The following is a 260,469-nucleotide window of genomic DNA, read 5'->3' as shown; positions in this document are numbered from 1 at the left end:
GCCATTCTGTCAGCCTTTCCATGTGTAATTGGAAACTCCTGGATATTTCAGCTCCTGTCATCTGCACAGACTCAGTTCTGGCACTTCCATCTTCAAATATCTTCACACTATCTTCAGGTATTGGCTGCCTTGGGTTTTGTACAGGTATATGTTGATTTTTGCAGCAATGTAAATTGTCTGGGAGATATGAAATACAGCTGTTTCTGTTTCAATTAAAGAATATTTCCTGAAAAGAGGGGTCTGAGTTCCCTAGGCTTAGTTGGGAAGAAAGATTTCATACAGTAACAATTTTTGGAGACACACATACGTTGCTTGTGCATGTTCCCCAAAGTGTACTAATACGTATAGTTGCTGCATTTTCATTTTACTGATATATCTTTGCTTTTGGCTTTATTCTCACTGAAGTGATTGTATAAATCCTGAGGGAATTAAAGAGGATACACCAATGGTAACTTTTCTTGTAATCTATTCTCACATTGTTCCTAGGAAAATACAGTTTCCTCATGGCTCCATGTAGCAGAGGCAAAGTGGCCAAAGTTTTGGGAACCAAATTCTCTTTCCATGCTGTCTGGTCCATTTTAAAACAGAAGCCCTAGGAATTATATATGAAGAAATACTATCTACAATGTGGAAGTGTCTTCTTTTCTGAAAAAGGAATTGGGGAGAAAATCAGAAAGAGGCTGAGATTCCAATAATTTCTGAAAAGCAATTGTCCTTTGCCATGTTTCTGTCCCGCTCTTTCTCTCTTTTCCCCCTTCATCTTCCTTAGGAAAGAACATTTCAGAGAGCTGGCAGAAGCAGCAACTGGTTTTGTGGGAAGATGGAAATAACTGAATGTGCTACTTGTAGGAATCTACCCCCAAATGATACCCCTAGGGTGAAAATAAACCCAACTGGCCATCATGTTTTAATCTCTGAAGGGATCTCTGGCTGCTCTTTGTACATGAGAAGTGGAAACTTTAGACCAAACTGTCAAGATAAATACATGTCAGTAGGACTATGACAGACAGAAGATATGATCCATTGTGACTGTAAGCAAGGAGGAAAATGGTGATGCCTATGTTCTCATGAATTTTGGCAGCAAAAATATACACGATGTTCCTTACTGTGCTCACATGTAAATGAGCTGGTAAAGAAATTTTGGTCATGTTCAATACCTGAAGGATGGATTCTTCATTTGGGATTGAAGATGTTTGCCCTAGTGTGAATTTGGCAGCACTGGCTTTGTCCCTCTGGGAAAGCTGCACAGGATAAATTTGAAGCCATCTGGCAAGTAATGGGTTTGCATATGTTTAAATTGGAGAGAGGCAGGGCAGCAGACAGCTCCTGTCACCAGGACCCAGTCAGCCTTTTGACCTGTTTTGCCTTGCCCTAAGGTGCTCAACTGAAATAAAGAAGTTTAGAAGATAGTGTGGTTTCCCTGTCAGCTGAAAAAAACCCCACGGCATCATGTCAAAAATCTGAGCCACTGCTTAGATTTAATTCTGCCTGGCTTTCTATCGCATTTTGGATGTAAGTGATAAGGAGGTCCTGATCCCCAGCCTACCATGCTATACAAATATGGGTTTCAGAACTGAGCTTTCAAAGAGGGAAAGTTTAGACAGTCCAAGTCTGGTGCCAAACTTTTTAAAATTACTATTTTTAATTACCAATTAAAAGTAGAGCTCCATTAAGGAATGAACTACATTTACCTTTGACAATAAACTGTACTTGATATGTATCTTCCAGGGGGTGCTGCCCTATTTCCCATGTCCAAAGACCTTGGAAGAGGGATGCTTTGGCTTTGAAACCCAACATGTTACCTGAGAGTGGATAGCAGCCCACTCCTCTGCCTTGTGTTTGCAAAGATCTAAAGGGCTTCAAGACTTCATAGGATTAAGGGGACAAATTAAGTTTTCTAAATGCCAGTGTTCGGGATATATTCCAAGTAGATGTTCTGCAGTATATGCACTGTAGTGAAAGAGAGTTATGGTCATGCTGGCAAGAAAAGTTTGCCTGTCAGGTGTGGTAAGCAGTGGTAGTGGAAATGAAACTGTTGGGACAGAGAAAATGAAAGAACAAAGGTATCATATTTGAGGTTTCTTGGAAAGACTTGAGAAACAGCCAGTAGGGTAGCTGGCGTGAAGGGCGAAAAGAGAAAAACAGCCAAATGGCAGAGGCAGCAGCAGCCCTTGCTAGTGGAGCAGGACGGCCTGATGGGTGCAAACCAGACTATCTGTTGGTAACAAACAGCATAAAATAGATTAATAGGACATCATTCTCCTTCCAGATATTTTAAAAAAATTATTATTTGTCTGGTTATTGTTCCAAGAGACTTAGAAAGACTTACGAATCTTAAAAGTCTGTCAAACAATTGAAAATTGCCAGGAAGTTTGTAGGTTTCGCATAGGAAAAGTACTAACCAGCTGGACAATCAAACACTCAAAGCAGTTGCATTAATTTCCTTACTGTTTGAAGCAAGCCAAAATTATCTCCTGGAAAGCACCTGCTTTATGCAGGTATAGGACGAGGCAAGCTGGAGACCCTTTTCCCTTTGCTTAGGAATTTGACTAGTGGTGTTCCAGCAATATGAGGAAAGTGGGCATTTTCCTAGCTGTTGAGATAAGGAAGATACAAGGGAGCCATACAAACAGTTTGGTAGATGAAGAACCTACACAATGAGGACTCCAAACATGGAATTCCAGAATTAATGTTTTTGAAGAGATTATTCAAGAATAAAACTAAAGAGAGGAAAAAATAAAAAGGCAGCTAATTGCAACAGTTTCTGGACAAGTCAGAGAACAGATGAATATAAAAGAATGCTGACATGGACAGGAATAGTTTGATTTCCAGTAAGGAGAGGGAAAATGGTCTTTGCTAGGCTATGTGATGGCCTGTAGGCACAAATACCACATGAGGAAGCACAAGAAAACTGGCTACCCTGCCTATAAGTGAATACTATAGCTTTAATTTTCTAGCAGTACATAACCACAATTTTTTGGTATAATTATATAACTTGAACAATTAGCCAGCAAGAACATCTATTTAGCTGAGATTGTTTTTCCTTCTTGTCCTTTTTACTACAGGTGCTCAGTTCCAAAGTTTTGCTTTAATAAGAAAACAGCCTGTGCTGTTCTACTACAATTAGGCAATGACCATAAACCTTATCAAAAGGAAAAGTCATACATATTTTTCTAAAACAAACTGATTTATCTTTTTTAAAATGAGAGGCAGATGAGATTTCAATCACTAGCATTTAAATAACAATTGGCCACTAGAGGGAAGTCTCAGTTGTTGGTTAGCAGAAGCCTGAAGCATCTTAAGTTCACATTCCATGTTAATGGATATAAATGTGTGTGTGTGTATATATAAAAAAACGTGTGTGTATATCTCTATATATAAAGGTAATATAAAATAGTGGTTAAAAAGAATAAGACACAGGTTCACAATAATTCACTTGTTTTGCCTAACACATTAATTCTGTTTGTCTATGCCATAGTGACCTTATTCTAATTCAACCACTTGTTATCATGATTGTAAATGGCAGGGACATTTGGGACAGAATTGCTGTTTTGAAAAGTAAACTGGCAAGAACTATGTGACAGGGGTGCTTGGTCTGAAACTCACCAAATAGCCCTGTCCCTAAAGCTTTTTGGAGGCAGAATCAGAAGCCAGATGAATGTCTTGCTAGGCTGTCATTTCCCAGCTATGCATCTGTAGGTATGTGTGCCTGGCAGCTGTACAGTAGTAAAGATTTAAAAAATGGTGTTGACCTGGTTGTGTGTAGCCATCTAGCTCTGATTTAGTACTTCACGTGAAGCTGACACTGCCACAATGGGTTCAGAAAAGAGAGATGTGCTGTCTAATGCTGCCAAACCTGTGCAACTAGAGGGGACAGGTTCCCATGAGAAGTCCAGGAGTCCAGCCTGGCTGGGCAATTTGTAGGGCAGTGGTTCATCTCACTGAAGTACTACACTTGATCTGTTTTTGAATTTGTCGGGATTGCCCTTAATCTCTGTGTCAAAGAAGAAAGGCTTAAGGTTTTGACGCATGAAGATGGGAACATCTCATCAGGCAGCAGATTGCTCTGCGGCGGGAGCAGGGCTCAGCGCGGCGCCTGCTCCGCACCCCCGGCTCTGACACTCTTTAGGCCGCTCCTGTGGAAGCGTGTCCAGAACGGTGACCACCATTAAGTGTTTTGATCGGGATGGGTAACACACGGCACGTTTTCAGTGTCGCAGCCCCAGGAGTCCTGCTGCTCTGAAATGAGATAAAGAAATGTAGAATTGATTCACATTGTCAGACAGCATCATCTTCAGAGGGACTCTGCCTGCGGGAACCAGCTCAGCACGTCAGGGCCCATTCATGTGAGGAGGACAGAGGCTTTGGGATTGGCATCAGACCATCCTTGTGGTGGCAGTGGGGGGTGGAAGGGGGAGGAATCTGCAGGGTGTGCATGGCTTTGTAGCAGGAGACTTGTTGCATGGATCGAGGTGGTAGAATAAAATAAGAAAGCCTGAGGTGTTAAGAAAATAACAGAAGCCTTCAAAACACTATTATAAAAAAATCATTGTATAATAGCATCATACCAAACGAATAGGTACATGCTGTTTTAGAAGTGGGAATGCAGCCACAGGTTAATGATTAACAATAAAGAAAATTTAGCAAGTTTTTTCTTTTTGCTGGTGATGAGAGCAGAGGTGCTGAAAACTGGAACCCAGGACAGATGTTTCAGATGGAGCAGGCAGTCTCCACCCTGTCAAAGCTGCATGCATTTATACCAGCTGAGACTACTGCTTGTGGCATTTTAGGCAGGTCTTCAGGCAGAGCTTTGAATATAATGAATATTTTTTAGTGAATAACTGTCTAATAGAATGTCAGGGTCTCTCCACTAATGACAGCAGCCTCAGCCTCCAGCGGGGACATCACAGCCACAGCCAGTTTATGTGTTGGAGATAGTCATATATCAGAACTGTGGTCTTTCTTTTCTAAATCATGTATTTCAGCCTGCAACTGAAAAACATTCTACTAAAAATATTGAAAAAGCTAAACACTTAAATTATGTAGCTAATTTTGGTGAGATTATTTTTTATCAGTTGTTCACTAAGAATTTGTCATAATAAAAATAATGTAACAGGCCCATTGCAGAAGCATAGTCCATGTTTTTATTACGCTTGCTCTCAGGGTGTACATTTTAATTCTATGCATAAAAGCTTGGAGAGAATCACTGCAATATACTTGTTACTTGTAGATAAAAGTTTCTATTTTAATGGCTGGAATTTGATGTTCCATGTAAAAGATAAGAGAAGAAACAGGATAAATTTCATTATCACTCAAAAGCTTTTCTGCAGGTTTAGTTCTGGTTTTGGTTGTGTGTCAGACATTTTTTTTTTAATACATCTAGTAGGATAGGTTTCAAGAGTGATTTACATCTATTCATCACTGGATGATGAGGTTTTCGGTAAGACATTCAGAGAAAGATTGTTGTATAACATAAGACTTCCTCAAAAATCGGATGTGACAATCAGTGCAACCTAGTCCTGCATTTAGCAATTGTCTTTCCCTGTAACTTAGATTTTAATGTCAAAGAAGCTTTCTGTGTCAGACTTGAATTGGTATAAAAAAACACAGATACTGAATTTTAAATGTTCAGCTACTTCAAGTAACAAAATAAAGGCTAACGTATGAAACACATGTATTGCTCTTGTTCAAGACAAATGAGAAACCAGTAGCTTTGAAACATGTTAGTTTGCATCATTCTGCATGAGAGCAAACAACTGAAGCTAAGCCCTCATGCAAACATGCATATGGAGTGTTGTTGACTCTGCACTGGCCTCAGTGGATTTGTTAATTAGAAGCATCCCTGGTCCAGGCTCAGTTCTGGGGCCCCAACCAGCCCCACAGCACTGCTGTCAGCTCATTACCAGGCTGCCTTGAAGGGCTCTGCAAGGGCTCTGTAGGGTCTCAGAGGTACCTGCTCCCAGTCAGCAATGGGGACAGGACTGTGTGAGCTGTGGCTCCCTTCAGTGCTGTCTCAGCATGTTCCGTATGCCAGTTAGGATGTACTACAGTCATGCTGCAGAAGAATGCGATCCTGTACCACTACCACAGCTTTAGACTTGGGGAGGGGGAAGGAGGGTCAAGCTGAGCCTCAGTGGGGGCAGCTCATCCCCTTCAGAGTGGGGTCTACACAGGGTTGTCAAAAGCAGGTCTGTGCTCCTTGGTCTTGTGGCCACCAACTCATCCTACACCTTCTTTAATTTGAGGACATGCACATAGATGCACTTCCCTGGTCCTGTGACAACTGTGCCACCCTGAAAAGAGAGGTGGGGGAGAGAGGGAAGGGATCCTTCAATAATAATTACTTTTAATAAAACACTCCAAAATTACCCAATCATATTTTCTGAGAAAATAAATAGTTGGTTTAGAAGCCCCATCTCTGCATGTGTACTTTTGCAAGCAGAGCAGTGACCATGCCTACCAAAAAGCAAGATCCCAGAGTTCCACTCTTCTGTGAGGTTCAAGACTCTCCCCAGCTAATGACAGTATAAAGTGAGGTCCTAACTGATCTTGTGTGGCTGGCATATTTTATTGCAGTGCTCAGCTTTTGCTCTGTGATCGCAGATGAGTTTTACGATGGGTTAGTTTTCCAAGGCTGCTTTCTTTTCTCTCTCACGTGGCATGATCTATTTCTTAAGATAATATGCAATTAAATTCCATTGTTTGCTTAAGAGACGTGAAATCATCACTACTGAAGATATCTATTTAAAGTGTGTTTTTCAAAACATTTTAGTTTTTAAGGACATGAACTAACAGCAAAAATGAACAGGACAAAGTGCACAGGTCAGAGAACACGCACATATCAAATACATAGGGTGGCCAGTATATATGATGTAGGTGTATCTGATTTAAGGTACATTTCATGGATACATTGATTTGAGCATTAATACCCCAACAGAATTCAGGGGTAAATGCCAAAGAAGAGAGAATAGGAGGGGTGAGGATGGTGAGGAAATAGGTAAGAAACAGATCAGAGAAAAAAGGCAGAGAGAAGAAAAGTGTAACTGACCCAGACAAGACTTTTCTGCCACAGATGTATTTACTTCTGCAGCTTTGAAAGAAATTAATCTATAAGATCTTCACATTTGTTTTCTATGAATAGGAAAGAATAAATCCACCTAGAAAAACTTTATTGCCACTAAGACATGATGAAGGAAGCATTAACCTTGAAAAAAAAAAGCAGGAGATGAATGGCTGACTGCCCAAGCTGAAAAGGAAACTGCCTGCCCACTGCCACATGGACACTTGTGTGATGCCTTAAAATGTTTTTTAAGGTTTTAATGTTGGAGAGAAAAGAATTTTAGAGCCAAGTAATTGCCACTCTTCTACCAAACAGTAGTTAATAAGACATCCATGGAGAATTGAGTTGATTTAAATACTGTATTCTAAAGGGTATACAGCAATCATGTTCTCACTAAATGGATAATCAAATAAGTCACACTCTCCATTTAGAAATGCAGTTCATTGTTAATGGACCTAATATCTGGGTGCACAGTTTTGTCTCAGAATCCAGTCCCTTTTGAAGACTCACACTGCTCTAAAACCTCTGAGCTGAGAAAACTGCTTATGTTTTGGATAGTCAAACCACAAGTGGTAGACTACAGACATGTATGTTATCAGCTTCAAAATAAGTAACTTCCTGTCGGTAATAACCTTAAAGATAAATTGAAATTTATATGGCAGTGAAGTTAACGGAAAGAAGATCAGATTTTCACTCTTCATACCATATACTTTGCTAATAATTTTTCCAGTAGGTTCACCTTACTGTTGTGCCCTGACCACTGTGTGCCCTAGTGAAAGAGAACAGATTTGCTCTTCAGTCCATATCAAACTGCTCCCACCGAGTAGGACGGAACAGGTTGGAAACAGACAGGTCCAAACCCTTTATGAAAATGAGAAACCTGGACTGTCAGAATTCAGGCAACTTGCTATCTCAACATAATTAAATAAGTCTCTTTTTACTACTCTTATGTCTGGGATTTTCCTCCACAAGATCAGATCCATCACCAGAAGGAATCAGTAATGGTTGTTATTGTTTATATTACAACAGCACAGTGAGGCTTTTAGAGATCCCAATGCATTAAGTGATACTAAAAATGTGATTGGGCCCATTTTATCCAATATGAGTTGCTTAAAAAAACAACTTAGCTTTTGACTTTAAATTCATCTTTATCGTCTCAGAAGACACACTGATAAGATACTCCCCTATTTTGCAAATTCTCTTAAATAACAGCAACCCATTAGTCTCAGGCCCATGTCTTAAATCCTTCTGCTAAGAGGAAAAATGCACATTATGGACTGGGAGAGGAAATGGAGACACAGCAGGACCCGTGGGACTTACCAATATCCACTTATTTCTCTAAGATGTTTATTTGGATCAGTCCTTCATAGCAGAAGAAACCAGCTTAACTTTTTTCTTCCCCAAGAACTGAAAGGGTGTTGCTCAAGGGACAGACTTTCATAAAAAAAAATACCTCCAGCTAAAAGCAGAAGTTAAGGTACACACATTTCTTCAGTAATACTGTTTAGAGATCCCTGAGCAGGCTGACATACCATGTAGTTGTCACTGCAGGAACTGTGTGACGGCTGGTAGAGAAGGGGAATGACGGGGGTGGGGAGGAGCTTTGGGTGCTCAAGGGAAAGGCTCCTGTTTTCTTCTTCTGCCACCATCCTCAGACCTCCTTCCCCAGACCCAGGAGAGCCCTGTTGTAGGCATTGTATTCAATGTGAAAACTGAGAGCTTTTTGAATAGAAGTTCATTGCTGCAATTTTACTGCCTCATCTCAGGAGAATTTAACTTGTTAGTTTAGAAATGGGAGTGTCCCTTCAGAGTATTTTGAGGACACAGCCACAGTATTACCTTGGTGAAGGCTGGGTATGATATGCATTTGTGCTGTGACTGCTCATAAGCTCTTGGCCCTAGACCTTACTTCTTTGTACATCAATAAAGTTTGGGAATCTGAATACTAGATTTAAAAGTAAGCAGATGATTTAGCAGTTCAGGTTAGCAAACTAAAAAGTTACAGTCTGGAAAATGAATGCAGGAAAACAGGAATTGAACAACAAATTCTGGGTAGTTTACATTTTGAATAGGGACAGAAATTATGAGACTTACAGGTTATAAATCTTTATAGCGTCTGGCTGTCGGTGCAATTAATTATCAATTTGGAATCAGAAAACTCAAAATATGGGTAAGTTCATTAAAACAGGATGATAAATGGAGAACCAGGCAAAAACCTCACTTGTCCTCAAATCACAGATTCCGTAAGAAATCAAATCTCTGCCCTTGAAGAAAGATATTTTGGTCTGTTAAATCCTGGCAAGGGTGATTTGAATCCATCGTGTCAGAAGTATACTCATCCTGCTGGAAGAACTCCAGAAATGAGATTAGCAGCTGTTCAAGCAGGAAGTAATAAAAGCAATTCAGCCTCCTCTGGGGAAAGGTTATACCACAACAACGTGATTTTCCTGGGATAATGCAGCATTAGGCTGGTAAGTTGATGTCATTGATAAAAGGTAGACTGGAAACTGTGATTACTCCAGTGAAATAAGTTTCACTCTAAGAGAAAAGGCATAAATCATTATATATACCTGAAAAATAGTCTGCCAGTATGCCCAAGAAGATAAAATGGCTACAAACACACAATCGTATAATACAAAAATTTTAGAGATTATATTGATGGCAATAATCCTTCACCCAGAATTTTAGTTATCAAGTGTGAACCTTTACATACAATCCAAAATCCAAAAATGAACAAAAAATAATACTTCATGAGACTTCTAGTTTTGCCCACACAGCTACAGAAAGAAAAGCTGACCCCTGACTCTTTGGCACCCTTGGAGCCCGGTTCTGTTTTGAACTGACACGGCAGAGAGGTGAGGTCCCACAGCCCTCTCCTGTGATGGGTCCATAGCTACCAGTGATGAGATTTCACAGTCTTGTACTGTGATGAATGGCTGTAGGATATGTGCAAGTCAGCACCCTAGCCTGCAGCTGGACATGCCACTGAGAAAAGGTATTATTTCAAACAAATGCAGGGCATCTTTTTAAATTATCATTCCTAAAAGAACGCAGAACACAAGAAGCTAAGCTAGTGAGGACGATAAATACAAACTAAGAGTAAAAGCACTGATGGCAATTTGGCAGTCTAAGGAGTACTGGCGGGATGATAATGAATAGGAACTGTTTTTCCAGGCAGTGAATACAGCTACTGTGATTCAGATTTGGAAGCTGTATAAAGGTCTGTAAAGAGTATGAAAAAAAATTATTGAGACTCCAGTTCTGAGCAGATCCTATGTGACCCCAGGGGTCAGAGCTTGGTGCTATGATAAAACACCTGACTGCTTAACTGGAATGTTTTCGTATCTGTATATAAAATGATTTCTAGGAAGACAGACCTGCAGCTGAGCTATTTATCATTGTTTATGGTTGTTTATGGGCTGGCTGGGTTCAGACCATGTCTCAGGAGCAAAAGTGCTTCCCATGGCTCTACCTTAAATGTACATATCAGAGTAGACATCCTTTACTGCATGACTGGGACTCTTTCTCTGCATTGGAAACTAAACAAATCTGGACTCTGCAGTGTCAAAGGAGCCCTTAAATGCTCTTACTGGTCCAAAATAGTCCTTTTCCAATTACATGAGCTGTACATTACCAAGTTCAGAAAATGTATGGGCACAACACCTCAAAAGATCTCTATTTCTACTGTAACAAAGACAACCCCTTTTCCAAGCAACACAGACAGAGATTTGACAAAACTACTAATATTTGGAGAGAGAAAAAAAAAAAGAAGGAGGCAGAGGAGTGCAGCTACAGTCTGTAGCTGTTACTCTGATTCAGACAAGGGAGAGATGAGACCCAAATCTAAACAGAGAGAGGCAACAAGCAAAATGTTGGATCTGGAAGGTGTCAGCCAGGAAGCTCAGACTGATTCCAACTAACTAGTAGGCACAGAAAGAAAACAGAGTTGAAATGTAGGAGAAAAGCAGATGAGTCAGGAGAGGAGAAGGAGACCTTAAAGAGGGGTCAGATAAAAACTCCCATAGGATGGGATACCAAGAAAAGAATATAATGGTTGATGTGCTGAAAGCAGAAGAGAAACTGAGTTGGATGACACAATATTTCTTCTTCCATAAATGTTGCAAAATCTCTGTGCAGAGAAGTTTTCACAAAGCAAGGAAAAATGTGGGCAGAGGGGCTTTTAGAAGCAGTCACAGACAGCTCACTTGATAGAAATGCAGGGGTGAGGATGAAAAGGGGAACTACATGGAACAGGCTGAGAACTCTCTTTTGGAACGGACAGATACCAAAACGGTAAGTAGATCTTGGTATTTCCATTGCATACATACACAATGAAAATTCTTTATGAGTTTATGTGATAAGACTACAATCCCATTTATTTTTGAATTATCCACTTAATAGGAGCTTCTGCATTTTCCCAGTATGAAGACTGCAATGTAATTAAATGGGTGTATAAACTGAGTAGATATCATGGTCAAGCAGACATAACCTATTGCAGGGAAATGCCATTGAACTTGCCCCACATAATTAACAACCAATCATCAGCTTGCTCAGGCCCTGCAGAGATGTGCTTTCATTAGCCTGAGCTGGCTATTGATAGCTTCCTGCATTTCCATCACCCCCTGGAGCATGAGGCAGCACTTCACATGTGTCTGCATTCAGGACTGGTTGGTCAGACATGGGGAAATACTGCTAGGGGCCAGCTGGGATAATGATTTTTAACAGATAACTACAGAATCCAAGGCAATTATATAAAATTAATTCAGTTTGTTAATCCAATTAAAAATAAGTTTTAGCACCATGAAAAGCAAAGCTTTTTACTGTAATTATAGAAATATGCTTATACTAATTATTTTTCTTACCAGAATGTAAAAAACAGTGCTTGATGAATACAGTTCTGTATTATCAGCAGTTTACAAATATCACAGAAATTGTGAAGGTTTGAAAGCTCAGTCCTGGTCAAGTGAGAAATTAAGCAAGTCTAAGAAGTTGCCACACAGAGTCAGTAATTGTGTCAGGCTTTTGATTTAGTGGCACCAGAAGTTACTGAAGGTCTACAGCCAGAGAGATTCTCACAATTGAAGAAGCAGCTCCTTGTTTAATAATTTTAGGCTGCCCATGTACACTGGCTCATAGCCACAAGTTTGAAAGTAAATGAGTGCAGCTTTTGTGGGAGTGCAGGAGTAGCTCCTAGTAACTGTGTGATTACTAGGTTTTGGCATTCATCTGATATACATGATCATATATTCTAAGGAGCATATTGATGTTGTAAAAATGTGATAAAATAAGCCTTTAGTAGGCCACCAGTGTAATAATTGCTTCTGTGGTTATTGTATGCAATATTGCATATCTTTCAGGTTATCAACATGGCAGCGCAAAGAAAATAAATCAAAAACCTTTAAAATAATATAATTCAAAATTGTTATGAAACATCCCATTTCCTAAATTCTACAGGAATAAATACAAATTTATCATCCAAATCCACAGACAATCTTGACAATCTCAATTTACATATCTTTCTCTTCAAATGTAAGGATAAGGATGTCAGAAAGAGGGATACTCCTGAAACAGGATGTATTTTATTTTCAGGTAGCATGAGCAATATACACTGATGCTGACGTGCCTTTCTTGAGTGGTCTCTCTACCTAGGTAGAAAAGATATAATAAATGAACTACAGTTGTGGACTTTTCAGTGTTGTGACTACATGATAAATACATTTAAAATATGTTTGAAAAGATCCAGGTACTCTCTCTGGCATTTAATTCTCCATCTTTATTCATGTGGTGAGATTTATGGCTCTTTCTGCCTGACTCAACATGGCCACAGTTGCTACACACAAGATACCAACCAGGTGGAAGACCCATATAGCCTTGGCTCCTCATCTTCATTGACTTTTTTCCTTCTTCAAGATGTCTCTCTATCATTGGCCTTTCCACAATCACTAAAAATTTTGTGTAACATCCCAATACCTTCCAAGTGTTTTTCACTGCATCTTCACAGTCCTTTCTAAACTTCACAGCCTTGTCTCAGTACTTAACCTACAAGACTCAAACTGCTTCTATCCAAACAAATACAGACAATATTTGACCGTGTTCCCAAGCACTTGGTAGCTGAAAAACTCTAAGGACTCAGAGGAGGGCTTGAAGAACGTGACAGCTTTTGGGAGGATCATTGCATGGGTTGTGTGCTAATTCTGAAAACTGAAGTAGTCAACCCCCCGATACTTTTTTATGCAGCTGTCTAAGATGGGACTTGAGGTCAGCAGAGGGACTCCTGAGTGTTTTCAGAGCCTGTTGTGCCCTCCTGTGTCCAGAAGCCATTTGGGCGTTCTGCCTCTGGGACTCCTGGATGGACAGACCCTCTGACATTTGCATGTGGGCTCTCTTCGGTTTTGGAAGACTTGCTGAAAATGGTGGTGGCATCTCAACCCTTCCACATCTGGCCGATTTCAGCCCTCCTCTTCTTCTTACTGCAGTAAATATCAACTGCTGAGAAACCCTCTGGAGCCTGCCTCCCCTGGCAGCAAGAATGCTGGCTTCAGACAAATCTTGGCTGTCTCCCAGTGCAGGGCTGTGAGCCCAGACACCAATGAATGACCCTCTTCTGCCATATAGGCACAGGACACGCATTCCTGTTGAAGGAAACTGCTGTGAGGTGAGTTGTTCAGCTGTCCTTGCATTCAGTACGCTAAAATAATGCCCTTGTGTTTTAAGGAAGATATGTTATGGAGATAGTAGACTTGTACAAGATGGGTTCAAATAAGCCAGGAATTTTGGGAACTCAAGGAAAGCAGGGCTGTGTATCTCTCCCATCTAAAGTGAGTTGATAGAAACCACAAAGCTCTCAGTTATTTCACTTTTCTACCTATTTACACCCTGTGAAAAGCACTTTGCAGCTCCTTGACAAGCATTGTGTCAATCAGAACAAGGTGTCTATGAGGCATAAGGGGTGCCCAAGTAGTGCCAAGGATCTCCTTCCAAATTGTGGACAGCATGCTTCTTCATTAGTTTAAATGACACTGAACTCAAAATATGGTAACTGAGGGAGGGATAAATATATGCAAAGAAATCATTTGCTTGGTTTACATTTTCTAACCCTATTTCCCCTAAATGGAATACATATGTATATCAATATATGTATGGAATATCAAACATATGGCCATCTATGGCATTTACTTTGGCTGAAGAGGGTGAACGTGCCAATTTTTTTGAATCCTGGTGTAGACCCTTCCTCATGTTTGGATAGTACTTTGTGGGCATCCAATACTGTCAGTTCTGACTCTGGATCCTGGCATCTAAGCACTGCAACTCTGCTTGCCACTGTGTCCTCCTCTGACTTTATTAAGTGTAAGGCTATGACTAGGTCAGCCTGCTGAGATAAGGGAATACCTAGTTTTATGTGTCACTGGCATTTATGGGTTACTGAGATGGCAAAGCTCATTTATGTAATACAGCCTGCACATTTCAATGTGCCCCAAGGGGAGATATTTGCTGCAAAGCACTGCCAAAAATACATGCTTAAAAAATTAGTAGCTTTGGGGGATAAAAATTGAACTCGAGCAGCTATAAGGATGATTAGCTCCTTAAATCTCTTCTGTGAATCCCATTAAATTCAACTTCTACTGCCTGAAGAGCTTCTGTCCTCTCCCCCCGCCAGCTCCCTAGATAAAGGAGAAGTGTAATGCTGGACAAAATATTCTAACAGAAGGCTTCCCTCATAATTAAAACTGGAGAAACACTCATCAGTTCCCAAATTACATGGGATTTAGCTCTGTGTAAAGACACCATTTCTGACCTGTCTGAGCCAGTTTTGCATTCCCTTTACTGACCTGCAGAGTTGTTCATGAATACTTGACAGTTACTGACTTCCTATGCAATCTCAGAAGCAACCAAGGAGAATGTTTAGAACCACTGCATTTCCAGGGAGTGCTTTGTTATTGTCTCTTTGTGTAGAAACAAAGAAAAATAGAGCATAAAATTATTCCCTTTTTTGGGCTTAAAGATATTGCAGTACTGTACAATGGTGCAGATGGTGAGAAAAAGGGCCTGTTGCTGAGAATATCTGCTCCCTTTCACAAAAGTTTGAATTCACCATGACCCCATCATCCCTTCTATGTTTAGCTGAGCTTTCTGGACCCTAAAGAGAACCTGGAATCTGGACTGTCTCCAAGATGTTCCCGTGCACACTCAGCTTGTCCTTGCACGCAACCTGACATCTAAGATGCAGTTTCTCCCCATGTTGTACAACCCTGAACCCCGAGTGTGTATTAACCCTCTGACCTCCCACTGGCACCTGTGGAGAATTTCCACATTCATTTTGATAAAAAGAATAGACACCTAAGTGTTTAAGGCCCAGATTTTAAGAGGCACAGAAGTCCTTAGTGATGCACATAGATAGCTGTGTGGGGTCAAGGGCTCCATAGAATATTATGAGAAGTTGGGACAGGAAGTTGGTGAAAAGCACCTGGTAAGAGTCTTGTGGAGCTGAAAAATGAATAATCTCCTGGAAAAAAAAGGGCAAACACATGAGAGAAAAGAAATCTCTCATTTTAATGTGGGACAGACATTTTGAAAAAAATTGTTTGAATGGTTATCAGTTGTATTGCTAATCTCTGGTATTGGGAGCATTTCTCACAAATACAGTCATGCAAAACCATGCAGTTTGTCTAATTGCTCCCTTCATGAGCATGTGGTCGCAGTTGAGTTTTAATCTTAACTGTGGCCATTTTTTCCCATCCTTGAATCAAGCGTACTTCCCCAAGCCCTGTATGAACCCCGGGAGCCCAGGCTGCTGGAGTGCCAGCCAAATCCTCATTAACCCGCTGACTATTCCAATCACATACTGACCAACATGTCTGAAAGGGTCAAGGAAAATAAAGGGCAGGAGAGGGTGGTGATGTCTGCTGGTGACGTAAACCTGTGTCCTCACAGGGGCACTGCAATTTCATCACTGCACCTGACTCCAAAATACACCAATGGGTGTGTGGAATCCTGGAGAATCTAGAGTGTATTCTTGGGAGATAAGGGAACATTTTTTAATATGAAGAGGGGGTCTGGGTTTGCCTCATGATATGTGCATGGATAATCCATTTCTTATGGAATTGGTCTCTTGCATTGTAAGACACTGAAATAATCACCAAATGCCAGATGTGACAAAAAATGTAATCACCCTGGTTTTGACCCCATTTTAAATCTTGTGTTAGCTTTTTATTTAATACACACACTTACAACTGAGCCCAAACAATACGGAGGTTTTATGCCATCAGAATGAGTACACATTGTGCCTCCAAATCTCATCATTTCAATAAGGGATCTGATGAATAAATAAAATTTAATGTAAGCTCTGTACTAAAAGGTTGCCTGCTTTTAAGTCTCCTTCTCTGACCTATTATCTCAATTGTCTCATGTTGCTACTGCAAAGCAAAGCCTTGATTATATTCATTAGTTTATAGTCCAACTGATGTAATATTTAAAGACATCCAAATCTTATTTGTTTTGCTTAGGTCATCATTTTTATTTCCATGTCTAAAGCTTGGTGAAGTTTTGAGCAAACATGACACAGCTTCCTACCAGAAAAGCAGGAAATGCTGCTGGAGGATGGTCTGCGGATAAAACCAACTCTGAATTCCTCAGGTCTGGTTTTGCACAGATGCTGGTACAAAACACAAGAGTTCAAGTATCTATCTGAAGGCAATTCATTACAACTCTAAGCACCCCACAGAGTCAATGAGTCCTTAATTTTACCATCACACAGTTTGTCAAATTCCTCTACTATGTCTTGTACCAAATATAGAATATCTGCTCTCATTACTACTGAAGAGCTCTCAGATGTGATCATTGAGCATGTTTGTAATTAAGTACAGCCTGTCTTTGTTCTAAACTCATTTCTCCAATATTAAAGCAACATGCTCTTCAGTAGCTCATTACTACAGCTGTAAGTTGGTAATGTTTGCAGGGGCAGACAGAGCACTTCAACAGTATATGTGCCATCCTTCCTGAGTTCAGTCTGAGTGATGTCCTGTGGCAATTTTGTCTGAAACAAACCAGTAAAAATGCTTAAATTTTTAAATGAAAATATTGTTACCTAAATTTTCGATTTCTAAATTGCATTTCCTACAATGTTTTGACTTAGCCATAGTACTAGGATGTTCATGGCATATTTGTAGAGAAATGATAAATACATATACATGCATTTTACCTAACATGACAAGTCAGAAAATCTGTTTTAAAACCACATTATTGATGTGGGAAAGACATACACTATAAAGTTACAAAGCACTAAAATGAAACTTTTCTACTCAAGCTTAATTTGCTTTTTTAATGCATGGATTATAGTAATTTTGGACAAAATAAGCAAAGACTATTTTCTCCACCAAGATGTTATCTCAGTGAGCATATGCTAAGTAGTATGCAAAGTAGCACTGTGGACCTACTCTGGGAATGGGTTGGCACTATGTAACAGGAAATGTTACTCACAGAGCTTCAACCAGTTGTGTCCACCTGATGCAGTTTCCCCTGCTCAGGCATTCCTGGTGTCTCCAATAGCCCTAACTGGTAGCTCTCCAATGTCCTCCTTTGCCCTGTCTGGTCCAGTACCACCTTGGTCAGCACATCAAACCTAGCTGGTATTGAGTCAGGCTGCTTCTAGCACAATACCCAGGACCGCAAAGTAAGAAGAAGGGTGTCCTAAGGTTAGGCAAAAAAAGCAGTTTCAAGGAAAGTTTGGCTTGCTACAGGTAATTCTGGGCAAACACAGATTCTCTCTGTTGCTCATGCAACTCAAGCTTGTTACAGAACGGAGTATGAAGCACGTTTGTATGTAAGGATGACACACAGGAGCTCTGAGGTCAAAGATGTAGTAGTAAATTAAACAGTCTTGGGGTACTGGCACCCACCTGTCTGCACTCATAAGTGGTGGCACAGTTTTGATCTGGACCAACAAGCACTCTGACAAACAGTTCACTGGCACCATTCAGAAACTAGCACAGCCAGGGACCTTTCCCAGTAGGCAGCAACAATGAGGCCACCCTGCTGTACAGAGAGAGATTATAATGATGCCACAGGCAATGTCAGGCCAGCTGGTCTCTGTACAAGACATCAGGCACATTTAATTTTTTTTGCCTGAATATATTCTGACTCTGTCATGCTTATTGCGCCCTGACTCATTACACCTTCAATCTGTAAAAAAGTGGCAGTCTTTACTCACTTGGGAAGTCATTTGTCTGAGTTTGACCAAAATTACAGAAGTAACAGTACAAAAACTATGTCCCCATCTAATGACAAGACCGTTTCTAAAGGATAAAGTCCAAGGGTTTCCTAAAGAGAAACACCATCATTTTAGGAATTTTTGAAAGACTGTATTTGGGCATGGAAATGTCAAGCTGTATGCCTAAAAAAATCCTAGTTTGGAAATAATATAAGCAAGCTGAACAAAATTTCCTAATGCAAATATAAGGCGACATTGATAGTACAGTCGCTCCAATAATAACACCTGTAGGAAGCTCTTTAGCATAAAGAACATTAAGGCTGTAGAGATTACAATTTTTTTAGTTCCACCAGCACAGCAGCAGAGAGCTCATCAGCCTCAGGAATATTTAACCTGTGGTGTGAGCAGCCCCTCTGTTCTCTCCAGCACACTGCTGGCTACTAATTTATATTTGGGATACATTGAAACCTTAATTTTCAACAACTTTACCTTCCTCTTGGTAAGGCAGAAAACATTGCATTCCTTCTCCAGAATCTCTCTAAAAGGTCAGCTCACCAAGGGGGGCCTTTTGGAAAGCTGCAGGAATAGCATGTGGGCTGCCCATAAGGTGCGCACAGCTGGTGTTCAGCAGCTGTGAGCTGAAAATCAGTATAGAGCTCCAAAAAGACTGCTGCCAGGCTGCTAGCTTGTTGGATTTTGTGTTACGATTTTTTTTTAAATTTTGCTACCTAAAACTGACTTTCTGTTCTTGATTTTTTGCTTTCTGTATATACGGCTTTAAAACTCCCGTTTGCTATGCAGTCATTACTGGCAATTCCATTTTTCATGCTCTATTGATGTCAGGTTTGTACACAGAAGGAGCCTTTCTGGCATGCAGCTGCAGCATTTTGTGGAAATGACTGGGTCTGTTGGAAAGTATCACCTAACAGCACGACAGTGTCACTGCTGATGAGTGAAGTGTGTCCTGATGAGTCTAAAAGTCCTTAATGCAGTTGGACTTAACTGAACACAGCTGATTTTCAGATTCTGCTTGAAAACAGAAACTGAATGGAAAAAACACACGTGATCTCACCCGTCACACGTCCCTAATCTATGGGCGCTTTGGAGCCAGTTACATGGTGTCTCAGTGTTCTCTGCCACTGGCACTGCAGCCCAAGGCCAGACCAGGAGCAGCCTGGCCACAGTCTGAAGTGTTCATCTGCATCTGCTTCCAAGGCAGCTCTTGCTTACCCACACAGGAACAATTTGCATGTTGCTTCAACCTAAACGCTGGGGAAATGAGCAGTGACTTTTGCACTTCCTTCTAATTTGCACTCAGTCTGTTCTCTGATCTTTGTTTGTCTTGTATTTCTGCTGTGTTATGGAATACCTAGCAGCTGTTTGGGTTCTCTTGCTTGGAGCACCTGCTTCTTTCGAGGAGACAATTTAAATCATAGTAAGGGGATATATTGTCATTCTCACTGTTAACTCCAGAGAGCAATAACCCTGTGGCATTCTGGGATCTGCTCGCTTACCCACCTGTGCGTTTGTCTCTTTGTGGCTATATTGTTTATTTATAATGCAATTTCAGTGACTGCAGTCTGGAACATATCAGTTATCTGGGGGTCACTGGAAAATAAGTAAATATGCACATTAAATATTGATGAATCATTTTTCCTACTGTATTTAAAAAGCTAAGGTGGAAATTAGGAGCTTCATCCAGCAAATTTCACCATGTAGTAGTTTCATTAACCTCATCAGCAATGGGAGGCCTTTGTGTGTAAGGGTCTTTTCAATCTTTGTGTGAGACAGTGACAAGAAAATGAATAAATTTCTCTAAAAATGTCTGAATTTCAGTGCTTAGCAGTTTACTTTAGGGGAACACAACAGTTTTATCTGTGATGCATTTTAGCAAAGCCACATTCAGTGTATTACTTTTTAAAAACATGCTGATACTTAGGAAATACAAGCATGTGTTAGCTGAGTAGTTACAACGCAATAGTGTTGCACACCAAATTTACAAACACTCGACAGTGCAAAAAACATTTAATATTTTTTACAAGGTATAGTATCTTCATTTTTTCCCCCATTTAGCAAGATTATGGGGTTTTGCCTTGGAAAATCCATGGAAACTTGTTAAGGATTCAAAATTTCATGGTAAAGAACAGGAAAGTATTGCAGCTGTTACAAAAGGAGTGGAATTAACTAATATCTCTTTCTCCACACAGTCTTTTTTCATCTGAACATGAGTTCCAAGGAGCTATGTAAAAACATATTTATAATGAAGCTCTAGGGACTGCTGAATAACACCCTCTTGTACAGAGAAAGGTTCTTCAACTGGCTATTTCAGGACTCTAATGCATCTGGGTAATATACATTGAAGTCTCAGAAATCTTCTCGTGATCCTTTTCTGTGTTATATACAAACTACTTATTTCCTGTCAAACTTGATGGGGTTTTTTAAGATGGCTAAAAGAAATACAGTCTGATGCTGTGTATATTTTCAGGGGTCTGTGTGTAGGGCAAGTTTCTAAAAGGTGATCTTTGTTCATCTTGATTGGCTTCTGTATTCTGGATCCTCAAGCAATCAAAAACCAATTACAGCTTTATGCACTTGAGAAAACATTGTCTCTAGTAGCCCCAGAGCTAAAAGTTTTATTCTATTTTTCTCCTGCAAGTGACTGAGAATGATTCCAGCACTGTGAATAGTACAACTCAGAATGGAACCTGGTAACCAAATGCTTCTGCTAAGTGGGTACATACATTGCAACCACTGGCATGAGATCTGACTGTCATAGGCAATCCCAGTACAGAACGCTGTAATAAAAGAGAGAGAAATATACTGGGGACAAATGCTGAAGAGGGAGCAGGTGAGAAGAAGAAAGAAGGGGGAGGTGGAACTGCCAGGAGTTACGGAACCAGTCAGGATGCCTGACCCTTCAAGGGAAGCACTGGTAAAAACCTGTATATCTGGTAAGGTTTCAATGCTATATTGTTTAACACAGTTGCTGAGTCCAGAGGAAAAGAAAACGATGGGATCTTGTAGGAAGAAATTTGATTTTTTAGAGGAAGGCAGGGTTAAATACTCAAACACTGAAGGTAAAGAGTGCATTCTACTCTTTTCTCAATTAAAAAAATGTGTTTTACTGAAAATCCTGACATAGCAAAGGGAGACACTTTCAAGAAAAAAAAATCTTAGGACATGCTCCTTCCTCTTAGATTATTTTTTTAATGATTAAAAAATTGATAATGAATATGTAACTCTAGACATAGCATGAACCTGACCTTCACAATTCATCTGGAGGGCCCAAGGGAAGAAATATTACGCTTTTCAATCTACGTGGTCATTCTAATTCAAAATAAACACCCATACATGGCAGTCTCCATCAAAAGACTCTTAAGCTGAAAGACATTTGCCCTGATTTTACATATTAATTCTTTGGTTTTAACATCATTTGCATGATACTTCTTTCCTAGAGGGTCAGTCATTTCAACTTTATTTATAATCTCTACCTCCTAGTTTTATCTGCAGTTGACAGCTGTAGGAGTTAACTGAAAGGTGGAGTGAGGTCTCCCTATTACCTTCTCTTTCAAACAGCTGCTGGTCATCACAGTTGTTTGTCTAATACCACTATGTCAATACTGTTGGACTCTGAATACAGACACACCAGATAAAGTTTTTCTTAGAAAATGAGGATATTTGCCATGCAGAGCTATCTGAGCTATGCATCAAGTCTTCATCTAGTCAATGGAGAAAAATAAGCACTTCTGTTCATATCACCCTGATATGGACATCTGCAATAAGTTAAATGAATTACATCCTAGTTTCTCTGCTCACTGTGAATGGAGATCAGCATGAGTTGTGTGGTTGTAGGCATTTATACAGTAAACACGAGAAAGTGGGTGAGATTAATCTAGACACTGCCTTGCCATTTCCAGCAGTTTTGTCTGTTTCAAAATTGACAGGTCATGATATGGCTGAGCAGGTCCCAGGCAGATCAATAAATGAAGTAGCCACTGTTTGTGTTGCACTATCTTCTTACAGAAAGTAGCAGGTGTTTCCATCACCATTCAGTTAATGCAAAGTAATACAGGCAAAATAAACTTTTACAGCTTCAGAATACAATATTGCTATGGCCTGGATAACCTAAAAGACACATGGCACTTGTGAAGACACCCAGGACTTGGTTTTGCTATTGCCTATGGCTCTTGAGACAGGAAAACAGTCTAGCTGAGATTTAGACATCAATAAAGCAATCAATCACAAGGCTGAAGGAGCTTTAAAGGGATCACCTGCTACAGACAAACTCCTGAGGCGAGGTCTTCTTTGGTGAGATTATTTTTACCTCTACAAAGCTCCCAAGTTGGAGACTTTAAACCACTAGTATTTAAGCTGATGCTTCCTAGTTGTAATTTATAGCCACTACTTCTTGTCTTCTCTACCACGGGCTTGAACAACAGGTGAATCCCCTTCTCTTCCACCTTTTCCATAATAGACTGCTGTCGTCACCAGCTAGTTCCTCATTCTCTAGGCTAAACAATCCCATTTTGTCTGATTTTTTCATATGACACAATGACTCTTCTCAGCATGTCTCAGCTCTGTCCAACTGCTCCACATCCATTTGCTGTCATGTCCAAAAACAAACATGGTACTGTTATAAGACCTTGCCAGACCTGTGGTGGGTGGAAGGACTGGCTTACAAATTGTGCATGTTGTTGTTTCTAAGTCCCATCACAATGTTTGATTTTCTTGCAGCACTACAACACTGTTCACCTGTGCTTGGGAATCATCTCGGATAACCCACAGATCCTTTCCTACAGTACACTGGTTTTCTTCAGATGGATTCTCCACTCATCCACTCTACTTTGAAGTAACACCTGTCCTCTGTCAGGCTAACTCACTGCTATCTAGACCATCTTTGAATTTAGTAAGTGTGATGGGTCTTTGCATGTATTGTTCCCCTGGCCTCCCACCCCTTTTCTCCATCTCTGATGGCCAATGTGGTTTGTCCAAAGATGCGAACACCAGGTGGGTATTGCAGGAGGAACTGTCTAGGAGGTCACATAATTAACGTGCTCCAGAGATGGGAGAGGAAGTGTTTGCCATTTACTTTGGCCTACATAAAGGTATAAAATCCTGCTGGAGACTGGGCCAAGGAGGCAAACTGGTTTCCTAAGGTTACAAGCAGCTTCTCTGTGGACTGCCCCCTCTACACACATCCCTGCGGGGACTCCTGCAGGGTGTGTTCAGCCCAAACATAGGAAACACTCCCTCTTGTATGCACGAATGAAAAGCACCAAGGTCCAGTCAAATAGGGAGATAAAATTCTGAAGTAGCTACACAGATGCTTTTTTGCTTTGTAATTGTGAATTCTACAAGGCCAAAAACTGTGAACCTGTATATTTCTAGCTAAACCAGCTTATATTATAACCCTTTAGACATAAACTGTTGACCAAATCTGAGACTAAGTGGACTGAGCCACACCTAGAAGTTTAGAAAGCAAGGGGGTCTCACAGAAGCTCATGATTAAACAGGAGGGACCACAACCTGAGTGCAGTATAATCCATTTAATAGATGATAGAGTTGCTATTTACATGCCGCACTGGAAATATTTAGATACTGTATTAGCAATATATCTAATCACAATCATCCACATAATCACTGTGTCCTATTTCTTGTGTCTGGTTGAGAGCCTTCTCTCCACTATTCTGCCACTGTAAGCCATGTAGTATTCTCTATCGCACCTCTCAACAATGCAAATATTAACACCATGCCAGGGCAGGCCCTTGTCACATCTCTCAGACACCTTCCCATTTTGACTCCGAGTCACTGCTAATTACCCTGAGTATTCTTTCCCACTGCTTTTGTAGGCAGGCAACAGCATTTTTATCTAAATCATCTTCCCCAATTTTCTCAGTATCTATCATGAGGAACCTTAAAAAACTCCTAGTATTTGATATCAGCTGCCTTTTATCTTTCCTCAAGGTAGGTTAGGCTGCTGTATGAGGAGGTTAGACCAGTCTGTTACAATTTGGTCTTGACATATCTGCAGAGAAGCAGACAGGTAGGTTAACAAAAGGACCTAAGTGCCACCTAACTGTCATTTCAGGTATCTATTGTATCGTACAAACTCATAGCTTCTCATAACTTACATTCCCTGGATTTTATGTTTCTTCTGGGAAGTGTGTATTTTCTCAAATACAGCCTGCACCCTAGTAACATTTAGCTCCTAAATCCCAGCAGGATTGAGAGTCTCTAACTGAAGCTTTGTGGAAAATAAATGAAGATTTAATGGGAGAGATATGAAGAAGAAGAAATTATGCCATTCATCCAGGATAGAGACCTTCAAGTTCTGCTTGCCATTCAGAACAGTTTCTGTATTTTCCATTAGAATGTCACTGGATGAAAAAAACCCAAAACAGATGGATAATAGGCTGAATTTAAATTTTTCTTTCCAAACTACCCTTGTAACAGAGGAATTGTGTGCATTGCAGTGTAATGACACAGCTTGTTGCAATTAGTCACAAAAATGTTAGGAACTAGAGAGGCATTAATTGTCAACTGTAATTGTTGGGGTTGTTTGCCCCCTGAGGTATTGTATCTGCTAAGCACAAAAGGCACCAAACCACCAAGAAACAAATCCTAACTTCACTGGAGCATTTTCTTACCTCTCCCTTTATTTCTTTACTTTTGTGTCTTTTTAGAAGAAAAATACCTTGCTTAAAAAAACATGAGTGAAAAAAGTATAATCTTTTGAATAGAAGTTTGTGGTCGAGTTTAAAGATTAGGCTTTTATTAGAAGATCTCAACTACTGAGCAACCAATTTGCATCAGTCCCATGAGAATTCTTTAGATTAAGTTTGTCATGTATTTCTGAGAAGATTAAAGACTTTTTGGAGCTCAAAAAGAAAAGATTTTATTGGATGAAAATTAGGACATAGTCCTTTTCATTATTTTCTTCCTGATGAAAATTGTTCCAAATCCATTTGTACACAGGAACATGCATACATGCCTGCATCTACCTCGATATCGTCTGTCTCTATCTCTCTCTATCATCTATCTGTATCTGTAACTGTATGCATAGGCAGTCAAGACAATGTGAACAAACAGATTTCAGATATGGATGGAGATTTCAGGGTTGTAGCCTTGTCATTAGCACTAGCAGGTATGTGACAGATTTCTATGTCCCTCATGTTGTAGCTGTAGGGCTACAGCATGCTTTTCAGCATCTACATTGTCACATAAGAGCTTGTCATGCATGGCATTCATGCTCAATCTTCTCAAGACCCAAGGAAAGAAAGGCTGTAGCACAACTTCTGAACCCGACGTAGCTGATGTTAGGCTACCTAAGACAGGATATTAAGAAAACAAAGATACAGAGAAAATGTGATATTTAAGCAGGGCTGCTCTGCTAATGAAATAAGAATTAAAACTAAGTGAAGATGATGGTAGTCTTTGGTGAGGTATTTTTGATGCTGCTCCAGTACATCATTTTGATACACCTTATCTCCTGTACTGGTGATCATCAGGAAAATGTGCTTGCAAGCAGTAAACTTGGCTGCATCTTTACCACTGCACTGATATTGTGGTTGTTTTGCTTTAGACATTTGAATGGTAAGATCTTCTCAGAGGAGCTTTGAAAGCACTGCAGCACTCCAGCCTCAACATAGATACGCCCCTAGTCCCCAGCTGAAGACAACAGCAGTAACAAAGAAGCCACCCACTATTGATCTTGATGGCAACTAACAGCAGAGATAACAGTGGACACACAATTTTTAACACTAATCTTTCTTCCATTTCCTCTCATGATCAGGCAGGGCTGTATCAGCTTCTGTGGCTTGTCCTGTCAGGCAGATTTCAGATAAGATTTAGGAAAAGGAAGTTAAATCCCACATTGGTAATAAGCAATGACTGGCAAGTAAATATAAATGTACTAAAAGTCCAAGGCATCTGCCACACCCTAGGGGAAACATCCAATACTAATGCTAAGTATATAATACACAAGTATCTACTGTGACGGAGAGCATTCCATCAGAAATGCTCCTTCTAAAAGAGCTTCTTAAAATATCATCAAAGAATAGTTCAATACTGTTCAGAAAACTGGAGCATGCTGTAGCCTCTACAGATATGCTGAACCCTACTGCACAGAAATTCCTCTTCTTTGAAGTAAATTAATTCTTTCTTTTTGTATGTCTGATGAATATTTTATTTTTAAAAGCAAATAAAAAGTGACAAAGAAATATGCTTTATGTATTTCCCTCACACAATGATGCTGAAAGAACACAAAAATCCAGAGGCCAAAGTAAAGCTTATGCTTGCATTATTACTGAGGTTTGAATAAAGTGGCTTTCTTGGAAATCTGTGTATTTTCTTGTGAAAGCCTTACACTGCATGATTTCAATAGCAGAAAGTGCTTAAAAGAACTTATCAAGACAGGAGAACTAAGCTCCATATCTTTCACAGTCTATATGTTACTGTGCAAGCCACTTCAGTAATTTTTATTTTCAAAGACAGACAATGTGTTCTTTATTCTCCATTCAACCAGCTTGAAGCGCCAGTCTCAGCCCTGATTTTAGGTAATCTTATCTGCCTTCTCCCTTGCCTATAAAGAATATGGAAAATACTTAGCATTTCTGAAAAAAATCAGGGTATCTAGTTGCTGAGATATTTGCAGTATATTTAGTAATTTCCACTTGTCATTTTTTATCTTGGATGCATATACTGAAATGATGATACCAAAATCTTGTCATACTTGTATTTTTGGAAGGAAAGTTTTGAAGACAGGAACCTTGGAGAACATTGGGAACTGCACTCATAGTCACAACGAAAAAAGAAGAGGAATTTTTACTTAGCACCGCTTAGCTGCAAATTATGCCTAAATCAGTTGATTGTTTTGAAAATAAGGAAGTATTACAGAGATGTTGTATCACATATATTCACTTTTTATAGTGAATGAGACAGGAATTCTTAGAAGAAAACCCACTAAGCCCTTGCAAAACTCTAATGCATAAGAGTAAGGTGAGAAAACTAAGGTAACACAATACCTCTTAAATTTAAAGACTTGCAACAGCAGTAAGTTCTAGTACTCTCTTTTCAGTGTTCATGCAGATTTTCACATATACTTAAAGAAAACTGAAAAATCTTCTCTATATATGAAACTGTCAGTAAACTGCAGAATTTGTGTTCATGACATGATGGTCTCTCACCTGGGCTAAATGACTAACTGTGGGCATCAACAGCAGTCAACAGAATCAATGTCACAGGTGAGAAATGGCCAATACAAGGCTATGCAATCTACTTTCTAAAAACATCTGTTTTGGTTTCCTCCTTTGTTTTGCTATGATGAGAAGGCTGTGTCTATGCATCTGGCTATATGCATCCATGCAATATGAACTAGACTGGTGAGAGATTGTACTTTTGACTCTGGAGAGAATCTGGGCAATTTCTGCTTCTCTGAAGTTGCACTTGAGTCACCTGTGCTGTGGTACAAACTCGATATCCTGGTAATAGCTCATACCGGAAAGAATTTCAAGGAAAAGTCAAGTATTTTCATTTGTGGGGTTAGATTCATGGGAAAGTTGAGATCTGCCTGCTGAGAGGAAAATCTAATTTTATATTCACCCAACCCATGACATGATGTGACTGCTTCTTAAACAAACTCCAATGCAATTTAGAGCAACCTAATGTCCAAAGTTGGAGTGGTATCCAGAGCATATGGTACCAGTCAGTGATCAACAGAGTGTAAATATATTATCATGTCACCCTCTTAATTTCTCTCCTGCTACAGTTTTTTGTCAGATATTAATATTTTTGTTTGTACAAAAAAACCTGTCTGAGCTCTAAGCTACTTTTTTTGCCAGACCTCAAATTCTTAATCCCTTCTGAGGAGGGATATAGGGACAGTATTCCCATTACAAGAATGGTTGAAAAAGTTGTTTCTCATTAAAAGTATCTAATTTTATCCTTTAGCATCCTCAAAAATGTCTGAATCATTTTCCAGAAACATTTGACTCATGAAAGAGATCAAGCATAGGAAATAACAGCCTCAATGATTAAACTTCAAGCTATTGAGAATAGACTCATATGATACAGAATCTAATCTCAACGTTAATTCTTGCCGTATGCTCTATTTTAAGCTCTATAATTAAAATTACCTTTCTGATGTGTTTCATCCACTCTGAAAAGCTTGGAATTCAAAAACAGTAGTGTTCAGCTCAGTTAAGTCTGGCTTTAAAACTTCATTGCATTTGAAAATATTTAATATCATGGGAAATATTTTGCATCATTTGGGAGCAATGAAAAGGAACTTGCATGTGTCAATTTCATGGATGATAGGCTTGGGTACAGCCAGAGTTCAAATTATCTCTGCAAATATACATCTGGAATTCAAATAACCATGGATTTTAAAATGGATTGTTAGCATTGTTAGACATTTTTCAGCAGCATAAGCTGCAGTGAGATTCTTCAAAGGAATACTCTTAATCTATTTTAATGCATTACCCTCAACCAGGTAAGACTCCATCGCCACAGAGTTGAAGGGTAAATTAATTGTATTTTGTAAAATTTGCAGTTGGAACATGATATTCATTCTTTGCTTTTAGTAGTATCTCAAGGCAGCATTGGAGTATGGAGTAACATATGGTCATTTCTGTATGCTTACAAGAAAAGCCATTTTTCAAATAAACAGCCATTACCAAAACAATAGGGGCTTCTAATCTCATTAATCCTCTAAAAGATTGCTGGGACTGGGTAGGGATATATAAAGCTCATGCTGGCCTCTGTCTCCATTTTATTACAATAACAGAAAGCTCTTGTCCCTGCTTCATATTCCCTACCCCCCCTTCCTCCCACGGTGGATGCTGTGAGTATTGTGAAAATATGAAGTGAGGTCAGTGGTTGCTGTTCCTCCACAAGTGCTGCAGGCTGCAGCTATTTCTATTTCATCCTTATGTTTGGATCCCAAATGACTTGTGACTCTTTCTAGGGAGCAAATTCCTCACAGGAATCAAGTACCCAGGGATGTAAGTATGTGTATGAACTAAAATATACATTGATCATAGGGAGAGTGTTACAGAATAATGACCAGCTGATGATTACAAATGCACAGTGTGCTGAAAGCACTCTGTTTGTGCTTTTTGCATGTCTTCTGTTCCTGTTTTGCTTTATTGACTCCCTGACTCTAGTGAAGGATGTTTGAATCAAGCAAAGGGAGAGACAGAGATGTTCTGTGCAGTGCAGAGACACCCACTGGTATATTTAAGTAAAAAATTACCCTGCCTCAAAACGTGTAAGACAGCCATCTTAACTTCTGGCAATGAAATCAGAAACTGAAATTACTGAATATTAGGGAGGAACACCCTTCAGAGACTACTGTTAAGTGTTACATGCACGGTGGCAGTACATAACAGTACATCGAAGCAGGCCAGCATTTCCTTCAGCAAACCATCCTAGAGCTGACTTTGTGGTTTAGAGCTTCTAGCAGCAAAATGCAGCCTAAGGCAACTGAATGCCATTCAGAGCAGTCGTAAGACTGCTCTAAATGCTGGCAAGGGCTGAAACAGTTTTATAGTCCTCACCACAAGTAAGCAGTTAAGGTCAGTCTAAAAACTGATGTCCATGTGAGATCTGTGCCAGAGATTCAAAGGTCACTAATACTTCAAATGCCTTCTGTTTCATGACTATATACTGTGCCAATATGCATAATCTAACCTCTTTAATATGCTGTTCAGTCATTATTTCCCATTTTTTTCTGCACCTTTGCTACCAACCAATTTTCTCCCTGGCATATAATCTCTGTCCCTGCTGCTTTGAGAGCACACCAATGGTGACAGCTCTTTTTCTGTTCTGAATGTTTGTGTACACATACAATGATCAGTATTGGATTAAGACACAGGAATTAAAGACCCAAGTCTAAATATCCAACTCTGGAATGATTAAATGAAAATCTATTGGGTTGGAGTTTTATATGAACTATTTTTTTTATCCTTGAACAACAAGCTTCTGACCCATATGGTTGTGAGAGTATGAGCTCATTGAACTTGACATAACCGTATTTGGTGCAATCAGCAAACAGAAAAGCCATAAAGTCAGTGCTATCTTGTGTTTTAGAGTTCACATCCTTTCAGATATGTGAGAACTACCCAAGATGACAGCTAGAAGTGAAGCAGTCCTCCCCTCCTTACTTCAAGTGGCTGGAAAAAAAAAATTACTTCAGATGTCTCTCTACTGCAGAAATCTGATTTTTCATAAGGGGAAATATATGTTGCTTTGGTGTTACTCCCAACATAAGGCTTGATCGTGAAGCAACAAGGGGCCTCAGTAAGAGGGCCTTGGACTAGATGAAGTTTCTCACTCTCTGGTCGTTACTGTCATGCAGGTGGTGCAACCTAGTCAAGTGTTATTTCTGCTGTGCCTGCTCGTAACTGTGTCTTATCTGTCACTCTCTGTAAATGTAACATGTCATGGGGTTGCAGCCCCTGCTACCATCAAAAATTGTGTTTAATATATAGGGTGAACTCATGTATCAAAATTTTGCATGTTTTATGTTCCATCCCTCATGAGTCCTTCCTGCAACAGTCATCAGAAATTTGGCAGCTCGTGACTCTTCAGTGGATTGTATCTCCACTTCTCTGGACCTGTTTACTTTCCAGCCTCATATTTGTCTTTTTTTTTTTTTTTTCCCTACGGGAATTTTGATTTCTGCAATTTATAATGTGGAAAATACCATAAGACTTGGGCTCAAGGGACAAGTAGAGGCTTTAAAAATAAGTATCTAGTCTTTGTGATAATGAAAAAGAATTAAGAATTGTGGTCCTATATGGAAGACGCAAAGTTCAGAAAAGAAATTGAGGCTGAAGACAAATCGTGTCATTTCAAAATCATTCTCATAGTTTGTTAGGAAGGTGTTAATTGAAAGTTTGAACCTGGCATTGCCGAGCACATCCCTCGGGGGTACCGAGCACCACGACTGCACCCTTGAAGTCTATCCCGTTTCCCAGCTGTTTTTTGATGCAGTCCGTGGATGCCGGCGCAGTTGAGAGCCGCGCTCGGGGGTAGAGGCAGCACCTTAACTCGGGCTTCACCCGCGCTTTGGGCATGTGCAGCGCGCACGGCTGTGCCCGTGTCAGTCCGTGCCTGTGCCTGTGTGTCTGTGACCACGCGTGAGTGCGTCTCTGTGACAGCGGCAGCCCGTGCCGCACAAGCTCCCTGGACAGCGCGGGGTGCTGTTCCATCTGCAGTCATGTGTCACAGACAGCGGGACGGGCGCGGATGGAGGGATGCCGAGCACCCTTCGCCTCCAGCCCTGCTCACCTTCGCCCCTCCCGCTCTGCAGAGGCCCCTCTCATCCCGCCCCCCGCCCACCTCGGCCAGGGCTGCCGCCCGGTGCGCGCCTCCGCCTCGCGGCACTCCTCACCCCGCTTTCACCACACTGCTTCCGTCCCAGCTCTCCTCCCGCTCCTCGGGAACAGGGGACACGAGCACCTATTCCGGCTCGCTCGCTCGCTCCCCCGCTCTCCCCTCACCTCTCCCGCTCTCCCTCACCGCCCCGCTCGCGCGCGCGCCCACTCGCTCGCGCGCGCACGAGTGACATCACCCCCGTCCAATCAGCCGTCGCCGCTCTCCGAGCCCCGCTCGGCCCCGCTCGGCCCCGGCGGCCCCGCGCGCGGCCGGGGCGGGGGCGCGCGGGCGGCTGTCAGCCCAGCCGAGCCGGCCGAGGACGCGCCGAGCCGAGCCAGCCGCGCCGTCCGGGCAAGGGCTGGGCCGGGCAGGGCCGTCCCAGACGTGCCAGGTGCGCAGCGGAGGTGGGGACGGCGCGGGGTGACAGCCCGGCCGTGCGGCGGCACTGCGCAGGTAGGGCACGGCTCGGTCGGCAGCGGGCGCGGCGGGCGCCCCCCGCCCGCGCAGCGCAGCGGGGTCCCGCGTTCGAGCGGCAGTGACAGAGCGGCGCGCGGCCACCGGCACCGCGCGGTCCCGGGAAGGGGGCGCCGCCCCGGGTGGGTCCCCTAAGCGGCGGGAGTCACAACTTTGCCAGTGCGGCAGGGGGAACCCGGCGAGCTGGGGCAGGTGCGGGGCGACGGGGCAGCCCCGAGCCCCGCCACGGCCCACGGTGGAACCCGTTCCTTTGCGGCGGCCGGGGGCGGCGGCCCTTACCAGGCACGGGAAGCGGGGCGGGCTGGGGGAAGCCGCCCCTTCCCAGGGCGCCTGTCCGCTGGGTACGGGATTACTCGGCATCCCGGGCTGCCGAAAGTGGGCCGCCTGCCCCGGGTAATCCCCCGGCGGGTGCTGTCCCCGCCGATCGTGGGCTCGGCGGGGGGGATGCGGGCTGGCGAGGAACCGGGATGCTGCCGCAGGGGAAGCCTCGTGCGCGGTTTCCTCTCCGTTTCCTACGGCGCACGTATAGATTTGGGCAGCGTGTGTAAAAACGCGTCCGTACCGTGGTCTTCCAGCGCATCATTTCAGCACCATGGTCTGCATGCCGGAGCAGCCGCAGCCTTGCGCCGTACGCTGATTCATCTGCCTTTGGGGTGTGTTTACTGGTGACGGGCAAAAAAGGGTGTTGGTTTTTTTTCACTGCACCTTTTTGCAGTAAAAATAATAGCGTTGCACTTTGTTTTCCCCTTGTAAAATGCTAATTTCTCCTTTTTTTAGTGCCGCGTTTCCGTAAATGTCAGTAATTCGGAGCGGCTGTAGTAACCTGCTGGTGAGGGCAGAAATGCCATTGCTGAGCTCCGCTAAAGGCACCTGGAAGGGCTGAGCCTGCCCGAGGGTGCCGCGCCTGAGCTGCACCTCGGTGAGCGGCTCTTTAGGAATTGCATCTGCTCTATGAAGAGCTGTTTAATTCTGTTTATGAAACCTACGGAAGATTATCTATGCAGTTAATCAACTATGCTCCATTTAGTAATGAAAGTAAACTGTGACCTCTGAGCTGCAAATGTTTTCGAGTTATATTCTAGCATAGTCATAGTTATATAACAATATTATAACACAGTTATATTAAACCACATGCAACATTTAAGGATTTGTTAACGTTTCAAAAATAAGCCATTATGTAATTATTAGGCTGTACAACTAAGGGAAAAATACGCCTTTAAAATGCAGCCACCTGTGCAGAGGTGGCTGTATCAAAGACGGTATTAACAAATATGTTACTTAGTGTCACTCTTTTGCATAGACTTACTTGTAAACCGGTAAAAATAGTGAACACAGGCCTTGAAATTGCATAAGACAGGGGAAAGCTTTCTGAAATAACTTGAAGTTATAAAAATTCTCAGTGTTTTTCATCTACCGCTACTAACTTCTAAATGTCCTTGCAGTGCAAGTACTGTACAGATCTCTGTGAAAGGATGATCTTTGGCCCATGTTGTATAAATGATAATGGACCAAAATTTCATTAATAAGAACTCACCTTGAAAACTGTTGGTAGTATGAACCTTTTGTTTGGTCGTTTACATTCAAATGTGTGTTATCAGCATCTGTTGCTTAGTTTTTCTTTAGTGATAGTTGTCATTATAAAAAAAAAATCTTTTCCATCTCTAAATTTTGCAAAAAGTAAAAATAACCTAAACAAAACTCTCCTGTCCTTGTCCATATTTGTGTTATCCACAATGCTGTTCTAAACCAGCAAGAGATTTCCAGATTTACTTCTGAGAGGTGCTAAAAAGTAATGCAGCCTCAACACAGCTTCATGGTTATGCAAGAACCTTCTTGATTTCATAGAATTTTAAATTGAGTATCTTAAACCCCTTCTGTAGAGAAATCCCACATTATTAAGCTTATGGAACAAAGAGGTTTTAAGTGCCTTTTTGAGTGTGTACTTCTGATCCAGTCTTAATGACATGATCACATACTATCTTTTTTTTTTTTTTTTTCCACAGGAGCCTTGTCTTTCACTGCATGGGATAGATTGAGCTCACTTAAGAGAATTCAGTATTTTTCATTGATCGTTGTGTGAGCCCATGATTTATTTATTTCATGTTACCCAGCTCTGCTTTGAAGACAGAACTGATAACATCTGTATGAGCTTTGCTAAAGGGCTTATCATTATGTGATCAGACTGCCCCACAAAGTATTACTAGTTCATCAAGCACTACCAAAGATGAGACAAGACTTCTACAGATGGTTAACAGAGGCACAAAGAGGGCTAGGTGAAAAGTATGCACTCATTTTTGGTGCCCAATTTGAAACTTCTGCAATTCTTGTAAATATGTTACTCAAGTTATACCTGCTACTGCTTTTTGTAACAGTCCTGACTGCTCCACGTTTGTGAGTGTGTCTGTAGAGTGAATGGGGAAAAAAAGGAATTTACAGTTAAACTACAGAAATTTTTAGGTTAAATGGTTTGCTGCATGATAGTAACGGGAATGAGGGGAAACTGCAACAGAGGGAAGTTTAGTCATTAAAGCCTTTGTGGCATATTACAGAGCCCCTGTCCTGTTTTTTTTCTGCAAGCCCAGTTCTTCAGTAGATAAAACAAGAGTCCTATCCGCGTTAAGTTCTGTATCATCTTCTGTGGCAAGGCAACTTTGAATAAGAAGCACGTTTATTTAAATATTATTTAAAAAAACACACTCAAGGGAAGTTAAATGGTGGTTGCACAGACAACAGTTTGTCATTTTACACCTTTTGAGTGCTTGATTTAGTAACCTTTTGTTGTTTGTGAAGTAGAATATGCATACATGTCCCATATACTTCCTTCAAACCTGGAAAATTAAAGGAATTAAAAAAAAAAACAAACCAAAACCAAGCCAACAAACCAAGAAAATGCAGAAAAAATTTGATTTTCCAAGTAAATTCCTTATTGTCTTACTGTATTGGACCTACAGTGGTTACAAAGAGAATTGCTAAAGTTTAATCCTTTGCAAAAAACTCCTGAACTTCTACCATCATGAGTGATAGCATTGTAAAAACGCAGTCCCTTTTATGTACTACAGTGGTAAAACAGAATGGCATAACTTGTAGTGCATTTGCTCAGGTAGTGGGAAAGTGGTGGAAGACTGAAGTCCTTTCTACTGTAGGCTTTAGAATGTGTTGTGGTGCATGAGGGGTCTTGCTAGACTTCTGCAAGCACGGTCCTTATCACTTCATCATTTATATGTATCCTAATCACAGTGTCTTTATCGTCCTGTAGCCAATCTCAGTCTTAGTTTTTTAGGTGTTCCTGGGCTTGAACATTCCAAATTTTTGTTTCTTTTCTCAGCCAGTCCTGTCCCCTTCCTTTTTTCCTGTCAGCTTTCCTTTTTACTTTTCTTTATTCCTTGGAGCTTCCTCATCCTGATTTGCTATGTCAGCCCAGTCTAGTCTCCTTCCCTCAGTCTCCAGTCGCTTTTTCTGTGCTTTTAGCGGACATTGGTCTCAGTTTTTATTCCTCTTCAGAGACTGTAAGGTGGCTTTTGTTCTACACTGAAACAACACAGTACTTTCTTCTTAGAAGTTCGTGGTCTTCGTTACATTTTCAGAGATAAATGAAAGAGTGTAGCATTACCTGAAGCTTGTCTAGGCTGATGGCTTCAAGCCATAGTCACAAACATTTTTTGAAGAAAAATTCTTGTGGTTTTCCTGCATTGTTCCTTTTAAAAATTCAAATCTTGAACAAATTTTTTGGTGTGGCATGTAAGTATATGTTTTATATGCATTGTGAGAAAAAAAGGACAGACAGGACACTTTGACAAATTGTAAGTAGTTCTAAACATTAGAAATACTGAGCAACCTCAATAGTCCTAATTATGCAGAGAAATCAGCAATTCTGACTGTAGCATATCCTGTATTTTTGCTTAGCTAAGTTTTGTGGGGTTCTGTGCTGGCAAATAAAATAACTGATGATTTGGGTTTTTTTGGATTCATACTAATTTTTTTCATTTTATGTCAAGCTTTTATTACAGCCTCTTGAGGCAAATGCTTACAAAAAGATGATGTATGCCTCTCACCGAATTGAGATCTGGATAAAACTGGTGGCGTTACCACTGCACCATAGTGGTTTTGTTTACATAAGATCGTCTTTTGGATGTGGTAAAATGGTATTTGCAATAACTTAGTAGTTCTTGTGTCTGAAATAAAGGCATGGTTGATCTATGGTTGGCACTTCAGACTGAATAATTAATGTGATACAGTATGTTAAAAGGAAGAAATATAAATATACATATTTGACAAGTTCTTTGCTTTTATTTATGTCATGCTTTCATAATTGACACATAGAGGACAGATTATATGTAGTTCCTATGCAAATAAGTTAGCTTGGAGCACAGAGATCAGGATTTAGTCATGAGATGGTCTTTTTATAGCTTTATTGGAAACATCCTCTTTTACCATAGACAATTCAATTTTCTCCAGTTCAGCAAGAGTTGAACATGAGCGTTACTATTAGTTATTCCTAGTCAAGCTACTACTGAGAGTTGTTAGACAGTTGAATTTACTACTGTATTAGATTCAGCATGAAATTGATTTTCTTTTCCATAAAATATGAGTAATGCACTTCAGCTTACCAACTGCTAAATTTAATTTGTTTGTAAAAATAAAGGAGAGATGTTTATATATTCAGTCGAGCATTGGAACAGGTTACTCAGAAAAGTTGTTCAGTTTCTCTCCTTGAAAGTTTTCAAGACTGAAAAAATAAAGCCCCCAGTAACCTGACCAAATGTCTCAGCTTTCAGCAGGAGGTTGGGCTGGAAACCTCCCGATGTCCCTTACAATATGAATCCTTAAAATATGACATCCCTTATTCTGACATCTCTTATAGCATAAAATATCCTATGAGGTTATTCTGTAATCTCTGGGGGGGGGGGGGGGGGGGGGAAACGTCAATATACAGTCTGAACAGTACTTTCTGAAAGGAAGAAGAGGATAGCTGTGCCAACAGACAAAATATTCAGTGGGTGAATGAAATAATGTTACAGACTGAATTCCCTTTTTAGTTTTTATTGGTAATTGTATTTAAACGCACTACTAGATTTGCTGTGCATTAGTTAGGCTTGATGTTTTATTATAGGTCTGTTTTCAGGGAGATAATAGCAGGATGCAGTAGCTTCATCAGTTAACATTACATTGGAATAAGTTGTAGTTCTTCAGATTCGCTGGAAAAAAGAATCGGGTCTATTAATACAACTGGTTTTTATGAAAATTTATTTTTCATACAAAATCTCATACTCAAAATCTGAATGTAAATATTTAAAACAAACACTGATGCTGCTAAGTGGAACAGACTGTTCATGTTGTCTCAGTGTTGTTCCTAGTTACGGCGCTAATCTTTCTGGGAATGATCAGTGCTTACTGAATGGGGAGATAACTAGGTGCCTTGTCTTAAGCAGAGGGATGGGACAACAGAAGAGTGACTGGTTCTAACACGTCAGCTTCAGTGAGATGGGAAATTTTGGGTTTTCCACAACCAGGAGAGAAATCCATGTAATTCTAAATTTTTGTGTACTGTAAAAACACTGATTTTTTTTTTTTTTTAGTGCCTACTTATAATTCAAGTAATGTGTTATGCAGTGATGAATATGTAACTTTTTGAAAGCTGTCTTGATTTATGAATACCATAAATTAACCTTTCACATATAGTTTTGTTTTTCACTATGTCTTTTATTGAGGCTTTTCGTGTTTACGATTCATCAGAGCTTAGGAGAAATAAACCAATTTATTTTTTCTTTCTTCTGTGAGAAAAGAGAAGCAGTCATATACCTCAAATATTTCTTAATGAAGACTTCCTTCTAGATATCTGTATTTCCAACTAGAATGCTTTCTCTGAAACTTGGAATAAAGCTGACTTTGTTTTGATAAACGCAATCAGTTGTCCTGCCAACTACTCACTGATAAGGCCTTAAATAAAATTGAAAATAGATTAAATGTGTTTATGTTGTAGAGCAAAACTGTATTTTCCTTTACCAAGTATTATTAGAAAATTTGTAAAAGTGCCTAGAAGGATAACGCACCTGTTGATGAGGCTTGCTGTTTGTATAGAAGTGGGAACTCTGCTCTTACTAGTAGTACTTTAGAGAAAGCTTTGTATTTTTTCACTATGATCAGTTTTGAGCAAAGCCAAAAGAAAATATTTAAGATAAATGAGAAAGAGCAGCTAGAAATAATACATTTTTTGTTTTCTGAATGTCTTCTTCTGAAGCATAAGGTCATCTCCCTTTTATAGTATTGCCAGAAGCCCAGCACCCCTTTCATCAGCAGTCTACAGTTTACTTCTTTTATAAAAATGAACTTTGGAATATTGAACAGTTTCCACTCAGATTTTCATTATAAAGGAGCTCCCAGGGAGACCAGCTGCTGTTGAAATAGATCTTGGGAAGCCAGGCATTCTGAAACGCTCCTTTTTTCGCCTTCTTGGTGTCACTTCCTGAACTCTCTTTGCTCTGTATTTTTATTATACCTTTTCCTTGCGACTTTTTCTGACCCTACAATTTTTCAGAAGTTTTTAACATGTTTTGAATAAGTATCCAGTTCTGCCGCTTAGACTTGGTGTAGCTATGATGTCTGTGAAAAATTCATAAACAGGCCATCACAATGGCAGAATTAGTCTACAAGTTGACTGTAATAGGTTGTTTTGGAAATAAAGGTGAAAGTTCAGCATTTACTATGCTTTAATAATTATGTATGATTTTGGTTTTGATGGCTTTAATTTCTTTCTTGGCATAATTACTCTGCAGCTATTGTAAAACAAACAAAACCTGAACAAAACCAAAACAAAACCATTGAAGGATAGCTGTTGGAATGGTTCCAATGCTGACTTCCATTCTAAACATCTGAGGTGATACTTACACTTTGTTGTTTAACCATCTTCTGTTTAAGTTTTGCATTAGATCTTGTTAGATGGATACTTCGGGTACTTTGGTCATGGGTTGTTTTTTTAGTTTGCTTTTTTTATTTTTAAAGTCAGTGTAGGAGAAAAGGTTTTTTGTCATAGTTTTAAGGGAATACTGAATAAGATCCTAATTCCTTTGCTTCATCATAATAGTTTATTGCCTCTTTCATTTCTTGGTGTTGAACTGCACCGTTCAAAAGTAGATTTTTGCAAAATTTACTGATGCGTTAACTGAAAAATGCATGTATGTGGTAATTCCTATCGCAACTGATTTACCTGATAATTCTTGCCTTTTTATGAAGAGATTGTATGTGTAAGCATATAGGAGTTTAGATAAAGAACTAATTTCCTTTTAAGTAGCTGGTATTTGTAAAATAAGAGTCTGGAAAGCACTGGCAAAATCTAATTAAAATTATTTTAAAAATTCTTTAATGGAAAAAATACTTAACTGTTGTATCTGACACATTTACCTCATCCAGTCACTGTTACCTTAACTTATATTCATATGCTCAAACGTATCTGTATGCAAGGTCTTTCCCCTATGCACTCCTATTTTTTTGAAGATAGTGAACTGAAGAAGAAAGTTACCTCTATTAAATACTCCCAAAAACAGAAGCAAAGAGAAGCAGATAATCTCAAGTAGGATGATTTTGAAGAACTGAGTTTAGAAGTTACTAATTCCATTATTAAAATGTCAGTGTAAAAGCTACTTTGACTTAATTGCATTGTACTGAAATTAACAAGTACACTTACTAAGTAGTGAATGCTTTTTATTCTTCTGGGGATCTTCTGTCAATATGTGCAAAAAATGAGTCATTACTTGAGGAATTTCTTGTGCTGAAGTATTTCTCCCTGTTTCTTCTTGAAAATTTCATATTGAGTATGAAACAGGAGCAAGACCAATATAAATTCTCACTCTGGGATAATGGAGTGGATAATTGTTTTAAAATATTAATAGCTTTTTTTTTTAATGTGATGGTGATCTGTGGTTTTTTAGCTAAGAATACTTGAGATAACTAAAGGGTTTTGAGTGAAAAAGACATGATTGCATTTTCATTACCAGGAATTTTTCGATTCATTTATTATTAGGCTATGTGATTCCAAAATGTGATTTTGGGGCCTGGAGGAAAGTGGTATATGTGAGAAAAAGGGTTAATTTGCACTTAACTGTATAGGTAAAACACATAAAAAGGTAAATTTGATTAAATCAAGTATTTTGTTTTTGTGAAAATGAGGGTTTACTAATCTACTGCTCAGAATGGCAGAGATTGCTACAGAAACTTAAAAGGCATAAAGGAAGTTTTGTAGTTAAAACAGCCTCAGGTTTGTAATAAAGCACAGCTGTTGCCACTTCCGTTCACATTCCATTATAGTAATACATTCTGTGGGTTTTCTACAGACCAGCTGACCCAGTCTTAAATGTGGCTGAACCATAAAACCTGTTTTGTCTCATTTCTATGAGATCTTATTTGAAGTATTCAAAAGATAAAAAGGCTTTTTTTCTTTTTTTCTTCAGAAGGGTTAACTACAGTCAAATGTGATGTTTGTATCTGAAGTTACAGCATCTTCATATAATCCAGACTTTGCCTATGCATATACTGAAAGGAAGCACAGAGTATCTGCATAGGATTTAGGTTTTTTTTTTTAACTAGGACAACTCTGAAGGAAATATACTTCAGTGCATTACCATATACTTATGTATTACCTCAGTTTTATTTACATTCATGTAGCAGGCTCTTGTGACCTACTAAATATTTTTAGTTGATCTTATCCTTGGTAGTGTTGCTAACATGGTATTTAAACTGATGGTGATTAGATAAAGCCTGCAAATAGTCACTAAGGTTCCCTGTGTATGTGTTGTGCGGTTTGTTGTTTTTAAAAAATGACAACAAACCAGTCCCCAGAAAAACAACAAATACCAAGCCCTCTGGTATGGTAAAAGTGCCAAGAGAAGAAAAGAGAGCGTGGAAGGAATATATGTGTTTTTTTGGCCACTGTCAAAAAAATTCTGATATACCACGTAAACCAATGAAAGCAGGTCAGAGTTTACTGTTCTGTGATTATTTAATACTACCAAAGCACCTACTTATTTTATGTAATAGAACTAATCAGCTTTTAGATATTCTTTGCAGACCAGCTTGAAAGAAAACTGGATTACAGTGAAGGATATGGAGCACCCTGAAATGTAATTTTTATTCCAGCAGTTTAGTATCTGTCTCTAGACAGCTGCTTGTTAAGGTTAGCATGCTTCTAGGTAGAACAGTTTTGATATTTGTTTGTGACTGTCTAAACTAAAGCACTCCAAACAATTAGGGTATTCTTGGCCTATTTTTAAAGGACTTTCATGTTTAATGAGGTATTAAACTTTTTTTTTTTTTTTTTTTTAAGTACCTAGTGCCTTTCTGAAAGGGTAAAACATTTATTGTGCATGTACTGGCTAGATACTGTGCTGTTTAAGGGGGGGTGCAAGCAGCCAAAGAACAGGTTTTTGGCATTTGTCTTGGATACATTGTAATCTGAGATAAAAGGAAAACATGGTTATTTTGTAGCTACTAAACTAGATTTTTGAAATTATGGTGTACCAGCAGGGAAGTTCCAATTCAGCTTCATAAAACACAGGTAATCATTCCAAAGAGTCCAGGGACTAATTCTTGCCTGTTCTGGGAGAATCAGTTGTTAAATACACATTCTCAGTATTTTTTTGCTTGCCAGTTGATCTTCCTCATATGAAAGTTTTGTCAGAACACAAAATTCAGAGTTAAAAATAGGTGAATTTAAATGAGAGGACTTTTTGTTAGCTGTTAACATTAGGCCTTTATCCTTTATCATCCAGATGCGAGTTTGGGATTGGACTGAGCTCTTTCTGGCTGAAAATGTTTACCATGGTATAGAATATCAATATTTAGGCGTTGGGAGTAACTTCACAGAACACAGACACTTCTATTTCCTCTAAACAATCCTTCAGGATGTTGCTAAGAATTAATGTAAAAAGCATATTTATTTTTGTGGGTTTATGTCTCTTAATCTACAGGGTAATTTTATTTATTTGGACTTCATTATTCCTGTTCTATGGGATCTTTACCTGGAAGTTTGTTTAGTACATATGAAAAAATGCCAGTGTGTGCATTTGGGTGACATTTTAAAACTTAATTTACTCTTCCTGAAAAATAGCAAAATTTTCTTTTGCTGGATATATTAATTGGATACATTGCTTGTACTCATGCTTGTCTCCAAATTCAAGGCTCATTAAAACTTGTAAGCCACCCTTTCATCCTGGATTGTTCTTTCATCTTCCCTGGAAGTTCTCTTGATGGCCTGAGAACTCCTTAGGTAGATGTAATCTCACATCTCAGGATAGGGAATGATGAGAATCTGGGTAAGAGGAGGCAGTAGCTAACAAGTGCAAACACACATTTCTTAATTTGCCTAACTTGTTCTGTTGTTCAGTCTGAAGTTGTCTGCATGAGTTTAAATTCACATCAACAATTTAGAACAAGTAGTCTGATTTTTCCCTAGTATGGATTAGTACTGCTCATGAATTTTTACTGACTGTGTCTCAAAAACAGAGTCAACTGAGAGATTTCAAAAAGTGGTAGGAGTGCAACCAATTCTTATGTTCTTGAAGTTATGTTCAAGGTAACTTCTTGAAGATATGTTCAAGGTCTTTCAAGATACTTCCAATTGGGAGCATCATTACCTGTGAAATTACCTGTCTTCTAAGAGGTAGTTGTCTCTCAGACTTCATTCCTCTGAAAGTCATCTAAGAGATGCTAGCACTGATTTGGTCTTTGAACATTTGCTGCTAATTGAATGGTAATTCTGAACATCTTAGAAGGCTTGACTGGCCAGGATTATGGGCTTCACCTGATCCCAGGATGTAATATGGAAACCCAATGCCTAATTCATGATTTGAGCTGAAAGCCTACCATCTCTCAAATTGTCTAAAAAATTAAAATGATGAAGAAGACTGTAATACCAGACAAGGAGATATTTTATTGTATTAATGTACAGGAGCATATAATCAAATCAAAGATGCAAACTGATATAGTGGGATGTCACGGGTTCGGTTTATAACCGGGCGGAAACACCAATTTAGTGTAGTGGTTTGGTCCAAAATACTCATTACTGTTTATCTGCTGTGAGATAAGAATTAGGAGAAATGCAAAGCAGGCACCAAACTTGAAAGAATATAAAGAAGTTTATTAACAGACCTAAAAGAGGAAAGAAAAAAAATTATACCACCTTCAGAACTCTCCTCCTCCCCCCACCTTCCTCCCTTCTCCCGCTGACAATGTGAAAAAACAACCCTTAAGATGTTCAGTCTGTTTACCACTTCCATAATAACCTTTAGTCCATTTAGAAAGAGAAGTCTCTTCTTGCTCATGCTATGAAAACATTATCACAACGAGCCAGCCGCCCACTTCCAAATATTGTTCAGTCCATTTAGGAAGAGGAGTCTCTCTGCCTGCGTGTGAGTCCTTTCCCCCGACTTGCAGCTTTTCCCGCTACTGCTTTCAAGGGTCCACTCTTGAAGTTTTTTGGGGTACAATTTTAAGGTTGAGCCGTTCAGAAACAAAAACAGAGGCCCTTCTCCTTCCCTGGGAGCAAAGGGTCTTCATCATCTTCATCGTTAAGACTATCTCTGGGAGCATCTCTAGGGACTGAGGTTTTCTCCTTTCCCGTTTGGAGCAAAAGTCCTCATCTGGTTCATCTCTCCCTGTCCAAACTTCTCATGAAATTACAGCTGTGTCAGCATCTGCCTATCTCAGCGCAGGTGCTTTTGCTTACGAGTTGAACACTCCACCCCCCATATCTTCATGAAATTACAACGGGATACTCTGATATATCATAGCTTCACAACAGAATTTCAGCTTTAAGCATCTCCTCTCTCTCTCCTCCCTCAGGTTTTCAGCTCTTCACAGCAGTAAAAGGGTTAATCTCACCTCGGCCTTGCAGCTTTGCAGCTGGAATGTTGAATGTTTCTTATCACAGTGGAGAGGGGGGAGAGCCGAGCCGCTCCGGCTGCCCACGGCAAGGCAGTGGGGGGGGTTCCATGGGTGGAACAGGTCCATCGGCTCCAGGATGGCCGTGGCCCGGCCCGGCCTGGCCCAAGCAGGGCCTGGCCAGGCCCGCTGGCCCCCACACGGGGCCCGCAGCCACCTGTGCCAGCGCCGGAAACGAGAGAGAGCTTGGAGGGGGAGTTTGCCTATTCTTAAATGTGGATCACAGAGGTGTTCACAACTTTAAGTGGCTTAGAGAATTGTCCATATTCAAACTGGCCAGCTGATAGGTTCTATCAGTTCCCAGAGGAAACTGTAAGCACCCCTTAGCAAGGACATCCCTTCTGGGACTATGCCTGCTAACCTATGACATGGGATTATTATTTTTAATGGTGATTTGAAGATTTGGTAGAAAAAACCCCCTAAGACTCTAATTCAAGCCCGGCAATTCAAGAAACTGCTTGGTGATTGAATAGACTGGTACTATGGACTATGATTTTTATTAAAACCTTTCACTTTTGCATACACAAAAAGCTTTGCTTTTTAGATATTTGTAGTTCAGTTGTTATATTTTCAAGAATTTTATTTTTCTTACACTTCTTCTACATTATAAAAGTTTCCAAATAAATGTAATCTTTCTTATTTGGCATACTACACGTTTTTGCATGCATTTGTGATTTACTTTATATAATTGGGCCATTTTTTGAGGGAGGAGTTGTAGTCTGCCAATTAATTTATGTTTCAGTTTGTGGGAAGATAGGGACACTTACAAGGTTGAGTTTTTTAGTTGCAAAGTTTTGCATTACTGCATATAGATAAGTAGAAACACCTGCATTCTTGTTTTTCAGTCAGTCAGACCTAGAAGGCTCTTTCAAAGATAGCTGAAATCAATGAAGGAATCCTTCATAGATTTAAATTCCTTATCCAAAAGTACAGGTTTATATGTTTTCTCAGCGCAGTGGGATACAAAAGCAGAAATATTTTTTGCAGACTTTTAGAAATACTCTCTTACCGTTTTACAGACATTTGCACATAGTGTTTTGGTTAGATTTTTTAAAATTATCTCATTTTGTTAATTCTGACTGCAGAAGTGTATGAAAACATTACTGTGTCTCTTTTCTCTCTGTTGGTCTAGTGACAGTTGGCAGGTGCTGGCTCCCAGTGAGAGCTGTAAGTTGCACAGCTTGGTAATTGGCATTGAAATTGAGTAAGGAAATTGCCTCCTTCTCTTATGCTACAACACAGGCTTTCTAAAACAAGTTCTTTTCCTTTTCCAGAGAAAATCAGGCATTATTAAATTTTCTCAGAGAAAAAGTGTGTACATGTGGGCATCATGAGGAAGGAGTACTTGCTGTCTGAATGACTTGTGTCAGTAAGAGCCAGCAGCTCCGTCTCACCTATACCTCTGAAAACCAGTCTAAGAATGTTTGGAAGTTGAAGAGGGTGCTGATGGGGAAAAACTTCAGGGGTACCTGTGTGAAATGAGTGGCAAAAGATATTCCTGTACAAAGAACAAAAAGTTGTCTGTCTTCAGTTACACAGAAAATGTCTCCTTTCCCCCTCACTAAAAATAACACTTCTATACTGTACGTCTAAAAATACGATTCTTTACTACTTCATTTTTATTTTCTTTCATTTTTTTGTTAGTTTGCGATTTTTTTTGTGTGTGTGTTGTTTTACTTTTTTTTTTATGGAGCAAGAGTATAGTTAATAGTGAGTTGTTTTGTGAGATATTACTGCTGAAGGATACTTGTAAGTGTATGTTGCTTTGAACAGTTATCGGAGATTGTGTCAGTGTGTATGGGCACAAGCTGCACTTAAAGCCAGAACTACGGAATTCAGAGAAATCTGTCACTCTGTGAGGCTAGTGGAGTCTCTTCATGCATCAGATACAAGATCTGAGCTGATCATGTCTTGGAGTTTGTAGTAGCTTTTCTTCTTAATGAAAGTATTAAAAACCCATTTATTTGAGTACATTTTCAGAGACAAATTATATAAAGAACAAACCTACATGTTGACAAAAATACTTTGTTCTGCAGATATTGTAATGCATGTCAGGGTATGAAGGAGATTTAAGTCCTGATCTCATTTAGAGCATCCAAACACACTGGTAAATTCTCTTTTCCCTGATAAGGGGGTGAGTCAGAGAGAGACAGATTCCAGTGAAAATGTCTTAGAAGAACTTCTATTCATTAAGCTTTTACTATGAATAGAATAAGGCTGTTACTAAAAGCAGATGGTTGCATGGTACATTTGCTTGTCTCCTGCCACTGTTCCCACTCCCACAGGTGCACACTGTCCCACAGGCACTGCCACACACAGCAGCACTCCCAGTCACCCGTGTGGAGCCCAGCCCGGCTGGTCACTCCCCAGGGACAGCTGCACTGGTGTGACACAGAGTCCCTCACAGGTCCTGCATTCCCCCTGCAGCCCATGCAGACCTGGTGTCTGAGGGTGCACCTCGGATGGGGACTGACCTGCACAGCCCCTCGCTGCCACCGACGTGGCCTGGGGGCCTTACACACGCTCTGCCAGCTCTGTGTCTTCTTTTGTGTCTTTGATGCCTTAGGTTTTAACTTTCATATTTTTCAAATCCCGTATTGCTTAGTGTGTAACTGAAGTTTCTTGTAGCCTGTTAACTTCTGCTCTCTCATGCTAGGTAGACATAACAAAGCCTCTCCAGGCCTGCTTTCCAAGGACACTCAGACTGTCCTTGGCTGAAAAAGTATAAACCAAAAGCCTCTAAAGAGGGGCAAGCTTGGGGAAATTACATCATTACCTGAAGCATTAATTGGAGAATTAACCCTGATATGCAAACGAACCAAACTTACAAAAGTGTGAAGAACTCATGACCTGTTGTCCATCTTGGGGTCCATCTTGGTAGTAGCCTCTGGCTCCCTTTGAAGGCCCTTCAAATAAATGCCTACCTTTATTCCCTTATTCTTGTCTAGTCTCTGGTTTTTTGGGTGGCCACTTCAGGCATCATCTTGAGAATGCAATAGGACAACAAATCTCCATATCCTTTGAGTGTTCGGTAGACTTCAACACCTTCTCAGTACATATGGTTCTCTTTTTAGTTTGCTCTTTTCTACTGAGTCCATTTACAGAAACTCCCAGCAACAGGATTTTTATGACAAAACAACCCTTGTATAACTGATACTTTATTGAAAAAGTGCAATGGCATGTCACTTACCTGTGAAACACTTTTCTCAACTTTCTTCCAATCTTCTTATTTTATTTGGAATTGAACTGTAATCAGTTTGAATTTTCTTTTTGTATTCTAGTTTACTTTTGTGGAGGTTTTTTTATTTGCTACACTGTGACAAAGTTCAATTTCATTTTCCAATTATAAAAATACTAACAAAAAATGTGTCACATTAAATGCATTTCATGACAATTTTATCTAATGTTTTAATGCAATTCCAACACAAATATATTTATTATAACTGAGTGAACTATTTCTGCAGAAGCAGCCATCTTTATTTCAAGATTGTCCTTCCCCTTTCTCAATAACCAATATTATTTTTTCCCTTGTACCAAACTTTTGTCTTTCTAATTTCTGCCATTGAAGCTTGTGTTACTGTGAAACTTTCCAGTTGATGCTAAAAATGGAGAGAAGCTGAATCTAGTGGTTTACCATAATTTAAGGTGCCTTGCACCCTCTGCAGGTTTTGTACTTCCTAGAAAGAAACAGAAAGCTTTATGGATTTTCACTGTTGCTAGCTGGTTATTAGGTCCGACATTAATCACACATGTGGAGTTACATATTGGGAATTATTTAGCTGACATCAAGGGAGTGGCACTGGCATAAAACTGGTTTTAATGAGCTTTATCTGCAGACAACTTTGAAGATGAGAAGTAATTTACATAACAGTTTATTTTGTCCGTGAAAGTGTAGATTAATTCAGTTTTTTCGGTGCTATTAATTGGACAGCTTTCAAAGTACTATTTTTTCACTGCAAGTAAGATGAAAAGATCTGACCTGTAAATGTTAAGAGCATTATAATTACTGTTCTGTCAATGCTATTCAATATTGTTCGATCAACTACTTTTACTACATAAAATTATTCCCATATATTTCATTTCTATATGCCTGAACAATATCTGAACCCTCTCCTGAGATGATCCCCACTGTCTTAGCTGCTGGGAGGTCGTTCTAGGTATCAGTGTAGATTCTTGCAAGCACTGTTGACATTGTACAGAACTTGTAATGGCCATATCCCATCAGATGATCTCTGAGTTTTCTCATGTAGTACTCTCACTGTCCATAGATAGATACGTAGATCAAAGATGAAATTGTTTATCACTCTGAAAAAGCCATTTCACTAGCTCTGTTGCATATGTTGATTTGACTGCAAGTGGAATTACTATATTTGAAGAAGAATTTTTAAGATACTGTTTAGGATGTTATACATTTCATTACTGATGAGTTGTAAAGGCGTCTCTAATACTTTAGAATGGAGATAAGTTTAGGTTCTGCTTTTCACCTCTGAAAAATATTGAATTTCTTGTGAGTGTTAGGAGATACCAAGCTAGTTGGATTCACTGTATGAGAGAAGTATGTTATGTCTGTGCTTTTCGGTGTCTCTGAGTACTTAGTTTTTAATATATTCTTAGATATAGGCTGAAACATAGCACAATGTTTTAATTTAATTTCCAAATTCTTAATTACTTGAACATTTCATTTGGATCTGATATGTACCTTCAAGCATATTGGCTGCAGAGTGTCCACTTGATGGTTTCACTATACGGGGTTGTCAATTTAATGTGATGAATAGCTCAGTAATTCTGGAGTCATTCCATACTTTGTAACTCTACAGTGAAGTAGGAATCCTATTAATTCTTAAAAAATCTAATTCAGGTTCTTTTGGAATCATTAAATTGTATTTTTAAATGGCATATTAATATCTTTGAATATAGCAATAATTTTTTAAGAACCTGCAAGTAAATCAGACAATTAGATTTAATGAAAATTAAGTAAAATCTGTATTCTCTCAGGGACGTAACATTTGTGTGTGTCTTACTTTATTTTTTTTCTGAGTGATTATGTTAATGTAAATAAACAATTTGAATTTGTCACCACTGTTAATGTTACTAATAAGTATTTGAATACTTCAGTTTGTAGGAAATAAACGTTTATTATTTTAGAACCACAGAATTGCCAAGGTCAGAAAAGACCTCTAAGATCATCTAGTCCAACTATAAACCTAACACTACTAAGTTGACCACTACGCCATTTCCCTAAGTGCTGCATCTACACATCCTAAATTCCTCCAGGGATGGTGACACAATTAATTCCCTGGACATCCTTTTCAATGCCTGACAAGTCTTTTCCTGAAGACATATATCCCATCTAAACATCCTGAATGAGGCCATCTCCTCTTGTTCTATTGCTTGTTACCTGGAAGAAGAGACTTGACACCCACCTTGTTGCAGGTTCTCAGATGGTTGGAAAGAGGGATAAGATCTCCCCAGAGCTTACTCTTCTCCAGGCTAAACACCCCAGCTCCCACCGCTGCTCCTCATCAGACTTGAGCTCCAGACCAGCTCCATTATCTTTGTCTGGATACACTCCAGCCCCTCAATGTCCTTCTTGTAGTGAGGGGCCCAGAACTGGACACAGGATTTAAGGTGTGGCCTCACCAGGTGTGGCTGAATACAGGGGGACAATCCCTGCCCTGGCCCTGCTGGCCACACCATTGCTGATACAGGCCAGGTGCCATTGGCCTTCTTGCTACTGAAGCCCGAGCAAAGAGGGCATTAGTTAGCTCAGCCTTTTCCTCATCCTTTGTCACTGTTTGCCCCCTCGTCCAGTAAAGGATGGAGATCTCTTCAGCCCTCTTTTTGTTGCTGATGTATTTATGGAAACAGTAGGCTACCAAAAGGCCATGTGAAAAATGCTTAACTAAAGCCACTGTGATATGAAGGAAAAAAAAAGGGTATTTTTATTTTGTGATAGCTGCTTTGTTCTCGGTTCCCTAAATAGTTAGGGATAGCAGATAGCAGATAGTACCTGTGTTCCCCTAATTTTTACTGACTCCTGTGTAAACATAGTGTTGAATATCTGGGAGAAGGGAGGGAAGAGAGAGTTGTTTTGGTATATTTAAATTTTGTATAGTTTTGCAGTATTTTTGAGCTTCACTTGCTGATAATGGAATTCCTCCTTTTAGTATAGTCATTCTGTTTTCTTTTAAAACTTTTCTGTTAAATTATGGATCTGAAAGATTTTGTTGTCATTTTTGCCATCATAAAGGTGCAGAAATTGAATTTATAAAGGGATATATATTGCTGTAATTTCAGATGGCATACTCTGATTATTTGTTAATTCAGAATAGAATCTGTTGTTTATAAATGAGTAGGGTTTTGGGTGGAAAAGGAAACACTGGTTTGAATACATATTTAATCAATCTTTAGATTAATTTGTATACTGAAATATGCAAATAGTTCAAGGGAATGAATGATATCCCAGGTGATTTAATCTGTTTGCCACAGAGGCAATACATTCAATTTTGAGAAAAAGCAGAGAGTATTTATATTTTTAGTAGATGAGCTCCTGGAAAGTTTAAAAGTTTTTTTTTCTACTTGAAAATTAATCACCTTAACAATATCTTGGGTTTTTTAAAAAGTGGTGGGTTACAACAAGGTTTCCAACACTCTTGGAGTGATCAGTTATTCAATGTAATACTTATATAAGGAGCCGTAGAAGAGGAAGGTGACAATAACTTCTGAATGTCAACCCTGCAAGACACTATTTTTTTCCTGCCTTTGAGTGTCTAATTTATTATTTTTTAGTGTGAATAAACTAAACTACACCAACCTCCTTTTCTCAAAATGCCAGCCTCCTTTACTTGAAGTGAAGCAGGTTAATTTTTTTTTGATATTTGAATGCAAGTACCTGATTACACCTTTTAATTTGGAAGAGCTCAGAGTCCTTGGCTGTAGGGAAAGAAAACACTTTCAGGAGAATCTGGAAGAACACACTGACCCCACAACTACTCTGAACAGTGCAGATCTCAATGGTCCTTTAATAGCAAGTTCCCTTAAACTGTATGCAAGTGTCATTTATCTCCTTTCAGCTGCCTCTGTGGCTCAGTTTAGCTCATGGACATGCAGAGTCTTACCACATAATCCCTTAAAGACAGTACTTGTATTTGTTATCTTTCTAGACACAGTGTTTTATCTCCTGTGAACCCATTTGATACGGGTTTCTGGTCCTTGTATGAGTTGTATTCGAAGTAATGCCCTTGTAGATGTTTGCATGGAGGACTGTGAGCAGGCTGTTTCTGTTGATGTGCTGTATTTTAGACCAAATGTTTTTTCCCTTTTTTTCCCCGCAGTACTTAAAGCTATTGAAAGGTATAAGCACAGTAAAAAACAGAACAAAGTTTGAATAATTATCATAGATGCAAAGAAGGAAGAAATCTGCTGGATTTCATTGCCTGATGACAAGATGATCTATTTCAGTTTAAATTAATAAGTAATTCTGCAGGGGTTTTTTGTTTTGTTTTGGGATGGGTTTTTTTGTGTCATGGTACTTTTAGAATGCTTATTATGTTTCATTTTGAGCAAGTTTTATGTTCTGTTTGGGGATTTTGGTGGCTGTTCAGACAGAAATACTCTGTCGATGTATTCAGACAGATGGTTGTCCTGTACAGTATGTGCAAGGATGTTCTTTTCTCCGAAACTGAATTTCAGCTTTGACTGTTAAGAGTTTGGGATTATGTTCATTTTCCCTCTCGGATTCAGATGCTGATGTAGCCCCTGGAGAATAGTCTTCTGGTTATCACTAGAGGCAGTAAATGAAATCTGTAAAATGGAAGAAGTAGGTCATGGTTTATATTCTGGTTTTGGGTTTATCACTAAGTGGAGTAATAGAAAAGTCAATGCATATTGAAACCTCAGGGCATCATTTGTTGATACTGATACTGTCACGAGGAGAAGTTTGACAGGTCACTGATTAAGTATTTCCATGATTGGATTTCATGAGAAAAGAGATGATGATGATGATGATGATATTTCAACTTGAATTTCTAGTCAAATAGAAGTGAGGGTTGCCTTTGACTTTTCTCCCCATTATGCAGATGTGAAATTGATTTCAGTTTATTTGTCTCTGAAGAATTTACTTTTTAATAGAGATCACCTTTTTAATGACTTGGTTAATTCTAGGAAAAATACATTAGAAATCACTTTAAAACTTGGCACTTTTTATAACTTATTACAGCTTAAGAGACCTCATCTAGAGATCTCTTACAAAAGAGAAAAAACTTCCCCAGACTGCTGAAATGATCCCCTGGTAGAGATTTGTTGTTTATTCGTTGATACAAATAAATGTGAGTGAGCCATCTGAACAACCAGCAGTCTAGAAGTCCTGAGGCACAAAACATGTCCCATTGCATCAAAACAGATGCACTGTAGAGTTATTAAAATATTTTACTTAAATTTTACATTCCTTTTGAGTATTTGTGTGGCAGATTTGGAAATGTATTCAACCTTTGTTTTTTAAATAAATGGGAAGGCTATAGGTTTGGTGTTTCAGCTCCCTAGAAATACATTTCTGTCCTACTGAGAACCTAAATTCTGTTTACAGACTATGTTTGTGAGTTCCTGTAGAATTTAGCAAGAAGTACCATAAAATTGTCAAGAAAAGCATTAATAAAAATTAGTTGACTAAAAGAAATATGAGTTATCCCCATCTTTGTCACAGTGATAGTTTAATGTTTCACTTTAATTTAGGAAGACAAAAGTGTAAGGAAAAGATGATCAGAGGAGTATTTGACAAATATACTTTCACATACTAAATTTTTAGGTGTACAAAATATAGTAATCATACATTTTCTCTTTTTAGACAAATGTGAATATATATTATTAATGATTTCAAAATTTAAGTCATTACAGTTATTATAATTTAGAACTTTTAAGTATTTTGATTTGACATTCTCCATCTGCTGATGCAGGTAGCAGTCATCTCAGATAAACAGATTATTTTCAACAAATTACATTGTCATCTAGCAATTAGAGAATTTACTAATATGTACTGGGTTTGCATGGCCAAGTTTTAGTAGTGGGCGGCCACAGGTGTGGTTTCTGTGAGAAGATACCAGAAACTCCCTCTGTGTCTAACAGAGCCAATGGCAACTGGCTCCAAGACAGACTCGCCACTGGCCATGGCCAAGTCCATCAGCGACTCTTCATTACCCATCTCTGATTTGACTGGTAATAAATTAAGCTGATTTTCTCAAGCCGAATCTGTTGTTCCTGTGTTAGTAATTGGTGAATGATTGCTCCCTGACCTTGTTCCATGAGACTTGCATTCTGTTTTCTCACCCCTGTCCAACTGAGGAGGGGACAGGGTCAACCCACCACATAAACTAACTTCTACCAGCTAATTTTCTGTCTAAATATGCAAAGTGATCTTAGAACTAAAAGACAATAATGGAAGCTTGTTTGAGTGGGGGAAAAAAATTTGTTTGGTTTCTGTGGGAGGGTGTTGTGTGGAGATTTTTTTGTTGTTTTGGAGGTTGGTTTATTTGGTTTTGTTTCATTGGTTGTTTTTTGTGCTTCTTTTCTGTTTGGGTTTTTTTTTTTGTTTTGTATTCTTGTAGTTCGTTTTCTTTATTTATTTACATTTTTTGGATATGTGTATCTGAGTTACCACTTTATGCTTGTTATAAAAGTATTATTTTTTCATACTTTTAAGCTAGAAATTATTTCAGTAACTAGAAGTCACATATTGCAGTATTAGTGTACTGGTTACAGCAGACAAATTGATAGAAATTTGGCATTTTTATCACACAGAAATGGCAAGAGGTTAAAATACACATGCTTCCTAATAAAACTCTGAGCATGTCAGTATAATAGCATGCTTTGCTTTGAGCTGACCTGCTGTTTTGAATAGTTTTGGAAAATGATCCCTTAATATAATTTGCTTTTTTTAAATAAAATAATAGGATTATGGGGTAGAATCTCATGTTGCTGACATTTTCATTTCCTCTTCAATCTGAGAGTAATTATGATTTGTAGTTATATGATTTCTGTTTCATAATGAAAGCTGTTGATCTGCCTCAAAAATTGGAAGAGTGCAGGCTTTGCAGTGGTTTGTTAAATGCTGTTCTGCCACAGACAGCTTCACATTTGGCTTTAATATGTAGCCCTGTCTTCTGGTCTTTCTTGAAGAGTATCTGATGAATCAATTTTTTCATGTTTTCTTCAGGAAACTTTTAACCCGTCATTTAACCTTTTTCGATAGGCTGTAAGGCATCAGTAAATAGCTTGGGCCTACCTCTTGCCTTGTTGGTAATTTATGCTATGGGAGGGTATGAGAAAGCTTTCAAGAGAAGAGATGAAATCTGGTAGGTGTTTCAGGGGAGGGCTCTCCAGGTGCTTTGTTTTTAAGGAAGATGCCTGTGGGATCTAGATTTTGCTATAGAGCAAAGAGCATATTCCTGGGAAGCTGCTTTAATCTAACATTAAACAACAGTTTTTCATCCTGAAAGTACAGTTCTTTAATATTTGTGGAAGTCTCAACTCCTTCAAATGTGCCATAAAGCGTGTCCTTACAAAAATGGTTGTGTTTTGGTTTTTTTTAATACCCTATGTGAGAATATGCTATTTGGGTCATTCCCCAGATGTGTCATGTAAACTTTGTGCCTTGGCTCCTTCCAGCCGTTCCATCTGTGGGCAGGCTGGTTGGATGGACTGCAAGGGAAGAGGCACCCGAACATGGTGGCCAGGAGCCCCCTTGGGGTGGGTGGCCAGGCTGCTGGAACAACACAAACTGCCTCTGGAGGAGGGGCTGGACTCTCTAGTACGTGGTACCAAGTGTTTCTTACATGGAATTGCTCCTATTCTTTCAAATTTGTTTCCCTTTCATTATGATAGTCTCACTTAGGTGACATGAATATGAACTTGTGTGCACTTCCAGCTGTGGGGTTTTTGGATGGAACTGAGCGAAAGGGGGATGCAAAGTTAGATACTCCAGGCCATGTAGATCTGCCTGACTTTCCCCTCTGGTCTTGGTGGGCTCAGCCTCTCTCAAGATTAGAGTGTAGTTATACCTATCCTTGAATTTCCTGTGCTCTGGGCAATGCTGTTCCAATATCAGCTTTCCAGTAGTACAATGAAAGAAAAATTCCTTCAGGGTGAAAACTCTTCTGTAATGGTTGCTATGGAAACAGAGAACTGCGTGATTGTATGGATTAATATCTCAGCTACATGTAAATGTACTGCAACCTTCTCTGCCTTATCCTTTAGGAGAAACATTGATTCTCTAACCATTAGTGCTTTCAGCTCCATTATAGGTTAGGTTTGGGCCAAACCTTTAATGTAGACAAAGAACTATCTATTTAAATAAATGGTTTGATTTCAGTCCTGCTGGCTGTTCATGAGTTTAGTAGGCAATGATGTTTTCCTGTTGTTGCATAAGGTGCATTTTGTATTTAATTTAATATAATCAGTGCATCAAATACTATACTTTTTTTCCCCCCGTCACTGCCCCTGTGACATTTCTGGTAAAAAAGACTCCTCAAGAATATTCCAGAGGATCTGTAAGACAGGAGTTACAGTCAAATTGCTCATAATTGCCTCAATATGCTGCTTGTTATTACGGGAGGCAAATTATTCCAGTGCATTCTGGTCAGGTAGATGAGTCACCATGCAGTGTTGGAATGTCAAATTCCTCCATCCAAGAGAGAATTAAACTTTTTTTTTTGAAAAATGTCATGTTAAACTTGACTTAATGTCAACTGGTTTATCTTTAATAAAAACAAGTATTACGCCAAATTTAAATTTTTTTAAATGTTGTATAACTTCATGACCACTAGCAGCATAATTACTGATCTTTTGAATGTCTTCATTTCTGTGGAGTCACTAACATGAAATGTAACCTTCTAAAGATAATTTTAGTCTGATCAATTTCTGTGTGGAACAAGGTTTTAATAATGTATTTTTATTTTATTCTGACACAGGGATTTTCAGTTTCTTCAATAGCAGTGTAAATGTACTCTTATACTGAAAGAAAAAAATGCATAAAAAGACAACCTCTATTCTTGTCATATCTAAGTTTTGTTTTATAATTGGATTTATTTATTTAAGTGTAGTCTAGATTTACACTGAAGATTGCAGTGTTTCCATTGGCCATGCCAGCTCTTAGCCTGTGCACCCCTTTCCAACAAGAGCCTAGTGAGAGAGTCTTTGTGGTTTGGTGCATGTCGGGTGAAAGAAATTACTTCAAGAATCATCTCAATATATTAGTTTATTTTGCTTTGCTGGTAACTGAAAACATATCTTGATTCCTGTTATACTTATTAGTTCTAATATTCATCCTATTTTTGGGTTTTAGTGTGGAAAGACCAAAAGGACTGTCTGTTGTGTTTGGTGTGACATTTTGTAATTAAAAATTTATTCTCTTGTAAAGATGTGTTTCCATGTGGATGGAAGTTAACGTCTACATAGAAGGTAGTCTGGGCCAGACAAAAAGCTCTTTTTTATCTTGAGAACAATACATATGGTAATGGAGTGTACACAGAGCACAGTGACTTCAGTGTGGGGGTCCAGATGGGTAGCTATATTTATAAGATACATCTAGACATCTGGATATGAAATACAGATATATAGTTCTTAGTTGACGATGTTCATTATTTGTAATGACATTGAAGTCAGTAGTTCAAATGTTAGCTGCTTTTTCATATGAGCTAAGAGTTCATGTTGCCATTTGTATGTGTGTAGTCATGTATGCATGTCGTACAAAAATCGCATGCTTATTGTTTTCAGATGCTGTATGACTTTAAGGCAATCTCAGCAGTGTCAGCCAGAGCATCTCCATTTTCAACTGTGGTGACTGTACTGAGGCAAGGTGGATGCCAAAGTCAGCATCTATATGCTGAGATCACATCGAGATAATGTTCAAAATTTTAATGGGCTTTATAGGTAAAGAAGAACATCTTAAATTCTGTGTGGTTAGACTTGCTATTAATCTGAAATCATGTGTGCAGCTTGTCTGAAGAACACAAAAAGATGAGCATTTGAGTATTATCAATGAGATTAGACAAAAGTCTGAGACCAAAGAAAAAGATGAGTTTTTAAATGGAAGAAAAAGTAAATTTCACAAATATCTAGACATTTAGACTCAAGATGCTACCTATGCTCAGTTAGAATCACAAGCTGTTAATTGCAGGATTTTTGGAGTACTGGTTCTGCCTAATATGTAAATGGGTAGGAGCAATACTCAGTCTTCGTACCTGTTTCTGGAAATGATCTTAGGAACACTTGCCTTGTAACTGTACTATGCTAATCAAGAGAGCTATGTTCAGCTGCCTGTCCTGCTAACTTGTTAGAAGGGTTTCTTGCTGGGACATGCAGAAACAATCCTGAGTGTAGTTCAGGAGTTAATATGGTCCAAAACCATTTTCCAGGAGAGAGTTCGTGTCTGCTTGGCTCTGTCGTATAAAGTTGCAGTATGTGGACATGGGCTATGGCAGTGGAACTCTATGTCAGGTAATATGGTTCAGAGCATCTTTATTTTCTAGAGTAGACAAAGCTGTATAATACAGATTAACTTGAAGAACATAGCAAATTTTAAAAAAATTCCAAATATTTATGCATTGGCCAGATATTTAGCAAAAGTGACATGTATATGAACATCTTTAAAATCTAATTTTATCCATATTTTTTTTCCATCCCTCAGAACAATATGTTTAATTTTCTCCTCTTTCACTCTGTACAACTTCTGTTGGTAACTAGGCCCTATATTATTCTACAGAAGGCATTTCTTTGGGTTTGTTGGCTTATAAATGCATATGTAATATAATGGGCCATCTGTGATTGCTTCAAGTTAATGGCTGAAACAGAGAAATATTTTCTCTATTTCCAGACAAAATTCCTGAGCCTGGGTGAGTGTGGATTCATCTGTGCCAACAACCTGCTAATCACATTTTTCTTTGGGAGTTTGTTCTGAAGCTGAAGAAAGTTGTAGTGACTCATTGTGGATTGACAGATGACACTAGCAGTTCATCCTTCCCAAGGCAGATCTTCCTGTGAATGGGAGAACTTGTTTTCTGATTCAGGAGGAAGAAGTGTTTTTGAGAAAGAAAGTTTTTGGCTTTTACTTGTGCTTCTGACCTAACCACCTCTTTAATTACTCAGTGACACTGCTAAAGTGATTTACAGGCTCATGGCAAATAATGAATTGTGGTATCAAAGCATGCAACAAACTCAAATCCATATCACACAAACAGTCATGTCGACAAATTGAGATGAGTAGTAGAGTTCCAATACCAGGGGAACTGCATGCATACAAGGAAACACTTCAAGAGTAGTCCTTCATAAGAAAAAGATGTGATAATTGATTTAAGAGACTCTATCCAAGGACAAACAGGGGAGCATAGTATATATGGATAGATCTAACTATACTGATCATATCACTTTCAGTATTTAGATTCAGGTTATTTGTTGGCCAAGCATACGCTATGCATTTGTAATTAAGGGGAAATGTCACATCCCCAGCAAGGAGAAAGGAATGTCCACCTTCTGATCTGCATGGACCACGTCTCTGCTTTCAGCACAGTTGGAGACTGCATCAAGCATCCTTAATTTTCTCCAGCTCAAGTGTAACTTACTGACCACATGCTGATCATAAGATTTATTTGTGGATAAAATAGCATTGCTCTTGGTCATTTAATTCCACTTCAATTTCTTGTTGTTCTTCCATGCCCCCACTGCCCCTTCCCACCCTTCCCTCAGTTCTCGAATTCAGTAATTCAGTAATTTATTTCAAGGTCTGTTATTCGTTCTGTTTACTGTCCTGGAAATGTATGGCTCCTAGAGAGCTACAGGTGGTGATCCTTTTAATTTAGGAAGTTGTCATCCTAGTTTTGGGAAAATAATTCGAAACAAACTATATCCCATGGAAACTCAGGACAATGTAGGTGCGTATCAGCAGGTGCCTTTTCCACTGTCAGAAACATTACTGTTAGCACTCATAACCCTGCATGACCTAAGTTTAAATTCACTTAATTGGTTTAATTGCTAAGAAGACAGTCTAGGAGAATGGGACTCAACAATAGCTGCAAAATATGCCTGTGCTTCTGAACAAATTCTTGAGCAATTAACCAACATTCTTCCATGATATCACACTGATATAACTGTCAACACTGCACCTAAATAGTGCAAATATGTTGCAATTATAATTTGGCACAAATCACATAAGTAGTTTTAGAAATGGTACCATAAAATTAAAATATTAGTTTGTTATGAAAGGATGTCTTTTAGCCAAAGCAGAGTGGCAGAGTTTTTGCCATGAACTAACACTTCTGTTTTGTCTTAATCTTCAGGATAGCAACTGTAGTAACTGGGGCAGAGCCACATGGAGGTCTTGGTGGCTTACACTAGTATTAAGGAGGAGACAAATACAGTTAGCACAGTTTTGCTGAAGAAAAATTATGGGGAAGCAACAAATGAACATTTTTGGATAACGAGGTTCCAGGCTTTGGTGTTAGTTCACTAGCCTCGTCCACTAACCCACATGTCTCCTTTGTACTGTGGAATGATTTTATTCTTTTTTCCTGTTCAGTTCAGGGTAAATAATTCCCATACCCCATTAAACTGTTCACCTGTGTCGTTAATCGTACAAATTAGGTGTTCATTTGAAAGCAGTGTCAGCATACAAGTATCATAGAGTAGGTCACACTAACTTTTACACTTTTTTAGGATGAAATTATGTTCTAAAGCAATGACCTTGAAGCATATGTTTGATCAAAAACTACTCAGAAAGGCCTAATGTAACTGGTACTAAGGAAAAAAGTGCATTTTTGGTCTTGGGGAAATTGTTACAGAATGTAACATTTATTTTAAGTGAAAGCACTAGCATTTAAAATAAGTGAAAGACCAAGTGTGCTCATGGAGAATCCCTGAAGGTCCCTAAAACAAGCCATTTGCACACAATAGATAGTGGTTGAAGAATGAAAAAGAGTGGGAAAGGCAAAGAGGATAAAAAGCCACAGGCAGCAATGATGGATGTTCTTAGTGTATTAGTTCCTGTTAATTTCGTTAACAATTATATTAGATACCCTGCTTTATTGGTGAAGTGTCAATATTAGATTATTTTGTGAACTGGTTGATGTTTATTGTGCCTTCTGAATTGTGAAAAGGTATCATAAAAAATCTTAGCCTTGCTGTGCATTTAGTTTGTGTACCATTTATTGGTGTTCCTGCAGAGCTAAATGTCATAGTAAAGTGGAACATTAGATTACCTAATTAAGTATTTCAGAGGGATATGTGCTAAAAATAAAACTGATAAGTGGTAGCTGTTTGCTTTTCTTAGTAGTTATAAATGTGTAAAATGTAGAAGACAACTTCAAGCCTATACTTGGATAGGATTTATTTTAGGAGTGTTACAATCTGCATCATCAGGGGGACTCTTTCAGTGATTTCTTTCAGAACTGGATCAAGCCCAATAATGACTGAACCACTTAAAATCTCCTAACACTTTAATTGTCAATGATCTCATTTTTTATGTGGCCTTCAGTCTTTAACTGGCAGGAGAGTAGTGGTTAACCCTTCCAGAAATACGATTTTCCAGTGTGTTGCATGCAGCAGTCATGGCACAGCATGGCTCTCAGAGGACTCTGTGACATTTGTTTGCCAGCAATGATAAAACTGTCCATTGTAGTTTTGCTGACAATCAGCAGCATGATTATGGATTTATCTGGTACTGTAGAAATGTGTGGCACATTGACAGCTGCAAAAATGATTTAATTTGGGTTCCATACAAGTATACAACTAAGTGCATAGTAATAAAGCAACATTTATAAAGTAAATATTATGATGACTTAATGAACCCACAGAAAGTGTAATTCATGTTTCTTGAAATGAATGATGAATCAGGAATTGTCACATGAGAAAAAACATTAGAAAATTATAAGATACAGGTAGATGAATATGACTAATGCTTTTTTGATTTAATACAATTTGAAGTTTGCTAATCCTGTGAAAGTGTTTTTTTCCTTCGACTAAATAAAGCTTCATTAATTGCATTTAATACTCCATAAATCTATTAAATGAAAGAGCCTTAGGATTTCCTTAACAGAGAAGAATTACAATGTATTGTGTGTTGAAATGTTACTATTACTTTAATAGCAGTAATCCTAAAGTTATTGTGAAACTTAAAGTCATTGAATTGATACTGTTAAACAGGAAAAGTGTGTGTGCATGTTTGGGAGTATGTTCATGTGAACATGTGAAATCATGAATTAGAAAAAGGAGACCTTTTAGCTCCACAGAATATTCTGAGTTGGAAGGGACCCACAGGGATCACTGAGTCCAGCTCTCTCTACAACTATGTGAAAGGCTATATAGCCGTATGAGAAGTCTCCAAATTCATTTATCTATCATATGAAATAATGAATGTTAATTTTCTTAAGAAATTATGCTAGAGTTTTGTTTAGTTCTTGCACATATATTCCAAAGAAAAATATTTTTTTTTCACAACTGTGAAAGATCTGAAGGCATATAGCTCATTACAAAAATGCTTTGGGGTCTAGCAAAAACACTGTGCAGTGACTAACTTAAGAAGCTCAATTTATTTAGTTTATAAAGAGGAGTTCAGACTTGACTTGATCAAAGATTGTGAGTACCTGCACTGAGAAGAGAAAACTGTTAGAGAGCCCTTTAATTTGACAAAGTGCAGCAGGACTGTAAAGATGGAATTTGAAAATGCAAGAATAGCAGTAAAATATAGTAAAATGTATTTTTTTAAAGAGAAGGGTTATTTACTCTTAGATTAACCTTAACCAAGATGGACTGTTCATAAAATTTGTGTGTTAGTGTTCTCAGAAGTTATGAGACCTTGATGTAAGAAGTACTGGTGATGGTTGGTCGCATGTGTTATACATGTGTACACTAAACTGGTACTATGCCCATTTTGGTCACAGAGTCTTTTTCAAGTGCATGTCCTAGTGGTCCTGTCATTGCTTAGTTTTGCTGCTACAGAAAGCTAAAAGTATAATATGTGGTTTAGTGTCTTCCAGTGTTAACTACATTGTGTATCAGCAAGAATCTCTCTCTCTGGCTTATATGGCATTTCATAATATATTATGGGAGTCTGTTGGCAAAAAAAAATTACAGTAGTACTATGTTGCTTCATAGCTGAGACATACAGGCAAAAGAACTAAACTTGGATTCATGGTAGTGTTAGTCCAAACAGAAAACCAGTTTTAGAAAACTTAATTTCCCAGAAGCATAAACTGTATATAAAAGATTTAATGTAATTTATATAATTAATTTAATCTATAATATATGAAAACAACCATAATACCAAACAACCTAGATTTTTTTTAAGTGAAGTATTTTCAAATCCATTATAATGTCATCTTACTTTACAACATTTTCATTGTTCATTTATTGTAGAGTGATATGATGGATTTCTTTCAGTATAAGACTGCCATGACATGTAATAAGTATTGGCAAAAGCTTTAAGATTCTTAGATATAAGAGACTACAGAACTATGGAGATGAAGTGTTAGATAGAGGTGCAGCTCAAAAGTCATATGGAGAGAGACTTTTCATCCAAGATTGTTCAGGAAACCACTTCATTAAAACAATTTCTCATTTTTCTTTCTATTGGCAGTTTTCCAGTAGTTGAACAAACAGTGACAGTCTGCAACATCCTCAGCATAGTACAATTCCTGTGACACAGCAAATGCCAAAATAAAAGTAGATTCTTTCAGAGTAGCTAGACAAAGCCTCTAACCCATATTATTTAGTGTTGTTCTTGGCATGATGTTGCAGTTAACAGTGAGTTATAGCAGCTCATGAGAAGTTCTCAAATTCATGAGCAGTGAATTTTAAGTGAAGTTGAATATGAAGTGAAGGTGAATTCATGAATTTCACCCAAGTTCTCGGAAGAACATTAGAGTTCTTTAGACTTCAACTTAATTCAGTAATCTAATAAGCAAGGAAAAGCCTTTATACTGTAAAAATTACTAAGTAAGCTATATGAATCCAAATCAAATTACTCTTATGTTCCAGTTATGAATTCACTTGATGGAATAAAAGTGCCTTCTCCAATATTCATTTACCTCCAGCTTTCCGTGCCTATTAAATATTTTCATATGCTTGATTGCTGGAGAGCTGCAGTCAGGTACCTTCAGATTCCCTTTCCTTTTAGACATACCCTTGCTCATTAAATTTGATCTCTTGAGAGTAATACTCCATAAACAGACTGGAAACAAATTGTGTTAACTCCTTGGAAATGTCGTGAACTATTTTTACCCCATCTAACTGGGAAAATGAGAAAAGATTACTTCAGTAGTTGTACAGAGATTCCTTTCCATAATTAGTTCCTTTAAATGATTTTCTCTTCCGTTTAACAGGCAAAAGAGTTGTGTCAGCTGACTCTCAAATGCAAAGAATTTTCTTCTTATTGGAAGCTGAGAAAATCTGGGAAGTGTCTTCAGTATGGAGCCATTGCTGCTATCTTTCCCTTGCTTGTAGCAGCCCTGCTCCTCTGCAGTTCTGTGCTCAGGCCTTGGGAAGTGTGGGGAAGTCTGGGATGTTTTCATGGTCCCTCAGAATGCTTCCTTAAATATTTTGCTGATACTCATCTAAGCTAATTTAGGCATCTAAAAGGTAGATATTTATGTCTGAGTTAATCACTCAGGAGGAGAAGTAGGCATGTTTCCATAATGATTCATTTAACCTAGTTTTCTCTGAATGTGAAGTGAGTATAAGTGCCTGAGTAAGACCCATGTATTTAAAAAAAAAAATATATAAAATACTAGGTCAGAGGAATTCAAACATTTTTTTCACCATTTTGTTTTGAAATAATCTCTCTCAAACGACCCAAAGTGGAGATGCATGATAACAATATTTGCATTACCCGAGTTTAGCCCAAGTTTGCCGTAAAAGTGGGTGTGGTGATACTCTTCACTCCTCACTCATGATGAAAGGGAGAGAGGGACCATGCCAGAGTGTAATTAGGACAAGAAAGTGAATAGGAAACACCCTTTCTCCAGAAGAGGGGTTCTGAAGGAAATAAGTTGGTGATAGGAGGTGATAAATGTGCTTAAATAGTCCAATGCATTACTTAAACCATTCAGTTTATTCCAGAAAGTCCTGTGGAGTGACAGTTCTGCAGTGCTAAGTGAGGCCTGAAGCAGGTATGCCTGGAAAACTGAAAACATGCTTTTGATGATGTTTGGGTGCATCCATAAATATCTGAAAGATCATTCCATAATTGTGCCCACCTTGAAGGAACTTTTAGATAGATCTGGTTGTGCTCTTAATTTTGAAGAGGAATGTAGTAGATTTTTGCATGAAAAAGTATTACTCCATTTGTTCCCAAGTTCCCCCATCTCACTAAAAAAAACCCCAACCAACCAACCCAACACTTTTTTTTAGTGCCTGATGCAGTACAATGAAATTTACAATTGCAAGTACATGAAAATGAAAAAGAAAGAAAAAAAAAAGTTTAATACACTTCAAACATTCAGGAACTATTTAATATGAATGTTCATTAAATGAAAAACAGATATTAATATTGTGGCTATTTGGAAAAGTGTTTCTGAAATATTATGCTGAAAATAAACACAGACTAGACATTTGTGCACACCAATCTTGCATACCAGATCTGTTTCAGCGTTAAAAACTTAATGTAGTCTTCTTTTTTTACCCCATTCAAAACGATGTTAATTCTTTTGAAAATAATAAAATTCAATTCCTAGAGCACAAACAGGATGCAAAATATTCTGCAGGTATAACACAGCTCCAAGTATGGGATGCACACTTTTCACTTTATGTTTAAACATTTAAAGCTGTTTATATTCTGAATAGCAAATCTGAGGCTAATTTTATAACCATGAGGCATAAACACCAAAGATCATATCCTCAAATTCTTCAGTTTTTATTTGACACAAACCAATATATTGGCAGAAATATTTTTAGGAATTGCTGAGACCATAAGGGATAGAAAAAGATACCTGGAGAGATTATATTTCCCACTCCTTTTTGTATTATTATTAATATTGTTCCTCTTTTAGGGCAGCTTACTTATTTGATAAGCATTCCAGAATATATGTCAATTTGTGTAGGCTGGCACTACTTTCTGATAAGTTCTTAAGACTTTTAATCAAGATCAGTAGGTAGATGGCAAACCTGGGTTCACCTTTAATCACACACAAGAATGATTTTAGCAAGTCAACTGTAGAGCTCTTTCTGTAGGCGGCGGTGTAACTCTCTGATGTTCCACACTCCAAGGGCTGTAGGAGGAGAGCTTCATTGGGATTCTCTATTCTACTTCTGGATGTGTGAAGAACAGCTTTCACCAGACCACTGAAGTACTTTTACTTGTGAAATAAAGAGCCGAGCTACAGATAGGTTAGGCTTTCTTTGTAAAAGTGAGCATTAGAAATTAGGGAAGCAGGAGAGTTGTTTTAATATTTTGATGTTGTGATGTCACAAATCAGCTTCTGCTGCTATTTTAATTTCAAATTTTAAACTGATTTTCCAAATAAAAGCCAGTGTTTAAACTTTCTTCCTGAAATACTTAACATCATAATGGTGTAAGTGTGCAGTAAGACTTTTCCTATTTCCTAAATAGATATTATTATAAAAGTCAAGTAAATGTGTAATTCTGTTTTAAACCTTTCAAAGCAAGTTTAGCATCATTCCATGAATTCGGATCAATGAAGTAGTTAGAACTTTATTTTTTTTTTGATAGTAAGTCCCTAAATGAGAAACTCTAGTCTTTGAAGTTTGTCTTCAGATAAATCCCGTGAAGAGTTTCCTACTTCCATGCCTTTATGTCAGTTTTCCATGTTGAATATTCTTCGATAATTGCTTCAGAATGAGAACAAAGATACCACTATGTTCATATTAGTCACATGTTTGTAAATGATGAGCTGTGGGTGCCAGCAGTGGCTTTGTTCTGTGTTGATTAGGCCAAGCTGCGCAGCTTGTCCTGAATGTGCTTCACTGGTTCAGAGCAAGGCGCTGCGAAGGGGAGGCTTCTGCTCACACAGCAAACCTCGTGCAAGGGAGCTGCCTGTGGCTTGCTGTGCAGAGAGCTCAGCAGGAAAATGCAACTTCTGATCTCTAAGCTTGAGCATGCTGTTTGATTTTAGGCCTGCTTTGCATGGTGTTTCCAACAACCTTGCTATGCTATTTCAGGACTATTCACCAGCTCAGTTTGGGAGATGCAGGTGTTGGGAGTCTGGAACATTCTTTTACATTCTTTTAGCTTCACTGCTGCCCATCTCTTCTCACTGCCTTTCCTTCTCTGTTTTTTTGACTGAAGATTTCACTTAATGCAAAAGGACATATGACTAGTGGTGTTAGCAGTAAGAAGTACTTCTGCTCTACCAGTCTTTGCTGGCTGGCTTTCTTTTACATTGTGTGGTTATTGAGGTTTAAAATGTGATTCAGATAAGAAAGATGATTGGAATTTTTTCTGTGTGACCCGGTAAAACACTTCCTTACTGCTTTTCTGTGTGTATAGAAGGTTGCTGTACTTGTGCTCATTTTGGATGTACTCTGTATTTTTTTTTTTCATTTCAACTATAAGGTGAGCAGAGGTCACCTGCATGATAAATTCTTTTAGCAATTTTTCACATAGCACAAAAGTTTTTGTGTGAGAGTTTTGAGCTATTTATTTGTAGAGTGCTTTGAAATTGTACTGAAAACACAGTAATGTAAGTATATAAGCATACTTACATATTACAAAAAATGCAGTGTGCATAAAAATACAGTTTTATTAGAAATACTTTGTCAGTAAATTAACTGGCATTTTAGAGGAAAAATTAAGAAGAAATAGCTATGAAACACTTGAGTCTTTTCAGAGCTCTTGCAGTCTGCTTTTTATCTGAGTTTTGTAATGTGATTTTATTAGCATGTAAATTCTAGTCTTAGAGCACTGATGATCCAGAGTTTCAGGACAATGAGGAACCACTTTTAAAATAAACTCCGTTAATTCATAGAACTTACAGTTCTTTGAGATTTCAGTTGAATTTTGATTGATACAGAGTAGTGTTTTGCTATGAAAAGAATAAAGTTAAAATGTTACTTTTGTGAAATTTCTATTTATTTCTATTTATTTTCCTTACTGTACTTTTTGGAATTTTCCTTTTGAAATCTGAAATAAAATAAGTCAAATAGCAGTGGTTGAGGGTTTATTTGGATAAGAAAGTAAATACTGTGTGCTATCTGTTAAAACAATTAAAGGGTAGGAATTAAAAAAAAAAAAATTAATGTGCAATGCTGTAAAAAGTTGCCTATAACAGAATAATACATTTGTCCTCATCAGCAGTTTCTTGTGTAGAATGAACAAAGGGCTCCCACTTTACCAAGATGTGTCAGTTACCTCAAATTAAATATTATGTACAAATGTACATAATAAACACATAAAAACCTCTTTGCATTTCTGTTTACTAACAGAAGCTGAAACACTGTGCTAACATAAATGCGGCATCTGGTTTTGCTCTTTTTGCTCATGAGCTGCTATGATATACTTTTGCTCATATAAGAAAAATTAATGGTAGAATAATGTTCTCTCTGAGATGGGTTGTCTCTGCTCAAAGATATTATTAGGTAGCTTCAATTAAGTTTGTGCTCTGAAGTGATAATGTCATTACTTTATGATCAATAAGGCTGTTGGGTTTTATATAGAACTAATTACTGTCTAAAACCAGCCTAGAATAATTTCAAAATATGGCATCACTTAGTATGAAGTCATAATAAATTGAAAAATAAATGGTTAAAAAAAAAAGCAAACCCTGATTATATTTGGTATGTGGCTCAGGGGTTGGTAAAGGATATGAAAAGTTGGTAAAGGATATGATGCAGACTTTCCCAAACTGCATTCGCTGTCTTTTTGAGTAGCATGCATAGTATGCACATTACTGGAAAAAATAATTCGTATTTATCTTATCTCTTCTGGAAGTAAGTGCTAAAACTTATCATTTACCTAATTAAACTTCCAGCTGGTGGTTAGGGAAACATATTCCACTGCTATTTTTAAAGTATGACAGATGCTGCAGAGATTGTGTACTCAATCACACTGAGAAATCCTTGTAATTAATCAATTGCTATGAAAATTAGTCGATTTTTTTAATATACGATCAATTGAATGAATTTTCAATATTAATGAAGCAAACAAGTTACTGTTTTTTTAGTGTTACAAGGGATCGGTAGAATGATTTTTCTCCCCAGCAAATAGATTATGTGCAACCAAATTCTTCACTACACATTTGCGCACTCGCATAGTGGCATGAAAAATAGCATAGTCTGTGGATTTGAGGAAACCATTAAGGGGAGCTTCAGAATGAAATTGAGAAAATGAAATTCACTAGTGGGAATAAAAGGTAGCATCTTCTCTGTGGGATGATCAACCCTGCATATATGCTTCCTTGCTAAGACAGGAGATGTGAGTGTGATGAGTCTGCTGCCTGGGCATTCTTGGTTACCCTTGGCACTCTGGAGTAGGGCGAATATAGTCTTTAATTTGTTGATGCAGAAAGCTAACAAATCCTGTTATGGATTTGAATAGGCAGGCCCTAACAATGGAACATGGCCCTAACATGGGTTTTATGGGGGCAGGGCTGACACATGACTTTTTTGGTCACTGAAGATAAGGTCCTTAGTTGTGTTTCTGTACGAATGGAGCTGAGTGTGGAGAGGAAGCTACACTCAGGTGAAGAGGGGAAGTTGCTTTCTTTCGTTTTCTCACCTGGGAGGCTTTTGAATCAAACTGACATAAAAAAGACAGCGTTACATACAGTAACTGAGAAGCTGGAGGTTTGTGCCAGTGGCAACATAAAAGCTTGTTTCATTGAGCTTGTTTCATTTCATTCTCATCAGGCTGAGGAAAGTACCCTGTGTTTACTGCTTCCTGTCGCTTGCTAAAGGGTCAGGATACTGAGGCTAGAGTATCTTTTTTTGGATCTTCTTTGGAGAGGGAGAAATTCCTTGAAGAAATTATCTTGCTGTTCAGTATATTATATAGAATACCATTCCCCCACTGGTACTTGTTCTGTAGGCACTCAGTATTTTAAAATGTGAACTAGGTGTAACTGATGCCATTGCACTTGCTAAGCATCTGAAGCTAGATCTGCAAAGTTGCCTCGACAGCTGTTCTGGGATATTGACTTCATTGCTGGTTTTGTAATTCTTTCTGTTTTCCTAATTCTCAAAGTGTTTATTGTGCAGATCCAGCAGATTCATCATCCGTTCCCTCATTTTACTCCTGGGAGTGTGTGGACTTTGGGGGGACCTATGTTTCCCAGGTTTTAAAGACTAACAATGGAGTCTGCCTGAAGTGAAGGGAGAGTCAGCTATGTCTGCCACCTACAGTTGGCATCTCATTTTGACAATGGCCATTGTTGGGAGATGAGCTTGTTTGCACAGTTTAGATTACTCTTGTTCTAGCTGTGCCTTCCTGTGCCTGTATTTCCAGCTGGTCCTGCTGGCCCCTGTGGGTTGTGCCATGGCCATGCTCCACTGCTGGTGCTCTGGTCTGCTGTGCCATTACTAGGTGCAGTCAGAAGGTCCTTGCTTTGTGTATTGTCCTCTGTCTTCCAGGGACTAGGTTTATTTGGTTTTGGCTGGAAATTTTCCCAGGATTTGTCACAAAAACTTCTTTATCTGGGACAAGCTGATAGCTGAATTCTGTGTCCCCCAGCTGAAGAGCTGCTCTGTGGCATCTAGCTGACTACACGTGAGCTACATTTCTCCTCTGTGTTTGGATCAGTTTTTATTTTCTGGGTCATGCACCACCTACTAGTTTGTGTCCTGAGTACTATGCTTTTTCAACTGGCTAACTACTTCTCCCATAAAATAAGTATAGAGATGTAAGCAACAGTGGTTTGGGTTGACGATGTCTATCTTTAAGTGGTACATTTGGATAATAATGCCAAGTTGTTTGTAGAATGTTTAGTTCTTTTCCTGCCTTGAAGGCACTGCAGTTATACAGCTCCTTCATAGCACTGCTTGACCTGTAGCCAGCTTCCCCCGCCACCTTTCTCCTCCACCCCTGAGGCGTCAACACTTGGGATGCTGGCAGATGCCCTGTCTCAGAGCAGGAGCAGGGATTGTGCTTCCAGCTGTTTAACACACACACGAGATGTTGCCAGTTCCTGTTCAGCGACGCATTGTGAGTAATCTTACTGTTGCCACCTTTCCACTGGGCTACTCTTAGTCCTGTGCCAGTTGTTGCTTGGACCACTAGTTATAACTAGTGTTGCTATTCACAAGAATTTCAGAGTTTGTAATTTCCTTAGCTTACAATTAAATATTTAAAATCATACATTTATTTTGGAAACTAGAGAGACAACCTCACAGAATTTAGCTATACCTGTTGTAGCTGATAGACTGTAACTGTATAAGGCTGTATATTCACTAGGACAATTTCTTCAGTGACCCAAACTCCTTTCAATTCTTCAGTGTCATTTTAGTCCATTCAGCTGCTTAAGACTTCAAGATCTAGCTTCCCATATCTGATAGTGGTGATTCCTATATCTGATATTGATGCTTTTAAAACTGTTTTCTAGAACTGTAAAGCTGAGATAATTTTCTTGTATCTGTGAAATAGTGATAAAGAGTATATATGTTTATAAATCACTTACCAAAATCAAGTAAAATCATGGGATTTAGCTGAGTACAATTTTGGCATCAAATATTATTTCATAATATTAGCTGATTAGCTGAAATAAAAATCAGAAAAGTTAATAACTAGAAATCACTAAGAAGCAGAATTTTCTACTTCGAAGTAGAAACTACTACTCCATGAATTCTCTGCTTGCACAGGCAAAAAGAATTTCTGCTCCAAAACCACTGAGAAAATAGTGGCATTCTTTGTACTGTGAGAAGCAATTTTCTTTATTCTTCTATAAATCTACTGTGCCATCAATAGAGAAAGTCTGGCATCCTCCTTGGTTTGAGCTGGATCTTCTTGTCCTCTGGCTTATATTGGTGTTAGCATTTGGATGCCCTCACAATGATCTGGATCATTGAACTGTTGCAGTTAAAAAGAAAAATGGTTTAGAAAAAGCCAGTGGTGCTGGTGCCAGTGACTCATCTAGACATTTAAGCAAATCTTAGTTATCTGAAGGTGTGTGTCCAGTTAAACTACTGTTCTGTGCTTTCTCTGTGGTCAGCAGTGAGAAAGAAGGAGGCTCCCCCAAAGGAGACCCCTTCTTCCAGGTGTTCAACAGTGCAGATGACTAACTTGGATGATGTTGCAGACATCTGGCTTTTTTAGGCAGCAGCATATAGATGAGAGCCTTGCTTTGTCTCAGACTGTCAGCCCTGAACTTTGCATAGTTTTAATACTTTACTTTCTTGAATAATTCTCATTTTGACATTATAAATCTGTAACTTGTTCAACTGATCAGCAAGTGACAGAAAAAGGAAATTTGTTAACAATTAGTAAGAAACAGTTTAGAGGTGAAGTTCTGCTTATTTAGCTAGCATTCTCTTATACAGTTTTGTAAAAGCAGTGCCATTTTCTTTCACTGAATAGAACCATCTACTAACTGAGCTAATTAAAATTAATATTTTATTAGTGACTACCTAGCTTTCATTACTAGATACTTACATATAGTATTTTGAGAAAAAATTAATATGAAATAGGCATTCTGCTGTTTCAGTCCCCAAGTACACAGTCAGAGTCATTTATGAACTGGCTATTAATATTATTAATAATTCATACATTGGTACTATTCCTGCATTCCTGCTCTGGAATATTTGTACCAGTCATCATTTGTCAGCATTGCATAAACTGTCCAGTGTAGAGAAAGTTATTATTTTATAGTTTCATAAGAACATATTTTCTCCAGATTTATTTGATACATAATAACTTGTCTAAAGAAACTTAACAAGTTCAGGGAAGATGCAGGTAGCCAGGAAACAATTATTTTATTATTTGAGTTCCTACCTGATTTGTTGTTAAAGTTTTACTGTTTCTTTCATTTATACTCTGAAATACAGATATTTTACCTTAATGGCTTTTGACCATAAGTTATTAGTCCGTTTTGTACCTGTCATTATTCATAACTCCTAAAGACAATTTAAATGAGTGGTTGCATTTTGCAGCTATTTTTGTGCAATAATAAATATTAATTTAGCAGTAAAGATGACATATATCAGGCAGAATAGGATGTTTCAATGTTTATAGTTGCCCTCAGAACTTTAAAGGCTTAGCACAGCATTTTGAATTGAGTCAAGCACAGGGTATACTTACTGCATCTTTATCTGTAAATCCAGGTAATAAACTGGTTAATTCTAATGTTACTTTATTTTTTATTCTTTTAATTTGCTTTAAGAAGTAGGCAAAAGAACAGATCTAAATGAGAGCTCTGCCTAATAATGGGCTTGGTGCCCCAATCCCAATGCCCACTTTTATAGGAGGTTTCTAGTACAGTGAGCATTTTCTCTGACTAATAATTCCCCAGATTCCTGATTTTGTTCCATCTTCAAACATTCTTAGTCTTTGCAGCCAATACATAGCTAAGATATGAATTGCAGCCTGAAGGTGCCTGTCTCTCTCCACTCATTACATAATGAGCCTACACAGCATGGTGGGTTTTGTAACTTGGACTTCTCCATGAAGTACTGTAATGAGATGGGATGAATCTTGATTTAAGTATTGCTTTACCTAAATTTTCTGAAGAGGTTAGTCTCCTGCGTGTGTTCCAAGAATGAACATCTCATGCTTTCATGTCAGAGCAGACCTATGGCAAAATGCCGTATGGTCTCAGCTGTTGGGGTTTTTTTGAAAGAAACAACCTTTTACAGTCAGAGGATGGGTTATCTGTCTTTTTCTGTAGAGCACTAACCAAGAACTGGAAGACCTGACTTTCAGCCCAATGCAGTTGAGGTTTTTCCTGCCTCAGATGAGTTCCTTACATGCTAAGCTAAATTCTGGGAATGTGCATGTGTGGTGACTCCCAGTTTTGAAGACATGTTACTGTGTCAAAAGTAGTCCTTTTAAAAGAATATGTAAGGTTCTGCTCCGTCTTCTCAAATGATGAGTGTATGCATTTCTTGTGTGGGACTATGCAGTGCTGCAACTTGGCAGCATAAGCAAATTTCCATTCTCTCATGTGGAGCTATCCAAATGTCCATTAGACAGTAAAGCTATTGCTTTTGCCTCACCTCTGCTTACCTCTGCTTCTTAAAACTAGGTCCAAGTCATTTTGGTCTGTTTCTGTACCACATACTAAATATTTTTTGCTGCCTCATGCAGAAAAAATACTTTCTCAGGAGCACAGGGACAGCAGTACTCTCCTGTTACTTGTTTGAAGGTGCTACTTCACAGCAGAGTCAAGGTGGTTTTGAATAAGAAGAGAAACAGGTGAGTCTTCCAGTCACTGAAAATGTCAGAGAGGAAGGGACTTCCTCATGACAGTGTTGCTGTAGTGTTTCCTTGTATAAAATAAGTAAGAAAGATTACTCTCCATTTTACCATCGCTTAAGACGGAAGCAATTATCAAGTTCTGGTCTTAAAGAGATGAGAAAGTAAATGAGGAGGCAACAGGGTGGGATGGGTCTTTGTAGACTGATGTCATTTGTTAGTAATTTCTGAAACATGGAGATGGCTGGAAGCAAAGGGATTGTTTACATGACCAGTCTGTCTTGTGAATGAACTGGGATGACAATTTAAGATCTTATTCAGGGGATGAAATCTAGTTCTGATCACATGAAAATGCCAAATGGTGTTTTCCTGAAGGTGCCTTTGTGCTACTTTACTTTCAGGTGAAAATAGGCCTCTCCAGTCCACTGCATCTGCCCTTCCTGTTACTGTGAAGTTGGCCAACCCAGAGAGTTTCAGCCACATGCAGGTCATGAGATGGTTCAAGTGTCTCTCCATGGCTAACCCCAAAAATGCTGGTGGGGGAAGAAAGCCAGCAGGGCGCCAGGGGCAGTATTCCACATCATCCTAGAAACATGCTACACATCCATCTCGATGCATGCAAAATGCACATCTTCTACCTAGAAAACAATTTTCACCTACCTATTGTGCAGTGTGTCTTGTAGCTTTCTGTTTTTCATGTGCAGAGAGGTTTACTAACTCTCTATTGATGCTTTGACAATTGGCCATGAATAATGTAAAAAGAACATTTAGTACATATCAAAGCCCTTGTTTCAATACCTCTTCAGACCATTTAGGCAAGACAGAGCTAATATAATGCTGATGTAAAGTAATGAAGATAACAAATGCAGTAAAAAGGGTAGTGTTTTACCTCTTCCTGCTTATAACTGTAATGGAAAAAAACATAATAGGAAACTACAAATCATACAACTAAACATGATGATCAAAATTTACCACCTCTGAAGTTAATGCACAGTAAACTGGTGGAATCAACTGACACGAATACCACTGAGGGAAAAAATAATGAGGGATAAATAATGACTAGTAAGGCTATCTTGACATTTACGATCATCAGGCTGAAGATAAGGAGGATGGATTTGTTGAAGAACTCTGCCATCAGTTAGCTAATAATAATCTTGGATTGGAAAGTAGTTCCTGGGAATCAGTAAACATTAGTCCGCTTGAGGGGTTTTAAAGGCTTTATCAACTGGTCATTGTAATATGGAGTGTGAACTTGGACCCCATCCATTCACATATGGCTGTCATTTGTAGAGTGACAGAGCATCAGAATGGTTTGGAGAAGCATCATTTAGAAACGTACAGGAGCTGACCTGTACCATATGACATGGCAGGATGCCTCAAGGCAGGCAATCTATCCTGTCCTGGGAAACCCCAGATGAAACATTATGTCTTCTCTCTCTGTCAGAGGAGAATTTTGGGGGACAGTTAACAGCAGTTGCTGGATGAATCGTTTCAATATTTTTCTAATACACATAGCAGCACCAAGAGCTGTGTGCCCCGAGGAAAGAATGCTAAGTACAGCTGAGCTATGGAGTTCACCACCTGTACCTGGCTATTAGAGAGGCTGACAAACTCTTAAACAGTTTTGTACACCTTATTTCTGAGACTGTAAGAACTGTATTTTCTGGGGTTTTATTTAATACATTTTAAAAAAATATGAACTATGCAATTTTTCCAAGTTCTTTGCTATAGGTAGTAAGACTTCATTAATTTTGTTTTTTGGAACTGCTGTATCTATACAATATATATTCTTTTCAGTTCTGCCCTTGAAATATGTCTTGTGCAAAGCTGGCAACCTGTGCTTTTTTCCTGTTAGATATTTAAATTACTTCAGTGATTCTACACATTAAAAACTCGTGCTTTCTAATTGAATTGTCACAGTAGTATCCTGTTTTAAGATTCAGTCCTCAGGATGGCTAGGCACTGGTGTGAATTTGCATCTCCATAAACAGATTTGTAATGTTTGTTTGTTGAGAAGGATATAGCAGACCTGGTCATTGTAGTCTACAGAGAAAAGTACTGCTTCATTACAGTGAACTAGAAATTACACATGAAATTTCTGAAATAGGAGCAAGGGACCAAAATACATGAGCTGGTTAAATAGAAAAAACTACTTGGGGGTGGGGGAACTTCCAGCATTAACTGCACATTGAGACACCATGTGTGGCACACAGTCTGCAGTCTCCACTTTCATGAGCAGTTAGTATGATGACCTTCAGGAGATCTTTCCAGGTCCATCTGGTTTGGGTACAAGTATTGAAGGAAGGTGACATGTTGTTTTCTATTCTACTCCACCATTTCTAGGTTTTTCTTTACATAAATAGATTGTCTTTTTAGAATTCTCTGTGTGTGGGTATCTTTTCTATTAATCAAAAAGAAATTTTACTCACAGCTTATTAATAAAAAAGTTTGAAAAAGTTTGGATTTTCTTAATTTACAAACACAAATCAGGTGAACCTGATTTGGTTTTCTTTCTTCCCTTACCTTTTGTCAGGTTTTTTTTCTCCTTAGTGACACTGCAGTATACCCATCAGGAAATAAATACATGTGTATGTATGTGTATAAATAAAATATTTCATACGGTACTGAAAAAGAATGTAATATCCCCAAGAAGTAGTTTGATTTGAGTTGACCTAACTTTTTAGTTGCATCATTATGTATATTGCTGTTTCCTCCAACATTGGCTACAACAATATTATTTATGAAATGACTGTTGAAGCCCTCTGGAAGTTCTCTGAGCCTCCTTGTGATGGGTGATGGTTCCTGCTTGAGAACTCAAGGTCTGTGTCAGCCAACTGGCACTGAAGATGTTATGCCACTTGAACAGCCAGTGGTATGTAAGTCACCACAGATACAACTGACCACACAGATATATTATTAATCATTGTCCAGACATTCCAAACACTGACTTTAATATTCAGGTACAGGAGTACTGGGGTACATTAGGTTTGAATATCAATATGGCAAAGCACCACTGTCTTGCCTTAAAGATCTCTGTTCAGCAGCAATAGCATCTTCTGACAGCAACCTTTTAGATCGACCTTTATGTTACAGTAACAGGTACTCCTTGCTCTGACTGATTTGAACTATGAAGGTATAGCCTTCGTGGACATGGTTTCTGTTTAACACACTATGTGATTCTGTACAAAGCCTTTAATACCCTTACCATTTCCATAAGACATGCTAGTTTTTATTTTGTAACTAAAATAGTGAAGGCATGAGAGAAGCTTAAATAAAATGAGGAAAAAAACCCCCAAACAATTAAATGGGTTCTGAATCCCGTGCAAAAGACTAAATAGCTTTTCCAGCATGGTAAGTAGCAGTCCTGTCTGATGTCATGACAAAATTGGGAATGTTTGTCACTATGGCTCACCGCTCTGTATTACTGTGCTGAAAGTAATGCATCACAATTGTACTACTCCAAAGAACAGCACTTCTAGAGATAAAATAAAAAAATCTCAGTAGAATCTCTTATTTCTGTGCAGTAGGACCCCACAAGAGTTTTCAGTTTATTTATAGCACAATTTTCATAATTTTCAGTGTTTGTGTTTTAATTTATCATGACCAACTGAAGATAAGTAATATGTAAATATAATTTTTAAAATTCCTTCTCTCAGAGGCTGGTGCATGTCTAAATTTTCTATTAGATTATCCATGCTGTTAAATACTTCAAATACTGTATTTTAAACTAGTTTTGTCTTTTTATTTTCTACCAAGACATCAAAATTGTATAAAATTTTATGAACAATTACCTATAACTGCAGAAAATTTTCAGTGCACAGAGATGGCATTTGTGTTTATTCATGTTTCAGATCATCTTTGTTTCTGACTTCCCCATATGTAAAATGGAAATACTGATTCTTCTCTCTAAAGTGCTTTGATACTGCTGATGGAAAGCACTATATGAAAGCTTGATATTAGTATCATTATATCCTCATAAGTATGGAAGGCACCGCCAGCTTTGATTATTACTGGGTGATATTTTGCTTCACTCACAAGAACACTGTGGTCAGGATTTTATTCATATATACTTCTACAGCAGATAGTATCAGCCTACTTTCAGTAAGATTATTTTTTAAACTTAATTAGACTAAGGCAAAATATAATGACTTCCCTATGTCACTAATTACTGTAAGTTTAAAATTCATTAAGAATACTGCTTAGGAAAAAAAGTTAGGTGCATTCCTGGTAGTATAAACTACTTACTGTACATCACTTTAGTTTTCTGCAGGTGGAAGTTTAGTAATCTCAGGTCATTTCTCCACTGGTACATTCTGTCACTTTAAGAAGGTTTTCATTATGCTTTGTATTTTGAATAATTTGCTGACTTCAGTTCATTCATGCATCTTTGATAGATTGGGGCTGAGCCTCAGTTTTTCATCTGAGTTGTCTTCATGCTTTTCAGTGTTTGGTACTTGAATTCTATCAATAACTCCACCCGGTTGACAAGGACAGTAAGTTCACAGCTTCAGTCTATGTAGTTTTTGAATGCAAAACTGTAGCTCGAATCTCTTTTCTGGGTTTCTTAGGCATTTTCTAGATGCCAGTAAAAGATAATTTTTTTAAAAAAACATCAGGTTTGTATTACTTATTTTTTGCATCTTTTGCCTTATGTAGATAAATTATTCTGATTTAATAATGAAAAAATCTAGAGTAACAACCCTATCAATGAAAGTTACTGAATAAGCACTAAATAAAGTCACTTCGTTCATGGCTAGTAGTAAACATTGAGGGTAAGACTGACTGGTTTTTTAGTTCACCTTTTTGTTAAAACAGATAAAGGTTATTTTCATCTCTAGCATTTGCTGGCTGGTCACTGTGTTCCATGTCAGAGGGAGCCTTGAATAATCTCTTTGAAGGCAGTATTGAGGCAGAAAATTAGCATTCTCTTCAGCCAGACTCCACTGCACACAGGTTGGTTTCTCATTTGTCATGGCAGTGTTTTCATTAGGTCAGCTGAAAAACTGCCCTTCTCTCCTTCAGAATGCAAAATGAGCAGTGAATACAGCAAAATGAAATTACAGAAATAAACATTAGATAATGTATGTCAATTAACCATGAAAGCATTGACATTTAATCTTACACAAGTTTTAATAACTTGCTCGAGCATACAAAAAGCAAAACAGAGATGTTTTGTGCTGGAGTTACAGTTTTCCTTCTTTTTGTGAACTGTAGAAAATAAGGATGAGTTCTCTATATGCAGTGAGATTGGGCAGCAGACTAGATGAGGAAGTGAAGAGATTTACCACCACTCTTGGCTCTTTCCATCCCTCCAAAGTTGCTACTAACACAGTCGAATTTGGAAAAAAGGAGGTTTGACAGAAATTTGATGGGAGCATGCAGACAACTAAATGATAAAGCTATAGTGATTCCTGATACAACAGTAGTTTAAACTTCCATTGCAAAAAACTAACTTCAGTCTTACATTTTCTATAGAACAGCAATGCTACAATTCTGTGGGATTTTTTTGTAATAAAAAACTCCCACTAAAATATGGAGAAGGTTGCAAAAACGTGTCACTCTGCTTATATCCTTATCTAGCCAATCTACACTTAAATAGTTCAGTTAAAATATGCTGTTTCCTTAATTTTGTTAAGAGTATTTTGGTTTGAAAATAAATACTGTACATGCAGGGAAAAAGTACACAGAAACATAAGAAGAATAACAGATGACCAAGGCAGATCAGATAAAATAAGAAATAAGTGGTTTTAAATTCGCAACTCTTAAATTTAATTTGTCTTACTATAACACTGGTCCTTACAGTACTATCTGAGTTGTTATTTTAAATAAAACAATTCCTAGCTAGAAATTCAGTAAAGTAACATTTTTCCATTTTTGGCAGAAAAAAAAAATCATCTTGGTATAGTCTGTGCCTTGGACCTGTTCAAACAAAACCAGATCTCTACCACGTGCTGGATTTTAATAATATAAATACTTCAGACTTCTAAATTGCATAACTAGAGCAGGCAGTTGTCAGCCTTGAAAATAACTCTTACATTTAGCTGGTGGATAGGAAGCTGTTTATTTTGGGTTATACAATTCCCATAATGGAGAAAAAATTATTGTTTTGCTGTCCTGTTTTTATATTGCTGATCAATTCTTTTTGCACAGTAAAGATATGGTTCTGTTTCAGATTTACGATGGGATTTTATCAGTCTCTCAAGACCAAAGAGAAAAGTTCTTTTACTTTACTATTTCTTTCTTGGGAGTCAGCTCCATGGTTTAATATTCTTGCCTTTTATTTAGCCACAGATTTTGGGTTGGTATCAAAACAGAACAGATGCCCCAGAAGTGTAGGAGTCAGTGTTTTGAGACTGGAAAAACACCTGGCTTCAAAATGCTTGGCCGTCGCTGCCAGCTAGATCTGCCCCAGCTGTGATCACAGCGCTGGAAATGGGGGCCTAGAGATGCCAGGGGAAACTTCAAGACCCTACCTTCTTCCCTGATTCATAAGAGAAACAGAGGTAGTCTACTTTTAGGTAGAACAGAGATAGTCCACTTTTATTTAGAAAAAGCTGCCCCAGGGAGCCGTAGAATCTGCTGGTCAGCAGCCATTTTTGACACTGTTAAGTAAAAGCTGGTAGTTCCAGCGTTGGTTGTGTGCCACTCAGTTGTCACCAAAGAAATGATTGCACCATTAGTTACAAAGGAAAACCTCCTGAATGAAAGGCTGTTGGTATCTGGAAAAATAAAGAAAAATTTCTGATCATGGTACCTTTTCATCAGAAATTACTACTTAGACCTCCCTGAGGTCTCCAATGAAGAGGTTATGGTAAAGAACTTTAGCACCACATTAATATTGAAGAGGATCTCAGTTTTTTTTCAAGACAAATCATTGAGCTTTATGCTTACAGGTGTTGTCAAGGAGTGTGTTTGGCTGCAAGTCATGTTCCAGACCCTGGCATTTGTGACAGCCAAGACCAGTAAACAATCAAATACTCCAACCACATAGGGAAGATCGAAACAGGACTGAAAAAAAGGTGTGAGACATGAATTCCCAAAGAGCTTAAGGAATGCTTCACTTGCTTTTCTTCTGGCAGCCAGTAACCAAATACGACTTTTAAAGTCTCATAGAGAAAGAAAATATACACTGCAAAAATGGAAATGAATTTGATGGTATACAATTGTGTGTGTGTATGTATTCTGAGGTTTAGTATTCAGGTTTAGTGATTCCTGATTATCATGCAGCCTATAGGGTTTTTTCCTTTTGAAAACATAGTCTTCAGTATGTTGACTATAGAAATACCATGTGAATGCTGCATGCAATTCAAATACTACAGCAGTACATTTACAAGATTCATACAGCTGTCTGGGCTGCTATGTATAATTTGACTAATTTTTCTTATTTTTCTTCCCATATTTCTCTTTTCATTTTTGTTTCATATGTTAACGCCATGTGAGATAGCATGGTGTCATTTACATTTGCAGTCTGCATAGTCCAATTTTTTCTTGCCTATTTTGAATCTTTCTGTGTATGTGTGTGTTAGCCTTGTTCAAGAACTTAACATCTAGTTACTTTTAAACGAAGAGGATAGTTTAAGAAATGCACACCAACATGTTTGTTTGCCCTGTTTTTTTGGTTTCTCATGCTTCCAACCCATTCTCCAGTGCACTCAGGAAGAGTGAAACACCAAATATAGGCCAAACTTTCTATGTGGAAAATATAGCTTGTCTTACAGTGAGAGAAATACTGTCCATTTTAAGGCATAACTGTAGTAAATGGTATTCTGAAATCAATGCCATATATGGTATTTAAATGAGCTGGGTTTTTTTAAATGCAGTAGAAATCACTGAAAACAAACAAATGATGGATCTAAATAATAAAACCATCATCATGATGTCATATGAGAAGGCAGAAAAATGGAAGTGGTCCCAATCCTGAGACGCTTAAGTTGATAAGAATAACCTTTCTCACTAAGAGAGATTCTTCACTTTTGGTTTGGCATAATTTATTATTTTTATTTTTACAAAACCAAGATCAAGAATATTTTAATATAATTCTTGTAATATATCTGGCTCACCTTAGGGCTTTGCTAGTCACTGTGGGACATAAGTGTCATTGTAAGAGTTACCTGGTGATGAGGAAAGTAGGCTGTGAATACATAAATGGTACTGTTGCCACTTGCACTGCTCTCTTGGTATGTAACTTCAGGCTGTTAGTTTAGTTCAGTTCCTTTTCTAGGTAAATCACTTCCTGTGTATGTAAGTAAAAATAATAATTTTTATGACAAATAAGGTATGTGCTGATTATTCCTTACTTGAAGACCAAGTTAAAATTTAAAAGTACATTGTGTGGTTATAATCTGTGTATACTGACTAGATGCCCATCAGGATGAGGGTGTAAACTACTGTTCAGAGATGACCTTGTGACAGTCATCTATCTGACAGACACCATGAGATACTAGTTACACTGTCCAGGTAAATCAAGATCAACCCCTAGGAGAAACTGTACCTAGGTTAGCTTGGCAGGGTGCTGTGGGTTTGAGCTATTGTGTCTGTATACTCTGTGCTGAGATAGACACTCACAGATCTGTGGTAACTGTGGAGAAGCACAATGTGCTGCACCCTGACATTTTTATTTACTCCTGAGACACTGCTGGGTCCTGGTTCATGTATGAAGGAGCAGTTGAGTTAGGCAGCCTGCGTTACGCAGTCTGTTTAGTGCACATACCAATCTGGGCGGCATGACCGTGCTTTTCTGTTAGAGTGTGATACAGGAACTTGGATACTGTGCTAAGTGATTTATCAGCCATCTGAACTACATGCTGTAGTAACTGCTGTAGGCACCATGGCAAGAGATGTGAGAATGATCCCTGCCCTACTGGTCTTACAGTACATGAATGGTGGCAGCGGAGGTTGAAGGGGCTGGGATGAGGAAGAAGGGTGTGAGTTGGCAAATTTGATGCCAAGTCTTCCCACAGACAGTACTGTGCATCCTAAGGAGATGACATATACCATGAATGTATAAAAAGAAAGGGAGAGAAAATAAATTTTGGGGACAAGAATTAAACTGGACACTGGAGGACCACGGAATCTAGATAAAATGGTGCTTGTACCACAGAAGAAATAGTTGTAAAAGCACTCTTGAGTTATGCTGCCTTTCTTTTCTGCTACTTTATTATTGTTCAACACAATACAAAATTAATCACATACAGATCATTTTTCTTGTCCTTAAAGTGTGCATTCTGCACAAGGAATTGAAAGACACATATTTCTAAAAGAGTGCACTGATTCCAGTGTTCAGTTATTACTTCATCAACAAAGACCAGAACTACTCATTTCTAGAGATAAAATTTGAATAAATACAGCTGGGAATATGGAAGATAAGTACAAATATCAAGAATGAGTGTGTAAGCAGGCAGGAGAGAAATACATTTCAGAAGTCTGCCTTGAAGATGTAAAATAAAACAGGCATTTTCAACTGCATTATATACCTGTTGTAATATCAAATAGCTCAGCAATGTCCTTTTCAAAAGACCAGTTTTGCACTGCTAAGTTCAATAAGATACAAGTATTTTCCACGAGTGACTGTTCTGACAACTCTGTCAGCAGTGTGTCCTAAAGATGAGTGTGAGTGTATTAGGCATAATATATTAAAGAGATATATCTATTCTTGTGTAAACAAATGTTTGTTACATATGCAGTGGTTGTCAGCAATCCTTGTCTAACAAAATCTTGTAACCCATTTTACCCTGTGATTGCACCGCAGCTTATTCTGGCCATGGTGAAAACAAAAAGTACTGGCTATGATTTCCATCCCATCCTCACAGTCCTGGTGGATGGACTTTAATGCTGAACAGGGCTGGGAAAAAAAAAATCAAAAATTTTCTGTTAAATTGGGCAAACCAGACATTTTCCCATGGTTTTTCCGAATCCACAAATTCAGTTGACAGTGGCTAATCATTCTTCAGCATTTATGATGCTTAGTAGTGTATCTTGTGCACCTTAACAATGTACAAAGTGCATCCTGTGCCCCTTTTCAATGTTCTGGCTTCAGCAGACCACCCCAGGTGTATAATTGTATGTAATTAGTGCAGGTAGTGTGCAACAGTGCATTCTTGGAGGCATCTTGGTTTCAGTGGAAGCCACTACATTGCATGAGATCTCTATGTACCTCTTACAAGTAGGATGCTGTTCTCTAGACACAGTGACACAAGATACTGGAGCCTTGTAGAAAGCTTTATGTTATAACAGATACAATAAAATAAGTTAGTTTAAAAAGATTATGCTTTTGTAAGGAGCGTAACAAAACGTTGTTGCTCCTTGGAAAGCTTTTCTTCATTAGTCTTCTCATAAATTCCATTCGCTGTCCTTTTTTTTTTTAAAAAAAACCCTACCCCTTACTGTCAAGGTACTGTTTTTAGATTATGTTGTTGGAATATAAAGTATAATATTTGATTTAGTGAACAATGAGAAGTAAAAACTTAAATAACAAGTGATGCAGATCTGATGTGTTCTATCTTGTCCCCCTTCACTAGGGTCTTTTTTAGCAGAAATGTCTGATAACTGTCACATTATTATTATGTATAATCTCATTTCAAGGAATTTCTTCAGATGAGTTGTACATTGGAGATTTAATTGAAAATATGGGGAAAAAAACCCAGATGTTAACTCATAGCTTGGCTTTTTTAAGCTATGTAGGTTTCCTTTATCTTAGGGAAAGGAAAATAAAACCAAAAATAGTGTAAATAAATCTTTTTCTTTTCAGAATGAAAATATGTACAAAAACAAATTGCCTACATTGTTTTTGCTATTAAACAGCATATGATGGTTAATCCTGGAGCCATGACCAGCCTGTGAATTCCACCAGGTTGCACTGTTCACTGTAGGTGAGAAACTGATGGTCTGAAGTGCAATAAGCTGATGATTCTTTCTATCTTTCTTGCCTCTCTCAAACTTGTTGTGCTTTGAAAAAAATGACAGCATGGTCCAGTGGATTTCATTTTTATGAATGCATTCATTTGCAGTGACAACGAGGAGCTGAGCATTATTTTCATCATGTAATTTCAAAGTATTTTATATCAGTGGAGGAAAAATACATCTTTCTTGTTCACATTTTCATTCCTATAAGTTCGGGTGTAGTTGTGCTGTAATAGAACTGTCATACAGCTGCCAGAACCAGCCCTGCAATTCAGCCTATTGGTGTGTGTAATGTATATTTTGTCAGGGCTAATTTGGGCAATGTTGTCAATAGCCAGCTATGAAAAAACTCGTGGTAGCTGAAGCACAGGATAACTGTACGAGGCCTGGAGTAGCACTTGCTACTCTAGAGAGCAATCAGAAATAGTTCAGAAACGAAAGAATTTGACCCCACTTTGATGTGAAAAGGGAGTGGAGAAAGAAGGACTTTAATCCCTCAAGTGGGATTCAGCATCCCTGTGTCTATGTTGAGCATATTTTGGGACTTGGCGCCATGTGTGTGTCTCCCTCTGTTGGAGAACTGGCTGGCTGCCAATGTCAGCAAAAGTCAGTGTTATCCTCCCTCTGGGGAGGCACCTGCACTCTGGGGTGCAGGGTCCTGTACAGTTTCTGCTGCACTTCCATGCAAAGCTGCACCTCCTGGTGTCATTAGTCCTTCTTCCTCTCCACATGCTAGAAAGGATTTAGAAATGTGGTAACTGCCCGGGGCCTTTATAAGCCGTTCTTCCCATGTCCTAAGTTCATTCGTATTAGTTAATGTACTGCACACTCAAGTTTTTATTGAATTATTGAGCTTCTGTGTGAATAAAAGTCTCTGTGTGAGGGGAGATACTGTGCCCTCAACATCTGCTGAAATCTGGGATTTGTGCTAAAGTTCTTCAACTGGGGATGGTGCTGGAAAAGCAGCTGTTGAACAAAAAACTAAATGAAACTTCAGCATTTGTCAACTCTGGTCTGTCAAAATTCAGAGATGGATAGTGCATTATTATTTAGAACATTGACTGTTCCTTTTAACAATTAATGTTGTTCTGTGCTGACTGTATTCTTGTTACTATTTATTCCCTACATTCATGGGGGTTTTTTGCAATGTAATGTGTGGCCTAAAATAGGAATCTTTCCTTCAGCAATCTGCAAACTGATGAAGCAGTCAAAGAAGATGTAGAGCAATCATTTTTGTAGAAAATACTGAAGGAAAATTACATTCTCAGTCTCTAGTGACAAGTAAGCATCTGTTTTTTCCTTTGCATTAAAAGACGTTACAGGTGATAGGAGACATTACTGCTCCTTTAATAAAAATGCTGTTGAAAAGTACTGGTGAGCTTCCTCCTAGGATCTGCTTTCTCCACTTGGCATTCAGGGATGCTACACCAACCAGTTTATTTCAAAGGCCTGCACAACACAAACAAAACATACAGCCAAACATACCACAAATTGATATGAAAGTGAGGAGCTGTAGGGTAGAAGTTACAGTTACAGGCAATTTTTACTGATTTTATATTGGCATTGTTTCTACTTTAACTCAGAAAAGAAATAGCTTCCCTTATTATTTCTGGAAAATATTTAGGGAAAGGCTCAGGGTTAGTAACTGAGAAAAATACAATAGTTTTCTGTCCTTCAGTTGGAAGATACAGTAAAAGGCTTTTGTTGCCCATAGTGGAAAATTTTTCTTGCAAAGTAAATAGCAGCAGAAGTAAAACAAAACAAAAAAACATGGATGCTTTTCCAATAGGTTTTTGGGATGAAAAATGGAAATAAATACTGAAATATGTCTAACCAAGGCTTATCTGCCTTACCTTCTGATTCTCTTTTCACTGAGGAAAAGTAGGTTTTAGTTTTTATTTAATTCAGATTCTGAGGATTCTAATTAAAATTCTTTGAACAGAAACAGTTCTACTTGTCTATATTTAAACTGTGGGAGGAGTTAAAATGCGGACTGTTAGGCATCTCTTGGATGGCCAAGAAATTGCAATTAAAAGAAATAATTTAGCATGTATTGGGGAAGTCCGTAAGAGCAATTTTTATAAATTTCTATAAAACACAGGACACTTTATATACAATTCTATGAAGGTTCAGATTGGCAGCTAAGCTAGTTAAACACTCTGCATTTAGAGCATCCAAAAAGACACTGCTACAAAGCTTTATATTATTCCTCAGTGTTCATGGATGCTTTCAGACATTTAGTTGGATCTGTCAAAAGTGCAGTATGGTTCAACTCCCTTCTACCATTATAATCGGGAGATTTTCAAGACAGTCCTTGGTATAAGCAGTGAGATAAAGGAATAAATAATTTTTTGGGAGTAGAGTAACTTTAGAAGTTGATTTCAGATATTGTCCTTTATCAATTCCAAATCACTCATGATAAACACAAGAAGTTCTCATTTGGGGCAGAGTGAGTTTTGGGTCAAGAAGCCAAAGGTGATGGCTTTAGGCAAGAGTTGAGTAGAACTATACAAAAGCAGCTCTTTTACAGTTTTAGGCAGTAGACTGCCTGGAATATCTCATCTGCTATTTGAGCTCACCTAGTATCAAAACAAAGCTAAAATATCTAAGTTTGGAGTACCAGTTTCCTACGCAGATAACAGGCTACTTAGCGGATTTCGTTATCTGAAAGTAAAACCATAATTTTGAAATACCTTTGGTTTTGAAAGATGAAATTTAAGGATGCTGAAGTTGCAGGGCCAATGACAACAGGATTCTAACTGCAAGAGAATGAGAGTTCATGAAACGTTGATACTTTTCTTGAATGACATTGCATATACAGAGCTGAGCTCCAAATTTTGTGATATGTCACTTAAACTGAATGTAGCATTTTAGTCCCTTACCATATTTTTGGTGGTTCTCAGCTGTCCTAGAACCTTATTTATTTGAACAGACTTAACTGTGAAAAAAAAAAATCTAATAAAAGTCTTTGTAGTTTGATTTTGCTGTACTTTTAGCAATGAAACCGTGTCCATCTGAATTGTGGCAAGTTTTTCTCCTGTTTGTTTTCTACTAGACATAGCTTTCTTGGCAGTTATTTATGTGAATTTCAGAAATGTAGTTTGAGTGCTGGGGAACACCATGGTCAAGCAAAATGAGTTTCTGGTCAGGGTTCTCTAAAAACCATAGTGGATAGACACAGAAGTTGGCCAGTTATTTCCCTCCCTCATTGTCCAAGCTATGAAAAAGAAAAAGCACAGCAGAAATTAAATTTGAGAAGAACATGGTCTGCTCAGTTTGATTGTTAAGACTTCCTTAATAAAATAAAAACAATACAAGAACAAGCAGATTGGACCACTCAGGCAAATGGAAACAAGCTTTTTTTGGGAGTTTTCAATCAAAAATATATAATTATGGGAAGTAGACCAGGAAAGAAACTGAAAAGCATTTCTTAAACGACTGGTCCTAAAAACAAGTAAGCAAAAAACGTTAACCATCTGTGCAGATCTTGCCGTGTTTTTCCTGTAGCAGGCACTTCCTTAATATTTTGTAAACCATTTTGATCTTCAGAAATTCCCATCCACATAAAGTCCTCATCATCCTCTTTTGTGGTTTATCTTCCTTCACCCCTCCTCCACTTCCCTCCTAGTGAATGTGTAAAATACAGGATAAATCCCCTTCAAAAAGCTTTCATTTGCTGACTCAAAAAGTTGTTACATCCCAAAACTCATTCTCCAATTGGAAAACATTTCAAAATTTGTGCCTTTTTATTTCCCATTATGTGAGTTATTTTTGAGAATTGCAATGTAAACAAAACATGAGAAATTAATTTCTAACCTAGTAATGAGAGATCTGAAATAGATTGGAGGAGCCAGTTTCCACTTGCAATAAAAAATGGTAACCTGGATGTGGAGAAGTCTTCAGTAGTCAGTTGTGTAAAGCAGTCCCAGTGTGAATAATATTTCATAACAGATTGAAGAAATTCACTTAGTTTTTGGGAAAAAAAACCATGTTTCAAAGTCCATTAATATCTGCAACATGGGACATTGATAATGTTCTTTTCTAATGCTGTTTTTGGCTTTTAGCATTCTAACTTGTACAGCGTAGCCAGATTTCACAAGCCATCCAGTCAGACCAGGCCAAAGCTTACAGGAGGCATGAAGGTTCACCAAGGTATGGTTCAGGCAGTTGTGAGGCACAACTCAGCATTGACACAAACAGAATTTAAGTTTGACAGGGGTGTAACAGAGGTAAGTTTGTCTTTTAGTGGTGTTAAAAGGCAGATTAGAACTTCCTTTAAAGTTGTTTTGTCTTACATAATCTTTGATTTTGAAGCTTAGCCTTAATATATAAACATACATCTGAGAGGACAAAAGCAAGCAATAAATCAAATCTAGATTTTGCACATCATCTAATTCATCATCTTTGGTTTATACAAACATATGCTCCCTGCTTTCAAGGGACTGTGTCGGGGAGGGCAAGGTTCAAAGCACCATGTGTGAGAGAGCAAGAGTTTCCTAAGCAGTGCACATCTGTTCTTGAAGTACTTTTGTAATATGCAACCATGAATGACCTTGTCTAAGTTCATATTTTAAAGGGAAACCTAGGACGGTGTGGATATTGTTGAGATCGTACAGTTACTATAGGGTGTTGTATCCAGTTTGATCAGTGAAAGTTTTAACAGTAATTTCAGTCAGAGCAGAATTTGGCTATTATTTTACAAAGTCTTATCCGAGCCCAGTTGGAAGAAGTGATTTATCTATTGGCACAGGCTTTCTAGAAATAACTACAAAAGTAAGAGAGAACCTTGTACCATAAACATAGCATCACATAATGAAATCAACATTTATTTTTCCTAATTCTTACTCTTTATGAGATATAAGCACTGGAAGACTTTTCAAGACTTGTTAGAGCAATAGAAAAGCATTTGAATATCTGTAGCAAAGACTGAAATAGGGGCAAAGGATTTAGTTTTCTGTGTGTCAAGGAGAATCAGTAAGATCTGATCACCTCAGAGGTAGGAGGGAATTGGTGCAGTAAAAGGAACTGCCTTAACAATTTCTTCTGCAGAAGAGGGGATGCATTTACTCGGTCTGATGTTCTCCTAAGGTGGAGGTGAAGAACAGTCTGGGCGAGCTCCTTTCTTGGCCCATGCTGCAGGAGCCACTCAGTCCATCATGGTAGTGAGTATCATGACTCTCAGGATGGGCCAGAGCTGCAAATGTGTCCTCTCTTAAACAGGGGCCACAGTCCACTGTTGACTTGTTTGTTTTCTCTCTGTTCTTCTGACATAAGCGTAAAGTTTTTTTGTATGTGGGCCTTTTTTTATCAGAAATTAATATTCAATAGTGATTTACTGCTTGTTCCTTGTATTTTTTATTCCCTTATCCTTACTAAGAGGCGAAGGGATGGAAAGCAAAGCAAGGGTAAATACTATTTTCTTAACCTGATAATGATCAGGGAGTTCTCTGGGGTTCAAAGGGGCTTTTGTATCTCAGGTGGGAAGTCATGATGCTGTGAGCAAAGTAATGGCTGTTAATGGCTGTCAGCAAAGTCAAACAGATGAAACAGAGGACAAACCCAGACTGGTAAGTAATTGTGGTTAATTGGTATAATTCATTAGCTTGTTTCTGAAAGCAGTCACAGAGTATCTCCCTTGTGAGGTATGAGAGCAAACTAGAAGCTACATATTCTTTAATTGTAATTCTTTGTAAGAATTTTCTTAATGTTTCATGATACATGGGCTAGAAAATACCCACTTATTATCAGAATAGTAGACATTTTATGTGTAAGCACACAAGCAAGTTACTGCACTACTCTGTGTCTTCATTCCTTCCCGTCATTTGCCTGTCCTGGTTTCCTCTGACTGTGAAATCTGGGAGGACTGAGCCCTGCACTTTGAAATGGATCAGGCTGTGCTGGATCCAAGTTTCATAACTCACTGGCAGCTGCAGCAATGGAGTTTTAGCAGTCCATGTGTGGATAGGAGGAAGCCCCTCACCTCCTGTCACCTCATGCACTGACAGAGCATGCAGCAGCCACGCAGTGTGGTCCCATTTGCAAGCACAGGAGAAACATGACGGTTGGAGCTGTGTTTACTGTTCAAACGGCTGATTTGCATCTTCTGGACCAGGTAAAAAAACCCCACAGGCTAGGTGGAAGCATCCCACAGGCTGAGCCATGTTGTGCTGTGTGACATGATACAGATAACAGAGCCCCACTCTATCTGGACTCTGTGATCTGACATAATATACATGATCAGGAAAGCTTTCACAGTGCTTTCCTAGCAATCCTAATGTAATTTGTCATTACGTGGGCCCATCTATATCCCTGAGAGCTTATCTTAGTTTTCTTCCCTGTCAGTGATGTCATCCAAAATCCTAAAATTCAGTGCTTTATTTATTTTTGCTAGTGGAGAATTCTGTTTTTTATTAATTGTAGAAATAGAAAACAGGTGATCAGAACTTCAGCACAGTTATTCTTCCACATTAACTGTCCTGTATTTAAGGTAATAGTGCTTATATTGTCATCCTTCTCATGCTCCTCCAGTTTGGGGAAATTGTAACTGTGGCCATGAGCTCTACAGACAAAGGTAATGTGTGTTCCATCCACTTTTCCTTTCCACCTATACTCAATCAAACATTGCCTTCCTTTGAGGTGGTCAAGTGTAAAAGTGTATAGTTCTATCTAGTTTGTCTTGGGGCTCAGGTCAGTCTCTTCAGCGATACTTATTCAGGATCTTACATTTTTATTGTGAAGATAATCATAAGTCCAAATCTATGTACCATAACAGTGAGATACGTATTTTGATGTTTTTACTGTATTAGTTCAGAGGGGAGATGACTCTTTAATATTATAACACATTCTCTAACGGATTCAAGAAGTCCTGTGAGGCTCTGATCTGGCTGCATGCCTAATAGATGGGTAGGTTTCTAACTTTCAGCTTTTAAACCCAGGAGGCCAGCTTAACACAAAAATGAGGAGATGGACTTTCAAGCATGATGTGGTAAACAGCATTAGCGTTTTCTGGGTCTAGAATGTCAATTCTGCCAAACATGAAATCATACATACTGATTTTACAGAAGAAACTTTGGTTAGCTAGGCACCAAGATAAAAACATTAAATCATTCAGCATAGGATATAAGCTGGTATTTCAGAAATTGGGCAGTAAGGAAAGAAAAGATATGTTTGTTACTGATGACATTTTTAAACTTAAAGGAAACATTCTTTGTTTTATTTTTAACATCAAAAAATGCCTCTGTGGAAAGGTAGTTTGATGAGGGAGCATGTAATAGAAGAGAAATGGTTTAAATTTTAATTCAGATTGAATCCAATCCAAATGATCATTATCTGACTAGAGTTAATATCTGAAATTTAGATATGGTAGTCCATTTGACAGGACTTGATGATATAGTTCATTTCTCAATGAAGTAATTTTACATAAAGTAATACTTTCATTAATTTAATAATTTCAGAGAAGTTAAAAAAAGGGAAAAAGTTTTAACACAAGAGAAGCTGATTTACCCTGGCTATATATAAACATGAGATTTACGTTAGTAGAATGGCAGAAAAGCCCATGACATGCTATGGCTTTCATCAACATCTAGTTTTCCAGAGAAACATTTAATGAAAAAACGAGGGCCAGCATATTGTTTAGCCTGTTTTTAAGGAAATGAGACATAGATGATTGTACTGTGCACTCACTGGTGTTTCTCTGGTAACTTTTGTACCTGTGTGATTTCTAATTCAAGCTTGAGGAAGGATGCAATTTCCCTAAATAATGGCAACTGACCTCAGTAAGGACGAGTGTTATCTCGTGGTTACCTGTTGTGCTGGAAGCACACACACCTGCTACACCTTGTTCTTAAGCAAGATATATGGCAGGTTGTGGGGACACTTGGAGGGAAATTTACAGAGTGTGGAGATCAGTTGTAGGGATAGTGTATCATTCTGCAGGGCAAGGGGAGCTGGAATTCTTACTGAGGCAAGAGAAGCTGCAGGATTCATGTATCTAAGGCTTCTTCAGTCATCTGCTCATGCAGCAACTTATGTTGCTCTATGAGTATTTAAATAAGTGCAAAGAAAATTTGCTGAGTATTTTCTGGTTTAGTACACATAGGTGAATTGTTAAGCAAGATGGAAACACAAGTCAGATATAAAAGAGGATATTTTCTTGCTAGTACAGTTAGAAGTATACTTTATTGTGTCTTGTACACAGGTACCTTTTCTTAATAAAAATATCTTAACAGTATTTCACAAATAAAAATGAAGTGCTTTTAATTTATTATGCTTTTAGCAGCTCTGTTCAGTGCCATGCACAATAAATAAAAACTAATACCCAAATACTTAATTTCCTTTTTTTTAGGTTATTTTATTGCATACAATTTAAGCACTAGTATGTTTATTCCTGAGGCTAGATACTTGTGGTAGTAGTATTTTGAATATCATATCTGATTTTGTCAGGCAAACAAATTAGTACCTTAAGGATATTGCAGAATTATTAGTGCTTTTGTTTTGCAATTTGAGTTCTTTGACTCAGTAAGTTATTTAGGATCCTGCTACCTGACAGAAAGTTTAAGGCAATGCTTCTCCAACTCCTACTAAAAATTGTTTGGTTGTTCCAAGGAGCTGATACAATGTCCTTTCTTGCTTCATAAGCAGAGCTAGATTCAGGTCTCTTTTTAGTTCTTAAGTATGCACTAACCAGCTGAAAAGCCTGTAATGAAGAATTGGATCATTTGTTTAATTGGTGTTCTGCATGATAGAAACAAGGGCAGATGCAACTCCTTGCTCTTCCCAGTAAATCCAGGCCTGTGGAACATACTTTGAAGTAGTGACAGTTTTATGTTCTGTGGAGTAAAAATTAATTACTCTTTCTAAACCAGATGAATTAGGGTTTAGAAGGTAATGCAGGCTGCCTCTGAAGCCCAGAAGTCACGAATCAGGAAACTTAAATGATGTAGAACATGTAATTTTCTGCAATATTTCTTTCTATTGATTCCAGTGATAATTAAATATGAACCTTTTGGCAGTTCTCGGAACATTTTTATCAAATTCTACAGTGATGGATTGAAGGTCTCCATGTCCAGAGGTGAACAGGGTTGTTAGCATAACTCAGCCTGAGCTGGTTGAATGCACTTTGCTAACATTATTCTCGAGGGTAAAAGATGATTTTCCTTTCATGTACTAGGAGAAATACATTACAGATCTTTGACAACCCTAAATTTGGAGGGCCTTGATGAATTATTTGAGCTTGGTTCACTCTGGCAAACCTTTTTGATTTGACGCTTTTGGTTTCAGTAAATGCTTCTGTTGCAGCTATTTTTTCAAACTCTCCCATTATCTTTCAGAGCAAATACAGTAGTGATACTGATGCCTTTTCCTGGTCTTAAAATCAAGAATCAAACACGGTTAGAATGGAAAAAGGGGTTTTACCTAGGTATTTATTTTAAGGATCCTTAGGTGCACATGTCCAGGTCAAATGCACTGAAATGGACCGTGCAATGCACACACACAATAGATTGGGTATAACATTATAGGTCTTACTAATTAGCACATCTGTCAAAGATTCCCCAGTGAGAGGCTCGAGTGAGCCCCCCTCCCCAAGGAACCTCCCCCTGGATGGTTCTATCTTAGTTTACAAATTGTGTTCTGGAGAGGACCTTGGGGTCTGGGGCTTTCTGATCCCTAACTATGAGGCTTCTAAGATGTTTAGTCTCTTAGCTTAACAAATAAGTCTAAGAATGTAGGCTGAAAAACACGAAGAATACAAAAACTATAAAAAGGTAAATAAAAGAGGTAAAAAAGAAAAGGCAAAAAATCATCATGGCATCAATACAATACATGAAAATGAGGGTGTCAGTAAAGGTGATTGTTTCTACTTCCTGTTATGCTTTGTGTGAAATAGGAAAGCACTTTTCGTATCTAGCCTGAACTGGGCTGGTAGTTGCTCTGGTCAATGGTGAAGAACATCCTTGGTATTAAATACTGGAGATACCTCCCTAAGCTGAAATACTGGTGCCTCACTGAAATACCACCTAATTCTTTATAAATGTACCCTTATGATGACCTAGTGCACAGAGATCTCACTTGTCTGGCTATTACTGCTTCTGTGTGAATGAAACTTGTTCACAGGAGTCTGAGTCATCTGTGGTTGGGACCCAGCCCAGGTAAGAGCTATGTCATGGTTTAACCCCTGCAGGCCACCAAGCACCGGCAGCCTGGTAGGATGAGGGGCATAGAATCAGAAGAGTATAAGTAAGAAAACTTGTGGGCTGAGGTCAGGGCAGTTAATAGGTAAAGCAGAAGCTGTGCATGCAAGCAAAGCAAAACAAGGGATTTGTTCACCACTTCCCCTCGGCAGGCAGGTGTTCAGACATCCCCAGGAAAGCAGAGCTCCATCACAGGTAACGGTGACTTGGGCAGATAAACACCATCGCTCCAAACATCCCCCTCTTCGTTCTTTTTTCCCCAGCTTTTTATATGCTGAGCACAACACCACATGGAATGGGATATTCCTGTGTTCAGTTGGGTTCAGATGTCCTGGCTGTGTCCCCTCCATGTGCACCCCCAGCATCGTCAATGGTGGGGGTAGGTGAGAAGCAGAAAAGGCCTTGACTCTGTGTAAACTCTGTTTGGCAACAGCTGAAATATCCCTGTGTTATCAGAACTGTTTCCAGCACAATTCCAAAACACAGCTCCACGCCAGCTACTGTGCAGAAAATTAACTATCCCAGCCATAATCAGCACATGCTAGAACAGGAACACCTCACAAAATCTTACGCATCTAATGGTCAAAATATAATGTATAAGCAAAATCTGTGGGTGTCCAAACATGCTCATTAGATCACTGAAATCCAATAACTAATAATCTAATTTTGTCCTTCAATGAACTGGCAGTTTAAAGGTACAGGAATGTCAGCAAAGTCAGAGCTTGAAAATACCACTTAACAATAAATAGCACAAAGGGAATTTCTAGAATAAAATCTACTGATTCCATATTGGTTACCATTTAAATATTCCCATATTTTTAGAGAAAATAATTTAATTGCCCAAATGTCAATAAATGGTATGTCAGTGGTGAGGGTAGCTATGAAATAGATGATTTTTGTTGTTTTCTGATGTTTCTTCAGCATTAAAATAGTATAGAAATGAGGGGGCTTGCAGTTTAGAGTGGTTCTAACTTGTTCTCTGCTAAGACATTTGGAATACGACATCTCACACCCAGAGGACGTTGCAAAAAGACTTTTAGTGTTTTCTAGTGCTGTAGTATGTGGTAAGATGGTAACTTACGTAACTGAACTTTATGTTATCACATGTTTTCTGGAGTAATACTAACAAAACCAGCTTGAAGATTCTCTAGAACAAAGGGCGGTTTAATCAAAAAAAGAAACTTTGTGTCTTTGTAAAAAAGCAAGCATCTTTGTTTTTCTTCTTTTTTTAACCTCTTTTTCTATTTATAGCAACAGAAATTCATACTTACACTTAGCTTGCCACAGACAGATATTTTTAACCTTGCCAAAATCCATTTCTGTCTTGCATGAAGAAGGTTTTGAACAGAAATTCATATTCTCCAATAGGTAATATCACTGCCTTAAAGTGATTAGTTTAGAGATTTCTTAATACATGGAGGGGATCTCCTGCTGTGTTGTTTGGAATAGACAATATACTTTTCAAATGCAAATAGTTTATATTATTTCAATAATACTTTAATATGTTGGAAATCCTCTTAGCAACACTACAGCTAAATTAGTGGTAGAACGATGATATAAAATGAATGACTTGCTATTGAAAGTGGAGGCAGCATCTGTGTGCTGTTTGTATAGGCTCTGTTTCTGAAAAAGATTAAATAAGGTCTTGGTCCTGCATGATTACTTATGTGAATAAAGTTCCGGATATGTAAATTTTTTCAGGACAAGAGCCTTTGTAATTTCCCAGGCAGGAGCCATATCTGTCTCCGTGCTTTGTGATACACCTCCAGTATGAATGCATAACTTATAATACTCAATTTTAATTCCTTGCAAAAGCAGTGACTTAAGCTTCAGCTTAAGTCGGCTTAAAATCAGAATAAACAGGGAGCAAGCACTGCAGAGGCCCTTAGCACACTGACAGTGTTCTCTTTCGCACTGTTGACTTGTTTACAGCCTGGGTTTGCAATGGGCTTGTCTGTAGAAGGGCGAGACCTTGGATCTCTACTGCTCACAGATCTAGTTGCCCCTGTTTGCAGACCTCAATATTGAATGGAACAGCCTGCAGCCAGCCATGATGAGATCTTGCTGTGATTAACCAAAGCAATTTTAAAATTTAAATCAATTTTAAAAATTGCTTAACCTCACTGTAACTTGATGGTGGCAGCTGGACCTGTGTTTTTTGATACCTTTTGCAGCAGCTCTGCTGAAGGCAAGCAGGGCTCTGGTGCACAGCCTGGGACTGCAGGGGCTGTGCCTCTGTTACAGGGACAGAAGGAGTGGTGAGTGATGTGAGGAGCTAACGTTTGTCTTTAGCTATAGTCTTAACTTTCTAATCAAAATACAGCTGTTATGTCAGTCCAACTCGCTACAGTTATTGATACAGTTATTACACAGACTTTCTAGTATGTGTTCTGTTCCCTGGTGTACGCTCACCCTGTCAGCATCCTTTGAGTCTGCAGCCTGGTGGTGTCAATACTTCTCAAGGACAACTGGAGGGGCAGATGAGTGAGGTTATGATGAGTCAATTGCACACTGGTGCAAGGATGAGTGGCATGCTAATGGGGGGGGGGTCCCCTACTGCCTTCTCATAAATCCACTTAGAGACATTTTTACAAGTTTTCTAGCACAGCTGGCTTACTTGCACTTTCTTAATTGATTCCTAGTTCCACATCTTACTTTTTCTTCTGTTTACTGCTGCTAAAAATGATTTTACCTGACTCGCTCCTTTACACTGCGACTTATATTTTCTGGCTCATGCCTTTGATATTTTCCTGTGTCAGCGTTGCGCTACGTTTTGGGGGTTTTTCTAGGGTTGTAGATAATTCTGTGATTGGAAATTTTTTACACTAGTAAAAATTGCATACCTTCCTGTGAATGCGCCTGTTTTTCAGGTGAATCTAAGCCTGGCTTTCAGCATTTGAGGTGAGTTAGGTTAACATCTGAGTTTAAGGAAGACTGGTGTGACTTCTACAATAGTCCCAGAAAGAGCTAAGAAAGAGCTAAGCTACATAATCACATAATCTTTGTCCAGTTTTCAAGCTTTTTTTTTTTTTTTTTTTTTTTGGTATGTGAAGGACGTGTAGGAAAGGCCGTATGTGTGGGAAGAAGAAAAGAGGTACTTAAAAGGATTAGGTAAAATTGCAGAGGAGGACTTTATGGAAGGATAGCAAATTATCACTTACAGTTTGACTAAGATACTAGAAAAATGTCAGAAGTCCTTACTGTTCCGAGTCAGAACTGAAATTTTAATGCAATTTATACCTTTAGAAATGCTTTGTCTAATGATTGGTACCAAGATAATTTTTTTAGTGTGACAAACTAGCATATTGATTTTTCAATTGAACCTTAATGTCTCTAGAGGCAACAGCTTTGTGTATCTTTGAAACTTGGAATATCTAAGCTCCTTGACATGCACAAAAACAATGCATGTTTTTTATGTATGAAGGATTCTGTGTACTGTATTCCCAGCCAGAAGTCATTCCTAAGTAGATCATAGAGATACAAGTATCTTTCTGATACAAACAAAGTAATCATCTTTCAGCTTGGTAAAGTTCTTATTTTCCCTGTGTTTCTTGTCCATGGATGATGTTTTGCATGACATACCGTCCTATAGTGTCCTCCACAATGGATTCATATATATGAAAAGTACTACAAAAGGGCTTTTCTCTGAGTGGAGGTTAATTATAATGGCTTTTTTTACCATTGCTGTGCACAGCCAGTGCCTGGTGCTGAACTGATGGGTTCTTCTGATTAGCAAAGTCTGAAAGTGGTGTTTTCAAGGTCTCCTTATGATTGCTTAGGCATTATTGAGTTCAGCAGTAATCTTTATCCATCACAGCTCTCTTGCTTCAGTGTGATTGAGGCTGAAGAAGTGAAGATGTTCTAAAATTCTGTGTGTTTTTCTATAAATTTTCATGTACAGAGATTTGTGCAAATCACTACAATCTACTATGAATGGTAAAAGGGGGTGAAACTGAAAAGAAAAATAATCTGCCTGTCTTCATTACGTTATGAGCTAAAATTATCAAATCATATTTTCATGATACCTGATGCAATATTGTGAGTCCTTGTAAAATGAATACCATCTCTTTCCCAGCTTGCTCAGTGGCTCAATTCGGGTACCAATAGATAGAAATAGTGAGACTTCCTGTGCTGTTGCATCAATATGAAAGAAGAGTAGGGCTTGATGGTTCCCAGAGTTTTCTGTGGAAGATGGCTTATTTAGTCATGAAGAGTGAATCTTGCTGGAGCATCTCCTTCCCTCTGCTGTGCCCTGGCAATTGGGGAGCTGCTGAGCCGTGAGGACTAAATTTGCTGGTGATTTCTGTAACCTTTTTTTTCTTCTTACTGCACAGCAGTCATAAGCCTCAGTTGAAATAAATGAATGTAAATATTTTAACAACAAGTGCAGAGTTTGGTGTAAAATAAAGGGATGATAGAATATAATATATAGAAAATTATAGAAAGACTGTTGCTTAGTAGTGTTAGGAAGTTTCACTGAATATGGTAGTAAATAGTTCTCAAGCCTTTGCTTTAGAAAAATGCATAGTTAGCCTAGAGAGCTCTAATAAGAAATTGACATTCTTCAAATGCTTGCCATTTCAGAAAACCATTCAAACTTTGATGTTGGATTTTTTCTGTTTTAATTTATTTTCCAACCCAACTAATCAAGTATGAAGCAATCATATAAACCTTTTATTTGGAGATGAAGGAATGACAGACTATATTGCATTATTCTGATGGTGCACTAAGTAACTTGTTCCTCCAAGAACTTCCTACTTGAGATAAATGTCTTTCTTGAAAACCAGTTTTCAGAGTTACTAAGACTTCTGACCATGCAAATATGTACTCAGCAAGGTAGTGAATGGAGAATAAACCTTAGGCATGGCAAAATGAGTCTTTTTGTGTCTGTGGCTCTGTAGGAGTAGTTAAAATTATTAAAATTATTTTTGTCCACATAATCTCAGCTGTAGTTTACAATGAGGTAGAAATAATAGAAATTTTATAGATGGGAAATACTCTGATATTCTGCCCATGTCAGCAGCAGCAGAAGGATTAAGCCCGGGTGTCTTAACACGTACACTAACTTATAAATAGGGAGAAGGGATGAGCCTGAAAGTCCAGTCATCATCTTCTTCTCTCAGCACAGTGAAAAGTAGTACAGTAAGTCAGAGTACAAGAGAAACAGAGTAACAAGCACACCTTGACTCAGCTACCTATGGAGTGATACAGCTTTGGAGCGTGACTGCTTGGATTTTTTATGTCACCCATAGAATTAGCAACTGGACTTTATATATCTAAAAAAATTCCATATCTCACATACTTAAATCATTAACCTTTTGGCTATTAGCACAAATAAAAAATCCTGTTTATAATATGAGTGAACTACAGTTCCGAAAGGAAATACAACAGAGGTAGGAGTGAGCTGGAAATCTGTTAATTTCTGTTCATTTTATGTAGCCAATTTCTGAAGTGAGTACTCTCTATTATATGATGGTTGGGGTTGCTGTACATCTTGTAAGCATTTAAAAATTGCAAGTAGTGCCACTGTAGTGTAGTTCCTACCTTTGATCCACTGATCAAGATGTATAGTGGATGTCACTCCCAAACTGCTAAGAGAAGCAGTTGAGATTTGGAGGTAGTTTGACAGCATCTACAGCTATGAATCAGAAAAGAGTTGGGACAAAGAAGTTATGCCCAAAGTTGTGTACCGTTTGTGGGTTTTTTTCTGGAAGGACTTGCCAAAATTTGATGGATGGAAACAAAGGTAAGGAGGGGTCAGAAGAGATACCACAGAGGGAGGAATTATGTGTTACAGAAATAAGGAGTTTGGTGATTGTATACCAGCCTGTGTTGGAGCAGGCATCTCAGTGTAATTTACTGCAGGAGAGAGCTCTAGGATCAAGTTTTTCTGATAAGGTACTAATAACTTGGAAAAGTACCTAAATCTGCGCCCAAGCCAATTTGTAAAGGCAGTCTATAATAGCTTGTTGTGTAATCAGGAAAAATAAAACCATACAAATTTACTCCGTTTTTAAGGTTTAATTTTAGTAGAATTTTATGGCTATGTCCTATCTTTATACAAAAAAGTGACTAACTGGAAACCCACATATTTATGAATGCTGGAAACATCTGGGAAACATCTGATTGTATGAGAAAATTAGGAAAATATTCATAACAAATTCTAACAATTGGTAACTGAAAAACTGAGGATTGAGCAAACAACTGAACCCTGTTTTTATTCAATTCTAGATAATTGCCTCTGGATCTGCAGTGAAACAGAGTCTACCTTATTAGAGGTTGGTAACTTTTATTTTTTCAGCTTTTACATACGATTTTAAAGTAATCTTTCTGAGAGACTGAACCTTGGTGTCTTTGACATATTGACAAGCTGTTTTGTTGAATGTTTCTGTAGGACTGGATCCGAGGGATCTGTATAATATAAGCAAATGACAGTAATTCTTCATATTCATTGCAGTTTGGGGTTTTTTGTGAAATACCTCCTTGAATTTCTGTTTCACATACTGCTTCAGTAAATTGTAATTTAACAAACAAATTAATGTGGATGAGATTAAAGTTTTTAGTCATCCTTAGCTAACTTCTCTGACAAATAGCACAAAAATCTCCAGTTTTACTGTTTAATTTGTTCTTACAGAGTCAAATATTTATCTGGATCTTTCTTCCATTTCTAAATTACAATGACGTGACTTTTTGTATATATGACAGTATATAGATTATATACTGTGTCATTAATATAAACATATAGTATGACATGATTGTTCAATGCTACTGAAATGGCATACATTTGAGGCATGATTTCAGTCTTTGGACCTTGATTTATCACATAATTTCTGGAGAGAGCTAATTCTTCCATTAAGCTGTTTTTATTTACATTCTATAAAACTGGTTTCTACATTAACAAAGATGTAAGTGCAGCTTATTAATAGTTATTTGTGATTCTGGTTGTCTGCTCAGAGTTCTGGAAGTTTGGCTATGCCTTTCCATTTGGATTATGAGTATGGCATCCTACCACACTGTATTAGTTCCAGTCCTTACACAGTTGTGCTTAGGCTCTTAGTATGATTTACATACAAGTGAAGCTTCTTACCAGCCAGATCTGTGGGAGCCAATAGTTGGCCTTGTGGTGTGTTTCTCAAACTTGCAGCAATGCACACTGCTGCAAGTAGATGTTCATAGGGGTTCTGCCCTCTGTGCTTACAAGGGCATCTTTTTTCTGTGGGACAAATATTTATGAGACAGATCTTTCATTCCTGAAACCTGTGCCATACCTGAGAAGAGATCCGTGAAATTGTTCACACTCCTTTTCTGTTTGAGAAAGAGTTTATCCGCCTTTGTTGCATTGTTCTTCACACTCAGTTTTCCAAGTACATGTTATACTTTCCTTACCAATAAACCCATAACTGGCATGGTACATACTGTTGCTCTCTTATTAAAGAACTGCTTACTGTTCTGTATGAATGAACTCATAATCCCAGGAGCAGCTGGATATACCTGATGCTTTTTGTCTTCATTCAAAATGGCCACAATCTCCTGCTGTTTCTAATTTATTTCTGTCATCAGTAAAGATGAATATTACTTTTATTCTTTGGCTGGGAACAAAAAAAGCAAAATAAAGGACAAAGGTCCTTACAGAGGTGTGGGAGGTGTAAGTGCAGGAGTGAGCACTTCCCTGCAGTGGCAGATAGTATTGCTTAATCTCCTGCTGGCAGAGGGCACCTGCCTGCAAGCTCATCAGGTAGTGCTGTGGGTCTGTGCAGCTGCACTGAGCTGCAGGTCAGGGGTAATGTAATTCAGTACTTTTCGCCAGGGAAGGAAGCAGCTGGGAGTAAGCCACCTGTCTCCTGCACAGCTCTCTCCTGAGTTCCTGGGATGCAGAGAGGGAGCAGGTCACATGCTAAGCATATATCTCTGATCACCATCTTTAGACAGTGCCTGTCATGTAAAATGACAGAGAAGCTGGGGGTAGGGTGGCACAGCTGGAACCCAACACTGCAGCCTCCCTGTTACTCTCTGACCTTGTCCTGGGGTGACCTTATGGGATTAGCCAGCGTTTGTAGGATCTGCCAGTCATTTGTGTTTTCTTCAGGTATGAGAGAGATGCTCAGCCGTGGTGAGCTGCCACAGAGGAGCACTCTCTGCTAGAACTCAGCACTGAGGCCAAGGCTGCAGGAAAGTGGCACAAGGTGCCTGTTGTGTGCCTCTCTCACTGTCTGACTCATAGACATGATTCTGTGATAAGACTGAGCATGATGACTCTCCTGTATTTGAAGAGAAGATTGAGATGCAAGTATGTAATTTTTCAAGTATTCAGCAGGAGTAATGGAGGTGTGTTAATTATTGCATAAACTGTAGCATCTCATCTAGAAAGCTCTTTGAGGTATGCTATGAGCTAATTAAATATCCAGATATTCAAAAATAGTGCGTTTCATATATAGTTTCATATATAATTCATATATTTCTGTGAAGCAGTGCAGTCTTCCTCATTGCAATGCCTCTAAGAATGAAAGATTAGCTCTGTCTGGATATAACTGTTACTTCCGACTAAATACTTGCCAACAGTCTTGCAGAATTCCTTTTGGATATTTTCAAATGACCACAGTCAGTTCCAATAATCATTTCCCTGGAAAGGCCTTCATAGGATAGATTCTGCTTATTGTACATTAATTTCTATAACTATGCATCTGCCTTTTATACTGGAGGCATTTTCAAATTACTGAAGTATTTTAAAATGCTCTTGGTAAAGGGCTAAGCAAAGTATAAAGGCCAATCTGTTTTCCACATAGTAGATTGTTGTTCAAGAGTTTGTGCCAGCCAGTACAGAGTGCAGTCATATCTTACTCCTCTCAAGAGAGATGAATTGCTCAACTGCTTCAGCTCCTGCTGCTCCACATTCTTATCCTTGATGGGTGGAGTGGTCTGCTCCTCTTGTGGAGCAGACTGGCAGAAATTTAAATTACAGCATTTTGCTCTTGATAAAGGATCTTCACCTGTGAGCGGTTTTGGATATGCACCAGTTTTCCCAACAGTGCAGTTAATTGTGCTTTTGAGATTTTTGTGTTTAAAGAAAAACCAAAGTATTAAAAAATGCCCTAGGGTATATCACCATGTCCTGCCCCCTTAGGGAGGAGGAGAGAAGATCCAGCAGGCACGAATTGTGCAGCAAGATTGATTTATTTAATTATTTTACAAACTCTTTTTTAGACTTTTTCTTCATAGTCTAATTGGACAAGGATCAGCCACCCCTTGGGGGTGATTGGCTAAAATCCTAAAACATCCATTGTCAAAATATTTTTGTACTATACTATAAACAAGACTGTTCAAGGCTGCAGGTGTTTTATTGTTTACAGAACTCTGCTGCCTCTTCTGTGAGAGAGAAAAGTCTCTCACGGGCTTAGAAAATAGCAAGAAAATCCTTGCTAGCAGCATTTTTGTATCCACACCAAAGGATTTTTTTTTTTTCAATAGCACTGTGCACAGTAGTATCTTATAAAACTGCTTTATATTTGCAGAAATGGAGTTATTGATTGATACAATGATACACTGCAACAGGCCAGGTAATTTATCTTGCCATTTTTCTGTTGAGAAAATTCTGTTTAGGGTTATAATTTACTCAGGTGTTTGACACAGTAGGGACTGCGAAAAGATGAAGTATGTCCAGCTAAGATTGCCTGAATCAACTGTATTTCTGTCTTCAACTACTTTTCTTGTGAAATAGGTAGGACTGTGTGCCTTCAACATTTAATTTTTTTAAAGTTTGTGTTTGCAGCTACATGCGTACTTCAGTGTAGCTACTGCTGCAGCTTCTTAACATGCCTGAGTACTTTTGCACCTGCTTGGGGTTAAAATGTGACTGGTGTGTTACTGACAGGAACCTCCCAAGTGCTACTGCCACTGGTGACAAAATCCTTTGACTTTGGTAGGGCAGTATTGAAGCACATATGTAGCTATTGCAATGCAGTGAGTACAATCATTATCAAACCAGCAGCAAATACTGGCCATCAGACATAGATATTTCTGAATTGGGGGTGTCCAGAGAAGTCTTTGGTAGAGTGGGTCACAAAAGCCAGTAGCCTTGGAGGAAACATAGTAACTGAAGTAACAGAGATGGTGTATACAAGTTCCTAAAATAATCCAGAAGCCCTTCATTTGCAAAAGAAAATTAAACTATTTTGCCCAGAAGAAGCACTGTTTGCATGAACTGCATAATCTATTGTAGATGAGGAGCAGAATATTTGCAGGTGCTCTGAACGTTTTCCTTGTTCATGTGTCAACACTCTGCACTCCCTATCCAGAGCCAGTGGGAGGAAGATTATCCAGATATTTGTCTAGTCAGCCACTGGTATTGATACTGGGGTCAAACACCACCCCCTTTTCTTGAGGAGGGAAGGGTCTGTGTCAAGCACTTAGATCACGGATGTGGTGAAATCTATTTGAATCAAGGCAAGACATTAATGCACTTTTATGTGTTGCCATTTTTCCCAAGTAAATAAAAAGTGGTTGGTATGGATGAAAATAGAGTGTGCCAAATGGCCTTGCAGGACTCTGACATCTTTGATATGTGACTTTTCACTCTGCATCAAGAACAGTGTGTATTTCTCATTACAAAGAGACTAACTCTGCAAAATAGTGTTTACTGGACCTTCCAATAATTATGCAAAGCAGTTGTTACTTGTAGATTTTAAGACCCAAAAGCAATTACTAGGTAGTTGCAGACCACAGAACCTTTCCTTGATACAGACATTAATTTGAAATGCATGGGGTTTTTTTAAAGATGTCTCAGTAAGATGCTCCATTTGTTGATACTTGCATTATTAAAAATGCTTATTCACTAAAAAGGGACTTGAGATCACAGATTAATGTTTACACTACAGACTTTTTGAATAATAGGCTGTATGAATCCCACCCAAAAACCATTGTGGATAGTATGAAATCTGTTATTGTCTGCTGGTATTTGCAGAGTATACAGTTTCATCTTAGCTTTCTTTTGATTAACCAGATAGGTTAAAATTCTTCAGGTCCTGTCTGAGGCAAGTTTGACAACTGTGACTAAATAGAAACTTTTCTTTAGTCTTGAACATTTTTTTGAGGTGTTGATTCAAGGACTAAATGCAGAATACTAGTAATGACTTCACTAACATCATGTACTGTCCTAATTAAACCAAATACAAAAGCATAAATTACATATTCATTCTAAGAATATTTATGTATTGGTATATAATTCTCCTGTTTATCACTTCAAGGATGACTAAAACTGCGCACTAGAAGTGCACCTTCAGCTGGTTTCCTGGTCCTTGCTGAGTTTGCTTGAGAGCTTTTTGGGATATAGCTCTCCATTTTAAAGATAAGATTTCATGCTTATTCTTCAAAATAATACCATTCTAAAATTGAAAAAGAATAGCAGAAGCACAGTACTTTGTAAGTGAAAGCTGGACAACAATCTGATCCAAAAATGAATTATAAATGACTCAATAGTGCATACCTGATTTTGCAGATGAGGTATAACAAATTGCTGAGTTACATGTGCTCTGCTAATCCTGCATCATGGTAATTTAAACAGCAGTGCTGCTAACAGTTCCTTATCTCTTTCTAATGTCATATGCATACACCTACATGTCTATACACACATATATTAATGCATATACATGGACAAGATAGATTTTAATGGAATTGTTCTTTTCTGGATGATACCCATTTTAGTCACTCTGGTGGATGCAGTAGGATGGGATATTTGATTGCTCTCACAGAATAAGCTTCAGAGAATCTCAATAATCTCCTTTGAAGTATTTGGCTAATACAGAGTGTATCCTGGCTACTATTTTTACCTTTGGAAGTTTCTCCAAAACATATTAGCACCTCTTTTGAAATGCAGAGCATTGAAAATGCCAGAACAACATCAAGATTTGAGAAACTGCTTCTTCAAATTAGGTTATGACTCACTGTGATACTGCTGAAGTAGCATAGAAAAATCTCATATTAGTTGAAATAATGGTGTGAAGAATTCAGCTTTTGGGTGTGCATCATGTGTGGACAGGAGAGACACCATCTGCTGTCTACTCTATGCTGTTCTGATGAGAAGAGCTGTGTGGGGAGCTGATGGGAAAGCAGTGAGTCTGTTTTGGCAGCAGCCAGGTCGGCTGTTCTCCCAGGAGATAAGCTATAGGATAGATAATGGATCAGAAAAGTGGCTTCCAAAGCTGGAGGTGACACTGGTGTTAGCTGGATTGGCTGATGTTCTTGATAGACTTGAGTCTGCCATCACCAGAGTCTCTGACTACAGAGCACTTCTGGAGAGGCGGTCACATTTTTCATCTGAGTAGTGGCAAAGGAAATCTGCTTTGCCAAGAAAATATTGCTAGAGGTATTCTTCTCTGCAGAAGCAAGAGGGGTGGTGGCCTGCAGGGACTTCTTGTTTTTACTAGAGATAACTTCATTTTGAAACTTGAATTTGTTTCTAGAGCTCTGTCAAAAATAGGTATTCAATGTATGAAATTGTGCAAGGTGGTGTATGTATACTGCTGAGGGATACAAACTGATCTAGATGGCCCAAGTGTTTCCTGTCTCTATCATTCTGTTATGATTTTTTGTTTCATTCTTCTCCTTTCCATTTTACGCCATTTTTCTTAGTTTTCTCTTTCTGTTGCTGTTTCAATCCTTCTGGAGTACTAGCTTCCACTCAAATCCAATTATCTGACATTAGAAAAAAGAATTTTAGGCCCACCAGCCTAAACCAGCCATTAAACTCCCACCAGCCATTATTTTCTTCACTTAGTCTTGCCTAAAGAAGCCAAAGAAGACTGAAAGTATGGGCTCTTTAACCACATCTACCCATTACAGATCTCACAGATTCCTAGCAGCCTGTTCATAACCATAGCAAAAAATTACCCAGTCCAGTAATCTTATAAGCAGGGAGTAATTTTCTTCTATAAAAAATCATAGGTGTGGAGCAGTGAGGGTGACCAACTCACCAGCTACCGCCTCTCTACCAGGTCTGCACAGGAAAAAGAGATAATGGCAGCAGGTGCCAGCACATTACTTTATGGCCATAAACTTGATTGCATCTTGAAAATGTTCCTTCTTCTATTTCACAACAGACTTTGAAGATGAAAATATTCTTCTAAATTAAAATTCTCTTCTATAGCCACAACATACAGCGAAGTTAATAAAGGATTTAATCTTAAATTAAACAGTAAAAGAAACCGGTAACAATGGTATATGTTTCATTTCATGGTGGTTAAGGAGAGTCAGCCTTATTTCTATTTCAGTTATATTTTGAAGTTCAAACTCTGGTGAAAGCTGTGGCTTGTGATTGAAATCTCCTTCTTGCTTAGGCTGTTGAGCCCTGCTCCCTTTTTTGGCTGCGTGCATGTCTTAGGTATGTTCCAGTTGTGTATGGCTGTGTGTGTGTGTGTGCTCGTGCTTTTATGTGCCTGCAACATTACTTTACAAAATTCCCATTATTGGTTTTTTTAGTGAAATTCAGTTGAGCAATGCTGAACCAGCTGGTCACATTCTTGTGTGGAGAAGTCCTGGAAGAGTGAAATGTACAGTATTGATGTTTCAGGCCTGCTGTTTAGGAAGTTCAAGTATTAGGTGCTTCAGTAGACCACGTGTGATTAGAGTACATTCCTGAGCTGCATTAACTTGCTGTCAGTCACTTGTCTCCTGATATCCAGTTCTTACAGAAACTGTCTTGAAGATCATATTTAAGGTGTGGGATGCAACCTGTGTATTTCTGATCTCGTTTTATAGAAAATGGAAAACCATACTTTTCAAAGTGAGTGATGTTTGTGCAGGCTGGGAATATGTCTGTGTGAATTTGGCGTTGGTTCTGCGAGCAGCATCTTTACCACAATCTCTGTTTTGACAGGAGGCTTTCATTTAGCTTTGTATAGTCATTTCATAAGAGGCATTTGCATGTAATAGCCAAACTGCATCTGGGAAATTGTGACAGGAGCAATCAGCCTGTGGATGTTCTTACAGGTAAAACAAGCAGCTGGTTGCCAGCAACACTGCTCAGCCTCACAGAGCAGGGCTGGGAAGGGGAACCTGGAAATTCCTCGTGAGAAGTGCAGAAACCAGGAGGTTTCAAATCAGAGGGATTTTTCAGAAGCTTTCCCTGAACGGAAGCCACCTGAAGCAAACAAGGAGAGTTGTTTGTCCAAAGTGCTCAAACCAAACCTGGGCTAATTGTTTTTCAGAGGTGTAACTAAGAAGAGAATGAACAGTCATGTAGGTTGTAGGAAGGAAATATTTAAGCAATGCTGGGTCTTAAAGAGCAGAATTTCAGAGACTTGAGATTCTGGTGTAAGCCAGTCCACCCCTGGGGAAGGCATGGAAAAGACAGCAGTAGGGTGGGCAAGACATGAATCCTGTTTGATCTTTGCTTTCAGTAGAGAGTAAAACTAAAGCTTGTTTATATTAATGATAAAATTTAAGCAAGAAATAGAAGCTGTGAAGACTCATGAGTGAGTGGCTAACAGAACAGCTCTTGGAGCTGGCTTGTGAACCACTCCAGCTCCTTGCTCTGCCTGGTTTAGACACAGGCCTGGGACTGTGTTCAGACATACCTGTGGTACCAACTACTGTCAGTTCGTACTCCAGCTGCTCAGCCCTGGAGGTGTGCAAGGATCAGAGCATCTCATCACCCATTTAGATTGGTTTCTGTTTTGATGAGAACCTACAGCTGAAAAAAAAAAAAATCATTAATACAATTCAAATACGTTTGGGGACTTATTTCACACATGAACACATCATAGATATAAATTATCGTGTGCAGGGTACATATAAAATTCAAGCTAAACATTGTAGGATAAACTTTTAATGTATATTTAACTGTATTATGACAGTCTTATGTTACATAACTCAATAAATTTAATAAGCTACTGAAATTTTCATAGAGCCTGTGCTGCCAGCACTGTTAATGTGATGGAACTTTAATTTGGCATAACATTTCACTGTTTCATAAGGAGACAAGGATTGCACAACCCCTTTCTGCCTGTCAGTCCTTTACATCAGGTTTGGAACTGCTGTACTAGCTCCCACTAATTGGAGGGAGGTTTTCCGCAAGCCTTGAAGATAATTAAGTTCGTACAAGTTTCACAATGTCCATGGCTCAGTAAAGAGGAAAAACCCAAATCAGTGCCCTCCTGAGTGGAAAACTGTTATATATTTTCCTTGGCAGCAATCAACATGTACATACCTCCAGGCTAAGCAGAGCAGGTGGTGTCTCCTTCCCAGAAGAGATGTCAGGAAGTACATGTGCTGGGAGAGAAGCTGAAATTACTTTGTTTAAGGAGCATGAGAGAAGTAGGACTACAGTCTGTAGGAGATCTTGTTTCATTACATCTGTTGGCTGCAGAACAAATAATTACATATTTTTTTTCATTTCACCATTCATGTTTCAGTAACTTAACAAGTAACATAATTACTGAATTCACCAAATATGCAGTTTTAGAGATAAGATGCCTCAGAGATGAGAAAGAGTGGGAAATCAAGTCTGTACATTTATGCTTAATGTAGATAATGCTATTTTGCTTCATATTTTATCTTTAGAATTATTAGCTGTGAAACATTTTTTGGTTTTGTTCTCTGACAGTAGTCTGAGATACAGCTCACCTATCTGATGTACAGCTTCAGAAATACTTTTGTCTGGTCTTTGAACAGATTAGCATTAGTCCTCATTGAAATATGGTAAGAATGTCACTCCAGAAGACCATTTAAAAAAACCAGATTTTTTTATGGAGTCACAGTGAATTTAAGTACTTCACCATTGGTGTTATTTTGAGAGCTAATAATTTATGTTCTTATTTTGCTAGTATCAATATATTTACTTTTACTGTACTGTAACAAAAGGATTTGAGTCCTTTGAATAATTTTGAAAAACAAAGCATAACATTAGTTCAGAAGTTTTGCTTTTATAAAAGCTGGAATGGCCTTTGGCGTCAAGCCAGAACAAAGAAAAGGAAATCAAATAATGCATCTTCTCCAGGCTGAGTGAGGAAAAAAGCCATTATGAGTGCTGTAAAGTTTGTTAAATTTGACATCTGACCGGCAGTCAGAGATGTAGGTTCCCAGTATGGAGAGATGCGACTGCCACTGGCCTGCCTTTATCCTCCTTGAGTCACCAGTGTGCCAGACAGCTAATCAGAGAGCCTGTGGTAAGATAAGGGACACAGAAAAACTGGTATTGCACATAGAGGATGTCAGTTTTAATTAAAAAAGGAATGTTTTGAATGAAATGTGAAGAAATAGTGCGAAGAAGAGGACCTAGGATCAAAACCCAGGCCAAATGATCTGTCAGCGTAAAGGCATAAAAGCATCTGGAGGAACAGGTTAGACAATACCTTCAAAAATACAAATAGGTAGGCATTTTAGAGAAATGTTTTGATGTACAGGTGAATTATTTTGCAAACTAGTTGTATAGGACATTTTATTTTGCACATGAAATACTTCCAATTAAGGTAGAATTGGAGAACTACAATTAGATTAACAGAAGTTGACCATCTGTATATAAAGCTGCACCAAAGTTTTCAAATAATATTAATGAAGAAGTGACATAGTAATCATTATTTCAAAAGTATTTTAAAATTAATAAAAGGAAAAATATTTTTGCAAAATTATTTATTGGCGTTATCACCACATCTTATTATATAGAAAGAGGTTAACAAAATTCCAAAGAACAGCCAAAGATTATTGATAGCCCAGATAGAGGATAAGAGGAATACATTTCTTTCTGTTTCAGGGCAGAAAGTTAGAAAAGGTTAAGGACAAAGGTGTTCATTAGGAAATCCAAACACTTTTCTCTTTAGGCTCCTAGTTGCCGCTCTTAGGATGTTGGATTAGATTAAGCTAAGCTTTGGATAGCTGCAGTAGTTATGCCATCTGTGGTATACTCCAAAATCGTCATCTTGGGATACATGCACACTCCAACAGTCCTCACCTGTCCTACTTTTAATTTAGAGGATCTCCTTAAATACAATGTGGCTTCTTTCTAGCCTTCATTTGTTAGGAAAGTGATGCACTTGAGAGGAGAGGGGAAGAAGAAAAGGCAGTAAAGAGGAGTTATCATTCCGGTATCATCTCAAATCAGGACATAGCTGGAGCATGGCATATAATGTAAACATGGTCATAAAACAGGGAATACAGTTTTTGTATGAGCCAGCCTATACCACTGCCATGGCATGTTCAAGATGTTAGATGTGTTTGTGCCACCAGTGCAGATGTGGGAAGGACTGTTATGTGAACTTGCAGCGCAACACCCACATCAGATACTGGGCTCTCCCAGCAGGCTGGGGACAGGTCACCTGCTGCTGCTTCCAGAGCTAGCTGAGTACATGGCATATAGATAAACTTCACAACCTAGACTGTCACCCTGCTTTTCTTTGTAAAGCATTTGTGTCAAGTTTGGGAGCTGTATAGAAGAACATATAATTAGTGAAATGTTTTTCAGTGGTGGTGTGGGGATTTTTGCTTTTATTCCATTTGGTTTCTGAAACCACTAGGATTAACCTTCAGCCTGAATGAGTCAGGCAATCCACTTATGTTCCACTAGCAATGCACTATCTTTTCAGCATTTCAAATATAATTTGTTTTAGTACAGTTAATGATATTTGTAATCGTATTTTCTGGTACTGAGCTATATTTAATAGAGTTGAAACATCACGCAACATGTAAACCTTAAAATGGCCTTTACATCTTCTCCTAGTTTTCTGCCTCCTCAATATGATGTCCTCTTATTCTGGTTGTTTTTTATGCTCGGGGTAGGCAGAGGGGGGTGGTATGTTTTGAAATTAAAGGTTCTAAGTATGTAATGTTGAAACCCATTGACACTACTTTAGGAACATCAGTAATCTAAGCACAAAGGTAGGTGTGAGGGCTAATTGAAGATGTGTATTATACAAATGGGAAGTGGATGGAGAGCTGGGAAATGGGTGTCTCCAAATGCTGTGAACACTGGAGTAGAACCTGGTGGTCACTAGCTACTCAGGGAGAGGAGAAGAGATGTAGGAACCTGCACTTAAAATTTGGTAGGTTACATTATAAAAATGTCTGGAACTTGAACAGAGCATTTGAAATGTGATTTTATGTGAAACTTCTCATTGTGTTTCATTCCTAATTATGCTGAATTCATTTAGAAGGAGAAACCTCTGTTTACCATAGGGCAAGAGCCAAGATGCATAGAGAAAGGTTTTATTATCAGATAATGGTGATGAATTCACTGGACTCTATGCATTAAATTAAATGTTTAAATATATAACCAGAGAATATAATTGGTCTGAAACAAGAGCAAAAGGAAAAGAAGAGCATGATCAGATGTTGTAGAATAAAAAGGCAGCAAGTGGCTCATGTTCTCAGAAATTGCTGACAATTTATTTATGTTCTTCAGAATTCATTGTGCTGCAGCTAAATGCAGATTAAATTTTATTACAGAAATTCAAAGACACTCTTCCTTGACCACTACTGCTTTCCTGCTTGGTGGAAAAAAAAAAGGAAGGTCTATGCTTCCAAAAAGCCTTGTCTAAATTTAAGGCTGAACACTATGACTGGTGATGTTTTGTAAATTTCTAGTGTACTGAAGAAAGTCTTTAGTCAAAAGAGAACATATATCCATAGGGGACTCTGAAGAGGTGCACTGCCTCTTTCAAGCAGGTGGGTAGGTAGCTTTTCAGAGTCTTAACATGCTGTGACAAGTTCACAGCCTTAGAGGCAGGCACTCTGCATCGGGTAAGACAAAAGGGCTTGGATCCCTTCATACAATCACAAAATGGTTTGAGGGGAGACTTTAAGATCATTTAGTTCCAACTCCACTGCCTTTGTCAGGGACACCTTCCCCTAGAGCAAGTTACTCAGAGCCCCATACAATCTGACATTGAGCACAGCTTCTCTGGGCAACCTGTGCCAGTGTCTCACCACCCTCACAGTAAAGAATTTCTCCCTAATATCCAATCTAAACCTACCCTCCTTCGGCTTAAGGCCATTCTCCCTTCTTTTGTCACTACATGCCCTTGTGAAAAGTCCCTTTCCTGCTTTCTTGTAAGTACCTTTAGATACTAGAAGGGACTATAAGGTCTTCCCAGAGTCTTCTCTTTTCCAGGCTGAACAGCCCCAACTCCCTCAGCCTGTCTTCATAGGGGAGGTGTTCCAGTTTTGTGATCAACTTAGTGGCCCTCCTCTGGACTCATTCCAACAGGTCCATGTCCTTTTTGTGTTGGGGACCCCAGAGCTGAACATGGTACTCCAGGTGGAGTCTTAACAGAGCAGAGTAGAGGGGCAGAATCACCTCACTTGGCCTGCTTGTCATGCCTTTTTTTGATGCAGCCCAGGATACGTTTGGCTTTCTGGGCTGCAGGTGCACATTTCTGGGTTATATTGAGCTTTTTGTCCACAAACATTCCTAAGTCTTTCTCTCCAGGGCTAGTCTCAATCTGTTCTCCAGAAAGACTGCAGAGGCTTGGCAGTTTGTCCATAACTACTGTGATCAGCTCCTACCCAGTCCAAAGGCAAATTTCACCAAGATGTTAAATGAAATGTGTTCTGGGTTTCTTCCTTTTCTTCCATAAATTGCAACTGAACACCCAGTTACCTACCCCAAGTCTTTGTTTCTGAAGGAGCTTGTGCAACTGCTTATTGGAGAATGTGAGTAAATTCAAAAAACCCCCACATTTCAAAACCAGATACGGAAGACCTGGTGCGGGGTTTGGCTTCAGGTCAGACACTTAAATCTTGGCCTTAAGGACCATATATGGATCTTGTGATCATCTGGCTCTTTGCTGTATGTTTGCTTTGAGTCCTTGGCTCCATAATGGATCTTTTTCTTCTAAATTAGTCCTATAAAAGTTCTTAATTTTACTTGGTAGTCTCCTAGAAGAAAACAGCTCCTTGGAGAATGTATGATAATGGTGTAATATTGACGCAAAGTTCTGGCAGGATTTTATGGACTACTTTTATAATGTTTCTACTTGATTTTCCCATTATAGGCTTAACAAAGCCAAGATTATCTTAAGCATGTCAGTCCTCTGCAAATCCAGTTGGTTATTTTCATTATGAAAATTAGCATTTTAAAGTGTTTTGCTAGACTGGGGCCCAGATGATTGTTACCTCTTTCAAATGAAAGCTTCCTTGATTATCATAATAAGGGAATTATAGCAATAGTTATTAATGAATAGTGTAACTGTCTACATTCCCCTGTGAATCTAACTACGTATAGGAATTAGAGCATTGGTTCCACTATTTCATAAATGTGCCTTAGCAATCTTAATGCAATTTATTTACTTTCTTGCTTACTGATAATTATTACTATTTCTGGTAAAGATAAATCCTCTATGACTTGGAGGTGGATTGTTTTGATCATATGGGAGTAGATGATGAATCTTCAAAATTTTCCCTTTTGAGGGAAGCAAGAAATTCTGAGAAGTCTGAGTTGACCTTTAAAAGGTAAAAATTTTCCTTTTCAAATCTAGGAAGAAAAGCAGCAGACACCTAGAAGTTAGGAACCTTCTAATGTATCTTGGATCTAGTTCTTTGCATCAGTGAAAAGGAGAATTTGAGAATAAAAGTGACTTTACATAGTCACAAAACCAAGACTAGCTCATTTTGACAAGCCACTTTACTTTTCTGTGAGAATTTCTACAGCTCATTGAGGTGAATATTGAAGAGAATAACACACTTGATCTTCCTGGTGGTTTATGCATCATTGATTCTTGACTCTCCATTGTGATAAACATGCAGGGAAGAGTCTTTTGAATGCTGAAGCAGTTCAGGGAAGGTCTCATTTTGCTTGAATGGAACAAAACTTAGTAGTCTTTTTAAACTTTTATTTTAATAAGCCTAGGAGAATTGCAAGGGAACTTCTGGATGTCAGCAGCCAGGAGAACTCATCTCTTTTCCTCATCCAGTTGGATGATGTGGAGCTGAAGCTTCTTCTCCTAGCAGCAGGTTCTGATGAAGTCCACGGCTTGGATGCCTGCCTTGGATGCCCCAGTTCTGATCACAAGTCCTACACCTCAGCTTCCCACACCAGCAGTGCTCCCAGTCTGGGGATGATTGGTGACCTAGAGAAGATTAATTCTGTGGTGTAAGGAAAGCTGGAGAGGGCATGGAGAATGTGACTGCTGGAGTCACATGGGAAGTAAATGTCGTGTTGTAGTACCAGGCAGAGACAGAAGTGGGCAAGGAATGGAGAACCACAAAAATTGGAGATGCAACTAGGTTTTAGTTGGGTTTTTGTTTGTTTGGTGTGTATTGTGTTGCTCTGTTGGTTTAGGGCTTCTTCCCTAAAAATGGTAGGAGTCTGAATCTTTGAAGGAAAACCCAGAAAAGTGAGCTGGTTTGGTAAGAAGGGTGAAGACTACCACAGGGCAATGCCACAACTACTTGTACTGCTCTATGTTTAGACATGTTTTTGAGGAATTATTTTATAATGAGCACTGTAGGTACTTTCCAGACACACTGCAGCACTGCAGAGAGAGTTGTAGAAGACATATTTTCTCCAGTTTGTCTCTGATGGGTTTGTTCTCTGGTCTTAATGTCGTGACAAATAAAGTCTTGTTTGTGCCATCTTTCTGTGATTTCACACAATATGTGAGCATTTGATACTGGTTATTGGTTTCCTCTGATAGCAGTTTAATGCTTCTTTTTTTGGATGAGACTATATATCAAACAGAACAAAGCATCAAGCATACTTAGATTTTGAGAGGTGTTCCTTGATAACAGAAAGATGGACTGAGAAGTCAGAGGATTTTTTTTTTAATCCATTTATATGACAGGACTGTGCTTGTTTGGAGAACAGAGGTAAGAGAAGTAACAGAGGTTTACCTTTTCCCTATCTGATGACTTACTCAAGTAGACCAAATGGGATTTATAAGGTAGTTTCATTACAACACAAATTGGTAGACTGGAATTAAATAAGAAAAGCTGTAGGTAAACACATACAAATAAAAGTCTTTGAATACCCATCACTCCCACTGTGCCCTTGCAGAGCTGGCTTTTTCCTCTGGTACAGTGAAACAAGTATGCAGTTCCCTCTGTTGCCCCTGATTTTGTAACCAGATCTGCTCCTTCCTTACTTCAGGAAAGTTCCTGATCCAGTCTGGGATTTCCTCCTTGCCTTGGGCTACATGGTCCCAGTTTGATACACCCCACTGCAGCAGCTAACCCCGCATTGCATGGCAGGCAGCTTCTGGGTGGGTGAAATACTGGGACAGAGGCTCTCCACAGAGGCAGAGAGTACCTTGTGAGTTTGTTGAGCTTGGGGAGTGGACTTTGTGGAAAAGTCATGCTCTTTCCCTCCCTCCCTTCTGAAGGCCTCAGATTCCATGTACAACAAAACTACAGACAGCTGACTCAATTACCTCAGCCCTCTACAGAATAAACTATGCACAGTATTTTTACTGTAAATCATTTAAGATACAGATGCATTGCTGAGGAACTAGAAGAGGAGATAGCAGAGCCAGTGAAAGCTCTGCCACTGGGGAGTTTCATAGGGTTTGGTTTTCACAGACTGTGTTGTCCTCCACAGGGTGTCCCTTACACAGATATTTGTCAGAGCAGCATAGTCACTGCACATGATGCAGGACAGTGTTTACTGCCTGCTGGTGCAAACCCATCTCCTCCATCCAGCCTTAGATAGGTGTCAGCAAAAAGTAGTTCTGTCCCCTCCCATCAATACCCCCAATTATGTTTTCTTTTCAAGCAACAGTGGTGTTCATTGATATCTCAGCTTGTTTTAATGGAGAGACCAGATGTCTTTTTATGCTTTTGTCATAAACATAGCTCACTGCTAAGAAACAAACATTTCCCACACTAGAACAACCTTGCAGTCCTGCTGAAGTTTATAGAAACTGCCAGTAGCTCTATGGCAAAATTGGAACCCATAGGTTAAAAAAAAGATTTTTCAAACCCTGGCCACAGTTGATAAGCTTGCATAGTCATTTAAATGTCACTAATTTGTGCTCCATGTTTTCTGCAGCACAGCAGCAATTTTTTTTATATTGGGAAATAAGAATAAGAGTCTGGTTAGAGACATCTGTCAAATTCAGTGCTCCTATTGCAAAAGATTACTAGCTTTTTAAGATGTAGTAATATACCAGTAGTCTGGAAATACACTGGTAAGATCAAAATTGAATTGTTTAGACGATTCCTGCTGTTCATTGTCAGGTTATCTTAGAATATTATTCAATCTAATAGGAACAAAACCTTTTACGTGCTTTTTGGCAGAAAGTGCACTGAAAACTAGGTGAAGAATTGGAATGTGGCCAGTATCACTTTTAAGTTCAACTAGCTTAATTTTCTCTTTAGAGGTCACTAAATACATTTATATTTAATTATTTTATGGATAAATACTGTTATTTAGTTTTAAATTGTATGCCTGCAGTTGTTTTATTTTAGACCATCCTCATGCTTGAAATAAATGAATAAATTCTATGAGAAATTGGGTGAAACTTCAATATAATGAAACTTCTCAGAACAGGTGGGCTGTATCAGTCACATTTAGTTAAATCTTAAGTGCCAGATGGTATATTTGCAATTTATTTCAGGATTTGGCCATAGATTCATTGTTTGTCAGTACCCATAGCTACTGCTGCTGCTGTAAATAAAAGCTTTATATACAGAATGGAGTCCATCACTTTTTGTAAACCCTAAAAATTATAGCCCCCAAACACTCAATTAAGCTAACACAAAAGGATAGTATGTTCTCATATTCTTCAGAGGTTAAAGTTTTCATGTGGGGTAGCATACTTGTACTTTATATTTATGTTGCTACATTCCTTCACAGACGCTAATGGTGGGTAACTGTACATGTCCATTAAGGTGTTCACTGCAGTTTCCTTTCCTTTGAAACATGCTTTGCATTTTCCTTTCAAAAAAAAATAGTCTCTGTATGCCTGTTAATATCTCAACTGTAAAATAAATAAAAATTAACAGGCAACTTCTGTCAACTCAAAGGCCCAAAGAGTTAAATTTCAATTATTCATCTCACTAGTCAGATGGAGAACTAGGGGATGGAGAACTACAAAAAGGCAGTAATTTAACTGTTTTGGGGTTTTTATGACTGGTTTTTTAAATTCTGCATCCCATAAGGCAAAGTGTTTAGGCTTATATGGTGATTCAACTCCTATGGAACATTTTCTATATTTGTCAAGGAGCTGCTGTTAGTTTTTGCAGACTTCAGTAATTGAAAGAACTTTTGGAAAAATTTTCTTTAATTTATCTTCATAGGACCATCCACACATCAGCGCAGATGCGTGAGTGTCTCTGTAAACAGCAGGAGATGTTGCAGTCCTTCAGCCATCCCATCATTGACCATATAAATAAAAATGTTTGGTCTTGGAAATATGTCAGAAAAAACACTGGCCAATGACTAGAAATACTTACCTTGCATTACATTGCTTAAGGTTTTGGTTTTTTTTAATCTGTGAAATGCTTAGCTTAATTTGTGTGTATTAAATAAATTGGTGAGCATTTACATGTGTACAAAAGATGTATTTGTGATCTGTATCATCATTTTTTGTTTTGATTTTTGCTGCTAAAATCAAGTAAACTGCAATGTTACAGTCATTGGACCAAAAAGTATTATTCTTTCAGAAATAGATCACACCCATTCAAAAGTATCCTTTATTTGTTTTTTACATACTTACTGTTTACTCATTCAAAAAAAATCTTCCCACAGTGTATCCCATGGTGATTCATTAAATCCTGATATCCACGGACAAAAGAACCTCTAACTAATTAAAATTAGAAAGTGGTATGTTTGTTCAGGCAGTGGTGGGTGGCATGGGAGTAGCCTCCTAAAGACATGCCAGCGAAGTACAAGGTTCTTCATTCTCTATTTATTACTCAAAGTTTTACATCTTCTACATATGTATGACCCCAGCACCTCCCATCCTCCACTTTGTATTAAAACGAGATCATCAGTCTTTCACACATGCGCAGTTTCTCTCTTGAATTGGGGCGGTGGTCTCAAATTGAGTCAGTGGTCCTGAAAGATGACATCAGGAATGTCTTCCTCACAGTAACCTTTTTACCCTCTTGCTGTTGGCAGGCCTTCATGATCTCTTGGCACAGCCGAAGATCTCCTACTTTTGGTTAATTATTACGAAGCCCAGGGGCTGTTCTTGGTTCTATTAGTTTCAATTTGTTTTGATGACAGTTCATTTATTCTGTTTCCTTCTATAAAAAACCAAAAATAAACAATAAACAAAAAAACATAATGGCAAATAATACATCACTTAGCTCTAGCTTAGGCATCTACTAATCATTAACTTATCTTTTGTTTTTCTACTTTGTATCTTAATCAATACAAATTTCTTTTAACTCTTAGCTAAAATTTTAACCTTTTAAAACCTTGACTCAATGGTAGCATTTCACTTTGGGACTAGAAATTAAGCTCATACTTCCTCAAAGAAGGAATTCCCAGTTGAAAATTTGGTTTCAGTAGCATTGCTTTAGCTTCTTCTAAAACAAGCCAAAGAGCTTGCACACACTATGTAGTGGTTGCAACCCCTTATATTTTGTAGTTTGTATCGTATGTTGTGCTTCTCACAAAGTGCTGTCTGCTATTCCTTTGTCTGTTCAGACAAAATTTTAGACATTAGTCTGTTCATTCAGATTTCAGCATCACCCCATGGAAATAGCTTATTCTGTAGGTGCTGGTGGAATTTGCTTTTTGTTGCAAAAAAAAATCCATAACATAAAACATAAAACTCCAAAAAGCTTATGCAGGATTACAGTTTGGGGAGGAGGAAGTAAGAAGTCACGTAAACCAATTGTATTGATACAGGTTAGAAAATAAGGGTTAAAGGAAAGAGGGCTTCTTATTCACACTTTTTATAGAATTTATTATACTGGTCTGGCTTAGTTTTGTGTTTTTCCCCCAGGGTGAAAATTTATGTATTTAGTTGATTTTCCACTAAATTCTCACTGATAGCAGAGTTTTCTACTTCAATTAATTGCTAGGCTCTTCCCCCTGCAATCTATGATATTTACAACTCCTCATTTCATATTGTCTCTTCATTTACAGTTAGCAATTTCTCACAGTTCATATCTAAGGAGAAAGTAGAAGATTAGAAACATGATTGTTCCTGGATTTGGGAATGAATCTTATTGCAGGGGAATATCCTTCCTAGGAGAACCCAAATGTCTAATTCGGTTTTTATTTGGAGGAACTCAGTTGTTCCCAAGCTGAAAGGAACTTCTTTTCTCTATTTGTGTTTTTGTGTTTATTTTCTCTCTGATCAGACAGAGCTAGTGCTGTGTGCTGTGTGATGGAGTTGTTGATTCAGAGAAATGTGAACAAATACAGATGAAAAAGTCAAAAGCCATGCTCTGGCAAAGAGGAGAAAGGGCAGGTGGTGAATAGCAGAGGATGATTGTCACTGACAATGCAGGCTGTTGGTGGAACAGAAGTAGGAGGCTTTGTCTCTATTTTGTGTCACTTTTGCTTCTTTACTGGCAAGCTACTGGTCTAGGTTGACCTGCATTTGAAAATACTTGGTGGTACTCACTGGGAAGTATGTTTGACATGAGGATGAAGATTAAATACTGGCCTCCCACTTCAGTTTTCCTGTGATTTTCACACAGCCAAATGCTATCTCATGCTGCTTATTAGGAATCACACTGACATTTTCTTCATTCAAAAGTTTAGTATGATATAAAGAATTAGTAGGGAATGGAATAAAATTAAGTGAGCAAATCATATATTTCTTCTTCTAGCATTCTAGTGGTTCGTTGTGGGAAAAGGCACTCATATCCTCCATCAGTGCGACAACAAGGACAGCAGTCCACTCTAAAAAGCAGCTATATAATATGCTCTCTCTGAGTTTGCAGACTGTGTAGAAAACAAATAAAAATCCAAATGGGCAGATTACAAAGTGAGCAGGAGAAAATGTCTTCTGACTGTTGTGTATTTTGTTATGAGTATTAATTTGCAGAGAGAATATAAGTTGGTATTTCTGTGGTTTGGCATCTGAAACAGTTTTTCAGGGCACCAGATTCCTGTGGCAACAAGATCTCTGAATCGGGTCCATGCTGTTCCCCAGATTTCTGGAGCTGGCAGGGTGCATTCAGCAGAGCACTCTGCTGCAGCAGACAGAGGCAGAGTGGGCACAATAGGCACTGTCATGATTTCAGTCTCACCCTTCTGACACGTGCTGTGCTCTGGGGAGGACCTCATGCCTGGCCCGTTGCAATGGTCTTGTCCAGTGATCCGGATCAACGGCTGCCCTGGCTGCCATCAGCCCAGCCCCAAACTGCTTGTTCAGGGGCCATGGGCTTGTGCCTCCGAGGTGAGGGCTGCCTGTGGCACCTGGCTACCCATGCCCCTGCCCTCACCCAGTGGCCCCCTCCCACCCAACCCTTTTCAGAGCAACCCCAGCAAGATGTTTCGATGAAGCAGTTTGTCTCTTGTTTGCATGGTAAAAGGCTTGTCATTAAAGCATTTCAGTCAGCTGGAAACATTTATTGGCTTGAGCTTCATGCTTAGAAAAGAGCTGGCAGCCCTGAACTTGTTGCTATGCTCTGCCCAGGCAGTGGCCCTGAATTTCTGCTCACAGTAATGGATACTTGGCTTTTGCTACTTTTCACCAAAACACATAATTCAATTGATTCCTGTGGTGTGCCATGAATTTTTGTAGGTCTTTGGATGGGGATATGGGAAGGAGTCTGGCTTTATCGCCAGGCAGCCCAACAGCAAATTGCTGCCGGGTCAAGCATAGGCTTGCTTTTTTTATCCAGTGATGTAAGTTGTTATTGTGATGACTAATAAAGCAAACGAAGGGAGTTCTTAACTAATGACGGATAGAACAATCAATCCAAAGGTCAGGAGAATAATAGAGGAAGCATGCATGGTAGAGTGCAAAACCAGCAGTATCAAAGATATAGGAAAAAACCATATCAAACAGATTGTTTCTTAAGCTCAAAATGTGTGAAGAGGTTCAGTTGCTATAGCGGTTGGGCAGTTGGCCCAAGGCCAATGATGTGCCCAAAAGCACGTGAAGAGTAGACCTGAAGAAGAGAATTTTCCCATTAGTATTACAGACAGTCATGTAGAGGAATATACTGCAGCAAGTCATGCTGCACTTGATGCTAGTTTTGGATCAGCAGTGGTTTGAAGTAAATCACTCTGTAAACATTGTAAACCATTTGGAGGGAAGTTTTGTGTGTTATCTTGGATAGAGCCTTTGTTGCTGTTTGAGAGCAAAGGCCTAGGAGAACATAAAAGCCGTACTCTCTACAGCTCCGTATCTGTCACTAGCTCTTGGAGCTCTTGGGACATTCGGCATGGCATTTTTCTCATATATGCAGAATCTCTTCTACACTTTAAATATGGCTGATACATGTAGTAGTCTGTAGTCTGTTATACCAATAACTATGGTTACTATCTTCTTTTATTCTTATTTTATTTTATAATAAAACTATAAATAAATAGTATGAAATTTTAAACCTGTGATATATTACAGAATACAGTATAGTATATGTAGTAGGGACAATCATATTGGCATGAAATTTATATAATTTTATTAACTGTCATAATCGTTTCAGAATAATGAGTAAAGAAAGCATTTTAATATAATTAGTATCCTTGATATCTTGGAACACTGACTTAAACAGTAAAGCAGAACAAGCAGTTGTTCTGTTGTGGAATATGTTTAGGTATTAGTAGAAAAGTGGTCCATAGAGGAACAAAGTCACATTTTCAGATGAATGACTGAACTGGCAGTCTTTATTGTGTTCATCCTCATATGACTTCTCTGTAGGAATTGGGGGCCAGCTCAAATTCTACTCCTGACTCCACAGGTTCTATGAGACAGTCATGGTTAAATTCCAGTTGTTCTGTGCCCTCTGGTACTTTCCATTACTGTAGTGCTGAAAACTCAGCCATCAAACAGAGATCCCTTTGAATAAACAAGAAGTATGTCCCTCTGCCAGTGAGAATTATATTAGTTATGAGTGGAAGCATAACATAAAAGGCAAAGACAGATGGGCAATTGCAAAGAAACAGAAAGAAAATCAGCCATTGAGGATAGTGGTCTCAGCTTTCCAAAGCAGCCTACATGCTGTCAATTTAATGTGCAATTATCATAGCAAACAAGATTTAAGAAAGGATTTGAAGGAGGGCAATGCAGTAACTTTGCAGGTGTTGCAGAGTTCTTCCAAAGTATGAAGTGTAATGGGAGGAAGCATAGAAGTGCTTCACTGAGAATTTAACAAGGAGATAATGAAAAATAACTTGCAGAGTAATTATAAGTTGGCTGTTCAGTACCAAGTGAGAATAATAATGAGAGTGGTCCATGGAACCAATGTGAACTTGCTTTTATTTGACATACCAAAATAGTAGTGGAGGCAAGGAGAGAAATTACACACTCAGAGTGAGGTACCAGAAGAATGGTCTTCTCAGCAGCACTCTGATTAGGTGCTATGTTTGGTCAGGCCAGAGGACGAGATTTTGGATTAATTTAATTAAATCATTTCTGAGGTGACGAGAATCTGGACAAGGATATTAATAAGGTGTATATATTAAAAGCTTGTATATGAGCAATATTATGCATAAAGATTCTGCAGGTCTGGATTTCATGATCTAAGGATGATCAGGGTTAGAGATAACATTCAGACTGTACACAGTGATTCAGAAAGGATCTGGCAGAAGGAGTTTGTGGGGGTGGGTAGTGAAAACCCTAATTTGTCTATGTGTAGCATAAGGTGATGCCTGAATTTACAGTATCAGAAATACTGAGATACCAGTTTGAAAAGAATGAGGTAGTATTGAAGTAGAGGTGCAGAATCTAAAGAGGGGATAGTAATTGCACTGAGATGCCAATTTATAAATGAGATTGTATTAAAGTAAAGTTTTAGGAGGAAAAAAGACCAAATAATTTTCCAGAAAGCATAGAAGAAACCATGAAGTTGTTCCTTTGAATGACATCCAGAGCAACAGTTAGGGACATCAGGATAGGACTGTGCCAAGGCACCCAAAACATCAGAATTAAAAACTCATAAACATGAAAAACATGTTGACATGAAAAAATGTTGGAAGAATGAAAAACGAGCCCATTTCCTGAGGCCTGTATGACTGCAAATGATAAGAAATTTAAAGAGTTCTGTTTGCACATTTTGAAGGCAAAAGATAAGAGGCATCAGGAAAGGAATAGAGAAACTTCACACAGTAGTTTAAAGCTATTAAAGAGCAACAAAAAAGCAGGAAGATATACTGGTGGCTAAGGGGAACACTAGGGTGTTTTTTCCTTTGTGAAAGGAAAAAAAAATGTGAGAATGGGAAGAGAATGAAGCAGGAGTGGGGAAATGAGAGTTTCTGAAGGACTGGGAAACTCTGAAGTAGCTGTGGCTCTAAGAAGAGTGGAACAAATAGAAGGATTGAGCACAACCGTTTTCTGTGCTTCAAGGATGAGGTAAGGAAAGGAAGGGAAAGCAAAGGAAGAAGAAAAAATCAAATTGCTATTGTGTCTATCTATTAAGCGATTATTTCTGTTGGAGAAATAGGCATGTGGAAAGAGAAGTAGAAACAGGAGGATTTGAGCACTGGAGTTGAAATGACAGTCATGGATGTTATAAATTAATGTAGAATAAAAGATTTATACCTAGAAACTGTGAAGGAGAACAGAATTAATTTGTTGTGAAAAACAGGCTTTACTCAGTGTAGGAAGAGGAAGATGATGGTGAGAGGTGGTTCTGAAGGACATGGTTTAGTGGTTGACTTGGAAGTGCTAGGTTAATGGTTGGACATGATGATGTCAAGGATCTTTTCAACCTAAATGCTTGTATGATTCTATAAATCAACGCTGAAGTTAGACTTTAGTAAGGGAGAATAGTGAATGACAAATAGAAAGAGGTTCATGACACGGGAATTTGAAAAACTAATTACTGAAATAAAATGAAGATTTGTAAGATGTCTATAAGAAATGGCTGCATTAAATGGTTTTGTGGTCTCAGAATATACTCTGCTAGAAATGGAATCCTGTGATTGAGAGTATCTGACAGTCCACTATGTAGCATGTCTTAAAACCTTACATGCCATGAGTACTTTCCCATTCCAAATTGAAGAGAAAGTTCCCAACTCTGGAGTTTCTACTTCGAAAGGGTAATTTTCCAGGAGGGCTGGGAGGCTGTGTGTATTGTACTAGAACTGGTTTTCATGATGAAGGATAAATCTTTGTATTTTTTCTTGTGGGTTTCTGACTTCTATCTGGACATAGTAAAAATGGGAATGTCTCATTTACATGAGAAGTGTAGAACAGGAGGAATAAAGCAAGGAGAGCAGGGCATTTTCATTATCTCCTTTTCATCATTAGCAAATCAGGGAATGCTAAAAATACAATTAAATACACAGAGAAGGCAATCAGCATGGATTGTCAGATAGTCACAGCTTCTGTCAGCATGGATTGTCAGAATTTTTGGGGGTGCATGTAACACAGCGGAATACCTAGGCTGTAATGAAATTCAGTGTAATGAAATACACCTGTAACACTCATGTCTGTGTTTGCTGACACCAGTAACTTCAAAAAACACTAGTTTGTCCAGTTTCTAGCTCTTACCCTTCTAAATTGTAAAACCCTTCTCATCTTAATTATTTTCCAAAGAAAGTGTAGCAGTTTCTATTTGTATTGTTTGTGCTTATGAAATTCTCTGATAGATAGAAGACTTACTTTATTCTCCAGAGCTTCTAAGTCTTCCTTTGAGGAACCCATCATATTACATACAAGGCAAGTATTGCAGACATTTTAACAATGTCTTTTTCTACACAAATAGTTATTTAACTGATGTATTACAATACCAGTGACAATCACATGGAGATGTTTTCTATTTCAAACTTCTGAATTCAATGAGTAATTTAACTTTATCTCATAATAAAATGCGTAAAGTTAGTTTCTTTCTGAGTCAATGATCAAAATTCATATTCTGGATAGAACTGTCCAATATGGCACTTGTATTGTGACATTTACATATGAAATCAGGTTTAAGCAATTGGTAATTTTCTTTAAGGAATCCCATATATAGCTTGAAGAGGGAGAGTAGAATGTGACAAAGTGATCCTGTTCCCAGAATTACCGTGTCTCTTGCCCTGTGTCCAGGAAATATTCTTGTTAAATCACAGGAAGGGGGGATACAGTGACAGATTGAAATGCCTAAATTGAGTGGTCTACGTGTGGTTGACACGCTCTCAGTCTGATCCTAATTGGCAGAAATCTAATTGACAGAGTCCACAAACAGAAGAATGATTCAACCTGCCCTTAAATAGACCACAACAGCTGAACAGGTTCTGACAGATTTCTGACAGAGAATGGGCATCTTACTCTTGCGTAGGCATGTGTTGCTATCTGTCCAAATTTAGACATCTATCTGGAGCACACTCCCAACATAGCAAGAAGTGGGAGATGTCCACTGTAATGGTAAGTGCAGGATGAACTAGTCTGCAGTGCCTATATGAGCGTTCTTTTCCCAGTAAAATTCCCACTTAGAACTGATTAGAGTAAGACCAGAGGGAACTCATGGGGATTGCATGACCTGGGGCACAAATCTCATCTCTGTGGGGTTTATTCCCATTCTGATCTGATTAATTAAGCAGTCAGGTGCACAACATCACATTTTCTGATATGACTTGTAACTTCTAGCTTAGTGCTTGTCAGAGATTATTGTGACCCAGCACTCAGTATAGTAAAGGATGAAGAATGTGACAAACTAAACTGCTGATTTTGATGTATCCCAAAGCAGCGATTAACTGCTGTTATATTATAGCCTTGGTAGCTGTTGAGAATGGATATACCAGACAGACATACAGGAATTTCTTGGTGACACGTTTGCCAGCCCACTGAAATATATGGGCATGCCTTAGCATAAGAGAAAGCAGTAGACACTGGATGTACTGAAATGTGATTGCTTTGGTGAGAGACAAACAAAGAAAAAACTTCTTCCCGAATTTCTGCTGAAAAAGCCTCTATTCATTCAGGTTTCCAGACTGTATGCCAAATCCTGCTTGCTCCAGACAATTTTCCATTAACTTACTTGGGAGGACTCTGAATGTGTACAATTGCAGGAGAGTTGACAGTTTAGCCCAGATTCAGGTTTTCATCAATATGTGTCTCTGTTCGTTCTGCAGTTCCATCAAGATTTTTTCTTTTGCCAGGAATAAATAATATTATAGGTCTTACTAATCTCCTTAATATCTTTTAACAAACCTCAATAAGAGTTCTTTATTTTAGTGATGATGATGTGTTTTGGTGATTAAAGATCAGACCCAAACTCTGTCAAGGGTCAGGAATAATTCCATGGCTTTCGGGAAACTACAGGTGTGTGCAGTTCACACACCAGTGACTATGCTGTTTGGCAACACCAGGGCAATCAAAGATCCTTGTTATTTTATTTTTAAATACTGCTTTGGAGTTTCACCTCAGTCATGACTTTATATTTTCCTTTTGACCATCTTCACTCTCTCATGTTTTCATATGAAACAGTAGCAGTTGTGGTTTTCCTGTGTATGGGAGGAGAAGCACGTGGCAGTCAGAGACTGGGAATGCCCAGAGGCTGCTGAACACAGGGGCTGAAGACAGGGTTGATAGACTGTTGATGTAGCCTATTTAAACGACAGGGGTGCAAGAAAAAGGAGTATGCTGAAAAGGCTGGAAGATGTTCAGATCTATGGGAAGAAGTGGAAACTCTGGGACGTGTTTTAATTGATATGGCAGATGCAAATTATGTGAGTTGTGCTAGATAAAAATGACATATCTATGTGTGTCTATGCAGACAGAATATAATATATGCACTCTAACAAAAGGATTCAAATGAGAATGGACTTGTTTCTTGCTACAAACATGGTTCAGGTGTGTATGGGGAAAAGAATTTCATGGGGTAGAAAGCTTTTACATCTGCCGTGTGCTTTCAGAAGTTCACTGTGCTTTGAACATGGGGTTAGGAAAACATACTTGCTTCTCATTCTGCACAGAGTTAAAGGAGAAACAGTCTGAAGGGAATACAGGCTTCAAGTAAGAGACTCAGATAACGCAACATTTTTTGGAGGTCAAAGAAATGCGGAGTCCAGATTAAACACTCTGCAATATGTAAATGCCATGCTGTGTATGTTGGAGTTACGCTTGAGTGCTGCAGGGGGAAGCCTGTGTCTGCATCCTGTTTTGGATGGAATATTGTTTGTTGCAGCAAAGCAATTGCCCAGCCCCAATTGTTTTAGCAATGAGCTGATCGATACCCCATTACTGGATGTAACAGTTGCTGCAGAAAGTGCACAGAAAATTTTAATGCATGAATTATGCATGCTCTCCTCATTCTTTAGTCTCAGAGCATAGTGACAGAGATTGTAAAGATGACTGGGGTAGTTTCTTGCATAAAGTGACTGCAGTGAAATGCTTCATATTTTCATGCACACAAGCAGCATTGAGTGGGACGGCCTATTTAAGAAGATATAAATCCCTGAGCTTACAGCACACAATGCTTGATTTGAAAGCTTTGCAGCCATGTACAGAGCCAGTTTTCCTGCTGTCTAAACCTGCTTTCTACTGAAGGTTGGCTGAGGGATGCTAATGGCTGTGCTCTGCTCTGAGGTCACAGTTTGAAGTCTTTTTTTTTTTTTTTTTTTTTTTTTGTAATTTGCTTTCTGCCGCAGGAGAGGATTGCGAAGTTTATTGGTGTAACCTTCCTTGTGTTTTTTCAAAGATGCAAACTTGGAATAGTTATTATGAACAAAAGGACAAGAAGGAATTCACCATCTAAGGTAAAAAGGGGTATTTTTTATTTGTGGATTTGAGTGCAGTAGAGGGAATATGCTGAGACAGGATTATGATGATGCAGTGTGGTTACATTGACTCAGATACCTGGGCTGGAATGCAGAGTCAGGATTCTCAGGTGGATATAGCTGCAGAGATCCTACTAGTCTGATTATTTTTAAATGGTTTAAATGTTGCTTAGACTAAATACTGTGTTTGAATACTGCAGTTTGTTTCAGAGTGTACATTTCTGATCAATTTCTGTCTGGTACAGATGACTGCGTTGTGGGGAGGGGCAGGACAGTCACTGAGGAGATCAATATAATAACATGATCTATTTCATTAGAGGTCCTAACTGCATAATGACAGTGAAATTTCATTGGCGTTTTCCCTCTTTCTGTACATTTTCTGTACATTTTCTGTACATTTTCTGTAACATTTGCAAGCTACAGTAAAATGTGTGCCAGGAAAATGCATCCCAGAATCTATTGCTTGTCTGTCCTGTAAATAACTAAGATGATCATACTGTTACAGTTTGGATAAAAGTCTGGGCTTTCATTCAGTGCCTAGACAAGTCTGTCCTTACTGTCCTTCAGAAAAATATGTACTCTTAGAAATTTTACATAGAAGTACAACTATTTCTAATTATGGAATTTTCTGGAAATTTAAAAAAAAATTAAAAGCATTCTACATTTTTTTAAAAATTTTCACATTTGACAATTTTGGGTATATTCAAGAAAATTGTCTAACTAATATAGATGTACAGTGAAGGTACCACCTTTTAAAATAAATTACATTTTTAAAATAAATTATTTACTACAGTAAATGCTTAAAAATTCTGTATCAGTTATATCTTTTGCACTTGTAGATCTTCATATTTTGAAAAAGGAGTACAAATGCTTTAGCTTCTGTGTTCAGTAACTTGAAGCCATACCCATACTTTCAAAGAGATATATTGTCAGAGAGTATTGAGAAATAGCTAGTTTAATAAACCTGAAAGCTGTTACCTGTGTGATCTCAAGGAGCAAGGTATTGCCAGTAAGCATTACAGGCAGTCACAACAGGATGCTACCCTTCCGTGGGTAAATGCCTTTTTATTTTGAGTTTACACTGTAATTTTGCATTTGCATCTAATAACGCCTGATGGGCCAGTTTAGGATCCCTGAGTCCTTATGCCACATTTGCACAGAAACCCATACGGAGCCCTGTCTCAGTGAACAGTGTGTGTTTGCTTGTTAATTACCAAATAATCAGCTGGAAGAATGCTGTACCAGAGATCAGGCATTGTTAGCATTGCCCGACTGAAAACAAGCGACCACCGGGCTGAAGCGGCAGTTCTGAACGCCCCGGTCTCTCTGGGAAGGCATTCCTTGTGCGGGAGCTGCACCCCACCTGCTCATGCCCGGGGGTTCGCCCTTCCACCAGGCTTCCTTCCCGTGCTGGGCAAGGCTGACAGCCTCGGGGATGCGGGCAATGCCCGGCGGGCGGGCAGAGGCGGTGCGGGTTCCCGGATCCGAAGGAAGGCCTGCGGGGTGCTGAGTCACAGCGCGGGGCGGGAGGGGCGCCGGCCCCGAGCAGCCACGGCAGCGCTCGCAGCGAGATGAAGCCTGGGGAAGGAAAACACACCTAGAGCAGCATCTAGAGGGGATGGGAGGCGGGGGGGGGGGGTGGTTAAAATTCCTCCCTGGCAAAGCCTGTATCTGTCGTGTGCTGAATGCAAACACACTCCTGGGCGTGCGAGCTCTGGGCCGGGAACGCGGCGGGGTTGGCAGCGACAGCAGTGAGGAGCTCGCATGATGCTAACAAGGAAGATGTGTACGATAGCTGGCTGCTCGCAAAGATGCTTGTCAGTCTTCATTTGCCATGGAGGATTTACTCTGTTTTCTCTGCCTCTGCCATGAAATATTACCTGAAATGCGTAATTTGCAGATTAAGCAGGCTTTCAACCGTGAAAACAGATGTAAAAATGAGAATAACTAACAGCAGAAAAAACCTTCCTAAATTCCTTTCATTCAGTTAATTAGGGAATACCTAACTTCATTTATCATGGAAACTAAGTAAATTAATGGAAGTGTATTTCTGTGAGAGAGATTTTCACACATGTACAGTTAAGGGTTGCACATTCAAATACTGAATTCGGAACATATGTGATTTACTGAAATATGGCTCAGCTGTTTCAATGCTTTGCTACTCTATCCAGATGTATGAGTGAATGAACATTGCTTGTGTTCTTTGACTGTAGTAAATAAAAAGCATGACAGCCATAATCACAGTTTCACGGATCTTATAACAACATTTTCATTTTTTTTCACATTGAATGTGAGGTACTAAAATTACCTGTGTTTAATGAGGAAACAGTTAGTAAAAGGTGAAGAATTGGAAATACTAATATTCTTTAAAAAATAATGGCTAGGTTTTCCAAGGCGTTTGAGAGAGGTATCCAGGGTCCATTGAAATTCCCTAGGGACCATGATTTTTAGTCACTTTGACTGAGATTTTCAGAGGAGCATACATAAATATTTTAGTCACTACAGAGTAAACAGCCTGAATAAAAAGAGAGGAAAGCAAAGGCAACCCAGCAACTATTTGCTGTTAATATAGGTAATTTGAGGAAGAACAGATTTTTGTTGTTGTTGTTGTTGTCCACAATCTCCTCAGATAACTGGGTAATTATATAAGTTAAAATACCAGTAAGTAATCTGTGGTGCTATACAGAGAAAAGGGTCAAGAAGGGACAATCTTGCAAGCATCTTATTAGTAAGGGATATTGTTAGGAAAAAAAGCGTGGCTTAATGTGGACGGAAGTGTCCATTAATAACATGTTGGAATATTGTCTTTCTTGTTCTCATTATAAAGCCAAATATTCAATTACAGTACTTCGTTTTCTCAAACTGCAACTTAGCAAATTTTAACTGACTTGGACTTAATTCTGGAAAATTGTCTTTTAATAAATACAATCAGAGAATTAATGCATTTTACCAAATCTTATTGATTTTGTTCTTGCTCTGGGCTGTAGAGCAGATCCATTCAGTTCAGTTATTAACTGAAAGGGTGACTAGTAGAAAAATCAGGAGCTTCAAGAGCTGATGCTTAGGCATCATGTGAAGTCGAATGAACACAGTTCTCACTCCCTATTGCAGTAAAGTATCATTCTCATACTCCTGAGCTATGGCCTTGTGATAAGTAAAAGGAAAGGGGTTTTTTTGCTCTATATTGGTTTTCATTTGTTACTATAAAGACAAAGCAGAATTAATGCATATTAGTAAGAGGAATTAATGACAGGAATTAATGCATATTAAATTATCATGCAGTTGGTATTGCTCCAAAAGTGGCAAAATACTAGATTAGCTGTAAAGAAATACTTCGGCATATATCTTTGCAAGCAGGAACATGCTTCTGAATTATTGATAACACAATTTTAAAAATCCTGTAATTCACTGTATTATGCACTGTTATTAGTCATTTATTAATTTTTACATTTCATCCCATGGTTGAGAAGTAATCACTGAGAATAAATCAGATTGCTTTTGATTGATTAAAGAGATCTTCAGACACTTAAAAATTATCAATTGCATAAAATAATTCAAAGCACATAACGTACAGATACTTTGCCAGTGCTTATTAATATAAAAATATCTCTGTATATAATACCTGCTTGCTCAACAAGTCTGTTCCCTAAGTACTAATTTTCAGCAGTAACTGAGAATAGGCATGTTTTCCATCCGTTAGCATTTTCCTGTAGATAAAATTAATGGGATGACAGAGTTGAGTTAAACTTCACTCAGTGGTAGCACCAAAAACTCATTTGACTTAGTTGAGCAGAAAGAGAACTGAAACGTCTCTATCTCATTTGCTGAAGACATTGTTCACAGTATGGTAATATTTCAGTATATTGGAAATGAGGTCTTCAGTCTCTTAGGAGAAACTGGTAAGAGAAGCCTGTGTCATAGGATTTCTACTGGTAGCTTTTACTAAAAAAAAAAAGGCTGGCACACTAAAGATTACTTTATAAAAATAATTATTCACCTGCCTGTTGAGCTGGAGGCTATAAATTCATTGATTAATGTAGGTCAGTGAAATTACTTAGAATTTTTCAGCTGAGATTCTTGAGCTACATCTCATTCTTTATTTTAAAAATGGATTTAGTATCTGAAAACGGGTCTGGTATGAGAACAGGAAAGCACAAAGGACTGGAGGAACAATACAGCAGAAAATAAAATAGTCATGGACAGCAAAAGCTGTTGCTCGAGGTTTGGTGTTGGAAGCAGGTGTACTATGTAAGATAATGGCACAGAAATCTGCAGACCTTTCAGGATGGGGAGTTCAAACACAGGCCATTCCTCTGGGTGCTGGAGTACAGCTTAACCACAACGTTCCTGTTCAGACCAGCAACAAATCTACCATCCTGTATCCTTCTTCAGAGGCATGGGAACGATGATCTTATTCATTAGATACAAGGCTGGTCCCACTGCACCCTGTTACAGGATGAAATAAACTACCCTAGGGCTGTTTGTTTGCTTCTGTGTGGAGAAACCCAGCAGACTGTAAAAGTGTTACTGCTGCTCTTGTCATCAGATGAATGCCAGCAGTTTGACATTTTTGTGTCACAAGACTTCATACGTGTTGTTACTAACCAGAAAAATGGTATTAGAAATTAAATACAAAATTTGGTTGGATTAACAGATGGAAATGAAAAACTGTGTTATTAAATGTACATATCTAGTTCTGGTAATGTTGTTCACTTTGATACCCCAGCAGACACTTGAGGGAAGTTTAGGATATATTTCCTCAGAGGATAACACTGGCATCTGGAAAAATTGAGTCTTTTAACTCATTAGACAGACAAAATAATGAACTACATGTTAGACACCATCATCAGAAAGTGCTTAGACATTTCAGGACCTTGTATCCAGCCTGTGACAGATTCTAGTTTATGCTCTGCAGGGGAGGTTGAACTGTTCTTATGGACCAAAATCTGTAGCCTTTCATGGTAGGGCTGGAACCAGACTTCCTAAACTTGCTCTTGATTTAAGTTTCCAGGTCTGGAAGACTGGGCCCTGTTGAAAATGTTCTTATTGGGGGATGAGTGGGATTTCATAGCTGCAGGGAATGACTGCAGAGTGCTCACAAATTTGGCTAGTCTTTGTCCTCCTCCTGGGGCAGAGCATGTTGTTCCCTTGTGCTCTTTGATGAGAATATTTCAGGGACAGCCTTAGGGAGAAGTCTCAGCCAGGAAACAGCCAAGGGCTGTGAGCTGGAAACTGGCAGACAGCTTTCTCCTGTCAAATAGGACAGAAGTATCAGAAGGATTTCTGCTTTGTTTTACTTTTTTTTACTTCTTTTAGAAAACCTGTTTCTTAGAGTAACTTAAATTGAGTCCTTTCTGCTGTAGTCACATGTAGTTTAATGGGAATGAAACCAGTAGGAGGTTCTATTGCTGCTGTTTCTGCAGTCTTTCAGTGTGATGCAGAAGGAAAAGGGTTTAGAATGGAGAAGGGGAAGGAAAAGCAAGGCCTTCTCCAGATTCCCTCTCATTTTATCAGGGTGGTCTGTTTGGGGTGACTGGAGGATTATTTAGGTTGAACCTAGAGTTTGATGCTCTCATAACGAGCACATTTGTTACTTGAATTACCTGTTTAGTCACAGCTTTGCCAACTTCTCATAATAATTTAGGATAAGGTGTTCTCCAACTTAAATGATGCTATGAATCTGAGATCACAAGTGAGGAGTACATGAATTACTGATAGCATTAATTTCTTTGATGCTATTGATCAGTTATTTTGTTGTGCATAATCACATTTGAACAAATTTTGATTTGTCCAGGCAACACAATCATCTCTTATATGATTATTACATCTTGCATGAATCAGACACTTCAAAACAAGGCTCAATATGAATAGAAAAAATAGCAGAGAAATGTAAGCTCCTCTGCTTCCCTGCACTAGGATTTGTGGGGCTCAATGTCAACTGGCAATGGCAGCCTCAAGACAACATGCCACTGGTTTCCTACCACATCTGAGGTTTCAGACAACCACATTGACCACGGAGGCTGTAAGCCAAGCCTAAGAACTGTACCTGAACTGGTTATTAATTACATGTAGCTCAAGATCTTCACATTGGCTACTACTGCCAACATTGTAGCTTCTGATCTCTTTTCATGCCTGCAGTAACATCATACTTTGGAGGTTACGCACTTTTTTTTCATGGAAAGGAAGATAATTTGGGATGTTAACCTGCGCAAATAAGTGCTATTTTATCATAAGACAGAAAGAAATCCCAAACTGACTTTTTAAGGCATTACTACATTTGGGATGGTAATGTAGCATTGTATTGATAATGGCTGCATTTATAGAATTAGTTCTGCACTTTGTTTCATTACTGGTTTATACTCCACTTGAAACAGTGGAAACTACTGGAAAATAGTTATATAGTTCTACTACTATTGCAGAAGAAAATAATAGTTTTGCTGTTTATTGGGTTCAAATGCTTTGTCTTTACCAGAACTGAACGTTGCAGTGGAAATAGGAATGTTCCGCCATTTACCTTTTAGAACTCCTGACCTGATTTGTCCTTTCTTTTCCTGATCATACCTGATTTGAAGCATCCATTTGAAAAGCACGTGGGGAAGGAAAAGGGGGAACTTGTGTTTCTAGTGTTAGAGAAATACTTGTTAGTTACTAGTCTCCTTTGTGGCTAAATATGTGCATTTCTCCAGCACCTTGGAATAAGGTTACTACTCAAGCCAAAAGTGTGTGAGTTCCAGTGGTAACGGGTGGGGGTTTTTTCCCCTTTTACACCACCCTAACTAGAGGAGCACTTGATGCTTCCCAGCTGGCTGTGAGTGCATGGAGTCCGTTTAACCTGCTGGGACAGCCTGCTGTGGGCATTGAAACATGCTCCAGCAGGGCCAAGGTACCAGGAGAAAAACCAGTCCACCAGTTCCTGATGAGCTTCTCTTTCCTTCTTCCTTTCTCCTGCTTTCTCAAACCCTTATCCTAGTGCTAACTTCTCTTTCTGCTCTGTCTCCTCTGCTCCCCTCTTCCAGGGGCCATGTAATGAGAACATCTCAGATCCCAAAACACCCTAAGCATCAGGGCTGGGACCAGGGCACATCATCCTCCCTTTTGACCCTGGAGCATGAGCTCTTCATCCTCTTACTAGGCAACTTCAACACATGGAAACGTGTTACCCCCTCCTCTCTTCCCATCCTAGCCTGCATAGCTGCTCTGAAATCTACGAGCATCTTTCCCATTGGAAAAGTTAGACTTTGCTAATTAATAATTTGACACCAATGATGTATTATACTCTCCTGTGTACTTTCTCTTCATGGTTTTAGTAGTAAGAAGCATGGAAAAATCCAGAAAGAGAAATTTATAATTCAGCCTATTTTTAGCATCCCAAGGGTTTCACATGTACTGTATGAAATTTTAGTTTATTGATTAATTCACTAAACAGGCAAGAAGAGTTCTCATCCTGATGGCAGTGCACAAGCGGCTGCAACCCACAACACAGCTTCAAAATCGAGACTGGTTTATTTATAAGGAAGACCATGTAAATAAAGTTTTTAAAAGGAGGCTTCATGTCCTCTCATGAACCTAGTAAAGCAAGAAAATGCAACAGTCTTCTGCGCTTGGAATACTCCACTGCTGGACGTTTCTGCCTGCCAAGAGAGGGATACTTTTCCTTTCATGCCCAGGGCTTGCCCTAGTTCTGTGATCCGGCCTTTAGCCATACCTGCAGAGGTGGGGGCAGGATCTGCCTCAAAAATAACAGCTCACTGCTGAATGCTAAGCACTGAATTCAGCCTTTTTCAGCTATACTTCACTTAGGTCCTCCAGATTTGTTTGTTTCCTGAACTGGTACTAGCACTGATAGCAACAGAGTACATATATGTATATTTTACAAAAAGTTTCTGACTCTTGTACATTGGAGCACTTAACTCCTGAATTTTACCTATATAGAGCAAATTGTTCTCATATTCGTTTTAGAGTATTTTAGTGGCCTTCAGTTTATATACAGGAAGCACCTTAAAGAAGTGCTTGATTAATCATATATAATTTTCTGTATTCCAATTGTTCATGTCTAGTCTGATTAGTTCTTTGGTATTGCTGAGAGGAGGAATCCTGATGTGACATTGCAAGAAATACAAAACTGGAAGAATTTTGTTGTGAAGTATAATAACCAGACTCTTGTAAACAAATGAAATAGCACAGATGTAAAGTACGTGTCTTTAGTCTTGGAAGCAGATGGGTGAGTGGAGTGAGGGGAGCATGAAGAGCGTGCTGAACGGAATGACTGTTGCTGTTTCTTGTAATTATTTCGTTCAGATCTTGCTCTGTAGTGTGAAAAGCTTGAGAATAAGTGAAAGAAAGTAGTTTTTATTTAAGGAACAGTTAAACTGTTTGTGTTATTGCTACAGGGTGTATAGGTGCAAAATGTTCTTATACAGGCTGAGAAAGTGATGAGACAAATCTGCAGAGGAGCAATCCATTAAAGACTATTAGGTAGAAAGGTGCTAACTCTGATGTGAAAAGTTCCAAAATCCCCGAATTCTGTTAGGACAGGGTGTTCAGGGGAAGTGTGGGGCAGCATTGTGGCCAGATTCTCTGGGCTCCTGTCATGGGCAGGACTGGCAGATCAGATGCACCCTGGTGTTACCCTGCATGTTGTTCTCAGGTGTTAAGGTGTGGGTTGTGCCAGCGGTGTGGCTGGTGGCCAAACAAGCTGCCGTGCATGGTGCTGTGGAGGTTCTGGGCAGTAGAGCCGTCCATATGCAGGTGATCACAGGCCACTGGGATGCAGCCAAACTCCTCGGGACCTTCTGGGGTGTTCCATGAGCCAAAACTACAGGCCAAAATCAGGAGGTTACTATTTCTGGTATTGGTGATAGTTTCTTCAGAGGATTTGTACCTTCTGTCACTTACTAGTACATTTACAGAGCAGGATCATCTTTGTGATTTTGAGGTTTGCATTTTGGATATTTTTTGTTTGCTTGTTTTTTAATGCTTTGTTTGCTGTAATCTTATAGAGTAAGTAATGAAGAATCCTTCTAGACATTGCATGTTCTATAAAATAAAGGCATGTTCACACATGGAGTCAGATAAAGTAAACCAGTCCAAATTGAAATAGACACAGACACACTTAGGTGTCAAAGTACTACTTACACATACTACAGGCGCTGTAGTGAAGCTATATCTAGGATCACATACTAAGAAGATGGAAACACCCTTTTCTTCCCCCCAACATCTTCTCCTTTGAACCTCTATTTGGGATACATTTAAAAATAAAACAGACTAATTAATTTTCACCTGGAATCTAGTCATTAATGACATAACACTTTAAAGGAGATGCCAAACAGCTGAGTAACATCTGAGATAAAATATAGACCCCTTTGTTATTTCTGTTGGAAAGATCTGCTTGGGCTACAGCAACCAGAAGTCCATTGGTAGCCTGGTAACAATCCAGACCATGAAGATTTTTTTAATGGGCTTTTGTTGAGAAAAAGGAGAGCCATTATTTTGCAGAGGCTGGTAAAGAACCTTTGCCAAATACTTCATCCAAGTAAGCATTTAGTAATATTCAGAGAACTGATAGTGTTTGTTATTTTGCTGCCATCATTTCTGCAGAGCATCCATACCTATCTGAGACACCCAGGACTAGCTTGTCACACAGGATATTTTGGGTGAGAGTGGATACAGTTCAGATTTGTTGGGGAGCATAATGCAAGGCCATAAGGCTGTACTGGCCCCGACCTAGTCTTGAACAGTCACTAACAACAAATGCTTCCCCTGCTTTACCTTCCCAGCTTCCAGCCTTCATCTACTCAGAGAATCACTGATCCAGAGCCAGCTGGTGGGTGTTCAATAGTCTCTGATTAATCCGTCCACCAGGAATTTGTTTTATCTCTTTTTGAACTGGTTTTTCTCTTCAAATGCTCAGAAAAGCATTCTCATTCTCATGACACTTCTCTCTGCACTTGTAATATGTTCTTGTTTTCAGTCCAGTGGGAGTTTAGAAAATTCTGTCAAAACTATCTCAAACAGGGAAAGTGTGGAGATAAAAGATTTTAAAAACAGAAATATATGCTTTCTGAGAGAAACTTAATTCTCTTAACTACCACAGTGTGTCTTGGACAGTTTAATGTGCTTCCTCTTTGTTCCCCACAGTGGAGATGAATGCTGTGCCTTAGTAGTATTCAAGTTTTTCTCTTTTACTGTATCTCTGCTGTGCCTGCAGACACTTCACAGGTGACTTTTTTTTCCTGGTTCTGGCGTGCATCTTACCATGAATTACAGAATTCCTTATACTGTCAGCTATTTGTAATGGAGACTGTAATGGAAGAAAAGAAAAAGAGGAGGAACTGTGTGCTGTTCATTTTTTATACTTTCCATGTTTATTTTCTCTCTTAGCCTGAAAGAAATATGGACGACTGAGGTCTATATATACGTTATTATTTGGCAATAATAATTTGTTTGTGAAATTCTGTTAAAAAGTGAAAGTTATGATGAGACTTAGAAAAAAACTCCAGATATCTTTTTTCAGGGGTGAAAGGAAACATTTAATGCTATAGTTTCCATTTGTAGTGGCCTTCTGTGCTTAGCCTGACTTCTGTGCACATCCAAAACCTTTCACTTAGAATAAATGAAATTTCAGCCCCAACTTCTGATGGAGGAGGTACTTTGAGTGATTGACAGCAGTGGTTTTCAGACCAAATGAGCAAATGGCAAAATGAGACTGGTCACTAGAGGTTGCCAGTTGTGAGAGACCCATTGCCTGCCTCGTGGCCTGATGCTGTGAATTGAGTCATTTGATGCAGGTGCCGTGTGGCTGTGCAGTGCAATGCCTCCTTCCTGAGTGAGGATTTGTCACAGGGAATAAATACAAGGACTGAGCTCTGCTCTTGGTTGCAATGAAGGACAAATCAAAAATGCTAAGCTCTTGTTTTACCCAATTCATCAAATTTTATGTGAAAATAGCAATGCGTCATTCTTTCCATGTTTATTAAACTTCTTTATTTGGAATAAAATAGTTGGAAACTCAATTATAGTTTTTGTTGTATCCAGAACAGCAGCTTTTGAGCCTTCATTGGGAGTCCTGTGACTTTACTGTAGCACAGATGATAACTGTGTCCTTGATTTTAATGACCTTCTCCAGCACCGGAAGATGTGAAAACTCTTTCTGTGAATATTCTATACAACTTTGTCAGTAGTTCCTTCTGTGTGGAGCTCGGCAGGCCGTGGTTATGTATAACCCACTCACTGTGCCTAATTATTCAGAGACATTTCTGCAGTAATGTCTGTGCTGGAACATACCAGATAGAGTATAGAAACCAATGGCTTAAGTGTGTATGTTCATGGAAGCCAAAAGAAAAATAAATAAATTTTTTAAATCTTCATTTGTTCATAATAATTTATAAATATGAACTAAGTAAAATATAAGGGGAAGAAGTGATATCTTTGGGGCAGCAGACTGAGATGAGGGATTTCTAAGATGAATTGCAAGTTTGATAGTGAAGGTTAAATTTCAGGGTGTGGTCATTTCACTGATTTGATCCAATTCCTGTCCTCTCATTAATGAATTGTGAGTAGTTGGATTTAAAAAAACTTCTACTTAATCAATATTTTTCAGCCACAGGACAAAGCACCTAGTTTTACAGGTTGCAAGCTCAGTTAGATGTGCTATGGGGCCATACCTGGCAGGCAGCTGTGGCTGGTGGTGTGCTCTGTCACTGGAGTGAGAGAATCTGGGAATACCACCAGGGTCTGGAATAGCCAGAGGACCTGGAAGATGGTAAGGTCAATGCCTTCTTCATTATCAAGCCATATGATAAGCTTGTGTATGACTTTGGAGTGAGTAAAACCAAAATTCTTCAAGTTGTGTTTGATCTATGGTCCATTGAAAATGTAGCTAGAAATTCTCAATAGCTGAGGTTGAGTGTGATGTGGTGTGGAGTCACAACCATTTTTTAAAGTGAATATCTTAAAGGCAAACTCTGTAAGAAAGTTTGAAGCAAATTGCTTCATCTAAATCCTTCCCCTTTTTTCCAGTAAGATTTTTCTTGTTGGTTCATATGTATTATAACAGGTAAAACCAGCCTAAAAAATAGAAATGGATTAATGTTTTTTCTTTGACAGTTCAGAAACTGCTCAAGTTAGATAACAATTGGCTAATTTTAAAATTATTCATATTTTGATAGCTTGGGATAAATTAAAACTTTAAGAGTAGTTTTAAGGTTTTTCCTGCTAATTTCTATAGATAATATTGTTAATATATACAGCATTCATGCAATGTAGATCAGTCTACTTAAAATGCACTCAGTTGATTTATATGAGTTATTTATGATGAGGCTGAGAACTAAATGCTGAACATATTTAAGGCTTTATACCATGAGAATCATAATTTTTGCTCTTTTAATTTCTTTTGATGTGTGGTTAATAGAACTTGGACTGATTTCATATTTAGCAAGCAATTCTCTTCTTTCTCTCCCCAAAGAGTGCAGGATGCAATTTATGCACTATGCTTAGACATTATCTTCTCCAGCACTTCATTTTAAAATTATGTTTAGATTGTAAATTATCTGGATATAATTTAAAAAAAAAAGTTAAGATGTTGAAATGAAAATTCAGTATTTTGTCTAAGGAGATCAGCAGTAAAACCACGGAAAAATTTCTTTTGTTGTCTTGTCCAAGAAATGGTTAACTCCAAATATTGTTATTTTTTTAGCCCCAGATTTGCTACTAATGGAAGAGAATAGCTGTAAATCAATTAATTAACGGTTCCTTCTCATGAGCCATTACTTAACTACTTTGCAGTGGCCTATTATATCATCTAGATAAATTTTCTAATGTTATGTTAGGTTGTCCTGCATGCTTGCTATAATTAAGATAAATTACTTCCTTAGAAGGTGTTCCACCAGATTGACTGTGTCCATATACTTACATTGCAGAAGTATATTGAGAAAGCAAACCAAAATATTCAGCTGAAAATAAAGAGATGCTTATACCATTCTATTTTTTTTTAAAAAAATTAATGGTTAATCTTGATTATTCTAAATTTTGTAGGAACTTTTTTCTAAGATATTATTTCTCTCTGTCTGCACCATAATTATTAACATATGCCAGAAGTGTGTCCTATGGCTGCCTGTGGGCTGTGCAGCCAGGATGGAGAAACAGGAGGAAAGAGGAGAGACTTAAAGCATAAGCCCCTGTCAATCCATAGCTCTGAAATGTAGAAGAACGTTTCTGTACCCATTTGGTTGCTTCCTGGACTGATCCCCCCACACCACAATTCTCTACAAAAGGATCCAGAGGTGAACCTTGCAGGTGTGCTTGTGTCTTCTTGTGCCCTATCTGCCAATTTTACTGCAGAAAAGCACAGTTGGATTCTCATGGTTAATCTTTCATTATGATTATTTGAAGAATGATGGCATTACTTTTCACTATGACATGAATAATTTCCTTAGGCCTCTCAAACCTTTGATGCATGGCAAGCTGGTCTTAAACTGAAGCTGAACACTTCCATGTACTTGCTCAAATAGGAGGTAAGGATGGAGCTTGACACAGGGATCTGGGAAACAGCGTGTGTCTAAGAAAGAGCTTATGGTAATCAAAATCCAGAAACATAAAATGCTACTGTATTCAAATTGTTACTTGTTTACTTCTGAATTAATTTTTGAACATGGTGTTTTCTAGTGCTTTATTAATAATAGTTTTATTTTAGAATTTAGGATTGTAGAATAAGGAAAGCATTCTGTTCTTTAACTTCTTTCAAAAAGATCTCAAATTTTAAGAACAGTTGTTGGCTCCTTCTTTGGAAGGTTGTTCCAGAATCCCCCTCCTTTGATGGGTATAAATTTCATTCAATGAAAAGCCAGTTTATTTTTCTAAAACTAATCCCAGAATTAAACACTTTTTTGAAGAGTTATCTGTGAAGTCTGGTTTCTAGACACCATCCCTGTTCTAATGTGCTTGTGCACATTAAGTTACCTTGTATCATATGCCCAGGAGTGGAAATTTTTCTGCTTCTCTTCTGTTTCTTTACCACCACTATACATTAAATCAGAAACATGGAAGGAGAGTGTGCCTTGACACCAAACCAAGTCTCCTTCTGCCTCGTCTCTCAGATCATTGCCCTCCAGCTTTGCTGTACTGAGATGCAGTACCCACACAGTTTGAATGTGCTCTTACAGTTGATTGATTGATTGTAAGTTGCTCTTACAGATTGATTTTAGTGCAGTTTAGTGCAGCATGGCAAGTTTGGTGACTAAGACTTTTTTAAAGTTCTTTTATTGTCCTTCTGTCCCAACTGTTCTGTAGGTGTAGGCAAGCCTACAAAAGAATTTTTTAGGGACAGCATATCTTTAAAGATTTCAGTTAAGAAAAGTTAAGAGAAGTTGTAAGGAATCTTTCAGTCCCACTTTTATTTGTCCAGACCAGAAGTAGCTCTGCTGAATTCCTTTAGATTATATTATTATGAAACTAGCACATCTTCTTGCCCTTTCATTTCATTCTTACAGCTCTCAGGCCTCGTGAAGTCATTTGCTAAAGTACAAGCAGGAACAAGTCTGGCTTTTGCTTGTTGCTCTCCTAGTAAAAGGTTGATGGGAGAGCATGTGGTGTAATGCATCGTGATAATCAGAGATCAACAAAATGTCTTCAGGGCAGTGGGGTCAACTGGAATATTTTTCAGGTTTAATCTGATTAAAAATCATTAAGCCACCTCATGGGATGCATACTGTACAGGTTTTTCTATCCAGGTTCACTGGTGGCATCAGGCATGAACCAATGAAGAGGCACATGTGAACCTACCTGATGTTATCAGGGCTCTGAAAGCTCATCAAGCACGTTTAGTGATGAGCAGGCAAAAATTGTGTCTGGTAGAGCCTGCTCTGTGGTATTTTGCTTTCTCACAGTTCTGGAGTCCAGGGCAGATGGCACCAGAAAGTGCCCTCTGGCCTCTGAGCCAGAGAAGAATTAAAACCCCGTGGGCTAAAGATTCCTCTGGAGGCTGAAGTCTAAGACAGTCTTGAAGTAGCTGTTGTCTCATTCATTCAGAACTGAGCAAGTCAGGCCATCTTGTTTGTCCTGAAATGGCACAATGCTGGCTTTTTTTTTTATACCCCATTTTAATTTGCTGGACCTTTTTTAGCTTTCTGAAGATTTCTGTCCAACATGAATACAATGGTGTTCTTTCCTGGTGTCCAACCTATTCCAACACTACTGTAGTTCAGTCATTAAACTCAAGAAAGTCATCCTCTGATTGAACTGTTTGTTCTAGCCAGTGTCTTATAAAAATCCATATTTTGCTGCTCAGCCTTCTTCAGTATATAAATCAGTTCCAGATTTATATAGAGTTGAATCAAGTATAGTGGCCTCCATAGCTGGAGAGGCATAAAATGAGAGTGGAGCGGGAAACCAGACAGCAGGAAACCTCTTGACTGTTTTTCTGTCGGGTTTCTGAATCTGCTCTTCATCTGAGTCAATTTGGCATTGACTTGGGCCATCAAGAAGACTTCTCAGGCTGTCAGGACTGCTGGTGTAGCCAAACAGAGCAGTAATGCACTGTGCCTTGGCTGCAGTGGCAAACATCATATTTGATACAAGCAGATGAAGCCTGTAAAAGGCTAATAAAAAAACAATTAATTCCTTTTCAGCTTTGAGCTACTTATTACTAACATTTACTTAGAATAAAAGGTTAAGAATATGAGGTAGTTCAACTTGATTTTTTGACTCAGGGAAAGAAACAACTGGATAGAGGGACTTGAAGGAGTTGTAATGGACATTGGGAAGTCATAACATACAGATGGATCTTAGTCTGGATTTCATTTTAAAATAATACCACAGGAAAAAAATTGAAAATTAATTTCAGTACTCCAGTGGCATGCAATTATCTTTAAATAATTCCATTTTAATATTAGTTCTAGCAACCATAAATTACAGTGCTCAGAAAGGCTTTTTTGTGGTAACTTTTGTGCCTTATTAAACATTAATAGAAATACTCATTTATGACATTGAATCAAACTAAGATACTTACCAGATTTAAATAATAAATGAGTGATAATCAGATCAGAGATTAGTCAAGTCAGTCTTTTTTATTTTACATCATCTAGATTTGTTGTACATGTGTGTATACGCAAGTTCTCACATGTATGTGTAACACATACTTAAGTTATTTAATGACTTTGCCTTCATTTTCTGTCTTAATTTTTAATGAAATGTTTTCTGATTTTAATGAAATGTGCTCAGATTGATTAGACTTTTTTTAAAGGAGCTCAAAGGGCTACACAATTCTCATGAGATGTAGGAACACAATTATTAGGGGTTGAATTATTTTGTTACACAAACGAGCAGTTTGCAGAAGTGTTTTTAACTTTATCAGCTAAATTCAAAGGTCATATTAAAAGAGAAATCTCTTTATTATACTTTAAACCATGGGTAAAAAAAATTTTTAAAGACCTTTAAGAGGATTTCTGTAGCAAGCCATAGTACAGAACGAGGTAGCAGATTAATCTAGCATTGAAAATGCTGCTTAAAAAATCTCCCTGGACTCACAGGTAAATATTGTGATAGGCCAAACACAGGTTGCCCTAGTCAAGCAGATTCATGATTAAAACAGCCACATGTGCAGAGAGGGTCACAAGCAGAGTATGAAAAAAGAAATGGGTAGGATAAGAGCAGAGAGAAGTTTAATTCAAAACAAATTAAAACATTTAGAGTACAGCTGCCAGATACTCCATGCAGGATGAGGACAAAAAAAGAGCTTCAGGCATTTGGAATCTCCTCCAACCCATCTGTTTTCTATGATTATTAGTTAGTGCTTAGACATTAAGTATTTAGGCCATGTCTACGCCACACATCACAACATGGCACAGCAGTGTACCTCAGGAAGCTGGCAGTGCTGTGATGCCAGACCCTGGACCTGTCTGTGTGTGTTCTGAGTCCTTCAGGCTCTTTGCAGATCTTCCATGCTTTAGACTACATCAGTTCCTTAGGCTGGAGTCCAGTGGGGCTGCCTCCCCAAACTGCAGTCTCAAATGAGTGTCTGCAAGTAGGTATTTGGATGAGGGTATTTTCCTCTCTGATCTCAGGTTATATAATGCATCAGTATATTTTCCCCAAAATAGCAGCCTGGATGGGTTAGAAATTGCTCTAAGAGTTATCTGTGCAGATGGTTGATATTAAAACTTTGGGGAATTAAAAAAAGTTACAGTACTTAACTAAATAGTCCAATTATCCCTGCCTAGTTGACCAAGGGAAGCCAATTGATGTAATCTTGTTGGATTTCAGTAAAGCTTTCGATACTGTCTCTCACAGGGTGCTTCTGGATAAGATGTCCAGCACTCAGCTGGATAGACACATCATGTGGTGGGTGAGCAACTGGCTCATGGTTTCGGTGCAAAGGGTTACAGTGAATGGGGTGACATCAGGCTGGCAACTGATCATCAGTGGCATTCCACAGGGCTCCATTTTAGGGCCAGTGCTCTTCAATATCTTCATAAATAACTTGGATGTGCAAAGGTGTCTTAAGTAGGTTTGCTGATGACACTGAATTGTGAGTACCTGTTCATTCCCTCAGAGGCAGAGAGAGGCCCTGCAGAGAGACCTCGACAAATCAGAGGGCTGGACAATGACCAGTTATATGAAGTTTAACAAAGACAGGTGCCAGATTCTGCACCTGGAATGAGGCAACCCTGGATGTACAGACTGGGGAATGAGATGCTGAAAAGCAGCGCTGTAAAAAGGGACCTGGGGGTCCTGGTCGAGGGAAAGTTGAATTTGAGTCAGCAGTGCCCTGGCAGCCAGGAGGGCCAGGCTTGTCCTGGGGTGCATCAGGCACAGCATCACCAGCCGGGCAAGGGAAACTTGCTCTGCTCTGCACTGGGACAACCTCACTTTGAATATTTTGTGTAGTTTTAGGAGCCACAATATAAGAAAAATATTAAGCGATTAAAAAGCATCCAAAGGAAAGCTACAAAGATGGTGAAGGGCCTCCAGGGGAAGCCATACAAGAAATGGCTGAGGTCACTTGGTCTGTTCAGCCTGGAGAAGAGAAGACTGAGGGGAGGCCTCATTGCAGTCTGCAGTTTCTTTGTGAAAGAGGAGGGGCAGACACTGATCTCTTCTCTGTGGTGACCAGTGACAGGACCTGAGGGAATGGTCTGAAGTTGCATCAGGGGAGGTTTAGCTTAAATATTAGAAAAAGATTCTTCACCCAGAGGGCACTAGAACAGACTCCCCAGGGAAGTGGTCCCAGCACCAATCCCTGACAGAGTTCAAGAAGTGTTTGGACAATGCTCTCAGGCACATGGTGTGACTCTTGCGGATGGTCCTGTGCTGGGCCAGGAGTTGGATTTGATGATTTTTGTGGGACCTTTTCAAATCAGGATATTCTGTGATTCTATTTTAAAATAATAAGTTAAAGATTCATTTTTTGTTGCACATAAATCTAATGATATTGCCATAAGCACACAGTAAAGTATGAGATCAGTAAAATTAGAAAATGGATAGATTGGAAGTGCTAATATCAAATGGAAGCCTTCCAATAATGGGTATCTCAAAGATAAATGTCAGTGGATTTGCTGTGTCACCTTTGGACCTTTAGAGGTTGGCGCACTGTCCCTGAGATGGTATAATATCATTTGCAACTTCAAGAAGCAAGAAACTTCTCTGAGCCTTTAAAGTCAGCTTCTCAACTCCTTAAGTAAACATGATTAAGCTTTCAAAAATGCTGACAAGATAATTCCGTTCAACTCCAAATAGATATGTGGATTCACAACGTTAAAATGCAAGCAATTTTGATTTAAAATACCATATTTGAATTTTTAACCTACCTTTAAGAACCCAGGTCTACTAAAACAGGAACTACAAATACCTGACACTGGATCACATGAGCTCTCCTGTTAGGGCAGTGCAGGCGCTCCCACTTTGCTAATCCCCATCACAGAATCAGAGTCAGGTAGGTTGGAAAAGACCTCTGAGATCATCGAGTGCAACCTGTGACCAAACACCACTGTGTCAACTAGACTGTGGCACTGAGTGCCATGTCCAATGTTTCCTTAAACACCTGCAGGAATGGTGACTCCACCACCTTCTTGGGCAGTCCATTCCAGTGTCTAATTACCCTTCTTCCTAATGTCCAACCTAAACCTCCCCTGGCACAGTTTAAAACTAAGCCCTCTTCTTCTGTCACTGGCTGTTTAGAGAGGCTGACCCCCACCTGTCTGCAGCCTCCTTTCAAGTAGCTGCAGAGAGCAATAAAGTCACCCCCAGCCTTCTTTTCTCCAGGCTAAACAACCCCAGCTCCCTCAGCTGCTCTGTGTAGGCTCCAGACCCTTCACCAGCTCTGTTGTCCTTCTCTGGATACACTCCAGCCCCTCAATGCCTTTCTTGTAGTGAGGGGCCCAGAACTGGACACAGGACTCAAGGTGTTGACTCACCAGTGCTGAGCACAGGGGGACAATCACTGCCCTGGTCCTGCTGACCACACTATTTCTGTTGCAAGCCAGGATGCCATTGGCCTGCTTGGTCACCTGAGCAGACACTGGCTCATTTTCAGTCACTGTCAACCAGCACCTCCAGGTCCTTTTTATTTGCTCAGCAGCTTTCCAGCCGCTCTGCCCCCAGCCTATCGTGCTGCCTGAGGTTCTTGTGACCCAGGTGCAGGATCTGGAACTTGGTCTTGTTGAACCTCATGCCACTGGCCTTGGCCCATTGATCAAGCCTGTCCAGGTCCCTTTGCAGGGCCTTCCTATCGTCCAGCAGGTCAACACTGACCCAACTTGTTGTTGTCCACAAATTTGCCAACGGTAAATTCAATCCCCTCACCCAGATCATCAAAAAAGATCATCAATGTTTCTGTACATTAATTATCTTCTTAAGACAATTCCTTAACACAAATATTTTTGCCTTGGGTCTTTTTTTGAAGTGGAAATAAATTTGTGATTTTGTGATAGTTAGGGGACTGAAAAAACCCTTGTTTTCTCTTTACAAAAATCTGAGTGGTAAAATGACTGACTGCAGGTGGGACTATAGATGTTGGGTTGGTGTGGGCTTTTAGCAGAGAAAATGACTTTCAGTGTCCTGAAAATCCATTTGATTTAGTTACTGGCTTTGAAATTAAACAGTGAAATTAAAAACAGTGTTCTTTTTTCCCCTCCTCCAAAAACCAAAATGTGTCTTAGAAAATTACTTTCCATAGATGGCTAATTTTTTTGTCAATGTGTATCAAAGTCCTGTCCTTATCATTATGTGGACTATCATACAAACCTCATGCATCCAAAGAGTAATTGCAGTTGCTTTACAGGACATGGCCCTATCTGAGACACCATATGCAGCCATCCTTATTCCTGTGTTAATGCCTGGAGTTCTGTAGTGAAGCTGTGACCCAGCTGTTCCCAGCTTGACTCTCCCTTTGCCAGGAAGCTTGTGTAATCACAGAACTGAGTTCTTGAGAGGGGACGGTGTCCCACACAGCCAGCATTTGGTCATGGTGCTAGAAGTTTGAGCTTATGGTGAATACACAGGTGTGGATTGAGTTCAGTTTGTTTTGTCATTTTATACAGAGTGAACAGGGGAGAGTAGAAAAATATTCTGTCTTGAAAGGAAATCTTCTGTGTTAGGTAGTCCTTTGAGTTTGTGGGGAAGAGACATATTCCAGTGTGATTGTGGCTAAACTAAGAGGCCTGGTTATCCTGGCTTTTCTTGACACTGACATTTGAGTGTTTTACTGTGTATGAAGAAGTTTTATAGCATATATATATATATATATAATATCACCTAACTTCTACGCAGTACTTGAGCAAAGTCATTCATGTGGCTGAGCCAGCAGTTTGATATGACAAGCAAAGTCAAAGAAGCCACCTCTGAAAAGGCTCATATTTTGTAATAGGAAAACCAAAGGAAAACAAAAAATTACTGCTTATTGCTTTTGGATACAAAGTGGTATATATATAAGATTTACTGATTTGTATACAGAGTACATACTATCAAAATTGTGTAGAAACAGGAATTACATAAGATTTTAAAATAGTCTATATATCTGGCCTAGTATTTTCTCTCCAGGATTTTCAAATAACATATAAAGAAGGAAGAGTATCAAATAAAGGGAAAAGTTTGTGTAATATACTCCTACAATATTCAGTTTGTCCCCAGAAATTTGTTACTTTGGGAATTCCCAAATCACAGCTGCCATCTTTGGGCTTAATTGTGTTTTAGAGATTTCTGTATTGCTTGATTGTGTAATTGCTTTTGAATTAATTCAAAGGAACTTGACATCCTTACATAATCAGTAGTGAGATCCATGGTACACATGCCTACTGTGGAGTGCGCTTTGATAGCAATCGCCAGATTTGCCTTTTTGCCTGTAAAAGCACAGGCAGTACACAAACTGAATTTCTTCTGAGGAAACTGATGAGAAACTTGTGCTCCACATGCATCTTTATTTTAAATGAATACTCTCTTTGGGATACATTGCATGTTCCTCAAGAGACTGCAAACAGTATATATGCAGTTTAGGAATACAAAGGCTAATTTCTTGCTTAATGTATGCACTAGATAGAACTAAAAAGCTACCAAATACTACTCTCAAAAAGATGTTTCACGTGTCCTGATGTTCCACAATGAGCATCAGCCATGTGGGGAAATGATGATTTATTATCTTCAGTGTTCCTGAGTTGCCATCTCCCAAGTCCTGTTTTTTATTCTTGGGGTTTTAAACCTAGGGGGTTTAAATCTTTCCAACCTAAGAGTTCTAAACCATTATTTTTTTTCTCATGAACTGCTGTGCCGCTGTATGTTACCTTCTCAACAATTACACTGCTTTCTGCACTTCTCTTACCTCACACAGCTGTAGGTCATGTAGTGTTTTACACTTTCCTATTACACTTTGTGAATAAACAGGAGCAGTGGTTGCATAGCTGGGCTGTGCTAAGTTGAGTTTGGCCCCACAGACAGCTGAGTCCTAGGCTGAGGGGACCCTGCCAGAGGGTTCAGTCGTGCCACTGCACTAGAGCTGGGCAGAAGTGGAACACCTGAAGTGCAGGTGGTGTGAGGTGTGGGTGAGAGAGGTCCTCGGTGCTGGTTCCTCCTTCACTGCTTCTGGGGTCAGTGCAGGGTCTGTCACCGGTACCCTTCCACCTACAGTGTTATGGAGTGGAGGAGAATGAAAATCCCAGAACTGTTTGAAGCACCTAAGCTGGGGATGTCAGTCAGCATCTCTAGGATGGCATAATGACATTTTCTGGTGAGGTTTCTGTTTCTTTCCTAGTAACACTTACCAGGTTTGGTGTTTTTTCGCTGTTAATGAGCAATAAGTTATTTTCTTGTTGGATCCCTCAAAGAACTCCGGCAGAATTGGGAGGCATGGTTTCCTGCTAATGAACCCAACTAATCTTTCCTGGTAAGATTAACTTAACAAATGGCAAGAATTCATATGCAGTTTTGAATTATCATTCCATTTAAAATGTAATTTTTAAAAGAGCAATTACTGCTTTCTCTCATAACATACATAAATACTTTAACTTCTTTGCTATTTTTTTCCACAAAAACCAATATCATTACATAGTGTGTTCAATTCCTAGTAATTAACTTACTGTTACTAAACATGTAGCATCAATGACTGCAAAAGAATATAGCATACATAAGGAATATAAAAATCCTGTGGCTTCTAGTCTTACGCACAAAGAATTATTACAGAGAAATACCTCTTACTAAGTAAATTTCAGTTTTGCCTTAACTACTAAACATATATGGCATAAAATAATATATTTTACTGCATTTTATTAATTATAGTGCTAATTTTTTTAGGCATAATACATATATATGAAATATGGTCTATCAAATCAATGCTTAACTGTGAGTCTCAAGTTATTTATTCTGAGCCCAGAAGCAATGCAGTAGATTTTGAGAAGCTTTTACAAAGCTTGAGTAATTTGTGGCCTAAGTTTGCAAAACACTAGAGAAAACTGTTTTAAAAAAAAGAAATTATGTTTTACATTATTAATTGTAACATTATGTAATTAAAATCATAGAACTTAAGTGGAAAGCAATAAAAACAAATTATTATAATTTATTTTGCTTCCCCTTCTTCCTTCTGGGGACATCGGAGCAGCTGTGATTACTGTATGCAAGCATTTATGCTTGCCAGGGAAAAGCTAAATACATGTAATTGATAGCCATATCTCAGTTTATCAAGTGAAGAGAATGAGTGCTTGTGCTTACATCCAGAAATTGCAGCCAGTTTTCTCTTCCCAGTTTGCAGCAAGTGACCTTGCCATGGCTGCAAGGAAAGATAGCTGTTTCCTTTGTGAGATGGAGGGGGTAGAAAGCAGATAACTCCAAAAGAATGCAAAGCTTATGGAAATTGAAGTGACCATTTTCTAAATGAGGAAGCAGAATCTGATGTCTCGCTATAGTCTGATAATGTCTCTTTATCTGTGCATGCTGAATTTCACCTAGATTGTCTCTTGCTGTCCATCTGAAAGATGGACACCCAAAAGAGTGTGAACTAGATGTAGGGAGAGAATGGCTGCATGTAATATGGCACATTCTCTCCAGTTCCTGGGAATAGCAAGGCACTAATATATGTCCTCCTTAATATATTTTTTCCAGGTTGCAGATCTGCAAAGATGCTCATACTGGTTTAGCTCCACTGATTTGAGAAGGAAAATCGTTTGTTCCTGTCAAAGTGGTTGTTCAGTGTTAGCCACATAGGCACCTGTGATAAGGGCATTTGGTACCCTGGCAGCCGTGCAGATACAGGAGTTTGGTTCTTGTTGGAGCAGCACTTCTGTTTGCAGGTTGTGCACATGGTCACTAGGTCTGGCGTGAGCTGTTTTCAGTGGCAGCATCTTTGTGTGAGGAGAGGCTGCTCCTGTTCAGGAGCTTAGCAAACCTGAGGGGTTGCTTGAGTAGTAGGAGCAGATGAAAAATACATGAGGTAGGATCATTTTTCCATGTGGATTACTATTCTTAAATTATTTTTCTGTATGGTTTCTCCTGGAAAACCATCTATGTGACATCTGTGGATATATGACAGCGTGAGACTTCTTTCTCCATCAAAGCAAGTTCACACAGGGTGTTTGGAGAGTTCATTTTAAGCTGCCCATTAGAGTTAGCATACTTAACACCCCTTCTACTCAACATGGTGTACTTGCGTGACATAGTTAAGGTGAACCGAAATTACTGTTCTCAGCTTGTAGTAGGCTTTGAAGGCTGCTGCTACTGCTAAAAGCCAGAGAAGAGTCGGAAAGTCTGAAGGCTTTTTAGATTTTTCCACCCATATGAGATACCTCTGGTTGTGAAACTACCATTTCCTTTATATAGAACTCATTATAGCTACAACTGGACCAGTAGTATTCCCAAGTCTAGTTCCTTTTGACTGCTGCTGAGAACTGGATGGATATTTTTGGAGACTTTACTCATGGTAAAATGTGGGGGAGGTTGAGTGGTAATGGCTGATTTAGACCCTGTTTTTCTGTAAGTGCAGTTACTTTTCCCAATGTTCATCACTTTCTATTATCAGAACTGAATTTCATCTGCTATTTTACCATTTCATCTACAGTAACTTGGTGTCATGATCTCCCTGTAATTCTTTACAGATAGCTTAGATCTTACTGCCTTTAAGAGTGTTCTATCTTCAGCACTCTTCATCATCTCAATGTTGTGCCCCCTTTCCTCACTTTCATGGATCTGGTGCACAGCAAAATATCTGAGGGTTCCCTCTGGTAGCCTTGTTCCATTGTCAAAACCAACACATTATGCCTACGCTTTGTTCCCCTTATTTTCTGCTTATTAATCTAAAAAAAGAGATTCTTGAAGAAAACTATTTTCCAGGGAAGTGCCCTGTTAGCTGTGGGTAGAGGCTATATGTAGGTCTCCAATATCCATTGCTTTGTGAGTTTCTGGGTTTGCTTCCTTCACAGAGCCCATCAGCAGAGGAGGATGCTTTAATACAACACTTATATGATTAGGCTGTTTATTTACCTTCTTTCTAGATTTGCCATTGGACTGCAGTAAATAATCAGAAGAGCAAAAATACTGTTTTCATTATAGCTGTATCATTTTAGGTGAAAGGAAGCTTGTATCATGACTGAATTCCAACTCAAGATAACAGTAGATACATAAAGTTTGGTGGTTCCCAGCTTTAGCTGTCGGGATCAATCTACTGCAAAACCCTGCTGTTTAGATTTGTGGTAAGCATGTTATTTTACCTGGCCAGTGAAATTCATGGTGTGATAGAACATGAAGATGCTAGCACACAATAAGGAAATTTTCAATTTTGTGTTGAGTAGACAGAAGAGTAAGTAAAACAGGTGATATTCTGGAAGGCCTGCTATACCTACTTTAAAGAAAAACAAAACATGATATTAGGATTAGGATAACTGCAGCAAGTATGGTTGCTAGCTATAAAATTATATTTTCTTTCTTCACTTCAAGTATTATTGAGGCTTAATGAGTAATTTCAGCTTCTGGAGTAAATTGGAAAGATGATAAAAGTGAAAAGCAACTTAAAGGAAAGTGTTACCATGACAATGTTTCGTACTCCCTGTGCAGCCTGATAAATACACGTGCAGTGGATCGTCGTAGAAGCACCAGTGACATCCGGTGGTGGCATCCAGTTAGACAACTCCCAATCTGCTGACTTGCAAGTTACCCAAAGATCTTTAATACTCAGGCGTTTGAAGGTGGCAATTTGGGATCGCTTTATGTCCTGACCCAATTCATCTTATCTTTGTTTTATGGTTTTCATTTTGGTAGAACAGGATTTCTTTTACTGCTGCATTGACAATGAGATTCAATGACTGCCTGCAGCTGGTGTTGCCTTTTTTGGTGCTCTGCATGATATCCTAATTGACATAGAATTCTGGAATCTGCTTGAGATTACAAACTGTATACTTTAGCAAAGAGTCTAGGATCATTAAGATTGCATAGCTGACTTCCTGCAGTGCTTGTTAGGGATGAATTCATGTTTATTTGTAGTGTTGACAATAGAAGCTGAAACCATGTATCCTTCTACTTGACATAAGAGAAATCTTAAATCTCAGCTGGCTGCAAACCGTTATTCCTATATTAAATTTCTCTTCAGGTTTTTAACGGCTTGTGCTCAATTTCGTCTCTTGACACTCAGCATTAGCATGAGACAAATGCAGTTAGGATGTTAATTGTCACACTTACTAGATGAAATTTTCATGGCAGTAACAACTGTCTGGCATTCAGCTGCCCTCTAGATGTATTATATCAATTAGAAGGAGTGACTAGTTTTTAAATGCATACATTTTCAAAAATAATTTCAACAGTTTGTGAGGTTGCTCTTTCCTGTTGGAGATATACATGAGAGCAGTTAAATGCTAGATTCTTCTCTCAGTAACTTACTGTTGTTGGGTCTTTCTGCTATCAGCAGAACTGAGAATATTGGATTTTAGTAGGCTTTTCGTATAAAAAACCTGAAAGTAGACTCTCCAACAGAAATTATGGTGCTTTATTTTTATTTCCCCCCGAGATACAATCTTTCTTAAATATACATGAAAAGGCCAGTTCTGCAAAGTGAGAAATCATGTATTTATTTCCATTTTTCAGCTTCCTTGTTTTGTTGAATGCCATATTCTTTTCTGAGGGGGACAGTAACTGAGGCTGTGTAGAGACAGACATGGTATGTATCAGAGAAGATAAAACTGGAAACCAGACACTCTCACTAAATCAGAAATGGTTTCAAAACTGTGTTCTTTATAAACACTTTGTCTTACTCTTTTCAGATTTGCTCCTAAAAGGAACAGAAGATAACAGATCATATCATTTTTTAATATGTCAAAATCTTAAGAGCCAGAGACCAGGCTCGTCACACCTAACTTTGTCCACCCAAGTGAGTTGCATGAGCTGGGTATTTAGTCTGCTTGACTGCTCTTTGGAGGGGGCAAGTGAAAGAAGACAATCAAGCACCCACTCAGACATTTGGATCTTAGGTAGGCTGACCTGTTTTCAAAGTCAGGAGATCTCTATCCTCCAACTATAGATAGTGTCTTGAATGACTCTGCTCTTAAGTTTGTAATAACAGGGCTTCAGGATGTGCTTCAGAGTATTAGCCTTTGCTTCTAGATTATGCAACTGTAAAAGATATGCATCTGAAAAATCATCCATTAAAATGTGATTTCCCAAGCATTAACTTGATTAGTTTGTTTTTAAAAAAAGAAGCATGTTTAAAATCATTAGCCATTTTTAATTAAGTTTCCAAACCATGAATGCTTTTCTCGAATAGATATTTTAACATTGTGCTGCTTTTCCGCTGAGTCTGTATAGCATGCAAATAGCTATCATAAACTACAGGGTATTACAGCTTCTGCAGCAAATCTTGGGGCTTGTGCTGATTGTTAATAGCACAGTTACAGTGATAACCAGTGTCTTGTACATTTTCTAACAAAGCAGAACAGACACTCCCTGACTAAGAGAACTCTAGGTCTAAACTCCACAAATTAGGACCCTGTAGCAATGTAGGTAAGTTTCTAAATTATTTATCAAACTTTTAGTGTTATTGTCTCTGTCAGTGCTGTTAGAATAAATCTTCTTAACACTAAAAATTTATTGGAAAGATCTGTTGACAAAGAAAAAGAATTGAAGCAAAATATAACCTAAATGTCATTACTGGTAAAGTGTCACTTGTGACAACACTCAAGCCCACTCATATTCCCAATTCCAACATGGCAGAAAAGAACATTCCATCACTAATCCTAATATCACCTGGGGAAAAATCATCAAAGAGCAAGTTTTTTAAATGTGTTCATCTTCAAGTGAACTAATATATGTTTATTAACTAATTATATTAGAAGTATGACTGCACTACCAACCAGAGAACCAAAACACCTGTGATTTAATGTAATTTAGTTGCTATTTCTATCTCAATTTCATGAAATATTATATTTCATAAGATATGTAAGATAAAATGTATTAAATTGGAAAAAAAAAAAAAAACACAACAAAGCAAGTTTTGTTAGGAAATTTTACCAAGTATTCATCTACTTAAAACACTCCAGATCTGAGCAGGTGGGTGCATCACGAGCATTAGTACTGTAATGTCGAACTGAGAGAACACAGCCATTCTCCACACCAAGGACAAAAAATCTTCTACATATTCACTGTAGAAATTTCTGGTTCTGTCAGTCTTCTTTTCAGTCTCACATTCTTCTGTTCATTTCAACAAAATTTCTAAACCTTGGCACCTAACACGGAGGCAGCTTCTCCACAGTGCAAAGGCAAGCTGGCTTAACTTTATTAGCAGTAAATGGGTTTTGTCTCACTGTTGCCAGGATAATGCTGTTGTCTACAAATAGAAGAGTAGCTGAAGAAAGATGCTGGGTTTCTAGGCACATGATGGACATTAAGCATTTATTCATTCTTTATGAAAATTGGTAGATTTTTTTTCTCAAGAAAAGAGATATAAAATGTTTTTTTTTTTAAATTGCATATAAATTTTAATTCTTAGGAGGAATTAAAGCACCAGACTTACCAGCAAAGATGGCCTCTTTAAAATTGTCTTAACCTTTAATGTCTTAGGTCAGTTGAATGTATTCCTTCCAAGTATCATTTATTATAGCATTTACTAAGTATTTTCATTAATTGATGAAAATCTCACATTATGGCCAGGTACATGTTAAAACTAAACCAATTGATTACTTTAGAGTGACAAAGGACTTAACTTCAATAGGTGCTGAACAACTGTAACTACTACTGAGACTCATTGGAATGAAACGTCAGGTTTCATTTGGTGCCATTTGGTGGAAATAAAAGGAGTTTAGCACCTCTCTGGTGGCTTAATCAGTATCAAGAAAAATTGCACTCTATATATTGCATTATAAAAATCAGGCTGTCTTCAATAAGAAGTGCACATCCTTCCAGAGCTTTAGGAGAAGCCATGAGATTTGCAGTTTGTCCCTTTACCTTTAAGCTTCTTCAGCAAGAAGTAAAAGGGGTTCAAGAGAGAGCCTGTGCCACTTAAATAATGTTCTGTGCTTTACAGTTTGTTCATATAGTGTATGTTACTTTTTTTCGCACAGACCCTTAACGAAATCTCTATTTTATAATAGTTAGTTATTGAAATACCTTTTGCTAGTCTTCAGTCTCATTTCTCTTGAACATTTGCAAATGTCTCTCCGTAGAAGAGGTAATTGCCAGCAGTCGTACTCTACTGAAATTACTGTTTCTACCAAAATTATTTACAGGAACACATGAAGGAACTCTTGCATACTTCTGAGAAATTACAGCAATGCAGTTACTGAAAATCAAAGTAATCAAAGAAGTGGACTCCATGCTCCACTTCTTGAACTGGTCATCCCCCAGCTTAAATGAATAAAGCTCTATTCAAATAAATTCTTAGCCATGACTCAGTCTCCAAATTCAGTCTAAGTGATTATGTATAAGGATCACTGTAAGGTGCCAATTTTGTGTAACTGTGCCAATGATAATAAAATGGAATACTTGTCCAAATGTGAATAGCTATAAGATAATAAAGCGGAGGCAGTGAAGGACTGGAGGTTCTTTCAGCTATTTAAATAGTAAAATTTGATACCATTTATAGTGAAACCTTAGTGTATACCATGTAATGGAAAAGAGTCCCATCCTAGGAAACTCCATTGCAATTATATGATTTTGCTGACTACAGCAGATGAGATGCTTTGTCAATTGTCTTCTCTTCTTCAGAAGACAGTAGAAAGGGATTATAGTGGAATTGCCATCAGTATTTCCTCTACAATTTTTAACCCATTCAGGACTTCTGTTTCTAGTACTGTCTAGCACATTTCATAATTTTCCCCTTCATGCTTACAGCATATTTAAAAGCAAAATCTGCTTGTAAAAAGCATTGCTAAGGTGGCCTGCAAGCCCACCAAACCCCAGAAGATGGGCATGGGAAGACTTTTGCCATCACTGCACAACTCAGTGTGCTGGAAAGTGTGAACTTTGCTGGAAATGCCTCATTATCTTAACCTTAAGATCCAACAAAAACACTATCACTATCATGTCTGATGTACTTTCACAGCAAAGAAATGAACTGCAAAGAAGCAGGTTATACCACATCAGGTGTTTTAAGGCCTTTTCTGTCCTCTCTTGGAGACAGGCAGCCTCCTGGATTTCCTTCCTATAGAAAATGTCCTTTCATGACAACACCATTCATTGGCTCTGAATTGCTGCAATCTGTTCCTGGCAGAACAGTGAGAACTGTTCTCCTGGAAGTTAAGTATTTGAGGAGGACACAGACCAGTCAGGGCTTGGCAGCTGTGACAGGGTAAGTCCAGTTACTTCACCCTGGAGCTTGTAGGCTATGAAATATTTCTTCTCTCTAATCGCCAGAGAGCAGAACAAAACAGGTTGTAGGATCTAGCTTCCATCACTAGTGTCTCCTTATTTAGTCTGGGTTTGTTTTGGCATTTGTAACGCAGATTATCTCCTGAACTGAATGTTAATTTATTGCTGCAAAAACTATAGTTTAATTTTAAGAGACAGTTTGTGGGTTTGTGTGAGTCTTTCCTTGCACTGACAAAAGATATATCTGTCCTAAGGCAACTTGTCTTTGGAGAGTTATGTGACCTTGTACACATCATGAAGTGGATAGAGTTCAAATTTAATCCCATGATGGCATTTTATTTTAAATTATAGATACAGACCTTTTTATTGTGCTTTTTTAAAATAAGCAGTTGCTTTTCTGTGACATTTAAAAGGAAGCCTGTGTGGGAAATCCTTCATTACAGGCTGAAAGACAAGGAAAAATTAGAGGCGCAGGAGGGAACTAAAAGACCGTGTACCAGTTCTGTATGCAAAAATAGGTTGCTTTTTTTTACTGCTTTAGCACTGAATAAAAGTTAATGTTAATATGGTTACTTTCCTTGGAAAGCAGTTGTCCATGTCTTCAGGCCTGATTTGGTGTCAAAGAAGGAACAGAATGGTGGTGGTGATACATAGGATGATAATACAAAGAACCTTGAGATACAGAACTGCGACTGCTGAGTTTTTAGGTATTCCTGGAAAGATAGGAACTGTAGCAGGATTTTTAAAGAGACATAACACTTTAAAGAAAAATTCAGCATAGAGCTGTGTGAAGATTTTAATTCAGTCTAAGCCACATAGAAGACTTCAGCTTTGGAAACGAGAAGAGGCAGAACCATTGAATGAATCTGCACCTGAATGAATGTCTCAGTGGATACATACGTTTTTCTTGAACTAAGTACTACAAATATATATAAGTGGTTTAAAATTATATGTTTATTAAATACAATTATTATTCTAATTCCTCAATGTATGGAAACTGTAATATTAGTTGTTAGATAGTTTCTATCAATGTTTGCAGAATAATGACAATTAAATATTGGCAGAACATCAGCAGAAAGAGGATAGGCTTGTCTCACCACTCTTGTTTTCCCTTACTTTTTTTAAACTTGTAAAAAAAAGAATAATTCTGCATGTTACGATGCGTAAAGGTAGAATGCTTTTAACACTTTCATGGTCAAATAAAGTGATGGAATTTTTACAAGCAGGAGTGGCATTAAACAAGCAAAACACAAATGATTTTGATGTATCTCTTTTATTGTACATATGCTTTTCTTTTTTTATTATATATATTTTTTTACAGGCAGTTCAAAAGCAGAGGTGTCATCAAATGTCTTGCATACTAGTAGTAGACAACATCAGTTAATGGATATCTCCAGATTTAACTTTTGAATAACTACCTTTGTGATGAAAATCATCTTCACTTGTTAATGACTGGTAGTTCAAAACAGGCTAGTAAAGATGAAAGTGTTGCAGAAAACTAGAAAATAAAGTGTGCAAACTGGCTTTGTTTTGCTGTAACATTCTGAAACTGGGACAAACAAGCTTGGCATCGGGGCATTTGGAAGTAAGCAGTCTCCAGCTGCTTTCATGACATAGGAAACTTGCCACCCAATCACAAAAGCATGGATAATGCTTCAGTGATTGTCCTGGAGTTCTTCTCTGGCTCTGCAAATGGAACTTGAAATTTGGCTGGCAATGAGCAGTAATAATCCTCTGGTTGGCTGCTTACAGAGAGCAGGGGAAAGTTTTAAACTCTTAATTTCATTTTATTTCCTGCAGACATGCAGAGTTTGGAAGTGTCTCCTTGATATGAAAGCTAGCCAGTTGTCTTCATCTTAAGTGTACTAAGCTGTTTAAGCTGTTGGATACACTAAATTCAAGATGTCTTTCTGTGACCTCATCATATCTGATGCAAATTGTTACATTCTACAAAAATTACCTATTCTGTGTCTCTTTCCCATTGTGTACAAACTCAGCTCTTTGTTTGCCTTCAGAAGGAGATGATGCAATTTCTCAGGGCCCGGAAGAGCAGGCTGCTCAGCAGGGGAAGGCACTGCATGAGCCAAGGCAGGGCCAGTGTCCTCAGTGATGCCAGTACCATTTGTTCTGCCCACACACATCACCTCGTTACTGTCCCTGTTTACATACCCAGTCTGCTGCCACAGCCTTCCCCTGTTGCCTTTCATACACATATACGCACGCAAACATGCAAATCCTTCCACTTCTTATGACTGAAACCATACTCAGGCACACATACATGTATGTAGACATGCACCTCTCTATTTATAACTGAGAAGAGCAGAGGAGGCCTAGTGATGGAAATCAGGAGTCAGGCAGGAGTCTGGATTGCCAGTCTGAATTGCCAGTCTGGACTGAAGTCAGCAAGGCGAGTTCAGGTCTGGGCACAGGTGCGTGCAGCATTTCTCTGGCGAGAGCCTGAGTGCAGCATAGCCCCCAACCCCAGGGTCAGCACATGCATGAATGGAGGCCTCAGGGAGGCTTCTCACAGCCCTTTCTCATAACATGGTTATGACCCTATTGGGGTGTGCAAAATGCAAAGATACAATTTAAGAACAGCAGAAGCTCCTTCTATTAAGGGCATTCCCAGAATCTGTGGTAAGCGCTGTTTTTTAGCGTGGCAGGAATCAGACCAACTCCGTCTGTCTGAGCAATTCACCCTATGCTTCTTAATGGGAAACTTGGCACAGTGAAGTCTGTTGAGTCCTCAAGCCCCTGATCAACATTTTATGAATGTAAACTTTATCAGTCAAATGAGTTTTGAGGTTTAAGAGAGGATATAATTATAGTTTATTTGATACTAATATTAATACAATCTTTTGAACTTTGATATACATTGATAAAAGAGAATCTTCTATCATATCTGAAAACATTAATTTGAACAACTTTCCAATTTGTACCAAATATTCCATAGAGACAGTTATAAAAACAATAGATATTAGTCTTCTTCCCGTGTAACCTGCAGCCATATGCTAAGAACATAATGCTTTTAAGACCATATTTGGTTTTTTTTTTTTTAAATTCATAAATTTTGTTACTGTTTAGTTTACTACTTAGTATACTTAGTAGTATACCAGGTTTACTTAGTATACTAGTTTACTGCCTAGATACTTAGTATTGTTCAGTACCAGCTCCTCTTTTTTAATTCTAATAATAATTTCCTGTACAGCAGTTCTAGAGGCAGACAGAAGCACACCTGTGGACCTTGTTATTTCCCCCATTTTGTGACAATGAGTGCCAGCCCTGTGTTTCTGTGCTAGAGAATAAGAACACTGATGCAACCCTGTCTTTGTGCCTGAAATTAAGTTTTAGGGGAAGCTTCTGAAAAGTGTTTTCAGATCTGATAGCAGTTTATTTTATTTCTAATAAAACATTTTGAAAAAAGATGGTAGGTTTCTTTATGGTGGAAGGCATGATACCAGACATGTCAGGAGCTGCAAACATTTAAAGTTCCCTGAGGATCTGCTTCTGTGTAATTTGGGTGATATAAGCCTCTCCTTCCTGATAGAAGGTATCTGTGAATCCACAAATCTGCTATTACTTACTGTTGGCTACAAGGGAAGCTCAGTGGGATGCTGGGTGAAGGACAGGACCCAGCAGCTGATGAGTACGTTGCCTGAGCTTCCTATCATTTGATTCTTGTGCAGGCAAGCCTCCAGTGGCACCACTCATTCCCTTTCCCAAAGGACTCGTATTTTATACCCATTCAAACGTGAAGATAAGAGCTGGCAGTAAATTGGTGATTTTCAATTACATTTCTCTCCACTTCGTTTTTACATATAAATTAAATCAAACACCTTACACTGTGAATTACAAAACCAGCAACACCATATGTACTAGCATGCTTTCTGCAAACTCTGAAGGAAAGAAACATGTAGGCATTGTGTTAGGACTGCCACTCATTATACAGTGTCTAAGCTGGTTTGCTCTAAGCTGTTACATGTGGTAAAATTGCATCTGTGAGAGAGATCTTTCTCATCTACCTGTCATTGTTCACCCAGATGAGGTAGTGGGGGACAACTTATGAGCAATCTTCAGAGTAGGGGATGTCACATGCTGAGACTGGCCATCAGGACCATGCAGCAGCCAGCTTCGTACTAAAGCTGGATCCTTCTACTAAACCCACGTGTATGGGGTAGCAGGAAACAACTCTCTCATTTGGCACAAGGCAATGTAAAGCAAAGCTTGGGAAACCTTTGCAGGAAATGAACTGTATCTAATCTAGTTTTCTATAGTAGGAAACATATTATTAAGCCAAATCACCATGTTTATCCGTTTTTTCTTTGCACCCTTGTCCCTGAGGCCAGTACTCTTCCCTCCTCTGGGCAAGCTGTGGAGAGTTTTATAATTGGAGGGATGAGAGAGCCTTCCCTCTGTCTCCTCCCCTTCTTCCACTCGTGCTGTCTCTCAAGTTCATGCCAGTACTTACTGCTGAATAAGATGCAGCACTCCATTAAAACCCAAATCACTGAAATAATGAACTATAAAACCTTGCCAGGGGCAAAGTGTGTTTTGTTAAGATACCAGAAAAGATCCACAGGGGCCTGGTCTTTGCATTTACTCCCATCAAATAAAAAAGAAAACAAGGAAAACAGCACAAATGCTAGCAGGCTATCTTAATTTTATTTTGAGACTGCTCGTATTTTCAGCATCTAATCCACTTTTCCTTTTTGCCCAGTTCTGTTGTTTTTTCCTGTCATTTTTCTGTCATCTTCTGTCATGTTTCTTCTTCCTTGCTTTTCTTTTCAAGTGATTCTGGTAAGCTGAAATGGTAATTGGCTCCCTGACAGGCCAGCTCAAGTATTTGCAATTTATTTTTGCCTGTCACCTGTTGAAAAAGGACTGGAGATTCCTTCTCTGCCAAGAGAGGAGTCCATTAGTGACACAGAAGCAGCAGCTGCATCACGGCAGGGATGCACAGCAGTTATATACATCACTTACTCTTTATCTGCTCCGAGGCATTGGGACTGATTGTTGCCTGTAATTCTCTACCTAGGAAAAAAAGAGTCCCTATAGTGCTTAAAATAATCTGCTTTCTATTTTACTCTTGAATTGACATTTCTTATCCCACAAAACCTTCTAGAAAAATTATTTAAATACAAACAGAAAATTGTGGAGCTAAAACATACTCCTAGTACTGTGCTGCATTGTTTCTATTTTTATATTGTATAACCTTATCCAGAAGGTGTAGAAGCACAGTGGTGAATCAGGTGGCTTCTCAAGACACTTTCAAAACCTGAGATTCACTTAGACTGGCTTTTCTGAGAATTCAGGTTATAGTCAAAATTCATAATGGTCATATTCATGCAGAAAAAGCAGCAGCAGCCAATGTATTCATAATTTCTTTCCTTATCTTCCACTTGTTATATTGAAGCTAGAAACATGTCAAATGTAAGTGGTTATGTTGTATTTCAGTTTTCATTAAAAAGAGGGAAAGCTAATAAAAACTGTAAGATTCATAATTGGATTACAGCCAAGAAATTTGAAGAATGCTGTGGTCACTTTTTAAACCTCCTTTATTCTGTTCTTTTATGCAGCATCACATTGACCTTTGGCAGGATGCTCTCTGTGGAGACAGGTTTTTTTTCAGTCTGCTAGCCTTCCTTAGTCTTTGCCAAGGGCTGGTAGTGATGGGATTTCAAACATCCTTTCCAGTGATGGAATTTCATATACCCTTTTTCTGTGCTTCTACTCCTTTCTGAAAAAGTACTTTCTGTCCTGGTAACCTGGTAACATTAGCAGTGCATGTGGCGTGGTGTGTGGAACTAATTGCCAATTAAATAATAGGGAAGGCCAAGGTCTAACAGAAGATCATTGTGCACAGTTCATTAACTGCATTTCACAGAACCAAAAGCATGCCACGCGATTTTTAAAAACAGGTTTAAGGAATGAACAGTTTCTTCCTTAATACTGAATGGCTGCAATGCAGAGCAGAATGGAAAGAAATGCAGACTAGCAGTTCCTGGGGTTTTCAGTTCCTCCCCCTCCCCGAGCTAGATATCTGTACAATTCAGACATTTCTGTGGATTAGTTTATCATCTCCATGAGGTGAATGGCTTTAAAAAAGACATGGGGAGTCTTGGAGATAATCGATATCTTAGTGCTGTGTGTAAATATCCTTTCTCTGATGTTCAATTACAGTAAACTAGGAAATACTCAATAAGATTGAGGAAAGCACCGCAGATGCCTTTCAGGCAGATTTTAAAATATCTGAGTGGCTTCACAGAAAAATCATGAGAATAATGGTAGTATTTGAAAGCATGCCTTATCATAAGGGGTAAATACTATAGAGTACTTAACTTACAAGGATTCAGCTAATACCTACAAGCAATACTATAGGGGGTAAAGGACTATAGAGGGAAACTTTTATTTAGTAAATAAAGGTACAAAAAGGCTGGTTTTTGATGCTACTGGTTCCTGGTGCTAGACAGATTCAGACAAGAAATCGAATGGATGTACATGTGTTTCTCTGAATGTGCTTGAAATTAGGCAAATATGGCCAAAATGAAAAGTGAGACATAAGAAGCGAATTTGTGTTTGGGGTAAGAGTGGGAGTGTAGAAGATGTTAGAATGAGCAGCATTTCATCTAGAGTAATGTGATTTGGAGTGTCAGTGCTAAATTAATTGGTGGAAATGGGTAAAATGCTTAGGGAAAAAAAAGGAAAGGGGAGAGCACCCAAAAATATGTGAAAAAATATTTGAAAATTGTGTTTTTAATAATAGATACAGAAGTCAGTCTTGAAAATCTTTAACCTTGGTACTTCAAATGCTTACAGGCAAAGTTTCTGAAAAGAAACTGTTTGACATATGGTCTATTGCATAAACTTAAGATGTATCATAAAGCTTGTTTTTTAAGGCAGAAGCAGTGACATCTAGCCATAATACATGGAGATCTATTTTTTAATCTTGCTGCTGATGGAATGATGAGTGACTGCTGGTTATAAAGATTTTTTCTTGCAGGTAGTTTATATCTATGCAAATGGAACATCTTTCAACATAACTCATAACCCAGTATCATCTCCAGACCTTTTGTAATTGATGTAGCTATTATCAAGAAGTTTTTCTTTTATAATCAGTTCTTTCTACATTTTTGATCTCTTGATCACAGCTTTGTTTGCAGTTTCCCCAACTGTTTATAGTATTCAGACAAAAAGTAGGTTGACCTTTTTTTACTTGTTAGGAGCAACAAAAGTTGCTACTCACTAAAGAATTATCTACTTCAAACCTCACTGGAGCACGGCACTTTATTTTGTGGACTCACAGTGTCCTTTGCTGAAAGCACTAAAAGGAGGTGCTGTAAAATGATGTTGGGAACAGGTAACAAGGCTTGTCAGTCTGAAAGGATCCCACTCTGGGGAAACTCTATGCCAGGACATCATCATCTGCCTTCTGTCTGCAGCTTGAGATCTTGAAAGGCAGTGAGCACTCCGAGGTAGGTCAGTGAATTTCAGCCAGCTGCCTCAGTGCTGAGTGTGATACTTTTTGCCTTGCGAGAAAGTATTTAGTAGTTACTGAAGAACCTCAAGGATGGGGAATGTCACTTGCTAAAATGGTATGCCTTGCTAAAATTTTACCATACATTCTATCTAAATCATTCCAGAATCAAATTCCAGCTTTTTGGTTTTGTTATGTCTTTCTCTAGAAGATTACAGTACCCTTTTGTCTCCCGTATTTTCAAGCCATACTTATGTGCTGTAACCAGGATATTCCCCAGTCATCTCCTTGGTAGCCTAAACAGGTTGAACAAGGAAAGTAAGGCATTTTCTCCACTCCTTTTGTATATATGTCTATATTTTACCTCTCTCCATGCTCTTTTTTTCCAGTCTCTTTAAATAAATATCACCCAGCATCATAATTATTGTCAGTGTTCAAAAATGAGTCATGCTAGTTCCAAGCAAATTTGCTTATTTCTAACAAGTAAATTCACATGATAATTGTACTTGTGAGTCATTTAATCCTTAAGGGTCATGCAGTTCTTTTAGCCACAGCATTGTCCTGGAAACCTCAGTTAAATTGCTTACCCACTGTATCCCTTAGATGCCTTTCAGAGTTGCTGCTGTCCAGAGAGCACCCATTCTGGTTTATGACTTCTATAATTTATTCCTTTTTGCACTGAATGCCTCCTAAGCATTGAAGAACACTGTGGCTGCTTTGTACTTACTGTTAATTGCGTTTTTTTAAAACCAGACTTCTTTCATTTGCAATTATACCAGGAGTGAATTTCCATTTACTTCCAAATAACAAATATTACCAAGCTGAACCAGTCAAAAACCTGCTCTGAAATGTATTTTCTTTTTACATGTCCTTCCTTTGGCATTATTACATGGGAAAGACCCAAGACTTCAGAGCTTTGCTTGTATCTTACAGCCGTGTGCCTACCTGGCAACACGAACATTAATACAGTTCTGAAAGGTAAGACATCAGAAAGGAAGTTTCCTGCGTCAAAGTGACCCTGAAATACAGCCTAAAAAAGATACACTTTAAAGTCTCTTCTTGAATTGAAGGAAACTTTTACAATTCTTGCTGTAAGAGGTTAACAAGGGCTGTCAGACTTCTTCCACCTGAGTGTTACTGTAAGATCTACCCTGTGTCTGTTGGGAATTAGGAAGAGAAGTGGTTTTTACACCACAAAGGAAATGAAAAATTAAATGTGCAAAATCAATAACAAAAGGTTGGTGATTCGAACACAAAACAACTCTGTAGAACCATCTTCAAGGTACATATTCAGTTTTGAATACAAAGTGATTCAAAGTGTCTTCAAAATATATGCAGATTTTAGTCAAATGTATTAAATTGTTTCACAGTAGCAGATGATCACTTTCAGATAACCCTTCTCAGAATTTAATATAACTGATTATTATTTTCTTACATTTTATTTTAGCTAAATGATTTAAATAAATTTTATGAGACATTGTATGAGTCACATTTGTTTTAGAACATAATGGAGTCCAAGAGCTCACTTAGGACCATCATCTGACCATTTGTATTTAATTCAGATACACTTGATGTTCACTGTAGGTTCAGTCTTTTGAGGATAAATCCGAATTGCCAATAACAACATTTTTATTACAAACATTAATGATGTGTTAGAAGGAATAATCTTTAGATATGCCATGAAGCATAAAATAGTGGTGGTAATACGAGCACTTAATGAAATAATCTGACTCATTATATGTTATAGAAACAGCACTATAATATTTTGTGAATAGTAAACTTGTCCACTAGTGACTGGTTTCTTCAAACTGTGTACTGCAAAACACATCAAGATAGAGGAAGGTTGATGGTAAGCAAAGGAATTAAATTCTCCTTACTTTATTTTTTCTCCTCAGTCTAATTGCTTTTCTTCTGATGAGACTTGTGGACAAGTATGAAGTCGCAGAATTGACTGAAGAATATAGCAGGGTGTCTTAAATAATCTCCTCAACTGTAATCTCAAGTGGCAAATATGAGAGTAGAGATGAAGAGAGTTTTTCTTTTTGTCTGTATCAAAAAATCTGTTCTTGAACATGTTATAGTAGTCAAAGGGGAGTTTGTCCATGTAAACCAGGAAAAATCTAGCATTTCTTCAATTCTCATGAATAATGAAGGAGTATATTCATGTACATTATTTTGAAATTTATTGCTGATGCTTGGATTTTTGTTTGTTTTCTTCCATCCACGATAAATATCCCTTTGGATTCAGCCTATAAACAATTGAGTTGTCTGCTCATACTAAGAAAATGTGTACTGCAATGCTATAGTATAGGAAAAAGCTGGAAGGAAACTTCATTGTTGGGGAAGGTCTTAAAGCTGTCTTTGGTATGTGCTCTGTTAGGGGATCTTGTGCCTCCTGGAGTGAAGCTTGCTGCATGTCTTCTGAAGCTCATCTTTTCATGAAAATCTCGTAACACTTTATTCCCATAGAGACCTTAACCTTGGTCCTGAGGTCCTAAACCATCATGTTATTTCCTTTGTTTCACTGTGCTTCTACCTAAACCCTTCAGTGCCAATACACCATACTGACAAGGACCGCATGCTCCTCTTGTTGCCAAGTTTCTGCTGAACAGTCCAAAGAATGATCTGCAAAAGTTTGGACTTGAGATCCTGTGATAGATCACAAATACTGAAATTTTAGCTCTTCAAAATTGCCCTTGCATTTCTGTGTTTGCTATAAAAAGAAAGCCAGATTGCAGCATTAAAATAAATTACCAAAGCAAACAGTAATGTAAAATGGCACATCTAAGGTAAAACTGACTTATTGTCAAGTTTCAGTGTCTTACAAAAGGATTTTCTGTTATACCATCAGCACAGAAGCTATCTGTGCTGTGACCTAGAGCTACTGTGTTTATTAGAAGAAAAAGGTTATATATAAAACTGTGATGCAAAATGCCTGATTAGTTTGTGTATATCAAATATTATGTAGTCATGTTCTCCACTAGAAGATTTTTTTCATACTGGTACTGTAATGAAAATTGTAAAATATTTTTACCAAATGAAGGCGAATACCCACAAAGTTCTCAGAATGTTACAGAACAAACATTCTACATTTAAAAGGTGTAATTGTAATATTTTGAGAAATGGAAATACTAAATGGCATTTGGCAGATGCATTAGCAGATCCCAGAATGTGATATACAGCAGTTCTGGGTAGTTACAAATAGCATCATCCTTCATATAGCCTTTTAAAATACTCTTACACATACTAAACTACTGTCATATCTCCATCAGTATAAAAGCACAGAGATGCCAGTGAAGGTAATGATGCTATTTAATTTCTGGTGTTGGTTACTCTGAGTAACATTTTGTCTGTTCTCTTGTCATTTCAGCTGTACATCTGGGTGTAATTTTATCAAAATTTTTTACAGATAAATTGAATGTGAAAAGTACCTTACATGCCTCTCCATTTAAATTAGATCAATTAAGAAAAGCTGAGCACTGTGGGGAAAAGGTCAAGGAAGAAGGACAAAGGCAGATGTGATAGAAAGTATGTGTAAAAGTTAATGGATTAAAGCACCTATAATTTGTTTCATTGAAAGACATTAAGGTGTGGATGTTCCTAATTTGTAGATCCACTAGCATACCACCAGAGATATTAGAATATATGCCGATTACTTTGCTCTTACTGGGTAGAACAATGTCTGCAGGTGATTATGTGCTTTTCCTTTTCTTAGATAATAGGTTTATTGCCCTTCAGTTGTGATACCAGACAATGAAAAATCAGAACAGTTAATATTGTGTGAATACTTAACAGTACAGTTTGAATGACCAACCTTGCTTGTTGACCAGTTTTGGTCATATACAACCCTCAAATAAACCTAAATAATTTGAAAAAATAAAATATAATAATAATTCTATTCTTTTATTCAGAAGTTGGAAATCCAGAATTAGGAAGTACTGCTCTTTGAAAACTTTAGGTCATAATAGGGAAAATGAATAAAATTTCAGTGCATATTCACTGTCTTTCCAAGTTTTACTAAGCAAAGACTACAGACGTATGTTTGAACTCTCTTCAGTGCTGAAAAACAAGAGTAGTAAGCACAGAACTCTAACACTGCTACATACTGCATCTCATACTTTCAAATCAGACTTATTATTCAGAACAGGTAGGATTCCTATTTTGAAAGGATTATCTCTTTAAAAGCAGATATAATTTACTGCAGTTTTCATTATACCTGTTTGGTCAGAAGCTCCTAAAGAGGGAAAGCCCCTGTGCTGGAGGCCATGTCGGGTCCATGTCAGAAATGCAGTAAATACAGATTAGCTGTGCAGGACCTGTAGGCAGTAGTTTAATGAAGTCTGTAGGGACTCTATTCCATTGCTTGGAAAAACATGGAGTCGCTGCAAGATGTGACAGAATGTCTTTGCAATCACGACCTTTTAAGTGAGAAGGTTATTTTGATTTCTTGACTTACCACCACAGTGAAATAGCATCTGTGAGAGAATACACTCATATGTTATGTTCAACAGAATAGTTATCAACTAAAACATTTTTAATATTTGAAATTAGTCAGCTGAAGTGGACTTACTAATGCAACTTTGATAACAAAAGGGAAATGTCTTTTTTTGTGGCTGATGTGCCTAAGCTGTACTTACTTACATAACAAAATATATCTTTTGACACCAAAATACGAAACCTGGAACAAGATCCCTAAAATGAAGTTTTGTAGGCTTCATTCCTTCAAATTGGTGACTGCCTCTTGTGATTTTGCTGTATGTGTTCATTCTATACTTAAATATTTGGAGACATGTCTGTAGGTCAGGCTTTTGGCTTTCATATATCTCTCTGGGTTTTTTATTTGTTTGGGTGTTTTTTTATTGATATTTAAGTGTAAAAAGCAAAGCAGAATGTTTTGCATATATAAAATCAAACTTTTCTCTCTTTTGGTTTTATTTAGAGGCTTGTTAATGCTTAGAAGTGATCTTACATAGTTCTCTGCACTCAGATGTTGAACTGATTAGTCACAGTTTTTATAATATAATTTTCATACTTTATATACAGATGTTGTTGTATTTCAGAGGTAAAATACTGGCATTTTCAAATGTATTGCATTACAAAGATAAATCACACTCTCATGAGCTTATCTTTCACATCGTTGTAGGAATTCAGCATCAGATGCATTTCATTGAACTTTCTGGCTGTTTTGGGGACATTGCCAGATCTGGTTGCCTGGGCGAGGTGAGCCTGCAGCAGCTCCCTATGCCCATGAGAGCCTGCAGTGATGCCAGCAGTTCCCAGTGCATGCACAGCTCTGTGTGTGGCTGGCCACCTACAGCAGCAGAGTCACCAACAGAAACAGCCCCAAGAGCCTCAGGCTGTCTGACTGACTGGGATGGATCCCGTTAGTGGAAAGCTTGTGTGCGTACACGCGTGGACCCCTCCCTGCCGCAGCTGGCTGTAGGCACCCAGCCTGCCTGGGACCTGGGCCTGGATGCCCAGCTATCCCCAGCTGCTGGCAGCAGCAGCAGTACCTGCTCCCAAGCCTCTTACTGTAATTGCTCGCTATTTGATGGCTGCTGGCAATCCCACACGGGAATTCACACCCACAACAACATATCTAATCACCTTCCATAGCTGCTGGCACCCTGGATACATGTATCCCTGTAACCTATGGCCCCTTGTCCAGTTGCCACCACTCAGACCTCTGACACATTCTGTTTTCTCCTGCTGCTGCCACCACAGGGACCTGGGCTCACAGTCTCACACCAGTGGTGGGCACCTGTGCCTCCATCCACATCCATGCACACAGGGTACAGACTGCTCAGCCAGAAGAGTCACAATCAGGCCCTTTTGTCCCCTTGTCTATCCATTTTCCTGCCTATTTTCTTCCTTAATCCACCTTGATTTAATCTAAGTGCAGTCATGAGACCAAGATTCTGAGTAGCATTGGGAAAATATGATTCCTTATGTCAGGTGCAGTGGTTTTGGCACAGGGATTTCCAAAGGCTGTTCTGATGATATGTGTCCTTGTGTCCCTCCTTGCTGGCTAAGTGTTAAGAGAGATTTCTGTGCATGCTGTGTGCCTCTGAGGGTCTACTGGCATTGATGGGGAACACATGTATGAAAAGTATCAACTGACACTTAGGAGGCAAGAAACTAGTTTTCAAAAAAATTGGTTTTTTCTTTTCTTTCTCCCCAAAAAATGTGAAGACTACAGAAGCAGTGCTCTAGTCGTAGGTCATTAAACCAGTAGAATGAAACCCTTACTTATCTGCTGAAATCTTCAGAGTACAGAAGCTTGCCTTATGAGTATGTATCCTTGAAAAGTAGTCTTTAAAACATAGAGGGTCTTTGAAATGGTGGTGGCGGCTCAAACCTATAAAAAACGCCAATGGGTCTCACCATTGGTCAACTTCTATTTGGAAATGTGTAAGCTTAAAACCAAAAGGCACAAATAATATATTGTTCCAAAATCTACCAGCAAGTTCTAGTAAACATTGAATTGATTTTCCTTTTTTCTCCTTTTTGCAGCTGCTAGTCTGATTCGAACTGTTTATTCATAGGATGAAAGAGATGTTTTAAGTGTTCTCAACAGTTCCAAGTGATTGATGTAAATTTAAAAAATGCTACTCTGATTTCAAATAGAGTTGCTAGGAAACATGCAGTTCGAAGATGAAATCTCCCACTGAGCTTGTCTTTGGCTGTACAATAGGAAGTATGTTATAGGGTATCCTGAGTTACAGGTTATATGGATAAACTGTTAAACTTGTATATATATAAATACATCTGCTGTGAACTTATTGAATATACATTATTCATTCCCATATCTGCATTTACTGATGAATAAAAAGGTATTACTAAGTTCAAGAAAATGTGAAAATCAAATGAAAATGCCAAGAGCATGATAAAGATTTTCTTACAGTCTTCATTTCGTTTCTCTGAAACATAAATTGATTGTTTTTTTCTTAGAAATGGATCTCTTTAAGATTTAATTTCAAGATGATGTTCTGATTAGTACGTTTCCTTTTATAAACTTCCAACAAATTTTAAAGCTCCAAAAGATAACAACAACTATACACTTAATTTTTCTGAAGAAGTTAATGTGTTTTGTCCCTTAAAAGTTATTGTCCAAAGTAACCTAAAAATCCGTGTTATCATGAAGGAATACCCAGTTTTAATAATGGATATTTATTCATATTAATGGCTGATGTTTTTTCATGCTGATTTTAGAGACGGGTATGTTTGGTCACCTTGGAGTCAAATTTAAACTGCTTAGTCTTTAAGACACAAGTGGAAGCTACTTGTACATGTGGGAACAGAGTAGTATGCTGTTCTGTGGGATGCTCAGGACTTGGCAGGAGGTTTATTGATTTTTGCTGCTGAAATATTTTACCAGGCAGTCTTCAAGCAGCAAAGCCCTTACAGCAAGCTTTCAGAAAAGTGAGTAATGCCTGTGAGTTATGACAGTAGTAAGTGCTCTTTTTCTTATATATTACGTTAGAAGAAAGAGCAACCAGTTGCTGATAGAGCAAAAAGTGTGGATAGGGACTGTCTGTCTGACCCTTTGTTGTTGACGTGATGATTAGACAATGCTTAAGTACCACTAAGCGACACTTCATGATCTGAAAGTATTTCAAAATGTTTTTGCAGCTGACTTAAGAAAAGTAACTAAACTGTATTAATAATTAATAGTAAAGCTGAGTTGTTGAGCTTACCACAATTTAGAAGATGCCTAATGTTCCTGGAAATATATGTTTGTAATAGTACTACCAGATGACACTTCATTACAGAGGTGTTGGTTAACTGCAGGCTGAGAGAGATGTGTGACTGCTCTAAGGCCCTTGTAGGGAAGAGAATTAGTATTGGTTCGTAATGAATCTGTGGATGCAAATAAGAAAAATAAGACATATTATTAGTTGCGTGAACTATGAGGACAAAATAACAGAGACAAACCAGAGAGAAATAATGAAAATGGGAAGGATGATACAGCCTGTGTTGGTGCATTCTTCCTCAAGTGCAAGAACCTGCATTTGCCTTCTTTGAATTTCAGACAATTCTTCTCTGTCCATCTCTCCAGCCTGCTGAGGCCCTTCTGAAGGGCTCACAGCACTCTGGGGTGTCATCCCTCCTGTCAGGTTTGTGTTGTCGGTGAACTTATTGACGATGCATCTTCATCCAAGTCATTAATGAATAAGTTAAACCATACTGGGCCCAGTACTGAACCTTGGGGGACACCACTAGTGACAGGAGTCCAGCTAAACCCTTTGTCACTTATTATGGCACTATGGGATCTGCCATTCAGCCAGTTCTCAATCCATCTTGCTGTCCACTGATCCAGCCCACACTTCCAGAGTTTTCCTATGAGGATTTTGTGCAACGCACTGTTGAAGGCCTTGCTGAAGTCGAGTTAGAAAATATCCACTGCTCTCCCCTCATTCCTCCAGGTGTTTGTTTTATTGTAGAAGGCAATGAGGTTGGTCAAGCATGATTTACTTTTAGGGAATCTGTGTCGCCTACTCTTGATCGCCTTCTTGTCATCTATGTGGATAGAGATGGCCTCGAGAATGAGGCACTACATCAGCTTTCTTAGGATTGAGGTGAGGCTGACTTTTTTGAAGACTAGGGTGGCCTTTGCTTTCTTCTAGTCCTCAAGAACCTTTTCTGATCACCACAGCCTTTCAAAGATAATTCCAAGCAGCCTTGTTAGGGTATTCCATCAGCTCTCTCAGAGCATCCTCTTGTAACCACTGTTTCCCCTCCCTTTAGCAACAGGCCCACATTATCCTTTGTTTTCCTTTTGATATTGGTGTAGTTGAAGATGCCCTTCTTGTCTTTCCTGGCATCCTTGTCCAGATTTAATTCCAGATGGAATTAAATTCCAGATCACCTCCAAGATACTAGTTCTTTGTATTTCCAAGTCAATGTTTATTAAGCAAAATTACAGAACTGGTGGAGTTATCCAGTAGTGAGAGAATCACTAGCTAATTTAGCCTGTTAAAATATATTAATAAACTGATTCTGAGTTTTGGGTTTCTTTTTATTATTGGTTATTTAGCACCTGTAAGCAGTTTAAAAAAGTTGAGTTATTGGAGGGGAGGAATTAGACTGCACTTTGCTCCAACTTTGTGCTTCTTTGTTATGTCATTGCATATTGTCCTTGAAATTGTAAATTCTTTTCAAGAAGAGTATCTTATTTATGGGCTATCAAATTGATGTGCTTTTTAGCTGGATTTCATTCATGTGGAGAGTATAGCTGTATTCTCTATATAGGATGAAGTGGAAAATATTAGAAGCATGACTGTTGGTGATGGACTGTTTGGGCGAGTGGGCAGTATTGTGAGCAGTAGACTTGAGATTCCATTTCCACTTGAACAAATCTGTCAAAAATGAAGATTATAATTATAGAAATCATAAGGAATTGAAGTGTTTCTATGAGCCTTTATGAAGGGAACTAAAGTCACTTTTGGACTCTAAGTGAGAGCCAGCCAACACATAAAATCTTCCGTAGATGCAGCAGTGCTGTAAGAGCAGGGCTGGCTTGGAACTCTGCTCACAGCAATCCCACACTTACTGGAATGAGACAAATCTGTGTAGTGGCAAGGAACTTGACTGTCACCACTTTTCCAGTAATAGAGAAAGCTAGTAATTGCTAGTGGCTAACGTAATGGCTTCAGGAGTAAATTGGATTGTGGGTGATGGCTCAGAAACCAGACTTACAAACAAGATTCAGTGCCCTTTTTAATGGCATGTTTTTACCTAGATTGTCAAAACTCGTTCATTGATTACAAAATTAATTTGCAAAGGCCAAAATAGCAGAAAAGGACAAAGAGTGATACAATAAATAATATGCAATATACATAATTATTTTTTTTAATTAAAAAGTTTCATGGTGATTCTACATACTGAGCAACTAATAAGATTTGTGAGGAGTTACTTACCATAGGAGAAAATGCCAGCTCTGTTAAGAAAATAAAGATGAGGAGCAATTACATGCTTACGAAAATCACTGAAAGAGTCTGAAGTAAAAACAAATACAAAACACTGATTAGGCTGAAGTATTGTGTGACTCCTAAAAGACTTTGATTATAACTTGCCACTGTGTTAATTTGCTAGTGAATTATTGCAATTATATATATTCATGTTTTGAAAAAGGGTAGAGAACCACAGAATTCTTCTAGATTGTTGTATCTATTTATAGTTTAATCTGGATGGAATCTCTACCAATTCTAAAACTTGAATGTCTATAATTATCATAATATACCAGGAAATGGGGATCACAACAAGCATCTTGATTTACCTCTCCTAGCTAAGTGTACTATGCCAGAGCTCCCAAACACTTTCTTTTGCCCCCTCTCTTCCCCATCAGCACTTGGGGTTCCTGACTCGAGCCCTGAGTGGATGTCAAGGGCTGATGCAGTAATCACGCTGCTCCCACTCTGAAAGCCTTGGCAGGTGAAGTTCAGGAAAGCTCTTCCATGGTAAATGTTGAGATTTACTGACAGGCAACTGGTAATTCTCATACACCTTTATCTGCCTACATCTCCTTTGCTTTCCCTCTCTGCCTTTCTTTCTACCTACCCTTTTGGGTTGGTTTATTGCTTCCATTTTCCCACACTTCACTTACATGTCTCACATTACATCCCTTCCCTCTGTAGTGTTGAGATCTTTTCTTTGCCTCCTCTTCACCCATTCAACATCCCCCACTGTTGCTCTGCTTTCCCTTGTCTATCCCTATCCCTTCTTGATTTCAAATCTGGTAGATTATGTACCTTATTTTTACTGCTTTTGATCTTAAAAATCTTTATTCAACTGACTTCAATTACCTGCTGTTTGTAATTTCTTTTTGTCTGCCCTATAAATGCTTTATGCCCTTGCAAAACGATGTCATCTGCACGTTTGGATTTAACAGGGAGGTGATGGAAAACACTGTCTGCTTCCATAGCTGTAAAATAGGTGTCTTTTTCTCCTTAATAAATGCCAAAGTGCACTGAAGATCTGAAGAAAGCCACACAGGATATGCCAGAAAATGTAGACATTTTCCTAAAGTGCATTTTGAGAGATTAAAAAATCCCAACAATTGGATAGTATAAAGAGACAGGTTTACCCTTGTGTCCTGGGAACACCTCTCATTCTAATGAAGCATCACGAGACACTGCAACCCTCCAGAAGCACCCTGGCAGGTCCCTGTGTTCAAAACTGAACGTGCTTCCCAGTCAGCAGCCAATGCCCCAGTTTTCTCCACCTCCTTTGGGAGGATTGCACTCCAGACAGCTCACCAGATGTTGTTTTTTTGAATTTAGCAAGGCAAAGGGTCTGTAGTGGTGACTGGCTCTTTTGGGAAACTGAACAGTCAAAATGGACCTAAGTGTGTTAGTTAGCATTGGATAGTAATTAAACATGACATGGTTGCAGTTAAATGCCTGCTCATCCTATTATATATTTTTTAAATGTCTCACTTGTTGCTAAAATTGTGGTGCTTTGTTTGGAAAAAGAAGGATCGTGTACTGTGCAGACTGAAGGAATAATGTGTAGGTATGTAGTCACTCTGCTTTTTCAGAGGAGAAAAGCGACTTGGCTGGTTTTTTGTCTGGGAATGATTTTTACTGAGGCAGCAATATCCTTCTCACTCTGCAAAGATAAAAGGTTGAGAGCTATAATGTGAAAGAGGCAGTAGATTGTGCTGCCTGAGCACTGCAGCCCACGGTGCTGCCTCTGGCACCAGTGCTGCTACCTCAGATAGGCCGGGACGGCTCCTTGGGTGGCTGGGTGGTAACACTGCACAGCCATAGCAGCTCACACTTAGAGCGATAACCTGCGTGCTGTCTCATCTCATAGCAGGCATTTCTGCCAAAATTCAGCAGAGCGATGTGAAACAGCTTCTCACCCACAAGCTGAGATGAATCAGAAGGGATGGCTGTGCTCTATATACAGAACCCACTCAGCCGAAACAAGTGAGAGTAGGGAAAGGATTTCAATCCTGGCAGGGTGGATAGTTTTGTCTCTGAATAAAATGAGGTATTTATAGCATTTTCTGACACAATTTTTATTTACTGTAATTGGAACCATTGTTCAAACCATTTTTTTTCTGAGCCAGCAAAAAGGGATTTTTGGAGAGCTAGAGGACATTGTATCTTTCCAAAATCGAACCTAAATTCTGCTAAAGAGAGGGAGGAGGGATCTTCCATCTATGACTGTAACGTCAGAGAACACAGTGCTCTTAACAGTCTCGTCTATCAATATGCTTGAACACAGTTATTATCACCATAAGCTGCTGTGTAATTACCATTGTTCCCAAAAGAGCTCCTGTTTCTTCGCTCTTTAATTATGTGCATTATTTCAGCATAACTATGCAATTTTACTCATGTCATTTGGAAACAAATGTTTCAGGCAAGGCAGTGTCATATCACAAGGATGTCATAGCCAGGGCATGGCTGCTGGAAAAGTATACAAAGTTATTTCTTGATCTGACCTACCACTGTCTTCTGGGTGAATCATACACACACAGTAGTTCATACCTTGGTCAGCGTAGATGCCTGAAATAGTTGTGGATGTCCTTTGTGTGACAGTCTGAAGAAATTTTAGTGCCAACAGAAGTGAGAAGGTAAAGATGTTTATAAATTTATTTATAAATTCTTCCCCTTAGATCCAGCTACAGTAAGCATACGCTTTTGTTGCCAATGTAAGAGCCTTTTTCTAGGGAATATTTCTAAATAAATCTCAGTTCTAGGGAATCACTTTTTAACTCTTGTCTGTGTTTTGCTGAGAACATTTTTCATATAACAGCTAGCTAATTGTAGGGTCATAGTTTTTAACTTTTTATTAAGGATTTAATCTGCTAAAAAATAAGGAAAAAATGTGACATGCAACAGGTCCTGTAATTTCTGAGCCAAAAGATTTTCTTGTGATATTTCTTGTCATTTTCCTGCACTATGAATTTATGAAAACACTCTTGAAACTCTGTTATAAGGAAAGTTCACTGTTTGAGGCATGTTCAAATGAACAGCCTTAGCATTATTTTGAGAAAGAAGGGACAAGTAAAAGTCCCCAATGGCCAAGACACATTCCTAGGCACCTCGAGGGGAGACATGAGACACATACACTGCAGCAGGCACATCTGGCAGCAGCTCAGACGAGAGGCTCTCTGTAACAAGGCAGGATTTATCCCAGCCATACTTAGGGAGTCAACTATGTTTGTACTTGTCCTTTGTAATTTAAAATTGCCCCTTTCTTGGTGTTGGAGGTGGGAAACAGGGCAGTTTCAAAGCAAAATCTAAACCATTTGGATTTTGGAAATGAAAAGCTTAGTAAAAATTTTGACATGGAAAGGGCAAGAGTCATGGTAAAAGGTGGAAGTCACTGTCAGTCATCAGTTCCTGGCACAGGAGGCTGGAAAGCAGGAGCATTGAGATTACACCTTGCAAAAAGTGACAATGCAATATTAGAATCATAAAATCATTTATGTTGGAAAAGACTTTTTTAGAGCATTGAGTCCAGCTGCTAACCCAGCACTGCCTGAGTCTACCACTAAACAATGTCCCTAAGTGCCACATCTACAAGTCTTCTTTTTTAGCATGCACCATGTTCTGGGATGCATGTTACTGAAGGGTGTTTAAGTATGTATAAGCGTATTTTAACTGAAATAGTAACAAAATGAATATACTGAGAGGACTGGATGATATCAGCATGTGCCTGAGATATGATATTCTGTCAAGGATAAGCTGGAAGCCTTACTTTGTGTGAAGTTCTTAACAGAACCAATCAAGAAGCAAGAACAAGATGTGATGGATGTAAAGGATCCATTTATATATTCATGACAAGAAATCCATCAAAAAAACCCAGAGAATTGCACACTGAAAACATGATGACACATTTCCCTAAAGAAATAGATAATAGTCCCCAGCAAGAAACAAAAAGCTAGCAAAATATTCTGATTGAAAGTAGTAACAGATATTACAGAGTGTTCTGAAAAAAATGGTTATAAAATCTTAGAATAATGAAAAGAAGGTGCATGCTTTTTTAGCTTGGTTTTAGTATATATACAGGCAGAGTTTCTCCCATATGGAAAAGAAAAACCTTTGAAAACAACATTGCAGTAATGATTGTATTCAGCATTTAAAAGGAAACTCACAAAAAATAAAACTGCCTTTGTGGAGAACCATTAATTGTATATTTAAAGTTTAAAATAATGATACAGTAGACAAAATACTTGAATTCTGAAAGAGATTAATGTACTTCAGTTTCACTGTAGTCTTTTTACAGACTTTGAAGTAATGGATTGAAATGTAGTATTTACTGAGATGAAGAAGGATAGAATCTGGAAGATAAGTGTAAAAAAGGATGTTATGGTTTTAACATTTACCATATTATTACTATCACCAGAAAATCTGAGTACTCTGAAACAGTGTGCTCTCTGAATAATGGAGATCATTAATTTGATCCAGAAATTCCGATGATGAATTTATTATTCAAAAGACTCTATCCTATATTAACTCTTAAATATTCAGTTTAGTCACCTAATCTGCCAGGCCAAATGTGATATGAGATAAAGCCTATTGTCAGAATTATTCACGCTCTCTTCTTTCTTTGTAACAGGCATTTTTAGCTCTCTGAAGGATGGTATTGCAGTGCGCTATTCCTTTTGAGATAATGGCTGAACAGAAGATAACCATTTGGTTCTTCATCTGTCATCTTATTACACCCTGTTTTGTCTACTCCCTGGCAGGTAAGATGATCTCCTGTGTTAATTCATTTAACTAACTGTTGTTAGTTTTATGTGTTTCAAGGACAATTAGAATGTTTGTATGGCTTTCATTTATTTGTGCACATACCACAGATTACTAAATGTGAACAATGAAGCTGTCAGGAAGCATATTTATTAATAAGAAGGGCTGCCATAATAAAAGGTTTGCAGAAAGACAGATCTGGACTTTAAATTTGGGGTTATGTGTTCTAATTTGATATACGGAATGAAATCTAGTCTAGATTATAAAAATATCAATTTTCTGTTGTGCACAGATGATCAACATGCTTAGAATAATGAAAAACAAAATTCTATATTATTGGCACCATCTAAAATTCTTAATTTTTCAGAAGCCCAATGTAATGGCAGTTTTCGTAATACAGTGGGGTAGTTCTGCATATTCTGACTTCAATTTTTTTGTTAAAAATTATAGCATGTTTCATAAGTAGAAGTGGGGCCATAAATATTAAAAACATTCTGGAGTCATATTTCTAGCATCTGAATTTAGAGAGATGTTTGCAGTTGAAATTTTACTTCCATTTTAAGAGATAGATGGAGGTCTTTGAAAAGGTGAAATTCCAACTGTTCCAAACAACTTTGAAATTTGTAAAGCTTGTTTCAGATTTCCATGCCAATTTAATGAATACTGATTTTTAGTTGCTGTGATTAATTATACTGTTAGCATAAACAGTGCATGCACAAAATTTCCACCAATATTTGAAAAGTGCAAATATTTTGTACTAAGGTTTTGGTTATTTTCAAGGTAGGCTTTAGATCCTTCCCTACTTTAAGGGTCATAGACTTGCTTAATCTAGGATACCATTTCAGGCATTGCCTCAGTTTCATTGCCATGAGACTATATTCCTTATTACTGAGTCAAAAAATCTGATTAATACTGTGATGTAAGCTCATTGCCTGTAAGAAATTAGTCCGTAGCTCACAGGAATGATTTCTGGTTTAGTGGGAACACTACGTTATTCTGTGTTTTTGAATGCTGTTCTTTACTCTGTGTCTGAGTTTGATGGAGGATTTACTGATGCCTAATAAAAATCAATACCTTCACAATATATTTGCTGTGTGTTCCAAGAGGTTTTTTTTTCTTTGTTAAGATATGAGGCTTGCTGATAGCACCAAAATTAAAACTTTAAACTCACCGCTTTAATTAAATACTGGGCTTTTCCTGAAAGAAAAAAAAAAGAAATTAAAAAAAGTCTGTCGACTGCTATCAATAATGTTACACATGTGATCTTGCTCTGGACCTGTTAACATCAAACAAATCAATCAGCTGCACTAGCCAAGCAGGTGCTGGACACTGGTTGATAAAAGAGTTGAGTCAATCAGGGAGAAGAAATGTTCAGGTAATTTCTTGACAGTCAGGACCAAATGATAATTGTTATTGTGTATTCTGCACATCACCGTTGTGCCCAGAAGCAAAAAAAACCTTGGCATCAGAATGTACCTGCTGGCAAGTGCCTTAGAATGGCATTGGAAGGTTGTGTGCTGTGACGGTCACGGCTAAGTGACATAGGAAGAACAAGGAGGGCTATTGTGATACTGCATGCAGCGTGTGTACACACTGGCACTGGCACAGCAAGGTTCACTGGATCTCTCACTGGACTGTTCTTGGCACTGTTAGATTCCCCCAAGATGATGGGAGCCTTTGGTGTGAGGGATTGTGAATCCAGGGCAGGTTCTAACAGTGCTGTTTCCGTTCAAAAAATTTTCCTGATTTATCTTCTGGTATGGAATAAATACTTGCTTGCATTTTTCATCAAAAGCCAAATTTAAGGCCTACGACTGTCTCTAAAGGTATGGCACCACCCTCCAACGTGGAAGATTCCTAGTTTTATATAATCAGAGGGTGTTTGTTACTGCCAGTGTATTACTGTAAGGCTGAGCAGTGCACACGCTCTCTGCTCCTGGATCTGCTCTACTTTGCATAAGTAATTAAATAACGTTTTGAGTGGAGAGAAAATCTGCTCCTATCATCTAGGCTTTATGGCATCTAGATTATATAAATCTGATGTTGCAGTCTTTGCTCAGCCCCAGCACTTGAATGTTGCTGGAGGGTTTCTCATTTCAAATGGGTGTGAGAGCTGCTGGCAGTTAGTTTTAGCCAATTTTCCTTTTGAATATATTTCTTGGCAATTTAAATGCCATCATATCCAGAAAATATGCATCGTCAGTAACCAAGATGAAATATAAGGGGTTGCTTGGAAGTGTTCTCAGTGTGGTTAAAAAGTGAAAGATACTGAAGAGGAGGAAAGAGCACAAGCCGAGTGATCAGGTCAAGTTCTAGGAGGTGTTCTTTCACACATGATGTTATCAAGGGGAATGCTTGCAGTGTCAATAATAATGGAAAATGTGTGAACTGGGGAAGGCTTTTAAGTAAAGATCATGAGTTCTCATTTAATTAGCAAGACAGACCAAGTCCCAGAGTGAGGTTAACTGGGAGCAGATGTTGAAAGCAGAGTATTTAAGAATGCTTTAGCACCTTTTGGACAAAACACAGGGTTTCTCTGGAAGTATATTTGTCTCCCCTTGCCTTCTGTGGTGCTGGATCCACAGTTCTAGGTTGTTCTACTCTGTAAATTGCCTTTGGCAAACTCATCTGTGACTCTGTGGTCTAGGTTTTTGCAATCCATGCTTCCTAAACAGACCCACTACTATATTAACTTCTCTGGACCTAGGAAACTGATAGCTTCCAGATACATTGTCTTTTGAGATGTCTCACCCTATAGGCTCCCCAAGTTCAAAGATATCAGCCAAAAAACCTGAAAGTATTCAGAATTCATGTATTTGACTGAGCGTTGAGAGCTTTCAGACTATAACAGCTAGAAGTTTTGGGAAACAAAGAGCTAGGAACCTGAAGCTGCACTGACCTGATATGTTCAGAATTGGGCCTGAATTCAGAGACTCTATAAGCTAAGGAGTTTTATCTGTTTTCAAATTGTTCTTTTTCCCACTGCAGGAAATTCTAAAAAAATTTCCCAAAGTGAAATACACGTTTTTAGAAATTTAGAGTTTGTTTTGGAGTAAAAACCTTGATACTTTTAGCCAGTTCTATTTTGTGGTAATCAAAGCTAGGACTCGAGAACTGTTGCAATGACTGGCCATTTCATCAGTGGTGAATGTGCACTTACTTATCTGAAGGGAGGCAAAGATTACATGAATCAGTGCATGAGAGGTTTAGGCAGAGACCATCTTCTGCAATGAGACAGGAGCAGTATTTATTTTCCAGGTAAATTAGTGCTTGAAATGTAGTCTTGCAGATATAAACTGGTGAAAAAGCCGTAAATAATTTAGTCTTCTGCTTACTGATAGAACAGACAATTACTATAAGAGTTGCTTTTCAGAGTGCACTTTGAGTAGTGCAAGGCAAATGAGAGCAGTGAATCACTCCTCAGGGAACATGTCAGTGATTGTCAGTCCACTGGCAAAAAAGTTGTTTCATGCCTCTTACTGATAATATTTGACTCTTCTCTACTTCCCTCTGAGATTTCTCCAACATACTTCCAAGTTGCCTTTTACTCCCCATTAGATTCATGTCCCATTGCTAAGTCTGAATTTCAAACTTTTCTGTCATCTGCTTCTTGCCATATAAATCAGTGAACTAAAGTGTATCTTCAATTGGGATAATAACCTATCACCAAAAGAATTAAGACAGTTTTTCAGCTACAGCTTGTTTTGTTCTTCAAAAGGCTAATTAAAAGCTGCAAAGACCCTATATTTTATTGTGCTTAATGAATAGTTGATTACATTTGGCTGTGAGAGGAAACAATAGTGAAAAATGTCCCTCCAATAATTTATTTCTGATAACACTGTTCTACTTTTTACCTTGGGATTTGATAGTGCAGACCCAGACAGTACTTGAGTTTGTGTCAGATCATGCCTTAGAAGGCAGGTTGTCATCCTAGTAACTTCTGAATTGTGCAAAATGAGGCAGTAGTCCAGGGGTAAAAACGTCAAAAGCCCTTCTGCTTTTTGGATGACCAAATTTCCAAAAATCATTAGGACCTGAAACTTCAGAGAAGGCTGGTAAAGCAAGAAAGCCAGTAAGATGCAGAGCCTCTCAGTGCAAGGCAATTGTTTTGATGAGTACATGGGGATGCTGTTAGACAGCATGCTGAATTTCTGAGTGTGTTGCTGGTATTTCATATGCACCAGCAAGGCTTGTGCAGAGAGACTGTGCAGAATAACTACTGCACTTCAGCTTCATTCCTAATTTTCTGAGCACTGGCTTTCCCATGAGATCAACATGTTAGGCTCTTCAGTCACTTTTGAAGTAACATTTAGGTTTTTAAGGAAGAAACACCTAAATAATTTAAATATTGAATAGGCAAATGGGAATATGTTTAAAAATACAATCATTGGTATTGGCTGACATTCCTCTTGGCAGTATGAGAAGACAAAAAACTGTGCCATGTTAGGCACAAGTGGAGAAACTTGCTCTGCCAGGGGCTGGAGCTTTTCATACTTGAAACTTGTTGTAAAAGAGGAAGTACATCATTATCTATGCAGGTCTTCAGGGTTCTCACTGGCACATAGGAAATAGAAGTAATTCTCCTGCTCTTTTCGGTTCAGAAAAGTAGAGGCAGCCTTCCCAAAGACAACCTAAGTCTTTCATATAATACGAAGTGGGAGTGCAGGAATGGTTACCTTTTCTGTTTGAGTGCTGAGTGGCTCTTGGAAAATGATTTCCCTTTATCATCTTGATGACTTACACTTAGGATGTACCCCTCTCTTCTCCATCACGGTGATGCTAAGTTGTGAATTTTTTCAACATGGACACATTACTGCTTCAGCAAATAAGCTTCCCATGAATACCAAGTACAACTTTACCCACATGACTGAGAGAATTGAAAAAACAGTCAAGCCCCTAAACCTTAAATTATTCATGCTTGGACATTTTCCAGAATAGTAGGCTCAAACATGCATTTCTGAACTGAGGGCTAGAACCTACATTATTTAAAGCTTTTTATCACAGCATACGAAATTATTCACATTTTCTAAAGAGAGATCATAATTTTCTTCCAAAATAGGAATTGGATGGATATACTTTATACCTGTTTATCTTCTCTGTCTTGTCCCTGCTTGGATCTTAGAAGATCAGTTAATGCTACTACTGAGTGTCTGACATTCATAAATAAATAATCATAATGTGATCACAGTGCTCAGAAATGTGGAAGTGCTGTGTTTATGTTCCTGCACACCAGGTAGAAATACTTTGGCTTGTTCCCAGACCATCGTGTTTCTGAGCATGAGCTTCTCAGACACGAGTAGGTCCTCATTCGTCTGACATTTTGAAAACAGTACGAGATCTTCTTGTACCTTCATCAAATGGTTTCTGGTCTTGCAAGTCTAATGCAGAGCCTGACAACTTAGTTAAACTGATAATAAATTAGTCGAAGGCTCTTACGGTCAGCATGCTTTAGCAGTCAAGGTTAATCTAGCCATGCATCATGTCAACAGATCTTTGTCCCTCTCTCATGTTAAAATATGTAACTGGATACAACACTGTCAGGTAGATCAATACTCACCCAACGGCTGTCTTGGGCAGCCACTTTTGGCAGTGTTAAGTGCTAGGGAAATAGATAGGTGTACAGGAAGCAGAAACAGAAAGAGAAGAAGACTCATTAGAAAAATAGAGATGTTAATTAAAATAATTTTATATTGGTGCACAGTGGGAGTGATGGGAACTTAAGTTTTTTTACCTGATTTAGCTTCTTTCTGACAGTGACCTTGGGAAAACTTTTCACCATGACTTGCTATCGATAGTCATGTCACCATTTGAGGTTTTTAGAATTGATTCTTCTTCAGCAGAGAACTTGAATATGTGCTTAACAATGCACTTATGCATAACCTTGATCATTTGGATCAACTTATATGCTTATATTTTGTGATGAATCAGATTCCTGAAAGAAAATGAGAGAGCTGTTTCTTCAATTAAGGTTCAATTACTTCTCTATTTTCTTTGCTGTTTCATTTGAGGATATTCTGAAGGAGTGTTTGAGATCACTTAAAGCTATCACCGGCAAGGGTATGAGTAAAAATCAGATTTAATATTAAGCGACAGCACAACAAACTTTGTTGGCAAGACTCACTCTGCTACTTACTGGACAGTGAAGACACACCAAGGAAAAAGGGAAGACCGAAAAGCAGCAAACAAAATCCAGTCAATCAAAACAGAAATGAGCCAAAACTTATATGGGGGATGATGGTGTGTGTGACAAAAGAACAGTGAGGGCAAGGATAAAAGGAATACGGCCTAAAAGCTTGACAGCACTCAAATGTAAAAGTACTTAACTTATGCCTTAAACATAACAATTTAACAAGGGAACAACACTTAACTTATACTTAACTAACTTATAACTTAAATTATAATTTAACTGTAACAATTTAATAGAGGAATAACACTTAACATTTAGTCTAACTTACAACTTAAACTTAGCAAAAGAACAGTGCTTAGCAGCATTTAATTTAGCTTATGACTTTTGACTTAACCTTACTTACAGGCGTAACTTACTTAGATATCTAAGGTACTTAAACATCTAAGAGAGCAGCATTTCTCCTGCATTTGCCAAAGCAAATGCACACATTTACGCACACAGATGTAAAGAGTCAGTGTACCTGTGAAAAATTCCCCTCACAGATTGTGGATACAAAAATGCTGCTAGCAAGGATTTTCTTGCTATTTTCTAAGCCCGTGAGAGACTTTTCTCTCTCACAGAAGAGGCAGCAGAGTTCTGTAAACAATGAAACACCCGCAGCCTTGAGAAGTCTTGTTTACGGTATAGTAGAAAAATATTTTGACAATGGATGTTTTAGGATTTTAGTCAATCACCCCGGAGGGTGGCTGATCCTTTGTCCAATTAGACTGTGAAGAAAAAAGTCTATAAAAGAGTTTGTAAAATAATTAAATAAATCAATCTTGCTGCACAATTCCTGCCTGCTGGATCTTCTCTCCTCCTCCCTATGGCTGTGGGACACAGTAATATACCCTAGGACATTTTAATATAGGTAGTGAAATATTCACTCTGGATGCTCTTACATGTCCTCAGCAAAGAGTTGAGCCTCAAGGAGTGGGGGTATCAGCCCAGGATTCATCGTTGTTTGGTGATCTTCTGAGTGCAGCAAACCTGAGAGCTCACTGGCACTGAGAGGCCTTACTATGAGGGAGCTTGCTGGTCACAGCCCACTGTGGTCCAGGAGAGCTCAAAGGACTCATTTTGGACCTTTGGATTTGTTTATAGGTCGCAAGAGAGTGGGCTTTAGTCATATCAGTGTTTCCTCCAGGCCACAGTTTGGGTTGGCACTTTCTTTCAAAGTGTAAGAATAGGGATGTTATGCCATTCAGGGAAGAAAAACAGTTTCCAAGGCTGTTCATAAAGAAAACAGGAGCTCGTTAGACAGCAGCAGTTCCTGGGAGCAGACCATGTTTCTGATAAACTGGGGAAGAGCTGAGCCCAGGTGCTGTTTGTCAAGGCTGAGGCCTAATGAGCATTTCTCAGAGATCGCAGTGTGTTTGGAAAAATGGGGGCAATACACCACCACCACAAAGGATTTATTAAGATTAAAGCCAATTTAGAGCAAACGAGGCAAAAATACAAACAGACATAAATTACAAATCTTTTGCACATAATTCACGCTATGGGAATGATTTCAGAGAAGTCACTTGCTCTTACATTTGGCTTCCCATTTAATCTAGTTTCCCAATGAATTGAAGCGCAACTATATATCCACCATTTCTGATGAATCACTTGAAATATATATAACTTTGTACAAAATGGTGTGATAACCCTCTATATCAGTCATGACAATTCTGCTCTGAAACCAAATATGAGTAATTTTTGTACATTCCAGAAAAAAATTTCATTAATAAGTATATAAGTAAGGGAAAATTTTAAATAGTCTTACTCTTAAATATAGAATATTCCGCAGCTCCTGTGTGGAAATATAGATTGTAACTACCCTGTAAGATAACATGGAAGGATATATCTTGTAAAGTAAGAGTAAATTTTAATTTACAGGATTTTTGCTTCTTTACATACTAGCCATATGAAGACAGAATGATGCACAAGAGTCCAAGTGGTTTAGTGACCTGTATTTGAGAGACATTTGAGTAAATCATTAGAAAAGACTAGCTGTAAAATTACTGTATGCTATTCCCTTTGGGAATTTTCTGTTTTCTTCTACTTTTCTGTATTCAGATTAGATAAAGAACTGATTATGCAAAATGTAAGAATTAGTATATTGAAAAGACAGATATCAGTCTCTAAAAATAATTAAGCAAATTGAAGGAATGGTCCATTTCAGGTTCTTTGCAAAATAACACTGCAGATCAGTTATAAACTAACTTCCTATGTACTTCCTGTGCAGTTGTCCATGAGTAGAAGAAAACAGATATATTTGAATTATTGTAGTTGTTAAATGTTAACTGTGAAGTAACGTGTAATTATTGGCAGCTGCATTTCCCAATAAACACAGTGGTCTCTTGTTCCCATCTCCATATTTTCCGCCATATGATACAGAAGTCTATGATTCAGATCATCAGCTCTTTCCTTGTCAGTTCGCATATGCTGCCTGTGTATTGCATATCAGCCTTGTGATTCCCCATGCTGAAAAGTAGCAACAAAGTCAGAGGAAATGTATTGCCCTGGGTTTTGTCTGCTGCAACTTCCTCCGTTAACCTGGTGTCCTGGAAAACAATGCACCAGCAGCCAATCCTCGCCTCATCAGTGCTGATCCAGGAAATTCCCAGCTCTCTGAAGCTGTCTAAGTGTAGAACTGATAGAAAAAAGAAGAGATCATAATTGAACCTAGAAAGGGACATTAAAAATTAGTGGTGATGAGCCTGACTGTTAAATGAAGTACTGCAGTGTAAGAAAGATGCCTTACTTCAGCCACGATGTGCCAGCTGCCTGAGGTTGCCATTTTCTTGGTTCTCTTATGACATATAAAATTGCTAAACTCAAGAGGTGTCTTCAGCTACTGACACAGTCCCATTTGTCATATTTAGTATCAAATTTAATCTAGCACTAAATTCTGCTTCGTAGATGGATTTAGGACAGCTCTCCAGACTTTAGTCACATGAAGACAGATCCCAAAGACACAGAGTTAAACCCCCGGGAACTTTGTAGATATATCTACTTCTTTCTATCACAACAATGTCAAAGCAGCCCAAGAGCACTTTGCCATTCCCCCAAAAAATCACCACAGACATAACACCTGCATTGTCCCTTTTTCACAGTGTTCCAAGTTTGATTCCTGGGATGCTCTTAGCATATATCTCTGCATGTCTCAGGCTCCTGATGCTCAGATCACAAACTGACCAAGTGACCATACTCTCCGCAGCCCTACCCAACCTTCTTCTTGTCAGCAACAAGCCCATGTAAAGGACAGATAATAAGATCCTCTAGTATAATGAACTGAATGAATAATTTCCCTCTATGTGTTTTTAAATGAAGATGTGTAAACTGGAAGGTTACATGGGTAATTCAAGACTTTTTAAACGTAAAATAATTGCATTTGATTTTGACGAATCAGTCCCTTCCCTTCTTCCTACCAATGTTATGATGAATTAAATCCAGCTTTGCTCAAGTTACTCATCTTTCAGATATCAAGTCAGAATTTGTCTGCTATATTGTAAAATTTGTACCTCTTGTAATTTAGCGCCAGTGTAGTTGGAACATTACATGTAATTTAAAAAATTACCTGAAATTATATTAAGAAAATGCTGAACTAATGAAATGTGCTCTCTAATAACAGGGAGTGATTAGGCTTTTTGGAAATAAGACACAAGAAGTGGACCTATATGGTGGCATATCAGAAAGTTTTACATTACCTTTTTATTTACAAATAAGCATAATTTCCTTATCAAAGAGGAGGAGGTGAGGGAGGATTGGGAGCAGGGCATATGGAGGCTGCAAGGCCATTTGAGTAGGCAAATGATTAGGAGATAGAAGAATGTGAGATGCAGGGAGATCCATAGAAGACTGACACAAGCATGATTGGCTACTGATATGGTTTTAGTTGTACTTTTTATTGCCTAAGCAATAAAAAAAAAGTGCATATGGGCTGGAAAATCTCTTTGTCTCTTTGTTCTACATGTAGCATACAAAATAAAGCCTTTTGAAAACAAGTTAATTTTTATATGGAAAGCTAGTTTAATTTTCCATATGTTGATATGGAAAAGTTTGACATTTCCTGAATTAAATATGTATGGAATTAGGGTGTACTAATTAAGCCTTTTTATTGTGCCTTCCTTTTCCCTCTTCTTGAGAGATGTTTCTTGAGATGCCTTGAAAAGAACTGCCTCAGGTTGTCGGTGATTATCATTTTCAGACATCGTTTTGATAACATTTTCTCTGAATGTGTTGGATATTTTGTATTATGGTCTCTCTCAGGCTTGTTCAGGGGCATTAAGGTGTGCTAACGTAATTTTGTAGTGCATCTGTAAATAGTGGTAAGGCTTTCAGACCAATGTATCTTACTTAAATAACAGTTCTTTCAGAGGGTTCGATTAATGAGACAACTTCTTTTGCACAAGAGGTGGAAACCTACAACCCTGCTCCTATTTCATGCTTTGCCCTGGCACAGGTCTTCGTCAGTGAACAAATTCACCTCACTAAGCTGACAGAAGACTGAGCCAGAAAGCAAGAATTGAATAGATTTCCACTCTCTTTAGCTTTAGCAGCTGCCTAAGAAGTCAGACAAGCACGAGTGGTGTTATAGGAAAGCCTAGAGGAAAAATTACACTGCTCAGTTGCAAAGTGTCAGAGAACAGATGACAGGACCACCTTCTAGAGGGAAAGGTTCTTATACAGGATCTGTGATCTCATCAGAGATTTTCTTGACCTTTGCACAGACTTCCTAATACATTGTAGCACTGTTGAAAGGTCTGAGTCTTGTTTGCAGAATTCACTGAAGAATGCCTCTAATAGTCAGGTGATAGCTTTTGCTCCAATTCAATTTATAAATCACAATAAATATATCCAAAACATAGGGTGCTGTTTGAGAGGTCAGATAGTCCATCCTCTTGTCTAAAGCAGGACCTGAACACAGGAAATGTGCTCTTCATCACATCCTCAGTCTAATACATCCATTTCCTTCTTCTTTCCCTACTTCTCTTTTTCATGTAGGCACAACTTCAGTGAGCTGATGCTTTTCCTTGTACTCTTAGTCTGCCCTTCCTTGCTCTCCAAACTTTGTCACACAGTCGTGGTACTTCACTTAAAGTGTGAACATTTCTTGAAGATCTGTTCACAACCCCTTTCTCTTCTCTTTTCTCCCATGTGCTGTTTCATATCACTGGTCCACACTCACCTTGTGGCTGAGAATGAAAGGTTTATTGTTTGCCATACCTGACATTCAGTCTGCACATCTTATTCTGCTCAGACAAACACCTGAAACCAGATTCATAATAGATTGCAGCAGAAGTGCCTTTATAAAGCACATTTGATAGGTGTGAGAAGCAGGCGTTCACTCAATATAATTTATAGTGCTGGCAGCATTAAAAATGCATGCCATGAAATGCCTAAGTGCTCTGTAACATCATTTGAGTCCTAAGGTGAAGAGTCAGCTGCATATGATATGGCTATTTGCTGCTAGAGGCTGTTGTTATTCTGTATTCATATTTAAGAACTGCACAGAACATGCCATCAGGTTTCTGACTTAGTCATTCCAGACTGAGCAAGTAAGTGAATCTTGCCTTTTCAGTCTGAAATTAGTTCTTCTTCTGCTCTAGCAATATGTAGATTTTTATGTCGTGTTGTGCTTTAAAATATGAAAGAAAGCAGACCATTGTTTAAAAGCTCTGCCTTTCTAGCTTTTCTTCTTTGTTTCTTTGAAAGACTTCTCATTACATGAATTCGTTTTTAAAAATTAAGTTGCCTGACCACATCTCACAGCACAACAGTGTCTTCTGGACCTCCTCCTGTCCTCAAGGGAAATGGTGATTTTTTTTCCCCAAATTTTAAGTCAAAAGGGAACTTGCTTTTTATCTGTACCCAGTCTTCTTCAAGTGCTGTAATCCAGTGTCTATCTATGCATATGGAATTTAGGAACAATAAAAAAGATGTCTGCAGAAGGAGTGTTCTGTGTATATGTGGTATTTTTACACTGGAATAATTCACATTCTTTAGGTATATAGATAGGCTTTTTCTTTTATAGTTTTCCTAAAAACTGTCTAATTTAGTCTAAAATCTTTTAGAGCCAAAGACAGGAGTTTTAAGGGCATGTGTACAAAATCATCATTTGATTTAAGAACATTCATCATGTACATTGCCAGTTTATTTACTGATCTGAGAAGATTTTTTAAATTGCAAGACACGTAGCAAATTTTTATAGGCAGCAAAGATACTATTGCAAAATGTCAGAATTTTTCCATCCTTAACCGCTGGTTTTGAAAATGTCCGAGTTAAACTATTCAGCCGTCTCTGAAGATCTTATTAGTAAAACTGTGTTTGTTTTGTTTGTTTCCCTTGTATTACAAGAATCTTGAAGTCATTTTAGAAATCTCTGGCATCTCTAGGATATGGAGCAAGGCTCTGAACTTGAATGGAAGGTGAACTTGTTAGCAGTCATGTACTCCTTTGTTCTCCCTTGAATTTGCTCACAAGTGTCCATACTGTTATTTCAGTCTCAGCAGAGACCTGTGAGAATTAGATAACTGTGTTTTCTCAAAATTTTACCTATATGGAGCATGTACTGTCTCCTCACAGAGTCATTCTGTACCTAGAATGCATAGTTGACATTTTCACAGAAAAAAACCCAGTTACATCCTAGATTTACTGAGAAGAATTTTTCCAGAACATTCCCCTTTTGCTCTTAGTCTTGCTTCTTGGACCCCAAAGAGAAGCCTTGTATGCTTGGAGGAGATAAAGGAGAAGGGAATGCAGCAGAGGTGGGCAGAACCTGCCACCTTTACAACAGCATCGACAAATGAAGAATAAAGATTAAAAAATACAGTTTGTTGTCAAACCTGTTTTACATTTATTCACCTTTAAGTGCTTGGCTTTGCAAAATGAAATGGTTTTAAAATAAATAATACCTTTCTAAAATTGTATTTTGGAGTGTAGAAAGCTAATACGTACCTCAGCGTGAAAAACAGGTGTGATCTGGAAACAATGTAATTTTCAGCTTTCATACCCAACATAAGGGGTTTTTTGTCTGATGTAGTAAAGATTCTTTCTAAATACATAAAATCATTGGAGATGATTAGGCTATAAAATCAGGAATAACTATGAGTAGTTGTTTTGGATGTGGACCTTTTTGATTAGAATTTGTTGTTCTCTGTGAAGTAAGTTGGTCTCGGTATTTCTAAGGGGCATATCTTTAGTTCCTAATTATCTCCACATTTGGTCTAAACAGTGACAAATAATTAATTTCATCAGAGAAGGCACACACGGTAGTATTAGAAGAACAAAGTTTGAGTTAATTTGGTTCTTAGAAGGCAGGAGTCAGTGAAGGACAGACAGCACTTTTGTTACCTGTAATGCTCCAGTTTTGCTGAAGCGCATAGAATTAACTTTGGGCGACTCACTATCTGGCCTTCACATTTTGATTCTGGAATGTGTGATGAAAATTCATCTTCAGTTTGACTGCTAATTAAAAAATGATTAATTTGAAACTCCGTTCTGTTTTCAGAAGAAGGAAACAAAGATTATGGACCTGTTTTTGAGGAGCAACCTATCGATACCATCTATCCAGAAGAATCTTCAGATGGACAAGTTTCAATGAATTGCAGAGCTCGCGCAATTCCTCCTCCTACTTACAGGTAATATCTCGTGTTTTGATTCTCAGATCTTGCATATTTTATTCAGCAGCTATATCAGATTGTGTTATTAAATGCTTGACTTCTTAAAAGGTTGGAGCCAAGTCTTCGAGGCAGGAAAAAATGGGGAGATATGCAATTTTTGAGTAAGACTCAACCTTGATTTGCCAAAATGTCTAATCAGTGTTGAAGACAGTATATGGTATTAAATGTTTTCAGTTTTTGAAAGAAATACTGATCCAGATGTAAATTAAAAAAAAAAAAAAAAAAAGTGACCTTTAAAAGTATTTAAGAGGCTATCTTTCCAGCTTAGGCTGAGATTGACTGAGATATGAGTCTTTGTTCTTGATTCAGAACACCTTTTTTTATTCTATTTCACTTTGAAAGGAGAATTATTGGTTGTTGAACATCCCATGTTGCTTTTGCATCCACTGTGTTGTAGAGCAGTGATCAAGAATGTGTCAGCTATGCTACTGAAGACATGAAAAACTTTATTCTGAAAAAGCATTTCAACTAGTTTTAATACAAATTCCCACATGACCTCTTTCACAATAATTATATTATTGTAGAAAGCAATTCTTCTTTGTTGTTCATTCATATAAGTTTGTCAGCCATTATCTGCTCATTGTATAAAGAGAAATGTACTTAAGATTGTCAGTATTAAGACTGTGACTAAATTACAGCCTGATCATAGGCAGAAAACTGCTGTCATTGTACTAAGGACGGACACAATTTCTTGCCAGCAAAAAAAGATCAGATCCATGTCAGTAAATTACGCTATGACCTGCCACCAGTACTCACTTACGTGTGTTCCCAGACTGCTTCCTAGAACAGAAAAAGCAATCAAGTCTGCTGGCTGTTCTTCTAAATCTGTTACAGTATTGTGACCAGCTATGGTATTCTTCCATCAAAACAGCTTAGTTAGTCTTCATTGCCACTTCTAAAAATAGGCTAGCAGGTTGTCTACCTGTACAGAATCACCATTTGAATATGATCCTGGTACATGACATTTTTTTGGCACATACTTCCTCTTGCCATGCTTGGAAAGTGTGGAGAGATTACATGTGCTAAGATTTTATACCCTTTGATGTACTTCCCCATCCCTTCCAGTTGGTCCAGAGACTTCCCCCACCCTGTCTGCAAGACTGTAAACACACTGTCTATAGGTGATTACGGGCTCTAAATAAATTTTGACATTCTTCTTTATCTATTGTGCGCTCAGCAAAATCTGAGCTAGCAAAATCATTCTCAAAGAATTGCATTGCCTCTGCAGACCTGTCTAGGAACAGACCTGACAATTAGCACTGATAGCTGATGTGATGATAATTGCAGTACAGAATAAGGCCACTTTTCTTATTTTCTGACATCATTATTTTTAGTATACCTCAATATGTTATTTTCAGCTCAGCCTTCTAACAGTTACTGAGCAAAAATCCTTCTATCTCAGAAGTAAATGACTTCTTCTTGCCATTTTCATTGCAGGATAAGCAGTCCTCAGGACATTTATAGTTAGATATTTCTGAACAGAGGATATAATTATTTTTTCTAACAGAGACATATAGTATGTCTCACAGGACTGAAGTGATACCTCTAGAATTCCATATGATCAAAATGCTATTTTCTGCATCTTTAAAATTATGCCATTTCATTAGATTTTTTTCTTGATTTATTCTTTTGTTCGTGCCATTCTTAGTATTGTTTCTTTCTGTGACAATTGCAAGTTCCACTTCCAGATGAGAATTTTGCTTATTTTGATACATCTTCAATAGTGAATGAGCAGGTAGTATGTGTTCTCATTGTCAGTTACTAATGCCTAACGTTACCTTATGAAAAAATAAAATATTTATGCTGAAATAATTTTATGATCTTTAAGTGTATTGAAGTTGCATCCTTGCTATTTGTCCATAGAAACCAGGCAGTTCCTTTCTAAGGTTATGGGCCCCCTCTTGTGGACACAGTAATAGACACAAATATAAATCACGCATTCTGGTTCCCACTCCGTGTTTTTTAGCATTTTTTTAAATAAGTAGAAATCGGTGAGGGTCAGAACTGGGCCACCAGTTTCTGTCTTAATCCCTGAAGTGCAAGTTGTAGTAATTCAGTGAATTGGCTGTGGGGTTTTACCATAACTAAGGGGACAGTGTCCAGCAATTTTCTGAATGTAATAAGTAGGTCATTTATGAAGGATGCCACAGTTTTTGCACTGACTTTACTAGCACATTATGTTTTATAAAAAATTTTCATTTTCTGCAGCAGGTTTGCAAAAATCTCTTATTACCCCATACTTTAAAGGTGCAGAGGGAGTATATTTGTATCCAGTCTGTCCTTAGATAATTATTCGAGATATGTTTAAATTCCCTGTGTTTGATGATTGGTTAGCTTATTCACAGCCAGCTGAAGCATCTCTTACTGCTTGGCCAGCAATTATGTTTTAACAAACTATGTCACATCTCCAAGAAGGCAGAACTGACACTGTTATGTTTAAAAGACCTCTGGAGTTCAAATCTGTGCCTCTTGCTGAAGGAAAACTTAAAACTTGTATAGAAGTTAATAACTTCCTGTATCATTTATCAGAATTTACGAGTTATTTTTCACATCATATTTCTTATAGGGTTTGCTTTTTGGGGCCAAATCTTACATCTGGCTTTTGTTTTTTGATAGGTGGAAACTCAACAACTGGGATATTGATTTAACAAAGGAGCGCTACAGTATGGTGGGAGGCACACTTGTTATCAGTAATCCAGAGAAATCAAGAGATGCTGGAAAATATGTCTGTGTAGTGTCAAATAGCTTTGGAACTGTCAGAAGCCGTGAAGCCACTCTGAGTTTTGGATGTAAGCCGTTGTTTATGTCAAAATACAGAAAAATTATGGTTAGCTAGGAATGCCCAATGTTTTACACTGTGGTGTCTTCTGCTAACATGTGCTGTGTCTGTATTACTCTAAAAACAGTACCTTAAATGCCTTAGTCTGCAGGGATCGACACAAAATAAATTTGTAAGCATTTTATATGCTTTAGCATTCCGCTGACGTAACATGACAGCCTTCCCAGTGAGTTATTGTTAAATTATTAATTGAGAGACTCATGGAGCCAGATCTGGTGATGATAATGTCCAGACTCTTTTTAAATCGTGGTAGGACCTGAGGGGAAATAGTCACAGAAGAAAGACAAGAGTGAGGGCGTATGGTGATGAGATGCTGCCACAGTGCAAATGCAGCTGCAGGAGGAAGGCACGGCACTTGCCAGTAAAGTGTGCCCCGACTTCTAGGCTACAATGGAGATCCTGTTGGGGGAAGTTTCTGTCAACTTCTGACAGCTATGAGCTGGTCCTGTGTGTACACGTACATGTACAGACCTGCACGTCACCAAATACATGCATTGTAAAAAATTGATGTACTACATGAAGACTAATGCGAAATTTTGCAGACTGAAGACAATGTTTGGGATTTTTATTTTATTTTGCCTTAAGTTGCCTTTTTCCCTGGATATATTTTTTCATCAGAGGGCAAAAAAAGGAATTGCAAAAAAAGGAACCCACTTTAACTGGGGTGCATTCACAAAGCCTTGGGTGCCCTGACACTAAGGGTTTAGTACCCCTCTTGTCTTTAATCAGCCTCCATAAGCAGAATTCACTCCTTGCTGTAGAAGATTAGACATGTAGTGAAAAGTTCAGCTTTCAGATTGTACTTCTAAGACTGTGGGACCACAAATATTCAGGAAAGTCAGAAGCTATAATGAGCTGATGGATCATATGATAGTTGATATAGTCTTAGTCTGTATTTATCCACTATATTTTCGAGAAAAACATTGAAGACCAGGTGGTTACTTCCTTTTAAGGGAGAAAACATCAACATTAAATTTATGGGATATTTATTCATATTGAAAGCAGGCTTCAGTGGTGTGAGTCCTGAATAATCAATAGGATAAAAAAATTAAATGAATAAACTTAATAGATGAGAAAAATAGAATCAGAACAGTTTGAGGCATGTTTTCTGCCTACCAGCTCACTGGCTGCATGAGATGAATGTTGATGGAGTACTGAAAAATTGTGCTAAACAGAACCCTAATATACAGTGTTTCAATATATAAACTATAATAGTGTAAAGAGGTAAGGAATAGAAGTGAAAAGATAGCTGGAAACTGATAAATATCTGTTAAAAAAAAGGCTACTTTAATTCCTCTTTATACTGTTGTATTTCTTCCTTTCTCCTTTTTAATGATCTCCTATAAAAAACATTTCTTTATACAATCACTGTTGCTAAAGAACTGAATAGAGTTGCTAAAATTAATATCGAAAATGTCTGTTCTTTATGTTCTTTTGCTTATGCATAAACTGACTGAAAAATGTCAACAACCATTTCGAAGAGTTCAAAAAAGTCTTGACCAGCTTTAATTTTGTTTTGCTGTCAAATTTACTGAAACTATGGAACAAAACTCACATTCTCTCACATACTTCATCAATTAATCCATCTGAGAATACTGTACATGCTTTTTAGATCCAGTGCCTTAAAACTCACTAGAATATTTTAAACCTAAGTACTCTTAGGGATACAGTCTGCATCACTTTTTTTCCCCCCTGGAATTTACAATTATGATGACAAAAATAATGTAAAAAAGAATTCATTTGATAATGACAAGCAAAACTGGCATTAGGGGTCAACAGGTTTCTGTCTGCCATGTATTGTATTTCTATACTAATCTCTGCAGGACTAAAAATAATTATAATAATAAAAAGTTACTGTGGTTAAAATCCCTATTCTCCTCCTCTTGCTTTTTTTAAAACTAGATCTGGATCCCTTTCCACCTGAGGAACGTTATGAGGTGAAAGTGCGAGAAGGTGTTGGAGCAGTGCTTCTTTGTGAGCCCCCTTACCACTACCCAGGTAATTCAGCTAAAAGTGCTTCATTTTCAATGTATTAAGAGTAAAAGGCAAGTTAATATTTATTGTTGCAAGTTTTCTTTATATTTACTGAAACAATAACTTTTATGCAGCTTGAGAATCACCATTTAGGTTAGGTTTCTGTTTTGAATATGTTGTTGGTCATATGTAAGGAATATTGTTGAATTTTCAAGTAGGTTTTGATACTACAAATAGAATTACTCAGGCTAACCTGCATAACAGAGAGGAGACTTGGTTTACCAATCAAAAGACCTGAGTACATGTCACTCTGTCACTGTGTCATCCCAGACTTTCTGCTGGTCTTGGACAGGGCCCAGATTTATTTACCACCTGGTAAAGTCGCCTCAACTGCAATGATCATGGGCTTCTGTTAAAATCATGGAACAGCAGAAGCATTCCCAGAGGGTCAGGGATGAGGTTATTTATTTTCTGTAAGTGACTTTTTCTCATCATTAGCTACTGAAGAGCTCTGCAGGGATTATACCCATAATCTCAATCATCTGGAGTTCCATCATGAGGGATGAAATTGGCTGTTAGCATCTCTTCTACCTTGTAAAATGGAGTAATGATTTAGTTTTCATGCTCAGTTTAAGCATTGCAAGAAACTGTAGAGCAGAGACATATTACTAGTTAAAATATTCTAAGGTTTTGTCTAAATCACAAGACTGGTGAGGACTTCCCAGCTTCTCGATTGCATAAGGTCAAGACCCAGCTGCCTCTCTGATCCCATCCCACTGCAGTTCCTGTGGGATGGTTGTGCCCAGGGCAAGGTGTGCACACTGTAGCCAGGTCCCCAGTAACCTGCACTCATGGCAGTAGTGCCCCAATGTTCAGTGTAGACAGGAATGAGCTGGCTGCTGAGATGTATAAATCTCTCTCACATAGCTGCCTCTCTGAAAAAAAAGATCTATAACCTAGAAATCAGAGTCAAGTGATTTATATGCAGACAATATTCTGTGGTTTAAATAGCTGATAGTGTTGGGTTTTAATATTGACTACAATATTTTCCTGTAGATGACCTCAGTTATCGCTGGCTTCTAAATGAGTTCCCAGTGTTCATTGCTTTGGACAAACGACGGTTTGTGTCCCAGACAAATGGCAATCTCTACATAGCAAATGTGGAAGCATCAGATAAGGGCAATTACTCGTGTTTTGTGTCCAGCCCTTCAATAACGAAGAGTGTATTCAGTAAATTTATTCCACTTATTCCGCAATCTGATCGTAAGTATTTATTGGCAATACTATGCACATGCAGTATTTTAACTGTTTGTATTATAATTTTGTGCTAATTCATAACTGCTTTCATTTCTGTAAGGAGATATGGCAAGTTATAAGGGCTACTGCACAATGTTACTTGGTGTTCCAGAGGTCCAAATCATTTTGATCCACATTGAAAACTTCATTAAGGAAATCTCCATAGATTCATTCACAAATTTCCTTTCAAATCATTGAGAACAGAGTTCTTATCCCCAGAATCCCCATCTCTTTTATATCATAAGCCCCTGATCTCATTCCAAAATTTTCAATAACGTTTTTAGTCTTGGCACTGGTTCAAAGGAGTATGACTGTAAAGCAGAAACTTCATGTAAATGTTGATGAACAGCTTCAGGATTTACTTTTTTCCCCCTGGAAAATCCCCCATGAAAGAGGAAAATCCTTTTCCCCTTATGAAACTTCCTATCCAACAGTGGCCTAAAAGCTTTGTGTCTCATGGTCAATCTCCTAGAACACCTTTGTAGCTTTGTGTTACTGGATTATTTGTCACTGTTTCTTCAGGAGAACTGCATGTTTTCCAAATAGGAACCAAGTTCCCTTTTGCCACTTCAGACTGTCAGTCACTAGGTTCTCATAAACTGATGATTAATTTTTTAGCGACCCTTTTATCTGTAAAATTTTCCGTATTACTGATTGAATTTGAATAATTCCAAATTACTGATCTTTGACCAAATATTCCATGGCCAGTATTCACACTGCCATCTTCATCTAGAATTGCAAGAGGATTCCTACAGGGATTGCTAGTAAGGAGATTTGATTACTTTTACATCCCTGTGCTCTCATTAAACTGTAGATGTGCTTGCTCTAGCTCCTTCATACCCTTACTGAGATAAAATTGAGCTTAAATTCAAAATAATTCAAAATATTCTATCCAGTAAAAAAATTGTGGAAAATAGAGACTCAGGTTTTTGCCTACCCACACACATCATGCTTCAAAAGCAATTAGAAATTCTGTAAAAAAGTTAGGATTTGTCATCTAGAGAAAGATAACTAGTTTCTGAGTAAAAAGATGGTGCCTTCTAGTAAAAGTTCAGTGCTTAGTCAGATCTTATGAATTGACAGGCTATTTATACAGTGTAAAGAAAAATTGTGTCTGGAATTTTAAGAAAAGTTTTATCAAACTGTGGAAATTTTAATAGCTGTATAACTTTCTCACATGCCTTTTCTTAGAATCTTTTTTTTCATATTAGGAGCAAAAGTATATCCTGCTGATATCAAGGTGAAGTTCAAGGACACATACGCTCTCCTGGGGCAAAACGTGACACTGGAGTGTTTCGCTCTTGGAAAGTAAGTGTGTTTTAAAGTTATTGTAGAGCACGGTTTGCTTTCATTTTCCAGGGAATGAAAATACGTGTTTCATTTTCAAATGCTCTTTTTGTAGTATGCAATTTAACAGCCAGTTCTTGAACACACTGATTTGTACTTTACTGTACCTTTTCAAGTCCGGTTCCTGAACTCAGATGGAGTAAATACCTTGAACCCTTGCCAGCCTCTGCTGAGATAAGCATGTCTGGTGCAGTTCTTAAGATCTTCAATATTCAGTATGAAGATGAAGGACTTTATGAGTGTGAAGCTGAAAACTATAAAGGAAAGGATAAACATCAAGCAAGAGTTTATGTACAAGGTAGGAAGAACAATTTTATTGCTGATGATCTGTGTTGCTTTTACTTATGTTGGAAATGTCTGTGTTTTCACACTTGATATCAGTGGTGATTCGTATTATCATCCTCACACACTGCTGTTCAAGGTAATAGAGCAGAATCAAAATTCTTGCATTAAATGCCAGGCATGATATTTATGTATTAATTGAATGACTACTCAATTTGTCTGGTTATGATAGCTGGTATATACACCTTGACAGTTATGTGTTAATATACTTGAGCGTAGTGTAAATTAAATCAATTTATAGTGCTTGAAGTGAAAGAACTTCTGGGAGGAAAAAGATACCATTAGGTTTGTTATGATTTCTTGTTTTCTCATTTTGTTTGTGTGTTCTGTCATAGCTCTCTCTCTTATTAGCTATGAACAGTTCTTTATTCCTCTGCCCTCTGTCACTTCCCTTTATGCATTTGGTTAAATTAGGTAACCAAAAATTGTATCTTACTGCTCGTACTGAAATCTTCCCAAGTAAGTTGACTTCTTGTCTGAGGCTTATGCCACAAAACTATGCCATGAAAAGGTCACACATAACATCTGAACCACCCTCAGAAGATTTATATCTTTCATTGGCTGTACTGAAGATCTTCTGAGTTAAGATCTTCAGTTAAGTGCTAGAACTTCAGTACATCAAACTCAGAATTAGTGTGGGAAGGTTATTACTGCTCGTAATAAGTAAATTGGTTTGTTTGTTTAGCAAAAGCAAAAATGCTGGACCATTTTCAATATTAATTTCTTACATATCCTGTCTGGACCAGGAGAATAATTTCTTGGAGATCCTTTCAGTACATACACAGTTTTGCACAATTTCATGTCATTTAGCTATCATTTTTATGGTCCTACTGAGTAATTTCCACACTGAATAATCTACAGATCAGATCAATATAAGTGGAAATATCTTATGTCTTTGGTCATTCAGGAGCCATTATTTCAATTCCAAATTTTCTTCTCATAAAAAATAATTTGAAGCTATTTTGAATCTATCTTGTAAGACAAAAACTTTCTTTTTTGTGCTGGCACATTGCTGAGTTATCACCATTACTTTGTGTTGCCTGTTTTAAATATCATGGGAAAAGCAGTGAAATTAATACAATATAATTCCAATTAAATATGTATGTGCTATATTTACAATGCATCATGTATTTTATTCTGCAGCTGCTCCTGAGTGGGTTGAACATATCAATGACACAGAAAGGGATATAGGCAGTGACCTGTACTGGCCTTGTGTAGCTACGGGCAAGCCTATTCCAACAATTAGGTGGCTGAAGAACGGTGCCTCGGTGAGTGTACTGCTGTAGGTAACACAGGCTTGACTGGTTAGCTCATGGAAACAATTTTTTGAAGCATGCATTATTAAAGGTTAAAGGAAAATTAATTATAATGATCCAAATATTTGCTGATTCCACTTGTATGAGGCATTAAAATCTACTTTTAAAAGTTTCATCTCAATCTTCTCTTATTTCTTCAGGCTATTTAGTATTCAGCTTTGAATTATAAACTTAACTTTTGACCATGTTTAGGAGATGGAGATCCCTTTTTCTCCAGGCCTTTTAATGCTTCTCACTCTGGATTAAAAAAAGTCTATCAGCTTCTTTTTAAAATTAATCCGTTTACCACATTAAACATGAATGTGTCATTAAAAATATAAGACAAAATAGAGTCAGTGGACTTATGACAAGAAAAAGTATTTTTAAAATTATCAGTAGTGTTTCTATATCCTGTATTTTTTTCACATTTTTTCTAGACACGGAGTGTTGCAAGTGTTTGGGTGATGCTTAAAAGAAGTTTAAAGAAGTAATGTTTGATAATTTAATTCTGTTACATTGCATATTTGGTTTAAACAAAGTAGATTTTGTGTCCTAGAATCATGGAGACACTGAATGGTTTGTGTTGGAAGGTGCTTTAAAGATCGTTTAGTTCCAAGCCCCTAGCCATGGGCAGGGGCACATTTCACTAGGCCAGGTTGCTCAGAACTCCATCCAGCCTGCCCTTGAACAATTACAGGGATGAGAAGTCCACAGCTGCTCAGGGAAAAATCTGTTCAGGCATTTCAAAAGTGTATTTAAAGTCTGTTGCTTATACTATATGAAAAGCCATTAAAAAACCCAAGAGAATATGAGGGCACAATGCAGGTCTGCATCTGTTGAGCTCTGATGACTCTGATCTTGGCAAGCAAATAAAAAAAGACAATGAGGCAGCTTGTTTTTTTGACTGTATATCTTAAGAAAAATGTGTGATGTTGGAGGGAGAACAGGGTTGTCACTATCTGCTATTTGGAGGTGGCTTAAACCAGGAAAAACAATGATTTTGTCTAGATTTGGCAGTTATTGCAAACAAATAATTTAACAAGTGAGTTGCTTGCTAGTCCCCACTGAACTTGGCTTTCACTGAAAAAATCGGCACACTGGGATGCAGAACACCATGTTTAAGTCTCCAGTAGTACACCAGAAGATTTTACGGTGTGTTACTGTGATATAAAATGATTTCCAAATGGAAGATAGCAAAAATATGTTAATTGCCTTGAAAATATAATTTGTTTTTAAAACAGATAACTTGCAATTAGGCATTTCATTTAGCACACAACAAAGATGCCTTTTAGAAAACCTGATTAAAAAATTTTCACATAAAACAAGTCAGAAAATACGTTTCCTTTAATCTGTTCTCTTTTCATCTAAGTAGTATTGTCTTAATCTTCCACTGCTCCATGCACTCCAATGTACTTAGATACAAGGGTTAAAGATTTCAGCTTGATTTTCACAAGAAAACAGAATATATTAACATGATCTTTCAAAAACTGCTTGACATCTATTTGTAATTTACCAAATACCCCAACTTAAGTACCTTATTTTGATTGACTGCTTTTTCTTTTTTACATTAAAACAAAGTGTTAGAAAATAGTTTCTACCATCTCCCAGAGGAATCTTCTGAAAAACTCCTACCTCACTGGGACTTGCTTTGACTTTTTTCTATTGTAAAATGATGTAACAACAGAAAGTACTGACCAGTGAGCATGGCATAACAAAGGTTATGTGCATAAAATTAATTTAATTCCTTGTTTCTTATTTCTGATTCAGCAGTGTTTGCATTGATATGATAACGCTGGACTGGAGAGTAAATTTGTCTACTGACACTCAGCTAGGACTTTTCCAGAAACTTAAGTACTGAATGACACTGAATCTTTCTTTAAAAAAAGATGAACCCAATGTCACCAAAAAAGGAAAAGAAAAAAAAAATAATGTGGATGTGTGTGAATTCTTCAACTTACGTAGTTTATATTAATATCTTGTTGTTTTATTGATTCTGTGTTTTAGTTCCGGAAGGGTGAACTAAGAATGCAAAGTCTGACCTTTGACGATGCCGGCATGTACCAGTGTATAGCAGAAAACATGCATGGAATTATTTATGCAAATGCTGAACTGAAGATTGTGGGTCAGTGGGATTACTTCTCTATTTACTGTCTCAGGGTTGAATAAGATAGCAGTTACATTTGCAAATACTGTTTGGTAACACATTCCTGTGAGGATGAAGCTAAGAACTCTCACTCAGTCTAGGTGAGATGGGGTTTATTTGAGTTCTCTAGCTGGTTTTTGACAACAACTTGAGGAATAAAGTTACCAACTTGTGGGGCGTTTTTTCCATTCTTATTTATGATGTTTGTTTCCTGCTGTTCCCTCTCAGAGGAACTGATAGTGCAGAAGTTACATGAAGCACATGGAGTTGCAGCCTATACTTTCAAGCTTGCAAAACTGGTTAAGAAGCATTTTCATTTTTGCTCACCTATGATCACTCCTCTGTGAGGAAAAATTTGCTTTTTAACAAACCATGTTGTCACTTACTTGGCCTTTGAAGCTCTTCATCTTTGCTGTCCCCTTTGCTTTTGCTTTCTACAACCCATTACACCCAAGTCACCATGTTGTATGCAACGTAGCTGTGCCATTTGATGGCTGGATGTAGTTATGAATCCATTGTGTTTTCCTAGGAAGCATCCTGTTGAAAGTTTGACTCTCAGATCTAGAGTTCCCAGCCTTAAAACAATTTCTGATGTTTTTACTGATTTCATTAGAGCAGACACTCTGGCTGTATGACATAGTTTCCTAGATTTCCCTGCAGTAGTTACTATTCTTTCCATCTCACATTTGCCTTCAGACTTTCCCAAGAACTAAACTATTCTTGTTTTTCCCAACCCATTGCACAACAATGCTTCATTCTACACTGTTCTTCCATTACTATATACTCCCTACCAGCTTGGTTGAAACAAAATGAGCACTTCCTCTGTGTGCATTTTCAAAGTTCAGGGTTGGTAAGATGTGAATATTGGTCAGAGTTTTGCTCTGTACTTCTGTAATTAAATAATAGCTTTATTTCCTCAGGCTGTGCACACGCTGGCATGATTAATGGTGGTATGCTAAGATGCAAAATAATTAAAAGCTTTTTTTCTTTTATTTGGTTTAAAATAAAGAGAAAATTAGTAAGCAAAGATCTGACCTCAGAGACATAAGTGTGGTGCTTACGACAGTCATGTCTCAGTATTCTTGTACATCTGAGAGTCCACCTAAAGCCAGGTGGCCAAACAGAAAATCACAGAGAATAAGAAGGGCACAATTTTAGTTTCTAGAGAGGGTTAAAACCACTGAAAAGTAAACCCAACTATTCTTTGGAAGTATGATTGAGTGAGCAACTTGTGAAAGAAATTTACCTCCAGGAATCTGAATTTTATTAGGACTGATCAAAAGGCCTTTTGAAAGGGAGGAACTTTCAGTGGACTTTGATCTTGTTAGATTAAACTCAGATGAAAGTTCAGAAATCAATAGAAAGAAACCTCTGGTGTAACACAGCACAGAACTACGTAATGATTTTTCCTGGTTTTTTAGATTACCATGTGCTTCTCAGTACATCATCTGTATTGTTAATATTTTTCTTACTGGCCTGAAAATGAACATTTGTAAACAATTCAAGAGTTCTGTTCTTGTTGTTGCAAACAAGTTCTATTTTGCAGTAAAATCACTAACAGCAGTATTTATGTTAATTTTTGCTTTCAGCTTCACCTCCTACTTTTGAACTGAACCCTATGAAGAAGAAAATCCTAGCTGCTAAAGGGGGGCGTGTAATCATTGAATGCAAGCCTAAAGCTGCTCCTAAGCCAAAATTCTCCTGGAGCAAAGGAACAGAATTACTTGTAAATGGGAGCCGGTTAGTACTGTTAGTGAACACTTTGAGCCTTAGAAATGTAGCCTTATGTATCTGTCTATCCCATAGGATAGTTCTCCATTTTGCAGACCTCAGGGACAGGAAAATGTGTAACTTCAGGAAAATAATATGCCAAAATGTTGCTGGCAGTACAGATTCAAAGAGTTAGCAGGGTATCCAGCTTTACCTAGTCTGGTTTAAAAATTGCATTGTACTATTAAAAGTCTAAGAAAAACACTTGAATGAGTACAAGTGAATAGAAGTACATTCTCTTGCTCCAGCAACCTGAGGCATCTGATCATGCCACAGTCTCTTTAAATATTTTTTACTGAAGGAGTGTTTATAAATCCAGTAGTTAGATATGAGCTTTGAAATGATGTTTGTGGTTTGTTCTTTGACTTACTACAGTTCTACAGGAAGCATTGCTTTCTAATGTAAAATCTCATTTCTCTTGATGTATTTTTTGCACTTTCCATAGCATACGTATCTGGGATGATGGGAGCCTGGAAATTATCAATGTCACAAAGCTGGATGAAGGTCGCTACACATGTTTTGCAGAAAATAACCGAGGAAAAGCCAATAGCACTGGTGTTCTAGAAATGACAGGTAAGCCTCAGAATTGCATTCATTTGTTTTGGGTAGAATCCCTTAATTCAAAAACACTACTTTTGTTCCAGCATTGCAGTGCTTTTTCAAGCTGTTCTACATCTTTCTAATTTAATTGCTCATTATAAATGAATTGATGCTTTTAAAGCATATTGCTCAGCTGAAACTGGGTATGTTTGCACCAGTTCTAACACTGTATCTCAATTTTCAGTGTTGATTTTTCCATAAGAGATTATTAAATAAAATACATTAAACTGACATACTTTAACGCATTGGCTCTATTTGATAGCTCAGCACTCATGCTAAGGTGTGATTCTGGGGCCATGACTCAGAGAAATGGGACTCCTGCTGACCTTCCTTAGTGTTGTGGTGTTTTGCTTTGTACGGGCTTTGGTTTGGTTTGGTTTGGTTTGGTTTTGTCATTTGTTTTTGGGGGGTTTTGGTGTGGTGGTGTTGTGGTGGTGATGCTGGTGGTATAAACATGTTTCAGAGAGAATTGCTGTTAAAGAAATATGCATTAAATTTGGGGATAAGGGTGTATATCCATATGATTGCATTTCTAAATTATTTTCCGTTATCAGTATTTGTATTTTCTGCTTGAGTACTGATACCCTTAGTTGTGTATTTTAAATCTGATTTCAAATAATTAAATAACTGTAGACTACAGACAGGAAGGATAACATTCTGTAACAGCTATGTCTTATCAAGTACCAGTGATAGTAGAAGAGTCATTTGTCAAATACGTGTTTAATCTCTGTTCCAGAAATCATGCTGGATGTGACAGCTCAATGCCACAATATTGTTGTGCTAATGGAAGAGTTAGTCTGTGGCATCATATGAAAGCAATTTTCTGGCTGATACATTCCAAATTTATTGTACCAAATGAAATGTAAAACTGTATTTTGATCCTTGCAGTTACTTTTTATTATCTTCTGCTGTTTCATATATCTTAATATTACACTCAGGCATTTAATTTTGAAAGTTTATGTAAATAAATATATCCAGTCCCTTAATTGTTCTAGCATATCTTCTAAAATCAGGAAGAACATTTGCATACCAAATTCGCACAGTGAAACAAAAACCAATATGTTTGTAAACCTTATAAACTAGTATAAAGAAATTTTAAATTTTGTAAAATTCTGCTCTGATTCATCTAAAAATGAACACCAAGAGTATAAGACATCACAGCAGAAACAGAAAGGTCAGTTGACTTATTTCAAAATCATTTTCACGTTGTGGGCAATGCTGAAGGTTGATGAAGAATGCATTGAAAGTGGCATTCCCAAGCACATTGTGTGGCCCATAAAATGTCTCAGACATTGCACATGACTATAGGAAACTAAAAAGTTAAATCTGAAGCTGGCAGACACTGCAAACTCTGATGGTTTTTCCCAACTGCTGTTCATTCCCTGCCACTGGTCCACTCTTTCAGCAACTTTTTAGGCAGGTATTGGTACTGAGCATACCAGCACCACCACACTGGAATGGAGCAAGTATCCTATGCATGAGTCCATATGTAAGGCCCTGGAGACCAGATGTTAACAGGCTGCTCCAATACACTGTGAGATGCTCCATATTGCAAAAGGCAGTAGTTGTGCCATCCTTGTAGTCTCAGTATTAAGCAGGTTTTAGATTACTAGAGTAGGATCTGGGAAAAGGTTTCTTTCTGAGGCAGATTGACAAAATACTGGGCTTACTGAGGTTATTTTCTTTTTCTGTGTGTGATGGAATGGAGTGTGCTCCTTGGAGCAAGCTCAAGCCTAGGTTTTAACTAGTGGCAATAACTTTTCTTATGGCTATTGTCTTCCCACTTTTGATACCCTACTACCACTCTCATATTGGTGGGACAGATATTACATGTCATGGCATAAGGAAGATATTCTGTTACTTTTTGTTTTATGATAATAATTGTAAGAAAAGGAACAAGTGTCACTGATCCAGTGAGTCCCTTCCAGAACAGTTGCTAATTTGCCATATGAGTTTGATGTATGTGTCAAGAGCTAAAGCAAGTGTCATGAGATGTCTGCTTTCTTTTTTGTTCCTGTAATAATAAGAGACATTGCTGGGGGATGTACAGCTTTCTTCCTTTCCTTGTATTGTTTTCTCTTCTTTTTCACATGTAGCTATTTGCACAATTTGTTATGCATCTATTATATCAGTAGATAAATTAAGATCTCAATCCCTACAATGCTGTAATGGAAATCAGACTCAGCCTAACCAAGTAGAACTTTTCATTCATTAAAGAGACAAGTTTTAAAACATAGGAAATATTATAATTGAAACAAGAAACGCAGCACAAGTCATGTAAGATTCATCATGTGTCTTCTTTCTACTTGAGATACAGTCAGGGAATAAAAATACTTGTAATGTGATTCAGAGATTTAAACAGCTAAACAGAAGTCAGGAATTTTAGTTGTAAAATGTTTTCTTTGTTCCTTTCAGTTTGGTCCTTTGAAATGTAGTTGTATGAATAACATGTAAACTAGAGTTTGAGAGAGTGGTTTAATGTATGATCAAATAGTTATGAAGCCGAGTTTGTATTTGAATAAACATTTATTTATTGGAGTTTTCCATGTTTGCCATTAACTTCACAGAAGCTACAAGGATTACTTTAGCTCCGTTGAATGTTGATGTCACCGTTGGAGAGAATGCTACCATGCAGTGCATTGCATCCCATGATCCCACATTAGACCTGACATTTATTTGGTCTCTAAATGGCTTTGTAATAGATTTTGAGAAAGAACATGAACATTATGAAAGGAATGTTATGGTAAGATACTATAGATCATTCTTTAATACATGAAAGCCTAGTTTTCTTTGTTGTGAATAGTTGTCTTTTCTGTGTTGGTTTGGGTCCAGTAGGCCAAGAACATAAAATAGAATTACAATTCAGACACCTTCCAGACACACAGGCACTTGCAGGCAGATACCTGAAATCAGGTATCTAAATTGATGTAAGTATTTTGGTACCTCGGATAAATCCCACTCTGATTATTAGTGAAAATAGCTGTTAAGTAGGTAGCCTGATTGTAAACAGGGTGCAAATTGCCTCCAAAAAGTGTGCATATGCATTTACTTTTACTTATCCATGTTTTTCTCATCAACATTTCTGGAATTTGGGACAAAACTTGGCCAGATGGTGGGTAGGAGTCAAACAGTCTGTAAACACTGAGGAAGAACAGTTTATGTGAAGGCTAAACAAGTTAATACAAAGACACTCATTTTAGCATATAAAAAACCCATAGCTCTTTTGTATTTGCAAGGATGGTTATGTTTTTAGAGTCTTCTATCAGTTTTATTCAAAATTAATGTCTCTATTAGAAATCCTTTCTTGTTATGTCTAATCACATGCTGATTTGCCTAATATTCGGCAACCTCCAAGTGGTTGCCTACTTGTGTAAATATTTATTCTGTTATTCTGGGTTTAAATTACATGAAAATCCTCAAATTTAAATCCCTGGGAGGGTTTTTATGTGCTCCCAAGAGAAACTGTGGCTATGGAGAGAAAAGGTTGCTAATGGTAGGTGCAGTGTCTGGGAACACCAGGGACCATGTTTATTTTCAGCTCTGTGTTCAAAATGATGTACCAGTGCCTCCTGAAAAGTCCTTCTCCTAGGCTGGCAGTATTATCTGATTTTCCACGGACCAAGAGATTACTTTTTTTGCTTTCAGTATCTGTTTATCTCCATGTGAAAAGATGTTTAAAGTGTAACTATTTTAGTCTGATTTGGAACAAACCAGCCCTTTGAAGATTCAGGAGTTGCCTCGACCTGCTCATTTGCTGAGTTGTAAGACATAGTTAAGAAGACACACTGCTCTCTTTCAATGAGAGAACATGTCCTTGTCCAACAAACCAGTGGAAGCATGCTAAGATCAGCTCATAAACATTGAAACCCAAAGACATACACCCCTTTCTGTAATAAATCTCCTGAAAGTCTATGTCCACTCTCAGTAGCAGGGTAGTAAGTAGTCTGCAGTGTATTTTGTGTTGCCTCAGGAATTAAAAAATACGTAGTTCTTCTCCAGTACACTGGCATCTTTCAAAACATTTCCTGCAGGTGACTGTTAAGTCACACTTTTGATAAGTTTATATTTACACTCTGGTAGTAATCAATGCATAGGAATGCCTTGAAAAAGCTTTAATTGCCTCCTAATTGCATTAGTTTGTCCTTCGATAAAGACTGGAATGAGTCTGAGCATCAGTCAAAATAAGAGCTTAAAGAGTAAAGCGCTCCACTAAACTTACTCCTTGTAAAAGAGCAAATAAAATCACTCTGTGTCAGATTTTATTTAGTTGATTGCTTTTAGCTACCTAACATGTCACACAAGGAAATTTGTTCCATAAAACAGGAAAACAGACTGAAAGTGTTGATGAATCTGTTATTTAGGTGTGGAGGAAGGCAAAAACGGCTTTGTCAGAAGAGTTTGTAATGCAAGAGAAGGGAACCTGAACTTTCTCCATCTGTGGGTCATCTGTTGAATATGCTGAACAAAATTTTTTTTTTATCATTGATATATACTTTTGAGGTTTCCTCTAAACAATGAAAATAGAAGGAAATGAGATTTTTTTTTTCTTTTAGGATAAATTAATTCTGAAATTTAATCCTGATTTTAGAACATTTTCTACAAAGCACTTCAAGTTGGCAAATATGGAACCAAATAAGGCCTTCAGAAAATGTGTAATTCTCTTAGAAGATTGACACTATTTAGTTCCCAACCACCTGTTTCACCTTCCAGATAGCCAGTGGTCCTGGACTCCTGATCTCAAATTCTGATTATCTCCACAATATTTTAGACCTTTTATTGAAATGCTTAATTTCAAAACCAAATTACCCTAACTTTCCTAGGCTACCTTGGTCCCTAAAAAATTTCTGTGGTCTTCAGAGGGAGAGAAAGAGGTGCTTCTCTTCATGAGGGTGTTGAATGTGGTGCTGTAATACTTCCTTTTTCAATAGATTATATGGATGGATACTCCACAGGATTCAGAAGAAGCTGAAGAACTCCTAATTCACTTAGACTTTTAAAACTAAATAGTTTAGATCTAAATATAATTTAATTTGCTTATCCGTGTATAACCCCTGAAGGATATCCTTCTTCCTGAAGAATCTTTCTTGGTTTGTTGTGTTCCTTTTGCATTTGATCTGTCAGTACTGGTAGAAATTATTTTAGCAGAGGCATCTTCTTGTTTTGCATTCCTAAGCCTTAATTCTGGGCTTACAAATGCAAAGCAATTGCAAATAATCTTTGTTACTCTTCCACAGGCAGCTTGGTCTTTATCCAGGACAGAGGGGACAGTAGGGATTGCATTTGAAGTCTTCATTTGTAGGTATTAGGTGGTTCAGTGCTTAAATAATAACAAATACAGATTTTTTAACAAATTCAGCAAATCCAATGCAAAGGTTTATGTAGGGTATAATTAAGAGGAATATGCACTTTCTGTATTTCTGTTCTATTCCTTTGTTATTGTATTATTGCATTAAGGGCAAGGAAAGGGATTTTCTCCTGCCAGTTTCCCTCTCCCTGGCAGTTCTGAGCTGAAGTCACTGGGTGGCAGGTTTGCTCAGGATTTCTTGGATGTAAAGGGTGAGCTGGTTTACATTTGAGAGCAGCAGCCCGAACTGCTGGGCTTGAAACGTCCTGCTACCCAGCCCTACACAAACACAAAAGAAAAAGATATTCCACTGTGGATATTAAGATTACTGGGTATATGAAGCATGTGCTCTGTGCTATAATTTCCTGTTGATGAAGGATCCTCATCTGTCCCTCAGATAATATCACTATTAATTTATGTGACTATGCAGATCAAGTTGCTGAAACTTGATAGAGTCACAGTATTTCAGTTCTCAAAATAATACTATTATTGTCATATAGACATAATGAAATGCTAATTAAATTCATGTAAACACCTGCATAATTCTTCTCTCTTTAAATGCAAGCTTTGGTATCTCTGTCATTGCTGAAGGCAAAGCTAATTTGCATTACATTAGTACTAAAATTAATTTCTCAAAAGGACATTTGTCAGTTCTGTTTTCATTTCCTGTGACAACAGTATGTAAAGTGGAAAAAAAGAAAAAAATAAAATAATTGGTTAGCTTCCAAAGAATCAAATGCAATCTTCAGACTCTTACTATTAAATTGATTACTTTTAACTTTATGTGTGGTTGTTCCTCTGATTATTTGATTGAGGAACTATACATCATCACATCTTTTCAAGTCCCAAAAAAGATACAGCTCTTCAAGTAATCTGGAAAACTCTAATGTCTGTTCATTTGTAACTTATAGATCTGCTTTTTGTCATGTATTTTTAAAGATTGAAAAGATTACTTTTAAGATATTTATATAAAAAATACATACAGTATCCAAATAATAATATTTCTTTAATTTCATTACCAAAAAAAGTTGGTTTTTTTTAATGTACTTTTGAGCCCTACTAGTCCATTTGTATGGATAGTCATGAAAAGGAATTCCATAATTTAACTGGTTCAGGTCAAAAACTTGAATATAGACTTAGGAAGAGTCCAAATTTAAGTTGTAGTTGTCTTAGTGACATAATGACACAAATACATTTTAAAATGCTTTCCATACCAGCAGTATTTCTGTTTGCTACATTATTTATTAGTTGTCTTAAGTGATATCAGTGAACCTGAAACCCTGATTTTTTTTCACCATTTTATCTTTAATAAGTTAAATTGAATTGCTGTACAAGTGTTCAGGAACTTGACCTGCTTACAAATAGCTTTCTTCTTTAAGTATTCAAAGAAAGAGTAAGTGGTGATGGAAAGATACAGTAAGACCAGGTGATGAATTTTGTCATAGAGACAACTGACTTGTTACCCCTTCATATGAAGGGGGCATTTTTCAAGCTGATGCTGGCACACCTCTGTGTCATGATTGCCACAGAGCAGGAATTAAGACCTGCTGAATCCACACTGACTCTGAGGTGTGGATTCTGACTTTGCAGTGTTCTCCCCAGTGTTCATAGGTACATGGCACAAAGGCAGACACATTCAGCATAGAATTTGCAGAACCTATAGCTCAGGCTCGATTCAGCTTTGAAGTAGCTTCTGAATCCAAGGTGTCTGTGCATAACCAGCTCTGTATCCCTGCAGCTATCATGTGGTTAACCTGCAGTAGTGTAGACTTCTCTGAATACTCAAAAGCTTGCTTTTTCCTTATGCAAATATTATTCTTCTTACTTTATCTCTCTGAAGTACAGAAAGCTTCACAGTCTTCTAGGATGACACTCATAATATTCTGAACATACACAGCCAGACAGGTACTTTTCATTTAAGTACAACACACATGGAAGGGCCTGTTTTGTTGTTTAACTATTAAAGGTGGTTAGTCCAGATGCCAAAATTCACACTACAGATTTCTGAAAGAGGTGAGGTGAATTCTAGGTTGGAGACAGTGTTTGCCGAAACACTTTGTTTGTTTCTTCTCCAAAACTGATGGTTTTGTAAACAACAAAGAACAAGTTGAACTATAAAAATCAGATTAGAGGAGTAGAGATTTATGCCTGCCTGGTTTTTGTAAAGTATTTTGTAAAGTATTTTAAATTGCAGTTCATTGGCTGGGCATGGATAGACAAAGTTATTCTACTGCATGTTCCTGCTTCAGTAGATTGCTTTGGAGACACTTAATTTTATTGTGTAAATCTGTCTTTGAACCCAAACTATTCAATGATTCTATGATTCCACTGTTTTCTGCAGCAGAAAATATACAGGGATTTTAATTTTTATTTTTCTTCGCTGCTTTCCCTGGTAATCCTCCTTGCAGAGTGTGTAGTCTAGCTCCTGCTGTAGACCAGGAAATTAATGGAAAGTTCAAGAGAACTGAAGAATTGGGGTAAAGTGTTTAGAAAGAATTATAGAATCATAGAATAGTTTAGGACGGAAAAGACCTTTCAGAACATTGAGTCTAACTGTTAACGCAGCACTGTGAATTCCACCTCTAAACCATGTCTCTAAGTGCCACATCTACACATCTAAATACCTCCAGGGTTGGTGATTCAACCACTTCCCAGGGTAGCCTGTTCCAATGCCCAACAACCCTTTCCAGGACAAATTTTCCCCTTGTTATTTGGGAGAAGAGACCAACCCCCACCTCACTACTTTAGGTAGTTGTAAAGAATAATAAGGTCCCCCCTCAGCCTCTTCTCCGAGCTGAACACCCCCTGTTCCCTCAACTGCTCCTCATCATGCTTGTGCTCCAGACCCTACACCAGCCTTTGTTGCCCTTCTCTGGGCTCACTCCAGGACCTCAATGTCATTCTTGCTGTGAGGGTCTCAAAACTGAACACAGTTCTTAAAGTGCCTCCTCACCAGTGCTGAGTACAGAATGATAATCACTGCCCTGGTCCTGCTGGCCACACTTTGCAGATACAAACCAGGATGCCATTGACCTTCTTGGCCACCTGGGCACACATTGGCTCATGTTCAGCTGCTGTCAACCAGCACCCCCAGGTCCTTTTCCACCAGGCTGCTTTCCAGCCACTCTTCCCCCAGCCTGTAGCACTGCCTCAGGTTGTTGTGACACAGGTGCAGGACCTGGAACTTGGCCTTGCTGACCCTCATAAAATCGGCCTTGGCCCATCGATCCAACCTGTCCAAATCCCTTTGCAGGACCTTCTTACCCTCCAGCACATCAACACTACTGCCCAACTTGGTGTCATCTGCAAACTCACTGAGGATGCACTTGATCCCCTCATTCAGATTGTCAATGAAAATATTAAACAGGACTGGCCCCAGTTACTGAGCCCTGGGGAACCCCTGCTGGTGCCCAGCTGCCAGCTGCATGTAACTCCATTCACCACCACTCTCTGGCCATCCAGCCAGTTTTTCACCCAGCAAACAGTCCACCCATCCAAGCCATAGGAAACCAGTTTCTCCAAGATAATGTTGTGGGAAATGGTGTCAAAGGCTTTACTAAAGTCCAGTACACAACATCCACAGCCTTTCCCTCACCCACTAAAGAGGTCACCTTGTTGTTGAAATCAGGTTGGTCAAAATAGGAAAGCTCAGTTGCACACTGATTAAGAAGAAGAGGTTATGTATGGACTAGAACAAAGCCAGAGTTGTAGTGAGCTCATTTAGTACAGTTTTTGAATGTAGTAAGGTGGCAGGTGATAGCTGATGAAGCATGACCAACCAAATCAACTGCTTACTGTTTTTTTTAATGAAAGAGCGTTCCAGGACTCTCTCAAGGTACCTGAGACAGTATTGAGACATACTTGAGTGTATTGAGACATACACTGCTTTCAGTGCCTTGATGTATTAGGGAAGTGCTTTAGACATGAGTGAGCTGGAAGTCACATATTTTGTCTAGGTTTGGAGTAATATTTAGAGGCAATGGCCTAATAGTAACCTAGTGAGCATGGAATGAGATGGATGGAGTCAGTGGTTAAGGGCAAGGAGGGGAAGGAAAGCATAAGATACAGTGCTGAGGGTGAAGCCAACAAGCAGTTTTCTCTGACAGAAGCCTTTGAGGAAACTTTACTTATGGCACAAAAATTGTAGTTAGTTTAGAAGATGAAGATGTGCCAACTTCTGTGCTAGAATTAAAAAATACTCTTCAAAAACAGTTGACTATACCATTTATGTGCTTGTGAGACTTACCAGGCTACCAAGATTCATGTACCATCCCTAGTTAGGTAGCAGGAGCTGAGAAAGCCAGGTATGAACACTGCTCAGAGAAATGTAGTTTGCAGTGTATTGTGAAGTTTGTCATCAGCCATAAATTTGTGAGCCATGAGTATAAGTGAGCAAGTACCTAGGCTTTTTCTGCTGTTGTAAATGAAATAACAAGGCCCATTACCGCAGGGATGCTGGTACAAAGCACAGTGTCCTCAGGAATTCTCAGTGGTATGCTGAATGGAGAAGAATAATATATTTGTTGGAAATACTTCCCAGTCCACATCTCAAGTGTAGAATTAACACTGTATATCCTTTACATATAAATATAGCTCACAGAAGGAAAAGATTCTGTAGTGGGAATGACTGTCATCATTGTCCTGCTGAGTTTTTTATTTATCTGTAACTATGGCTTATAAAACAAAACAAGGTCTCAGGTGAATAGGATTAAGACAATAGAGTTGCACTGGTGTTGTCCCCGTGTTATCTCTGATGACAGTATCAGGAAAACATCTATAATCACATTTGCATTAACTTTCCTCAACAGCTGTTGGATTATCTGTTCTGGTTGTAGCAACCACACACCCAATTATCTACTGGCAGGATCAAACCAATTCACATGAACTCATTTAGATTTAGGTACAGGTAGTAGAAAAAGATTTTAAAAATTATTTCTAGCTTTGGACAAACTAATCTCCTCACCAAAAATCCCATCTCTTCCAGATTACTTCTTATTGATTCTCTTACCATTTTACCTCTACTGTGTATTAAACAATGCTGAAGCTCAGATGTCTAATTTTAGAACCTGAATTAAAAAACCCCACTCTGTCTCTGCTTGCTAGGTTCTTCTACTTCTGCCAAGTTAGCTTTTTTATTACAAAGGACTTATAAGTCTTACATTAACAGAAGTTCCTTTATTGGCTCTGAGGGCCCAACAAAAGTGGATAGATGGCACTTTCAATCAAAATACTCGATTCCTGTAAATGATACTTAATTGCACAGGACACATTCTGATGGCTTTCAGCAATTTAGTGCACTGGCAAAGTTGATGGTCAGAAAAAACAGTGACTATCAGAAATAGGTCATAGAATTCTATTTTTGACATCACTATTAAATCATAAATATAGGGCTTATAGGATGAAAGTATTTGCTTGAAACTTGGTAAGTACTGAGTGGTGAACCACAGATACCCTTGGAACATCCGTGAGTATTGCTATCACTATTTCCAGTCTGTGATTCAGTCTTCTCTGAGTTAAGGAAGGCATTTTTAAACATAGCCAAGCTGAGGTTTTTGAATGAAAACATACAGTACATTCATATCTAATTTGTGGACAGAATTTGCTGATGTCTGCACTCTTTATTTGCTTGGTAAGCTCTTCTTTTACCACCAAGAACTTTGGCTTCTTCTGAAGTATGGAAAGCCTCATTACCAACTGCATAAAACCTTGCTCCAGGAGAGCTTCTGAAGCAAGAAGGTACAACACCATATCTATAGGTTGATGATTTTTAAAATTATGTTACTTTTTTCCATCTGTTTTTCATAATTTAGGTTATAAAACCAAGTCCCCATAAGGGAAATTATTGTTTGGGCAAGTATATGGGCACATCATTAATAAATACAATAAAGTATTTTAATTAAAGTGCTAACATAGAAATTAATGAGTACTAGTCCTATTAAGACTTTGTGATCATTTGTTATTAAATTAATAATATTATTATGAGAATTCTGTTCTGTTTCTAAACCCTATTGCTTTGCCCAGCATTTGCTTATGTTTATTTGCAGATAAAAATGCAAGCAATGATCAGAGAGTCACAGGCACTGTGGTTCTTTCTAGGATGACATTTAGTGTTAATGAATAAAGGATTTATACACAGCAGTCAAATAGGGATCTGTTTGTCCTTTCTAATAAAACCAAAACCAATAAGAGCAGAATTAAAAAAAAAAAAAAAATCAAACAAAAACCCACACACACTGTAGGGCTCACATGTGATTAGCCAGGCAGCCAGACAGTGTTCACTTATGCAGTAATTCCAGCAGATTTTCAAAGGATGCTGTCTGTGACAGGTCTCATTGGAGTTCTCATGAATAAACTGGGGACGCATCAGCACAGGAATGACACTACCCCAGACTCACCTCATCTCTGTAGGCTTCATGCACTTTGACAAATTAAATTAAAAGCCATGTCGTATTAGCCTTGAGTAAAAAGTGTGAATATATTTATACACATGGACATAGTTTAATACTAACTAAGAGAGAAATGATCTAGTATATATCAAGAATATTGGATTGTTCACTGATCCAGCTGATGTTTGATCCTTGCTAACAGCACTTGTGTCACTCAAAATGAGAGAAGGTGCAGTGTAACCTGCCATTCTTGCTGACCCTGTAAGGCAGTGAGCTGAAGTATTGCTAGCCAGAATCAAGCACTTTCTTTCATGTGTGCTTGATTCTTCTTTTATCCAATTATTTATTTACCACAGTAATTTCTTAAATATGTGTATTCTTATGTCAGACCAAAAAAATTTGGTCTTAAACAGATTTCAGTTTGTGCTGAAATTTTATGCCAGCAGAAGTTGAAGCTGGCAACCAAAATCCTCACTGGAGTCTGGAAAGTAAAAGGGTAGTGTTATCTGGGTATTTTACTCTCCCCTAAATATAGACTATAAACTCTCATTGTAGTTTCAGAGCACTTGGAAAAGATTTAACCTTACTTTTTTCCCCATCCTTTTCAATCAGGAACCAGAAACTGGATGGCATAGCTTTATTTCATTTCTTCTGAATGTCTAAATGCAGACACAGCCCATAATATTCGAGATTGTCTTGAAGGTCTTTTTTGTTCCCCAGAATCTGCAATAATGGTAGCACTACACTTCTTACACCTAAATATTTTTGCAGTTTCTTTTTGTACATACCATTTTGCAACTTTTGTTCCTGCATGTAAAGGTCTATGGATTGCAGTAAGTTATCCCAATGTTTGATTTTGGGGTTTTTTTCAGTTATATTTTTGAAAAATTTTCAGTGAATTAGGAAATCTGAATGTTGCCCTTATTGATATAGTGTGGTATAAATCCATCTGTTAATTTTTTGTAGCACTTTTACTCCCATGGAAGTTCAGATGTATTTTGGAAGGAACATTTTTTTTTTTTTTTGTGAAATCCCTTTAAGATTAGCATATGTATAACTCATTGATTTAGCCTAGTAATCTTTTTCTGTAATAAAATGCAGGATGGATAAACAAAATATTTCAAGTGTGTTATTTTCTAACACTTAAGTCTTCACATAAAATGTGTTTTTCATTAAGAATAGCTGTGGTGCACATAGTGGTCTCTGTTGTACTCGTTGTTTTACGGGTGCACATCTGGTTACTCAGAAGTGTCATAGGACAAAAACACTGTATCCTGTTTGCCTCTCTGTACAGCCAGAGGTAGCCAGTGGACCACACAGCCATCTGAAAACATGGTTGTGTACTTCCCAATAGTCTGGCATTGGTGAAGAGTGTTAAGGGCGGATTAGGGTCTGGGATGATGAGTATATGAGCCTTGTTCCTTGTTGCTAAATTTCTTCCCTGGGGGTCCTGCTGTTTGCCAATGAGCAGTTAGAGCTGAGCTGGGGGACAAGCATGTCCAGCCTGAAAGGGGCCTCAGCAGCAAGGGTGGGCAGAGGAGTACAGGGCAGGTCTTGGTGCATCTTTGTTCAGGCTGTGCTTGTAGCCTCTCTGAGATGAAAACTCAGGTACTGCTTTAGGATTAAAAAGGAAGAGCCAAACAGCAACTGCTCTGTTAGTAGGACTCCATGACATGCTATCATGCCAATGTGCTTAAAAAAAGCAAGTAATGTTGCAGAAAAATCATCTGACTGTGGTTTATGAACAAAATCTTGACTCAATTTAATGTTCAGATACGGGCTTCAAAAAGTAAGAGGGAGATGTTGACTTGTTAATAATAATTTACTAAGGTGTCTGGTTTTTTCATGCCCAGTAAAGAACGGCAGATCCTCAGGAAACAAGGGACATTTTCAACAGCTATCCTATAAATCAGATGTATGTTTGAGGGTGATCCCTTCTCAAAGTAAGCACTTTTTAGAAATAGCAACCACTGTAAATCATTTGGGAGAGATGTGTAGACAGGTATCATGTACCTGCACAGGGGTGTTCGCCACTTTCACCAAGTGTTGTTTTTGTGACAGATTAAATCCAATGGGGAGCTGCTGATTAAAAATGTTCAGCTGCGGCACGCGGGGAGGTACATGTGCACTGCTCAGACAATTGTGGACAACTCCTCAGCTTCAGCTGACCTTGTGGTAAGAGGTAAGGTTCTCCAGGTAATACAGAAATAGGGCTGGTTTTCACCCAGACAAGACACCAAGACAGGAGTGTTTCTGATTGTTTAGGGTATGTGATTTCTCATGAACAGATGGCAGAAATTAAAATGAGAAGTGCATAAACATGCAAAGTCATAAAAGTCTACTCAGGGTACTGATTCTGTTGCAGACATTTAGATGTCTAACTGACCATATGTTTTCCTGAAAAGCAATAAGGATTTTTTGATTATGGATATTTTCTGTATGTTAAAGCAATTTTTACATAGTTTAATTTGGTGTCCATTATTAAAAATAAATTTCAAGGATCATTTCAATGTATCCGCTGGATACATTTCTAAGTCACTTCTCATTTTTCATAAAGCTGCATGGATTAAATTATTGTGTATAATATTGGGCTACATTAAAAGGATTTTGAGTTTTCAAATTACAGAAACCAAGACATCTGGGGTTAAGTTTATCACTCAGTTTTTATCTGATTCATGTCTGTTAAGTGTTACTGCAGTCTCAAAATGCTGTTCTTGCTCATAACAGTATGTATCCTACAAATCTGTTACAATGTGAAGTTTTGATAGCATGAGTTAATGTACTTTGGACATTTTGCTCTCTTTTATGCCTGTGGGCATAACACATTCTGAAGTGCTAATGATTTGTTTTGCTGACAATTCAAAGCAGATATAACTTGTACTTTGAGTTGCCTTGCTGCTGTGTTTTGCCCAACATTCGAGTTACACCATAGAGCTGTGAAGCAGCTGAAGTATAGCTAGTGTCGTGGTTCTGAACTTCTGTCATCTGAGGTTGTTGTGCAGTTGAGTATTTCTGCATTTAATTTTTGCTGGGTATTAACAGCCCATGAAATGTCATCAGTTTTGGATAAAATGTCAAAGCAAATATGGTAAGTGATGAAACTACAGAATACATCTGCAAAGTAAAAGAGTAGGATCTGTTCATATGCCTCAGTATTATGTAAGCAATTCCTTTTAAAAATTAAAAGAGAGACAAGGTGCTTTATCAAGCTTCTGATTCCCCTTTCCAACCCAGTCATTGCTCAGAGATTGTGTTGTAGAAGAAATTAGCATTCATTTTATTCTCAAAATTTGGATTTTAATACAATGATCACAGTTCTGCTTACGGCTGCTTTTTTTGTCAGTGTAAGACTCAGCATCTTACCAGGCCAAGAGTAAATATCTTATGAAAAATGACAAAGGTGGGATTGTAGTTTCACTGCATTGGTAAGGAGGAGGCAAGAGCAGAGCATGAAAACAAAGAGATGTGTTTCAGAGCATCTCATCAGTGGAGTGGTAAAGGATAGCTACTGTCACTGCAGGCACATGAAGATGGTTTGTCTGTCCACAAAACAATATAACAGTTCATATGGATTGTTCTATGTGATCTTGTTTAAATTGCTAGCGACGTTAGTACACTGAAGACTCTGCAGCCCCTGCATGCACCTACAGACCTTACTGGCCCTGTGTTGCCCTCCCTGGGGCTGTGTTACAGACGTGCCTGCTTCCAGCTCTGTCTCTGGCCCTGCCTCCTGGATGTGCTTCAAGCCTGTGCTGTGGGTAGCTGCCTCCTGGATGGACTGCTTGGATATATGCAGCAGTTTGTCACCTGGATGCACCCAGTTCACTGCCCATGGGGGCATACCTGGGACTGCCATATCAGTACCTGGCTCTGCCCACTATATTTGGACCCAGTGGAACCATGGCCCATTGCTGAAAGAGCTACCAACCTTGGGGTTAGTTGTAGGTCCTGGATCAGCTTTCCTATGGAGCCTTTCCCTTTTCCTTTGGCCCTTGGTTTTCCTGAGACATGCCGTTTTCAGGAGCTGATGGTGAGGTGAGAAGCTGTAAGAGGTATCATTTGAAGAAAGAAGGAAAGTTATTGGGACTGATAAACCTTTCCATACCTTCCAGCCAGAGGGCTTCTGAAGTGAACAGTCTTGCGGGAGACTGGGTCTCTCATCAGACCTTACCTACCTGTATCCTTAGAGCTGTGATAGCAAATATGCATGTTACCAGGGTGGAGAGTTGACCAACAGCCCTCATCTTAAAAATCAGCTCTTAACAACAACTTCTACTTTGTGCATGCTCTGTGAAGAGTAAGAAGCTGTTTCCACGTGCAGTGAGGTATTTAGTCCTTACCTGGAAAGGAGGTCCAAGGGATGAAATTGCTTGCTTGTTAGAAGGATATATTCATTGAAGCCAAGAAACAACAACACACAGTAGTATAAGCTTTTGATTCAGTTAATTTCATTTGAGTCCTTTTGCTCAGTGGTATGGAGAAAATAAAGAGCTCAAGAGCTGAAGATACATTTGGCACACTCTGTATTTAAATCTGACATAGAAATCTAATTCCATTCTTTTTTGTTGTTTTTGTTGTGATTTTTTGTGGTTTCTCTGTAAATAGTGCAGGAAACATGTTATGGTATTCTTGGGGTTTTTTTAATATTCTCTGGGCCTCATTCAATCAGATTGTTGGATAATTATCTGAATCATGTTGGCATATTACTATCTCTGAATGTTGAAGCAGAAAATGTCTCAATAGTTCTAATGCATTGTATCTGTTTTTAAACAACAGTTAATACGTATCAGATAACTTTGTATCATATAAAACAGAAGCATAATAACAAAACCAGAACTTTGTAGGAACTTTGAGTCTGATGAGGGCTTTACCGCATTGAGCTAATATGAAGGCCAAGAAAAATGGGAAGAGATCTATAGAATTCTCTTTAAAGATACTATTTTTCTCCAAAATAAGTTACAAGGTTTTCCATATAACTTGCACTCAGGGCCTATACAGCACAAGCAGAAGTGTAGGTTAAAGGTGGGCCCCCAATAAGGTCATTATTAGGTGGAATTTGAGAAGGAAAATTTTGTGGTTTTTTTCTGAGTTCAATTTTGCGTTTTTTTCTGAGTTCAATTTTGCTTTGTAAAATGAGCAGCAACAGTTTCAAAGTAGCATCTTTTCATTTAAGAATATCTCAATATTGATTAGGCAAGAATCATGGAAGTTTTATTTGGTTGTTATTAAATGCAAGAGCAGCTGTCCTTTGAATCACTCTGTAGAGTATTAAAAGTTGATGAACTTTAATTTTCAGCATACTTATTTTGTTAATTGAACCCTCTTTTTCCCCAGGTCCTCCAGGCCCTCCTGGAGGTATAAGAGTAGAAGAAATTAGAGACACTGCTGTAGCACTTACCTGGAGTCGTGGAACAGACAATCATAGTCCTATTTCTAAATACACTATCCAGTCAAAAACCTTTCTGTCTGACGAGTGGAAAGATGCCAAAACAGGTAAGAGTAATGCCAGAAGTAATAAAGACAATAAGTTTTAAAGTATGATTGTTAGAAAGTTTGACTAATCAGAAAATAATCACAATAAAAGGAAACCAGGGGTTCTGTTAATGTCTCCTGCAGGTTTACTGTCTTGTCAGTGTGTTTTCAGCAGTTTTGTCACCAGCATTTGGAGGGCCTGAACTGAATATCAAGAAATACAGAAAAGAGCAGGCCAGAGTTGCTACCTGGTTTTTTTGCCTCTTTCCTTGTTACCTAAAACATTCAACATCAACTACTGGAATCATAAAAATTTATTTGCAGTTTAATTTAGATAACAAGTGGGTGTCTTCATTTCTATATTTGTTATGGAGAAAGCTGATTAAAGTTGTCTGCTTTTTCCTGGAAGCAGAATAAGTTCCAGTTGCATTAAAACTGGCACCCCTAGAGAAAACATAGCTAAGATTATCCTTCTAACCACTGGATGTCATCATTGTGCCACAAAATTGCAGTTTAAGACGCACCTACCTGAGTACAGGACATGCTAATATAATTTTTTTTTCAGTATTTAACATAAAAGCATAAATTCTAAAATATTTTTAAGCTACCAGTATCTCTGAAATCTTTATGAAGGCTAGATTGTCACAAGCTATACAGAATTTTCCTATTGATATGTTTCATTATCCCACCCTTATGAATTACAATTTAAGTGTTTTCCTGTGGAATTAAGATATCCCATACTCAGCATTTCTAAATTCTAAGAACATTAATGGTTTCAGTGATTGTCTTCTATTTAAGTTGTCACTTGAAACTACAGATGTGTAAGAAATAGACTGACATATTGAGCTGAAAATCTGTTACATTTTTTAGAGTAAAAAGTTAGAAATACTAGGCCATCTGCCTTAAATGATATTTTTCTTTCAGACTATGTAGTATATGTAGTTCTATTGGATATAATTGTCTTCATCAGTCAGCACTGATATTTTTTATGTCAAAGTAGCTTGGAAAATAAACCCAGAAAGTTCCCCAGCCCCTTCTTACCTCTTATATCTTGTTTAATGGCTTCTGTAGAATAGATTTCTTTGAACTTAAAAAAAAAAAAAAAAAATTAATGTAGAAATTAGAACTGTTCAAATAACTGATTATTTGCTTCAGTAACAATAGCTGCAGGGGGGAGGATCCTGTTAGTCTCTGCTTTTTTCAGGATAAATTATATTTTATTTCCTATTCATCCTTTAGTTTTCCATTTAAAAAAATAAGGAAATGTGAAGAATTTCAGGTGGCAACTGATACTGTTTTGTGCTGTGTGTTACTGGAACTGGAAATGGAGGTGTAAGAGTTAACATAAGTGTTGGTTTCAGATTTTCACTGATTCAGAGCAGAGACTTGAAACCACCTCTCTCACTTCTCAGGAACATTCCCTACTTGCAGTGTTGTAGGCATGATGGGATGAACTTCTCTGCATCTCTGAAGTTCTCTGCTTCTCAGAATTATTGAGATAGTCTTTGAGACATGCAGTCAGACTTTGAATCTTACCCTAAAGAATGCTGAGCGGGATTCACATCTTGGGTGGGACAGGGAGAAATCTAGATTGTTGAATTTCTTTTTAAAGACACTAGCACAAAAGATATACATTATTAATTTCTGAGAAGTTGAAAGTAACTATTCTGGTGTTTTCAAAATCGTTACTTTTTCATTTGAGCCACACTGAGGAATTTTGATAAATAGATGATTCCCTCAAAAGAGGTAAAATCACCATAGTAACCATCACTGGCGCCACTGCAATCTTTTACTTAATTGCTGAGCTGCTCCCATTTTGACTCAGTGTTAACTTTTGTATTAATGACATATGATGAACAGTCCAAATTGATCTGTCATCAAATGTTTAGGCTATCAGTTAATGCTGCGAATTTTCAATGTGTGAAAAAAGAAAATATATTTTGGCACTGCATTTTGGAAATATTGTTGTTATTATTACTACTAGCATTATTCCCCCAACCAAATCATTCATCTCGGGTTTCATAATACTGAGTGTGTTTTGTGAAAGAAGTGTATTCTACTAATCTACAGTATGGAAATGGGTTATGTAATAAGTTGTTTACATTTATGTTGGTCTTTCCAATTAAGGGGGTCAGATTCTCATCGTGCCAAGTATTCATAATCGTTCTTGGAATCTGTGGGACAGCAAAATTAAATTAAGAGATCAGCTGTAGCCCAGGAGGACATTGAAGGAATGTCAAGTTTATATCACAGCTTGGATGACATGGGAGGTTTGCAGTAGCTCTACTGACTAGACAGAAAAATAATTTGAGTAAGGATGAGGGAGCGTGGTGGGCAGGTAGAAAGAAAAATGGAAAGTGTGTTTCTTTCTCCTTCAGGACGTCACTTTGGAATGAAAAATTTAATGATCATTAGGAAGAGGGCAGTTGTGTCATTATCTAGTGCTTACACTGGTTGTTACAACTGGTTGTTGCCTGTTTTTTTTGCAGGCATTGCATTTATATTTTAATTTCAAATCATCTGCCTTTCCAGTGCAGAATATCTCAGTTCTCATCTTCCTCTGAAAACAATACTTTTACTTTGACAAACAACTCGTTTGTATATAAATGAAAATCCTCTGTCTTTCCATAGCTGCAGACAGCTACAGAAACAGCCCCTATTGTCTGTGAATTGCAGTCAGTCATGAGTTACTCATTTTATTTATGATGAAAATGCTCATCCTTATGGCAAGAACAGGTCTTTTCACAGGAATTACAAGAACATTTACCTTTCTTGATCAGAACCAGATAGCAAGTTGTAACACGTTCACTAATTAGGTGCAGCAAATTAGGACCACATTTTATAAACCACTCTTAATCAATTGATTGAACCCTACATGTCTAGCCATTGCCTATCTGTATAATGAATTTTTATTTTACTGTTTCTGCATTACAGATTTCTCACTGCATTTGTCTGTAGATAAAATGAAATTCTACAGCTACCATGTGTAATTAGTAAGGAAATCTTGTAACTACATGTACTAGTTCACACCCAGTTAAGACTTAAAAGTGTATGAGGGTTTATCCAGGATAGTGTCATAGCTTCCACATTCCCAGTCACTGCTGTGAGTACTCCTTGTAAAATGTGGTATTCCTAATGTACAACATCAGGTTTCCTGTAGTTGTCTATGTGTGGTTGAAGAATAGTGCAAGTTCTGTTGCAATCAACCACACTGTTGCGGACCTAAGTGTGAAAATTCTGTTTTCTGAAGCATTTAATCTTTTTTTTAGACCCATCAGATATTGAAGGAAATATGGAATCTGCTACAGTGATCGATTTAATTCCATGGATGGAATATGAATTCCGAATAATAGCAACAAACACTCTGGGGACAGGAGAACCTAGTATGCCATCACAGAGGATTAGAACTGAAGGCGCTCGTACGTAAACAGAAATGTCAAGTTTTTGTCATGTGTTTCTCAATGTTTACATTTTTATTCACCAATTTGGTAATTTTAGGTTTTATTTTTAAAAAAGCATCTTATAAGATCCAAGTGCAGAGAATATATTTTCAGCCACCCCCTACTAGAGATTGTGGTACGCAAGTACCAAACTATCAAGATGTGATAGCATCAAAGCAGACAGAAAAGAAATGGTTGTGATATGGCAAATTTGTCTGCTTTGTTGAAACAGAATTATACTGTATCTTTCAGAGATTCCCCCACTGTATCTGTCAGTCAGGTTGTGTGTGTATGAGCGCATGCACGTTTGGGACCGTGGTTCAGGACTTATGAAAAAACATGCATGTATTTAAGAAGGAAAATGTCCATTTGCCATTTGTTTGCATTCTAACTAAAGAATACATGACAAGATGTGTGTTCTACTGGATAATACTAATTTTCTGTGATTGAAGGTTTGGTCTGGTGTCTTCTTACTTCAAGTCACATATGGGACATTATCCAACACAACATACTCTCTTATCAGTCTGGTTATTCAGAGTTAATAGCTCAGAGCATATTTAAGGATATTCTTTAGGCTCAGGCACATCCTTTTTAAAATGAATTCTCCAAAATGAGGAATTAGATGTTACTATTCCAGATAATACATTCTGGTTTGACTGTACAGAGGAGATAATATCAGTGTTCTAGGGGGTAATGTATCACTGCACAAAGTGTGTATCCAGCAAGGCCTGTGTACCCCACAGTAGCACCCACTTGCAATCTAGATTTTTTTACAATTGTTTCCCATAGCTTGAGATTTGAAACTAAAAATGAAAAACCAGAGGTAAAAATTAACTTTTGCAATTACACCTGCTAGGCCATAACTTTGATTAGATAGTATTTTCAAAATAAAATGTATTTGCATTGTAAATTTCAAAACATTCATTAAAGACAAATTTGGTCCATTAAAACTTTGTTGCTTGGGGAGAAAGAAAAGAAATTGGTTAAATTATTTTGGATAGGGAAGGAAAAGCCACAGAACTTCAATACTAAAGTAAAAGATAATCACTGCCTAGAAAATTGACTACTAGCATCATATGTCTATGACTCAAGAGCTGCATTTGAAGGCCAAGAATCTACAGAAAAAATCTACACATGCTTCTTTGAATGCCTGGTGCACAATAGACATTTTTAAAATGTTAGAAAAGACACAGATAAAGAGAGAAATAATGCTAACAGGTGGAATAGGGGTAGCGTCCTGCAGTTTGCAGTGTGCCACATTCATGGCATTTCTTGTAGCCTTCCCAGAAATGGCATGCTTTCCAGTTTTGTAGCAGAATGTACCTCTTTTGCAAGAAGTAGTCTATTAGTCTGTTGTCTGATTCCCCAGGCACAGCACCATGCTCTGGCAGACTGTGAGACAATTTTTGGCAAACCATGCAAAATGTTAATGGAGTCTTCTGAGGCATCAGTCACCACTTCATGCCATGCCAAAATAGGGTATAAATAATTTACAGTTTACAGATTAACTTCTGCACCCAAGTGTGTTTTCTGCCAGGAGCTGGAGTTATAAGCAACAGTAGAATTTGGGTTGCACTGTCAGTGTCAAGGGTGCTACAGAAGCAGTATGCACAACTGCGTGTGCATTTTCATGTAATTCTGAAAAACGTGAATAACAAACAACAAGCCAAGTCCACATATTGTAGTTATTATTGCTAACATTTTTTCTGTGTTAAACAGCAACAAACAGGGCTGTGTCTTTGTTGTACTATGTGGGTGACAAATAATGTCTGTTACACTTAAAAGTTGTCAGTGTCTTTTTCAATTTTGAAGTCTCTCTTCTGGTAGATAACTAAATTCAATAACTTATTAGCATGCTAAGACTGTGTGCAATGTTTTTATTTTTAATGAAACAGCTTGCTTCATCAGTAACATTTCACAGTGATTTCTTGAAATTCAATGGATCAAGGTCTGATTTTATGTATTTTAGCTTCTGGGTGCATAAGAGTAATTGTCTAAGTATAGTTGTCTAAATTAGTTACCTGGTCTTAACAGACAGAGAAGCCTGGGTTTAATGGTTGGGAGAATGAGGAAGATTCTTTTGGAAAGAGTGACTTGTTAGACTTAAAACAGTCGGGTGTTTTCTGTTCTTTGGCAGTCTATCTTCTTTGACTACTTAGGCGTTCTAGCAATCCTCTGCTTCTAACTTAGCTCTAAAGCTGTATACTTACACAGTGTGACTACAAGGTCGATTAACAAACCCCAGCTTCCTCTCAAATTGTCATATGTATGTTTAGTCTTGATCTCCACTAATTTATTTTCAGAAAGGCCAGAAATAAATAATGCAAACCATGCACTGAATGCTGATTTCAATTTCAAATTCATTTTTACATATTTTTTTCCTGTCTGAAAACATTAGTTCTGCTCTGATTTGTGTTTCTCCTCAGCTGACCCTCAGGAAAGGCCTCAGCAAACATCTTACTTACATAGTGCAAGAGCACTATGACTTTCACTGATTAGTGGAGAAAAGGCCTGATCTATCAGAATTTTTTTACGCGAAGAACACAGTTTGGGTAGGGCATGTAGCTAATACATGCACATCTGAGGCATACTAAATGCCCTGTAGGGAGTCTGTCATGTCCTAAGTTTTCAGTGGTACTTGCTGTGACAGTATTGAGTGACAGCAAATAAATACACAAACACCACAGAGGCTAGCAATAGAACCATTGCGCTCAGTGCAGAGAGACTGAGGGAAATGACAATATAGGAATGATTTATAATGGAGTCCTTGAAAGAATCTGGCTTTACCACCCAGCTGTGCACCAATGATAGATCAGCAGATCATATTTCACTACACAGGAGATATCAGTGTAAAATGCAATTACTAAATTATAAAGTGCTGTGCCACTTTTGCTTAGGTACATCTACCCATCCTGAACATGATAATTAAGAAGACATGTGCCACTAGTCTAGAATACAGTTAGTCTGCTAGTGCTTCAAAGATAGACCCATGGGTTTAACACTACACACGGCAGGTAAATCCATGGACGTAGGTGGAACTGGTCACAGTGTGTTAGGGTAATTACACATGCAAGTCCACAGTGCTTGAGCCCTTGGCATACCAACGTCTGAGAAAGCACAAGAACAATACACAGTGTGCTTCTCTTAAGACTTACAAGAAATTTTCCATTCCTGAATATTCAATTAAATATTTGTAGATAATACAGGGAGAAAGAGGAATGATTGCTAGCTATGGTTACAGCTGGCATGTTTCCTGAAGCAGTAGCTATACATTAGTCTTGGCAGATTGTACACCATCATTATTTTAGTAGTGTGTGCCACATGTGCTCATTGGCCTTGCAGCTGTCTGCTGCATACTTTGTAGTAATTTTTCATGTCTCTTCTGTTTCACTAGCTCCTAATGTGGCTCCTTCTGATGTTGGAGGAGGGGGTGGAAGCAATCGAGAGCTGACAATAACATGGATGGTACGTATGGCACATGCAAGATGGCATGAAACCTGTACTATCTTATATCTAATCTTGCTCCTCCTGAAACCTGTGGATAGTTTGTCTCTGGGTCTTGTGAGAACAGGATTTGTATATAATATATAGGTTTTCAGAATTTTCTCATTAAAAAATACGTGAAAAGGAATGAGGAAGAGAGTACCTTAGGGGTTTATGTGTTGGACATTTCTAAAATATCATCTAAAACATTCTAAAACAAAGAGATTGAAACACATAATGACCATTATAATGCATTGAAAACAGTAGTCTTCGTTCTGCTATTGAAACAATGGTTTTGAAAACTTGCCTATACTGTGGATATAGGTAAAGCAGGAAAGGAAAAGAGACACCAAGGTAAGGGGAAAGCAAAACCCAGCACGAGACGATAAGGATTTATAAACAAAGTTGTATAGGCGAAAGTAGCATGGAAGAGAGAATTGAAATCTGCTGCAGGGTATTTGAGGAAGCTAGGGAGAAGAAATAAAAAAAAAAGATTGTTGGATTCATGTCAGAGCCTATCAGTATCCAGGAAAAACAGAGTCATAGCAGCATTACCTCTGGCAAAGAAAGATGGTTATGTTATACTTGAAAAAATTACCAAGTTTGTTTTCTATTGACCTCTCTGTTCACTGTCATAAGGCTATGAGATACATAAGGCACGTTATCCTGTTTGTGTCTTTTGGGGAATAGTTGTTTCAAATGTAGCAGCTGAATTACCTCTAGGAAGAGTGCTTTTTCTTGTGGGAAGTAATGTAAAGATGTCATAATTCCAAGAGCGTATATTGTTGTATAGGGATTCTCCTTATGAATATGCAGATTTTAATCCATGTGCATATTTCCTTCTTTTTGTACTTAGGATTGATCATATCTCTGTGAAAGTTCTCAAGTATGATGCAGAAATAGCCAGCCATATCTTTGAGCTACCAGATTTGGGCTTTCCTGGGTGGGTTTTGTTTTGGGGTTTGGGGTTTTTTTTGTTTTTTAATTCAGTACAAAATATTTATTCAGTCTTCCTAAGTCTTTTAGCAGTGAAGAAAAGATTTATAAGTTTCTGAAAAAGAAGGTCCACAGTTCTGTCACAATATATTGAAAAGGTTGTATCTTAGTTCCCCTAATAACAGGTTAGGAAGTAGATGTGTCCTAATTGGCTTAATTCTGGTCTCTTGTTTTTGAAGAGCAAAAGAACACATGCAATGGATAGGCACAGAAGACCTAGATTATTTTATTTCACAAGCTTTTCTTATAAAAACGTCAACAAATTACAGAGCTACTTCTTGCATTGCATGTAAAGACGGGTACTCATGGCATTTCCAATATAGTGGTAACTTGGCTGTGACCAAACTAAACAAAGAAAATATAACCAGGAGAATAGTGACTAATGCAAGATCAGAAGTACAAGACCACTTTAGTATTTCCTGTACACTCAGGTAGATTTATATTCTCATTTTTTCTCTTACCTAATGTCATGCTTTTCACATCTGTTCTGAGTAGCTCCTTTAGTCAGACAAATTAAGCATGGCTTCAAGTATTTATTTCCCAAGAACGTCTTATGCTATATCTAGCACGGGTTTTTGAATAGAGGCTGTAGATTCATGGAGTCTGTCTGACAGACAACAATATATCTATCTGTAAGGCTAAGATAAAAATGTATATTGATTCCCCCAGATGTGCTGACATTTGCATATGCTACTCTAAATACTCCTTAATTAAGAAGAGAAGAACAAAATGTATGGCAGATTCACATGTTGCTGCCAACCCTTTTTCAGCTTTTGCTATGATTCATAAGCCCAGGTTGAATGAGACAGCCAGAGATGCAATCAAAGCTCTTCTAAGTCTTGTTTTGAAAGAACTGAGAAGGAGAGGTAGGAGTGGCATGCCCATTTTTCCTCATTTTTCTCCATTTGTCTTTCCCTCTCCCATTTTCTTTTTCAAAGTTTTTAGTGGATACTACAAACTATTCAGCTACTTATACCTACTTATTATGTGCAGCCATTGGAGGGAAAGCTGCTTTTGATACTTTATATAAGACCATTCAGAATATGATTTTTAAGCACCAGTCCTGGCTTTCTAAAGTTTGCTCTGGCTGACAATCATTCTGAGACTAGGGCCTCATCCAGGCTGCTTACTTTGGCATATGAGATAGAATTCTGGTTTATTTTAAGCAGCTAGTTACAGTGATAGATTCAGAAGATGAGGCACATCAAATTTTCATAAAACCTTGCACAGAATATCTTCACACATGTTGGCTGAAGTGCTGCAGTAGTGGACAAACACCTAAGGAGAATAATTACTTTCTGTTTCACTGCTCCAAGACCTTTGCCTCAAGAAAAGCTATTTCATCTCTGTGAGGTGATGCAGGAAGCTTATTTTCAAAGGATGCTTCTGGTCAACCTCGTGATGCACAGATGAATGATGTGATTTTGGCTGCTTGGGTGCAGTGTCTAACAGTTGTGGTAAAAGCTCCATGGACTGAGAAGGGATCACTGAATGTAGGGCTTTGGTAAAAGAAGAAAAATTCATTATGGCAGATTACCTCTGTAATTTCATATTTTCCAGTATTCCTAGGTATAGGAAATTGCTATAGTTTTAAGAAATATTTTGGATAGGTACCTTTAATGCTGGTACTGAAAGTGGGAGTCATTTCAGGGAATGATTTACCAGTTAGAAGCTAGGTAGTCTAAATCAACAACTAGATCCCCTCCATCATCAGTGAAAAGTGGTAGGATGAGTCTTTCTTTGAAAGTGTCCATCTTTCTTCATCAGCTGTGCCAATTGCCTAGGTGACAAACTTTCAGTAAATTAATATAATTTGGGCCAGCCACACAGATTTTCTCTTTCTCTTTTGCAGGAGTATCTACCTCCACACATGTACATGGACCCATATACTGGCATAGTATGTGTTACATATCGCTATGCTCCATTCCTTAAGTCATTTTTTTTAGCAACAGCTGTTTTACTTGGTTTCTTTCTGAGGGAGGTAACATGATATGTGTTGCACTGAGTTCAGATGAGGAAAAAGATCTTAAAACACTTTCCTAGCAAATATGCTAATACTACAGATCTAAGAGAGCCTATTTTTAAAGGGTGTGGGAGCAAGCCACTGAAGGAAACCAGGAAAAAATGGAGGTTTGGTTCAGTGTTTTTATAATGTACATATCAGTGCTTTCTGTGTTATTTATATTTCATTCTAGACCTAGCTGTTTAGCAAAAACTAGTATTTTATTTTTTTGTCTCTACAGCCTTTGTCAAGAGAATACCACTATGGCAATAACTTTGGTTATATAGTGGCCTTCAAGCCATTTGGTGAGAAAGAATGGAGAAGAGTTACGGTTACTAATCCTGAAATTGGCCGATATGTCCACAAGGATGAATCAATGCCCCCTTCAACTCAGTATCAAGTAAAAGTGAAGGCTTTTAACAACAAAGGGGATGGACCATTTAGTCTCACTGCTGTCATTTATTCAGCACAAGATGGTGAGTAAATGTTCCAAATAAGTTTTACACTGAGGGGCCAGATCAGCACTACCAACATCAGTAGAACCTGGTCCTTGACACTGGTTTGTATAGGAGAATACATCTTCAGCAGGCAAGGTGTGCATTCCTCACACGATACACTTGTTCTGAATAGCCAACTTCCACTTTCTGCTCTCTGTGTGATGCAGAGCACTTGGCTGTACTTGCTGTCAGTGAGCATACACAGCAGCATGCAAGATTCTTCACACAGCTTGTTAAAAGATTTAAGAATATAGAAAAAGAATTTCTTATGTTCATAGTGGTTGCCTAAACATTTACATCTTTATTCAGCAATGTTTCTGTGATCTTAATACATGTATTTGACATATGCTTAATTTTTTTCTTCTTAACAGACCACACTAAAGCCTAGTATTCTAGTAGATCAGTATCAGAATATAGCCCAAAACTGTGAAGGAATGATAGCTCAGTTGTATCTAGTTATATTTCCAGCATGTTTAAAGGCTCATTTAAATTATCCCTGTTACAGTCTTTATTCTGGTTTGCATTTTAGAGCTATCAAGTGAGTAATTCAATAAAAACCTCTTTCACATTCCATTAAAATATTTTTATTAATTCTTACTGTAATTATTTCACATGCTGTGATCTTTAGGACTGAAGTTTACATGACATATCCAAACTTAGCAGAAGAGAGAAAGTACTGGAAGAAAGTTTACGTTAAATCAGAAGAAATATATACAACATCTTTAATTGCGTTATCATCACTCAAGCCTGTTCTAAAAAAATGCAGTTTATTAATTTCTGCCAGAAACCCAAATAATAGCTAGTATTTTTCTTTCCGTAGAGCAAAATCTCCTTCTCAAAGTCAACAGATGTAGACCAAAGAGCCAAGAGGAGGGACATGATAGCAGGGCCACATTCTGACACTTCCAATTCTGTTCTGTACTCTGTGTATTTTATGGAAGATTTATGTTCATGGTTCCCATTAGCACTAATGGGAACTTTGCACACAAATTGGCCACACACAGAGAAAAGATGAAAGAGTCCTTTTGTTTCTCAGAGTAATTCAGGACTCAAGCTACCAACACCAAGCTAGCTAATGAGGTTAATACTGTTTTTCTCAGGAAAGTGCACCTTAGGAAACCATCTTCAACAGCTGCTGCAGCAACACAAAGGGTTTTTTTGCAATTGTATGTGTTAGTAAATAGCTATGGTGTAATGAAAGCACTATTGGCCAAATAACACTTAAGTATCCATCCTTGCTCAGAGGCTTTATCAACTGCTGACTGATAAGCTCCCATGTGTTTATGTTAGGATTATCCATACCATGTCAGGGGTGGCAAGAGTGTTTGTATGGTCTCTAAGTTCAGGGGCATGGTAGAGCCTAGTAGCTCAAAAAGACAGAGGAGAAGCAAGTGGGCAGTAGTGCCAACTTCCAGATAAAGAGGTCACTTGAGTGGCTGCTGATGTTCTAACACAGACTTTAGCAAAGCCCAGACACCTGATAAAAACATTTTTGGTTAAATGACGCCAGATGCAGACTGCAAAAGAAGTAGAAGCTACAATAGAATAGAAGTGAGCCTACTTCTTTGATTTCAAGCACAAGAGAACAAATCTTACCAGCAGTGCTCACAGGTCCTGCGTGGAGCTGTGACCGTGACTACTGCCTATATCCAATCAAGGAACTTCAGGGCAGGTTAGAAGGAATTTTTTCAAGAGATGTAATGGAAGTTACTCCGAAGAGCATTCTGCAGAGTTGTGTCCTAGCATCAGGACTTGAACAAAATCACCTCCATACCTTTTAGTGTGCTTACTGGCTGCCAGCCTGAACTTTGTATAGTTTTGCTTAGAAGATAATTGTATGATGACCACTATGTTTTCAGTGAAGAGAACATACTGTGATGACCATGTGATTTCTCCTTTTATTGGTAGAATTACTGAATTAGAAGACTGGAGGAAAGCAACTGATACCATCTTTCTGGCTCAGGAGAGGCTGCAAAATATTTATAGAACATAAATGACAAATAGGAATGTAAATTATTTGCAGCTCATAAACAAGCATGAGCAGATGAAATATTGTTAGAGTATTGTATCAGCAAAAGCCCTGGCAGTTGAAACTTTTCAGTATGAATTTTTTGGAAAGTTCTGTAATTGATACAATAGAGAAGAGTCTGACAGTGATTTGGGAATAGATTAGATGATCACAACTATTCCACCTGTACTTCTGTACCTTTGAGTCAGCAAGTAATACTATTACTGTTAGACAACACAACTTCTCAACGGTATTACAGAAATCTTGAAGCAATATGGTCATGCAATATTCCATACAGATATGTATAAATATCCATATATACATAAATACAGTGACAACTTTTCCACCAAGTTGTGTATTCTATAATAGATCTATGTTTCTCCAGTTGTAACTGTGGGCATTGTTATTCACGTCAGTGACTGGGGAATTTCTGTGTTCCCATGTGTAATAAGCCAAGTTCCATGTCTGACAACTGCTAGTCATATCTGCCATTGCTAGTAGTGAGTAATGATTGCTATTAATGAGTGCACAGGCTTCTTGCTTATCTAAATTCCTGTCATTGTGAAAACAATTTTGCAATAATGTATAATTTTTTAATTAGATATTTGCATTATTAACAGCCATTGAAAGACAATTACAAAAGGTAACTTTGCATATAAGATTATTTTGTTACCTAGGATACTTTTCATGAGAGATGTTACTGATTTTTTTCTTAATAGTGGCTGTTTTGATGCATAGTTGACTGGATGCCCAGTTGGAAGATTAAGTATATGAAGGCTTTCCTCAGCTAGGACTGCCATGCCTGTCTGTTGCAACTTGTTTCAAAGGATTCACGACAGAGAACTGTTCTTAGCTTGGAAAACTTTATCTTTTACAGACATTGCTAGGTTTATGCCTTTCTGAATTCCTTACCTCATTTAAAATTTAAGCTGCAGTGAAATGAAACTAGACTTTAGTATTTGAAGCCCTGGATAAAAGTCTATCACATAATGGTCTGTACTCTGCGTTGGCTGCTGTTCAGAACTAAGAATACAAACAAAATCAACTGTGTGATGTATGCCTTACAGAAGGGTGCTTTGGATCATTTCACACCTGTGTTCAAGTTTGTATGTGCCACTGGACAGCCAGGTATCTAATATCTGCTCTCACAAAAAATTTGTATCATTAGGACTGAGTATTTGTGTGTAACTAAAAAAATCTGATGTATGTAGTATGTGAGCTGCTGTCCCATTTAGTACAAGATCACTGGATGCTTCATTCTGTTTATTAAAGGCTGTTTTCAGTTTACACAAATTTCAGCAAGAAATCTGTTGAAGCATAAAAATACATAGTCTGAGCCAAATAACAGGATCATTGCTTTGTTTTTATAGAGTCATTTTCCATACAGATCATCACTGGACTTGAAGTTTACTTAAGAAAAACCAGATTAAAGACTAATACTTGGCTCACTGATATCATGAAAATGATACAAAATACTGAAAATAATATAAAATACTAAAGTGAGAAGAGTCCCTGTAAAAAATTATAGCAATACCACAAGATCAGATTGATTGTTTAACATATGTTTCATCTTCCAGCTCCAACTGAAATACCTACAGATGTGAGCGTAAAAGTTTTGTCATCTTCTGAAATGTCTGTTTCTTGGCACCATGTTTCTGATAAATCTGTGGAAGGATATCAGGTGAGTTTAGTAGCAACACTGTCAATCTTCTTATTCATTTACTGTCAGTAGTTAAATCCAACAATGATTCCTACTCTGGCATTCTGTCTCTTAGGGTTTGCTTTAGTTAGCATTTTCTGTGCAGGTTTTGCATCTTCAGAAACAGATTTTTTTTTGGCATTATGTACTTCATTATTAAAACATATCAAGAAATGTGTATTTGCACTACTCAACTGAAAAAGACATAATTATTTAAGGAAAGAATATTGTCTCTTTTATGTAATTGAATGCCTATCTCTAACTTCTTGAAACATATTGAAATTAAATTAAGGGTGTAATTGTCAACACATATGTGAAATTGTTACTAACTCTGGCCCACTTAAATTACCATCAGTTATTAATATATCTCACCCACAATCCCTATAGTAAGTGGGACTACTTGACAAATGCCTGGAATCCAGTACAACAGAGACACTGCTGTTGTGCAAGACAGTGATGGTTTTTGATGGTTTCTATTCTCCGCATGGAAAAGAGCTCTGGGGCATGTTCCATCTGGTCCATCTCAGTGGTACTACCCGTAAAAATTGTTCTTGGCCTTCTGCAGAGAGGACGACAACCACAGGCTGGGTGCAGTGGGAAATGTCCGTTTAGTACTCTAGCAGGGAAGTCTTAACATCATCCATGCAGAGTGGATGCTGACAAACTCTGCAGTGTACAGCCTGCTTACTTTGGCTGCTCCCCAGAATAGGAGTTTGGGTCTTTAGTTTGTTAGTGACTTGCCTTGTGATTTAAGTTTTCAGCTACTTGATGATATCCTCTATGTTCCAAAATAAACACATACAAATGAGGAGTAATCTCATGGAATGTATTTTTATAATTGAAACCCATAAATAAATTAATAGTACTTGGTTTTATATTTCCTGATCTCTGTTTCTGCCTCCATGAGATTTATGTAAAACTTTTGTGATACTGCAACAAGAATAGTGTCCCATGTAAAGGTTGATTTAATACAGTACAGACACAAAATTTAAAAATTACCAACAGAGGACACTGGGGTTTGAAATTAAGATAGTAATATCAGTGGTAACTCCTAATTTACTAAAGCAGCCCACTTTGGTTTGGTGTCTCCCAGGGATTTTGTAGCTAGAATAGGATGGAGAAATTGATGGTCATAGCTGAGATCTATGAGCTCAGCCAGGACAGCCCTGTAGCAGCGTTGCACTCTCAAGCTGGACAGTGTGCCCAGAAACTGAAGCCTTTGCATGCAAAGCAACCTGAACACACAGGTTGGCTGGCACACACCAGGGGACTTCTGGGAATGTAGAGAGTGGCAACTGGGGGAGAGTGGCAACTGCTCTCTGATGGAGAGAGCAGCAACAAGGAGTGCTGATAGAGGTTAGGATTGCATTTGTGATAGACCATGAAGATGGATGTTCAGAGTTGTAGTAGGGAATGGGGTAGTAAAGCAGGAGGGGCAAAGGTGAATATGGAAAGAACATGGTAGGAGAACATGCCCAGAGGCAACCCATGTTTGGCCATTTTTTAAAATTTTACCTTATTTTACATAAAGTCATCTGAGTTGCTGTCAGGGGACATCAGGGGAAGAAGGGAGGGGAGAGGATTTAGCAGGAAAGACCAGGATGAACAGAAGAGTCAATAGGAAAAAAAAAAAGGAAACAAATCAGAAAGAAATGTGGGGGATCTTTGGACTGAAAAGAGAACAACTGCTATAAAGGTGGGATATCCTGGGAGTGGACCGTGTGTTACATGGACTGTGGCTGTTCCGGGTGTGGCTTTGTTTTGATAGCTGTAGTGTAATTTCATCCACATATTCCTGGAGAAATACACTTTCACAAATCCAGCGTGAACTGACTGGCTTGTACATGTACAGTGAACAGCTACGTTAGAATATAAATTTTTTCTTTTTTTTCCTCTTTTTCTAAGATAATCTTCTAATTATCAGGACTGTGTAAAAAATTTCCATCTGACTAGACAATAAACAGACTGATAGTGACAAATTACTGCCCCACAATGCTCAATACGGTATTAATTCTGAGATCTTTTTCCCCAGGACAATCACCAGTCTCATCCTAGTAGAGGGGAAGGCAGCAAAAGGAAAGCCCATGCTTCTTCACTGAGAATAAAAAGAAAAACTTGTGTTGTGAAGATCAGAACTCCCATGAGTCTTGAAGGAGGCATAGGATAGGGCAAAACCAGAGAGGGCTGTTCTGGAAGGTTAAGGCCACAGATAGCTTTTGTGAAGCTGCAACAAAAGTTGTGGTGGAAGAAGTACTCAAACTGTATTATAAAATTCCAGTGACTATCTCTGGAAGGCTCTGTGTCTATTTGAATTGATAAACATTACAATAGTTATCTTTTTAATTACTGCTCTAGTGTAATACAGGTTAGTAGAAACTATCATTCACCAGAGCACCTTCTCAGTTTCCTTCTGGTCTTTATTATTACTTGAAAATTGCATAATTGACTTTTGAATGCTAGAGTTTAAGAGGTGGGAGTACTCTGAGCAAAGAACCTGAGGTATTTCACCTGTGACACAATGCTTCTCACACCAAGAGGAGTCAGATTTTCCTGACACTAATGCATACTGTCAGGATGACTGCCCTCATGGTGATGAGTGTGAACTGATACATTTTGCCATTACAGAGGAGTATCCTCAGCTCACACTTAAAGAAGAGATAAGGTATGAAAACTGCCTCCATCCATATAAAGAATTTAAGATTTATGAGTTCTTACAATAGACTGCTAAAAGCCATATCTCTGCAGTGCGTGCAGCACCAGCGACACTATCTATATTTCATGCTGCTTCTATGCAATAGATATAGGTTTATTTTATTAAACAAATTTATCACTACTGACCACCAGTGTCTCTTGTTGACTGAAGTATGCTATTAGCATGCTTTCTTAATATGAGTAAAGTATATTTTTGTGTCAGTCCTATGTAAAACTGTCAAGAATATGGAAGCTTTTGTTTCAGGACACTTACAGAAAAAGCTTCAGTATATTAAAGTTTGAATACAGGAGAGGACCATGAAAGACAGGTTTTTCCCTGTTTTTAGCACAGAAGGCTGCGCTAATTCATGATGGCTAAGGCATTCTTTCACACAAATCACTATTGGCTTATTTCCTACAAAAATTCATAGAGCTTGGTTGAAATTCCCTTCTGTGTCCTCTGGGGATTCATTGCCTATGGATTACCCTAACAGCAAAGGAAATGCAGAGCACCAGGAATAAGCAGACTGTCTGGGGATACTATATAAGCTCTTTAAGAAAGAGAGAGAGGGGCTACTCAGTATAGTGGGGAAATGTGAGCAATGAAGCAATGGGGCCTTTAATTCTAGATATCACTTCCCCAGAGGCAAGAAAGAAATTTCCAAATTATTTCAAGAGAATTTGAAATTATTTAAAGAGAGAAATATAGCAATAGTATAAAGAAGATAGTAGTTTTTCTTAGCTTTCAGGGAGAAACTCTTTTCCAAGAGTTGTTACAATGTTCCACATATGTAAATATGGCTGTAGATTGAAGAAGAACTTTCTGTGGTCATGACATACAGCTCGCACACTATAGGAGTAAAGTCCGTAACATTGCAGCCAAGAACAATAGTATTTGGGATTTAAATTTTATTAAATTTTAAAACTATATTACTTCTGTCTGAAACATAATGTGCTCTCAGTGAATTAATTTGCATTTTCATTCATTGTTCTCGCTTGTCTTGTTTGATGCTCTGTGTTAATCTTGTATTACACCCTTAGCGTCCCTGTACTGCAAACGAATATTAAGATTTTAAAAAGCTTTGCAAGGTGGAGAAATTTAAAGGCTTCCAGAATATGCCACGATTAATAAAAGCTTCATATAAAGTCTGTTTTCTATCTTTAGGTAAAGATGTTACTTAATTAACATAATAGATCATACTAAAAATTAATGAATTAGTTTTCAATGGCCAGCTAAAATCAACAGCAAAGCTACCATTGGTCCTGTCATGGTTTATAGACTTTGGCCACCTAGAATTTCACAGACATCCTTTTGCTGCAGGCTAGAAACTTGTTTGAACTTTGAGACAGAGATAGACATGACGTCCTCTAGCTGCTGATGTACACACCCTCTCACACCTGAGTCAGCCACTTACAGTTAACACCTTATGGTGTACAGCTGGTTGCATTCAACAAGAGCAGCTTATCTACAACAGTATGTTAATTATAGTCATGTGAAAGAAATTCTGACTTGAAGATCATTATCAGACCTTCAGCTAAAATGACTGTCACAGTTTCAGATCTATGCCAGTGTGAAACAATTCATCATGTGGAGGTTACCACCCTGCTGGAGAAGCCTGCAGAATGGATTGGATACACAATCCTCACTCATTTTAGGGTAAAGGCTGTTTACTCAGGAAAATAGCCACCTTTGTAAGTGGGAATTTCATGAGTGTGATTGCCTAAATTACAATAAACTGGTGTTTAGGGTGCTGGTGGATGATACTTTTCTAAACAGAATGCAGGACATACATTTATAGAACTGAAGATTATCTTTTTGTGCATACCAAAAATCAGGTGTGCATGTTGAACTTAAAAAGCAAAGCCAGTTTGGTCTGCAGATACAGCATGATTGTCCCTGCACCAGAAAAGAGTGACAAAGGCCACCAAGATGTCACATTTATAATAATCAGAGTGAGTAACCTGTAACACTGTGGGAAGGACTGTGGCAACAAAAATTGACAAGAGACAAGCTACAAGAAGTATTTAGTTGACAGTAATCTCTGTGTAGTGATGCTGTTCTCCTGTCCAAAGACATTTGAAGTAGATGAAGAGAAATCCCCTACTAAATCCCCTGCATCTCTCCTCATTCAGCCACAGCATGTGTTCTAAGATTAAAGAAAGAAATATTTTTATTAAATATTTTAATTTAAATGTAAATAGGAGAAAATAAAGCCTCACCAAACAAGGGTTGTACCCACAACTTGTGAAGAAGAGAACTGTGATATTAAAACTTTGACAAGCTATCCATTCTTATAACCTATTCCTTAAATGAAGTTTTCATGGACAACTAATGTCAAAAAACCAGAAGGTTAAAGCAGTTACTATTTAACAGACAAGATGACAGGATACCTCATGTTACCAATAATGTCTTACAAAGTAAGATTTTTCCCAGAGCCTGAATTTACTTATATTAACTTCTTCCTAAAAAATTTAAAATGCCCTCATGTAGCATACACAAAAATCACTATGAAGTCAGGCAGAAGCTGAGCAGAAATGCTGGGGCTGAAAACACTCAAAATCAAAATGTAATGGGCATGGCTTTCTGCTCTTTCAGGTTGGTGCAGTAATTTAGTCTTATGCAAATAGTTATAAACCAGACAAAACCCAGAGACTGACAGTTTTTCACTCTCATTTGCAACTCAGCAGGCCATGCAGAATAGGACCGTTTGTATGTGAGGGACTGTACGGAATGGCATCACTCCATAGGAGTTACACTGTTTTCACCTGGTGCTTTGTAACACATAATTAATTAAAGTAGGATGGAACAAGTTCTTGGGGAAAAAAAAAAACCCTCATGGAATTTCTGTGTACTCTTAATTGGCTTTGTTTTTTAAGATGTTACAAGCTTAGGGTCATGCTTTTGCCATATTTTAAGTTTTTTCATATTCTTCTTAATCTGCTCTGACAGATGTTATATTCTGCTATGAAATCTGAATTTAGCTGAAGAACTCTAGAAAATGGTTATGTATACCCATCCAGACCTATGCATGCAGCTAACATGACTGAATACTGTAGATATAGAATTCTGTAGATATAAGTACAAAAGGGCAAAATTTTTAAAAAAACACTTTAGACAAAATAGTCTGAAAACGTTATCAGAGTTTAGCCTCTACTAGTGTAAGAAAATAATACTAAAGTTCAGAGTAGAATGCAAAAACAAAAGAGCAAGAAGAAAATAGTCTTGTTCTTTGAAGGCATGGTCCAGCTCCCAAGCTTCTATTGACTTAGCTGGGAACAAGTTAAACCACTGTGAGAAAAGTTTACATAATAAACTCTGCATTTATTTCTGTTTCTGTATGCCTATATACAACTTGGTTAAAATCACAGCCTGTGGAAGGAATTCTATGCTATTGCTGTTAGATTTCTTTTAGCTGACTTATATCCAGAATATCTAGTATAGAAATACATCGGTTTCTATAACATTTCTTTATGATTAAATATGTTAAATTTAATCCCCCAATTGGCTTGCTTACAGATTCGTTACTGGGCTGCTCATGATAAAGAAGCAGCTGCACAGCGGGTACAGGTGAGCAATCAAGAGTATTCAACCAAACTGGAAAACCTGAAGCCTAACACTCGCTACCATGTAGATGTTTCTGCCTTCAACAGTGCAGGCTATGGACCTCCCAGCAACACCATTGATATTGTTACCAGGAAAGCACGTAAGTAAAGGGAGCATTAGGTTAAGTGTAATCATGTCCATCGTGTTTTCAGACATGGCTTCTCATTCACATACACTGAATGTTCTCTCTTCATGTGGTATTGCATCTTTGTCTGAAAATTTCTGCTAAAATTCTCCTTCTCCTCTTTTGTTGCCATGTATAATGTGGATATCTTACAAAAGGCAGTAGAGAGGCTGAGATTATAGCTTATATATATATAAGCTCAGATCAGATTGTTCAGGGATTTATCCAGCTGAATCTTGAAAACCTGAAGAGGTAAAGACTGCACAAACTCTTTGAGAAACCCATTCCACTCCCTGACTTACTCTGAGCATCTGGTCTGAGATTCTTGATCAGTATTGTGCATTTTTGGTACTGGTCCTCCTGCCATGCCATCCAAGAGCCTGGATCCTTCTTGATAAGCCCCCTGCTAGGACAGGGGATTCTTAGGTCCCCTCCAAAACTGTCTCTCCTCCAGGGTGAACAAGTGCAGCTCTTTCACCCTTCCTTCACAAATCAATTGCTCCAGCTCCCCACCAGGTTGGTAGCCCTCTGTAGTGTTGTTCAAATACTGGGAATCCCAAAGGTGGACATGATATTCTAAATGAGGAACAGTTGAGACCAGCTATTACTTAGGTAGGCATCTCTACACTGCCTTTCTGTTTAGTCAATAGCAAGAAGGATTCTGATGATTAAAATGTGACCAAACTGCCATTTTCATTAACAGCAGGATCAGGCAACCTTGAGAAGCAGGTGATCTGAATCTCACCCTAGAATTTACATACCATAACAGGCTTTTGAATATTGCTCGTGACTTAATGAGGATACCTAGCACTAGCATTGACTGAGCAATGTAAGAAACACATCTTGTGTGTTTAAAACACAGTTATCTGGGCTAAAAATACATACAGCCGATTTGAGGATTTCTGTCAGCAAATAGTGTATTGTGCAACTTGGCACCTGCAGGGTTCATTTGTGTTGAATAAGGGTCCATTTTATAAGCTTATTGTGTAAATTATAATTAATGGTTTCTGCAGTAGGGTACTTCTATTTCTGGTGAACTGAGTTAAATGATGTAGAAATGCCTGTAAATGATTAATTAAATATTTGATCTCAATGAATAAATATGACTTATGCCACATTTCTGGGAGGTTCTGAAGGTAGTTGCATGCCAGCAAACACACATGGTCAGCAACACAGTGAAGGGTAATGTTGGCCACTTCCATTCTGGCAACAGAGAAAGGCAGACCCACAACGCAGCCACTGCACAAAGCCATCCAAAACTGCCTGGCTGGAACTGTAGCAGATTATTCCAGGAAGGAGACTATCCCTTGATCATATGTATGTCAGCCTAATTTCCATTTTTACATTTTTATATGTCTTAATAAAAACATCATTGAACATTTATGAAATCTCATTTATGTGTACATTATACATATACTGCTTTTCAGCTCCAAGCCAACGTCCAAGAATTATCAGTTCTGTAAGATCTGGTTCAAGGTACATCATCACCTGGGATCACGTGAAGGCAATGTCAAACGAGTCTGCCGTTGAAGGATACAAAGTATGATATCTGAAAATATTTTTTATCTTTATGTATGCTTCATGTAGTGCATTTTATAGACAGTGTTGAATCTTTGTACATAATTGGACTTAAACATACATGAATGCTGAAGAGGAAGGTATCATGCTCAGCACACACAACCATCCAGTAGGCCTAGGGCAAAGCCAGTGGGCTTAGTCAATATGATGAGAAAACACTGGGGCACTGAAATTCATTTGGGTGGTACACCATATTATGGAAAAGTTCATAGAAGTGACTGCAACAACCTCATTTCCCATATGATCACATTTATTGTCTGTTGGCTTAAAATAATGCACAGAAAAGCTGTACATTTTCTACTTTTTCCTTACATCAGTATGCATTGTTCCAGTTTTCCTTTCCCATCTTCATAGGGGCTGAAGTTCCTGGAACATGAGTTTTTAAAGTCTGGGAAGGTAGAGGAAGGGAAGGGACCTCTACCGTCATTAGATGCAGTTAACTCTGTAACCACAGCAAGTGTATATACTGAATTTAGGCATATGGAAAACTTCAGATATTAATTCCTGTTTAATTTTGCAGCTTGCTTGACAGTAAGAAAATTAGTATCATGGTCTATGTTCGCAAATTTGATTGAGGAGTTGAACTCCTTGCTGGGAATTGCTAACAGTGTTTCACAGAGATTATTTCAGAAAGAAACGGGATCATTTCTAAAGGTCCCACAAGACATACACCATCCCATTTGCAATAGTTTAGCATCATTGAGAGTTAATAATAAAATTGATTGTTGTTTCATTTATGAAAATGGTTATAAGTTTTATGTCAGAAAACCCAGCTGAATTCTCATATTTTTATTTGATGCTCTCTGCCACCCTTCATTATTATTCTCCATCACTTAATTACTTACTTTGAATGTAAGCACTGAAATTATTTTTCAAAAGGTGGCATAATTTTGTAACAGAAAATGAGGAAACATCCTGTCTAGATTCTCTAGGTTTTGAGATACATATATATATACACACACACACAGAGATTTCATATGAATAAAAACCTAATACTTTTTTGTTGACACACTGTACATCTATAAATGTATCTTTGTGGAAATAAAACATTTCAATAACTATATTTACTGTGACTTTCCTAGGTACTTTATAGGCCAGATGGACAACATGAAGGCAAGCTGTTTTCTACTGGAAAGCACATGATAGAGGTCCCAGTCCCCAGTGATGGTGAATATGTTGTTGAGGTCCGAGCACACAGTGAAGGAGGAGATGGAGAAGTAGCCCAAATAAAAATTTCAGGTGAGCAGATAACTTCCCTTCTTCTTTGCCAGACTCCATGGAAATCTTGGACTGAGTGCTTTCCTCTTGTATGCTATCGAGAGATGGGCACATCCAAAGTTGGAAAGGTAGCCCTTCAGCAGTGACTGCACTGAGAATAAGAATTTATCTTGAAACATTTCTGAGGACTCATAGCGCACACAGGACACTTCAATAGCAGTCCAGCTCAATCCTGGAAGCACTGCCAATCTTCCAAATATCAGACTGCTGCTACTGGTGCCCCCAGTTAGGCTGCCACTGCTAGTAGTGTCCTACAAGCATAACTGCATGGTGCAGGCCTCAGAATCTAGGTATCAGCTTGCAATAACCCCATAGTTCCTAGTACCTTTTGCCTCTATCTCATTCCTTTGTCAACTGTTGCTAAAAGGAATGTAATAGGGAAAAGAAGTGGTCCACAGTGATCCACAGACCACTTGCTGGGGAAGTTCCACTTCTCAGTGAAAAGGGGATTTGTGGCACAAAAATAATAAATAAGCAATGAGAAACTCCACATGCTCTAGTTCAGAGTGGTCTGGATGATTGGTAAAGAAGAGAGGGGACCATGGCTTAGGATAATTCAAATTGTGCTCAGTGTTGACTATAAATACAAGTTCAGATATGGATATGGTCTGCACATCTCTTTCCTGCTAATTTTTTATTTTAAGTAGTGTCTTGGCACAATTTGGTATGAAATAAAACATATGAATTGATATCAAGGACTTGGATAGCGTCTTTGCAAGATTGTAATTCAGACACTTGCATTGTGTTCTTGCCTTTTTAATTTAAAAAATTAATTTGGGGAATAGAAAGGATTAAATGTCAACAATATTCTTGTCACAGAAGCAATGCAAACGTTATTGTGGCTTTTAAAAAAGAACAATGCTTTTGCCATATTATTTGTACTGTGAGGGGAGCTGCCCATTCCTAAAGGAGTGGACCTCCCATCCACAGATTTTCAATAATATGCACAGTTTATATCACCTGGTGTGAACTCATGGGTATCACCATTTTTAGGTTTGTGTGAAGTTTGTATGTTGTGTGTAATTTGTCCCAATGATGAATCACCTGCACTGCTGACATTTTTTTGCCTAATTTTAATCTCTATGTTTATCTGGCTTTAGGGTCTGGGCATTGTTTCTTTTTATAGGTTTTGTCAGATTAAAGAGTCTTTATGTGTCTAATACATTCTTCCCATTAAGAAATGTATATATACTAGCCAAGTGACTAATCAAGTGCGTGCCTTGAATTTTCCATGATTACATTTTCTTCAGGTCTTAAATAATTTCATCAGCTCTTTTCTTCACTTCTCCAGCATGTCAGATTTTCTTTAGGACTGTAGACACTATATGTGCACTGCTTCAATTCAGCTGCAGACAGTCTTGCATCCCCACACTAAACTTCTTCCATTATTCATGAAAGGCTTTCATTAGGCATTTATTACCTTGCATGGGGATATGAAATGGTATTCATCATGTTTGTCAAACATTATCTCTAAATCCTTCCTGGAATCCTTGCTTTCCAGAATACAGTGTCTCATCCTTATCTGAGTTCCACCACAGTGTCATGTCTCTTTTTAACTTTGTGTTTAATTTTGCCTGTGACTATGACAAAGCACAGTTGGTTTGTATGGCTCAAGTCCCTGTGCTGTTGGAATTTTTACATGAATGTGTTGTTGTCTCTATTTGCCATTTTGGTTCCTTAGGTGTTTACTTCTGCTGCTTTTGATAAAAATATTTGGATTACATTCAGTATACAGCTGTTCAGCCTGGAATTACAGTAGAAATCCAGTGACCATTCTTCAATAATTGTGTTTTAAAATCTGCTGGTGACTGAATTCTTAATCCATTTAGCATACATGTTAATTGTGTGTATCATGTTCTATGAGACTATTTTGGGGTAGTAAGTCAACCACTTTAAAAAAGGTGTAATATATTGTGTTATGTTATCATACACTGGGGCAATCAGTGTACCGTAATATAGCTTATTTTATAAGCCGCAAAAATGTTGAGGCAACCGCTATATTCAGGACATGTTCTGGGTATCTTTGATACAAACATGCATTAAAACCTGCCACTGGTATGGTGCAAAGACCCTTCCCAGCCTGAACACATTGTGTCAGTACAATGTTGAGCCCAAGCCAATGAGTCTTGCCAGTATGACCTGTCCCAAGCATGCCTGTACAGAATTAGCACCACTGGCAGAGTTAGCACCCTACACATGCTAGTTTGCAGAGTTTTGTATTGAACTGTCTTCCACACTGCAGACAAGTTCTCATCCATAAATTCTACCATACACCAGCTAGAAAGACGGACTGGGCCCCTGGTGACCTAGACAGAGGCAGCATTCCCTGTATTCGGTTTAGGAAAGGTTGAAAAAGAGACAAAAGGCAAGGTAATCTCTTTGGAATACATAGTATACAGCAAATTGGGCAAGATTTTCAGGTTATTTCTAGGCTGCTTTTCCAAACAGCAGAACAGCAGTAGTTTTAACACCTATGCATGGCAAATTATGTCTGCTAATTTTTATTCTTAAGGAAATTTTCCAGTAATGCATCAGGGTTTAGAATAATTGCCCCAAAAGAATGATAGAGGAGTGAATTTTTTCTTTTTTTTTAGTTACGTTTTTTCTCAGAGAATTGCGAAGAAGATGTAGTTTAATAGGAATGCATATTTTGGTGCTTGATTGACAAAATGGAAGTTTCATATTTACACAAAGATGTAAACAATAGCTAAAGCAAAATGTAAGACATCTTGCCAAATTCAGAGAGGAATATTGCCTTACATAACCTTTAGACATCTGATTCCAGAGTTTGCAAACCTACCTAATTTCCTGCAGAAGCGCATGGGGAGGATTGAGCAGCTAGGGTAGAGATTCCGAATAGCCTGTATGCTGACCAGGAATGGCCAGATCTTAAACAAGGAGTGTCTACGCCAGTGTGTCATCCAGATGGGTGTTTTCGTGCTGTTCACTGGGTATCAAAACCAAAGTAATCTATGTAATATGGCTGGGTTAGGTGTCTAAGCTTCCATTATAATCAGTTGTCATCTAGGGTGTAATTCAGAATGTTAAACAAAGCCTCTAGCATTTGAGATGCCCCAGGTTACCAGGGACAAATCCACACAATTCTGACAGGCATTACATGATATACAGGGGACCTGAGGCCTTCTGGATAGGCAGGTGGAGGCCAGACAGGACACCAGAAGTCGTCTTTTAGCCTATATTTCAGGTTCAGGAACACTAACTGGCCTTGAGGTCTTAACATAGGAATTAAAATTTTAGCATGTTTTAACTAATGTAATTACATATGAAAGTCAAATGGAAAAGAAACTAGAAATAGATTTTCTTTTTATCTCAGTTCCTTCTTTAAGGAAAAAAACTTCCTTTTTGTTTTCCTCATCTTCTGCCTTCTCACAGAAAACCCAGTCACCTGCAAGAGGGGGAAGCAAACATCCTGCATCTACTTTGCTCTCATATAACCAGTCAGCTTCCAACAGGATACACTATTTTAGTTGACAGTGATATAAAAGAAGGTTACCACACACAGCTATCTCGTATGCGTTTCTTTTTAGTGAACATCTTTAAATAAAAGTCCTTATTATAAAATCACTCTCTGTATATGTGCCTAGCTGCATTCCAGCATACAGCTATAACCAGTGTAAAATACAACCATGAACTGTTGTAATTTATTGGTCAGTGCCTGTTGTACAGTAAAGAGCTTGGGGATATTTTTCAAGCCCGTTATAGTAAATTAATGAGCTACACAATTTAAAGTTCATTCTTGAGTTACCACAACCAGATGAAGGTTTGAACAACTTGTTTAACCAATGGAGTCTTTTTCAACAGTTAATTACAGGCTTATCTGTTTCCTTTGAAATATAATAAAGGCTGAGTTTTTTTTTTTTTTTTTGGTCTCTTGCGTGGTTTTTTGATTGCAGTGCTTTGTCATATTACTAATATTAGTGTAATCAAAACAATCTTGCAATCAGTAGGAACTAAAACCATATGGTGCTTGATTCCTTTTTTGCTTCACTTTTGTAACTGCACTGGCCTCAGTGCAGTTGCTTTATGCCAGAGTAAGGAAAAATAGAATCAAGCTCTCAAATTTTAAAATTTCATCCAGAGTGGGAGAGAGGGGAGGGTTACTCTTCACATTTGGATAAATACTGAGGAAGAAAGGAAAATACCGTACACCTTCAGCTTCACATGTGAAATCAGGTTAATGTCTCAGTTTAAATAGTGATATGGAAAAAGAATAATTTATGTATTGTATGTGCTTATAGCAAGAGAACAGAATTACAGTTTGTCTGTGTTCACTGCACACATATATACACATATGAATTCCATTTGCCACAGGCATGTTTTAGGATCCTGAAATAGTATTTACTTTGAAGTACAGCTCTTTCAAAGGAAAAGCCGTAATTTTTGCCTGTACTAATTTACACAATCCTTTTAATTATTTCATCCTTTAATTTTTTCAATTACTGTTTGAAAGGAGAAAAATGTTTCTTGCACATATCAACATCCAGTAAGTCAGGTGATTGTTCACTTTACATGTGGTATAATCAAAATCTTTTGATTGTGATTTGAAAATGTCCATCTGTTACAAAGATTGTTGTAGTAGTAAGAGGAGGAAAACACTGGTAAAAATTGTAAGTAATGCTGAAGAAAAGTCTCTGTCTAGCTGGCGTGACAGTCATTTGTTACGCACCTTGGAACTTCTTACGCATCTGGTGCAAGAATAGAGCAAAAAACTTCTACTGAATTAAAAGTACATTTTCGAAAGAGCTCTCCTCTAAAAGAAGAGTGATTTTCAAAATGCATTTGCTGTTGCCCCATGACTCAAAAATTAAGTAGAAAATACTCAGAATACCCTCTAACCTGGTATATACATATGCTTAAATCAACACATTTTGTTCTCTGGTATTTTTCTTGACTTTCCTTCATCATCACATTTAATTTATTGTTATTGCCTCCTTCCAGGCCTTAGTTTGATTGAATAAGGTGACAATTCCATGCATTGTAACATACTCAGTGATAGAACAAGCATTTTCTTGAAAAGCCATATTCTCATTCATTTCCGTTTTTTCTCTTTTTCTTCTATTCAAACTCAAAGGTTAGACAGATAGTGGAAATATTTTCAGATCTATTTATGTTTTCTTAGTCTTCATTATCCTGTGATAACCCCCGTTTCCTTTCTTCCTTTCTGCAGTGACTTTAATGCCCGATCTAAGATTTTTTTCTGCCTTGCTAAAGAGCAAGGCCAAATTGAAGCTGATCTGGCCTGTTGGACTAATTTATTTTCTTTGCTGCTTCTCAGTCCATTATTTTCATTGTCTGCATATTTTTCATGTTGCTCTCCAGCCCTGGGTGCTGCGTATTCCCACTGATGGTTCCTTGCGGTGCTGCAGTACTCAGGGAGCAGAGGGAGGGAGGCTGTGCCACCCTTTTGCACCCAGAGAGTTTCTGCTATTTGCCTATTGCACCATGTGGTTTTTTAAATGTGGATTATTTGCAAGTCAAAAAGAGTGCCACATCTGGTATATACTTGGGGTGAATTTATTTGTAAGAAAAATTCACAAATCCCTATTTTCTTGAACAAAGAGGAGTAGAATCCTCACTCAGAAATTCCCAGACGTGCCAGCTGGCCAAAGAAGATCCACTGCCTAGGTCACAGGAGAACCACCTCATGTTATTATTTGTTGTATACACAGCTTTAAAAGAGTACATTTTATAAAAAGAATATTACCAGTGGTCTTCTACTTTGCTCTCCATGCAAAAGAATCTGTAATGAGTATTAATATATGTGAAGGGAAAGGGGTATTTGAGAAATAACCTATGTTTGTTGACAACTAAGTAATAACACACTGACTGAAAATTTTCTGATTTTTCTCAGAGTCCAGGTCATCTTTTCATTTTGGCAGCCCAGGTCTGTGCCAGGGCTAGAGTCAATGACAAAGAAGCCATGGCTGCTGCCTGCTGACAATGCCAACGTGCCAGGTGCTATTGCCAGAACAAAACAAAATGTTTCCTTGGGTCTGAATTTTCAACTAGGAGAAGGCAAACTTACACGGTGGGGTGGAGAATCCACCCAGACCATCAGCAGCAATTCAAGTACGTTTTTCTTAGGATAGTTGAAGCCGTTCCACAGATGCACAGCAAACCTTAGCACAGAGCAAAGCATGAGCAGATGGACAGACAACTTTGTTTCCATCCCATGCATCTACTCTGCTGCAAAACCAGTAAATCACAGAGTTGTGAATAACTCCATAGCGCCTTTCTTGAAATGTTTACGGCACAGGCAAGAGGAGAATTTCCTTGTGCACAAACAAAGGTTTCCTAGACAAGGGAAAGTTGGATGCATGATTCAGTAATGATGCCAGTGATGCAAGATAAGTATATTATAATTAGTTCAGTTATTTTCCATTTACCATGAATAGGGATAACAGAATTTAAATCATGTCAGCTGATGCTACCTACTTCTTTTGCAGTAGTCTTTCATGAAGACAGTATTCCCAGCTGGGACAAGAGGAATTTCTTTTCAATAGCCAGTTGAAAGAACAACAAGCCCACCTCTTTCTTTTATGCAGTTTAGTTTAACCTGAAGAAATTAGATTTCTCCCGTATCTGTTTTTCTGTTCTACCTGAGTAAATATGAAAACACTGAGAAAGCAGATACAAATGAAGCCTAGTAGTTGATAAAGAAACTGATGACTGAAACAGGCAAAAATACCTTCTTTTTTTTGAGGTGGCCTATTTTTTTTCCCACTGAAGTGGACAAGCTTAGTTAGAAGCAAAGGGAAACAGAAGCAAGGAGAAACAGAATATGAGAAGGCTTTGCAATTAACCTTTCTTACAGTAAAAAGAAGGGATAAAAACCAGACAGCCCTCTTGGAATATAGGTCCTTGGATCCTGGACCAAAAGGAGAGTATTATTTGCAGGAAAATGGGTAGGAGTTTGGTTCAGAAAAAAACAAATTTGTTTTGCAAAACAGACACAAAGGTAGACTGTCATGAATGAGTTTTTAGGTTGTTCAAAGAATCACCAGCAAAGGTATCAGCAAAAGCAGATTTAATACAAAAGTGAAAGCAAAACAAAGTTTATTTGCAAGGTTCATTCTTCTACTTACTAGATGGACAAAACACACAGAGAAATCAGACTAAAATCTGAAATCATTCGATCTAAAACTAAAATCAACCTAAAATTATGTACATGGAGGCAGGGATTGGAAAAAGGTATGGATGGGCAAGAGTAAGGATAAAAAGGGATAAGGGAGAATCTCCGGTTGTATCACAAGGTTTCAAGTGGACCCCCTTGCCAAATGCCAAATTTAAGGCATGTGTTTTGTTTATTTGAAAGAAATGAGGACTCTTGATAGTAAGTTCACATGTGGTGCGTTAGAGTAGTAGATAGGTAGTGTGATGCTGATTTGGTTTTGACACTGACTTTGATGGCTTTAGTTTGCAATTACTTGCACACTGGATCCACAAAATGCTGGTTGAGAGGAGAGATCACACGTTGTAACACTGAGGAGAGAAAGAATCTTTAGGAACTGCATATATCCAGCTCATACCTGGCCAGACTTCAGAGGAAGCTTAATAATCCTTCTCTTTTAATTTACATCCACATGTTTATTTGTACACATCTATTAAGTCTTTATCTGGCATTTCTCTAGTTTTTAGAGGCTGTTAAAACTGACAGATCACAATTGCATTACTGCACAGAATTAATCTTGTAGTCTGTTCTTAGACAAAACTTCTATTAACTTTCATTTGTGAGCCACGGGAGTGTACTGGCTGTCATGCAATGGCCAGCAGTGTTTCCTGTAAAGTATGGATCCTTACATGTAGGTCAGTAATCTAACAAGAAAGAAAAAGATTATCTGTTTAATGTGCATTTATCCCGCTGATGTTCTGTTAATGTGCTGTCTAAGGGTAGGACTTGCTTTATTTAAGAAAGCTGATAAATACATCTCTGCAACAGTGCCTAAACCTTGTAAGGAACCACTACAATGAGGTGAATTGCTACCTGTTGATTCTGGGGCCAGCAAGCACATCTCAGGAAGATTTATTAGTCCTTTCTCTTTGTAGAATAGCAACATGCCAATACAAGTTTCCTCATACTTGCTCATTCTTCAACTTCACTCAGCAACCTTTTTGTCTCGTTTTCCTCCATTAGAAGCGTTCAAAATATGTGTGTCTTTCCAACTGCATTATCCTGGTCTGGCAAAAGCAAAATATATTTTCTGTGGATATTCTTAAACACAAAACCTGAATTTAATTTTTTTTCCTATGGCTGTTCATTCATTAAGAACCACTACTTTGATACTTAGGGATAGAAACTAAATATTAATGTGCCTCATAAATCACTGAAAAACCCAGATAAATATACCCCCATACTTTCGGTTTGTCGTGCTGTGCTTGTTTTTAGGCCTGCTGAAATCTCTGCTGTTCGGTTTGTGTATTACCTTCTCAGTGTGGTTTTTCTTCATGCAACATTTTCTGGAGAGCTGTCCAGTGGGCTTGTTCCAGCAGCGCCTCAGGACTGTCACCACCAGCTGCAAGCACTTCTGTCCTCAGTCTGTGTTCAACAGCAAGATGAGCAGTTAAGCTGGGTCCTGCACTGCCCATCTACCATCCTGATAGAGACAAGCCCTCTCTCAGATGAAAGAATAGCCAGTTCTCAGGCTCCTTTGGCCCATCTCCAAGACTGACAGCCAGGCACAGTTTGGCTGGGCTATTTTCTCATATAGATGCTTCTTAACAGGGAGCTGAACCATAGCAACACAAACCACTTCACAATAGCAATTCTTATTTCTCTTTGCCAGAGCGAGTCATGTAAAGATTGTAAACCATAGATTAAGATTTTATGTCTTAAAATATTTGTTTAAGAAAGATTCTTGTGACTTTAAGAGACATAAATGCCACACTGCTAGAAGTCAGCCATCTGGACTTTGTAATCTGGCAGGTAAACAAACGGACCAGGCTCTTTGACATCTCTCAGATTATTGCTGTTCGTGTGAGCATTAACATTTCCAAAGGTGTCTCTTTGCTTTGTCACATTTCAAAGACTCCATTAATTTTGTTTTCACGTGCTTAAATATTTATTTTGACCTTTTGCCACCTGGTATAATAACCTCCTGGCTTGTCGAACTGGCCAAATCAAAATACACTGATGTGTCCTGAATGGCCTTTTTTCTTGTATAAACATGCTGCATAAACATGCAGCTCTTGCAGAACAAGAGAGTGAGTCCTCCGCCGTGCTGTAGCAAGTCTCTTTGTCCATTTCAGATTATCCATACAGGTAGGGGCTGTGTTGAGATCGGCCAGCTGGTTTCCAGCCTCCATACTCTGTGGACTTCAGGATTATTCCCCCCACTGCAAGTAGAGCTGAAGTAAGACCAAGTAAGACCAATACTGTGTTGTTGTCTGTTTGATGCACAGGTGCCACTGTTGGAGTACCGACTCTGCTCCTGGTCCTAGTGGTGCCTGCCCTGGGTGTCCTTGCCTGCTCGGGATTCTGAATGTAGCTGGATTCACCTTGTCCTCCACCTAACACAAAGGACTCCCTTTGAAGATGAGGACCACGATTCTTTTTGATTCCTGTGGCACCATCCTAAGCCAAATAAATTACACTTTAAAAAGAATTACCCTACCGATTTCCTATGAACTTTAAGAGGACTGAGGCATCCAGGAACTCCTTCATGAAGTAAATCAACTTTTGAGCGGCTAAGAAATATTTTTAACTTGTTCCAATATGCCTTATAAAACACTTATGCTGATCTGTGACAGTTGCATGATTCGGTCCAATGGGGCAAGTTACAGTGTTAAAACCCAATAACATAGGCTGTACAGTGAAAGTAAAATCACCATACGTAGGTGCTTTAACTTGAATAACAAATTGTGAAATATAATAGAGATTGAAATGTTGATTGTATGTGATAAATGTAAGAGTACTACGTCTGTCTGTACTATCCTATATGTTTTGTGTACTGCATATTTTTGAATAGCCCCATCATCATTTATTGGGATTACTGGTTTTTAGAGAGACAGTCAAAGCAAAAACATTTCATTATTTACAGCTATATTTCTTGAGGTTACTGGATAGAATCTGAAAGAATTGAAATAAAAGTCAGTGATAAGGATTTTTTATTTTAAATATGTTCATAACACCCGAGACATGGATAGCATGCTCAGCTTAAAGTAATTTACCTGTGCTTCACTGGCGCGAGATTTCTTATATTCTTTTCTTAAAAGAATTCTGTTGAAAAATTCTGTTACAGTAATTGTTATTGATTTTGGGAGTCGAATGTCAGCTTTCAGGGAAGCAGCGTAATGTATTGGTTTTGATTTAGTCTTATTCCTATTGTTATTATGAAGGTAGCAATATAACATGTAGGAGTTTGGAGATGAAGTCCATGCTAAGATCAGCCAAGTGGACCATGAAATGGTAGGAAACATAAGTTATTTTTTAAAGTGAAAAGATTTAAAATATAAAAAAAGGAAAAAGGTATACAATAAATGGCAAAAGCAGAGTAGCACAGTAAAAAAATATTATATTTACATTTTTATGCTGCAGATGCCAGGTGTTACCTTCCTGTATTGAAGGCGTACATTTGGGAGAACTATATGCTTTTTCAAGAACTTGATATTATTCTAATGTTCATAGTGTTGTAAATAAGAGTTTTAAAGTTCTGAGACCATTTCTCTATTTGATAGAGTACTGAATGATCCAACTGTGTGTTAGTACGTGAAAGTCAGATCCCAACTGTTAGTCAAAGCTACATGTT

The 260,469-nt window shown here is 38.2% G+C and overlaps 1 protein-coding gene across 1 annotated transcript; it reads left to right on the top strand.

Annotated features, from left to right (window-relative positions):
- Positions 1-129,165: 129,165 nt before the first annotated feature.
- CNTN1 (contactin 1) lies at positions 129,166-259,203 on the top strand (the record flags this gene model as incomplete). Its single annotated transcript, XM_082280428.1, is given in 24 exon segments — positions 129,166-129,201; positions 181,529-181,543; positions 181,547-181,658; positions 195,324-195,453; positions 198,112-198,284; positions 200,237-200,332; positions 201,365-201,571; positions 202,816-202,912; positions 203,068-203,249; positions 204,437-204,561; positions 206,593-206,710; positions 208,321-208,471; positions 208,947-209,074; positions 211,669-211,844; positions 222,893-223,013; positions 226,166-226,324; positions 229,573-229,722; positions 233,138-233,208; positions 236,466-236,700; positions 240,307-240,410; positions 246,637-246,823; positions 248,275-248,387; positions 249,508-249,664; positions 259,124-259,203. Coding segments are annotated over 24 exon segments (3,123 nt in total).
- Between the last annotated feature and the right edge of the window lie 1,266 nt (positions 259,204-260,469).

This window comes from Coloeus monedula, assembly GCF_965178545.1.
Source record: "Coloeus monedula genome assembly, chromosome: 4".
Classification (NCBI taxonomy): domain Eukaryota; kingdom Metazoa; phylum Chordata; class Aves; order Passeriformes; family Corvidae; genus Coloeus; species Coloeus monedula.
The sequence above is the reverse complement of the archived record's forward strand: the minus strand, read 5'-3'. Positions and strand labels throughout refer to the sequence as shown.